The 288,358-nt window shown below is 38.5% G+C and overlaps 5 protein-coding genes and 1 pseudogene across 17 annotated transcripts; 5 read left to right on the forward strand and 1 right to left on the reverse strand.

Moving 5' to 3' along the window:
• The first annotated feature begins 75,271 nt into the window (after window positions 1-75,271).
• SPINK5 (serine peptidase inhibitor Kazal type 5) lies at window positions 75,272-139,402 on the forward strand. 2 transcript variants are annotated; one of them, XM_066272910.1, is made up of 30 exons: window positions 75,272-75,413; window positions 76,734-76,759; window positions 81,964-82,088; window positions 84,119-84,191; window positions 96,176-96,303; window positions 98,036-98,099; window positions 99,071-99,198; window positions 100,674-100,740; window positions 103,471-103,598; window positions 104,866-104,953; window positions 105,233-105,360; window positions 106,578-106,653; window positions 107,812-107,939; window positions 110,613-110,661; window positions 111,888-112,015; window positions 113,939-114,026; window positions 115,035-115,162; window positions 116,457-116,523; window positions 118,646-118,773; window positions 120,343-120,439; window positions 121,865-121,992; window positions 122,155-122,209; window positions 124,574-124,701; window positions 125,512-125,581; window positions 126,252-126,341; window positions 126,450-126,577; window positions 127,404-127,503; window positions 132,708-132,838; window positions 135,251-135,338; window positions 139,019-139,402. In XM_066272910.1, the coding sequence occupies exons 1-30, from the start codon at window positions 75,359-75,361 to the stop codon at window positions 139,025-139,027; spliced, it is 2,826 nt and encodes a 941-aa protein (XP_066129007.1). In that variant the 5' UTR covers window positions 75,272-75,358; the 3' UTR covers window positions 139,028-139,402. The 2 variants fall into 2 exon arrangements, with proteins under 2 accessions (XP_066129007.1, XP_066129008.1); XM_066272911.1 differs by lacking the exon at window positions 126,252-126,341.
• Window positions 139,403-145,656: 6,254 nt separating this feature from the next.
• LOC136336001 (double-headed protease inhibitor, submandibular gland-like) lies at window positions 145,657-158,524 on the forward strand. 5 transcript variants are annotated; one of them, XM_066277298.1, is made up of 8 exons: window positions 149,924-149,986; window positions 151,392-151,436; window positions 153,898-154,015; window positions 154,590-154,603; window positions 155,108-155,229; window positions 156,241-156,283; window positions 157,813-157,922; window positions 158,358-158,524. In XM_066277298.1, exons 1-8 carry the CDS (start codon window positions 149,939-149,941, stop codon window positions 158,401-158,403), a joined length of 546 nt encoding a protein of 181 aa, XP_066133395.1. In that variant the 5' UTR covers window positions 149,924-149,938; the 3' UTR covers window positions 158,404-158,524. The 5 variants fall into 5 exon arrangements, with proteins under 5 accessions (XP_066133394.1, XP_066133398.1, XP_066133395.1 ...); XM_066277297.1 differs by lacking the exons at window positions 149,924-149,986; window positions 151,392-151,436 and adding an exon at window positions 145,657-145,767; XM_066277301.1 differs by lacking the exons at window positions 149,924-149,986; window positions 151,392-151,436 and adding an exon at window positions 146,953-146,977.
• Window positions 158,525-162,622: 4,098 nt separating this feature from the next.
• On the forward strand, window positions 162,623-210,027 carry LOC136336003 (serine protease inhibitor Kazal-type 6). Of its 6 annotated transcripts, XR_010731353.1 has the most exons (6): window positions 162,623-162,766; window positions 187,295-187,359; window positions 191,059-191,132; window positions 196,226-196,359; window positions 199,768-199,790; window positions 207,846-207,944. XR_010731353.1 is itself a non-coding variant. In XM_066277303.1 (5 exons), the coding sequence occupies exons 1-5, from the start codon at window positions 162,745-162,747 to the stop codon at window positions 209,847-209,849; spliced, it is 282 nt and encodes a 93-aa protein (XP_066133400.1). In that variant the 5' UTR covers window positions 162,623-162,744; the 3' UTR covers window positions 209,850-210,027. The 6 variants fall into 6 exon arrangements, 5 of the variants coding, with proteins under 5 accessions (XP_066133400.1, XP_066133403.1, XP_066133404.1 ...); XM_066277303.1 differs by lacking the exons at window positions 187,295-187,359; window positions 191,059-191,132; window positions 196,226-196,359 and adding exons at window positions 205,171-205,245; window positions 209,804-210,027 and having other exon boundaries at window positions 207,846-207,961; XM_066277302.1 differs by lacking the exons at window positions 162,623-162,766; window positions 187,295-187,359; window positions 191,059-191,132; window positions 196,226-196,359 and adding exons at window positions 196,669-196,799; window positions 205,171-205,245; window positions 209,804-210,027 and having other exon boundaries at window positions 207,846-207,961.
• Window positions 162,628-171,869, forward strand: LOC136336004 (serine protease inhibitor Kazal-type 14-like). 3 transcript variants are annotated; one of them, XM_066277309.1, is made up of 5 exons: window positions 162,628-162,766; window positions 165,664-165,787; window positions 167,577-167,614; window positions 170,489-170,625; window positions 171,634-171,869. In XM_066277309.1, exons 2-5 carry the CDS (start codon window positions 165,724-165,726, stop codon window positions 171,677-171,679), a joined length of 285 nt encoding a protein of 94 aa, XP_066133406.1. In that variant the 5' UTR covers window positions 162,628-162,766; window positions 165,664-165,723; the 3' UTR covers window positions 171,680-171,869. The 3 variants fall into 3 exon arrangements, with proteins under 3 accessions (XP_066133406.1, XP_066133407.1, XP_066133405.1); XM_066277310.1 differs by lacking the exon at window positions 162,628-162,766 and adding an exon at window positions 164,298-164,325; XM_066277308.1 differs by lacking the exon at window positions 162,628-162,766 and adding an exon at window positions 164,961-165,068.
• LOC136336842 (small nucleolar RNA U3) lies at window positions 186,655-186,752 on the reverse strand (annotated as a pseudogene).
• A 47,065-nt stretch (window positions 210,028-257,092) lies between the features above and the next one.
• MARCOL (MARCO like) lies at window positions 257,093-267,986 on the forward strand. The gene is made up of 5 exons (XM_066276787.1): window positions 257,093-257,141; window positions 258,797-259,650; window positions 264,719-265,006; window positions 266,891-266,918; window positions 267,895-267,986. The coding sequence occupies exons 1-5, from the start codon at window positions 257,093-257,095 to the stop codon at window positions 267,984-267,986; spliced, it is 1,311 nt and encodes a 436-aa protein (XP_066132884.1).
• The last annotated feature ends 20,372 nt before the right edge of the window (window positions 267,987-288,358 follow it).

Genomic DNA, 288,358 nt, shown 5'->3' on the forward strand with positions numbered 1-288,358 from the left:
TCACCCAGGTCACTCTCTGAGAACCACACAGCTATTGTCCCATAGTTCTTGCCCGACCAGGAAAAATGACTGTTTTGTCTTCACATTCTTCCTCACAACCGTGGGAAAGACTATGAGGGTTTCTCATGGGTACAGAGTGGTTCCATCCTGTCTGATTCTCACCTGGAACCTGGCCTTTCTCAGGTGGCTGCTCTGGGTATGGAAAATCCTTCCCTAAACAAGCTGGAGTATGTTTCTCTGTCTCTTTCATCCGTGTGCCCTGGTTTCATCTCCTTCAACCACAGAGAACAAGTGTGCCCATTGCCTCCCATGGGAACCTGCGGAAGGTTGCAGACTGATGGAGTGTTTGCCCTGTAGTTGTTGATTTCCATGTGCTTCTCCACTGTTCCCACGGCTACGCTGCTCCTGTCCAGCATAGTTTCCAGTTCCCTCCCTTCCTAGTCATCAGCACCATGTTTTAACACAATGAGTCTCCGCTCTTTATGAAGGCCAGATTATGTGGAATGTGGCCCCCCCTTTTTTTTCTTTTTTTTAAATTGAATTCATTTGGGTGACGTTGGCTCACAAAACCACACAGGGTTCAAGTGTACAACTCAACAAAACATGATCTGCACACTGCATCATGTGCCCATCACCCCAAGTGAAGTCTCTTTCTGTCCCCCCCTCCCCCCCATGGCCCACCGTGCCCCCACCCCATTCCCCTGGCCATCGCCACACTGTTGTTTGTGTCCATGTGTCATGTATACGTGTTCCTTGGCCAACCTCTCACCTTCTTTTATCCAGTCCCCCAGTCGTCCTGCCCTCTGACAGCCGTCAGTCTGTTCCATGTGCCCATGCCTCCGCTTCTGTTTTATCAATTGATTTTGCTCATTAGATTCCACATATAAATGAGATCTTATGGTATTTGTCCTTCTCCAACTAGCTTATTTCACTTGATAATGTCCAGGTCCTTCTATGCTGTTGCAAAAGTTAAACTTTCCTTTCTTTTCTATGGCCAAGTAGTATTAAGTTGTCAGATGTGTAAATGTACCATAGCTTTTTTATCCGTTCATCTACTGATGGACACTTGGGTTGTTTCCAGATCTTAGCTATTGTAAATAGTGCTGCAGTGAACTCGGGGTGCATATATTCTTTTGAGTTAGTGTTTCAGGTTTCTTAGGATATATTCTCAGAAGTGAGATCACTGGATCAAAAGGCAGTTCCATTTTTAAATTTTTGAGGAAACTCCATACTGCTCTCCACAGTGGCTGGACAAGTCTGCATTCCCACCAGCAGGCAGGAGGGTTCCCCATTCTCCACACCCTCGCCAGCACTTCCTCATGAAGGGAGCTGCTCTCAGTGACAGCTCAGTTACAAAGGATCTAGTACGTGTACTTAGGTGAAGCCATTAGTGATAGACCATGGTGTATTTGGTGCTTTTCAGAGCCCTGGCCCCAATGTAAGCACTATCCCAGCTTCTAACACCAGAGGTTTCTCTTTTCTGTCTTTGAATTTGAATTCCGTAAATTCACAAGTGTTTGGCTTCTTTTGCTCTGCTTTTACTCTCCATTGTTTTGATTTTTCATGCACCATTGCATATAGCAGTTACTTTGTTCATTCTCATGGCTATCTAGTATTGCGTTACATCTACATTCTATTTTATGACTATATAAAATTCTGCAATTTATTTATCTCTTCCTTTACTGATGGATATTTGGACTATTTCCAATTTTTGATGTACAAACAATGCTGCAAAAATCAACTTGGAATTTTATATCATTTTGTGCATATACAAGTGTAACTACAGAATAAATTTATAGAAATACAATTGCTGGGTCAGCAGGTATAGGTGTTTGTAATTTTCAAGGATATTGACAAATTATCCTCCATGCAGGATAGTCCCTTTACATCCCACCGACAGAGTACAGTTATTTGAGAGTTTCTTTTCTTAGCATGTTAAAGCTTGGAGCTTGGAGACTTAACAACTTTATTGTATAGCCCAGGGGTCGGGAACCTATGGCTCGCGAGCCAGATGTGGCTCTTTTGATGGCTGCATCTGGCTCACAGACAAATCTTTAATAAAAAAATAATAACTTAAAAATATAAAACAGGCCTGACCTGTGGTGGCGCAGTGGATAAAGCGTCGACCTGGAAATGCTGAGGTCGCCGGTTCGAAACCCTGGGCTTGCCTGGTCAAGGCACATATGGGAGTTGATGCTTCCAGCTCCTCCCCCACTTCTCTCTCTCTGTCTCTCCTCCCTCTCTCTCTGTCTCTCCCTCTCCTCTCTAAAATGAATAAATAAAAAAATTAAAACATTCTCATGTATTACACAACCCATTCATTTCCTACCACTCATGTTCATGGTTGCGGGTGGCTGGAGCCAATCACAGCTGTCCTCCAGGACAACACCAGATTTTTATTAGATAATGCATAACGTACACGGGTCGTTGTATGGCTCTCATGGAATTACTTTTTTAAAATATGCGGCGTTCATGGCTCTCTCAGCCAAAAAGTTTCCCGATCCCTGGTATAGCCCATTCAGCTTATGTGGAGAGAAATGAAAGCTCTTTTTTTTTTTTTTTTTTTTTTTTTTTTTTAGAAATGGAAGCTCTTAATGGTGAAAAGACTTTCACAAAGTCACAGAGCAAGTTAATTATCATCCCCCAAAGCTGCTCTCGTGTATCAGAGAGAACCAGCAAAGCCTCAGACATCCTGTTCTGCTCACCACTGTTGGCATGCTGCTTTCTCTCCACTACTCTTTCCCAACTTCCTTCAAAACACAGAAGTCCCCGCCACACACATCAGGGCCACCAACTTAAGAGATCTCCTGCAGCTCGGCTGCTCTGGTTTTGCATCTATTGACTGAGGACTCTAATATCTGATTTTAGAGGCACGTCTTTGCTGAGTGCCAGCCTTGTGTATAGTAGCCTCCTGGGTGTCTGTGCCTGAATATCCCACAGGGGTTTCAGTTTCACCCAGATCAACACCGAACCCATCCGCTTCCAGTGTCTCCATCTCTGCCATGAGGACAATCAGAGCACTTAGTTTTTGGGTTGCTACAAAGATTAAATGAATGAATACACATAAAACTCTTACATAGTAACTGATGGATTGACTAGGTACGTTGTTATTGTTGGTGGTTATAGGAAAACAAAAGAACAAAGTGTAATCTGCTGGATGGTGATGTGGAAGTACAATGAAGCAGGAGAGGGTGGAGAAGAGCTTGGAGGGAGAGGAGGGGGCCACAGGGCAGTTTAGAAAAATGATTCTGGGTTCCTCAAAGTGTTCCTCTGTGGGAAATAAATATCTGAGGAAACTCGTGGTAAATCAAAAAAGTCTACCAAATACAAACCATTATGGTTATTCAAGCATCCTGAGTGCTTCCAAGTTAATCAAAATGCCCTGCATAGGGGCCTCTGCCCTGCGGCTGAAATCTATGGATTAAGAGACTTGAAATAGCTGATTTTTAATTTCCATTGCAGCTCTAAAGATGCCATCATCCTGCGAATACTACATAATTAAAAAAAAATTAACAGAGTAAAACTCCATGGCTTGATTTCAAGTCAGATAATCCTACTTTCTGGTAAAACTTAACCACAACCTAGACCCGGAATGCTCCTGTAAGAGACATAGCATTTGCTCTGGGTGATTATATCCCACCCTGTCATCCTTCACGATGCAGATCTCTTCTCCTTGCTGCTCTTAGATTTCCTCGTGAATCCAAATATTTTATAGGAAAAACCTTCCTGTGCTGGGTGTCAATGGACTGATGATCTTGAATTTGGCAAGAGTCACTATGAGGATGTGTGCCGAACAAAACCTAAGAAGCCAGCATCATGAGGAATTTGGGTTTTCTTCTAAGAGTCATGAGAGACCTTAGGAAAGGTTAAGAAGGGCAGTGTCATGAGAATGATTTGTTTTCAGCATCCCACTGGCTGATCTTTTGGAGATCAGATTGTAGGGGGCGCAAGAATGGATACAGAGAATAGTAGGGAGGAGGGAGGTGACTGCAGTAGTGTTGGTGGGCTGTGATGTGGTTTGGCTTATGGGACATATTATCACACTCTCTAGCCTATTCACCAGCCTTGGCAGTTCCACAGTGTTGACTTGCTTACGTGTTCTAGATGTGGCTTCTCTTTGCCGGATTGGGATCAGAGCTCTTTTAATGGGGTTATGGGCCATAGTCTGTAGGAATTAACATTAATTTGCAAGAAATCATAGCACAGAGTTATTGCCAAATGCCCTACTTGTCTGATTATATAGCATCAATAAAGGTGCAGGCAAAGAAAACCCATGGATGCAGGTGTCAGATGGCAAAGACCTTTGGTTCTTCCATCTATTCCACTTAAAACACCAAGTAACAAAAGTGCTGTGGTGTAGAAGCCAAAAACCATCCCAGAGGAAGTGCTGGCTTATTGGGATCCTGGCCTGGGGCTACTGGCAAGAGGAAGAGGCTTGCCTTTGTAAAGCAGCTGCCTTCGGTCACAGGAGACCCTGCATTAGCTGACTCAGCAGGAGTGGGCCTGCAGCCATTCAGCCCATTTTTGTTTGGACCCTACCCAGGCATTTCACAGGGAAGCAAAATACTTAGTGGAAAAATTAAGGACGACACCCAGGTAAAAGCATTCTTGTGTAATTTCCATCTGGGGAGGTTCGACTGCACAGACAACCAATATCATCAACTATGCATGGAAGAGATTAGTTTGAGTGAAGAATAAATCCAGGAAGCAGGTGAAGGGAGGCTGTGGGAAGCGATGCAGGTAACCTGGGCTTTGGAGTTTCAGCTAAGGTTCAGTTTCCCTCTTTCCTCTGCTAGCTTCTAACATCAGCTTCTTATCTAATTATCAGAGGCTGTACCCCCCTCTGCAAGATGGGATAATTGCACATCGCATGCTCAGTGTGAGAGCATCAAGTGAGAACTAGATAAAAGTGTTGGAAATAAAAAATATGTAAATATAAGAAGCCACACTTTGCTTAAGTAATTAGGCCTCCACTGAATTGCATCAAAGTATTCAATACTATTTACAGAATTCATATGGCTTGCTTTGTCACAGCACTGCTCAGTGAAACCTGAAAGACACTGTGAGAAAGTGCCTGTAGGTGTGGAATTGCGTAATGTACAAATGTGATTTTACATGTATGCATGTGTGTGCGTGTTTGTACTATACTGGTGTTAAGTTTATTCTCAACTATTAATCCAGTTTTGATGAGATGGGATCAGAGGTAATATGGGACAAAGGTTAGAACAGGAGTGTTGGGGTTGGAAGGAGCAGTGTTCCGACTCCCTTTTTTAGGTTTGGTGACAAAATTACTTAATTTGTATGAGCTTGTTTCATCATTTGCAAAGTGGTGATAGTAATATCTAGTTTATAGGGTGGCTGTGAGAATTAAATAGAGTTAGGAGTATGAAACATTTACAGGTACTGATAAAAATAGGAGATTCCAATAAATGCACTTCATTGTTGTGGTTGTTATTGTTAATAATAAAACCCGCTCTGTGTGTTTGTGTGGATGGATGGAAGAACCTTACCTGAATGACTGTCCCTGGAATGGGACAAGCAAGCAGAGATGATTACTCATATGAGGCAGAAACATCATTTCTGGAGACTGCACCTTCCTAGTTTGTGGAGTCAGTCTCCATAAGCTGAGTCAGGATTTGATGCTCTATACCTTTCTCTCTAACTTCTAGAAATGAAGGAAGCTTGTGGGGCCTGGGAATTATGAATGAGAAAAACAAAGAGTAAAACATTTTTCTATAGCTTCTTCTAAAATCATGCAGGGAATTCAAGATCAGCAGCTATGGTACTGACCACATTTAACGGGGCAGAAGAAATGGCACATGGTCATAGTTGGGACAGCTGGTGGTACTGTCCTTTGGATTAAGGAGTTGCAAGACTCAATAAAATGTAGTAGTTAACAGAAGTGACTTTAATGTCAGGCAAGGCGGAGTTCAAATTCCTATTCTATCACTAACTAGGTGTAGTTGGGCAAGATCCTAAATTCTCTGTAACATACAAAATGGAAATAAAAATAGCACCTTTCTCATCGAGATGAGGTAATAAATGAAAAGTGATTCACAAAGTGATAGTATTTTTGTTACTTTCTATAGCTAAGAATTAGGAACTTCTCTTTAAAAAAACATGTTTAATTTTATTCCCTAAAATTATCTTATATTTCTATTTGACATAGACTGATGGAGATGTTTATTTTTTTAAAAAAAATACTACTTCATGTTTTCATACTAAGATTGTAAAATAAAAAGGATTTTGGTCCAAGTGGGGACAAAACTGTGAATGGGAAAGGATTAGGCTGTGGATATCAAAGAGAAAAAACCCACAGGGAAGGAAGAATTTGGAACCACCAAGTCAAAGCTGCTAGAACAGTTGCACCTGTTCTTCTGGTGATGACGGTATTGGCACACCTTGCATCTGAAATCTTGGAAATGTCTATATGTCTGATTTAAATAGATAAATTGTTGCCTGATTGATTGTTTTTCTCTGTTTTTCATTTGATTGTATTCGATAATGGAAGAAACAGAGAGGATTATGATTTCTGTCCCCATGTAATTACAACACCAGGAAGGCAACACGTGAGAAGAAACCTGAAGAAGAAGAGTTTCACGTAGAAAGGTGGCCTAGGTACAGAATTTGAATGACAGAGCTATTTAAGAGTTTGTGAAAATAGAATTTCAGATGGAGACAATGATGTAGGGAGAAACGCAAAGGTGAACTAAAGTGTAGTATGTTTTCACAGACTAGTGAGTAGTTTGGTGTGGAGGAGTCAGTTCTCAAGAATAATTCTAGAATTAATCCCTTGTCAAGGCATTGACACATTGACACATTTAAGAGTATTGTAAGTGGAGTCTAGACTTCCTTGTTTCAATATCAGCTTTATTTCTTAACTAGCTTGAGTGGCCTTAGTGCCTCAGTTTATGCATCTGTAAAATGGAATCATAATAATATTAATAACTCCTAGAGAAGTTGGGTAGGGTAAGATTAGGTAATTAATATTATATTATTAGTACAGAGCTTGGATCATTATAATCCCTAACAAAGTGTAAGTAGTTGTTATTAGGAGATCACTCGGAATAATTTTTAAGAAGACAAAAAGATTTTAAGTTTGCATTAAGATTTGTTTTAAAACACACACCAGTTTCTTGAAGCTTAGACTACAGAAGCTTTGCTTAGAAGATAGAACAGTTAAGAGATCTTTTTAGAATACAAATCCTGGCCCTGGCTGGTTGGCTCGGTGGTAGAGCGTCGGCCTGGCGTGCAGAAGTCCCGGGTTCGATTCCCGGCCAGGGTACACAGGAGAAGCGCCCATCTGCTTCTCTACCCCTCCCCCTCTCCTTCCTCTCTGTCTCTCTCTTCCCTTCCCACAGCCGAGGCTCCATTGGAGCAAAGATGGCCCGGGCGCTGGGGATGGCTCCTTGGTCTCTGCCCCAGACGCTGGAGTGGTTCTGGTCGCAACAGAGCGATGCCCCGGAGGGGCAGAGCAGCGCCCCCTGGTGGGCAGAGTGTCGCCCCCTGGTGGGCGTGCCAGGTGGATCCAGGTCGGACTCATGCAGGAGTCTGTCTGACTGTCTCTCCCCGTTTCCAGCTTCAGAAAAATACAAAAAAAAAAAAAAAAAAAAAAAAAGAAAGAATACAAATCCTTATAAAGGTTTAACTTGAATCTCTGTTTTTCTTTGCATAAAACAAATGTAATATTGCTACTTCTATATCAGTTGTTCTTGGAACCAATAGCTCAATATATGAGGTTAACAAGAAAGACAGGGGTACAATCATGCTAATTTAAGCTCAGCCAGTGGTCTGCTCTCTTAGTTCCAACTTGAGTCAAAATAGTGATTTTTCCAAGCCTGATCAAATTGTCTTTCTTTTGAAATTTCTGGTAAATTTAATAACCATTTTTCTGTTACATGGATTAAATTATCATACTTTCTCCTAAGCAAGGCATTCAAAATAAAAGTAGTTATTTTAATATTATAATGGCTTATGAAGATACTAGATGATCTTCTTGCACTTGTGCTGTAGTTCATAGCTCCCCAGGTAGTAGAGCATTCTGTTTAAGAACTTGATTTTCATCCTGGCCCTGACCCTCAGGGCTACATTGTAGCTTGATTCGAGAGGCCTCCATACGTAGAGACTATGATATCAATGGTGCCAACTAGAGCTTTACACTGTGGTGGCTGTTCTTCCTGGCAGATTATTTAATAAACTTGTGTCTTGATTCCTTATTTTTATTTTTGGAAATCCTTTAATATTATAGGGTTTTTGTAAAGTTTATTTAGGTTACATAGATAATAATATTTAACACAATCTTTGGTATATAGTATACATAAATGGGTGCGATAATTATTGTGGTCATTATCACTCTCTCCCTTAAACGCATGGCAATTATCTGAACTTAGTAGTCATTACAGGCACTTTGCAAATGAGGGAACTGGCACCAAAAAACTAATTTTTTGGCCTTTGCCGGTTGACTCAGTGGTAGAGCATTGACCGGTATGTGGATGTCCTAGGTTCGATTCCCATTTGGGGCATATGGGAGAAACAACCGTCTGCTTCTTCACCCCTCCCTTTTCCCTTCTCCTTTTCTCTCTCTCCTCTCTTCCCACAGCCATGGCTCGATTGCTTCAAGCACATCAGCCCCAGGTGCTGAGGATGGCTCCATGGAACCTCTATCTCAGGCGCTAAAAACAGCTCGGTTGTGAGCATGGCCCCAGATGGGCAAAAGATCAGCCCAAGATGGGGGTTGCTGGGGGGATCCTGGTCACGGTGCATGCGGGGGTCTGTCTCTCTATCTCCCCTCCTCTCACTTGGAAAAAAAGAAGGAAAAAAACTAAATTAATTAAATAATTTTTTAAAAAGCAGAAACAAAGTGTGCTTCTGCACTAAGAGATTTTGCCATAAAATTAAATCATATTATAATATCATTTCAATAGAATTAATTTATTCACTGAACATTTTTAAAATTGTGATTTAAAAAGATTTAATTAAATGGTGTTCTTTGCCATTGGGTGAACCTATGTGAAAACTATGGTTTAAACTCAATATCGAAATAGCTGTTTTAGCACTTTGGCCATGGAAATTGAGGTGGGGATTTGCTACCATCTTCACATTCCTGAACCCTGAGAACCCTCAGGCCGGTTGACTCCCAAGACACGTCACTTTGAATATTGCTTTCCCCTCATGACACCAAATGGAACCATTCAAGCACTGACTATTACAGTTTTTGTCTCTTACAGAATAATGTGAAAGTACACATGGGGAAACTATTTCCTTAGTCATTAGATTTGTTAATGCAAGTCATTAGTACTTGATGGGTTAAATGATTCATTTATTGCTGAGTGGTATTCTGAAAGGTTCTTATAATTACAGTGAGAAAAATCTGTAATATTTAGGAACAGAGTGACTCAACAGTGAGAGATGTAAAGAGTCAAGAAAAATTGTAAAAATGTTGGGCAGGTCAACTTGACAATAGCATGATTTCTTCATATAATTTCGATTTTGTGTTTTCCACTAAACAAGGGGGCTGCTTCTTAATGGCATGTTATTTCATCAAGTTGAATATTCTTTTAAATAATTATCATAATGGAAAGGGTTTATTAAGCACCAGATACACAGCATGCACTTGTCTTGAAGTTAGGGACACATTGTGAGAAAATAGACATGATTCCTGCCCTGACAATCAAGCAGGGGAGACAGATACTTAAATGAATGATTTTAGATAAAGAATGCAGAGGGATCTTGTCACAGGGAGAATTTAGCTTGACTTCTGGGTCATGGGGGACCTTGCCTGAGGAAGGCTAGTTGATATCTAGAAAAATAAGCAAAACTTAGCTACACCATAATGCCAGTCTGGTTCTGTTCATTCGTTCATTTGTTCATTCATTCACCCATTCTTATGACAAATGTGTACTGTTTGCCACAGTGAGACATGCCCTATTCTAGTCTCTAAGAACTCAGGAATGAACAAGAACTCCCTTACTAAAACAAGAGAATAAATGAACAAGTAAGAAAATATAGAAGATAATTTCCGATCCTGGTAAAGAATAAAAAGGAGGAGGAAAAGAAAAAAGGTCTATCAGGAAGTTGTGTTAGGGGAAGATTTGGGAAGATAACTTTGAGGAGACACCATTTTAGATGATCCCTCCCTGTTCATGCAAAGACCCTGTCATTATTTTACCTTTCTTTCCTTATCCACAAAGCTTCTTTAAATTCTCACCAGAAAGGAGAACCTTTATTCAGGAATGTTTTGAGTAGCAAAAGCAAAACAGTCTGGGAAAAATCACCTTCTCAGCTGATGCCAGAAGAAAGGAACAATGATGACTGTCCCTTGAGAACAGCTGTATCCAACAAAATAATCATTTCCAAGGGTCACTGGCAATAGAGACTGTGGAATGGTATCACGATAGAGTTGGAGGCAGATGGACTACAAGTTTTCTTTCCTAACTACATAAAAAGCAGTAATGGGAAAAGTCCCAGAAATACTCGGACTTATGGAGGATGGATGATTTTAATATTCTCACAATTCGGTCATGAAAAGGAAGTGTGACCTTAGTTTATTGTCACATCCTGGTGAAGACTGGGATATGTGAATTATACTCACCGACATTTTTTTTCCAACATACATTTACAGACTACTTATGGTACAATAATAGCTAGCACTTATTGAACGTGAACTATGTGTCACCCTTCTTTCCAAGTGCTTACATATGTTAACTAATGGAATACTCATAGCATCTCTATGAGGGAGCTATTATTTTTTTGTACTTTACATCTGAGGCAGAGAGGAGTTAGAGAATCTGTCAAACTTCACAGAGTTGGTAAGTAAATGTTCCAAGAGTCAAGTGCAGGTAGTCTAGACCCAGGGCATTTAATTCATTCTATAAACCTGTTCCTTATATGTGACATCTGTGATTTTCTCCCTCGCCAGCCACTAGGTAAGCATCAGTGTGACATTCTTTAGCTGATGAGGTATGAATTATGTTGGGGGGGGGGAGGCAAGAAAAAAAGAGAAGGGGAGACAGGAAATAAAAGACAATGAGAGTGAGCAAGCAAGTAGAGACATTGCAGCCCCAGAATTACCCCCCCCCCCGCACACACACACACACACACACACACATAACAATTCTGAAGAAGAAAAGAAAAACAAAGTTTTTCAAGTGATTCTGGGTGCAGTCCTATTTCTCTTAAGTCTCAAAGCAAACAAGGTATTTTTAGCCCTGTTTTACAGATGAGAAAATTAAACTTGGAGAAGTTCAGCAATTTGGGTCTGCCTTATACCTACCTATGTTTAAGTGCCTCATGGTACGACTCTCTAAGGTTGTTTGTAAACAAATGAGAAGCAAAAATAAAGCCATGACCTGAACTGTCTTATAGCATCTATGATGCTGAGATGGGCTTTTGCACACAAAGGAAAAATAAAAGGAGCTGTTTATTATAGACTGCACAAAGTGTATTTGACCTTGTAAAATCTGCCTGGTCCACTACCAAAATACACTTCGTGGAAGGAATGAGGACTCTGAGACCTTATGTGATGCTAGGAGCCTTCCACATGTCCCACTGAGGATGTTGGAGTGCCCTTCTTCATTCCATTGGTGTCAAGTACATATATAGAGAGTGGAATTGTTGAAAATTCTTAATAGCACAAAAATGGGACATGCACCTAAGTTTTGAGGAAAATATAAACCATGTAAAAGGTTTAATGCACAGAGGCCTTTGCCTTAATTTAGGAAGGTCTCTACATATGATAATTCTATTGTAAGACCATTTTTATTGGTACATTTTTGTTTTGTCTTGTTTAATCTGAAGAAAGAAATCCTGTCTTTGACTATATATTTTTTATTGGTTGTTATGACTTTAACTTCTCTAAAATATTCCACTAATTTGGAATGATTATTAGTTCTGACTCTTCTCATTTGCAGTTAATGTTTTATTTTATTTTTCTCTACTACTGATTGCTTTATTTGATCACCATAGTTTTTTTTTACCTTTAATATTTTGTGTTATGTCTATTATTACTTTCTTATCACTGAATAATGAATTACCACCAACTTAGGTGCATTATAATAACACAAATTTATTATCTCACTATTTCTGTAAGTCAGGAGTCTAGACATAGGTTAGTATAGCATTATAAAAGATTAATTTGCCCTGGCCAGATAGTTTGATTGGTTAGAGCATCATCTTGAAGCACAGAAGTTGCTGGTTTGAACCCTGGTCAGGGTACATACAGGAACAGATGTTCCTGTCTCTCTTCTGCTCTCTTCCTTCCTCTCTCTAAAATCAATAAAAAAAAATTTTAAGTGAAAGAGAAAGAGAGAGGGACAGATAGGGATAGATAGGCAGGAAAGGGAGAGAGATGAGAAGCATCAGTTCTTTGTTGCAGCACCTTAGTTGTTCATTGATTGCTTTCTCATATGTGCCTTGGCTGGGGGCTACAGCAGAGCGAGTGACCCCTTGCTCAAGACAGTGACCTAGGGCTTCAATCCAGTGACCTTTGGGCTCAAGCCAGCGACCATGGGGTCCTGCCTATGATCCCACGCTCAAGCCAGTGACCCTGCGCTCAAGCCGGTGAACCCGTGCTCAAGCCGGCAACCTCAAGTTTCGAACCCGAGTCTTCTGCATCCCAGTCCCAAGTTCTATCCACTGCGCCACCACCTGGTCAGACAATAAAATAAATATTTTTTAAAAAGATTAACTTTTCTTAAATTATTTATGCTTTCTAGGCCAATAATCCCAGTCATAAAAATTCACACTAAAAAAATGAAGTTAAGGAAAAAAATCTTTCTGTTAAAAAATGGTTATTTTAACACTGCATCATAGTAAGAATTTTTTTGTGTGTGTGTATTTTTCTGAAGCTGGAAACGGGGAGAGACAGTCAGACAGACTCTCGCATGCGCCCAACCGGGATCCACCCGGCATGCCCACCAGGGGCGATGCTCTGCCCACCAGGGGGTGATGCTCTACCCCTCTGGGGCATTGCTCTGCCGCCACCAGAGCCACTCTAGCGCCTGGGGCAGAGGCCAAGGAGCCATCCCCAGCGCCCGGGCCATCTTTGCTCCAATGGAGCCTTGGCTGTGGGAGGGGAAGAGAGAGACAGAGAGGAAGGAGGGAGGGGGGTGGAGAAGCAAATGGGCGCTTCTCCTATGTGCCCTGGCCGGGAATCGAACCCCGGTCCCCCGCACTCCAGGCCAACGCTCTACCGCTGAGCCAACCGGGCAGGGCCATAGTAAGTATTTGAAGTAATCTTAAATTACTTAATTTATCCTTGAAGACACTTAGGGTGATAGATATCGTATGGATAGATATCGTATGATAAATATGAAAGCCATAAGAGTATGAATGATGTGTTCAGCATTGTAAAATACAGTACCCAAAATTATAGGTGCATTGTAATTACAGCTATGGAAAATATGCAAGTGGTTGCTATACTAGAATAATTTATGGAAAATAGAAGCATTTCATGAAGTAGGTTGGTATATCATGTATACATTTTTAAACAGTTTCTCTAAGGCAGCGATTTTCAACCAGTACACTGCAATACTTTTTAAAACATTCAACACCTATTTAGTCAGGGGCACTGGCCTCTTTTCCCTTAGACTGCCAAATAAAAAAATGACAACAGCCAACACAACAATAGCCATCCAGTGTGAATGAATCAAAATTATATCCCCTGTCCCCCCTTTATTTCGTCAGATGGGCAAAAAATATATTTCTTGGTATGCTGCAGAATTTTAGTAATTAGTTTTTATGCGCCATGAGATGAAAAACGATTAGAATCACTGCTCTATGGCTGTGGAAAGGTTTATACAATGCATGAAACTAAACTAGGTCAGATTCCCAAGCATCTGGGAAAGGGTAGGTGTGGACCTCCTGATTCTGATTTTCTTTCATCCCAAATCTGCTGAGCTTTTTATTAAGTGAAGGGTGAAATCTTCCATTGCTATTGAGGAGAACTGAGTGAATTATATTGGGAGTAGACAGACCCGGCCCTTCCCTCAAGATGATGACTAATTAATTGACCAACCCTCCTCACTGGGTGTGACCTAGGGTTGACCCTGAATGACTGGGGATGGATAACCTACAGAATGCTCACTTTTCCTTGCTTTTCTGTGAGGTTTCAAACGGTACTGGGTCATTGTGAGCAAGAGGGTATTACTAGATCCTTTTAATAAAAATGATTCATATGGAAGGGACCAGAGATGATAGTGTAGTTATAAAAGTCGGTTCTAGGATCCATTGAGGAAAATCCCTTCCAGTGCATGTGTCAAAGAGATCACCGTCTTGCCTCTGCTTGTCAAACATGTCTGTGCCAGCTCTGAATGTACCTGTGCCATTTTGAAGGGAGGGAGGGAGGGAGGAAAGGAGGAAAAAGAAATTGGGGTCCTATCTTAGCCCCACTGGATTGGAATATCTGGATTTTGTGCCTAGGCATTTGAATTTTTAATAAAGCTGGGTAGAGAGTAGCAAATAAAAACTAATGGCTCAGATTGCTTTTAAAGGCTGCATGCACCCGTAAAAATCTCTGTTTTCATGGCACAAGCAAACAATATGGCAAATTAGGAAACTAAGAATACTGAAGGGTGGCATTACTTGTCTTCTGGGATCAGAGAATAGAAACCCAGTTTCTGATATTTCTCGTCCAGGCGTAATGAGACCAGTCTGTGCTTCCTTGTACTATGTTCAAACCTAAGATTTTGATGGCTTGCATCTGTAGCTATTGCTTCATAGAGTTTAATGAGGTTCATCTTATGCAGAGAAACTTCAGGACTTCTCAGATGGCTCTCACAAGGAGTGGCTTTGTGGATCACAGCAATTCATTTCATCACTCCTCTGCCAAAAAAGGGTCTGGCGGGATGTGTCTGTCCTGCCAGACTTCCAACTCTTAACGGTGCCAGCTGGTTTTGTCCAATCCATGGAAGTGACCTTAGACAGTGTTTGCCATAGTGGCAGCTGGTTTTAACTGCAAATAATCTTAGTTTTGCCTAGTGTTATAGGTAGAGCTAGGAAAAGAGGCCCCACTTGTGGAAAAGTGCACCTCCTAGACGCTGGTCCTCGAGGCGGCTACCTGGATGCCCCTCCCAGAAACCCCACACTCTTTACCCAGGGATGTGAGAGATTGCTGCTCCCTAGGCCAGCTGGAAGGCATTTGCCAGATCCATTCATGCACGTACTTATCTGTATTCGTCAAGTGTCAGCTATGTGTCATGCACTGCACTATGGGTACTGAAGATGAAATAGTGGGTTATAACAATCAGCCAGGAGTGAACAATCTGGTTAAATTTTTTGTCCTTCCTCTGACTGACTGGGAGTTGACTAGCTCCTTCTATTGATCATAATAACATAACAGGAGCTAACATTTACTGTCAGTTACGAACTAAATACTTTTAATGGCATATTCCTAATGAGGTAAGTTTATAATTATACCTATTTTTCAGATGAGAAACTGGAGATTCATAGATAAAGTAACTGGACCAAGATACACAGCCTCCAGTCATCATGAAGGTAGGCAGGAGGGAGCAGAGATTTAGTATTTATTCTGCACATTCTGTGAGCTAAGGTCTTGCTCTTGAACTTGGCCAGTTGCTCTTAGTATTTCATTGCTACAGTTCAGACTCCAACCCCACTGAGGATCCTTCCAAGGAACAAAGATTATATTCAGGCTTTGAGTAAGAGAAGAGGAACAGGGTTTAGAGTAGGTAGCTTTGGAATTGCAGGGGACCAAATAGGCTTAGGAGGGGTAGGAAGATTCTCAGAGTTGGGAGATGGCTGCGGGGTTTTCTTTGGTGGACCAGAGGGTGAGGCTTGTTCTGCTAAACTCTTACACTTGAAGGAGTCAACAGCCTACTCTAACTTCCTGGGTTTAGAGGGTCAGTTGGACCTAACCCCAGTGGGTCAAGGTGATTGGGCAAACCTGAAGAGCAGGGTCTTAGCCAAGTAGCTTAGATTTAGTTAAGTTTTGTTCCTGTAATCCTGAAAGAGCCTCATGGATGTGAATCATTTTCATGAGATGTAGGTGAAATGCAACAGAATTGAGGTCACTCCACATTGTAAGCTCCGAACTATTTTGCAAAGACAAGAATATCTTATAGCGTAACCATTATTCTCATTTTAAAAGAAGATTCTCTCTCTGTTCTTGACTTATTAACTTTCTAGCTACTCCTTCAAAGATTTACCATATCATATTTATAGATTGTGTTATTTCTTTTCACCAAGCCAAAGATGCCATTGCCTCTTTGAAGCTGCATTCAAATATTTATTTTTTAAAAGTACTTTTTAAAAACAATGTTGGAATTATTATACTATAAATAACTTTTTATGATTTTTTTCCTTAAAATTCTAAGTAATATTTCCAAATGTTTTCTTATGTCAGTCAAAAATGTATAATCCATATTATTTTGGAGTGTGAATAATGTTCTATCATAAAGCTAGACTATAGTTATTCTATAGTTTCTCTCTTACCATTTTCAAGTTTTTACTCTTATTTTACTATTCACTTTATAACAGTGAAAAAACGATCAGAAACAATCAGGATGCTAAGCCTGCCTTGAGTTTATTTGTCCATAAATCTTTCCAATAAGTTATTCTACTAGGCCAGATATTGATACTTTCAATTTTCTTGCATAGAATCTAATTTTCAGATGTTTGTATTGCTTTAATTAGTGATTGGAAAAGTGACTTACACTTTGTATGCTTCGGTATTTTCGACTCTAATACCATAGCACTTATTTCATAGAGTTGAGCTGATATATGGAAAGTACTTAGAACAGCAGATGTCAGGTACTTAGAATGGCACATTCTCTACAACCGCCATTTTTATTATGTTCCTACCAACGATGTACATTGATGCCATTTTTTTTGTGGCAAGTTTGACAGCTTTTTAAATTATTTATTAAAAAAATATTCATTTAATGGATAAAAGTAGCCCCCTTTTTATTTGCTGTTTTGATTACGAGTGAAGTTTGACATTTTATTTTGTATTTGGTTAGCCCCTTATAGTTCTTATTCATGGAGTTTATTCATTCTTTCACTGGATTCTCATTGTTTTTCTTACCAATTTTATGAGCTCTTTTTGTGGTGACCCTTTGTTGTCATTTGTGTGACAGATATTTTCCTGGTTGGTTAGATACCATTTGTTTTCCCCTAGTTATTTTTTTAATATTTGTTTTAGTGACTTAGAGAGAGAGGAAGAAAGAGAGAGAGAGAGAGAGAGAGACAGAAACATACATTCATTTCTGTATGTGTCCTGACTGAGGATCAAACCGGCAACCTCTGTGCTTCCAGTTGATGCTCTAACCAACTGAGCCATCCAGCCAGGGCTGTTCTAGTTCTTTTTTATTGTGGCTCAGCAAAGACTGAGAAGGCTTCAGGGGGAAAGGTCCCACCTGAGCTGCTTACTGAGCAGAGGTGAGTTGTCAGGAGCCGATCAACAGCTGCTGGTTGACACAGTTACAGCAATAGAAGAGGTGCAACGATACTTCCCTCTTTAACTTCTTGAAATAATTTGGTTTTTCATCACCCCCTTTTCTGGGTGTGTGCTATCATTTATGGCACAGAGATAATAGAACCGTGCTTTCCCTGCAGTTTCGCAGTAGTTTCTCTGGATATGAGACAGAGGGTGTGAGTTCCACAGAAAAGCTTATAAACCCCCTTGCCTAGGGCCCATAGACATAGGAGGCTGGCCATGATATCCCCTGAAAGGGGCTAAGCCTGTGGGAAAACTCCCTCCTATAAATCATATTAGGGAAAAATAGATTGTGACTTATGAATAGGTAGGAAACAGTAGCTAAACACAAAAGCACCTTTCAACCTTCACCTAATCCATTACTTTACCTCCCTAGCCTTTTCATATAATAGAAGAATAGAAAAACTTTCCCTTCTTCTTACATACCTGACCTTCAGGTAGTAGAATATTCTGAGAAAAATTAAGTTAGAACTTAACTAGTATATAAAAATAGTAGACAAACAGAATTTTACTAGGCCATTAGGTAGGGTAGAGTTATTAATCAATACTGACCTTTTAGGTGGGATTTATTCTGGGGAGGCAAGGCTGGTACAATATTTGCAAATCAATCAATGTGATTCATCACATAAACAAAAGGAAGGAGAAAAACCACATGATAATTTCAATAGATGCAGAAAAAGCATTTGATAAAATCCAGCACCCATTCTTGATCAAAACTCTCAACAAAGTGGGAATACAGGGAACATACCTCAACATAATAAAGGCCATCTATGACAAACCCACAGCCAACATCACACTCAATGGGCAAAAATTAAAAGCAATCCCCTTAAGATCAGGAACAAGGCAGAGGTGCCCCTTTCACCACTCTATTCAACATAGTCCTGGAAGTCCTAGCCACAGCAATCAGACAAGAAGAAGAAATAAAAGGCATCCAAATTGGAAAAGAAGAAGTAAAACTATCATTATTTGCAGATGACATGATATTGTATATAGAAAACCCTAAAGTCTCAGTCAAAAAACTACTGCACCTGATGAATGAATTCAGCAAGGTGGTAAGATATAAAATTAATATACAGAAATTAGAGGCATTTTTATACACCAACAATGAACTGTCAGATAGAGAAATTAAGGAAACAATCCCCTTCACTATTGCAACCAAAAAAATAAAGTACCTAGGAGTAAATTTAACCAAGGAGATTAAAGACTTGTACTTGGAAAATTATAAAACATTGATAAAAGAAATCAAGGAAGATACAAACAAGTGGAAGCATATACCATGCTCATGGTTAGAAAGAATAAACATCATTAAAATGTCTATATTACCCAAAGCAATTTATAAATTCAATTCAATATCAATTAAAATACCAATGACATACTTTAAAGATATAGATCACATATTCCAAAAATTTATATGAAACTAAAAAAAGAACACGAATAGCCTCAGCAATCTTGAAAAGGAAGAATAAAGCAGGAGGTATCACACTTCCTGATATCAAGTTATACTGCAAGGCCATTGTACTCAAAACAGCTTGGTACTGGCATAAGAACAGGCATATAGATCAATGGAACAGAACAGAAAACCCGGAAATAAACCCACAGCTTTATGGACAACTGATATTTGACAAAGGAGGTAAGAGCATACAATGAAGACAGCCTCTTTAATTAATGGTGTTGGGAAAATTGGACATCTACCTGCAAAAAAAAAAAAAAAAATGAAACTAGACCATCATCAGCTTACACCATTCACAAAAATAAACTCAAAATGGATAAAAGAATTAAATGTAAGCCATGAAACCATAAGCATCTTAGAAGAAAACATAGGCAGTAAGCTCTCCAACATCTCTCGCAGCAATATATTTGCTGATTTATCTCCACGGGCAAGTGAAATAAAAGACAGGATAAACAAATGGGACTATATCAAACTAAGAAGCTTTTGTACAGCTAAAGACAATAAGAACAGAATAAAAAGACAAACTACACAATGGGAGAACATATTCGACAATACGTCTGATAAGGGGTTAATAACCAAAATTTATAAAGAACTTGTAAAACTCAATACCAGGAAGACAAACAATCCAATAAAAAAATGGACAAAAGAAATGAATAGACAATTCTCCAAAGAGGACATACAGAGGCCAATGGGCATATGAAAAAATGCTCAACATCACTAATCATTAGAGAAATGCAAATTAAAACCACAATGAGATACTACCTCACAACAGTCAGAATGGCGCTCATCAACAAAACAACACAGAATAAGTGCTGGCGAGGATGTGGAGAAAAAGGAACCTTCTTGCACTGCTGGTGGGAATGCAGACTGGTGCAGCCACTGTGGAAAACAGTATTGAGATTCCTCAAAAAATTAAAAGTCGAACTGCCTTTTGACCCAGCTATCTCACTGTTAGGAATATACCCCAAGAACACCATAGCACTGTTCCAAAAGGAGAAATGCACCCCCATGTTTATGGAAGCATTGTTCACAATAGCGAAGATCTGGAAACAACCCAAGTGTCCATCAGTGGACGAGTGGATTAAAAAGCTTTGGTACATATATACTATGGAATACTATTCAGCCATAAGAAATGATGACATCGGATCATTTACAATAACATGGATGGAACTTGATAACATTATATTGAATGAAATAAGTAAATCAGAAAAAACTAAGAACTATATGATTCCATACATAGATGGGACATAAAAACGAGACTCAGAGACATGGACAAGAGTGTGATGGTAATGGGGGGAGGGGAGGAGAGGGTAGGAGGGGAGGGGAGGGTCACAAAGAAAACCAGATAGAAGGTGACAGAAGACAATTTGACTTTGGGTGAGGGGTATGCAACATAATCAAATGTCAAAATAATCTAGAGATGTTTTCTTTGAACATATATACCCTGATTTATCATTGTCACCCCATTAAAATTAATAAAAAAAATACTGATCTTTTAGAAGCTTGCACCAATATTATTGTATAACTGTACTTAGAATGGCTTACCACCTGATTTATAGCTTATAGAAATATACTAACCTGTTCCTAGAGTATTTACCCATATTGAAACAAAAACAATTATTAATCAATGTATTCTGCATACCATGTGATTGTAACTTAGTGGATAAAAATAAAGTTATACTAACCATTGGCAGAGATGCCTGGCAGTAAATGCTAAAGAATTCAGCTCTCTCACTCGTTTTGTGCCAACGCCATTCATTCCTGTGGGACCCCTGGATTCCCCCTAGGGCAGGATCCTGGCAGTGAGTTGACTTTGCAAACAACAGGGCAGTGATTATATTTGGGGAGAACCAATTCTTCACCAGTGATCACAGACCACAGTTTTATTGCAGATGTTGTCCTGTGCACAAGCTAGTTTATATCTCTGAACTCTAATATATACACATCTATAAAATGGGCTCTTAAAAATGATTACACATCAGGATCAAATGCGCTAACACATATTAAGTTCCCACATAAACTAAACAAACCCTATATAACTGTGAGCTTGTTACTACGTTTTTATTTTTGATATATCTTTATGTAAGAAGTAAGCCACCTTTGCATTTAGAGCTTGCTGTACTCGCTCTCAACAGGCTTCCTAGCCTTCCTGGTCTGGTTGGCTTGATATGCAAACATCAGCTCTACTGACACCTGACGTCTGCTGGAATCCAAGAAAGACCAGGCTATTTTTTTTTCTCACCGTAGAGTTCTACATATTTACTCCGTCTGAGGGGGGCCTTGATCAATATTTCTCTAATAAAGAACAAGTGGGATGGTTGGATATGCATAAAAGCATCTCAGAGGGCAAAACAACGTAAGGAACATTTGAGGAATGACTATGTCGTGCTAGAGTGTTGATGAGATATGCAGGTCTGGATTAGAAAGCAATATACGGGGGAGAGCCATGGGAGACGGGACTGGGAAGAAAGCCTTCGCTACCAAGTGCAAGGGTTTTAGTGTATGAGGCATGCAGTGGGAGCCACTGAAGAATTATGAGCAGGTGTGTCATATAAGAGACATGTATAAAGAGGATGCCTGTGGTATGTGGAGTAGATTGGAAGAGAAAGGCTGCAGGCAGGGAGACTATTAGGAATCCATTGCAAAATTCCTTTTGAAAGCTATTCAGTGCTTGCTTCAGTGTGCTACCCCTGGAATTGAGAAAAGGGAGCAAATGTGAGTGGCAGTTCCAGGAAAAAATTGCCATTATTTGTTGGCATATGGTGTGGCATGGGGAAGAGTCTCACTACGGGCATTAGTTCTTAAAGGAGCCTGTCAGATCATTCCAGGTAACATCCTTAAGTGCACAGCACTGGCCGTATAAGCGGCAGGTGGGAATTAGGAAAAGAGCTTTTCTGAATGGTACTTACTGTCTTTTTTTTTTTTTTTTACTCATCGACTAAGGGAATCTGCCTTCACCAGCAACAGTGGAGGTGAATTAGCTGGGGAGTTTTGAACTCTATATTGTACAGGTCAGGTTTGGAAAAGTGGTGAAATAATCAGATGAAAATGGCAGGCAGTTTATCACGTGGTAAAAGGGGAGTCTGGGACAGAGGTCAGAGCTGAGGCACATATTCTAGGCTCAGTGGCACAGATATGGTGACTTCACATGAGCTGAAATTTTCTGGTATGGATTCAATCCTTGCCTCTTCATTTTCCCGATTTTGCAAAACAAAAACAAACAAACACAAAAAATGATATTCATAGAGATTTACTGAGAGCTTACCATATGATAAATACTTAAGCAGCATCTTATTTAATATTGTCACAAACTCTATCAAGAAGATACTATTACCCTTTTACTCCATTTTACAAATAAGAAAGCAGGGTCAGAGAGATCAGATCAGTTTCCCAATGTCTGACAAGTCCCTAGCAATCCTTTGAAGCAGCTTTCTCGGTGGCAACACCGTGAACGTTTTGGGGCGGGGAGCTCTTTGTTGGAGAAGGGTGGGGGAAGCAGTCCTGTGCCTTGTAGGGTGTTTAGCAGCTTCCCTGGCCTCTACCCATTAGGTGCCAATAGGATTAACCAGCTGTGACAACCAAATAGGTAGCCAGACACTGCCAAATGTCCCTTGGTTGAGTCACATCACCTCCTCTATTAAAAATCTCCAGAAATTTCAACCATAGTTGATATATACTTCTTCTATAGTTTTAAATTATTGTTTATTGATTTTAGATAGAGAGAGAAAAAGGGGGGGGAGAATGGGAAGCATCAATTTGAAGTAGTAGTCACTTCTCTTATGTGCCTTGACCTGGCAAGCCTGGAGTTTCAAACCAGCAACCTCAGCATTCCAGGTCGAAGTTCTATCCACTGCACCACCACAGGTCAGGCTTTCCTTCTGTATCTTTGTGCCACTTATTGCCAAATTTTAAAATGCTTTTAATTGTGTTTTGCGTATATCTTGTCTTCCCAAGAAGCTTATGAAATTTTTGAAGATAAAACCCCTTACATTAATACAGTATTGAAAGCAAGCGTCTTCTACCCTTGGTTCCTCTTCTTCATCCCCTCTGTCATTTCCCCTGCTACTTTAGACCCTCTTAATTCTTACCTACATTGTGGAAATAACTTAGCTGTGATCTCCCTGCCTATAGTCTTCTCTCTTCAAACTACATCATTTGTGCCTGGCCTGTGGTGGCACAGTGGGTAAAGCGTCAACCTGGGATGCTGAGGTCGCTGGTTCGAAACCCCGGGCTTGTCTAGTCAAGGCACATCGAGAAACAACTAGGAGATGATGCTTCCCGCTTCTCCCCTACTACCTTTCTCTTTCTCTTCTCTGTCCAGAAAAACAAAACAAAATAAAACAAACGAAACAACCCTATTATTTGTTTACTAACTGAATACTGTTCCTGAAACACAGACATGATAATGCATGACTTTTTTTTTCTACAAACTTACCCAGAAGCACATCCTTAGCCAAATATTTAAAGGTAGTCCACATTCTGCTCTTAGTATTTCTTTCAAAAGTGATTTTTCATCACATGTTTATGTGTGAGCTGGACTGAAATCAAGACAAGATAGATATTCACTCTCTGGGACCTATGGCTTCCTGTCACCATGCTGTCCTTCTTCTTTTTCCTCCCATAGTCCTTCAGTTCCTCTCCATCCTTCAAAGGTAAACTCAAACACCAAAGGCGGACATCCTCTCTTTCTTCCTCAAGTGGGAAGGGATTCTATCCTTTAGATCCCCACAGACCTCTGTCCATACCAGGCTTAGCAATATCTTTTTTTTTTTTAATCAGAATTAGGTATGTGCATGTGTGTTTTCTCCTTGTGCTGCCTGGGTTTCAAAGTCAAACAGACCAGCATTTGAACCCTGATGTTCACTTACTAGCCATGTTACGTTGGGCAAGTCACTTTAACTCATTAACCCTCAGTTTTATTTCTTCACCTATAACAATGGGGATAAAGTAATCGTTATCCCCTTTCATTCTTTGAGATTCAATAAAAATGCAGAAACAGTGCTTAATGCAGAGCATGGCACATAGGAGAAAGAGTAGTTGCTCAGTATATAGTACCTACAAGTTTGAAGCATATTTATTATCATTATTGTCAACTTGTTCTGGAATGAGCAGACTGGGCCAATTTGTTTTATACTCTGCTTGGCGGCGAGGGGTGTGGGATTTACTTGTGAAGACTGACAAGGGAAGTGTCAGGTATTTAAAGTTACTTATTACTGTCCCAGCGCCAAAAGATGTGCCAATGATCTAACCCATTGGACGAAAACAGCTTTTGGAAGGATTTTGCAATAGAAATTTGGGGATTTAGTGGATAATGAGGTCAGCCCTATGGACTACTCCTAGGCAGTGGAAGCTTCCCATGGCACAGAGAGTGCTCTGAGTTAAAGCAGATGGCACAACATCAGAGAGCAGTGGGTGGGTAAAGGGCACAGAGTTGACATGCAAAAGACTGAATGGGCATGCATGGTTCAGGGAACATGAACTGAAACTCTCGTCTTTCAGTTCAAAGTAGACACTTCCACTTGGCTGCTGGACTCGGCGTCTGTACAAAGCTCAGTTTGTCAGACTGGATGATGGAAATTTGTGGTCAGAGTCATTACTAGGAGCACAGTGGATGGATCTGTCACCGACTAATATCAGAACCAAGGCTAATACCCCAAGTGGAACAGGGTAGAGCAGGAAGAGCTGGGGTTGGAGACATGATACGCCTGTGAGGAGCACAGAAGACAATTTAGGAAGGCCTCAGAGGTAGGAAAAAAAGAGGGCTATGAGATGTGTAGGTGGCTCTGGCCACATGTACTGTGTAGAACTCTAGTCAAGTTTGTGGGTGGCTTCGGAAAACAGGGCTAACCCACAGGAATTGACATTTGGGGGAACATCCTGGAGGACAGGTAATTACAATATTTATTTAGCAATTACTATACACCAGCCACTGTGCCAAGAGCTGTGTATACATTGTGTCATTTAACCAACACAATAACACTGTGAGTAAGTGCTATTGTTATCCCATTTTAAAGATGTGTTGAGCAAGGGATAGTAGCAGAGGTGAGATTTAAATCCAGATTATTTTTATTTTGGTTGCAACACCTCTGCCCTTCACCTCTAGAATTATTGGATTTCGAGCCCACCCCCTCTAGAATTATTGATGTTCAGAAGTAGAAGAGACCAAATGGCCATGTGGTCCAATTTTCTGACTCTAGAAAAGTTAACTAAAATTCAAAAGCAGGAATCAGCTCCCTAAATTGCAGAAGGAACCAACCCATGGCAGAATTGGAGTGAAGGGCTCAAACTTGTTTTATATTATGCTCTTCTAGGGAGGTGGCCAAAGTTGGAGAAACAGAAGGGCTCCTCTGACTACTTAGCTTATATTTCTTTTGACCAGGACCATGGCACCTGTGTGACCAGGACATACAGATTTAAAGGGCTGAATATGCAGAAAGCCCACTTGCTTACCCCTTTGTATGGCCAACACAACAAAAGAAGTGACGCAGAGGATAGATGAGGCACTTAGCCCTGTGGTCCTTTCATTCGTTTTTCTCACCTGAGTAGATTGCCTCATGAATGATCAATCAGAACTTATTTTACTGCAAACTTGAAATATGCTATCATTTCCCAATTGGAGAGAAATTTCAGTACTCTTTGCAAGTTGATACCCATTGGATATAAGAAAAAGGTATTAATTTAAAATCTAAAATACTCTTTTTTCTTTAAAAATTTTTTTTTATTTATTTACAGAGACAGAGAGAGAGAGAGAGGGATAGATAGGGACAGACAGACAGGAACGAAGAGAGATGAGAAGCATCAATCATTAGTTTTTTGTTGCAACACCTTAGTTGTTCATTGACTTCTTTCTCATATGTGCCTTGACAGTGGGCCTTCAGCAGACCTAGTGACCCCTTGCTCGAGCCAGTGACCTTGGGTCCCAGCTGGTGAGCTTTGCTCAAACCAGATGAGCCCGCGCTCAAGCTGGTGACCTTGGGCTCTCGAACCTGGGTCCTCTGCATCCCAGTCCGACGCTCTATCCACTGCGCCATCGCCTGGTCAGGCTAAAATACTCTTGTATCAGAAATCATCCATCTGAGAAATAAAAATGATACCAAATATAAAATTATCATAAAGCATGATAAACTAGATCACAACATAGGTGTTTTCCCCCTCAATTTTATATTTAAGAACTGCGCAATGAGTATCTTCTTGAGAATGTGATGATTATTAAAATCATTTTCACAGAATAATTGTTGCAATTGCAACGAAAGAATTGTGACTGCATCACATCATCGAGAACAATACCTCACCAGATGCCTGTGTTGTTTTAGTGGGTTGGACGGGGAGTAAAGAAAGCTCAGCAAAAGTCTGACAATTAATTTCTGTTGCTAACAATGTCAGTTTCCTGGTTTACTGTGTGGTTCCCAAGTGTCTCCATGGATGGGATAATATTTCTTAATATGTATGCAATAGTTTCAATAGTGTATACCAGTTACAGGATTTAGACTTCTACTTTCTGAATTATTATATGAGTGGGCAGAGCAAAGTATGTCTTGTAATATTTTTGCTCTGGTTAGTCTTTTTCTTTGTCTGTTTTAAAATATCTCCTGTCCAAACTCACACTGAAAATTTTGATTAGAAAGCTCATAAGATGGTGCTATAATTTTTATTATAATCTGTTTAATTACCTATCTTGAACTCAAAGCAACTGCAAGCCTCATGAGGACAGGACCAGGTCTTTGTCTCCTGTAAGAATAAATTTACTCTTTAAGATCCATTTCTAACTTAACCTACATTACGAACTCCTCATCAGATTCTGATTTAATCGCTGCCTCCCCTTGTCTCCATTGCACTTTGTTCTGTTAGAGTAGTGCCTCAACGGTATTTGGTAGTTAAATGTGTCATGCTTTTAGCCATATATTTTATTCATTTTGAACAAAAACTTATTTATTCATAATCCCAGGATAGCACCTGTAAAATTTGGTGTTTGGAACTTACTGGTTAGACCTATCCCAGAAAACTCCCGTTAGTATGTCCAAGATTAATAATGATTTTTATTTTGGAAACATGCCCTCCATTTTTTTTTTTAATCTCTCTTTGATGACCCTGGTGTGGTTGATAGGTCTCCATCTACTCATTCTCACACGCTGGAACTCTGGGACTTAACTCTTTCTTTTACCATCCACTCTACAGCCAACTAGTCGCTAAATCCTATGATAATTATGTACTCAATAACCATTCCTTTCATTGCTAAATTAAGAGCAGTCTGCTCTATTTCTTCTCAACTGGGTCTCCAGCTTCCCTCTTCCTCTTTAACATATATTTGGTTAAGTTTTCAAAGTAATGTTGAAGGAAAATAAATAAAATCGGGTATGTTTTTTTCTGCTTAAACTTTTTAAATACTTCAAGTCCCATTACCTATAGAATGCACCCAGTACTTCCTAGCATGGCAAGTAAAGATCTTTATGATTATCAAATATTTATTTTGGGATTGATTAATGCCATGTACCCCATTTTTTTATCCTATGGACATTCATTAGATGTTTATCTTGCACCTATTCTTCGCTAGCCCCCAGACAAGACACCGTGTAATATATAGATGTATATTGAATATCACATATATTAGGCATACAAGATACAAAGCACATAGTGAAGGCTTTGAGAAGCTAATACTAGCAGAGAAGACTCCTCTCTAAACTCACACATATGACTAGGTGTCTTTTGACTAATAATGCATCAAAGAAAACACAGAATTTCATGGGCGTGAGAAGAGAGATGTCTCTACTTCAGAGATTCACAGAAGGCATTCAAGTAGCTGAACAGAATTTTGTTATTGTTGTTTCTGTGTGTGTGTGTGTTTTTGTTTTTTTTTTTACAGAGACAGAGAGAGAGTCAGAGAGAGGGATAGACAGGGACAGACAGACAGGAACAGAGAGATGAGAAGCATCAATCATTAGTTTTTCGTTGCGCATTGCAACACCTTAGTTGTTCATTGATTGCTTTCTCATATGTGTCTTGACCGTGGGCCTTCAGCAGACCAAGTAACCCCTTGCTCGAGCCAGTGACCTTGGGACCAAGCTGGTGAGCTTTTTGCTCAAACCAGATGAGCGTGCGCTCAAGCTGATGACCTCAGGGTCTCGAACCTGGGTCCTTGGCATCCCAGTTCAACGCTCTATCCACTGCACCACCGCCTGGTCAGGCGGTTAAGCAGAAATCTGTCGAGTGGACAGAGGGAAGGGTGTTAATCCAATCACAGGGGATAGTACAGACAAGGGGACCCATAAGGATTTATCATAGTTAGGGAAAGAAAAAGTCTAGTGTTGTCATAATGAGGGTCACTTACTGGAGAGGAGACTGGTAAGGTCTGCAGGGCTAGATCTGAAGGAACATTTAGGCAACACTAGTGATTATAAACTTTCTCCTACTTAAAGACCTCTGTGGTTCCCTATTACTCATGCAGAGAGTAGGGAAACAATATTTGCATGCCAGGTAGATAACCCCGGTGCCCCTGTGTGGGTTGAGAGGGAGGGAAGAGACTGGCAGCACAGAAATCAGTACAGAGACAATTCAGTTTGGCTTGGTGTTTGAGAAGAATGAGAACGTGAACTAAGGCGGTATGGATTGTCATGAGAGGCAGATGATGGATTCCCAAGAGAGTCTAATGCTTGAGTCAGCACGACTTCTTTGCATTTCAGTATAGTCACAGTGAACAGAAGAAAAGAATGAGCTATGACAGATAAACGAAGCTGGTGAACAGCATGGAAAGGAGCCGTGGTTCTTCACCAGGATAAACTACCCCTGAAGGTCCTGGACGCTCAGTTCAATAAGTGAGAACTTTAGTTTTTGAACAATGATACAAAACACAATGAAAAACAAAGCAAACAGCCCCAAAAACCAGAAGGTCATCTTCTCTTTGTAGTACTCAATTCTAATGACAGATCAATGAGGGTTACTGGGAACTGTTTTAAGATCTTCATAAAGATGAAGGTGAAACTTCGAAGAGCATGCAGATAATTGCAAAGTGAAGTGAAGAATAAATAATACGAATTAAGTGATGTAATACAGCTTACTAGTGGAACTCCTACCCAGCAAGACTTTCCAGAAATCTGTATAATCTCGCTCTTACAGGTCTTACACGGCTCCTCTTTTCACGCCCTACCCTCAGCCATAGTTAGGTGTGTTTCTGTCTTCAACTTGTCAACCTCTCCTTACCTGTGCATGGATTCTTCTGTTCCCTCGGCTTGGAGAAATGGTTTCGGAACATTATCCCCTCTGGGACACCAGAAGTGAAAAAGACAGGTCCTCTGCCAGAGAAGAAAATGAACTTCACCCCTGGGGAGTGAGAATATAGTTAGAACTGGTCCACTGTAAGCATAAACTCTTTGTGAAAATTTTAATTAAAAAAATTAGGCATGTTACTATAATGTATGAATTATAAATACGTCCATATATATAAATTATTTATATACACACACACACAGTAGAGTCCCCTGTCATCTTCCTATAGGGTATATGTTCCACGACCCGCAGTGGATGCCTGAAACTGTGGATAGCACTGAACTCTATATCACTGTTTTTTTTATACATGCATACCTGTGACAAAGTTTAATTTGTAAATTAGGCACAAGAGATTATTAATAGTAACTAATGATAAAAAAGAACAACTATAACAATATACTGTAACACAATTTATTTGAATGGCTTTGGAGCCATTATTAAAGTAAAATAAAGATTCCTTAAATACAAGTGCTGTGATACTTGGGCAGTCTGTCCGATAAACAAGATGGCTACTAAGTGACTACCCCCCAGTATCTGTGAGGTATTCCTGTGTAGATTAGTTTGCATTTGCTTGAGTTTTACATAGGATCATGTAAACTTTTGTGTAGTTTTCTTTCTCTCTGCATGATTATTTTGAGATTCACCCAGATTGTTGTGTGTATGAATAGTTTACTTGTTTTTATTACTGAGTTAAGTATTCTGTTGTGTGCATATAACACTTGTCTATATTCATTCACTTGTTGATGGGGCATTTGAGTTGACTTCAGTATTTGGCTATTCTAATAAGACAGCTTTGACCATTCCAAATCAAGTCATTATATAACAATACAGACATACCTCAGAGGTCTATGGGTTCAGTTCCACACCATGGCAATAAAGTGATTCACACAGATGTTTTTGGTTTCCCAGTGCATATAAAATTGTTTACACTAATAGTGTGTTATGAGTGTAATAACATTATTTTTAAAAACAATATACATACCATAATTTAAAAAAATACTTCATTTCTAAACAATGCTAACCATTGGCCCTGGCCGGTGACTCAGTGGATAGAGTATCAGCCCAGCCTGTGGATGTCCTGAGTTTGATTCCTAGTTAGAACACAGACGAGAAGCAACAGTCTGCTTCTCTCCACCTCCTCCCCCTTCACCCTCTCTTCCCTTCCCACAACCAGTGGCTCAGTTGGTATGAGCCTGACCCAGGGTGCTGGAGCACATCAGCTTCAGGTGCTAAAATAGCTCGGTACTCGAGCATTGGCCCCAGATGGGGTTGTTGGGTGGATCCTGTCAGGGCACATGCAGTAATCTGTCTATCTCCCCTCTTCTCACTTAAAAAAAAAAAAAAAAAAAAAAGAAATGCTAACCATTGTCTGAGCCTTCAGTAAGTCATGATCTTTTTGCTGGTGGAGGGTCTTACCTTCAATTTGTAAAAATATACAACATCTGTAAAGTGAAATAAAACTAGGTATGCTTTTATACTTTCATTTTTCTTGGGTTAATACCTAGGAGCAGGCTGGCTGGGTTGAATAGAGGTATATGCTTCACTGTTTAAAGAAACTGCCCAATTATTTTCCGAAGTGGTTGTTCCATTCTGCAGTGCCACCGACTCTGTTTGGTGGTCCCTCACATCTTTGCCAACATCGGTCTGGTCAATCTTTCCCATTATCGCCTTTTTACATGGTGCATAATTGTATCTACTTGTGGTTGTACTTTTAATTTCCCTAATTACTAGTGGTGTCAAGCATCTTTTCATGTGCTTACGTGTTACTGGTTTGTTTTTGGTCAAATCTCTCTTCAAATCTTTTGCCCACTTTTTATTTTGGCTTGAAATGTTGTTCCTATTATTGAGTTTTGAGACATCTTTACAAAGAGGCTTGAGAAAACTCTGGGGTGATGAGTGTTTATTATGTCAATTGTGGTAACGGTTTTACATATGTAGACATATGTCCAAAGTTATAAGTTTATATGTTTTTAAATATTTAGGGTATTATAGTTATATCTTATGAAAGAACACATGAAATATTTATAATTATATATATATATATATATACACACCTGTGTGTGTGTGTGTGTGTATGTAATAAATAGGGAAATTTAGTTCATTGAAATGACAATTTTAAATAAATTTAAAATGGTTATTCAAGTATTTGACTTACCCTTTTCCCTTCAGGCTAAGATCTTGTTATATTAGCTTCAGTATTTCAATATGTAATACAGGTAAGTTTGTCAGTTTTACTAAATTTAAAAAATACATCAGTACGGAAAAATTACTTATTTATTAAATCAACCAATTAGAACACCTGAAAAGGAAATTAAGTTCATAAATGTAGTTTTAAAGACGTGATGGTTTTTAATTGACTTAAGTGTTAAAAAGATACCACAGATGTTCAGAGGCTATTTTAAATTGATTTTTTAAAAAGCAATATTCTGCTACAGGTATTTTTTTTTTTTTAAGTTTGGTTAATTTAAAATGTTTTATATAGTGAATGAGATTTGCAAACTAGCACTTAAAAGGGACACTGTAAGATTTTACTGCCTGAGGCATTTTTTAAAAATTTAAGTGAGAAAAGGGGAGATAGACAAATTCTCACATGCCCCTGACCAGGATCCATCTGGCACCCCCTGTCTGGGGCCAATGCTGTGCCCATCATCGGCCATGCTTGCAACCAAGCCATTTTTAGTGCCTGAGGTGGAGGCTCCATGGAGTCATTCTCAACTCCCGGGGCCAACACGCTCAAACCAATTCAGCCATAGCTGTGTGAGGGAAAGAGAGAGAGTGGAAAGGGGTCAGAGCAGATGGTCTCTTCTCCTGTGTGCCCTGCCTGGAATTGAACCCAGGACTTCCACATGCCAGGTCAACACTCTAGCACTGAGCCAACCAGCTAGGTGGCATTTTTGATCTAGAGGGAAAATCTGTGACTTTTTGGCTTCTGTGAGAGAACCACACAGCACTCCAGATAAAGGTTTGGTGACAAAGCAAATGACCTCAGGTCTTGTGGTATTGACCGGAAAACCACAGAGCTATTTGGACCAGAGGCAGACTGTCCACCCCCTCACTTCCCACTGTCCATCTCCTCCAGTTATCTCTTACAGGGATGGTCAACAATTGCACCATCACTATAACATCTATAGCCTCATGGATGTTAGATGTATGTTGAGTGTGTTTATCTACAGTCTGGGGCATTAAAGATGAAGAAGCCAGCTCATCAGCCCTGTAGCATATGACAGTGCCTTTTGTCAGTGATGGGGGTGGCAGCTATTGAGGGGGAGGAGTTTAAAGTTTCAACAAAAGACATCTTTAATCAATAATGTAACCCTTTTATAGATTATAGTTGTTTTGTTATTGTTGTTTTTTACCAGGTAATTCACAATTTCTTCCAAATGTATATTGTGGTACTCTTTCCAAGTAGCTCTTTGGACTTTGCTACTCATGGTTACATGGGCAACTTTGCTCTCCCTCTTCTCAGGCTCATGAGGTCCCCTTTTTCTGTGAGCACACTGAGGTCTCCTCTCATCTTTTGGCAAGAAGGCAATCTCCGAGGAGTACTTCGATTATAATTGTGTGCGAAATTACATCTATAACTGCTATTTTAAGGAGCTGAGATAAAGTGGTTAGGTCTCATCTCTGGCTGGGGAGCATTGATTTTCTTCCTCCCAGCAAAGCAGTTTTTAAAAAATAACTTAATGAAAGATCCAGTTCTCAGGCCGTGGCCACATAGCTCAATTGGTTAGAGCATCATCCCAAAGTACAGAGGTTGCCCGTTCAATCCTTGGTCAGGGCACAGACAGAAACATATGTTCCTGTTTCCTGCTCTCTCTCTTCCTCTTTCTAAAATCAATAAAATAAACACTAAGAAAAAAAATTTAAAAATACAATTCTTTTTTTCCACTTTTTATTATTATTATTAATTTTACTGGGGTGACATCAATAAATCAGGGTACATATGTTAAAAAAAAACATGTCCAGATTATCTTGTCAATCAATTATGTTGCATACCCATCACCCAAAGTCAGATTGTCCTCTGTCACCTTCTATCTAGTTTTCATTGTGCCCCTCCCCCCCCAACCACCACACTCTTATCAATGTCTCTTAGTCTCGTTTTTATGTCCCACCTACGTATGGAATAATGCAGTTCTTGTTTTTTTCTAATTTCCTTATTTCACTTTGTATAATGTTATCAAGATCCCACCATTTTGCTGTAAATGATCCGATGTCATCATTTCCTATGGCTGAGTAGTATTCCATAGTGTATATGTGCCACATCTTCTTTATCCAGTCATCTGTTGACGGGCTTTTTGGTTGTTTCCATGTCTTGGCCACCGTGAACAATGCTGCAATGAACATGGGACTGCATATATCTCTACGTATCAATGTCTCTGAGTTTTGGGGATATATACCCAGTAGCAATTTTAATTAAAAGTTCTAAAGCTGTGATCTTATTTGCCACCACAGAAACTCTAAACAGTTGAGCAATATAAAGTAAATCATGGAGTGGGTGGGGGGGAGTCCATGGCCAAGACATTGCCTGAACATCAGTTTTTTCATCTGTGCAAAGAGGGGGTTAGGACAGATTTAGCCCCAGCATTCTCTGACCCTGATGCAAGACACATAGCGGCATGGGGTGGGGCTGCCTAGCAGGGTTGTGTGCATTTAGGAATTCTCAAGTTGGTAGAAAGCAAAACGGGGTAAAGATTTTCGATTTAAGTGGAACCAGAAGGTTAAGATAAAGATTTTTATTCTGAACACCCTTCTGAATCTGAAGTCTGTGCATGACAGGAAACAAATTAACCTCCCTTCTATGGAAGATGTTTTGTTTTTGTTTTTGTTTTCAAGTACCAAAACTAAGACCTGGGAAGGGCAGATTTCACCAGGAAATTTACCTTTTTGATCAAGACTCTCAAGGGCATGGGAAAGATCACAGTGAGCTCAGTCAGTCTCCCTAAGAAATCGAGGCATGAAGTTTAGCCCTAGTCACAAGATTCAGCAAACCTTAGTGCAAAGGGTTTTTAGTCAAGACTTCTGACTCTGCAGACTGCGACTACTCAACTCTGCCATCTTGGCACCAAAGCAACCATAGCATAGGCAATACTTAAAAAAATGAATGTGGCCGTGTTTCAATAAAACTTTATTTATAAAACCAGACAGGCTAGATTTGATCCATGGACCAGAGTTTCATGATCTCAGAGTCTGAATTGTCATAAAAACTCAATTTGATGATGGTCTGGTCTTAACCCTGCCCTAAGCCAAGTTTGTAACTTCAGGAAATCTTCTCTGGAACTCATATTTAATTTTAATTAAACATTTCAAATAATTTTATGGACCGCATCTATTTAATACTCATAACAGCCCAATATGCAGATGTACATTGGGTTTAGAATACAGTGGGTTTCAGAGGACAACTTAAACCCAGGTTTGTCAGTTCATATTCTTAGTTGTAATTTCAACCTCCTCCTTGTAAAGAGGTGGATTTGCACTTAATGTTCCCAGTAGCTTTTCTAGCTGACAGCAAGTTTGTGATGGAAATAGAGTTCTCTGTAGGATGTTTCTAAATGTTTCCTTAAGCGATCTGCTGAATTTTTGTCTTGTTTATTAGCTCTAAGCTTGTTTTTGTACTTGGTCAGCCTCTGGAATGACAGACTTTAAGGAAATAGATGCCTCCCTGCTAAAAACAAGGTTAACCAAGCTTCCCCACCCTGTGCAGGACTCCTTGACCGTGACTGGCTGCCTTTTCCTAGTGGTGACACTTGCACTTTAACTCAGAGTTGTTGTGTTCCACTTTTTAAGAAATTCTATTACCTTTTTGTATTTCTAAGCTAATGAGAAATTAGGCGTAGACATGCATTACGGAAGCCACTCTAAGGATTGGCTCTAGGAGGCCAGGCATAATTTTGGCATCTATCTAAGACTCACAGGTCTTCAGTGACTATTACTAGAGCAGTAAAAATGTAAATACTCTAATTAGCCTGTGCTCAAAACAGTTTCCCGTCAAGTAATTTTAGAAATCAGCTTAAGTGTAAGGTTAGATAGGAAAATCCAAGGCTTTAGAACTTGAATAATGAATACATTCTGCATAGTAAACTCTCAAAAAAGTGACAAGATATTTTGGGGGGCCATTTCTGTTAGCTTTTCATTTAAAGAGGACTACATTTGATGTAGTTATTAATTTAGAAGATAGGCAAGATTTCTGAAGCCAGCTGGAAAATACCTTGCAAGGTTACATTACTATGGATGTGATACATTTTTTTTTTCAATCTGTTGCCTTTAAATATTTTAATATTTAGTTGAAAAGTCTATTAGAAAAAAATATGCTGAATAGAATTTTTTTTCCTGTCCTTTTGACAATTGAAGGTTAGAAGGAGATGGATGCCAGGAAGGAAATGGTACAGAAGGTGAAATGGGAAAGATACGTGGAAGTAGGACCAGGGAAAGAAGAAGAAAATAGTAGTCAAGATAAAAGTAAGTTTTCTAGAATCCAGGTGAAAAAAAGAAGAGGTGAGCTCTGGCCTGATAGCTCAGTTGATTAGAACAAAGGTTACCGACTTGATTCCTAGTCAGAACACGTACTGGTATAAATCTATGTTTCTGTCTCTTTCTCTAAAATCAATCAATAAAATTAATAATAATAATGTTTCTTTTTTTTTAAAAAAAGGTGAAAATGAGACAGAATAAATGAAAAGAAAATTAGGAGAGAGAGATCATGGAAGCTATTAAAAGGGAGGAGGAAATGTAAGAGAAGAAAAGTTGAGAAATAGATTAACAGAGGAGAAAGGGAGATGGAGGAACCTTGATATTCATCCATGTTTCCCCAAACCTTGTGCTGGAATAGAGAAGAAATGAGGAGCTGCTGTGGAGGGCACAGGGTAGGATAAACAGAGAACCAGAAGCTAGGCTTGAGATACAGATGGGGGAATAGTCACAGAATTAGCAAGAAAGAAGACACTCGAAGGAAGGAAGGAAGGAAAGGGGAGGAGGTGGAATGTGAGAACACATTACAGATGGCCCTCCCTAAACTCCTCTTTTAAGTTTCCCCTCCCACACAGCTTCCTCACTTCCCCTTCCTTCTCCTCCTCACTCCTCTCAGTTTCAAACCTGAGGCCAAAGGGAGCAAGTTGGTGAAACACTTGAAAGTAGGGCAGAGAGGCTTCTGGGAGGAAGGCAGTAGTCATTGTGTTCATGACCTCCTTTGAGTTGTCAAGTGAGTTTCAATTTAAATACCAGCTTTGATTGATGACAATGGCCTTAGCATGGAGGAGTCTCCTGGGCTCAGTAGAAAAGGGCACAGGGATCAGAAGGGGCAGCTTCTCATGCCCTTGGTAATGGGCAGTGGTGACATCTGGACAAGTATTTGTCATCCTTGGGTTAGAACAATAAATGAACTGACAACACTCTTAAGTTTTATTATTTTATTCTTTTTTTTTCTGGGTTGCTAATGATTTTCCTAATTTCTGGTGTCTCATCCCTGCATATAGATAAGTTATAAGTCCTGTTTTTCAAAGATTTTTGTCCCCTGAGACCTTCTTAACTCTAGCCATTCATTCCACTCATTTGCAAAATACTGAGTCTTCACTAGATATTGTACACATGGGCTTAAAATAAAGAATTGAGATGAGTTCCTGCACCTAAGTCACTTGTAGTCAAGTGACATAGTCTAGCAGCCCAGTGGTCGGCAAACTCATTAGTCAACAGAGCCAAACATCAACAGTACAATGATTGAAATTTCTTTTGAGAGCCAAAATTTTTAAACTTAAACTATATAGGTAGGTACATTCCTTATCAAGGTGGTGCCCGCATGTGATCTTTTATGGAAGAGCCACACTCAAGGGGTCAAAGAGCTGCATGTGGCTCGCGAGCCACAGTTTGCAGACCAGGGGGCTAGCCAGTACTAGGGCAATGACAGTGCTATCTCAGGAATGTAAAACATGGTGTCCTATGGGAGGCCCTAAGTGGGACATCTCACCCAGACTTTTAGGGATGAGAGTTGGAGTGCAATGACTGTCAGGAAAAATGGAATACGAAAACTGAAACTTGAAACTCCATAGGAGTAGGGCCAGGAATAGAGAAGGCAAATAGTGTTCTAGGCAAAGGGAAAGCATGACTTAGTGGTTCAGCATGGCGGAAAAGAAGAGAGAAGGTGTGGTTAAATGTGTGGGATGGAGCAGTGGTGTGTTGATATGATAAATCTGTTCTCAAAAAAAGAAAAAAAGCCTATATTTGTAACTTTGCCAATTTCTGTGATGTAAATATTCTCATCATGGCCCAGTTCAAGCTACCAACAGTTTGTCAATAGACTTGCAAAATTCTTGTGTATTTAATAATTGACTCTAACAGGTGGATAGGAGCCACTCTAGCACACCCAAAGCAAGGAGTAGCCAGATCAAGATAGACCTCCAAGTCCGAACTTTGTTTCAAAGGTTCTGAAAGATACTGAATCTGAAAGTGGCATGGTTTCATCCTTCCTCCAGGAAACATGTACCACCAGCTCTGCAGGAAAATGCATTGAGGGAGAGCAAAGCAAGGCCAGCGGCACACTCTTAACCTGCCTTTGGAAGCTCAATCTGTAACTATGAAATTATATGGAAACATTTTGTTAAATATAAAATTACTATTTCAGCCTTCCTTTATCCTCCCCTGCCCATTCCTTTCTCTTCCTTGTCTACCTGCCATTCCCATGATTCTCAGCTCTGTGTGCTTAGAGAATACATAATATTGGAAGCAAGACTGTCCTAGATCTGCACATCTGACTTCTCTGGTCCTTTGTTATGTCACAGGTTAGTAACTGCCTCCTAATTCTAAAGGGACAAAAACTTTTGCTGAAAAAATAAGACAAATGAAAAAAAAAAGACAAATGAATATTCCATTTATTTAGTTAGTTATATCTTTTGTGCAGACAGGATAAATTGATTAAAATGATTTAAAGTTGGTGCTTTTTTTTTTCAGCAAGAGAAGTGATATGTGAATAACAGTGAGGCATTCCTTGTGATTTAGTAAATCAAGTGGCCTGTAAGTGGAGGATGAAACAATGAAATTACGCTACATTTATTTACTGGGCGATTTAAATCTTGGAAATTCTGCCACTTATGTTAATATTTTTCTTGGCTGGTAACTTGGACACTTTTGCAAGGTCTATATCAGAATTAGTTTATGAATTTTGGAAATTTGAATTAACACAGTGGTTTGTTTCTGCATCCATCAAGGAAATGGTTGTTTATGGTTTTAAAAACCCACCTGGAATCTGGGACAGAAGGATTATCTCTAGAGATGTGAAATGTCCCACAGCTGTGCCAGCAGCCTGCAGAGCTATGCTCTGGCTAGACCCGTGATGGCGAACCTTTTTTAAAAGGTGCCCACTTTTGCAGTGCTGGTCAACCTGGTCCCTCCCGCCCACTAGTGGTAGAGCCCACCATGAAAGTTGGAATGCCCACTAGTGGGCGGGAGGGACCAGGTTGACCAGCACTGCAAAAGTGGGCGGTTTTTATAAAAAGGTTCACCATCACAGGCGCTAGGCTCTAGGGCAGGCTTCTTACACCTGTGGTTTTGGTCTCACAATGCTTGTAAATGCATAGGATTATCAGAAAACCAATTCTATTGAAATGCAGTTATCAAAATATTACAAATGTGTGATCGATAAGGTATCTGCTTCTTTAATATGCTAATTACTAACACAATTTCTAAGTACCAGTTGTCCCTTGCCATATCTGGTTCACTTTTTGCGGACTCACTGTATCACGGATCTTTAATTTTGTATCATGGATTTTTTGCTATATCGCGGGATTTTGTGGTATATAGGCATTTTTATATATTTATTATTTTAATTATATTTGCAGTAAAATAAGCAAACTAAGTGTGGGAAAGATTAATAACAGTGTGGGAAAGGTTTATAAGAGTGTAGGGAGGAATTATAAAGCCTTAAAATATACATAAATAATAAAATAAATATAAAGTCTCTACTTCACTGATTTTTGCCTATTGTAGAGGGTTCTGGAACCTAATCCCCATGATAAATGAAGGGACCACTGTAGTGAAGAAGAAAACTATTTCAAGTAATACAGTGTGAAAATTCATCTGTGACTTCTACTAGTGACACAATTAAAATACTGCTTATACTGGTTGTACTATTATCATGATTAAAATTTTAGTTGGGGATTATTGAAAGTATTTAAAAATATTTTTAAAAATTATTGAAGGCCAGTAACCATAAGGTTAAAACAATAAAGTTTAAAAATTCCTTTAGAGGAAATTTAAGCCTCAGATTCTGAGTTGTGGGTATTATTAGAATAGATAACATTTTAAAGTGTTTTTTTTTAATATTCCCTAATTTTAGGATCTTGACCCTAGAAGATAAAATATATCAACATTCCTTAGCCAAGGTGATGTTGGCACTGCTGCTGTTGATAAAATGACAGTACTTGTTAACCACTCAATAGACACCAGGCACTATGGTAAGAGCTTGCCAATGACCATTTTATTAACTCTTACAAGCCAGGGCTAGGAACTATTAAGATATCCATTTTGCATATTGTAAAAGTGAATCACTGCGAATAGATAAGCTATCTCAAATCTTACACATTTAGAATCTGGGTTGGGAACCCAAGTGAGTTTGACTCCAAAGTCTGTGGTTTGAACCATTTTATCTGTATTTGCCATACTTTAATCCTTCTCATAGCATTTTCGTGAATTTTCATCATACCACCTGTACTGTTGTTCACTTAATGCTTTCCTTTAAGTTGATTGATTTCAAAAGAAAAATTCATATCACCATCGTATCTGGAAAGCTTGTATCACTTGTCACAAAGAGAAGGTGATCATGAGAACATACCTGGAGTAACAAACGAAACAGCCCACTCTTCATTTCTAAAAATAGAGATTACCAAGCAACAGATGGTGCTAAGGCTATATTAACACCATCCTGAGACTTTCTCTTTGAAGTGAGGAAAAAGATTTTAAAAACCGACATGGGAATTATTTTTTCATTGTGTGATTCAACATTACCTAAACCAACTAAATCTGCTTGTAGGCTGCTGGGGGTTCTCAGACTTTGAGCAACGCTGCCCTGCCCTGTGCTGGGGCCATAGGTTAAGTTCTGTCCTAGGAAGCACACAGCAGCTATAGCAACACCAGCGCCGTGCTGAGGAAGCAGAGATGAGAAGCCATAAGCATCCATCATGTGTAATGGGGTAACTCGGGAGTACTCCTCTGGGTCCTGCTGCTGTCACTCATGGGCTGGTTTTATCACCTATAACAATCAAAGGGGGTTAAACTAAGTATTTTTAATGTCCCTCCGACCTCTATCACTTTAAATAATTTGGGGGAACTTAATTGAACCTACTACTTTTTGGTAGTCATCTGAAAGAAATTAGGAGACATTTATTTACATCTGATTTTGCTCCTTAAAGAATTTAAGGCTGATAGAAAATGATAATAAGAAAATGTTTTCAAGGGCATTGAAACAGAGAAATAAGAGGTGATATTATGTTATGCCTTGGTGATGTTTCTTTGCTATGAGCTTGAAATTCTCCAAGCATTTGGTTGAACTATAGATTCTGGGGAAGTTTGTTTCCTGAATAATATTAGGATCAGTCTTGTGAAGGACAGGCCAGCTCACCTGAAGCTAACAGTAATGATGCCCCAGGAGAGAAAGTGAGACCTTAAAAATCATAGAGCAAACTGGAACCTGGAAGGAGGAAAAAGCTCTAGACTTCTCAGGTATCAGCATAACCTATACTCATGGTGTGATTTGGGGATTGTTACATAAAACTTAGGTCTTATTGGTGGTGGATTTTCCCATCTATCTGATAAAGGCTTCTGGATGGCAGAACCTTCAGAAAGCCTTTGTTCATGTGTGCTTCTTAGCAAAAGTTTTGCCCTGGCCTGTCGGTTCAGTGGATAGAGCATTGGCCCAGCGTATGGACGTCCTGGGTTCAATTCCTGGTCAGGACACACAGAAGCAACCATCTGCTTTTCTCTCTCTCCCTCTCTACCTTCTTTCTCTCTTCCCCTCCCACAGCCAGTGGCTCAATTGGTTCGAGTGTCGGCCGGGATGCTGAGCATAGCTTGGTTGGTCCAAGTGTCGGCCCCAGATAAGGGTTGCTGGGTAGATCCCAGTCGAGACACATATGGGAGTCTGTCTCTCTATCTCCCCTCCTCTCACTTAAAAAGAAAAGTCTCATGTTTTTCCCATAATGGTGTCTTAAATGTCATAAGGCAGAGTAGCTTAGCAATGTGTTAATAGGCAGTAGGCAAACACAGTGAAATTCACAGTTCTTGGCTCCATCTCAAACATACTGATTTAGTGGGTCTGGGTGGAGCTTAAAGAGTTTGCCTTTTTAACAGGCATCTCAGGTGATTTTGGTGTCGATAGAGCATGGACCACATTTTGAAAAAGAATGATTGGATCAAGAAAAGTACAGGCTTTAGAGACAAAAGAACCTGGGCTCAGTTCTTTCATCTGTCGTGAGTTAGAGACCTGGGGCAGATTGCTTAATCTCCTGAGTTTCAGTTTCCTCATCTGCAAAATTGTAATAATAATAATAACAATAATAACAATAATAATAATAGTAATACAATACCTACATTAGGGGCTTTAGAGGATTAAGTAAGATTCTACTTATAAAGTGTCTAAGGACTTAATACAAAGAGCCATATTTTCTTATTATTGCAATTTTACTATCTAAGCTTTGGCTTTCATCTTTAAATGATAAGAGTATTTTTTTAAAATTTTTAAAATTGATTTTAGCAAGAGAGGGAGGGGGAGAAAAAGAGAGAGACAGAAATATAGATCTGTTCCTGTATGTGCCCTGACCGGGTATTGAACTGGCAACCTCTGTACTTTGAGCTAATGCTCTAACCAACAGAGCTATCCAGCAAGGGCTGATCAGAATATTCTTTACAGAGAGTTCTCTACCCTGTCTTCTGTAAATATAACTTGTAGTTAATAAGCTGTCAGCCCCACTGGTCTAGTTAGGGCTGCAGTTGGGAAAGTAGCCATGCTGTCTATGTCCTCATGTAAATGGATGTTATATTCCATTTTCAGTTGGAATATAACATCCATAATACTTAGAGTATTAAAGTCACTTACTTCTACATAACAGGGTCAACCATAAAGATTCTCCACTCTCCTCCTGCTAAGGTGAAAGCATGCATGTGGTTATTATATTTATTTATTATTTCTCATTATATATGTATATAGCCATTCCTTAGCCTTGACCTTGTGTGGTAGACCTTCCTCCCATTCTATTTGTATAGGATAGGAAGGAAAGTGTTGCATTGTAGTAATTTGCGTATGTTTCTACCCCCTACCACACACACACTGATGGATTTCTGTTGGCATACTCATGTCTAGAACACTACCTTGCAGGTAGCACTTGCTAAGTGACTGTGTGTTAAACAGAATAATAAACTTGGTGAATCAGTTACTGAAAATAATATGCCATTATTGTAATTCTTGCGCCCTTAACAAATGGTCATATTTTGTCATTCGAGTTAAAAACCATGGAAATGTATTTATGGTATTGTCACTTTAAAATGGCAGATATTGGCTTCAATTTCAAATACAATTATAAAGAAGATTCTATCATCTAATCTTAGGGCACTTCCACTGGAGAATTGTATCATTTGGGTCCCCTTCCCACACTGCAGCTCTGCCCATCCATTGGCCTCTTGTGAGTGTATTGTTTCCCTACTCAGGATCTGACTTTCCTCTTAACAGAAGGCTGATTTTGTTCGCTGTCCGGTAGCCCAGTGCCTCCAAAGAAGCTAACTGGCCACAGGGCCTGATGGATGGGAGGCAAATTCAGTTCTCCTTGCCAGTGATTCGTTCAATGACCTGAATTGTATGTCAGCCAGTGGGTGACCCTCATGGGCTTCTGGAACAAGTTTATCCCTCCTTGGAGGACGGCTGCAGAGGAGATTGTCCTTTCCTCCTCTGGCCCAATGCCAGGAAATGCTATAGGCCCTCTGCCCTTTGCCTGGGGACGGTGCACACTGTACCGGTGAGTCACACAGTCCTGAAGCTGGCTCCACCTCTGGGCTTCCTATTGTGGAAATAGTGACTCCCTTCTCAAGTAAGTTTTTGCCATCAAGACAGGCCACTTTGCAAACTGTAAACATAGTGGTTCCCAGTGAAGGGACCCAAGTTAGAAGGACCTGAGCTTTGCCAGCTGCTAAGGCATCCACAGGCACAGTGGGTATTGTTGCTAGGCTGTGTAAGTGAAGAAATAACTTCAGACTTGTGCAATCCTAACAATGATTTGATGATTTTAAAATATGCTTCTCTGAGAATACCAAAGAGTAACAAAACAGCTGGTATTCAATCCTGGGAAATAAAATTTATGTTTCAGAACAAGTTCTTAACTAGCAACTTGGACTTCTCCAATACCTATTTAGGTAACCTCGGGCAAAATCCTTACCAAACTTTAGATACCTGTCTGTAAAATAAGAAAAGTACATAATTGACTTGTCTCCCTAGTGGTGGTGTTGTGAGGATGAAAAGAAATGCAGGAAATAAAAGGGCTTTGTCAATAAAAAAAAGTGCATTCCATGTAGAAGGGGTGATTTGTTGCTAAGCTAATAATTTATTTATTTGGTGTGCTCCCTAACTCCTACCCATCTCCACACCGGTCTTTACCACAGCTTTTCAGGCAGTAATTTGAGGAACTCTCCCCTTTTCAAAGTTTGCTAGTTTCCCCATTTACTTTCTTTCTTTTTTTATTCAGTGAGAGGAGGAGAGGCAGAGACAGACTCCTGCATGTGTCCCAACTGGGATCCACCCAGCAAGCCCACTAGGGGGCGATGCTATGCCCATCTGGGGCATTGCTTTGTTGCTCAGCAATCAAGCTCTTCTTAGCACTTGAGTTAGAGGCTGTGGAGCCACCCACAGTACCCAGAGCCAGCTTGCTCCAGTAGAGCCATGGCTGAAGGAGGGGGAGAGAGAAAGAGAGAGAGAGAGAAAGAGAAGCGAGGGGTAGGGGTAGAGAAACAAATGACCACTTCTCCTGTGTGCCCTGACTGGGAATTGAACTTGCCCGGGACATCCACATGCTGATCCGAGGCTCTGCCACTGAGCCTACTGGCCAGGGTCCCATTTACTTTCAATACTAATACTTTAGTATGAAACTGTCACTTCATCAAATCTTGAACTCTTAGCTTATGGTACACATTGTACATAGAGAATTAAAGCTGATTTTTCCTGCCTCACCTATATGTAACAGACTCCATAAAATGACCACATCCTCAGTTCAAAGACTTTTAATTCACCAGCTTTAAATCTAGGACAGGTATTTTGAATCCTATAAGGGAAAGATGTGCACATATTTTCCTACAGAAAATCCTGACAAGTCTGGGAAAAATACATAACAAACCAAAAAGGAAACCTATTCTTTAAAGGTAACTTGAAACCTAAGTCACAAAACAGAAAACTGAAGAATAGAATGCTAAGCCTTAACACCCATGGGCCTGGGAGGTGCGGTGGCAGGAATGTCGGGCGTGTGAACCTTGGCAGATGCATGAGGAGGAAGGGGAAGGAGATGAGTTCATAGGAAGTAAAATTAGGGCAGGTGCGGTACACCCTAGAGGAGTGTTGCTATAAGAGGGCACAGCTGGATCAAATTGGGCACAGAGAGCTAAAGCAGAAATATATATGAATATATACAGAGACTAATATTAATAATACTAATAGAATATAAACTATTGCTCAATACACTATCTTATCTTTTCCTTCTAAGCCCAGGGTTTAGATAGGGATTATTAGTCTTTTCAGGTGAATGAAGAAACTGGAGTTCAGAAGGATTAATTGACTTATCTAAGGCTGGCAGGGTTTGAGTTGGAATTTCCACTGATACTTCTGGACTCAGAACCCAGGGTTCATTCCACTCCTTACCCAGGTTCACAGAGTCTCAAACATTTCCGGGGGTCTTAAAGTGATTTAATCTAACCCACCTTTAATTTAAGGACTAATCCTACATCTGAGTAAGTAGTGGATTAGTTCATTATTTTATAGTCTAAAGAAAACGATAAGAGGCCCTGGCCGGTTGGCTCAGTGGTAGAACATCGGCCTAGAGTGCAGGGGACTCGGGTTCGATTCCCAGCCAGGGCACATAGAAGCACCCATTTGCTTCTCTACCCTCACCCCCTCCTTCCTCTCTGTCTCTCTCTTCCCCTCCCGCAGCCAAGACTCCATTGGAGCAAGGATGGCCCGGGCGCTGGGAATGACTCCTTGGCCTCTGCCCCAGGCGCTAGAGTGGCTCTGGTCACGGCAGAGCATTGCCCCCTGGTGGGCAGAGCGTCGCCCCCTGGTGGGCGTGCCTTCCTAATTTTACTTCCGGTCAGGCGCATGCGGGAGTCTGTCTGACTGTCTCTCCCCGTTTCCAGCTTCAGAAAAACACACACACAAAAAAATAAAAAATAAAAAGAAAACGATAAGAAAATAGAAATATAGTTATTACTGTAGCCAAAGAGCTCTATCAATTTTTTCCTATCACTTCTTATTCCCCCAAAATGTTCACAATACTAAAAAGCGCAACCATCACCCTAGTTTCTTTCTTTCATTTCTTCTAGCTCATATGTGATCAGGGTTCATGCCATGCTAATAAAATAAAATATAAAATAATACCGGAAAAAAAATTTATACACATAACTCCCGAGAGGAAGGGACAGTGTTCTGGGTGCTGATGTCCCAGCTTTAACAGTGACTCACTGTGTGACCTTAGGCAAGAAAGAATAAGGTATATTCTTTCTGTGCATCAACTGCATCATCTGTGACATGAGCGAATTACAAGTGACCCTGAAAGTCCTTCCTACTCAAAGGTTCTGAGGAGCTGAATGGAAGTGATTGTGTGTCCAAGCAAGGGCAAAGAATGAGTGGCTTCTGGAGCTTTCTTGTCCCCTTACTATTTTTTTCAATAATAAGTGGCAGAATTAGATAGAAGTCTTCATATTTATTGAGTCCTTTTCAATGGTGATGATTGTTCCTGCTTCTCCGGGAAATGTCAGAGGTTGACATGGCTTAGCCAAAACTAGTTTTGGAAACCTGGGCTACCCTTGGAGGAGGGTTTATTTTACCAAAGGAACTTTCAGGCCCATTAACAAAATCTTTTCCAATTCCTGTCCAGATCCATGCATGGATTCTTCCTGAATTCACTGTTACTTCATTCCTTGCTTCTCTCTTTCCATTAATTACATACTTTCATTCGAGTCTCCTGGGTCAAGGGCTCTGGATCACTGAATGTGATCACTTCATACACTGAATGCATTATTGTTCTAGTGTATGGGTTATGTTAGGAGGAGTTAGGGTGCAGAGGTAATATCATTTTGGCCTCAAGCAATCTGACAAGACTGGATTTCTATGCACTTCAGCATTGTGATGGATTAGACTCTGAATATTGTTTTTCATATCCCTTACCTAACTTAAGTGGATTTTATGGGAACATAATGTACCATGCTTTGGTGTTTAAGTCAGGAAACCCGGGTCTTGTCATGATTTTGCAACTTGCTAGCAATATTAAACCCAGACTAGTCAAGGTATATATTATCTGTAGCTCAGCCACCCTCATCTAGACATTGGGACTTAGGATCTATGTAGGTAGTCAATTTCACAGAACTTTTGGGAGGATCAAATAGATATGTCATAGCCTGACCAGGCAGTGGTGCAGTGGATAGAGTGTTAGCCTGGGCACAGAGGACCCAGTTTCGAAACCCCAAGGTCGCTGACTTGAGCGTGGGCTCATCCAGTTTGAGTGTGGGGTCACTGGCTTAAACATGGAATCATAGACATGATCCCATGATCACTGTCTTGAGACCAAAGGTCACTGGCTTGAGCAAGGAGTCACTGGCTCAGCTGTAGCCCCCCTGGTCAAGGCACATATGAGAAATCAATCAATGAACAACTAAGGTGCTGCAACAAAGAATTGATGCTTCTCATCTCTCTCCCTTCCTGTCTGTCCCTCTCTCTGATTCTCTCTTTTGAAAAAAATTAGATATGTCATATCATTCAAATAGCTATGTCATGTAATTCCCAGAAGAGCCTGGTTACCTTCAGTGGCATTTAATGAAGAGAGAGGCTGGAACCTGGAACCCTATCCATGCACTTGTATAGGGCAGTGGTAGGCAGAGACTCAGCAGCAGATGGTGCAGTTAGGAATTTTAGGCCAGCCAACACAGCTCGTTATTGACTAGCAGGGAATAAAGGCAGGTGGTGGTTAAGGTAGACTGTCTAACTGACTAGATCAGAGCATGGCTTTTCGAGTTTAACAGACCTGATTTCAAATCTGCCCCTTATTAGCTGTGTGACTTGAAATAAGTATTTAGTCTCCCTGAGCCTCAGTTCACTTACCTGTGAAATGAAAGTAATATTTTTTCTACAGCACTATTATGTGATAATACACATAAATCCCTTAATCCACTGGACATAAGAAACTGGACATAGGATTGCTGTTATCACTAAGCTGTTAGTATTTGGGAAGTTTAGTATTAAATTTGGGAGAGTGGCCTGACCAGGCGGTGGCGCAGTGGATAGAGCATCGGACTGGGATGCCGAGGACCCAGGTTTGAGATCCCGAGGTTGCCAGCTTGAGCGCAGGCTCATCTGGTTTGAGCAAAAGCTCACCAGCTTGGACCTCAGGTTTCTGGCTTGAGCAAGGGGTTACTCAGTCTACTGAAGGCCCATGGTCAAGGCACATATGAGAGAGCAATCAATGAACAACTAAGGTGTTGCAATGCGCAACGAAAAACTAATGATTGATGCTTATCTCTTTGTTCTTGTCTGTCTATCCCTCTCTCTGACTCTCTCTCTGTCTCTGTAAAAAAAAAAAATGGGAGAGTGGTATCTCATGGAGGAGGCTTAGCATTATGACAGGAGGTTGAAAGAACATTACTTGGGCATCCAGTCAAGTGATGGCATAAGAGAACCCTATCAGCAAGTTATTGGACTCCACCTAATGTTCTGGGATTGTGAGGAGATAGGAGGAAAGCAATGCAAATCACCAAGCTTAAGGGGCTGGGACCTGATTCTGATAAATAAGACCATAGACCAAGGAGAAGTCAAGCTAGCTGTGTTGACCTCATTTGGGATCGTGGAACACTAGGCTGGGATAGATCTAAATGAGAAACCCGGAGACATTGACAGCTGGTAGAAGAACATAGCAACCAAAAAGTAGCTGGGATCTAATAAAACATCTTTGAAGACCTTTTAAAAAACCACAAAGTGCTAAAATTATGTAGGATAGTATTCATATGAGCAGAAGGAATGCAGACAAGTTTCTTCCCAGGGGAAAGAGGACAGTTGGCAATGTTTGGAGTGGACCTGTGATATCATGTACACACCTGCAAGGAAGCATCTGTTGGGAAAAGGATTTATATATGTAGATAACATTCGTGGAGTAAACTCCTGAGGCATCAAAGATTGGATTGTCATAGGATGCTCTTCTCAAAGGTAGCTTGAGACTTTTGACTCTGCTTCCTTAAAGAAAACACTGATTTTTGACTCTGCAATGAATTAAACCACAGATAGGCACTGACAAGCACATGTCCCATTTTTCAAGCATCATAAAGAGAATTTTACATTTCAAGTACATTTCCTTTATTTGACAGATGAGGAAGTTCTGACACAGTGAAAAGGAATTTTGACCTTGCCTCTTAACTGGGTGACCTCATGGAAGTCACTTCACCTTCTGGGGCTATTTTTTGCTCGTAGAAAAAAGGAGAAGATAATTATGACAATATATTCAGTATTTTGTTTTGATCAAATGAGATATTATATGTCAAAGCACTTATAAATGGTGAGATATAATTGTAGGTAAACGGTTAAACAGTAAAATTCTGAGAAAAAAAAATTACACTAGAGAATCAGTTTCTTTCCACAATGTAGGAATATGTTGACTAGTCTCAGCTGTTTGCCTATCTAAAGTCAATTAAGAGTATAAATTGTTACTTTTTCCTTTCCATTCCCTTAGGATTGTGCTTTCCAAATTTCATATTAGTACCTATTACCTGGGGAACTTGTTAGAATACAGTTTTTATAACGCTTCCCTAAGAGATCCTAAGTTAGTAGGTCTAGCTCGTCAGGGCCCAAGATTCCAGTGCTGGTGGACCATGGGCATCAGTTATAGAAATAGGAACTGAAATTTGACCCTGGTAAATTACTTTGCTATTAAGTGCCTGACTGCACATGTCATAGCTCAAGAACCCAAAGCTGGGAGTCTGGACACCTGAAATTTATTCCTGGTTTAGATACCAACCCAGTTCTTAGTCCACGTAAGAGTTCAATAAATGTTTACCTTAAGGAATGAATGAAATAACCTGTCCTGTGACCTTGGATAAATACCCCTCCCCCTCTCTAGGCTTCCGTCTCCTCATCAGTAAAATGAAGCGGTTCAACTTGATAATCTCTACTATCTGTTCCAGCTTTGAATGCCTTTGACCCTTCCAACCCTGAGGCTTGCTGTGGAAACAACTAATAACTCCTAGAAAGTTGTTTAAACATCTTGAGAAGCTGAACTCGTTCTTCCCAGCAAGCAAAGGTGTTCAGTCATATAATTTAATTGCAAAGTTAGCATCCTGTTGACCTGAGTGAATGCAGTTTGTCAGTAGGACTGATTTCATTTCAAAGAATGCCTTCAACTGAGGATAGAATATGGTGGTTAATTTCTTACCATAGGGTACTTAATTTTTAGAAATTTAGAGATAATACCTTTAAAAATCCCCATATTTTTCTCTTGTTATTAGTTATGAGCATGTTTTGGCCCAAGCTTTGTGTTTTGGTAACTAACCCATATTTAATGACTTATTAATTCCAAAGACCAGGGAGAAATGTAAAGGAGCCTAATTAGTTTGTTCAAGCTACTTCCTTAACTTGGGTTCTCATATATATCTTTTGCCACAGTTTTCTCTCCATCAGTCTGTCCTTTGTTCTGCTCCCATGGTTCTTTTCCCAGAACTACTGTATTTTGTGTGCGTGCGTGTGTGCGTGCATAGTGCAAATCTTTAATGGCTGTCTCAGGCTATTTGAAAGGTCTCATTATTTCTCTAAATTCCCAACCCATCCTCCTTTGCTGTTGTTACTCCTCTTGTTAGCAACCCTGGGATCCTTAAATTTGAATTGTCCATGTTTTAGTTCAAGCTGTTTCCTTTGCTCAGAATGGCATTTTTTTTTACCTGTTTTGACTTCTCAATACCACAAGCACAGTCCAGATGTCACTTCCACTTTGTAGCCTTCCTTGGTTACCCAGCCTGAGTTTAGTTTTCCCCTTTGAACATTCACTCTACCTTTAAAAGTGTAAGATTTTCACCAGGTGAAAAAGAAAGGTCATTTTAGGCAAAAGGAATGACAAAACTAAAAGAACAAAAAAACCCACTTTTTAAAAATAGCTAATGCTTAATAATTCAGTACAAAGGTGGGAGAGAAGCTAAATTTGATTTGGTGAAAGGGTAAATGAATGAATGAGCGGCAGGGAAGTAGAGGCTGTAAACAGACATGTCGTTTTCTAAAAATTTGTAGTGAATTTATTGGAGTGACATTGGTTAATAAAATCATATAGGTTTCTGGGATACAGTTCAATAATACATTATCTGAATATTGTATTGTGTGTTCACCACCCAAAGTCATCTCCCCCCATGACTATTTACCCCCCCTTCTCCCCTACCTCCCCTATCTCCCCACCTCCCTTAGACACTGCCCATCAGGAGCTTGGCAAGTGAGAGGCAGGGGAGAATCGGGCGAGTAAGTTACGAGAGAAAGATAAAAGCTGTTTGTGGGTTAAAGGAAAAACATGCTGTCAGGGTGAGAACACCATAAGGAAATTTGATAAGGCGATGTATGGAAGATGATGGCGTAGCTAGGATATAGAAAATGAGTGGGCGCTTAGATGTGTAGTCATCTTTCTCCTGAGGCATTATGGAAAAAGAGGAGATCAGCAGAAATTGTAGATGTATTTTGTTTTGTTTTGTTAATTTTTATTTTTAATTTATTGTGTTGACATGTCCCACTCACCATAACAACCTCTACACACCACAACATGCCCCTCCCCCATGAAAAGTAGAAAGAAGGAATAGTAAGTGAAATTAATGGCCTTTTTGATAACATTAAGGAGGGTAATATTAGCTTTCATTCAGTAAATATTCATTGGCATCTGGTTATTGTCAGGTACTCTGCGGGGGACATTCTTGGTGAATATCCCACTCAAACAGAACTGAAGTACAGAGAAGTAAAATGACCTCAGGCCATTGAAATAGTAGCGAGAAGAATTGGAATTCAAAATATATGTGCCTGGATGCAGAACCTACCCTCTTAAATATCAGCCCTGGCCCTACATGAAAATACAAGACCTTTATCAGTTAGATTTGGAATTTTGCAAAGAGATGTGGCAGAAGTTTCAAGATCATGTGGTACTGAAGACAAAATAGTACCTGATATTTAAGCATTAAACTTAGGTTAGAATAAAGAAAGCAAAGCTAGAAAGGAATATTTAGCCAGAGGAAGTAGAGAAGGGGCCTTGCGTGTGATTAATGTGAGGGGCAAGTTGAGTGGAGTTTAGAGAGTGGGAGAGATGAAGAATGCAAGTGATCAGAAAGGGGACTTAAAAGTTTTGCATCTTGGGATTAGAGGATTTCCATGTAATGGTGAAGACTAGGGTATGGCTTGGTTGCTAAGGTAGAAAATTCTACAAAGAAAACATAGAAGCATTCAAAGAATACATAAATTGGGGGATAAAACAGTACAAGGCAAACAACACCCCACATGTCTTCATAAAACCCAGAGGTTATAGCTGTTTTATACAGTTGAAATGAACAGATTCAATTATGTAGATTTTTTTATTCACAAAAACAAAATATGTATGTTTAGAATATTCTCCCCTACACATTGATATAAAGGGTAAATTCTGAATTATTCAGAAATCTTGAACATATTGAACATTCTCTATAATATTGGCCTACTGGTACCACTTTATTTAAAATTATTCCCTTTACCTTTATGTGAACTAAATGTGCTGGCCTCAATTTTTTTATTTTTATTTTATTTTATTTTATTTTTTTTTGTGTGTGTGTGTGTGTGACAAGGGTTGGGGGGGGGATACAGATGGGGACAGACAGACAGGAAGGGAAAGAGATGAGAAGCATCAATTCTTCGTTGTGGCACCTTAGTTGTTCATTGATTGCTTTCTCATATGTTCCTTGACCTGGGGGGCTACAACAGAGCCAGTGACCCCTTGCTCAAGCCAGTGACCTTGGGCTCAAGCCAGCGGCCACAGGGTCATGTGTATGATCCTATGCTCATGCCAGAGACCCCGTGCTCAAGCTGGTGAGCCCGCACTAAAGCTGGCAACCTTGGGGTTTTGAACCTGGGTTCTCTGGGTCCCAGTCTGACACTCTATCCACTGTGCCACTGCTTGTTCTGGCTGGCCTCAATTTTTTAACTGATTCTTCTGTTACACTTGGCCAGGTTGGCTGTGTGTCTGTCAGGTAAAGTTGCAGTAGGTACAAGAATCCTCAGATTCCCCAAAACCTTCTCTATTCTTTGGTAATATTTCAGTTGAGCTTTCTTTCTACCAAGTTTGTTAAATTCTTCCCTCCTGCAGATTACACCTCCGGAAATTCCCACCCACGTTTCACCTTAGAAGCTCAGCTGTTTCCTTCCCTCTCAGATACATCTGATAGTTCTAAATAAATCTTCTGTCATCTAGTTTTTCTGCCTTCTTCCTGTTACAAGTAAAATTCCTCAGGTAATAAGAGCAATGACAAATCTCTGCATAGTAGTTTTCAAAATATTTCCATAAGCACACTTTTCCTTTCATTCCAGTATGGAGAAAGCTGGAATTGTTTTCAATTAACTGACTGATGAGAGAAGCCAAGTGACTTGGACAAGATTGTTTCTCCTCGTGTGTGAAGGTGACCAGTATGAGAACCCGGGTCTTCTGAAGTCCAATCTCATCTCCAAGAGCTTCATCCTTTTAAAGAGATATGGAACAGTGGGCTGGAAGAAAAATATTCAGGTATCATCAGTTGCAACTTTCTGTTTATTGCTAATATCCTAGCCTTAATATCCCTGCAGATTGGTTGTGTATTACCTCTTGAAGCAGGCTGGTCCATCTTGGATTATTTGCTTTTCCTTATAATGAGCTACAATTGGCCTCCTTGTCATTTCTACCCATGGGCCCCAGTTCACCCTCTGCACCCTCATACACTAAAGGACTTAGAATAAACTTTTAGTGCTTTTGGGTTCTCTTCTCTGAGTGCAACATCACTTTTTTTCCTATTATTTTACAGGACATATTTTTCATGCTCTTTTTGTGTAAAAAAACCCTCCTCTAAATCTGTCTAATTTTATTGACCATATCTCTAAAGCATGGAAACTACAACGGAACAGTTTAGATGTATTTTGTTCAGTGGATTGCAGCACAATGCAACTATCGCCTCCTTTATTCCAGTGATGTGCTGCTATGAATAGTCCGAGGTCATAAGGACTTTTTGGGGTAGACACTGGTGATTATGTTGAGCTTAGAGTCAATTAGAAGTTTGGATGATTGAGTTTCTTCTGATAATCCTCTAGCACTTATACCTCTAAACCCATAGATCTGATAAAGCCCATCAAGAATTTTGTAGTAGAAATTACTGAACTAAAAAGGGTGATTTTTAGAGATTCTTTGAAGTTTAAGAGTTGGAACATTATGTTTCATTCCCGTAAACTATAATAATTATAAATGGTTACTACTTATTTAATTTAATTTTCTTAATTTGATTATAAGTCCAACATGTTAACAATGTTTTATATTTCTCCACTTTCTATTTTTCTTAGTGTTTATGTTTTAAATTAAAACAAAATTCTTATGCTCTGAAAGAAAAATTAAACTTTTGATTCAGTCATCCACCATGACAGTTATCCTAATATCCCTTATATCAAGTAATTCTCCCACCTACTCCAGATTTAGAATCTATTTACCATCATTAATGTTGAGTTTTAAAAGTTTTTATTGTTCTGTTAAAATACACAAAATGTACATATAACAGAATTTTAATTAGGTTCTTAAAACCAAACCTACCTGTTTAACCAGTATTTCTCTCTTCCAGTAACTGCCTTTATCAAGGGTGACCACTCTCTTGATTCATAATATCATAGAGTAGTTTTGCCTTTTGATGAATTTTAAATAAATGAAATGATATTGTATTTCACTTTTATGTTTGCATCTTTTAGTCATTGTCAGAATTATAACATCTAAATTGGTGCTTTTATTTGTAGCTTGCTTCATTTCATTGCTATAGCATTATACTGTGTGAATAAACCAGATCCATTCTACAGATAGTGGACATTTGGGTAATTTCTATATTTTAGATATAAGGAACAATGCTCCTGTGGACATTCTAATTCTTGTACATGTACTTTAGTGACTTATATATGTATTTCTGTTGGTACTGAAGAGTGGAATTATTGGGTCAAAGGGTATGTATCTATTCTGACACTACCAAATAATTTTTAAAACTGTTTAGACCAATTTACATTCACAGTGTTTAAGGATTCTGGTTGCTCCACATGGCCATCACCACTGTATTTTTTATCTTATTTATTTGAGACACTCTGGTAGGTGTGACATTATATCTCATTGTGATTTTAGCATTTTTCTTATGACTCATTATACTAACACCTTTCCATGTTGATCATCTCAATATCTTCTTTGATGACAGATATGTTCATGAATATTTTTTAAACTGTATTGCCTATATTTTTTCTTATTGATTTGTAAGTGAAAATATGAGTTCTTTGTTGGATAAATGCATTGCAAATATCTTACCACTCTGTCAGTTGCCATTGCAAGTCTTAAGGGTGTTTTAATGATCAGAAGTATTGAATTTTAATATACATCCATTTATCTTTTTTTTAAATTATGGTTATCAATTTTTAAAAAATTAAACTTTAATGTCAAGAGGGAAATTTCTTCTTAGCTGTACCTTTTTTGTTAGTCTTTTTTTTCAGAATTTTTAGAAATTCCCTATAGTCTTGTCTTCCATTTTAATAATTTTTCATTCAGTTTTGTCCACTAGTTTGATAATTCCATATGTTCTTTTCTTTATTTCTAAAATTTCTATATGCTTAATTTTAAAGCCTCTATTTTTTGGTTAAATTTCTTATTCTTTAATCTGTTCTGTCCATGTTTTCTTTCATATTTGAATTTCTTAATCACAGTTAACTGAAGTGTCTGCTAATTACAATATCTGGATCTTTTTTATATCTGCTTCTTTTGCATTTGACTCTTGATCATTAATTATATTTTTTCTTGCCACTTTGCTTGTCTAATATTTTTATAGCATTTTGCATGTAGAGTATGATCTACTCATAAAGGCTCCATCCAGATGATGGTATTTTCTACCAGAGCTGTTCAACCCCTATATTTTACTTTAAATTTTTATTTTATTTTATTATTTTATTTTAGAGAGAGAGAGAGAGAGAGAGAGAGAGAGAAACATTAAGCTGCTCCTGTATGTGCCCTGACCAGGGAATTGAACCAGTTTTAAAATATATAAATGATTTTTATTTTTATTTTTTCTAAGTTTACAAAGGTTAAATGATTTATCATAGTTTATTCAATCATCCTTTCACACACACATACCCTTAAAAATAAACTGAATGCCAACCATGTGCCAGACATTGTAATTTATACAAATAACAATAAAATTGATTTCTGAATACAAATGAACTGGCTTCAAACTCAATACTCTTTCTACCATGCTTTTTCTACATTACTATTTATAATTAGTACTGTAGAAACTGATTTATACAATGCCAGTTGTTTCTAAGACAGCTTAGCATGAAATGTAAAACCCAGACCCAGCTTTCGGTTCATTTTAGGGTTTGGGGACAGATTTCCTGTTCCACAGAGCAGTTTTCTACACCTGCAATCCTAAATGAAGTTCTGAATGTACCACAGTCTAGTCTCTCAGTGCTATTCAATAAAACGTGTGATTCAGACAGGCATTGTTGTATAGAGGTATTATGTAGTCTTTTTTTCTTTTTAATAGGCTTAGTTCACTTCATTATTTTATTTGTATAAAAACATTACATGGTGGCCATATAGTCTTTTGTGTCAGACTTCTTTTTTTTTCTTCCGTCACCTTTTATTTGGTTTTCTTTATGCCCCTCCCCTCCCCCACCCCCTCCCTCTGCCCCTGGTAACTACTGCACTCTTATCTATGTCCATGAATCTCAAATTTGTGTCCCACCTATGTATGGAATCATACAGTTCTTAGTTTTTTTTGACTTGCTTATTTCACTCAGTATAATGTTATCAAGGTCCATCCATGTTGTCATAAATGACCTCTTTTACTCCACATAACGTCTCTGAGATTTATCCGAGTTGCTACAATTTGTTTTAATGTCAGTAGGACTTGAATTTCTCAATCTATACAATGAGAGGGTTTGGACTAGATGAACTCTAAAGGACTTCTGAGTTGTGACAATGAGTGAGACACTCTTTCCACTGATCGGCAAGAATTAAAATGCAGGAATTCTGACCTCAGTCAGTTGCCATGATACCATAACAATATTGGGAAGGATGCGTAATGCAGTAAGAGCATTGATGTTGCATGTCTGGGCCAGACATATTTTTACGCACCTGTGCTTTGTACAGACCAAATCTGTGTTCTGTCTCAGGATACCCTAGCTGACTTCTGAGCCCTCTCCTAGGCAGCATTCTTCTTGTGTGAATTACTAAGTTAAATTGCCCATATCCTAATTTAAAAAGCCATTGATAGACAGGCTTAGAATAGGACTCTAGTGAAAGCACCTTTCTAATTTTGTTTAGGAATCCATATGTGTGGTGTTTGAGTAGTTCAAGGTGTTAGGAAAACTCATAGTCAAATCCTAGTGCTTCACATCTACCTATGTGACCTTGGGCAAGTCACTCTTAAACTCTCTCAGGTTTGACCTGGAAATAGAGATAATGATAGCTATCCCACAGGGTTGTTAGAAAGAACCAAATGAGATAATGCATGCCAAGTGCTCAGAGTGCCTGGAATATGGGTTCAAGGATAGCTGTTAGTTACTGCTGTTGCCTCTTCTCAGAAATGTGTCATCCAGTGGTCCTGTGACTACAATCTCTCACTCAATTTTTCCTTTTCATGCCAACCCTGTTTCTTCACATTTACTGGAACAAAGGTGAGTATAAGCAATGAGCAGTGAAGAGCCAGCCACTGAATGTTTAATCAGTTCCATGAAAAGGGAAGCTTTCAACAGTGAATGGGACAGTTATTTGAAAACAGCAAGAAGTGGTCTAGGGGATGGGAAACAGGTTCTAAACAACTTCTTTAGTCATAAAACATATCATGTTACTGCAGTAACTGAATTTCTGGAGTAAACAAAATAATGGTTTAGAGTATGTGTTCTTTATGCAAATCCTATTGTGCCCCTTACGCTCAAATTCCTCAAACTCTTCCAAAGGAATTTCTTCATATGTGAAAGCAATATGATATACATGTTAAGAAAGGGGTTAGGGTCAGATGAGTTGGGTCTGAGCCTCAATGTTCCTCTTAACAATATCTGTAAAATATCAAACAAGTTAATTAATTTTTCTGCTCCTTAGCTTTCTGGTCTATAAAATGGGTTGTTAGTTGTTATGGAGATTGGTTAACATAAGAACACTTAAGATAGTGCCTGGCACAGAATAATCAGTCAACAAATGTTAGCTTTTACTCACTGCCAACTACTGAGTGCCTACTGTGTGCCAGGTGCTGAGTTATAAGCACTATAGCATTATCAGCAACCTTTATATTACTGTCACCTGTTCACAGATGGAGCTAGGTTCTGTGAAATCTATCGAGTCCCATAGGTATGAAGTGGCAGAGCCAGAAACTAAGTTGGTCTGTTTCGGTTTTCAAATTCTTACTTTTTCTATAATGGGTGAATAAGTAGACATATTTATAAGCCAGATGTCATCAAGGTCAAAGGACTCACACAGATTTACATATGTTCCAATAGGTAAGCCATAACCATATTATGTGGACTTTGCAAAGCAGAGATGAGTAAGACTATCTTGATTCTGTTGCTTGGAGGAGTCATTGGAAGATTTTTGTGGATGGAAGTCACAAGGTAAGATTAATTTCAATTTTTTTCAAAGTTAAGGCTTTATTTTTTAGAATAGTTTTAAGTTTACAGAAAAAAGAGATTTCTCATCTATCCCCTGCCAACATCCATATGAACAACCTTTCCCATTATTAACAACCTCCAGCAAAGTGGTGCCTTTATTACAATTGAATAACCTATATAAGCACGCAAATTCCATAGTTTATGCCACAGTTCACTTTTGTGCTGTACCTCCTATGAGTCTGGACAAGTGTTTAATGACATGTATCCATCATTATGGTATTATGGGAAGTATATTCACTGCCCTAAAAATCCTCTGTGCTCTAATTATTCATTCCTGACCCCATCTCCCAACTTCTGATCTTTTGACTGTCTTCACTGTTTTGTCTTTTCAGAATGGCATGTAATCAAAATCCCACAGTATCTAGCCTTTTCAGATTGGCTTTTTTTATTTGATAGTGTACATTTAAGCTGCCTCCATATCTATTTATGACTTGATAGCTCATTTCTTTTTACACTGAAAAGCTGTGGTCTTTGCACTTGTAATGAAGAGAAAGCGATTGAGTCTGGGGGGAGGGCACACTGGTCCTTCGATCTCTATTTGAAAACAAAGCACTTTTATTTATATGTATATTATGGTTATAATCAAATTCTTATTTGAACAGATTTTATTTTTTAAGTATTGGGTTAGATATAGCAAAGGCAGGAACTTTGCAAGCCCTAGAGAAAGAGCAGAAGGTAACTAGGAAAGTTCTAGAGGAGCAAGAAGAAAAGAAGTAAGAAAAGCAGGCTTTGGAGTACAAATTAAGGTGGACCAGGTTATAACAGTGAGGAGAGTCAAAAATACAAACACACCGTTAGAATCTAACCAGCTGTGAATCCCTAGGTAGCTTGGTGAAGTTCCAGCAAAGGTAAGAAGCCACTTAAAGACCCTTGTAAAAAAAAGGGTCTGGAAGTTAGATCTCAGAGTTCAGCCTTGGAGATGTTAAGGACAAAATTGTGATTGGAAAACATGGAGGAAGTTGATGGAAGGCCATAGTAAAATGTCTAGTGTTCTACATTTGCTTTTGAAAGTGGTCCTTTCTCTGGCCAAAACAGGTTATTGATAGATTCAGGATGTTTTCATGCATTCTGCACCCAGGGTAGTATTTGATCTGTATGTATGTATATATGTATGTATGTATGTATATATGTAGGTGTGTATTTACTTATTTTAGTATGCGTGAGAGAGTGGCAAGGTGGACAGACACAGGGAGGGAGGGAGACGAGAAGTATCAACTCATAGTTGTAGCACCTTAGTTGTTCAGTGATTGCCTTCTCATATGTGCCTTGACCGGGGGGGGGGGGGCTCCAGCAGAGCTAGTGACCCTTTGCTCAAGCCAGCAACCTTGGGCTTTAAGCCAGTGAGCTTTGGGCTCAAGCCAGCGACCATGGGGTCATTTCTATGATCCTGCACTCAAGCCAGCTATTCCACGCTCAAGCCAGATAAGCTGGCACTCAAATTGGTGACCTCAGAGTTTCAAACCTGGGTCCTCAGCATCCTAGACTGATGCTCTATCCACTGTACCACCACCTGGTCAGACAGGAGAATACTTGATCTTTAAAATCTGATATGTGAAACTGTCCAATCTAGTAAATCACTCAAAACTAAATAGCACTTGGATTTTCTATCAGTACCTCGATTCCTTCTGTGGGTCATAACAAAGTTCATTGTTTCAGAATCAACTGTCAAATCATTGAATAATGAAGCTTGAATTGAATCCTCATTAATAAACATAGAGAAGGGTTTCTGAACATCTTCATTGGCATTTTGGACTGGATAACTTTTCCTTGGGGAAGCAAAATGCTGTCCTCTGGATTGAAGGATATTTAATAGCATCCCAAACCACCATCCACTAAATGTCATAGAACATATCTAATTGTGACAACCAAAAATGTCTCATTGCTAAATGTCCCCTGGGGTGAGGGTGGGTTGTAAAATTGCCTCCAGTAAGACAGAGTAGAGCTAATAAACATATAAACTAAAGGTCAAATGCATTACATAAAATGTCTGTGAGTCTCAATTTGTTCCCCGAAGTACAGGATGATTAAAGAAGAATCATTTCCCAAATTGGCCACAAGTGGGTGATTGAAAAGCTATTTAAGACTATACTTTCAGGGATCGTTTCTAAAGTTTGAAAAGCAATGATTTGGGAAAAGCACGTGGGCTGGGAGTCAGGACCTGGAGTGAGTTCTTTTGGCCTCAAGTCTATGGCTTCCCTTTCAGGTCTTACTGTTAAAATGAAGATATTTGAATATATTAGAATATAACAAGGCTCATTTCAGTTCAAAGATTATGATAAGTTTGTGACTTTTCCTAAGTATACACCTAGCTCTTTGGATATTGAACACTCAAAGACTGACACTGAAGAGGGTTGAGTGTGTTTTCTTTTTCTTTTCTCTGTGTGTGTGTGTGTGTGTGTGTGTGTGTGTGTGTGTGTGTTCTTATTGGGCCTTATCTGACAGCTTTTCCCTTGTTTGGGGGGTTTTCATCTCTTTTCCGGAGAAGGTTCATCCCTATATCTCCCCTCAATGCTTACATCCATGAAAAATGGAAGGAAAACTGTGCTCTGGGAAAGACATCTATCTTGCTCTGAGACATTAATCATTTCCTCCCTCTGGAGAGGAGGCCTGGGGCTAAGCAGTAATACAGACACTTTGCTGAGCACAGAGATCAAGGTGGGGAATCAAGGGTGAACATCCCTAGAAACGCAGAGCCCAGTTCTCATCACTCGCCTCTCTTCCCAGAAGTCCAAGGACTCTCTGCATTTCCGCCGCAAGTAGGCCGCCATTTTTTTTTATTGTGTCACGGCTCTAACACGAGATTACGCTAACTCCCAGAGTTGTTTTCAGAGCACACCAGTTAATTAGGTGACAAGACAGCAGGGTGGAGTGATACTTTATTGGGTTGGCTGTCTCCACACCCACGTGGATTTGGCCTGGAGCCAGTGCTTGCCACCACCCTCAGAGCAGTGGCATCTCACAATGCAGCTACGCCCAGATGACAATAAATTGTATTTTTTAGGACTAACTTTAATGAAAAAAAAATTACACACCTTAATTATCCTAGGGACAAAAGAAGAAAAAATGTCAGCGCTGCTCTTCCTTGCTCCCCACCCCCAGACCCCCGCCCTCCTTTTTAAAAAAAAATTTTGAGATGTAATGAGCCACCTTGTAAGTAAATACACCTAATAAAAAGGTAGTTTGAGGTACACCATACCAGTCTGGACCAAGATCAGTTGACTAGTTTTGCTTATTAGCGCCTCATAACTTGCAGAGTGCTTTCACTTATATTGCTTAATTATATCTTCACAACAAAACTGATATGTAGATTACATTTTTGTATTTTATAAATGAGAAAATAGGCTCAGAGATGTAAACAGACATAGTTAACAGCACTCGGATAAGGTAGAGGACCCAGTTTTCTTACTCTGACAATATATATATATATAAATTTCTATATATAAAAAATATACATAAAGTACTTGGTAAGTAATTATTATTATATGCTTTAACTTGCTGTAACTCTGCTTTATGAATTTTATACAGTAAAGTTACTTTCCTACTTTATAAATCACCATTACTGTGGAACCGGTGGGCGATTAGAAAATTTTACTACTAACAGATATACAGAAGTGGGTGGTAGGTATAAAAAGGTTGACTACCCCTGGTCTAGACAAATGTACAATAGCATGCATCCACCATTGTAGAATCATCCAGAGTAGTTTATTTATTTATATATATATATATTTTTTTTTTTTACTGTTTTTTATACCTGTTCCCTAAGTGACTTAAAGTAGAATGTTCTAGTCAAAAGAGTCAATAATTGATTCATTATATATTGAATGCTGCTATGTTCCAGGTATCACTACGTTTGAAGACCTATTTAATAGACTTTGTTTTTTATAGTAGGTTTAATTAACTGAGAAACCGTCAGGAAGGTAGACATTTCCTGTATCACACTGTGTGGCCTCCCCCACTGTCAACATCCCTCACCCCAGTGGTACCTTCATGGAAACAGATGAACCTACACTAATACATCATCATCACCCAGAGCTCATAGTTTATATCAGGGTTCCCTCTGGGTGTTGTACATTCCATGAGTCTAGACCAGTGGTAGTCAACCTGGTCCCTCCCGTCCACTAGTGGGCGTTCCAGCTTTCATGGTGGGTGGTAGCGGAGCAACCAAAGTATAAATAAAAAGATAGATTTACCTATAGTAAGTTGTTTTATAAAGATTTATTCTGCCAAACTTAGTGAAAATCCGACATAAAGTACTTGGTAAGTCATTATTATTATATGCTTTAACTTGCTGTAACTCTGCTTTATGAATTTTATACAGTAAAGTTACTTCCCTACTTTATAAATCACCATTACTGTGGAACTGGTGGGCGGTTAGAAAGTTTTACTACTAACAGAGATACAGAAGTGGGCGGTAGGTATAAAAAGGTTGATTACCCCTGGTCTAGACAAATGTACAATGGCATGCATCCACCATTGTAGAATCATCCAGAGTAGTTTCTCTTTTTATTATTATTATTTAATGGTGACATAGATTAATCAAGGTACATAGGTTCAGAGAAAATATCTCCAGGTTATTTTGACATTTGATTATGTTGCATACTCATCACCCAAAGTCAAATTGTCTTCTGTCACCTTCTATCTGGTTTTCCTTGTGCCCCTCCTCACCCCCCCCCCCATAGCCACCACACAGAGTAGTTTCACTGCCCTAAAAATCCTCTTTATGAAGGCAGCATTTTTATGACATTGGTTGATATACTTGATTAGTACATTTTAATTGGTCTACCTGTTGTTGTGTTTTGGTTTGGTTTTTTTTTTTTTTTTTTTTTTTGGTCTCCTTTGTGTATTGTCCAAAGTGCCTTACCTCATGAGTAATTTAGAAATTTAATCTGTATTCACAGTCTCGCTTCAGCTAAAAGTGAGGACTGGAATTAGCACCCAGACTCCTTAATTCCATCTCAAATACCACTACATTCATGAACTTGCTAATGATTAATTGCATAAGGGGGACTGGTAACGATAACAGAAGGCATTCTCCCGAACTCCCATTTCCGGTTGGGTGGTCAGATATTTCCTCTCATTTAAAGAGGGGAAATGTTTGAGAATTTAGGAGCTTAGCATCAGCTCTTTGATTTTCTGACTTATTTGAAAAGGCGTCACTTTTTCATGGCTCAAATGACCTGCCACTCCATCCAGACCTGTGTGGCCATTGTTCATTGAGTGTGACCCAATTCCTTGCAAAGGCCTCAGTACCTAGACTACAGTAAGCTACCTGAAGGAAGGGGCGAGAGGGAGGAAATGACTACTCTACCCTAGAGGCTATTAGTTTGTGTCCCTAAAATTAGACACTAGTTGTTGGCACTTCCTGCAAAATATTAAATACTTTCAAAGGTCCAGAAGTGGATTTCCCTATTGTCAGCTTTAATTCAATGTAGTCAACTGGCTAATAACAGCTAACCCTGTATACTTTTAATGTACCAGGTATCATCTAAAGCCTTTACACGAGTTATTCCATGTAATTCTCCTGATAATTGCTGTTACAATTTTCAGTTTAGGCCCTGGCCAGTTGGTTCAGTGGTAAAGTGTTGGCCCAGCATGTGTAAGTCCTGGGTTTGATTCCTAGTTAGGGCACACAGAAGAAGTGACTATCTATTTCTCCAACCCTCCCTCTCTCCCTTCTCTCTCTCTCTCTTTTTCTCCCATAGCCATGGCTCGATTGGTTCTAACAAGTTGGCCCCAGGCACTGAGAATGGCTCTATGGCCTTGCCTCAGGCACTAAAGTAGCGCTTAGTTGCTGAACAGAGCATCGGCCCCAGACAGAGGTTGCCGAGTGGATCCTAGTCGGGTCACATGTGGGAGTCTGTCTCTTTGTTTCCCTACCTATCACTAAAAAAACCAAAAAAAAGAAAAAAGAAAAAGACAATTCTTAGTTCAGTTGTGAAGAAAGTGAGAGAGAGTTTAGCTAAATTGACCCTCTTTACATGGCAGATAAACCAGGTTTTGAACCCAGAGAACATTTCTTCAAAACCCAACAGTTCACTTCTAAGTTCTATCATCTTGACTCCCAATAAGGCTTCACTATGTACGACTTAAATTGCTACCAATGATAATTGTTGCTTTAGCTTTTTTGCAAATCATTTCAACATGCTCAATACTCCTGTCAAGTAGATGACGACACTCTCAGCATGATTTGCCTAAGAGGAAAATGCTGGCAACTCACACATCCCCCCAAAATCATTCCATTGGTGCAGGTTGGAGAACTGGGCTTCTTTGCCCGGACCCTTTATACATCCACCTGCAGTCGGTGGTCTGGGAGAATCCTGAAACACTTAACTTTGGCACTATGAAGTGGAAGTTTTGGAAGGATGAAAATGACCCTTATCCCATCGACATAAATTAGGACATTTGCAGTTAGATTATATAGCTCAGAGGATGGGGGTACTGGAAGTGTTGATAACTGATTTTAACATTTACATAATTAGGAAAAGTAACTCTCCTAGACCTTGTATCTTCCTCTGTAAACTAGAGGGGAGTTGGATAGCTCTCAGTGTCCTATCTAGCTCTGAAAACATCAAACTAATTTGTGAAAATGGCATTTTTGTTTTTAAAAATAATACCTACTTAGTGCAAAAAAACTTACTGGATGAGAAAATAGAGAAGTATAAAATATCATAAGTAATTCCACTAGACAGGGATAACAAATGTCATGATTTTTTTCAGTCAGTCTGTGTCTGTCTCCCTTAATGAATAAACATATAAATGTTTTTAGGCCCTAGCTAGTTGGCTGAGTGATGGAGTATCAGCCTGGTGTATGGATGTCCCAGGTTCGATTCTCAGTCAGGGCACACAGGAGAAGCAACCATCTGCTTCTTCACCTCTCCCACTCTCCTTTCTCTCTCTCTCTCTCCCTCTCTTTCTCTCTCTCTCTCTCTTTTCCACTCCTGCAGCTATGGCTTGGTTAGAGCAAGTTGGCCCCAGGCTCTAAGGATGGCTCCATGGTGTTGCCTCAGGAGCTAAAATAGCTTGGTTGCTGAGCAGCAGAGTAACAACCCCAGATGGGCAGAGCATCGCCCAGTAGGGGGCTTGTCAGTTGGATCCTGGTTGGGGCGTATGTGGGAATCTGTCTCTGCCTCACCACTTCTCACTTAAGAAAAATAAATTAAAGAAATGTTTTTAAAAAATAATGTTATTGAATATGAATTTATTTATAAATTCAGGTTTATTAAAGCAAATGTATGAAGGCAAAATTTAAAACCTTGGTTGTGTAGTTACATGAATTTTGACAAGCATAATCACTTAGGAAACTACCAGTACAATCAAGATATAGAATAGGGCCATCACCCCAAAATACAGGGTGGGGTGAAAGCAGCTTTATAGTTGTGAGCATGCGAAACACAGAGTTTATTCTCATGTTATTAGTTATTAATTATAGTATTATTTTCCAGACAAACAACTGTAAACCTACTTTCACTGTATTTCCATCTGCACCTTCATAATCAATCTTCTTTCTGATTCCCAGTCTGGCAACCTTAATCTAATTTATGTTCCTATAATTTAAAAACGTCATATACATGGAATCCTAAAGTGTATAATATTTCATGTCTGACTCCTTTCACTTAGAATGATACTCTTGATGTTCCTTCATGATGTAGAAAGTACAGTAGTTAATTTCTTTTTATTCTTGAGTAATAATCTGTTGTATGAATGTACAATAGTTTGTTTACCCATTCACCAATTGATACATATTTGTATTGTTTCTGGATTTTAGTGATTATGAATCAAGTTGCAATCAATATTCTTTTATAGGTTTTGTATGGACAAGTTTTAATTTTTCTTGTGTAAATACCTAGGAGTGAGATAGATGGGTCTTATGTTATGTGTGTTTCACTTTAAACGAAGAATGCAGGATTTATAGTCTATGTGGTTTTTTTGTTTGTTTGTTTGTTTTTTGTATTTTTCTGAAGCTGGAAACGGGGAGGCAGTCAGACAGACTCCCGCATGCGCCCCACTGGGATCCACCCGGCACGCCCACCAGGGGGCGATGCTCTGCCCATCTGGGGTGTCGCTCTGTCGCGACCAGAGCCACTCTAGTGCCTGGGGCAGAGACCAAGGAGCCATCCCCAGCGCCCAGGCCAACTTTGCTCCAATGGAGCCTCGGCTGCGGGAGGGGAAGAGAGAGACAGAGAGGAAGGAGAGGGGAGGGGGGTGGAGAAGCAGATGGGCGCCTCTCCTGTGTGCCCTGACCAGGAATCGAACCCAGGACTTCTGCACGCCAGGCCAACGCTCTACCACTGAGCCAACCGGCCAGGGCCGTAGTCTATGTTTTTTAAAAACTGTTTGAGGGAAATGATTACAAATTCAGAAGAATTTGCAAAGATAGTACAGGAGGTCTTGTGTCCTTTTACCCAGTTTCCCCAAATAGTTATTTCTTACATAATTATCATATATCAAAACTAGGAACTTGACTTTGACAAAAGTCAATCTTATTTTACTGTATGTGTAGATTGGAGTAATTAACCCCACAGTCAGGACATAGAATTTTCCATCAACACAGAGATCTCTCTCCTGCTACTCCTGTACAGTAACCTCCTCTGCTCAACAGCCATCCTTAACCTCTAGCAAGTACTAAATTTTTTTCCACATCTATAATTTTATTTTTAAAATGTTATATGAATTAAAATATAGGAATTTTTGAGACGGGCTTTTTCACTCAGCACAATGTCTTTTAAGTCCATCCAAGTTGTTGAGTGTAGATAGAATTCATTTCTTTTTATTGCTGAATGGGAGTCCATGGTGCAGTGTATGAACATCTGTTTCACCAGTCACCTATCAACGGACATTTTGGTTGTTTTCAGTTTGGGGCTATTACCAATAAAACTACTATGAATAACTTGTGTTCAGGTTATTGTATGGGTGTAAGTTTTTCATTTTTCTGGTATAAGTGCCCAGGAGTGCAATAACTATAGTATAATAAGCATATATTTTGTTTGTTAAACAACTGCCGACCTATTTACCAGAGTGGCTGCACCATTTTACATTCCCACCGACAACAGACGAGAGGTCTGGTTTCTCTAAGGACTCTCGAGCATTTGATTTGGTTACTATTGTTCATTTTAGCCATTCTGACACTTCAGTCTTCTAAAACTATCTCCTCCTCTTTCCTTTTTCTATCCATGCAGTCAAATGATAGTACACAATCTTTTATAGAGACCCCCACAATATTTTGCACTGGGACTTTGCTTATGCTGTTCTGAAAAATCAATCCTTTTGCCAACCCCACATGTTCAAATATCCTAAAACCAATTCAAAGTCCACATCTTCCAAAAAAAGTCATTGCCTATCTTCCAGATACAAATGACAGATCTTCCTGGACACTCCACCTGTATTTCTTTGATGACACTTTATGTTGTATGTTCTATTGAATCATGTCTTCTCTGATAGAAATATTATATTCCCTGAACATTGCTAGATTCTTCAGGGAAGAAAAGTATTTTTTCTTTATTTTTTCTCTCCTTACTTTCAGTACTTAGGGGCTTCAAGATTTCAATTACTAAAATTCAACGTGACTCCTACAAGTCGATAATGGGTTTAAAATTTTCTCTGCCATTAATAATATCACGAGGTAGGAGCAACTCAAACAAAAACCTACTAAATTTAAAATAATTTCTGTGTTCAAGTTTAAATTCCACTCCTGCCCCCAAAATAGTGTTAGATAACTAACTAGTAATATAGTGGAAACTAAAAATGTCAGATAAAAAATTATCAGAGGCAAACATTGGTTCTCATAATTATTTAAGGATTAATTTATTCTCATTAGCTGCATTTTCCAGATAGATGAGGCTATATACCTTTTTAATCCTGGCTTTTTTTGGAGGGTGAGAGGAGGGGAGATAGTGAGGCAGACTCCCACATGTGCCCCAACCTGGATCCACCCAGCCACCTCATCTGGGGCTGATGCTTGAGTACCAAGCTATTTTTAACATCTGTGGCTGATGCTCTCCAATGGAGTTATCATCAGCGTCTGGGGCCATGCTTGAACCAATCAAGCCATTGGCTGTGGGAGGGGAAGAGGGAGAGAAAGGGAAGAGAGAGGGAGAGAAGCAGATGGTTGCTTTTCCTGTGTGCCCTGACTGGGAACTGAACCTGGGACATACATACACAATGCTGACCAAGGCCTTTTTTTTTTAGAGTTGAGCCTAAGTTCATCTAGAAGACAAATATCTGTATTATGTGCTAGCTTTACTTGATAGATATCTTTTTAAAACACTTTCACAGATTAACTTGAACAATGGTTTTTCTGATTATTTTCTACCTCTTCCACCAGACTAGTTTCTTAGAGGTCAGAGATCATATCTGTTTTCTTTACAAGTTTAACACTAGGCTCTCACACAGTCCCAGGCAGATGGAGGCATTTAGTAAACATTTGTTGTATGTATGTGGGAAGGACTCTGGAATCTATCGAATATACCATCACCCCTAACTTTGAATTTCCATTTTTTACCTTTAAATCTCATTTTGGTAATTTGGTTTCATACCTGAAAATTCTTATATTTCATATTTATTATTAATTCTCTTACTCCTTTTATCTGCTTTAGGAATCAAGATTGTGGTATGACATGATGATTAGTGCTATTGAACTTGTTACTTGATTTAATAAAACTGTTTCCAGACCAAGTCTCAGCTTGACTGCTTGGAAACTACATGGCCTGGAGTAATCCCCTCATCTTGTAAGGAGGCCGGCCAGTTCTGGTTGGGCCTACCCTAATGGCCTCATTTTAACTCAGTCATCCTTTTCTCTCTCTCTTTCTTTCTTTCTTTCTTTCTTTCTTTCTTTCTTTCTTTCTTTCTTTCTTTCTTTCTTTCTCTCTCTCTCTTTCTCTCTTTCGCTCTTTCTTTCTTTCTGTTTAAGTGAGAGGAGGGGAGATAGGGAGACAGACTCCTGCATGCGCCCTGACCAGGATCCACCCGGCAACCCCTGTCTGAGGCCGATGCTCAGACAAACCAGGCTATCCTCAGTACCCAGGGCCAATGCTTGAACCAGTTGAGCCACTGGCTTTGATACGGGAAGAGAGAGAAAGGGAAGAGGGAGGACAAGAGAAGCAGATGGTCGCTTTTCATGTGTGCCCTGACTGGGGATCAAAGCCAGGACGTCTGCATGCTGGCTGACACTCTAGTCGCTGAACCAACAAGCCAGGGCTTCAGTCACCTTTTTAAAGGCCCTATCTTTAAATATAGTCACATTCTGAGGTACTGTGGGTTAAGGGAGGTATTGTGGGTTAAGGCTTAAAATATGAATTTTAGAGGGATACAATTCAGTCCTAACAGTGAGTGTCTGAGATTAGTTAATACAGATATAGGCAATGTTGCCACTACAGTGTGTAGTATTTAAGAGTTTAGGCTTTAGAGTTTGACTGTCTTTATTTGAGTTGATTGTTACTATTTGCATAGATCCCTGCTTACAGGCCGTATAACCTTGGGAAAATGATAGAATCCCACCAAACCTCAATTTCTTTACCTGTAAAAAGAAAAGGATGAGATGCTACTCTTTAGGTTTATTGTTGTACCTGTCCCTTACTAAGTGCACCTTAAAGGCAAGTGAATTTCATATTTCTATTCCTATAACTTTATAAAGATCAATAGAGATCACTTTTCTGCTAATTTGGCTTAGAAGTCGAGCAATTTTAATTTTGCTTATTATATCAATATATACACATAAATATTTTACATGTAAATATATATATATAGTATTCTTTTGCTAAGAATTAACTTTTTGTGATTTTTAAAAAAGACAGTAGTTCCATAAACCTGTTTTCTCTAGTCAAGATAAATCCTAGGAACCTTTGTCATGTACTAAATTATCAGTTGATAGACATTGTGGGGCCATGGAACAGGGTTAAGTAGCATGAACAGTTGGGAGAAGCTGCATACTGTATTTAACAACCAACTCTAATCAAATATGTAAAACTTAATCTAGTTAAAAATTAGGTATTGCAACTTTTATGTTTTCTTTATCCTAATCTAATAAAAGCATCAATTATATCTATAAATAGCAGGGTCTGTATACTCAGTGATCAAACAGTGCCCATCCCATCCTGTTCTTAGATAAAATAAGATGCTTATCTCTGTTGTTTCTTCGTCTTTCTAGACAAACAGAAAGGAATTTTCAGAGGCAGTGGAGTTAGCCAGGAACAAGGTTAACTGTTCACGTACCATTTCAAGATAATAAAATGTGGAAAGGCTTGTTTTCCTATTACTCTCTTTCATAAAGAAGAATACTGTAGAAACATGTTAAATTAATAAGGGAAAAGATTAGGCTTATAGGAAAGAAAATGTAAAATTAAGAAAATAAAAAAGAAATTGCTTCATCTGAGATCTGTTAGAACACATACTTTTTGGCTTTGGTCACGACATACTTTTCTTTCCCCTCCCAAGTTATTATGAGAGAAAGAGACAGAGAGAGAGTTTGTATGAATGTGTGTGACAGCAGAGAAATTTAGGAAAGAACTGTATTAGCGATAGAATACTGTACGTAGTTTAAAACGCTAATGTCTGTATTCTCTCTAAACTTCAGGAGGGCGATGAGATAACCACACAGGGTATAAAAGGTGAGACAGTGCAAGGCTGAGATTACCCTCCAGCCTATTTCCTGCTCTGGGCTTTGTTAATGGTACCATTTTAGGCAGGTAAGGAAAGGATAATAACACCTACTCTGCTACCTCACAACATTGCGTAACCAAATCACGAGAGCGAATGAATGGCAGCTTGTTGGGAAAGATGTGGAAGGTGATTTGATTGTAAGGAACTATAGTTATTTATTAAAATATTGTGATCAGCAAAAATATTCCTGCATAGAAATAGAGTGGATGGGACCAATAATCTGATAACTTTGAACCTTTGGAAATAAGCTTTGTCTTTAGCAAGACCACTGGTCTACAACTTGTTTATATTATATTTTTGTATAATATAATCTCTTTCTTCAGTAGCAATATCCTTGATGTGAATACAGAGTCTAGGCCACTTGATACATGTGTTGAATTGTGGTTTGTACTTTTTATAACTTAGCTCTTTGTTTTTAATGGGAGGAAAGACATTTTACATATTTGATGAATAGTTGAAAGAGCTGAAAAGAAAATATGGAATTTAGAATTTAAGAAAAGTACTTGGATAACCTAATGCAAAAGTATTGTAATAACACAAACCCCCATTCTCTAAACCCTCTGTCCAATCCATTTGAATGTAAGTGTTGTGGTTTTCTGATGACCAGAGTATGTGATGAGTCACTTCTGGATTTACAACATTCCTGAAACTAAACGGAGGAAAAGCCCCAATGTCATGAGCCAGCTGACATGTGCTCCCAACATGGGGGCTGGCAAGGAATCTGCTTGTGCCACCTTCTCCTCTTGGAAGAGGTTATCAGTTCCAAGCCTCTTATTCATCATTTCAGAGGGTTCTGGGTGTTAGTGAGAGACTCTTTCCCAGTAAGAAGGAAACCAACCCCTTCAGCCTTTCCTCATAGCAGAGATTCCTTAGAGATGCAGTCATATTTTGTTCATTGGTTCCACCCTAGTACCACTTCCACTCCTGGGAATAGCATCCATTTGGGCTAGAGTTGGGCTTCATCAGAGCATGTTACATAGTCACCAATTCTCCTGTAGGGCATTGAACTTTCTTACCCCAAATAATAACGAGTGTATGGTTGGGACACATTTCATATAGTCAGAGCAGATGAAAGATAATAAATTATTTTGGTACGTCAATATTTAGAGGAGACTTTTATAGATGGAGATCAAGACTCAGTGACGCTTGAAATCTAGCAATGATTTTTGCAAGTTTTAAGTGGCTAATGCTTGGATTTGTTTTCGGTATTGCGCTTTAGAACTCAACAAAATGGAAAAAAGAACTTGTATCTTGACTTTTTAGTTTTACTTTAGAATGTGTTGAGGATGTTATCCTATGATGAGGAAAGGTAATCTGTAGACTTTTCCTGAAATCTCAGAACTTAAGCTGGTACAACCCTATCATTATAATGACATAAAAGTGCAAGACCAGCCATCTTTACCTGTAAAGCTAATCATATATACTTGGAATTGTTCTAAGTATTACACACACAGACACACACACTCATTACCTCTAAGTCTTACAATGGTTGTATAATATAGTCTTTTTTTTTTTTTCATGAGAAAGAGAAAGACAGACAGGAAAAGAGAGAAATGACAAGCATCAGTTCATAGTTGCGACACCTTAGTTGTTCTTTGATTGCTTTCTCATATTGCCTTGACCGGGGGGCTATAGCAAAACCAGTAACCCCTTGCTCAAGTCAGCAACCTCTGGGCTCAAGCTGGTGACCCTTGCTCAAACCAGATGAGCCTGCACTCAAGCTGGAGACCTATGAGCCTGTGCTCAAGCCGGATGAGTCTGAGCTCAAGCCAGCAACCTCGGGGTTTTGAACCTGGGTCCTCAGTATCCCAGGTCAATGCTCTATCTACTGCGCCACCACCTGGTCAGGCTAGTGTTGTCTTAATTCCCTATTTTACATTTTAGGAAACTGAGGCTGAGAAAAAAAAAGTGACTAGCCCTATGCAATATAGATAGTAATTGTTGAGTCAAAATTTGGATCCTGATGTATTATACACTAAAGTCAGGTTCATTTCAATTATATGTGCTGTTGCAAAGACAGGAATAGAAACAGATTTCCTGACTCCCTGTTTCATTCTCTTTCCATTAAGTCAGTGATTTTCAATCTTTTTCATCTGATGGCATACATAACTAATTACTAAAATTCTGCAGCGCACCATAAAATGTGCCAACCTGACAAAAAGAAAATAGGTATGATTTTGATTCATTCACACCAGAAGGCTTTGGTTGTGTTGGCTGTTGTCATTTTTTCTTTTTTTGACAATCTAAGGAAAAACATGTCAAAGCCCCTTACTAAATATAATATTTAGGTGTTGTGTGTTTTAATAATTCTTGCAGCACACTGGTTGAAAATCACTGTGTTAAGCCATGAAGGATGTCAGTTTTCTATCCTGTAACAATAATGCAACATGAACTTGCTCTCCAGATCACTATTTGACTAAGGCCATTGGAAAGAAACAAAGCTAATAGCTCTGATCTTGAAACAAACAAATGATTATATTTTTATAGGAAATAAATTATTTTATGAGAAAAAGAAAAGAAAATACTTTGGCTTTGATGTTATTCAGAACATTGACCTGAGCCCCAAATTGACTAGCTTTATATCAGCTTTTCTGGAACAATCTTTAAAAGATTTAAAAATGCCATTAAGTGCAGAACTTTCCTTTGATGGGTGTGGAGACCCTGGAGTACTGCAATTAAGCCTTCGGTTCTGGCTTCAGTTGTTTCTGTGTACTTCTTCGGGTGCTCCCTTCAACTGGTAAAGGAAAACCAGTGGGGAAGGCCCTGGCTCAGTAGCTCTGTTGCTTAGAGCAGTGGTCCCCAACCTTTTTTGGGCCATGGACTGGTTTAATGTCAGAAAATATTTTCAAGGACCGGCCTTTAGGATGGGACGGATAAATGTATCACTAGACCGAGACAAGTGTCAAGAGTAAGTCTTAGACGGATGTAACAGAGGGAATCTGGTCATTTTTAAAAATAAAACATCGTTCAGACTTAAATATAAATGACATGGAAATAATGTACAATAAGTTATTTATTCTTTCTCTGTGGACCGGTACCAAATGGCCCATGGACCGGTACCAGTCCGCGGCCCCGGGGGTTGGGGACCACTGGCTTAGAGCATCCTGATATATCAAAGTTGCAGGTTCGATTCCCAGTCAGGGCACATAGAAGAATCAACTAATGAATGCCTAAATAAGTGGAACAACAAATCAATGTTTTCTTGCTCTCTCTCTCCTTCTTCTCTCTCTAAAATCAGTAAAATAAAAATATTAAAAAAATAATCTGATAGACAAAAAGCATTACAAAATGGAGGAAGGAACTCAAGAGAAGATACTTCCTCTAGAAAAATCCATTTATATTTTTAAATATTTCATTCTTTTTTTTCTCCTTGGGAGACTAAGTAACAAGCACCACAGGAGTAAACTTAATTTAGGGGAAAACTAATTGAACCAAATTTTTCACACAGTAACTTGAGGAGCAATGGGCTGTGTGGAAGGTTAAACATTGAGTCTCTAATGTTTATGATCATGATGTGTGGTTAAGATAAAGCTTTAAAATATAAAATGTCCTTCAGACTGAGAATATTCCAAGCTAGTTATGTGCAAGATCTCATTTCACAAAGTCCCTGTCTTTTCTAATCTGTAATGGGGAAGCAGCAGGAGGAGTGGAGATAGTGTTAAACTTGTAGTTTTCTTTCAAGTTCCGCCTGTGCCTCTTCCATCTAAACCGTGTGTCTTCGGGAAAGCCACTGCTCCTTCTCAGAGTCTCTGTTTCCCCATGTACTCAGTGTTAGCAGTGTTCGAGTTTTGCTTGGTTATCTATTAGGATCGTTCAACAATACCTTCGCTATTCGCCTGTGACACTGAATTGAGATACTTCAGAACATCTGTAAATGGATGCAACAAGAATCCTTCTTCCTCTTACTGTAAAGTGGCTTTCTCCAGACATGGTGAAATCTTTAAATGTTTACCTGGCTGGTAGGACAATTAATCTGTCTTCTTTCTCTCTTCCCTCCTACCTATAAAGGGAGCCCAGTAAGAAACATGTTTGTCTACAAGGTAATGTGTCCTGTATGGCTGAAGAATTCAGTTCTGCTATAGGACTATGGAGTGTTCGACTTTGAGTAATGACCTTGGGACTCAGTTTATTGCCCTTTGAAGAGTTATCATGAAAACACATGAGAACTATTTTGGAAACAGACATTATCTGTTCAAATCTTCCACCTTGACAGGATCCTAAAAGATGGAAGTTAAATTGATGTGGTATAGTAAGTCTAGCACGACCTTGAACAACTGGTTTTATAATGTTGGCTTTGTTTGTGGGTGTGTGTCATCAGCAGGTATATATAAAGTAAGCTGCATCTCCTCGGGTTCAGTCCTAGAGCACCAGCTGGTGAGCAATGCACGGAGCAGACTTGTAACCAACTTACATCATCTTCATCATGAAGATAGCCACAGTGCCAATACTTCTGACCCTGGCTCTCTGCCTGCGACAAGGTAAGCAATTTGCATGTAACCTAAGCCTCTTGCTACATACCACAAAGTCCTGGGCGCGGAGACTTGTCGCACTCCCCCTGCCCAATATATATATATATTCAAGATATACCAATATATATATGGTATTCAAGATTAGATATATGTATGTAATCCTGAAATATATTATCCCACACACAGTTTTACAAAGTTATATATGTGGCTTTATAACTATGTTATCTTTGGAAATGGCAAGTAGTTTGAAATCATCTGAATTTTATTCATGAGAAACTATTCCATCAATTCCCACATTAGTTCTCAAAAGCTACTGGATTCTTCTTCATCTGACCCCTTTCGAAGCATATCAGTTCATACTGATAGGAATGAGGTATATAACAGATATTTAAAACTCAGATATGTGTATTTTATATATATATATATTTAATACCACATTTATAAACAACATATTAAAAATTAAATTCAATATTCTATTCCTATTTTAAAGCAATAGTACCTTCTACTGCTTTATTTTATTTTTGTGTTAACTCCCAAATGGGCTAAAGATACTTCTTATAAAAGGTAAGGGACTTTTGTCGGAGAGAGGAGGTCGGTTTTTGTATTTGCTTTTTGAATTTGAAGAGAACTCGGGTTGTCTAAAGAGTTATCCTGCTCTGAAGCATTTACATTTTTTGTTTTTATTGTCTTACTTTTTTATTACATTTTAAAACAGAAAACGCTTGATGGGGTTTCTGGAGTACATTATACACTAATGATGCCCACTCTTCTAGAATAAATGTGTGGAAACAAAAGGGTGTTTCTTAATGAGGGAGTGTGATACAGTCCATGATTTTAATTCAACTGAAATGTTATCATATCTCTCTTTTTTATAGCTGAAATAAGGAGGCAGTGTTACCAGAATTCAGGAAATTTAATTTTATGTATCTATAAGATGTTAACTTTATACTATGTTATACAAAGGTATAACGTGTAATTGATATTTCTTATGTTATAATTTTATAAGAGGTCTAACATATTTTGCTAAGAAAGGATTTTAAAGATTAGTTATTTTGAATGGGTCAGAAAGCATATGAATATTATTTTTCAAAGTAATTGGACCTTTCTGGATAATTGGATCTGTGGGAGTATTTATACTAGTCCCCTGGTGGTACAGTGCTCTCATTTATGTGCTGGAATAAATTTTAATGTGTTCAAAAAGAATTTGTGGTTTTATAACATAGTTCCGGTAAAGCAAGCAGAGCACACTGCACTGAGTGAATTCTTTGCTCTATTTATGAAATATTTTCTATTCCCTTAACTTTGGTTTTTGTACTTCTTTTTCCCCAGATGCTGCCAGTGCGGATGAAAATCAGGTTAGTCCTGCTCTTTCTGTCCATTGACTCCATTCCAAGAGCTCTAAAGAGAAATGGTTTATGGCCAACACCTTAATGTTAATAATACAGACATGTTACCCTGATAGGTACTAATAGCTTTCACTAAAAACACAGAAACAGGTCTTTGTGAATCAAGCAGTGAATCTCAGATACACGCATAGATCAGTATATTAATAATAGTGGATGTGAGCAAGAAACAATCTACAATGCTAGAGGAATGCTTCAAAATTACGTAAACAAAAAAACAGTAAATTAGTACTGTTCTGTGTAACGGCTGAAAAAATCATGGCACACACAGGAAGCAGAAAGAAGTTTCCTTGTGACTTGTACGTTAAAAGGGGGGTTGGCTGTATCTTGTGTATGGTCACTGTACACATTTCATTCAGTAAATATCGATCGAGCCTCTGCTGTGCCTCAGACCTTGTTTCAGATGCTAGGTTTCTTCAGAAGTCAAGGAAAGAGATAAGAACGCTACTCTCATGGAGCTTGCTTCTTAGTGAAGGAAAACAGACAAGTTAATCAGTAAATTAGTAAAACCATATAGTATATTAAGCAATTATTAGTATTAGGGGAAAAATAGAGGAGAGTGGAAGATAGGAATTTCTGGGAATGGAGGAGGGTGTCAGTTCTTCTTGGGATGGTCAGGTAAGTTCCCACTGAAGCTCACGTTAGAACAAAGATCTGGAGATGACGACGGAATGAGTGGTGAAGATATTTGCAGTTCATAGCAGACCAGGTAGAACCATCTGTGCGGACAGAGGTCCTGATTCAGGAGGGCACTTTACTATCACTTTCTTAGAGGCCTTTTGTTTGAGAGATAAAAGCATCATTTTTTATAGAAGTTAATTATTTTATCTATCTGGAAAAAAAAGTTCAAAAGGCCAGTTACACACACACACACACACACACACACACTGTACTATTAAAACAGTGCTACATCTAGGGAATATTTGCGATGTCTCTCAAATGCCATAAACATTAAAATGAGAAAACAGTAAAACAACCCTTTTTCTACAATAAAAGTATTAGAACATGGTAAATACCCTTTTGCCGTATTTTGTTATAACAGTTTCTTTAAAAAGAAACTCCTTACAGGAACATTCTAGAGAATTTTATCATCGTCTCTATTATGTCCTCTAAGGTCGCTGATTGGGAAGTGCAGAAACCCCAGGGCTAACCTGGAGCAGAACGGTAGAAGTAGGAAAGAGGCTGGAGTCGGGGGATCGTGGGACGGGCTCACTGGGAGGTTGTATGCTGGTAAAAAAGAAAGAGGTATGTAAGTCTCATTTTTCATGAAGCCATAATTTTTTTTCAGAGTTTATGACAATGGGTAATGATTTCCGATGGATATATCAAATTTTGCCCTGATAACATTTTATGCCCTTAAACTCTATTTTGCTAAAACATGTTGTAAAAACCTAAATTTAGTCACTTCTCATGTTGGCATAAGCAAGAACACTGAGAAGTGATTATTTCTCTGGAAATATTTCTGATTACAGTCCCTGGATATTTTGTCAGAAATGAAAACTGTCTATTTAGTGTGTCCTAAGATACTGGAAATTTTATTTTCCTAGCTCAGTCAGTAGCTTGTTGAGAGTTATAAACACGAAGCCGGAACAGCATGGAAAGGTGCTGTGGTAATCTGCGAGGATCTTTACCGTGCGCCTTCATCATCACAGGGGGTTATTATAAAGCCAAAAGCAACCTATTAGTGCTCTAACACAGAGGAGCCATGCCGGCTCCCTGGGACATTTTATTATGACGTCGGGGCAGGGGTGGTGGGAGACAATAACAGCTGGTGAAGGAAACAGAAAGAGCTTGGCCCTAGAGGGCTTCATTTTTCCTGTGATGTGGAGAAAACACAAACAACAGCTACAGTATCAAAGCAAAATGAACCAAAGCCTGGAAGTTAGACTGCGAGTAAACAGTCGCTGGAAAGTTTCTCCCCACTTCTGGGTGTCTTTTTGGTCTAGATCTGCTCCTGTTTCTACTTCTTCTTCTTCTTTTTTTTTTTTTTTTTTTTTATTGATTTTTAGAGAAGGGAGAGAGAGTGTGGGAATCATCAACTCATAGTAGTTGCTTCCTGTATGTGCCTTGACCAGGCAAACCCAGGGTTTTGAACCGGCAACCTCGGCTTTCCAGGTCAACACTTTATCCAATGCGCCAGCACAGGTCAGGCCATCCTGCTGCTTTTAATTTCTACAGCCTTTTCCTGTTTCATAACTCAGACGAATAGCATTGAATCTCATCTTAACTAACTAACGTTATGAAACCGATTTCTTAACCCACTCTCTGGGCATTGGTTGTCTATTTGTAAAAAAATAAATAAAAAGTAAAAATGAGTTTTTCTAGAAATTAGGGGCTCATCTTAGTGTGACAGTGGAGCGGTCCAATTCAGTAATTATCCTGATTGATAGTGTTTTCATTCAGTTGATCACTGAAAACTATTTAAAGCATCATTCTCGAGTTACCATGAGTCATTGTTTTCAACACTTTAAGATCTACCTCATAAGGTGCATATTTCTATTACACAGATACCAGACTCTTCTCTGATTCTGTGACAAATCTTCTGTTTAGATTTTTATAGAATTATTTAGATCTGGCAAGCTAAACAGTAACGTGTAATGCTGTCATAAGATACTATAAAATTAGAGACCAGACAAATTGCAAGAGGCCCAGTTGTCAGTCTGTTTTCAGATATTATTACTGTTTTACTCGGATAAGATTGCTGGGTGGTGATAATGCACTAAGAGATGGTTGGTTTAGTAGGCTGCCCTTAGCAAAATTTCCCAGTGCTTGTCTCTTACATTATTTAGTTACTTTTTAAAAAATTGTTTTGATTGATTTCAGAGAGAAAGGAAGGGAGGGATGCATTTATGTGTCCTGACTGGGGATCAAACCTGCAACCTTGGTCTATCTGGACAACACTCTAACAAACTGACCTACTCATCCAGCACTATTTTAGTAACTTTTTTTTTTAACTATTAATCAGTCTGCAAGTGCTACCAACTACCTCTGTATTTAAGAGGTTAGGTTAGATACATCATTACCCATTTAGATGGTTAGCAATATTTAGACAAGGATCCTTCATACTGTTTACTGCTATATCTATGGCAGCTAGCGAAGTAATTTTATAAGTGTTTGTTGACTAAATAGTTATTATAAAGATATAAAAACTCTATGATTACTATAAAGAATAGAATTCTATCATCAGTACTTTGGAAGAGGTTGTATTTGTCAGAGTTAAAGAAATACTTGATTTAATCTTTTCCTCATACAAGCATCTCGAAGCAAGATTTTATTTTATGGTCTGACCTGTGCTGGCGCAGTGGATAAAGCATTAACCTGGAATGCTGAGGTTGCTGGTTCAAAACCCTGGGCTTGCCTGGTCAAGGCACATATGGGAATTGATGCGTCCTGCTCCTCCTCCTTCTTCTCTCTGTCTCTCTCTCCTCTCTAAAATGAATAAAATCTTAAAAAAAAAAGATTTTATTTATTTTTTTGGCAAAATCAAAACAAAACAAATTTCAAATTACTTGCTCTAACTGATAAGGAATATAGATAATTTTAAATCATACAATAGATGGAAATAAGGACAGTCGACAGATCTTTAATGAGAGTTCTTTCTTTTCATGCATTTCTTAATTCATTATATTTTATTGAAGGAACTTCTATATGTCACTCAGTATTTTTAGGAGCTTAAAATTCATGGTGAATTTGCATTACCTGGTAAAATATTCAAAATTATTTCCACTCTCCTCCCTAAATTTGGAACAATGCTGTCATTGACATTTAACGAAAAGAAAGCCAACACCAACCATAGCTCTCCATGTCTTGAAGGATGCTACCCATAATAGTAGAATAATAGTTCTAGAGGTTATATCAAAAAAATAAAAACAAAAAAAATAATGAAAGAAAACAAGAGAAAGGTGTAAGTAAATTTGGGGGAAATTACAGAGCTTGTTCACAGATTGACAAGGTTTGATTCTGGTGGTGATGTTAGTGGTGTTAGTGGTGGTGTGGTGATGGTGGTTGGGGTAGTGGTGGGGGGACTTTTTAAGAAAAGAATACAAATTTGAAAATACAAAATGACTAAGCCTGAAGGGCCTGGAAACTTAAGCTTCATTAGCTTTTAAGTCAGTCAGTTTCTTTTCATAAGACATCAGTGGATGTGAGGTTTATTTCAGAGGAGAAACTAGTCCAGAAATGTGTTTTCTAGACATGTCATATTTCCCCATGTATAAGACGCTCTCACGTTTAAGATGCACTTTAATTTGGGGTCCCGAGATTTGAAAAAAATATATTACATAAAGTTATTGAAGTCAAGTTTTATTCATCATAAAATTCATACGACTCCTCATCTGCATGAAAAAGTGGGAAATGCAAGTAAAAAAATCTATGACCACTGTATAAGACACACCAAGTTTTTAGACCCCAAAGTTTTCCAAAAAAAGGCGCATCTTATACATAGGGAAATATGGTATATAGCCGAGAAATACTTTCCTTCAACTTTAGCTTTTTTTTCAACTTTTCAGTTTAATAGCTGTTCACACTTCTAGGGGTTGCTATCTTACAGTAAGTCCTTTGGGGGATGGCAGAGCCACAGACAGTTTCCTGGGATAACATACTTTATCTCAGTCCTCCAGTGACCTTTCCAAAGTCCCTTCTTTTATAGCGCATAATGACCTGCTGTGTGCTGGGTGTTTTATAGGTGGCATTAGCATATTCCAATAATAATGACAACAGCAACAAAAACAAAATAATAATAATAAAGGAGAAGGAAGAAGAGAGGAGAATCTTCTTAACTAAGTATCTAGGAGCAAGCATCAAGCATTCTTTGAGGTTTTTTTTTTTTTTTTTGCATACTAGTAATATTTAATCCTCATAAAAACCTGTGCAACTCGTATGTTTATACCCTTTAATTTTACAGGTAGGGTTAAGTGATCCTTTGAGAAGTGAGTTTGCTAAGGCTGTTGGGCTTGTAAACGAGAACTCTGAAATATAAACTCAAGTCTTTTGACCCCGAGTCCCTTGTTCTTCCCACTTCACTGAGTGGATGTCTTCCACAGAAAGGGGGTAGTGGCTGTTAAATAATAGTGTTCAAGGAAGTTCTTCTTGGAAAGTGAAGGCTCACTTTGATGAGATTTCAGTAAACACAACTTTTTTTTTCATCTCTCCTTTAGGAACCGTGCAGTGAATATCGGGACTTGATGAGAAATGGGAAATTGTTCTGTTCCCAGGATGAAAGCCTTCAAAACTTTGATGGAATAATGTTCCTCAACAAATGTGCCAAATGCAAAATGATGTTGTGAGTCACGTTTCTCTTCCTTCCAAGTGTTTGAATTACTGGATGATCTCTGGGCTAGTAAATGTATTTTTTTTTTTAATTTTTCATCAAATACATCTTTCTATGTCTAAATGATTAAATAAAAATCACCCTGGCATCTCTCATCAGATCAAGTTGGCTAAGTTTCACCCATCTGGAAAGAGTTAATAATCACTCAAATGGTATTCAAAATACCCAGAGGGCATTAAAACTTAATAATCCTTTGAGGATGTAGTTATAATTTAACTTTCTTGGCTCTGAAAAATTAATTTAAGAAAGGAAGTCAGATTTCTTGGGCCTGTGAAGACCTGACTCTGTTGTACCTTAGGGACTAAGGAAAGCACTTTGGAAATGATGCCACACTTTTCTTGTGACAGCCAGCCGGTAAAAGAATTGAAGCAGGATACAGGATACACCCTGACTCTGTGAGCTGCCAGTGTCTTCAGACATTTGGGATTATGCTAGGATGAGACGGACTGAGAAGTTAATTGTAGCTTGCAGTTACCTGCAATTCAAGAGTTAGTATCCCGGAAGTTAACCAACATCTATGCAACGCTTCTTAACTTTATTTCCTTCTTTCCAATGACACGTCAAAAGTGGAAGGTGGCTTGCGTTATCAATGGCAAAACCTCAAATCAACGTGTCCTCATTTGGTTTTAAACAGGGAGGCTATTCTCAATTTCCGACCCACATCAAAACTTCGGCACTGGTACCAGGCCGATGCTAAGCTTACCCATTTAAGATAACTGTGTGATAATTAGCTTTTTAAAATGCCAGGCTGGTAAATTAAATCCAGGGTATTTAATTTGATGTAGTCAGTAATAATGCCCTAATAAGGGTCTGATCACATGTGCTGCCTCTAGTATAGAGGCTGTGGGAAGATGAGTGAGGGAAGACAGGGCAAGATTTCAGGTGGGGTGAGGGCCAGGGGAGGGTGCAGAATATTTCTTATTCTCTTGAAAGCTGAATGGAAACCAGGAGGCATTTTATTTACTATAAAGTTTCCTTCTTGTTTCGTGGGATGTCTTGCTAGTAGCCTGAAACTATGAAATAATAAATTTACTGAAAACTAATTTTTTTTATTTAAGGAAGAGTGAGAGAGAAAGCGGAGAGATAGACAGACAGGAAGGGAGAGAGATGAAAAGCATCAATTCATAGTTGTGGTGCCTTAGTTGCTCATTGATAGCTCTCTCATATGTGCCTTGACTGGGGGCTACTGCCAAGCCAGTGACCCCTTGCTCAAGCCAGCAGCCTTGGGTTGGGCTTAAGCCAGTGACCTTGGGCTTCAAGCCAGCACCATTTGGGCTCAAGCCAGCGACCATGGGGTCATGTCTATCTTCCCACACTTAAGCTGATGACCTCGGGGTTCGAACCTGGGTCCTCAGTGTCCCAGGCTGACGCTCTATCCATTGCACTATCACCTAGCCAGGCACTGAAAACTAATTTAAAAACAAATATAAAATGCCTTAAGACTCTCAAGGCAGTTGATCACTTTGAAGTTGCTCACTCAATTATTTTTATTACCTGCATAAATTATGTTGAAATAAACTTTTCTTTCTCTCTCTCTCTCTCTCTCTCTCTCTCTCTTTAACCTGGAAAGAAAGAGACTGTATGAGGCATAAAAACTATCCTCAAGTTGGTAAATATGCTCTATGTGTTGGAACCAGAATCAAAACAGTAGATAGATTTTGGTTCAATGTGAGCATGGTCTTTGAAAGGGAGCATTCCAACCATGGGACTGGTGGCTTTCAAGCTGGTGATCACCTGCATGTTGGAAGTATTTAAGGGCAATTAAAGGTAGAGATTTTTGTCTCCAATACAACCATGTTTGAGGTATTTTCAGTGCTGAGGAGAGATGAGAGGAACCTGTGCTCATTTCTGGGTATATGTCCACTTCTGACCTGCCAGACCAGGCAGATGAGAACAGTCAAAATTAAGTTTACCATGTGTGCTGTGACCCCTAAAAGTTGCACAAGCGTGTCTAAGCTATGCTCCTCCTTTCTCTCTTCCAGGGAAAAAGAAGCAAAAACCCACAGAAGAGCCAGGCATTTAGCAAGAGTCACCAGGGCCTCTGCCCCAGCAAAGGTGAGAGACTATTTGGAGTCAATTTGCCATATTTGCTTTTGAGATTATGTTTGACTCTATGTAGAACTATTCATTTCCTAATTACTAGGTCATACCTGTTATGGGAGGAAACATGGCTTAGTCCACAGGTGGGCTAACTATCCGGTACAGCTAGTCCATAGGCCCAACCCATGACCCGACTCTCTGAAAACATTCTGGGCACTGACAGGCGCTGAGAGGTGAAGTCAGAGTGATGTCTGCCTTCCACGGTCCTTTCTCATTCCTCCTGTATTATCATCTCCAACAAGAGCTGTCATGGGACTGTACAAATAAGTTCAAATCTCAGAGCCCTTGTATGCTGTCTATGTTACATGGATCCCTTATGTATCTTACAGTCCCATTTTTTTTTCATTTGTGAAATGGAATGTGGACCAAATGAGAAACCACATGTAACAAGCCAGCTACAGTGTTTAACATGTGTTAGCAGGCATTTGACTCATTTTATTTCCTTTCTTTTCTTTTACTTTCTTTTGCCAATCTTTTCCAATCCCTTGAGAGTTCTCCTAATTTAACTAGAATTGCTTGTTTTTTGGTCTGTTTTGAGATTGGGATGTAGGCCACTATTTGAGGAAAGTGTTCTGTTGTAAAAAAAAAAAAAAAATCTTTTTTTAATTAAAAAATGATATAAAATAAAATAAGCTACCCAAATGCAACCTACCATACAACCATTTAAGTCTATAAGTATTTTTTATTTATACAAAATATTTTATTTTTTATAAAAGAATAAAAATTCTAGGTCCAGATTGGAGACAATTTCTAGTCTACACTGTCTCACTATAAGTTAGTGACACAGCTGGGCTCATTGCCAAGGTCTCCTGACAACTGTTCATATCACTCTAGGTCTCCTTTGTAGTTTCTTCTCCATCATTTTCCCTTCTTCCTTTCCTGTCTCTAGCAAATAATCAAACTGACTAGTCCTGGCAGGAACACCCAGATTATTTTATTTTATTTTTTTGTATTTTTCTGAAGCTGGAAACGGGAGAGACAGTCAGACAGACTCCCGCATGCGCCCGACAGGGATCCACCCGGCATGCCCACCAGGGGCGACGCTCTGCCCACCAGGGGGCGATGCTCTGCCCCTCTGGGGCGTCGCTCTGCCATGACCAGAGCCACTCTAGCGCCTGGGGCAGAGGCCAAGGAGCCATCCCCAGCACCCGAGCCATCTTTGCTCCAATGGAGCCTTGGCTGCGGGAGGGGAAGAGAGAGACAGAGAGGAAGGAGGGGGGGGTGGAGAAGCAAATGGGCGCTTCTCCTATGTGCCCTGGCCGGAAATCGAACCCGGGTCCCCCGCACGCCAGGCCGACGCTCTACCGCTGAGCCAACCGGCCAGGGCCAACACCCAGATTATTTTACCATCCCTGGTCTAACCAGGTTCCCATCTTCCTCGTCAGAGTTGCTTAAGAATGTCTGACAACCTCAGCCTCCATAGAAAATCCACAGAAAATCGAGTCAATCAAATTCTTTGCTGGGGCTCAACCAGACTCGCTGTAAAAACCATAACACAGTCACTACTCCAATAGTCAATCTGAAAATCCTTTATCTAAGCAAAATGGGCCTGTTTTTGTGCTCTGCAAAATCTGGTGGAGGGGGGGAGTGAAAAAAATTTAAAATCTAGTAACTTTTAATCTACCTTTGTCACATTTAGAGTGGCTCATTCTGTAAGATGATTCTCTCCCTTCTCTTCCTCTTTTTCCATTATGAAAGTCTGACATCAGTGATGTTTAAAAATACAAAATACAGGCAATGACAAGAAAATGACACACACACATCCCAATCTGTTTAAAAAATATTACTAGACATATGTTTTCATATGTAGACACACACCAAATTTTAATCAAATAGGATTTTTGAGAAATAAAATGATAGAATTCTAAGAATGTTTTACACCTGAGTTAGAATTTTTACCTCTAGGTAAAGCTGTTACAGTTACATGGTTTGCTTCCTAAGAAACTACTTATAAATTAAGGCAATTCATGTTTGGCCATGTGCCTTTCATATAATTTCTGTTTAGATTTTACTTGTCAGGTGTTTGAATGGATTCGTGCAATTACACTGTTTGGGTTTTATTTTTTTCTCCACTATGAAAGAGAAAAGTCTAACCATTTTTTTCTGCTTAGATTCTTCCCATCAAAAACAAACTCTGACACTCATTCTCAGGATAAAGGTGCTCTACCTGTTCAAGAATTTTCCTCCCACAGACATTTTCTCTCTCTTGCCTCATTGATTTCTTCGTCACTGGCATGTCCTTTTTTCACCTCCCAACTCCACTATCCAATCCATACATAAGTACTGTTGGCCCTCTTTAAAGTATTTTATCCAAAATTTTACTCCTTTTCACCATTTTCATTTCTATCATCCCAATCAAATTCTTCATAATTTCCGACCTCTAATGTATCTGGTCATGAAGAGACTTGTTTTTGAATTGATTGATTGATTGATTCAGTGTTCCTCATTAACTTAGGTGACAAACTTTGTAGGGTATTAACTTTTTATGTGCGTATGTGTGTTTCTGAGTTCTCTATTCTGCTCAGATTAATTTATTGTTTTAATAACTAGTAAGGCAAGTTTTCTTCTTTAGTTCATCTTTTACAAACTTGATTTACTGATGCAAAGGTTGTTTTATCATATAGTTATTGGCCATAAAAAAATTACTGAGTTTACGAAAATGCCCATCTTTACTTTAGGAACCCAGTGTGATTAGAGCTACAGAGAATTTATAAGTTAATTTGAGTAAAATACACTTTTTATATTAATTTGCACAACTCGGGAAAACAGAATATCTTCTCATTAATTTCTGTAATTTTTGTCTACTTTATGAAATATATTTAGTATTTTCTGCAGTAATTTTTATAATTTTTTTTCTAATACCTAGAAAATTTGTAAAGGTATTTCTATTTTGATTGGCATTCTGTTGTTTATAGTATTTCTATCTGGTTATTGTCAGCATAAACAAATTCTTTTTATTTCTATAGATTGATCTTACATTGAACAGCTTTATAATGCCTTCTATTAATTCTGATAACTTATTTCTGAATTCTTCTGTTTTCTTCTTGGTAGTTGATCACATTATTTGCATACAATAGGAAATAATTGGAGTTTCATAACTTCCCTTTTAATCTTATCACTCCTTTATTTCTTTTTCTTTCCTATATTATTGGCTAGGATCTAGAGTTCAGTAGTTAAATAGTAGTGATGATAATGAACATCAAACTGCCCTGTCTCCCCTATATTAAGAGAATACATTTAATCTTTCTCCATTAAATATAATGCTTCTTGTAGGTGTTTTTATATAAACTATAACAAGTTTAGGAAGTTCTTTTCTGTTCTTAATCTTCTAACTATGTTTTGATCATTATCAAATGGCATCTCAACAACTATTTAAATAATTTTCTGATTTTTTTCTTTCAGTTTACTAATATAATAAATTTCTTGATAGAATTTTAATTTTAAACTATTATTATTTTCTTGGAGTAAATCATACTTAACCATAATGTATTTTGAATATATTATTGAATTTGTATAGTTAATATTTAATTTAGAAATTTTGAAACTATTTTTATAAGTAATATGAGTTTATACTTTTCTCTTTTTAATTACTTTAATATGGATTAGGAATTAAAGATGTTTGCTTTTACCACTTCTATTCAACACACTACTTTTATTCAACTTTGAACTGGTAGGACTGGCAAAATTTCTTAATTAATTAGAGCAGCAATTTTCAACCAGTGCACTACAAGAAGCACATTGTTGTACTGTTGTGTCACAAGACTTTTTAAAACATTCCGTACCTGACTGTTTCGTTAGGGCCACTGGCCTCTTTTCCCTTAAATTGCCAAATAAAATATGACAATAGCCAACACAATAATACCCATCTAGTGTGAATGGATCAAAATTATGCCTATTTTTATTGCAGATCATCAAAAAAATATATTTTTTGTATGGTGTGAATGTTAGTAATTACTTTATGTGTGCCATGAGATGAAAAAGGTTGAAAATCACTAATTAGAGACTTCCTGATTGGAAAGGAAGCAACTGTCTTTAATTATAAGGACATGATACGGTTTGTAGAAAACCCTAAGGATTCACAAAGAGAAAAATTACTAAAACTAATAAACAAGTGTAGCAAGGTTCAGTATACAAGATCAAAATTCAAGTGTATGTTTATATACTAGCAATAACAACCCAAAATTTTAATTATTACTTTTTTTTTTGTATTTTTATGAAGTTAGAAATGGGGAGGCAGTCAGACAGACTCCCGCATGCGCCCGACTGGGATCCACTCGGCCTGCCCACCAGGGGGCGATGCTCTGCCCATCTGGGGCATTGCTCTGTTGCAACCAGAGCCATTCTAGCGCCTGAGGCAGAGGCCATAGAGCCATCCTCAGCAGGGTCAACTTTGCTCCAGTGGAACCTTAGCTGCAGGAGGGGAAGAGAGAGACAGAGAGAAAGGAGAGGGGGAGGAGTGGAGAAGCAGATGGGCGCCTCTGCTGTGTGCCCTGGCTGGGAATCGAACCCGGGACTCCTGCACGCCAGGCCGACGCTCCACCACTGAGCCAACCAGCAGGGCCTAATTATTACTTTTAATCATAATAACAAAGAACAATAAAATATGTAGAAATAAATTTACAAATACAAACTACAAAACATTGCTGAGAGAAATGAAAGGTCTCATTAAATGGTGAGGTAAGCCATGTTTATAGATTGGAAATGTAATAATATCAAAGTGGCAAATCTCCCAAAATTAACCTACAAATGCCACGTATTTCCTGTTAAAATTCTGATAGAAGTTGATCCTAGTATCTATATAGAAATATTGGGACATTTATTAGTAACTGTCTTCCAAACTTACTCTAAAGTAACAGTGATCAAAACAGTGTGTTATTGGTATAAGACTAGATATAAAGGTCAATGGAATTGAATTGAGGTACCTTACATTATGGTCAATTAACATTCGACCGACATGTCAAGATAAACAAGTATTTAGAAAATTCAGTAGCCATACCAGAAAAGTAAATTTAGATTCTTACTTTATATCATACACAAAAATTAACTCATAATGAAGTATCTTAAACGTAAGTTATTACTATAAAATTTCTAGAGTGAAGCCTTACAGAAAAATATCATGAATTTGAAAGAGAAAGTTTTTAGATTTGAAACCAAAAGCATGATTCATGAATACAAAATTAATAATTTGGACTCTACCAAAAATAGGAACTTTTGTGTTTCAAATGAGATCATTAAGACAATTACAAAGCAAGTCATAGGCTGGGAGAAAGTGCTCACAAATCATATATTGGATAAAAAACTTTGATCTCAATATTTAAGGACTTCTTACAACTCAATTACAAGACAACTCAACTAAAAAATAAACATTACACTAAAGATATATTAATGGTTAATAAGCACATAGAAAGATGTTCAACATTGTTATTAGTTAGGATAATGCACATTCACACCACAATGAGACACAGTTACACAATCACTAGAGTGGCTATAATCATAAAGATAGAAAATATAAAATATAGTTAAGGTTGTAGAAAAACTGGTATACTTACAGATTGCAGGGAGGAATATACAAGGTGCAGCCGCATTGCAAAACAGTTTAGCAATTTTGAAAAAGTTAAACATAAATTTATGTTTAATATGATATGTTATTTTCATGATGTTATGCTATTAATATGTGTTGTGTTTAATATGATATATTATTACTTTAAATACGACCTTGCAAATTAAGTCCTGGAAATCTACCCCACTGAAGTGAAAATATATGGACAAAGTCAGGCATGTGACTATTCATAACAGCATTGTTTTTAATAATCCAAAATTAAAAATAATCCAAATGTCTAAATGTCCACTGGTGAATGGTACACAATAGGAGCTACATTTTTACAATGAAATATTATTCAGCAATTAAACTTATTGTAACATTGATGCTGTTAATATATGGATGAACTTCAAAAATATGCCAAATTTAAGAAGCTAGACTCAATTACATTTTTATGATTCCATTTATATGATATATTCAGAAAAGGTAAATTGATCGAGTCAGGAAGTTTGGTGATTGCCCTAGGCTGGAGCTGGGAGCTTGAATTAACTCTCAATGGGCACGGGGCAAGTGATGGAATTATTGTAAAATTGGTTTCCGTGATGGCTGTACAACTCCATAAATTTGCTAAAAATGATCAAATAGCACTTTTTTTTTTTCATTTTTCTGAAGCTGGAAACAGGGAGAGACAGTCAGACAGATTCCCGCATGCGCCCGACCGGGATCCACCCGGCACGCCCACCATGGGGCGATGCTCTGCCCCTCCGGGGCGTCGCCATGTTGCGACCAGAGCCACTCTAGCGCCTGGGGCAGAGGCCACAGAGCCATCCCCAGCGCCCGGGCCATCTTTGCTCCAATGGAGCCCTGGCTGCGGGAGGGGAAGAGAGAGACAGAGAGGAAAGCGCAGCGGAGGGGTGGAGAAGCAAATGGGCACTTCTCCTGTGTGCCCTGGCCGGGAATCGAACCCGGGTCCTCCGCACGCTAGGCCGACGCTCTACCGCTGAGCCAACCGGCCAGGGCTCAAATAGCACTTTTAAAATGAGTGAATAATATGTTTTCATTGTATTTATATCCCAATGTTTGTAGTTATTTCCAAATGACATTGCATGTGTTTTATTTTCAGCCTTTCTGTTCTGTAATTCACACTAGAAATCTATCATATCAGCTTCTTGTTAATCTCCTTCATTGTTTTTGTTACCTATGTCATTCATTTCTACATTTTTTTGTTTGTTTTTGTTTTCTCTTTACATTTGATTGGTTGCTTATTTTACAGTGGATTGAGCGATACCAAATTTTAACATTTGACATTTCATGACAAGGGTTTTAAATATATTAATGACCCTTTCTCTCAAGATCTGTACTTGAAATGCTTCCATTTGTCATGCTTTGCCAAACATTTCTTAATTTTTCTCCCTTTCAAAGTTATTTAGTCATAAATAATTTTATTTTCAAATTAAGTGATACTTTTTTTCATTTTAAATAAACTCTTAATTTTATTGAATTTTAGGCAGAAAACATAGACAAGATAATATTGATCCTTTGGAGTTTTTTGTGTTTTTTTTGTACTTTTCTGAAGTTGGAAATGGGGAGGCAGTCAGACAGACTCCCGCATGCGCCCGACCAGGATCACCCGGCACGCCCACTAGGGGGCGATGCTCTGCCCATCTGGGGCATTGCTCTGTGGTGACCAGAGCCATTCTAGTGTCTGAGGCAGAGGCCATGGAGCCATCCTCATTCCCCAGGCCAACTTTGCTCCAATGGAGCTTTGGCTGCGGGAGGGGAAGAGAAAGACAGAGAGTAAGGAGAGGGGAGGAGTGGAGAAGCAGATGGGCACTTCTCCTGTGTGCCCTGGCCTGGAATTGAACGTGGGACTCCTGTTTGCCAGGCCAGTGCTCTACCACTGAGCCAACCGGCCAGGGCCGATCCTTTGGAGTTTTTGAAGGCTTTCTTGTGTCCTAGTAAATATTCTACTTTAATAAATGTTTCCTATGTTCTGGAAAAAATATTTATTTTGTTTCTTGGATGTAGTTTTCTATGAAAAGCTAATGGTTTAAGCATTTTATTTTTTTCCTCTTGATATATTAGATTCTGAAAACTATGTGCCAAACTCTCACTCCAGTTACTGATCTGTCTATCCCATTCTGTTGGTTGTTGACATATTTGTTGTTGTTGTTGTTTTTTTAATTTTTATTTATTTATTTATTTATTCATTTTAGAGAGGAGAGGGAGAGACAGAGAGAGAGAGAGGAGAGACAGAGAGAGAGAAGGGGGGGGAGGAGCTGGAAGCATCAACTCCCATATGTGCCTTGACCAGGCAAGCCCAGGGTTTTGAACTGGCAACCTCTGCATTTCCAGGTCGACGCTTTATCCACTGCGCCACCACAGGTCAGGCGGTTGTTGACATATTGAGAGCCTGTATTATTAGGTGAATTTATGCTCATGATTATTATACCTTCTTTTCCCTTCTTCTTTTTACTTTATATAATGTTCCTTTTTTAACTTAGGATACATTTTAGATTCAATTCTGTATTTTAAATATTAATCTGGCTGCTTCCGCTCATTTATTTTTACCTTGTATATCTTTTTTTATCCTATTGTTTTAATATCTGAGTGCCTTTTCTTTTTAATTTTTCTCTTGTAATCTTATTTTTAAAATTCAATCACAAATTGTTTTTTAATTTGTGGGGTTAGTCCACTTACATTTTTTGTTATTTGTTATACTAGGAGTTGGTTTTCCCAATTTTCATATATTTAGTTACTAGACTTTTTTTTGTGGCAGAGACAGAGAGAATAAGAGAGAGGGACAGATAAGGACAGATAGACAGGAAGGGAGAGAGATGAGAAACATCAATTCTTCGTTGCGGTTCCTTAGTTGTTCATTGATTGATTTCTCATATGTGCCTTGACCGGGGGCTACAGCAGACCGAGTGACCCATTGCTCGAGCCAGTGACCTTGGGCTCAAGCAGGCAAGCCTTGCTCAAACCCGATGAGCCCATGCTCAAGCCAGTAACCTCAGGGTCTTGAACCTGGGTCCTCCACATCCCAGTCCAACACTCTATCCACAGCACCACTGCCTGGTCAGGCGTTACTAGACTTTTTAAAAAAATTATTTTTAAAAGTAGTTTCTTCCTAAAAAAAAAAAAGAAAGTAAGCAGGGAGGGAGGGAGGGAAGGAAGGAAGGAGGGAAGGAGGGAAGGAAGGAAGGAAGAAAGAAAAGTATTTTCTCCCCTCAGATCTTTAATGGCTGGCTCCTTCTCATTCATCTCATTTCACCCCAAATATTACCATGGCAGAAAGATCTTTTTTGACACTGTATTTAATATAGTCATTCTTCTGGATACTATCAGATTGTTCATATCATGTAGCACTTACTATACTTTTAAATTATTTGTATTAAAAGTATTTTCTTTCTTCCAGCTTTTTGTTCGTGATTTAAATGTAACATATCTTTTGTTGTTCTTATGACTACCCTCAGTCAAATATCTGTATTTATAATTTATCACCATTGCTAATGTCTGTTATTGCTAATATATCTATCTTTTCTAAATATTTTAGCTCTCTCAGCTCATTTTGTTAAAATTGCATAAACCTATACAGCTTTGTTATTGACCAGATTTCAGATTTGAGTTGCTGTTGCTGTTTCTCTTCTCTCACTTGATTTTTCATTAATTCTAGAGATGTTCCCTGTTTCTTCAAATATTCATCCTATGTATGTTTGCCTCCCTTTGGGGCTTTCTAATTTTGTTCTTTACTTTTTTTAGATTTAAAAAAAATTTCAGTCTTTCTTTGTTTTCTATGAGAGCTTCCTAATCTGATCTTGTGGTTCACAAATTCATTATGTGTTTGTGCCTGTCTTGTTTCATTCTTTATATTGGTTTATTTATTACCATTTAAATATCAAAAGCTTCCACTTTATTCTTCCTTTATAACTTTTTTTTTTTTGCTTTATGTTGCAGGTATCTTCCTTACCTTTCTAAAGCATAATTACACCCTCAATAAATTATCTTTCTACCCAGTCCAGTAATTCTGCTTTGATTGGTACTAAATATTGTTCATATGACCATATTTTTTATGTGGTTTTACTCCGCAGATATACAGATATTTTCACTGTAATATTCGATGTGGCTTTAGTTTTCTTTTTCCTGCTAAAGTGAGTTAGATAATATTCAAGGTCACGTTTTAGTTGCTTCCTCTTCCGGTCGGTGTTCCGTAAGGACAGGAAGAGGGGCAGTCCCACAGCTGAAGGTCCTCACACCCCAGTTTGCCATCACTCTGGCAGGTCAGGACTCCGTCCTCAAGCTCTCAGGAACTGCCAGCGTTAGGAAGAAGTGTCCTCTGTAGGTTGTGATCCACCGGCCCTTGGGGTTTGGAGGAGGAGGAGGAGGAGATGTAAATGCTTGCACCTGTTCCCATCGCCTCCCAGCTGGGCTTTTGTTTAGCTCTGTCATCACTCTAACACCTGTGACCTGGTATGCTGCTGTTGACTTTTCTGCTGAAGGTGGAGAGCCGTGATTGTGGAGGCTAATAACTTCCATTCATATTGCTGTTGCTCCTATAGTTTCAACAGAAATGAGAGAAAACCAGCAGCTTTCCTGCTGTTTTTTTTATACTCCATCTGTACTTCTCGTCTTTCTGCCCACTGAACAGAAAAATCTAGTACCTATCACAAATCCTTGGCAATGGAGTTCTCTATGCCTAGAATTTTCTCCCCTCAGATCTTTAATGGCTGGCTCCTTCTCATTCATCTCATTTCACCCCAAATATTACCATGGCAGAAAGATCTTTTCTGACACTGTATTTAATATAGTCACTCTTCTGGATACTATCAGATTGTTCATATCATGTAGCACTTACTATACTTTTAAATTATTTGTATTCATTGCCCATCTATTTCCATTAGAATATATATTTCTTAGAGCATGTATTTCTTGTCTTTCTTTCTTATTTTATTGATTGATTGTTTTGCTGAGGCAGTGGGAGTGGAATGCCAAGAGCCTGGTGAATGCGCAGTGGATTTTAAGGAGTAAATGAAAACTGAATGAATGAAAATAACACACATGGCCATTACTTAGCCTGTTTTCACTCTTTTTCTTTTATGTCTTCCTAAACGTATGACCTGAATAATGTGGTTTATTCTATAACTTTTCTCTTCTATTTTATTTTTTTCCCCTATTAGTTGGCTTCTAGGAATGTTTCTCAATGTAATCAAATTCATTATTTATTTGTCTTTATCCTACTTTTATTTTTTAAATTGAACAAAATACTATATCACAGGTCTCTATTTTAAATGTTTCATATCTATAATTGAAATATTTTATTATGACAAGAAAAACATCAAAAATTTTATTTTGCGATGGAATATCATAAAGAAAAAATATCTGGTTTTATTGTCGATTTTAGTTAGAAAGTAAAATCAAGTTAACGCTGCGTCTTTTTTAGTTACTTTGTGTCACAATAGTGAATTGCCAAATGATGTTTCATCAGTATTCATTCGATCTTCAACTTAGATCATCAGTGTGGATAGGCTGTGAATTCCCATTTTTCAGCTGAGGAAAGTGAAATTCAGAGAGATGAAGGAACTGGGTAGCCAATCTGAGATTTAAATGCTAGTCTTCAGTTATTACCTAGTGCTGTTGTGTGTCTCACCACTCAGGTTTGTCCCTAACTATGTCAGATTACTAGAATTGTGATCTGGGGATTTCTCCCATTATCCCTGAAAGGTGTTTAGTTTTATTGGCTTGATTATCAGTAGAGAAAATAACAGTGTCAAAAACAACAACAATAAATGATTATGATACACTAGGCACAGTTTTAAATGCTGTGCATGTATTAATATATTTAAATCTCTTTACAATCCTGAGAGGTTGCTAACATTATATGCCTTTTGCAAATGAGGCTACTAAAGCACAGAAGGGTTAGGTAACTTTACCAGATCACACAGCTCGTAAGTGGCAGAGTTAGACCTCTGAACCTAACAATCTTGCTCTCACTACCCTAATCTGCAATAGTAGAAACTTTAACGCAGCTTATAGTTTACAGAGAGCTGTCAAATCTTATCTCCAACCACATTCTATAAAGAAGGCAGGCAGGGTTTGGTAGGTAAGCAGTACAATACTGTTTCAGAGAGGTGATTTGGTCTATGTCACATAGACAGCAAGTGGCTAAAATTATACTGAAATTCTTACTTCAGAAACCTTTTCGTCTGAAATCTAATTATACCTCTGTTCATGAACCATGTTTTATTATCCATGCTTTTATTAGCTCATGACAGTCTCCTTGATATGTGTTTGTTTTCTAGTGAGTTATATTGTTGTGGACTTCAAACATTAACCGAATCATATGCCTCAGGACTATTTGATCTCGTACTGTTTTGATGTTCTTTGATCACGTCTCTTGCAGTTGAATTGCGATGATTTCCGCAAAGGAGAAAGAGATGGGGATTTTTTCTGTCCTTTCGACAGTGCAGCTGTCTGTGGCACAGATGGGAAAACATACAGCAGCAGGTGTACCCTCTGTGCTGAGAACTTGTGAGTATTCCCTGCAGCAGGCTTTCTCCCCAATGCGTGTTCTCTGTATAATTACATGGCACACTGTTTCTTATGGTCTTTAATAATTCATTTTGTGAGAGTCAGTCACTCATGAATTATTAGAACCACTTCTTTTACTACACTTAAACGAAGAAATATTTATAAAGCTTTATAATTTGCAAAGAACTTTTGAGTGCTATTTATAGATGTTATCACTGTCTCTGTGAAACAGAGAGATATATTTCTATATACTTACATACACAATCAAATATCTATACATACATACAGTAGTATACTACACACATTTATCTATTTTCTGTCTATCTTTTTCTGAGCATGTTCATTTGCACAGAGAATTATTTAATCACCAATATATTTATGAAGTGTTCGGTGATTTATAGTATTAGAGTAGGTAATTGGGACTTTTCATGTTGACTTCTTCCCATTTATTTGGCCTTCGCCACATCACTGAAGCATCTTGCTGTCCTATATTTTGTCCTCATTTGGTTCTTTCTCCACCCTCAACACCAGGTTTAGTTATTGATTGTCTTCAAACCACAAGATAGCATACCTGCTTTGCAGGTTCTGGCTGGTGACCTCGATCTTGAATTGTCTGCTCTTCAGTGTTTGCAAATATAACAACCAATGTTTGAGAAGGCTAGCAAGGGAAATGCTAAATATTCGGTCTTGAAGGTTCTGAAAGCTTTATCCCTCCTGGTAACAGGTCTCTTAACTACAATACAACTGAACTAAATTACTCTGACCTCTCCCATGACTAAAAATACACTCTCAAATACCTTCAACGCTTTCCAAGGGTCAACACAAAGAAATAGGGAACAAAAACAGACATGAAAAGAATATGTATTTTGTACCACTGCACATTTATTTCCCTCTCTGTCTCATGTTGGGGATCCTGTGAGAGATTCTTTAAATCGGTGGTTCAGGTGAAAGTTTTCTCTCCTAATTTATGGTGTACTTCTTTTATTGGACAGCGTGAGTCAGACTGCTCGATGCATTTCTTTCTTAGATCTGTCCACTAGAAGTCTCAAGGATCACATTAGAATTTAAGTTGTTTTCCTTAGCTGATAATGTTTTGATATAATTCTTATCTGAACCTTTTAACAACTTAGTTTTGTCTTGTTTGTATTCTATTTTTATTGTTATACAAATGCTTTAGTTGTAAGCTGCCTTATCTTTCTAGCAAATAGGAAGTGTATCCTTAAGGTTCTGTGTTTTCAGAAATGCTTTAAAGTTCTGTTAGACAAAATAAGATTAATTCTTAGGATTTTTATGTACATCCCATAAAAAAACAAAACAAATTATTAGCATAACCCAGATGAAGAACGATATAACAGGATGCTAGATAGTATAAACTTATAAACTTGAATTTGTTTATTGAAACCAACACCATCAGCAACAACAAAGTACCTGCATCTAATATATACATAGTTACAGCTTTGCTTTTTCCCACACTTCTGCTATGGATCCCCTCTGGACATAGGGAAAGTGTTCTGGAAACGACACAGGTGTGAATCTTATTGTCCTGCCAATGTGATTTTATTCCTTTGATTTCAAGTTATAAATATAGACTCTCCTTAGAGTAAGTAAAGAAGGTAATGTGTTACCTGTTGTCAAGAGCTCTGAGTCATAAAGCAATGATGATAAATTAACACTTGAATGATGAGAAGTTCTGTGATACTAAACTGCTGTGTCTACTAACTTTGAATTCCAGTAAAGCCAAGTCACAAGTTGGCATAAAAAACGAAGGGGAATGTGAACGCAGTAACGTAGAGCAGGTAAGGACAAATGTCAACGTGATGGGAAGCACTATGGTGCTGGCTGTGAAGACAAAGAAGATGCTTTTTTCTTCCTTCTCCGGTGGGGTGGTTGGAAGTCATTGTTACTGTACTTGAACCAGGATTCTGCTTGTTTGATTGAAAGCAATTGATAGTTTCTGAAACTAGACCAGGTTACTTTGGTAGTTAGATCTTTCAGCTCTATTTCAGCTTCCCATGAAAATAGAAGGAAGGAAGGAAAGGAGGGAGGGAGGGAGGGAGGAAGGAAGGAAGGAAGGAAGGAAGGAAGGAAGGAAGGAAGGAAGGAAGGAAGGAAGACGGAGGGAGGGAGGGAAAGAAAACGAGTTAAAAGGAAATTATATGTGTAATAGATAGAAAGGTTACTGCACTTCAGTCACTTAATCTAAGTTGAAACCCCAGCATTATCACTTGCTGTCAGAAGACCTTGAGCAAATTACATACTTAACTATTCCGTTCCAATGTTCCCATATCTAGAAATGAGATTTGAATTAAATAGCTTCTTTTACCCTAAAATTCTGTGAGCCTACGATGTTAGGGGAAGAAAGTGAATGTCACATTTGAGTTTTTCACACTGAATGATTTTCCTAAGTCAAGGTTTGGTGCCCTTTTTATATGCACTTGAGGTTACCTCCCACTAAGACATTTAGCATATATTTTAAATCTCCCTTAGTCTGTGTCCTCCTGAAGATAGTGAGAAAGTTGAGGGCAAGGATCGTGTTCTACCTTAGTTCTAGCACACAGTAGGCTATCCATATTTACTAATAAAGAAATAAACAAGTAAATGAGCTCCATACTGATCCACGTGAATTATGCTTCTGCACATCTGAGACTACTCCAGGTGGCCGGTATGCATTGACTAGAGAGGCACCGAGTTCTATAAAACTTCTGAGAACAGGGTTGTAAGTATGACAGTCAAGGTGGCAAATGTCCAGTTTCTTTCCTTGTTCTAGGACCTTTGTAGCGCCTTTCGGCCTTATGTGAGGGATGGAAGACTTGGATGCACAAGGGAAAACGATCCGGTTCTTGGTCCCGATGGAAGGACGCATGGCAATAAGTGTGCGATGTGTGCTGAGCTGTTGTGAGTATCACCGTCCTGGGCGGGGCGGGCCGGGTAGTCAGGCCCGATAGGGATGCACTTGGCTGCTGTCTCAAGAACCACTCCACAGAGAGAGCAAGTTCTTCTTCTGAGGCATGCAAGCCTTTGTCTTCACACAGTGAAGACAGAGTGGCTTTTCTCTGTAATTCATTTCAACTACGAAGTTTCTTAAAAGGAGAGGATGAGATGGTTCGGTTAGTTATTAAATTCAAGGCTTAATTTGTTTAATTATAATGACTTGAAAATGCACAATGTTTTTTATAAGGCATAATGTTTTAAAATTTAAAAACCACTTTCATATGGAATAACTCAGACCAGTCATTGGATAAGCAGTGCTTTATTTTGGCATTTATAGAGACTCTTACTAAAATGACAGCCTAATTTAAAATAATAATAATGATAATGATAATGATAATAATAATGTTATGTGGCTGAATTCATTTTAAGTATAAAAGGTGGAATTTATGAAAGGGAAGAACTGTTGGGTTAATGTTTTTCTGGGTGCCTGTCATGGCCCCAAGCATGGAGACCCAGCTCTGAATACCATCCAATGAGTCTTTAATATTCCAGGTGTTAAACAAGGTATAAACTCTCTAATCGTATGCCAGCAAGCCTTAAAGTGCTCTATATTCATCACTGGGATCTTTATAATCAGGACAGAGAACGATTTACAGATTAATAAACTTCACACCTGCCTTTGAAAATTACAGTGCTCCGTTGTAGAATTCAAGGGCATGTCCTATCAGGTTTACAAAACAGTGATGATAATTGGTTTCTAGACAGGAAATTAGCCTGATTTCCACTTTTGAAAAAAATCTGGAGACATGTGCTTTTACAGTTCAAAACCTGCACTCATTCTGTGACTTTGTTTCTTTTCATGCGCTAGCTGAAACAGAGAATTTGACCCTTTTCACTCCTGGTTTGTTTTTCTGTATGATGAAGATTATAATGTAGGATGAGACTGCACTTAGATAAAAATGCCATGAAAGAACTTAGAAACTCAGCTTCGGGTAGGTTTTATCCACAATGATGCTTTTACATGAAGGCAAACAAATACTTTACACGGTCTAAAGAAGCATACATACATAGGGTGTGGATGACAATATTTCACATACTCCGTTTGGTTTCACCTTGTCACGGCATTGTTTTAGAGCTCTTGGTTCTGCCTGTTGGAGAGACTTTTCCTGACTATCTTCTATTTGTCAATCAAGGTTTCACACCCATCCCCGTTGTCCAGAACAAAGCTTCTAATTGACTGTCAGTGAGTCAGTTTCACACCCTTCCTTATCTTTAGCAATTTTCTGGCTCAGGCATTCAAGACAGCGAAAAGCTTGTCCCGTGTGAGCGGATCAGGTTAACTAGTTAGGGTGGAGGATATGAAAGTTCTTAGCGCAGAACTAGACACTGAAAATACCATCGAGCCATAAACTGACCAACTGTTTTCTTTCTTTGAACAGCTTAAAAGAAAAGGAAGAAAATGGCAAGCGACCAGATGAAACCAGAACTTGGCGAAGTGCTGAAAAGGTAAATTACTCACCACCAACACAATTTGGTTCTTGTGGCTATAAATATTAACAAACATAGGCTTGATGTTCCAGGTAATTTACCGATATTGTTGTCCATCATTATCACGTTGAATTATTTCCCGTAATTTCACAATTCCCCTAGTTCATGATTCCTACTCTATTTTTATTAAATTTATTTTTAAAACAGTGTCCCCCCCTAAAGCTCAAAATAGGAAATTTTCATCTTAAAAAAAAAAAGAATTCAAGCCAGAAAGTTTATGCAAATTAAATTCTGCTTCATTTCCATCAGACTTCTCTTAGGCTTCATGTAAATTAATCTCGCTTTGAATAAATTATAAAAAAAATGCAACATAATATAAATTAGACAGGAATAATTTTGAAAATGATTCTAGAGTCTTTTGAACAATATTACCACTGGTATATTTTGTATATAATCCCATTGACAGAAATTGGAATTATTCACTTTTCCATTATGTTTTCTACATTCAGTGAAGCTTTTGCTTCTGTTAAACAAAAAATCTCAAACAAATATTGAGATTGTGGTTTTAAAAATAAACTTAAAATTAATTTTTTTGCTCAACACCTCCATCCCCCCAACTAATGCCACCCCACCCAACAGCTGTCGGCCTGAATTCTGACTATGAGTCTGCCTCTAAGTTTTTAGAATTTTTTACATGATTTAACTTGTCATTTAGATGAAAATATTATTCATTTTGTTAATAGAATAGGCATTGTAAGTAATACAGCCCAGATTTCTTAATTCACCACGGTTATTAAGCCTACTTTTAATGAAAGTGACACAGTCACTTTGCGAAATGACTAGCTTTTTGTTGAGAAGTCAGAATACCTGAGTTTTCACCTTAGTACTGTCATGATCTGCGTGTGTGAAACCAAGCAAGCCATCTCTTCTCTCTGGGCCTCAATTTTCTTGTCAGTAAAATGAGAAGGTTGGATAAGTGATCTCATTCTGCTATCCTGTTGGGTAGGGATCTATGTCTTGCACCTTTTTGTGCTAATACAAGTGTACTATTTTTGTAAATTGTAGGGCATATGTTTTCCTAAGGGAGAGACAGGTCCAGTATATGGTAGTCAAAGGCCTGACCTTTCACTTTATAATGCTGTTCAATGAAGCAAATTTCCCACCCTACATAGGGTATTCAGTATTTCGGTTAAGAAACATGAAACATTCAGAGTTGTCAACAATTTGTTCAATACTCACTGAACTTTGAAAAGCAGTTCTTTTGTGACCGTTGTTAAATTTCAGCATAGGCCCTGGCCAGGTAGCTCAGTTGGTTCGAGTGTCGTCCCGATATGCCAAGGTTGCAGGTCAGGGCATGTGCAAGAATCAACAGATGAATATATTTATATAAATAAGTGAACCAAATGGAACAATAAATCAATGTCTCTCTCGTGTGCTCGTTCTCTAAAAAAAAAAAAATCAATAAATAAAAATTCTTAAAAATAAACAAAAAATAAAACCTTGGGTCATCTTGTGGTAGTCAGCATTGTATTACTCATAAATGTAGAGAGTTCTTTTCCCTTGTCTTTCATCACATCTCAGCTACTTTTCCCTCATCTTCTCCATGGCTGGGGTCATTGGACATGATTATGTTAAGTAGGACTGCTTTATAGCGATGGCTCAATATCTGCTCCATAATTAAATTGTCTGTGGGTTGCTCACAGAAGTATTTCTTCAGGTGAATCACAACTAATAAACTGAAATTATCATTGTTCCTCTATGGGAATCGCTTAGCATTGATTTTATTACCATGTTATGATTACCAGGTGACTGTCTTCTATGTCTGTATTCCTAGATTGTCACAACCAGGAAGGTGGGAGCACACCCATTGCTCCACCAAAAGCAAATATTTTCTTAGAAGGTAATTAGGATTCTCTTTTTAAAGGATCCTAATCAAACATATGTTATTAAAAAAGAAAATATCAGAGAGCTCAGATCTAGAAAGGTCCCAAAGGGCATCTTTTCCAGAAACCTCACTGTGTAGGGGATGGGATTTGAGTCTCAAAGGTGATGGAACTTTGCTATGGTCATTCCATGAGTTTGAAGTCCAGTCTAACTGCCCAGGTCTTCTGATTCCAAACCACACTCTTTATGCCCAGGTTTACATGGCTGAAATGGGAAGATGAAGGTCTCACAATTGAAGAAAAGCTGAAGGGGGGCATTTTTTTGTAGATTATATTACAGTAATATATGTCATCACAAAATGTATTTGTTGACATAGAGATTTCCAAGCTTACAGTAATTTAAGGTATGTGTGTGTATGTAAATTTAACCTCCAGCAAATAATAAAGTTTTCAAAACACAAATAAAAACCTGAAAGTACTGAACCAAAAAGCATTAAGAAATCTGAGTATAAAACTTCCAGATTTGGGGAGGGGGGGTAATCACCACCGTTTTAAGGTTTTCTAAATAAACATTTATCTTGATGTTCTGCTTTTCTAACGTGGGGAGTGAATGAGAATTAGATTCACTTTCTCTGAGGTGTCCACCTATAATATTAGACATAAACATTTCTAAAGGAGACATTTCACATCTATAAAGGAGAAATTTCACAATGTAATTACTATTTCTTATTAATTCTCATTCATATGTTATACGTGTTTCCCAATACCTTTGAGACCTGATGCTCTTTGACTCTGAACCCTTGGTGCACGTTTTCTGTATTAAAATGTGGAAGAGTATTCCATGTAATGACTTGTCTCTTTCAAGGATTTTTGCAAGGAATATGAAAGCCAAATGAGGAATGGAAGACTTTATTGTACACGGGAGAGTGACCCAGTCCGTGGCCCCGATGGCAGGATGCATGGCAACAAGTGTGCCCTGTGTGCGGAAATTTTGTGAGTATAGCTGTGGCTTTTCTGGATGACCCAGGAGGTGAAATGGAGATTGAGTGGAATGATGAGTAAGAACAGTGTTGGGCTGAAGATTTGTTGTTCAGAATTTTCATAGCAGCTTTATGTTCTCTACAAGCCATAATACCGCTAAGTAGATCCTAATAATGGGTGTCTGTTTCTGAGTACAAATGGATTGTGTTTTCCAGTCGGATTACAAAATACTTAATATTTAATACTTAACATTAAGACTTAACTGGATTACAAAATACTTAACGGTTTCTCTCATGAAGGTTGTAAGCCTTTCCATGAGGTAGTCATAATACAAAATAAGGGTAAAAGCAGGTACCAAAACTTTGATTGTTTCCTTCAGTAATTATCCCATTGTGAAAGAGTCCTATTTTTTTTTTCAGATCCTGAACTCTCTGAGTTCTTTTTCTATGCCCTCCTAAGCCAGCTTGTCTCAGTCTTGGCCAGCTAATGTCTTCTCTTCTGTGGATTGCATTTCAACATAATCCTCCTTTGGATAAGACCTCCTAAAATCTCTAATTGAAATCCAATCCTTATAACTCTTAATTATTTTATTTCATAACAATCACTGCAATTGGTAATGGGATAATTATTTCTATGACTACTTGTTGACTGTCAGTCTTCACTGCTGGGCTCTATGTTCCAAAAGGCAGGGCCTGTGTTTCTTTTGTGTACTACTGTGCTGTATGCCCAGGGCCCAGGCTAATGCTTGCCAGAAAAATAGTTACTAAGTGAATGTTGAATGAATGTATGAATGAAGATTGCTGCAGTCAGGAAGCATAAGGCTAAATAGCAAAAGTAAGCCATGTTTTTACATATATACAGTGCAAGATCAAATGAAAATGTCCCATCGGAGGCGAATATTCAGATATTAAAATACGGTGACTGATGTAGAACTCATTTTCACTTTGAGGTCTGAGATATCTTCTTAAAGGAAGGAGAATGTAAGCTGGGGAGATTGAAAAGAAAAAAAGATGACAAAAATATAGATCATTACAATGGAAGGAAATGATATATATATATATATATATATATATATATATATATATATATATATATATGTAGGCAAAATGAAAGACAGGGGTTCTTTGGGGAAATAGTGGAGATTTCAATTTGATAAGGGACTTTAAGGTGATTGAAAAGCTTTTGTACAAGAACTCAGGAATACTTAGCTGTTTTTCCGCTTGCACCTAACACAAAGATTTGAAGCATCATAGTAATTTGTTTATGCTTCTTCCTCCAGTAAACAGCGTTTTTCAGAAGCAAAAAATAAGGCAGATGAAAATCTGAGGAAGGCTGAAGAAAAAGTTAAAGTAAAAAGAGAAATTGAGGTGAGGATGAGTCTGATCAATCTAGTTATGACTTTTGGGGTGTGTGGGTGTGCGCATTTAACTAACTTATACTATAGTTATTTTTTCATAAGATTTACATGAATAACATGATAGCTATGGCATAACAATTTTTAAGCTCTATGTGGAGGAAATTAATCAAGTCCTAAACGTTTTATTTTTATTCTTAGTTCCTCTTTTTCAATTTTTTTTTTGTAAAGAGAATCTAAAAATTTATAAGCAGAGAACTATATCGAAACTTTTTTTGTTTTCATTATTCAGAAACTCTGCAGTGAATATAAGGGTCATTCCAAGAATGGGATACTTTTCTGTACCAGAGAAAATGACCCAGTTCGGGGTCCTGATGGGAAAATGCATGGCAACTTGTGTTCCATGTGTCAAGCCTTCTAGTGAGTATAGACTTGGATTGTCAAGGGGAAAAGGGGCCTTACAGCTAAACTGACAGAACCGGCTGGTTTCACAGATGAGGAAACTATAGCTGGAAACAAGGGAAGGAGCTGAATAAGTTACACAGAAAATGTTAGTAATAGAGCTGGGAGCAAGTACGGGAAGCTGTTGATTCCAAGATGTCTGTTTTGCCCTGTCACTCATTCTCCTAGCGCCGGAACACCCTGACAACCATGAGCTTGTACAAATATCACATTCTTCCTACTGCTGAAATGTCAGGTGGGAACCTGCTGTACAAGTTTATAGGCATCTTCCAGAGGGCCGAGGGCCCAAAGTTAGCACGTAATGTAGAAATTGATTACTAGCATTAAAGTTGCTCAAGACAAAACCATGAACCCTTATAAAACTGTCAATGTTACTTTATAGAACATTTCTCAGTAAGTTAGAATTGACAGTTTGCTTTCAGAAATTGGAACTGCTCTCAGTTTATATGATTGAGCTTAGTCTAAGTAATTGATTTAAATTTAGAATCAATGACCTTCTGATTGATAACTGTGTATGGTTGAAGTACTACTACGCATACCATGCAATTCTATTGTTCAAAACAAGTTTAGGATCATTTGATTTATCATTGGATGGTCTGATTCTACCCACCCTACATTTTTTCTTTAGATAACACAACCATGAGTAAGCAACACATTTAAGTTGAATTAATAAGGTTAGGATGTGCATGATGGGGTAGATAGATCATAGACCTGAGGGAAGAGACCTTGACTAATTGTAGTCATATCCTAAAAGTATAGCAGAAGTCCTCTCTGACTTACTTCCTGTCAGTAAAACAAGGGGACCGGTTGATAGGCATTGTTAAGGTTACTTCCAGCCTCCAGGTGTCATGTCACCAGGGTCCCAGTTTTGATCATCTCATTCATGGACATTATTGCTGATTCTTTTCTGACCACAGGCAAGAAAGGTAGTTTATAGAAAGCGAGTTTTCCAGATCCACAATTACTATCTTTCTTTCAGTATTAAGCAGGAACTAAGAAGCAGTTATGGTATCTTACCATCCTGGAGGCTCTTTGGTTGTTTCTCATTGGTCTGGAGTGATTCAAGAACACACTGGCTTCTTTCAAAGGAGGGAGGACAGATTAGCAATGCAGGAATGCGGAGAAACCATTACTTGTATTTGGTCCTATGGCTTTTCTCGTTTTCTCTCATTCAGCCAAGCACAAATGGAAGAAAAGAAAAAGGCAGAAGCAAGAAATAAGAGAGAACCTGAAAAAGCACCTTCATTTGCAGTGAGTTGACTCCGTCCAATAAGTCCTACTTGGCATGTTTATTTGAGCAACTTTCAGAGAACCTAAAGGTTGGAATATTGTCCTGTAAAAATAGCCAGAAGATCTCAACATTCCAGTCTGGGGATGACATTGACAGGAATGCTCTGGGAGCTAGATCAGTGCTTGCTGCTTCCGAGACTAACCCTGTATAATAAGCATAACTTATCCGATGCCTGCAACACCGAGTTCTAGTTTCATCCCTCACAGGCTGTGCTGGCTTTTGCTTACTGCTTTTCAGAGATTCTACATGTATATTTTCTATAGAAGAATTTTTGTTATTTCACATCTAAGAGGGGATAAAAATACCTCGGTCCCACACAGCAAAAAAACCAAAAGCATGATTTTTTACCTCTGAAATGTCACAATATTTGTTTTGTTTCCATAGCCTATGTAAGTTATTATGACCTATTGTTTAGATCAGTGGTCCCCAACCCCCGGGCCACAGACCGATAACGGTCCGTGGGTCATTTGGTACCAGTCCGCAAAGAAAGAATAAATAACTTACATTATTTCCGTTTTATTTATATTTAAGTCTGAACGATGTTTTATTTTTAAAAAATGACCAGATTTCCTTCGTTACATCCGTCTAAGACTCACTCTTGACGCTTGTCTCGGTCATGTGATACATTTATCCGCCCCACCCTAAAGGCCGGTCCGTGAAAATATTTTCTGACATTAAACCTGTCCGTGGCCCAAAAAAGGTTGGGGACCACTGGTTTAGATGACAGAAGTCCCCTGATTTTTCATCTAGGTTATATTCTATCTCTTTATCTCCCTAACACAACCATAGTAAAGTTTCAAAATATTAATCAGGTCTCAATACCACTCTGCTTAAAATCCACAAATAGTTTGTTATATATCTGATCAAGTACACAACTCAATCTCCTTGTCTCTCCTCTTATTTGTATTGGATTGTGACATCCTACTGTGTCTTATTTGTCCCCAACACTTAGCAACCGATGAGTGTTGTTTGTGGAATTGACATTGACATTTGAGAGAAACAGCTAAAACCCTGGGCTCAAAGAAACCTAACATTAGTTTCTGCTGATGCAGATGTTCCATCTGCTGCTTTGGATAGGAGTGAAATGGGTGTTTCAACTGATTTCTCTGTTTTGACAGGAGCTGTGCCGTGAGTATCGCAAGTTTGTGAGAAACAGCAGACTGCCCTGCACCAGAGAGAATGACCCCATCCAGGGCCCGGACGGAAAAATGCATGGCAACACCTGTTCCATGTGCGAGGTCTACTTGTGAGTAGAGCTCAGGGCTTCTGAAGGAGTGTGGAGATGGAGCAAAGAGATGTTTTCAAGCAACTGTGAATAATGCATTTTCCTCTTCAGTGCAGCATTCACTTCTAAGTGTCACATTTAAATAGCCTAACCCTATCACTTCTCGGCCTTTTGGCTAAGATCAAGTGTAAATAACCTAACCCCCCCCCCCCACACACAAAACCAAAGTAGCAAGCAGAGAGCTTTCAGATGATAATTATTGTGATGTAAAGAGGTACAGGATCATTTCTTTTAGAATATTTCAGAAAGAACATAGAACCTTTTCTTTTTCAGAAAAGAAAATGCTCTGTGATAACCTTACTCATTGCGTTTAGTTTTCTGAAGGATTATCAGCTGATATAGGAAGTGGATGAGATTACCTGTGAAATATCCATTGTGGTCCATGGCAAATTGGAGGTGATGTTATTTTAGCTCACTACCTTTCTACTCACTTAGTGTGACCTCAAGGAAGAGAATTAAAATGGATGAGGGCTATAGGGAGACAGGCTTGAGTGCGAAATAAAGACGGACTTGGCAGAAGATGAACAGTTAGAGAAAGAAAGGCTGTGTCAGGAACGGTAGTTTTCATGAGTTGGATGCCCATTACAGGGGTCTAAAGTATAACTAGAATCAATGCCATGATATGTCCCCTGAAACAAGCCTATGATTTATTTAAGTCTTATGATCTTTGTACAAAGGGTTACTCTGACTTATTTTTTATATGCAAGGATGTCTGGATTTAGGATTTAGTCACACAGTCTTCCCTGGTAGAAAGCAATATAACCCAACAGATTGACCCCCATAGTATTCAGGCCAGGGAAGCACGAAACATTTATTGGGTGGAAGTCAACACTGTGATCATGGAATCATCATAATCAACATTTACTGAATGCATAAAATCATCAGGTACTTGCTAAGAGCTCTGCTACCTAATCTTATTTAACCTTCACAGCAAAGATACAGAATAGGTTCTGTATTATTACAGGTTTTAGGTGGAAAAATAAAGGCCAGAGAGGTTGAGAATAATAGAAATATCAACACAGGAAAAGCAAAGAAAATTATAATATTTCCCCTGTGTGGGGTAGACAGGAAGTAATCATTTAGCAAAGCCATTATCAACTTCTACAAGGTCTGTTTGCCTGTATTTAGGCTTGTTTCGGTCTGTTTTGTTTTTGTTTTTTTTTTTTTTTACATCTCTATTCATCTTCTGGTGACAAGGAAGTAATTCTGCCACCTAGTGGCAAGCTCTGCTACTACCAGATACGTAATTTTCCAGTATGGAAAGAAAATGCTTCTGGAATTTTTTAGTTCATTTAGACTCATGATAAAGTTTAGATTAGTTTTCCTCTTAAAGAAGTATGAGAAACCTCAAAATTTTGGAGCTACTTTAATAATTTTATCCCATCACTAAAAAATGCCGTATCAAAAAGAAAGTTTTAACACCTCATATTTTATGGATATGTTAGCAAAGGGTATTGACTTTCTTAAGAATCATTCTTCCTTCTATAGCCTTTTCTTGGATACTTTCAAGCCATATGCAAACATGCTTTTGAACTTTTAAAACATTTTAACTTGATTAAATGAGCAAGTCTTACATTCCTCGGAACATATTAAAACATTTTCAAAAATTATTTTTTTTTCTGTCTATACAACAGGAGTGAATTATTTGTGTCATAGATTCAGTTCTGCTATAGCTTCGTTCACTGAACTCAGTTTGCAACGCTGTTAGTTATCCAAAATGGTTAAGAACTATCACTCTAACTTCATTTCCAACATGCCTGTTTGGGGTGAAGTCCCTATTAATAATGATCACAATGATGATGAGTGCCAATCACTTATATCAATAGTCCCCAACCCCCAGGCCATGGACCAGTACCGGTCCGTGGGCCATTTGATATCAGTCCACAGAGAAAGAATAAATAACTTACATTATTTACGTTTTATTTATATTTAAGTCTGAATGATGTTTTATTTTTTAAAAATGACCAGATTCCCTCTGTTACATTCGTCTAAGACTCACTCTTGATGCTTGTCTCGGTCACGTGATACATTTATCCGTCCCACCTTAAAAGCCGGTCCGTGAAAATATCTTCTGACATTAAACCGGTCTGTGGCCCAAAAAAGGTTGGAGACCACTGACTTATATCACATTTGTTAGTCATGTTATTATGGAGCAGATACTTATTCTAACTGCCTTGCATGTATCAACTCATTTCATGCTTACAATAGACTTATGGGAAAAGTATTCTTATCATCTCTCCTGCCCCTCCTCTACCTTCCCATTTAAAGGTGAAGAAACCACAGAGAGGTTCCAGAGGTTTTCTCTTAACTACCATGCTATATTGCCAGACTTGCCACAGATACAAAAGAATCAGCAAATAAGAAAGTTTTTGCAGTATATTTTCTGGGAAGCTAAATAGATTTACTCACTAAGGGACTTTCTCTTGCACCCCATTCTCTTGGGGAGAGATGAATTATTCTAATTCATTAGCCAATAAAATTACAATCTACTACTGTGTTTGGATCTTTAGGGTTGCTTGAGAATAATCAAAGCAATCAATGAACGATCAGCTTGCAAATGTGAAGGATCTGTTCTACTGCATTAAGATCCATTTCTTCTCTTTGTCTCCCCCACCCTGCCCCGGTTACTTCTAGTCAACAAGAAGAAAAAGCCAGAGCAAAGGCTAAAAGAGAAGCTGCAAAGGTAATCTTCCTGATGAATGCTAATGCTATGCCTTGCCATTTTTTCCCTTTATGATAGCATTCTAGATCTCTCATTAGTGGAAATGTTTTCCTCTTCAATTTCCATGCCTGAAGTGAACAAAGAAAATTTGTAACCTGAGGAAACAATGGTCTTGTTTAGAAGTTTCCAGAGTATAAATTTTATTGCAAAGATAATTAAAATTTTGAGTTTCGTTTCATAAAAATTGGAGTGTTAATTTACTTTGGAAGGGATATTTGACTTTTCTAAGATTTCTGTTGTCAGGCACAGATTATTAATATCTATCTTTTTTTAATTTTTAAATTTTATTTAGAAAATATATAATATAAATCTTCACAATTAAATAATTCCATTTTATGTCATTCAAACCTCTATTCTTTCTAATAGAGAGTATAAGACCTCTCTATCATTTACATTAGTCCAACTTATGATATAAAGTACACAAATACTTATCATATTTGTTTTCTGTCACCTCCCAAGTATGGAGCAAATAATACTGTTCTCATCCCAAATTAATAACTATTATGACAATTTTGATTCTCTAATTATTTTTAATCTACTGTATTTTTCTGCATGCTTTCATAAGTTTATACTCTTACAAGTAACAAAACAAAATTTGTCTGTATGTAGATGTTGGATTACTTTCATATTAAAGTTATACATAGATTTACCTCTATATATTGTATCTCCTAGCAATAGCTACAAAGCACAAACCTAATAATTTATTTGGGAAAGTTGACACAGTTTAAAAGATTACCTTTCCATTAACTCATTTTCTCAGTAATATTTTTTCATCCAAGTTGTGACAAATGAAAAGGTTTCCTTTCTTTCTGATGAAGGCTCAGAAATATTCTGAGTTCCTCTCCTTCTAGACCTGTTGAATTTTCTCATCTTTGATCTTTCATCACTTTTACAGACTGTGTGATATGCAACACAACACATGCACACACACATATATTGTTCTTTATCAACTGTGTCAGCCTTCTTCTACAACGAGATTATCCACACCCTCAGGGGAGCCATGATCCTCGTTGGCACCAGGATAGTTCCAAGTCCATGATAGGACTTGTTGATTAACTGCTACGGGACTCAACATTTATTTTTCCCTCTTACTCTATATTACTTATTCTTTGCTGTTTTCCCATAATAGGCAAAAGTGAAGGAAGGGTAGAAAACAGCTCTGATAAAATATTTTCTTCCTTTGCCAGGAACTCTGCAGTGAGTTTCGGGGCCAAGTGAAGAATGGAATGCTCATCTGCACCAGGGAGACTGACCCTGTCCGTGGCCCCGATGGCAGAATGTATGGAAACAAGTGTTCTATGTGTGCCAGTGTGTTGTGAGTATCCCCCCCACACACCAGATTCCTTTATCACTGATCATCCTTGAGTCTCAGTTTCTCCAGAAATACGTAGAATGTAGAACCTTGGGTTGTAAGCTAGGTAACTTTAAAAGCATGTGGACAAGACATTCGCTCGTGCTGAATGGCATAGTGACAATGTTATTCTCTACCTGGTCTTCCTCCTATCTTCTAATTAAGTCATGGGAAAAGGTCTTCCTTTAGCGCCAAAATGTCTTCAACACTTGATACTCGTCATTCATAACAAAGAGAGAGCGGAATCTTGAGAATCTGGGTGGGATGATCTCTTTAGTCTCTCACGCCCCTGACATTTTATGATTCTATGAGTGTATTTAGATGCTGGTAGAGGGAAAACCATTTGGGCAGAGGTCTGTGGAGCCAGTATGTAAACATTGTGAAAGTAACCCGAATAAGAAACGGACTAGAGAGAATTATATTTATTCTTTCAGGGACATTGCTATACACAGATGAAATAAATACTTGGAGGAGTTGTTTATTGTAGAGGCAGGCCCATGTCAAAGATGTTTATTAAAATGTGTCCTTGGTAAGCCAGGTCCAGGGCCTCACAGGCCATTGTTTTGCCCAATGGGACCAGAACTCCATGGTATGGGACGATACAGAAGCCAATGACATGTCACCATGTCTGGTCCTTCTCTTCCTTAAACTCCTAATTCCCTACCAAGCCTCATGCTAAAGTACATGTTGAGAAAAATACTTAAATAATACTCACTGAAAGAGATGCAAAGTTATTGTTTTTCCTCAACTTTCACACACCCAGTCCAGTCTTAAGTACGAGATCGGAGCTCCCTAAAGGAGAGATCAACAGGGTAGACCAGGACCCAGTGGGCTGAGATTCAGGAAATCGAGGTTTTTCTCTCACCTGCTGGATTTTCTCGTGCGGTGCTGATGACTAGGTTAGACGTAATCAGTGCTGAGGAGTTTTCCAGCCTTGGTATGCTCCATGTTGGTAGGAAATGGCACAAATGTCAGAATTGTAGGCTCTAAATATTAGTTATAGAATCTTCTTGTCACACTCTAAACCTTGAATTTTAACTTGACTTAATGCCATTAAAATAGTACTTACAGTTTTTATTTGAGAGTGAAACATGTTGATTTTTTTTTTTTTTGACAGAGAGAGAGACAGAGAGGGACAGATGGGGACAGACAGACAAAAAGGGAGAGAAATGAGAAGCATCAATTCTTTATTGTGGCACTTTAGTTGTACATTGATTGCTTTCTCATATGTACCTTGACCAGGGGGCTACAACAGACCTAGTGACCCCTTGCTCAAGCCAGTGGCCTTGGGCTCAAGCCAACAACCTTAGGCTTCAAGCTAACGACCATGGGGTCATGTCTATGATCCCATATTCAAGCCAGCCACCCTGCACTCATGATGATGAGCTCGCACTCCATCTGGCAACCTCGAGTTTTAAACCTGGGTCCTCCATGTCCCAGTTCGACACTCTATCTACTGTGTCACTGCCCGGTCAGACACATGGTTGATTATGATGATGGGCCTATTATCTGACTTGGTTTCATCCCTTGCTTTCATCATTGATGTGGTAGTTATTTAAATAGGGAAAGTTTCACAATTAAAAATATAAAGGCCATTGAGACTTATTTCTTGTTATTGGTTGAAGTCACAGATGGATAGATAAAAGACCACCTGAGGTTCACATTCTGATAAAAATAGTATGCTAGTTTTATTTTTTAAAGGGTATTGGGAACTATTGAATTTATCTGCATTGATGGGCCAAGTAATAGCACCTCTTGGACTAGATAGACCTATACTGACGATTGAATGTGACCTTTGGTCTGGGAAATCTTCATTCGTCCTGAAGGCCCATTACCAAAGAGAATGAGAAATTATATTTAGCTCGTATCTTCTTTTTTTAATTTCAGCCGACTTGAAGAAGAAGAGAAGAAAAATAATGGCAAGGAGGGGAAGGAGAAAGGCGAAGCTGAGAAGGTTAAAAGAGAAACAGTACAGGTAGTTATTCTAGGTCCTCAGAGCCTCCTGCCTATTCCATTCCTTTCTCTAGCTACTAGAGACCATGTATGTTCCTTGACTCTCGGACCCCTTTTGTCATCTGCAAAGCCAACGACATCGCATCTCTGACCGTTCCTCTGTCATCATGTCTCCCTCTCTCTATCTCGTCTGTCTCACTCTCCTAGCATTAAGGACTGACCTTTGTGCCTGACCAGGCGGTGGCGCAGTAGATAGAGTGTCAGACTGAGATGCAGAGGACCCAGGTTCAAGACCCCAAGGTCGCCCCTTGAGCATGGGCTCATCTGGTTTGAGCAAAGCTCACCAGCTTGGACCCAAGGTCACTAGCTCCAGCAAGGGGTTACTTGGTCTGCTGTAGCCCCAAGGTCAAGGCACATATGAGAAAGCAATCAATGAACAACTAAGGTGTTGCAACGAAAAACTAATGATTGATGCTTCTCATCTCTCTTCGTCCCTGTTTGTTTTGTCCCTATCTATCCCTCTCTGACTCTCTCCCTGTCTCTGTAAAAAAAAAGACCTTTGTGATTACATTGGGCACACTAGAATTATCCAGGATAATCTTCCCACCTTTAATCACATCTGCAAAGTCCCTTTTTCCCTGTAAGGTGGTAGAGTCACAGGTCCTGGCCATTAGGGCTTGTACAAATTTGGGGGTCTGGAGCTCTTATCCTGCCTACCACAAATCTTACAAAAGGAACAAGAAATTATTCTTCAATTATTCTTCTTTATATCTCTCATAGTACCAAGCAGAAAATAATAATTGCATTGAACTGAAGGTTTTCTAGTGAGATATGTAACAACAATCTCATATTCCAAATAATGTGTAACCTGGGTCTCTGAGAAGCAGCTTGGCTAGTATGAACCTCGGCATCACCTGTTCTATGCATCCATTATGTTTGGGGGCATTAAATCATGGTTTCCAAAGGGGTAGTGTAAGGGAAGTATTCTAATATGTAGTTTCCTGATTCTTACATCCTCCCTCATTTGCAGGAGCTGTGCAGTGAATACCGTAACTATGTGAGGAACGGCCGACTTTTCTGTACCAGGGAGAATGACCCCATCGAGGGCCTGGATGGGAAAATCCATGGCAACACCTGCTCTATGTGCGAGGCTTTCTTGTGAGTAGAGCTTCAGCCACGGCTCCTGCTGTTTGGAGGAGATACCTTCTTCTGGGGCAGGCAACAGAGATACTATTGAAGGTTTTGTCTAGGAGGTAGAAAGTGAAGGCTATCTTCACATTGAGTTTAGGGATTTTCTACTATAAAGCCATATAGTCCCTGGCCAGTGGGCTCAGTGGTAGAGCATCAGCCTGGTGTGTAGATGTCCTAGGTTTGATTCCCAGTCAGGGCACACAGGAGAAACGACCATCTGCTTCTCTACTCCTCCCTCTCCCCCTTCTCTTTCTCTTTCTTTTCCCCTCCTGCTGCCATAGCTCAATTGGTTCGAGCATATCAACCTCAGGTGCTAAGGATGGCTCCATGGAGCCTCTGTATCAGGTGCTAAAAATAGCTGGATTGCTAGCATGGCCCCAGATGAGCAGAACATTGGCCCCAGATGTGGGTTGCTAGGTGGATCCTGGTCTGGGCTCATGTATGAGTCTGTTTCTCTATCTCTCCTCCTTGCACTTGGAAATGAAAAAAATAAAGAGAGAGAGAGAGAGGAGGAAAGAAAGAGAAAGAGAGAGAAAGAAAGGAAGAAAAGAAGGAAAGAAGGAAGGGAGGGAAGGGAAGGGAAGGGAGGGAAGGGAAGGGAAGGGAAGGGAAGGGAAGGGAAGGGAAGGGAAGGGAAGGGAAGGGAAGGGAAGGGAAGGGAAAGGAAAGGAAAGGAAAGGAAAGGAAAGGAAAGGAAAGGAAAGGAAAGGAAAGGAAAGGAAAGGAAAGGAAAGGAAAGGGAGAGAGAGAGAAAGGAAAGGCCATATAGTTAATGCATTTTCTTGGACTGTTTTCAGTGTTCTGAAAAGTACTTGACTTACCATGAATGGAGGACCATGTGCTAAGGGACCTTTGCCCAGAGTTAATAGCATATAAGAACTGGGATTTCTGTTCTCTGCCTACATATCATCACGAATAAGCTAACAATGTAATCACTGGGCCAAACTGAAAATTTGCTGACATCTAGTCATTATCTTTAAGTATCCTAGCTGCAGTCCAGGGAGAAGGATAATATCTTTCTTTTCTAAAAGAAATGTAGTGAAGATTTATTTCCTGGCTCACTGTGGCTTGTGTGCCTTATTCTTCAAGCAACTCTAAAAGCAAGATGAATAACACGGAGGGTGTGCATCTACCTTTCTACTTCCAGGCTGAGTTGGTCAAGCTATGGAAGGAATGAGCTCTCTCTATCTGGAGCAAGTTCCCCTTTAGGGTCATGTGTCCTGGGTGCCAGGAACGATTCTTTCCCCGCTCTCTCTTACAGCCAGCAAGAAGCAAAAGAAAAAGAAGAAGCTGAATCCAGAGCAAAAGTCAAGAGAGAAACTGGAACGGTAATTGTCCTGGGGTGTTGGTCCTACAATGAATGGATGCAGTTTTGCCTATTGTCTTTAAAAATAATTCATGAAATTTCTGGAGGCCTTTGTGAGAGAACTCAAGGTTCATGTAGTCCAGGGGTTGACAAACATTTCTTAAAAAGCTGGTAGATATTTTAAATTGTGGCTATTCAGTCTCTGTCACAGATCCTCTAGTTTGCTGTTGTAGCTCTAAGCAACTGCAGATCCCATGCAAATAAATGGGCATGGATGCGTTTCAATAAAACTTTATTTATATATATATATTTAAAAGGTAGTGGGGCAGACTTTGCTCTCAGGAAATAGTTCTCCTGGCAAACCCCTGGTTTACTTCATGTCCATGTTTTTAAATGAAGATTTAAAACAGAGAGAAGGAAGCTCTTGCTGAACAAGGTAGTGGGAATATTGATTTCAGACTCCGTATCTTTATATTTCCAAGTTCTCGCAATGGAAATGTGGAAGCAATGGACTTTAAACCTAGACTCGCCACCACCAGTCTAGCGTTGTTTCTAACATGCTGTGTAGTTTTAGATGGCCATGCTGGGTCGAACGACATGTGTTTCTTGCTTCACCTTTAGATATTTCTGGTGCCAGCATTCTGGGAGAATAATAAAAGAAGCAACTTTCCCAAATAATATTTTCTTGATTTAAAAAAGACTGAGTCCAGGTCAGTTTTTCCAAGTGTGTGGTTATTTCCTCGACCCCATCAAAAAGTCTTAATATTAAAAGTAATTTCCAAAGCAAAGCATCATGCTTGGAATTCTGTATGGTTGGTTTGATTACCATTTTTATTTCCCTCAATTGGGAGTCTGAGTGTAAAAATAGTATGAGGAGCTCATAGGATTCACTTTTCAACCTCTGCAAGAGAAGATTCAGAATAAGACTATTGCTCTCATGTCGTATTTCTTTTGGTAGCTCTGACCAGTGGGAATCCAGCAGTGAGCCTAAAGCACAGCTAGCAGGAAGACTCACTTTTATCCTCATTGAGTTTGAACTTGAACTAAAAGATATATACAAACGAACAAAACAAACAAACAAAACCCCACAAATTCAGCCCTAATTGCTACCAGTAAATAACTCTATGATCTTAAGTCATTTGCTTATTTCTATCAATTCGTCCCATAGCTCTGGGGCTTACATTTACTGTTAACAATATGATATAGCTGTCACCATATTAGTGCTTGTCCAGACATTCCTGGAACATTATGTCAAACTCTTTAAGAAAGGGGAAGAATTCCGCGTGAGAAATGGTACAGATGGTGGAAACAGAATGACTGAAGCACGGGGGGGGGGGGATGTTTGGCTCTTGGAAAGGAACAAGGGAATTAACGGGATAAGGACAGGAAAGCTTGCTCCAAGTCTCTGAAGGACTCTTGTGGAAGAGGAAACATTCTCAGATTTTCCGAGGGAAGTGACACACTTTGACTTTGCCTCCTAGTCTGCGGGAACATACTCATCCTAATAGCAACAACATCTTAGAAAAATCAAACCCTAAGAGTAGGAATCCTGTAGGATTTATTATTTTCTAAGATCCCCCCAAAGTAGCACTATAGCTAGTTTGTGAGAACTATCTAATGGAAATTTTGGAGTAAACTATATGGAGGGTAATGGGATCCTTATTACTGCAGATGTTCCTATGCAAATTAGATAACTTCTTGGCAGGAACGATGCAAAATCGTTTGAGATATGGCATGAATGGTTGAACGAGATAAACTTTGAAGTTTTATCTAAACCTGATTTTTTTAAAATCTATGACATATTCAGTATTGTGGGGTTTTTTTTTATTATAATATAAGAGATGGACAATAAAACCCCGTGTGAGAAATGTGACTAGTCTTCAGAGAACCCACTTTACTAAAATATTCTTGCTTGTTTCTGATTGCAGGTTCAGTCTGAATTCAGGGGGAAACCCTCAGTGAAAAGAAAGATAACCCGTCTTTTAGGTCCTGTGTGCCTAGTAGGAATTGAATGACACAGCTGCCAGGGGGAAAAACAACCCTTAGGTCATTTTCTCTTTTTTCCCAGGAAGGCACATAGTAGGAACTCAATAAAGTAATTTCCAAGAAAATACCCAACCTCTTGCTTTCTCTCCTCTTTTTAGGATACGTGCAATGAATTTCGGAGCCTTTTGCAAAATGGAAATCTTTTCTGCACACGAGAAAATGATCCTGTGCGTGGCCCAGATGGCAAGACCCATGGCAACAAGTGTGCCATGTGTAAAGCGGTCTTGTGAGTGCACAAAGACCCCCCTCCGCTGCGGGTCCTCAGAGCTGGGAGGCTAAGAGCTGGGAAGATAATAAATATGGAGCTTGTCCTTTCCTTACATAGGAAAGCAACAAGTGACTATTTGTAAAGCCTTTGTAGGTGAATCTTTCTTGAAAGGTTAAGATTTGCAATTCTAGAGAAACAGACAATATCTTAGACCTTTACAGTCTCCATTAGTTCTGGGGCAGAGCCTATTAAGAGATCGCAACATCTTTCTTGATAGAGTGGTAAGTCCTTTGCTGTGAGTTGGATCCCTTCTCTGGATTATATTGTAATTCCCATTGGGCAGAAAACTCATCAATGTTAATAGCAATCTAATTCCTCTACTTTCATTTTGAACAATACCACATTTTCAGGAAAGAAAAAGTAGCTCTTGAGACAACGTTTGGAAGTACAACAGAAATATTATATTTATTATTCAACAGCCATTTACTGAACAATACAATGTATAATGTGTATCGTTGTTATACAAAGATGAATGAGTTTTCCTAGAAAGCATATATTTATAGTTCACTAGAGATTAGACATGGGCATTAGTTAATACAGTACAATGGGGGATTGCTAACTGAAAAATGGTGTAGACAATGTGTTATGCTCCTTCCGGAAAGGGAAAGTTAATAGTTTATGAAGGAAGACAACTGGACCTTATTACTTGCATAATATGTGGACAGTATTGGAAAGAATGAGAGGCAAAGAGAACAGCATAGATAAAGATCTAAAATTAAGAAAACCATTGTATGTACAGTAAAGTGCAAGTTATTTAATTTTGTTGGAACTGAGCCACGTCACCAGCTTGGAATGCCAGAGCAAGGAACTTGAAGTCCATCCTATATAGATTGGAAAACTGCTAAATATCTTTAAGTAGGAGAAGAAGTGGCGTAAATAATGGTTTCTTTAGGAAGGTTCATATGTCGGCAGTAAAAAGGAGAATAAGAGAAGGAAGGGGCTAAAACAAAGAATGCTACAGGTGGTGGCAGGGGTTTGCAATGAGCCAGTGTAAATAACTAGAGCAAGGGAAATAGGGCAGAAGGTGAGTGGGTCAGGACGGGAGACAGTGTGAAGGTGGAACCAGTGTTATGTGGCAACAGCTATCTGAGCTGAAAGGGAGAAGCAGTTAGAGGTGACTCCAGTGTTTGTCATAAAAGGTAGAGAACCCAGGAGAAAGAACACATTTGGTAGAGAAGATACTGATTTTTGGACCTCTTAAATATGAGACATTTGAGAGAAACACCTGGAGATTCACAGTGAGCCTTTATGAAATGCTCATTAATGGCTCACCTGTTCTTGCTTGTGATTTGTAAATATTGGTTTCCTTCTACCGCAATGAGGGCTTTTCCAGGCAAAAGGACTCCATGTACTTTATCTTTTTTTCCTTTTTTTAATCTTCAAAGAGGACTTGCAACATAGTAGATGTTCAATAAGTGCTGGTGAATTCTATACTGATCTAACTTGGTCAAATGATGAGAAATTTGCAGACATGAACTCCGCTCTCTGTAATCTATTATCCCCTCCCTCCCACTTTCTAATTTCCAGCCAGAAAGAAGATGAAGAAAGAAAGAGGAAAGAAAAGGAGGATCAGAGAATTGCTACAGATCCTGTTTCCAGTGGCGGCGGAGGAGGGAGAGCTCCGGTGAGAGAGCCTCTCATTTCCTAACCAGAGTGGGCTCCGCTCCGTGGCGGCAGGAGCACAACGTAGCCTGTGGTGCAAGGGGTAGTGCTGGGTTGGGAGGTGTCCTTGGAAGAACCAGGGGTGTCCTCTCAAAACTGGAGGGTAATACCCCAGCAATTTTTAATCTCTCTAGGGCTCATTTTTTAAAATTATTTTTAAAATGATTTTATAGATGGGTAAAAGGAAGCTCAGCAGCTGTAACAAATTCCTACTAATAGCTTAAAACACCACAAATTGATTACCATGTATGGAGTTCAGAAGACCTAAATGGGTCTCATTGTGTTATAAACAAGGTGTGAGTGGGGCAGCGTTCCTTTGTGGAAGAGCAAGGGGAGGATGTTTCTTGGTCCTTTCCAACTCTAGAGACTGCCTGCCTTCCTTGGCTTGTGGCCATCTGAAATCAGCAATGGCCAGTTGAACGTTTTCCATGCCATGTAACTCTGACACTGGTTCCCCGTTTCCTCTTATAGAACCTTTGTAAGTACATTGAGTCCACCCAGGTAATGCGAAAATAATCTCTCCATTTTACAATCACTAAGCTGATTAGCAACCTTAATTCCATCTTTGGTCTTAATTCCTTCTTGCTGTGTAAGCCAACAATTGACAGGTGCCAGGAATTAGACTGTGGAAGTCTTCATGGGCCATGATACTGCCTCCTACAGCAAAGTTCAGTAGCTGCCTGACTCTTGAGTCAAGATCTTCAAATTTTCTTCTTATTTTTTTTCAAATACAAGCAAAAGTTTATTTAGAGAGTCACAGAGGTAGAAGAAGTGAGCCGTGGAAGAAGTGAGCCAGCTGGGCTATGTGGGCTCAGGGAGCAAATGATAGAAACACAAGAAGAGCCCTTGGAGCTTAGGAGAAAGAGAAAGGCAAGGAAAATGTGCCTGGAAGAAGGGGGTGGGCAAAGACACAGAAAGACACAGGCGTGCCTCCAAAATCTTCTCTTTCTTTCTTTCTTTCTTTCTTTCTTTCTTTCTTTCTTTCTTTCTTTCTTTCTTTTTTTTTTTTTTTTTTCAGTGACAGAGAGAGGGATAGATAGGACAGACAGGAACAGAGAGAGATGAGAAGCATCAATCATTAGTTTTTCGTTGCGACACCTTAGTTGTTCATTGATTGCTTTCTCATATGTGCCTTGACGGTGGGCCTTCAGCAGACCAAGTAACCCCTTGCTGGAGCCAGCGACCTTGGGTCCAAGCTGGTGAGCTTTGCTCAAACCAGATGAGCCTGCGCTCAAGCTAGCGACCTCGGGATCTCGAACCTGGGTCGTCCGCATCCCAGTCCGATGCTTACCCACTGCGCCACCACCTGGTCAGGCAAAATCTTCAGACTTTCAAGCCCAATCAAATATTGTGTGAAAACATTTCCAATGTTGTCTTTCCTTTCCAGGACACATGTGATGAGTTTAGAAGCCAAATGAAAAATGGACAACTTATCTGCACCCGAGAAAGTGACCCTGTTCGTGGTCCAGATGGCAAGACTCATGGCAATAAGTGTGCCATGTGTAAGGAAAAGCTGTGAGTATTTTCCAAAAATGGGTCTTTCATTGTGAGTCTTAAGGCATAATGATCACATCCATCAGTGTGAGAAAATGACATGTTTTTGAAGACAGATTAGTTATTAGTGAGTTGTCCGCTTTGGTTGAAATGTTTTTTTTTTCATTTATTTTTTTCTTATAGGGAAAGAGAAGCAGCTGAAAATAAAAACACTGGAGACAGGAGCAATGAAAACCAGGTAATATACATTAACACTTAAATTTGGATGGTTGTTTCGTATGGTTAATTTATCAGACAAATATTTATGAAATGCCTACACTGTTGCAGTGATGGATATAATGTAAATGAGAAAGACATGGCCAGATCTTGCAAAGAAATAGCATGCTAATTAATGCCTAAGAGCAACCTGATGCATGTACCACACATTTATAGGACCGGTGACAATTGTCAAATTTTTGTTATCAAAAGAATTTCTTTACTGAAGTTTTGAAACAAAAACAGAAACATAAAACCAAACAAATAGATACTGAAATTACAAACAAGAAAGCAAGTGTTAAAGGCGAGGAGCTCACAATGATGAATTCTTGACTTGGCATTGCAGCGCCATCTTGTGTTCAGTTTTGGGCCTTAACACATGATGTTTACACCAACACAGAATCTGATCCAGTGCAGCCTCTTTTAATCCATCTGTAAACTCCTGTTGGAAAAGTAAAATAGTGAAATTTCCCCAGGAAGGCTTTCCCTTTAATGAGGCAACTTTTCAGTAGGCCTATACTGACTAAACAAAATGAAACATTAATAGTAATTATCATTTAAATAATAAGCTGAGACCCATAAACATAAACAATAATATAGTGGTTACCAGAGGGGTGGGGTGGGGAGGACAAATGAGGCCAAATCTATGATGACAGAAGATGGTTTGACTTGGTGGTGGGCACAATGCAATATACAGATCATGTGTCATAGAAACCTATATGATCCTGCTAACTAATGTCACCCCAATCAATTTAATATAAAATATAAAATAAAAAGAAAATAATTAAAAATAATAAAACATATGTTGGGGATATCATATGCATTTTGGTAACTGAATATATGCATTTTGGTAACTGAACAATTTTATGAAAAGGTATTATCATCCAATTTTAATTATAGCTGTATATTAGCCATTTATTCTATTTGTAACCTTGGTCAATTTTTTTCATTATTTATTACCTACTTCAAGAGTGGCAAACAGAAAATGCTCTTGATGTATGTGTTTGTAGAAAATGTCCAGATAGTGTATGTATGTGTCACTAAGAGGGAGCTGTGGTCTTATCTACACGTGCAAAGTCAAATAAATTTTAATTTGCATTATTCTACTTAAACTTCCCCTAAATCCATGCAGTGGGCGGTATTGTTCCAATTCTACAGTTTAGAAAAATGTGGAGAGATTAACTACAGACAGATAGTGAATAGAAGATCCAGAAGTTGCACCCATAAAGCAAAGCTTGAAATACAAGAAGGTAGATGCTATTGTAAACATCTATGTATTGGTATGTTGGGCACCTGGAAAAGGAAGCCGTTCTAGTAACTTCCAAAAATGATAGCTATGAGACATTTTCTAGTAACTTCCAAAAATGATAGCTATGAGACATTTAATGTGTTAACCTGTTATTGAATTCTAGAGACTTTTTTAAATGCTCAAGAAAGTAGGTCTAGAGTTGTTTATGGGCATCACGATTTAAAGAAAGAAGGATAACTATAATTTAGATTACTAGCAGTATTTTTAAGGTCATCTTCCCACTTCTCTACTTTGGCTCTTTGGGCTTAATGGAAGGTGAAGACAAACTTCTGTAGATGTCCAAAGCTTTCAACAGAGGCCAGATCCTGTGGACTCAGTTCAATGGGCTTCGTTTTAAGGTTCTTATTTTTCAATACACAAAAAGGACAGTTCCATCTTCTCATGAATAGCTAAGAGTTTTATTCTCTGCTAGGTAAAAGCAATGCCTGGTTGTGAGTTTCTGATCACAAATCCGACATTGATTTAATCTCTCCAAAACTTATATTTTTTCATCTGTAAAATGGGGATAATGCATGTTTATCTTATAGGTTTTTATGTCAACTATAGGGAAATCTATTAGAGCACACAACAAAAAAAAGTGCCTGGCTTATCATGCAGATTTGATTTTAAAAGTTTTCAAATTGCCATCGAGGAGCAAAGCTAAACGTTTACATATTATTATGTTTTGCCCAAAGAGCGTCTGTTAGTAGTTCATTCTAGGGCTTTTTTGTGTGTGTGGAATAATGAGTACAGTTGTCAAGAGACAGGTTGGGGGCTCGGTCTAATAGAAAACTGTATAAAAATGGGATGGGCTGCCTTAGGAGGGGGTTAATTTCCACTTGAGCAGGACAGTTATTTTGAGAGGGATCCTCTGGAGAGGATTCTAATGTCCTGGGCGGATACTGAATAAAGTGCCTTCCATCTCACATTCCATCTCGTTTTCTCTAGATTGTTTTATTTCCCCAAGTGTCCTGAGTTTAGATCTTACCATCCAATCCCATTTTCAGCTCTAAAGATCCGATGATCGTATTCACATCTTTCTTTGCTTTCTGTGGGCAGGATCAGTGTCACGAATTCCGGAGCTTGGTGAGAGATGGGAAGCTGATCTGCACCCGAGAAAATAACCCCGTGCGAGGTCCAGATGGCAAGATGCATGTCAACAAGTGTGCAATGTGTCAGACCATCTTGTACGTGAGGATGCTCATTGATGGTTTGATAGGGTGTACCTGTTGACCAAAAAACCCCCACCAAAAAACAGATCCTCTTAACTTAAAATTTCAGGCACTTGACATCATACATTGCAAAGATAATAATAGCTCCTCACTTGAGAAGAAGACAATACATTTCTAAAGCACTTTAACAAGAAATTTTTATTTTGATGTCGATCAGTTTAATCATACAGGGAGCATGTAGGGAGGCGGGGGAATAGCTATTGGGTTGTTCCCAAATTATTGACTTTCAAAGAAAAAGATTATCAGCTAATGAATGTGGGACAGGCCAGTTCACCTTCCAGAGCTTCAGCTCGTCCTGTCTGTAAAGGGAACAATGATCTCACAATTCAGTTTTGATAGGGATGTGAGGAGATAGTATTTAAAAATGTGTATCAACTTTAAAGCACTAAAACTAAATAATGAACAATTGATAGTGGAGAATTTAGTTAGAAATTTAATAAGAAAAATTGAAAGGGGGACATTAAGCAACTCTATATGAACCCCATAAATATTTATAGATTCTACTAGAAGGGGATAGTCATGGCCTTGGAGGGTCCTATCATTCTGACGATATTGTCACAGAATTTAAGAGAATTGATAGCATTGGCACAAATTATGAATATTCAAACTAGTGGAACTCATTAGTGAAAGAAGTGTTTTAGATTATTTTTTAAATGTGAAAAAACAATGTTTGACTTGTTAATGTTTAGAACTGGAGAAATACCGGTTAAAAAATTTTCAATAATAACTCTGGGAAAATAACACTATCCTTTTTTTATTCTGCAGTGACCGTGAAGCTAGTGAAAGAAAAAAGAACGAAGAAAAATCCAATGACAAGCCTTCAAGTGGCGCAAAGGTTATTTCTTAAAAGATATGCAGAAAACTGTTTCACTTTTCATCCTCAGATCTTAAATTCAACTTCAGTTTTGGGATAATGAAGATGCTAATCTTTTGCCACAAAGAAAATTGATTTTGCCCCGATTGTCACTTTGGATATAATAAGATTTCTTTTCCTGGCTTTGAGGTTTAATGTTTTTCTCCATCTTGAAGAGAGTGCTATAGCATGTCAATTATTGCTTTAGTCTCTCCTCTTGGGAGAAATGTGGGTTGAAAATTACCACCTCACTTGCATGCTTCTCTTTGACCCTCAATGTGAAATGTGGCTGTTGACATTGATTTTAACAGTCCAGGTAATATAAGCTAATCTCAAAGCCTCCCCTTTAGCTCCTCTCTTTGATGTCTTTTTTTCTGTTTTCTCCAGATCGGTTTCTCGCATCAACAAATCAATAGTGTGCATGCATGAGGTTGCCTTTTCTGTTTGCTTTTCAAGACTGCCAAGAAGACATCATCATTCAGTCCTTTAACAGTGATAATCCATCTCGTTTGTAGAGTTAGGTTGCCATGAGAATGTCCTTTGGTCGAGGGTGCACCTCGTGTGGAAAATGGGGAATAGGAAGGATGGAAAGAAAGGGCGAGGGAGACACGAAGGTTTATCAAGTGTTGTTTTATGTTTCCTGCATTTCCAGGACCAGTGCAGAGAGATTCAGAAACAAACGGAGAATGGAAAGTTGGGGCAGTCTGGGCATTCCTTGGCCTCCATTGCCAGGATCAGTGCAGTGAGTCTGAGCCCAGAGCCAAGAGAGGACCTCCTGAAACCACATTCAAGAAAACTGCCGAACCAGGAGGAACACGGCGTCTTCACTTCTCCTTTTCTCATTCTCTAGGACGAGTGCGGTAACTTTCGGGCATACATGAGGAACGATGAGCTCTTATGCACTCGAGAGAATGACCCCGTGCGTGGGGCTGATGGAAAGTTGTACAAAAACAAGTGCTACATGTGCAGAAGTGTCTTGTGAGTGAGAAGATCCTGTTACCTCCCCTTCAGTTTGTTGGGAAACTGCATTTTTAGGAACTGCTGTTTAATAAATGTGTGCTCATGAACTATGGGGTCCTTAAAATAAGTGTTGGGATTCAAGGCCCTTAACTTGACAACGCCTGATATAGGAGAAAGACTGCTTGGATTTAGAAACAAGGAATCCAGGTGTCAGAGCTAACCATGATATTTATTAGCTGTCACTTAAAAACTTTTTTTTTGAACTCTCAGGATCATAGTTACAAGAAATTATTTCAGATGTTTGTTCCACAACTAGATCAGACTTAACAGAGCAGTCTTTTTTATTAAAAAAAAAAAAATACAGGTTTTTACATCCCAAAATATATGAAGTTAATCTCCATGGCTAAGGAATTTATTTTTGGGACAGGGTTTCTAGATTATTCTGATGAACAACCATATTTAGGAACAAATGAACATGATAGATAATGATGGTGGCAATAATCCCGATCATCATCTTCGTCATCATTCATTTAGGTCTTCATAGAACATTCTTTGAGGAATTACCAATACTACCCTTTTCTATGTTCTACAAAATCTAAGCTCAAGGATTTTAGCAATTTGTCCAAGGTTACGCATCTACAAAGTGGTGAGAGCTCTAAACCGGAGCCCAGCTGTGTACTTTTCTTAACATATCACCCTGGTCACTCTCTATATTCTAGGTCTTAAACATAGAATGTTCTATGGTTCTATCATATCTTGTTAAATTGCTTAACTTCCTAATGGAAGTTATAGGAGCTAGTCTTTGTGAATATAACTGTAAACTACTTTTTATGTTCTTCCTTAGTCAAAAAGAAGCTTTGGAAAGAGCAAAACTTCAAGAAAAACCATCCCATCCTAGGTCTTCCACTGAGGAAGATAGCCCACTTTTCTCCACTTCTTCTCTGGTAAGAATGACTCTTCCAGAAAAGCTACTTATTAAATTAATTTGCTTATTGTGTGTGTGTGGAGGGCGGGGTCTGTTGCCACTGGCGCTCTATAAATCTCATTGCCAGAGAAAGGCCGGGGAAAGTTTGACTCAGTACAGCCTCAAGTCCTTTGAGGATGAAACATCGTTCCTGTTTGGTGAGAGTTCTGGGATTACTCACCAGCACATTGTTCTGTGCTCTGTGAGATTATTAGTCCCACTCCAAACCAATTCAGTACATTTTTGACATTTTAAAAAGAAGATGGGTAACAGATGCGACTTATCTCACATGTGGTCAGACCAGTAGTCAGGAGACTCCATTCTGTAAGTTCACCAGACCAGAAAGGCTCTGGATCCAGCCTCCCTATACTCCCACTGCCCAAACTAAATCCTTTCTCCAGGAGTCTAGAGCACTGTGCTGAGCTTGGCCACACTTGTGAAATTCCCACCAATCAGTAATCCACAGTAGTTAAAACTTTCTATTTAAAATAGAGCCTGGTGGCTATTGCAGTGTACACCTTAGTGTCAGTTAGCCTAATTGGGTCACTTGTTCAGAGCTTTGCCAAGGTCAGGAGCAGAAGGGAGAAAAATATGAGCATGAAGTAGATGCACAAAGGGAATCTCAATTTGGGTCCTAAAAGGGAGATTTTAGTACCTAGTGAGAAAAGGAAAAGAAAGATATGAAACATAAATTTTACCTAAATATTTGTCCAATTCAGGTAGCATGATAGATGAGTGGTACTAGCAAAATATATACTAATTGCCTATTTCAACTAACTTAAGGGATCCTACAGTAGGGATCCCTGAGCATAGGGAAGAGCTGTTCACAAAATCTATTCTTTTCCCGTCAGCTTTATTGAGCTATGACGTACCACACTGTGTAACAGAGGCGGATTAAGGTTGGTTGAGGCCCCGGGCACAGAAGACAATATTGGGCCCCTTACATTAGAAAAAAAGTGTAAAGTTGGGGTTTTGCAGGGCCCTTCAGAAGTTGGGGCCCAGAGCATGCGCCCGGTGTGACCGCCATTAAATCCGCCTCTGCTGTGTAAGTTTAAGATGTACAAAGTGTTAATTTGATACACTTACATTTTGCAAAATGATAACTACTATAACATTAGCTAACAAAGTCACCATTTATTTATCTTTTTATGACTTAAAACATTTAAGATCTACTCACTTAGCAACTTTCAAGTGTATAATACAGTATCATCAGCTATAATCACCCTGCTGTATAGTAGATTACCAGACCATATTTTTCTTGTAACTGGAGGTTTGTACCCTTTGACCAATGTCTCCCCATTTCCTCCAATCCCAGCCTCTGGTAACCACCAATCTGCTCTCTGTTTCTGTGAGTTTGGCTTTTTCAGATTCCTCATGTAAGTGATAACATGCAGTATTTATTTCTCTTCGTCCTGCTTATTTCACTGAGCACATGCCCTCCAGGTTCATCCAAGTCGTCTTAATGCAGGATTTCTTTCTTTCTCATAAATGAATAATATTTCACTTTTCACCCCCCCCCCATACACATACATCTTCTTTATCTAGTCATTCATTGACAGGCACATAGGTATATTTCGTATCTTGGCTATTGTGAACAATAAAATCTTTTCTTAAAAAAAAAAAAAAGACATTTTGTAAGTGGTCACACCTGAGATATTAGCACCTAGGTCAAGAAATTAGATATTGCCAAAGACCAGAAGCCCCTTCATGCTTCCTCCTAATGTCCAATCAAGTTTTTGGGGTTTTGTTGTTGTTGTTTTGTTTTGTTTGTTTTTTTACAGAGACAGAGAGTCAGAGAGAGGGATAGATAGGGACAGACAGACAGGAATGGAGAGAGATGAGAAGCATCAATCATCAGTTTTTTGTTTGACACCTTAATTGTTCATTGATTGCTTTCTCATATGTGCCTTGACTGGGGGGCTACAGCAGCCCGAGTAACCCCTTGCTCAAGCCAGCGACCTTGGACTCAAGCTGGTGAGCTTTGCTCAAACCAGATGAGCCCGCGCTCAAGTTGGTGACCTTGGGGTCTTGAACCTGGGTCCTCCGCATCCCAGTCCGACAATCTATTCACTGCGCCACCGCCTGGTCAGGCCCAATCTAGTTTTGAGTTGAACTTTCTCTTGAAGAAGGGAACCACATTTATTACCCATTTTGTTATCTATTTAACCATCCATTTATTCATTATGCAAATATTTTTTGAGCAACTACTGTTTCCCAGGCATTATTTATGTGTAGGAGAACAATAGCCATAAGTAGAATAGACCCTCTAGACTCATGGAGGTTATTTAGGAAGAACATGGATAATAGATAATGTGAGTGAATATGTAATTGCCAAGGGGGAAATAAAATAGAAAAATGATATAGTAAATTCTGGGATACAATTTTAAGTATGTTATATAGGAAAGAGCTCTCTGGGAAGGAGACATTTGCACCAGGGATGAAAGGAATTGATTTCATGGGTGTAAATGAGGGAAGAGCATTTCAAGACAAGGAACAGCAAAGTCCTAAAGAGAGTGGAGTCTAGGACAGTTGAAATAGTGTGACCTCAGAGATAGCTGTAGGGCAGGAACTCATTAAAGTTACAGGAAGTCATGCTATATTGGATTATAAAGCATTTTTGACATGGTGGCTATTATTCTGAATGAAAATTTTGAAATGAGGAGTGATGTGATCTGATTGATGTTTTAAAAGAGTAACTCTGTTCACTGTACTGAAATTACACTTCAGGGACGCAAGAGTGAAAGTTAGACAGCTAGTTGGCCATAGCAGTCATCCACAGACGAGGTAATGTTAGTGAATGAGGTAGTAAGTGGCGGAGGCCAGGATAGGTGGCTGGATCCTGTGTCCATTTTGAAGATGGAGTCAGAATTTGTTCAGAGTTGATGGACTATTTAAGGAAAAGAGAAGCATCCTGTCCTTGTTGCTTCTTTGATATGCTTTTTCTTACTAATTTTGAACCTTGTAGTAGCAGGTACCTGAAAAATGCTTAACATATATGTAGTTTAGTCCTGCTTTTGTCAGTACAGAACGGACTTGCCTAAATTCTCCCCCAGTCTGTCAATATGGAATTCACCGCAGTCTAAAAAGTATCCCATTTAGATGTTTGAATTATTTTTTAAAAACAAACCTAGAAAACAAAAACCTCTAATGCCTCTGAAGTGAATATCAATAGATTCAATACTATGAAATTTCTGTTTCTCCTCTGTGTCTGTGTTCAAGGAATTTATTAATTTCATCTGTTGTCAAATTCATTGGCATGTAATTATTCATAATAAACATTTCCATACTATTCTTTTAATATCTATATGTGACACCCCTTTTTAATATTTAATATTGGTAATGTGTATTTCTTTTGCCAATTTTGCAAATGGTTTATTAATTTATTAATCTTTTTTAAACAGTTAACATTTTAGTTTGATCTGTTTTCTATTTCATAAATTCCTCTTCGTGATTATTTAGCTTTTTCTATTTTGTTTAGGCTTAATTTGCTAGCTCTTGAGATGGGCTTTTAGATAATTGATTTTAAAACTTTATTCTTTTCTAATTTTGTACTTAGTTATAACTTTCTCACAAATCACTGCCGTTAAGGCAGTTAATGCTGTGATTTGATAGCTTCTACTTTCATTACCATTCAGTTCAAAGCATTTTTATATTCTGATTACTTTGAGTCATGAGTTATTTAGTAGTCTTGCTTAATTTCTGAGCACCTAGGAACCTTATCACTATTATCTTTATTACCAGTATTATCCCACTGTAATCATAAAACTTACATTTTATGACTTTAATTCTGAAATTTATTGACACTTACTTAACAGCTCATAATAAGTTCTATTTGGTTATAACTTCATGTGTACTTGAAAAGAATGTATAGTCTGCAGTTGTTGGATATCGAGGTCTATAAATATCACTTAAATCAAACTGAGTAATTTTGTTTTTCAAATATTTTATATCTTGTTTTTTGTGTCTGTGCTGTTAATTACTGAAATATGTTAATATTTCCATTTATGTTTGAAAAGTTGCCTCTTCCTACTTTCAGTCAGTCAATTTTTGCATCATATATTTTGAAACTATTTTAACTACATGCATGTTTGGGATTGTTAACAAATCTGTTTGATCATGAGAAATTCTCTTCTTTATTTCTTCTAATACATTTTGTCCTAACTAAATTCAACTTTATGTGATATTAACATAGATCTCTATCTAGCTCTTGTATGATGATTGTTTGAATGTATATATATATTTTCCATCCTTTTATTTCAACCTGGTTCTACATGAAAAAAAAATTTTTCTTATAAACATTATGTAGTCAAGTCTTTTTGTTTTTCCAGTTTGACAATTTTTATTCTTTAAGTGGAGTAGTCTTATTATTTAATGTAATTACTGACATAATTTTAATTAAGTCTTCTATAATTCTATTTTTTATGTTTCTCTTTTTTTCCTTTGATCCTATTTTTCTTTAATTAATAAAGTTATTATTGAAATTACACTTTAAAAAGACTACAAAGAACAAATATGTTCCATCTTCTACATGAAAAAAATTTGTTTTTAATCTTGGGAAACATACTGACAAGTAACATGTACTGAGCCCTTATGTGTTATGCATGCATTTAAGTGCATTATCAGATTTGATCCCCTAAAACACTAGTATGAGACAAGAGCTATTATTTTTCATGATTTTTAGATGAGAAACTAAAGAGGCTCAGAGAAGTCAGGTGCATCATTCCTTTAGATCAATGACATAGCTGGGATTCAATAGTCCATGAAGTCAGCTAGTATTTACTTCTGAGTCCTTCCTTTCTAGATTGCATAGAACCAGTACATTCATTTAAGAAAAAAATATATTACTTTTTGCATGATGACCATCCTAGTCTTCTTCCTGTGGGCATGTGTCGTTTATCTGTGCCCAATATCATGTAGAGTTTCTGTTTCCTATTGCTTTGTTTTCACTTGTTTCTTGGTTTAGCTACTTATCTTCCAAGGTATAAAGAAGCCCAATCTGGGAGATTTGGTAGTAAATCTCCCTACTAATGGTGTGAAATAAATTGAGTGAGTTTGTTTGAGCCATGTGACAGTTTCTTTACTAATTATTGACTCTGATATGATGGAAGAAATCAAGGGGATTTTCCCCAGCTCATTCCTCTTGAGTGTCATTGAGCAAATCTGATTGATGTTTTGCTTGTTCAGGACCCTAAGATATGCGAACACTACCGAGTATTGCCCCGGATGGGTTACCTCTGCCCCAAAAATTTACAGCCTGTCTGCGGTGATGACGGCCAGACCTACAACAACCCATGCATGCTCTGTCATGAAAACCTGTAAGTATGCAAGCTGCCCCATTCTATCTTCCAGTGTGGAGGCTCTTGACTACAATGTTTACCCACAGTAGTGAGCTGCTCACAATTCGAGGCTGTTGCAGCAGCCAGTTGACTAATCATAGCAGTTCTAAATTCAAATTTTGTGACCTTCATCATTATATAAAATAGAGGAAAGTTGATGTCATCCCTTTAATAGAATTGCTTATAGACTTCACTGAGCAGAAGGGAAAGGAAAAAATGGTGGGATTACAACAATTAGAGAAAATCTCTGTAAACTCACATACACTTGTAGGAGTCTGAACATCATCCATTCTTTGTCTAACAAAAAAGCTGAGAATCATTGCCATGCAGTCAGCCCAGCCTATAATCACTAATGGACCTAATGACTACCTGAGGGTCACAGCTATCCCTAAGTCTCCTTCTTGGAGCAGGAAGTGGTGTCATGCAAAAGAAAGCACACTGGAGCAAATGGCAGACCTAGTGTCTGCTCTCACATGTGTTACCCTCTGCATCTGTGGGCCTGTTTTCTCATTATTCTGAGATTCGTGTCTTTATTGGCTAAGTGAAGCCCTTTCCCTGAACCAACTGACTTCCCAAGATTCTTGAGAACTGTTCCCGTAAATTAAATACAAAGGATTCATTGTTGAGTCTTTTGGCATTCGTGGTAGCTTTGTGGTTGCTTTTCTGCTCAAATGTTCTCTTACCCTCACCTTCATTCACCTTCTTTGCCTTTTCCCACCCTTCCTTTTACTAGCTTTAAATGAGAGCATGGGGAGAAAGCTTAACTTTCCCACTTCACCCGACCCCAGACTTACATGGCAATCCCAGACTTACATGTATATTCTATCCCTCTTAGCAAGGCCCACAATGCAAGGATGGGTCTGGTAGCCTCCTTTTTAATCCTGGAAAAATATTTGAATTTGCATTTATGTCCTTTTGCATCAAACAACTCCTTTAAAAAAGCCACTCTGCAGTTTATATACTTAGAATAAAATCTAAATATGAGAACTTTATGTGTTCTCACATCTGTAGGCAGGGCTTCAACGTTAACCCCTCACGGAAGCCTCACTCCCTGCTGTGCAGTGCTGTTCGCTTCATTGTACGAGGGTGAATTGAGGCTCAGAGAGTGCAGGTAATCTGTTTGAAGTCACAAAGCTAAGAAGTAGATTGGGCAGGATTTTAACCTTGTTCCTTTGGGGATAATACAGTTTTCTTTTCTCTCCACTATACCACTGTTTTATGCAAAGCAGTAGCTTCTTTTAAAAATTGAGGGAGTCAAAGATTCCTTTGATAATATGAAGAAAGTTAGCTCTTTCCAGAAAAGAAAAAGATGTGACATTGACAATTTGTATGCATAAAATCTATGCGGACATTAATATCTTGAAGTCCATCCATTGATCTTACAGTTTTAAGAATCAAGGAATCCCTGTTTAAGGAATTAGTACAACCATTCAGGAATTTGTTACTGTATAATACCTTATCTTTAGCCCAGAAATCTTTCAACTCCTCTTTATTGTAAATGTCATCCAATGTTCTTCATGCATCCTGTTAACTATATAAACCCAGGACAAGCGAATGTCTACTACAAGGGAACTTTAGAGTGAGCAATCCCAATGATGAAAATATTAATAAAAGCATGCCTCAGGATGGGTTGTTTAGCTAAATATAAAGAAACTGGGAGTATATATTATGCAGAGAAAATTCAGGCTATCCCAGAAAAAAGGAAATGGCATTGGTCTCTGTTGCCATAGAGAAAGCCATAGGGAAGCAATTTCAACTTGAGCAATGCCTCAGGACAAAATGAACTGCCTTGTTAGACAGTGACAGTGACCTTCCCATCACCAGAGGCAAACAAGTAGATGTTTGATAGATTCTATTTCTTAAGTAAGAGGCATTAAAATTTATGCCCTTTAAGAGTTTCCAATTATAAAATTCAAACTGTATGATTGTCTTGTTATATTTTATAAAATATATTTATACATATATGAAATCTATATTCTCTCTCTATTTTATGTTTGTATAAGAATATATTTATATGAAATATATTTTATAATCCCCAAGTCACATTATAGGTACTCATTAAAGTCCAGTTTCTCTCTGGGACCCCATTTTCCCATCTGTAAAATAATGGCTTTTGGACTAGAGGATCTCCAACTTTATTTCCAACACTCAACAATTCTATGAATACATAGATAAATGAAGTGTGATATAATAGATCCAGGGCTGGAAACCAATCTGGAGCTAAAGGAGAAGAGAGGGATTAAACATGGATGATGCCAACCAGAAAAAAGGGTGGAATGCAGATCCCAAGCCCTACTTCTAATTTCAGTTCTGGTTTGGTGCGCAAATATCACCCACATCAACCCTTGTGTTTCCACCCCCATCTTTGACAATGACTCTGTTCTGTTTTAGAATACGCCAAGCTAATACACGCATTCTCAGAGATGGGCCGTGTGAAGAGAGCACTTCAGAAATGATACCTTTCAGCATCCCAACCTCTGTAAGTACATAGTGGTGTTAGACCAGCTGGTAAAGGTAACGAAATGATTGCTGAAATATATGGGAAGAATAATACAGTAGTTAGCATTTTTAAAAGTTTACTAGGATCCTTCATGGAATTATCATAGCAATGTCCCTCAAATAACAATTTCAGGGTAGGCTTTTTTTTCTGTGGTTTGGAGACAGAGGCCAAGAGAGGTCAGATAGCAACAGAACTGAATCCACATATCATCCCCTTTTACATCCTTGCCTTTTACATGATATTAGATTCTCTCCCAAAATCAAGAGTGGACATTTTCATTTCACTTCCTACTAGGATGCTTTGACACACACAGCTGAGTTTGACACTCTCCCGGGTGAGTGTGTTTGAACAATGCCTTCCTTTAGCAAGCTGATATGTAGCTTGGGGGGAAACTGGGAGTATTCAGGTAAGAGAACAATTTTTTGTTCCCTGATAAATATGAGTTCAAATTTCAGTTTTTGATGTTCTTCGTGTATGAGACTTTTGACAAATCACATAAATATCTAAACCAAAGATATTGCTGCATTATTGAAAGTATTCAAGAAATACTGACCTTTTGCCTGACCAGGTGGTGGTGCAGTAGATAGAGTGTCGGATTGGGATGCAGACAACTCAGGTTTGAGACCCCAAGGTCGCCAGCTTGAGTGCAGGCTCATCTGGTTTGAGCAAGGCTCCCCAGCTTGGACCCAAGGTCTCTGGCTCGAGCAAGGGGTTACTCAGTCTGCTGTAGCCCCCTGGGCAAGGCACATATGAGGAAGCAATCAATGAACAACTAAAGTGCCACAACGAGAAACTGATGATTGATGCTTCTCATCTCTCTCCATTCCTGTCTGTCTGTCCTTATCTATCCCTCTCTCTGACTCTCTCTCTGTCTCTGTAAAGAAAAAATAAATAAATTTTAAAAAATACTGTCTTTTAAGCATTTGGCACAATGTCTGAAAATGAATGGCATTTATTAATATTGCCCACTATTATTATTATGCCTGAGAGATCAAAGTATGAACTTAGAGAAACGAACCCTGGCACAATACTCACTTTTACTAATTTTAATAAATTCTATTTTAATAAGTGTATATTTGATATTCACAAATATATTTATGTTTAATTAAAGCAGACAATATTTAATGAATAAAATAAATAGTTATTATTATCCATCTTATTATTTTACTCCCTTCCACGACCACAGAAAGCTTTGGCAGTAATGGAATTGGAAACTCTTCTGTCTGATTTGAGGATCTTAGGTAACACAAGATGAGACCATATTCAAAAGAACAGCTCAATGAGCCTTGCTTATGGGAAACTGGAGGAACAGGAGCTATAAGCCAGCTGTTCTGGTTTCCCACTAGCAGCTGGAAGGCAGGTAGAGTAGGCAGAGCATGAAATGAAATCAGGAAAAGTTCATTTCTTTCTCATCTGGGCTTGACAAAACCATCTCTCAACTCTGGGTCTTTACACATCCATAAAGAGAGGGTTTAAATTTCTACTCTAGTCCTCATATTGTGTTCCCTATTTTATTACATATAAACTCTTAGTGGTTTTCACCTCATTGTGTTAACTGAACATACAAATACAGCTGGCTACATATATCATAGACTAGAAAGGTACATAAAATCTTTATACAAGTCCCATAGACCACACCTTAGAGCACACCTTGCTGCATTCTTGTTGAGTGACCTTGAAAACTGCTTTAGAAGGAAGTTGCCATAGGACAGTACTGATAAGACAGATTTACTCAAATAATGAAGAATCTTGCCAGGCTAAGCTAACAAAAGGATTGTAAGGGAGTTTCTTCCTTTCATTTCTGGGTGTTTTCTTTCCATTAGAGTTATAGTATAAGCATTATTGAGGATAGGAATTATTTATGATGTGAGCTGATGGGATGAATCATTGAACAGAGGGTGCCCTGGGCATGGGTTCAGCCCCTCCGTATGATTCAGTCCTCTGATTTCAGATACACCAAGGTGGTCTGGGTAGGTCGTGGCTTAGCATTGCTCTGATAACTTATGAATTCATATTCTGGAGGTTGAAACCTATTGCCTGATCATGGTTCATGGATAGAAGATTATTTAAGAGTGTTGGGACTCCCAAGATTGGAGTAAAAAGCCAGGAAGTCACAATTTTCCTGGAAAAATAGATTGAGGATCTGGAACCTATGCTTTTACTTGCTATCTAAGAAGTACTCTCTATTATACAGTAACTGCTAAGATGAATGTAACTCTTTAGAATTTAATGTGCTTTATCCTTTTGCATCCTCACAATAGTCCTGTAATTAGTGCAGGGATTGTTATCTTTCCTATTTTTCAGAAAATCATCCTGCGACCTATCAAAGTTATATAGTATTATATCGTGGATCCAACATAGGTCTTCTGACTTTATTTCTTGTTCTGCCACCATCCTCTCTGTGTCAGGAGACTTTGAAAACCCTGGACTCTGGAGAAGGCATTATTTTTTTTTTTCATTTTTTTCATTTTTCTGAAGCTGGAAACGGGGAGAGACAGTCAGACAGACTCCCGCATGCGCCCGACCGGGATCCACCCGGCACGCCCACCAGGGGCGACGCTCTGCCCACCAGGGGGTGATGCTCTGCCCATCCTGGGTGTCACCATATTGCGACCAGAGCCATTCTAGCGCCTGAGGCAGAGGCCACAGAGCCATCCCCAGCGCCCGGGCCATCTTTGCTCCAATGGAGCCTTGGCTGCGGGAGGGGAAGAGAGAGACAGAGAGGAAAGCGCGGCGGAGGGGTGGAGAAGCAAATGGGCGCTTCTCCTGTGTGCCCTGGCCGGGAATCGAACCCGGGTCCTCCGCACGCTAGGCCGATGCTCTACCGCTGAGCCAACCGGCCAGGGCGAGAAGGCATTATTTTAAGTCAGTGAAGATTAGCTACTTTGGATGGAAATTCCTATATTAAGGAAAATACCAATACTATTTTGTGAGATGAACAGATAACAATTCTCAATTCAATGACAAAGATTTTTAAGGATTTAATAAGACCATAGCTTGTCACTCTCAAACCAAAGGAAATCTCACATTTCTAATTTCCACATGTAAGTGGATATAGAGGTTTGAGTTTGGAGCGATCCTGCTATTAGGGCTTCAGGTGGTATAGTGTAGTTACATGGAAGAAAACTTCCTGAGGCCCTGGTCCCCTTTTTAAAAATATTTCAATATTGATTTAATGTGGTCAATGTTGATTTAAAGAGCATATGGATATTGAATGAGTCAGGCAAGGAAGGGAGACGATTCTATTCTCATGACCTAAGACAAGCTATAAGAGTAAAGCATTAGTGTTCGAACAGTTAGATTCAAGTCCTGACCAAATGTGAGACCTGAACAAATCACTGGATTTCTCAAAGTTTAGTTTTCTCCTCTGTGAAATGATGTTAATAACTCCTTTGGATGAGGTCCACTCCTTTGGATGATGTGATCGAGAGCAGAGTTCATTTCTGTGTCTCCCTCAACAGGTAGGATGCACCAGGTGTTCAATAAAGGCTCATTGAATCAATTGAATAAAATGTGGAAGTGATTTTGAATTGTGAGTTCTTGGCAGAATGCAGGAATCTATGGATTACTTTGACTATGGCACGGCTATACATGTATAGCTCACATTTCTACAACGTCTCTGAATTTCTACCATCTAACCTACCCATCTTCTCTTCCAGGACAAATGATGCAAGGATTGGTGAAAGCCATGAGGGGAAATGTGTGCCCCAAGTCTGAATTGCCTACCTTCACCATCTGTGTATACAGAGAATTCTTCAGAGCTCGTCTTGTTAACTATAGGAAGCAATAGAGAGCTGTTGGGGGAATGGACTCACTGACTTTCAGTCTTCTCCATCTCTTTCCTCCTAGATTCTGTGGTTAGAGAGCACAGAGACATCTCCACCCGGTCTGTGCTCTGCAGATCCTGACCACAATGCTGTCTGTCCAATTACTTGTTCAATAAAAGTAAACCCAGCACAACACCCTTTCTGGGATTTCTTTGCCACTAATAGGAAGTTGTTTTTTACAGAAGTTAAATAAACTCTACCCTTTTGTCTTGCTAAGCCCACTGGTGGACAGCTCGCTTTTTTTTTCTGATGCAACTTGCTGTCGTAGTTGGGAACAGAGGTTGGGAGAGATGGGCTCCCAATCAGCCAACAGTCCTATAAAGCCAACCAGCTGTGAATGGACTTCACCTTCACCATCTGTCATCTGATCAGCTCCCCTCTGTAGCATCTTTAATTCCATTAATAGTATAACTATCTCTCAGTTACATAGGCTCCATCTACTGACACAAACCAGTAATTCTTTACATCGAATCATGTTGCTTGTTGACAATATCTATATCAGGTCTTGGTTCCATAATTTGGAGAAGACTAAGGAAATGAGAGTTTCACACACAGAGTGTGTGAGTCTCTAGAGCAGCACTATTGAATAGAAATATAATATAAGTCACAACTATACTTGCACATTTTCTCACAGCTATAAAACAAATGGGTAAAAATAAATATAAGGTCTACTGGAAAGTTCTGTCCGTTTTGGAATAAAACAAAATACAAATTTTTCTTACCATCAATAAACTTTATTAAATAATATAATTGCCATTATTATTAATGATTTCTTGCCAGCATGAGGGTAATTTGTATATCCCATTTTTGAAAAATGTTTTATCTTTTTATGCAAAAAATTGAACCAGTGCTTGTTTGATATCTTCTTCATTTTTGAATTCTTTGCCCTTCAAAAAATTTTGTAAGGACAAAAACAAGTGATAGTCTGAGGGTGCTAAGTCCAGGGAATATGGTGGATACGACAGACATGCTTCTGTAGCATTTCTTCCTTGTTGAAATTCGTAAAAATTACAGTGGCGTAAATGAACTTTATCAGTAGCCATGGGTACACTATCGCTTCACACATAAGACTAACATGAATCAACTTTGTTTTAGTTAATTTGCTACGTCAGTATGTATACATTAAGTGATAAAAATAGAGAGGCACACATGAGCCAAATAAACATGTACTTATGTGTCGAAACTTGTTGTGATAGAAACAGACAGAACTTTCCGGTAGACCTTATATATTTTATTTAACCCAATACATCAAAACTATTATCAAAATATAATCAATATAAACTTTTTTTTAACAAAATCATTTTTAGGAATTGGGTTTATTGAGGTGGCATTGCTTAATAAAATTATATAGGTTTCAGGTAATACAATTCTATAATACATCCCCTGTGCATTGCACTGTGTGTTCACTGCTCCAAGTCTAGTTTTACTAAATCTTTGATATTGGTATATGTTTTATATTTCCAGCACATCTGCCAAATTTCAAGTGCTCAATAGCTACATTTCAAGTGGCTAGAGACTATTAAACTAAACAGTGAGCTAATGCACATGAGAAATCTATCAGGATATACAAACTTTAAACAATGGTGAGATAGAACAACCAGTAATTCTGTCATGCTCAGAATCTTGCTACTGGTACCTAGGCGTGTTGTTCACTTTTAAATTCAAGGCTGGTGCTGAACACACTCTAGAGGGAGAAAGCCTATGGAGAATCCAACCTGGGTCAGATTGTTTTCAGCTACAGAGGAATTATGCCCGAATGGCAGGCCTACTTGGATTTGGGAAGTTTATTTCCCTCTGCTCTTTGTAATCTAGATAAATTTGCCACTAGGCTAAGTATAGTAGGATCTGATGATCTTTGTCCTTTATAACTGTGAAAATAAATCAGTGTCAATTTTTTTCTTATGTTATTCAGAAAAAAGAAAGAAGGCATGTAAATCATTTTTTGAATGTGAAAATTTTAGGAAAAGAAGTGAGAAAACAATGTTGCTATTTTCTTTAGCAATTCCAGGATGCATTTAGAGACTCTATAATATGTGAGACTGTATCTCCTTCCTGGTTATTGGTAGGAAATCCAGAAACTGTATTTTGATAACCAATACATACTCTTTTTGAAATGTAGTTGTTTGTTATGTCATTTTGAACATGTTATTGAGATGTAAACAACAAATTCTCTATAGTTTTATTATTATTATTATTATTATTATTATTATTATGAATATTAGGTAATATGCATGAAGTCTTTGTAATCCCACTTTTAAAACTTAACCAATCCTTGCTAATCATTCTGAACACTAGGGAAGAGTGTGGCTAAATGATAGGGTGGCTGATAGGTGGTCTGGTGTGTGATGAGATCAGGGGATGGAGAAAGGCCCAGGGACCTAGTCAAGGTCAGGGAGAGGGGGGAAGAGGTCAAGAATGAGGACCATGGAAAAGAGAATAGAGAATGGGCTAAGGATCAGAGATAAGAGTGTGAATGTGTTGAACATATTACTTGAGTTTTTCTTTTTTAATCTGAAAATTGACTTTTTTAGAGACACAAGCTAGGTGAATATAAAATGTCAGTATCAAAATGGCCATAAGAAAATAACTGCATTATATATCAGGTACATATCTGAATTGCTTCTTGATTAATACCCTGGTGGATGAAAGGCAGGTAAAAACCAGACTCATCTCATTGAGGTTTTAGGACCTGGTACTAAAATTCTAAACCAGGGAGTGACTAATGATCCTGAGATGGAACTAAAGAAAGCAAAGCTATTTCTGTCACTACCACAGAGTATGCATTTCCGTATAACTAATATTTCAGAATTCATTTTTAAATATGGGTTTTGCAGATTTACCACTGTCAAACTTTTATTTCCTTATGTAAAGAACTCTCCTGAAGTCTTCCTTTCTCTAGCAAGTCTTCAGAAGGCACTTATCCAGACCATGGGTGAACTAACTTTTTCTTTTCCTGTGAAAGGCCAATTAGCAAATATTTTAGGCTTAGTGGGACATTTAGTCTCTGGCACAACCATTCAATGCTGCTATTGTCTGAAGAAATGAATTTATTCCTTGGCCAGTTAGCTCAGTCGGTTTAGAACATCATTCCAAAACATCAAGCTCGGAGGTTCAGTCTACAGTCAGGGCACAAACATGAAGTGACCAGTGAATGCACAACTAAGTGGAACAAAAAATGAATGCTTCTCTCTCTCTCTCTCTCCATTCTTCTGTCTCTCTAAAATCAATCAATAAATGAAAACTATTAAAGAAAGAAATGAATATTCACTGTGTAAATCAATATACATGGGCATGTTCTCATAAAACTATATTTACAAAAATAACTGGTGGGCCCAGTTTGACCTGTGGGCTGCAAACCAGGAAGGTGTAGGAATCTATCTCTTTTCCTGCTTTTTTTTTGTATCCTAATTAGTTGTCTTCTTTTTGTTCCCTTCTATGTTGTTAAATACCAACCACACTTCTCATTCTGTGATAATGACAATCAGAAACACTAAATGTTGACATTTCTAAATCCTTAATGTGTGCTTGAAACTGAGCAAAGCACACAAGACTCACACTTGTCCCCCAATTCAATACGTTTTCTGACTTTCTTGGTTAACTCTGACCAAGGCCAGTCTCACAAAATGCACACAGATTTTTAGTAAAGGCAATGAATATGTTCTCAGAAACCACTCCCTGTGTGGCCTTTGTCCATGACGGGTGATAACATTTCCCTCCTAGAAAAAAAGCCTAACAAGACATCTTGTTTTTTTTCCATGACATCACCTTGGCACACTGCTAGGATCCCTTTTCCTTTCCAGTATGAAAATTAAAGTTCCATCTCAATAATACGTGACTGTAAATTATTTTTCAAGCATGAAGAGGGAACAGAGAAAAGGCTTTGTCCATTGAAGATCAGTTTCAGGAAAATGAATCCAAATATTTGTCACACTTAATGGGATGAGCATAGAGGTCGTAATGGAACGGACTGTAGAGGTCCTTTTAGGCTACTCTGACGTGCTGCCTTTCTCCGGGCCAAGCCGTTACAGTACTCATAAATCTCTTTCAAGCCTAGAGATATATTGCATTTTATCTTATTTTTCTTCTTTTATACATTTTAGACACTTTTTCTCTTCAGTGGACTTTTTCAGTGGCCTAACAGACTTGATTGTCTCCATCCTTTATAGCTCTTTTTTGTTGCTGTTGTTGTTTAATCTCCAAACAACCTCTTCAATATACAGATCTTCTAATTCTGCAGTGTAGATCAGGGGTCCCCAAACTACAGCCTGCAGGCTGCATGCGGCCCCCTGAGGCCATTTATCCGGCCCCTGCTGCACATCCGGAAGGGACACCTCTTTCACTGGTGGTCAGTGAGAGGAGCATAGTTCCCATTGACATACTGGTCAGTTTGTTGATTTAAATTTACTTGTTCTTTATTGTAAATATTGTATTTGTTCCCATTTTGTTTTTTTACTTTAAAATAAGATATGTGCAGTGTGCATAGGGATTTGTTCACAGTTTTTTTACAGTCCAGCCCTCCAACGGTCTGAGGGACAGTGAAATGGCCCCTGTGTAAAATGTTTGGGGACCCCTGGTGTAGACTTTTGGGAAATTCCTACTAAGCTGCCACAATGCACGAAAGCAAAGCAAAATGAGACAAACCTGAATTTTAGGCATTGTCTTCTGCCCTCTCTTTTATCCTCCACAGAGTTTATCACCAAATCTGAACCACTTTTGCTTCAAGCCGTCTCCCCCTTTCATGATGGACCACAGCAGCCCTATGAATGGTCTTCCTGCTTCAGTTGTGGCCCGTTATATCCTGAATCTGAAATCCAAATTTGACAGTATTATGGTTAAAACTTTTAATTGGCACCTCTCACCCACAGGATAGACTCCGTATGACCAGTAGCCACAGCTACCATCAGAGCCACCTGGCCTGTGCAGGTTCGCATTGAATTCAGACAGAGATGATAATGACACAACAGAACCAAGAACTGGTGGGCTATTACCTTTAATCCTAGCTCGCACCTGGCGAGCAAGTAAATACACACAGTGGGAAAACAGTTCCCTTTCCATTCAGGGCTCTCAAAGCCACTGACTCATCCGAGTATTTCTAGAATCAAGGGCCTCACCAGCCTTATTCACCTCTGTTCCTCTTCTCCTTCCCTTTGCACTAACTTTGCATGACTGCCTTCTCCCTCAGCACTCCGCCATCTTGGCTGCCTCTCCTCTGCAATGCTGATGGCGGGATCTGAGCCAGCAAGCCTCCAGTCTGCCTCATTTTATAGTGTAGAAATTAAAGCTTTTAAGTAAATTTACAAATAAGGAAGTCTGATACAAAGTCACTTATCTGAGGCATAAATGGGATTCCTCATAAAAGTGCACCACCCCACATCATGCAACAGTCAAGGGTGTGGGTAAAGCTTAGTGTTAAGAAGATCTTAGTATTGATATTAGAAGGATGTTGAAAAGATCTTTGGATTAAAAGGGTGAGAAAGGTTTAGTCTTAAAACTAAGCCTTAGGCTATGAGGACCTTATCAGTTTACAGCCTGTCTCCCACACCCAATGCAAATTATAAGCAAGCAAACATATATATCAGTGGTAGTCAACCTGGTCCCTACCACCCACTAGTGGGCGTTCCAGCTTTCATGGTGGGGGGTAGCGGAGCAACCAAAGTATAAATAAAAAGATAGATTTAACTATAGTAAATTGTTTTATAAAGATTTATTCTGCCAAACTTAGCGAAAATATGACATAAAGTTCTTGGTAAGTAATTATTATATGCTTTAACTTGCTTTAACTCTGCTTTATAAATTTTTTAAAGTAAAGTGTTGGAATCCATGGGAGTCTGAAAGACCAGAGTAACAGGCTTTATTGAAAGGAAGAAAGGAACCCTGCCGGGCACTTCTCCCGGGGGAGAAGAGCGCCGGTTACAGACTAGGGGCGAGTTATATAGTGTTTGGGAGAGCCTTAGGGGATACTGAGGCAAAAGTCCTGGTATGTCCGGAATGCTCCTCCTTAGGGGGCTTCAAGCATGTGGGTGTTGAATCAAAAGTCCTGGTATGTCCAGAGCCCCTCCTTGGGGTGAGTTGTCAGCTTTGTGGAATTCCTTTGTCTCAGGGGCGATAGTCCAGTAAGGGTGAGGTCTGACAGATAAGCAGAACATCAAGAGGGCAGTTTGGAATTTACATATCTATCATTTCTCAACTCTGTGGTTACATATAAAAGAAAGGCAGTTATTAATTTTATAATATATGGTGAGGGGTGATGAGAAGAAAGAGGAGAAAAAATTGGAAAATTATTGCTTCTTCTGAAGAGAACTCAAGAAGGGAATCTTGCCAAGCCAAGTCCCTCATCCAGTTAAGGAGGTTGTCAATTTCCATGCTGTAAGATCTGAACCAGGCGATGTCTCTGAAAACCTGAGTGAGGAAGTAAAAAATTTTGCGAGGTAATAATTGTTAGTTGCTTGCTGCGAGTGCCAAGTGGACAGAGTGACATGGTGATACATGGTCTCCTGGTTGAGCCTCATGAGATGTGCTGGTCTGGTTCCCCTCGAGTGGGAGGACATATGGAAATTTTAGGAGACAGGGAACCTGTTGGTGTAAGTTTTTTAGAAGGATTGAATATGTGTGGTTAAAAAGGAAGAGGCTTTGGAGAACATTCAGGAGGGAACTTCTCGGGCTGAGGGGCGTCTTCTTCCTGATGTCATTCCTACCTATTTGATATTTCCCTCGTGAAGTTCTCCTTGGGGTATTGGGGAATAGGAGTGTAGGAGCATTTGATTGTAGGTGAACCTAGAGATTTCTCTCATCCGGGCCTGTAGGAATTTGATAAAGAAAGAGGCAAGTATTTGGAGATTATCAATGCAGATAATCAAGACAACAAGGAGAGTTGTATAGCGGGGGTGGGGGGTGGGGGTGGTGGTGAAAGTTCTTTCATGGTAAAGTTAGAGATATTTTTTCCTGGAAGACCTGGAGAGAGCAGTTAGCTTGAGTTAAAAGAAATGTTTCATGTCCATTTGTAGGCTCTTCTTCAGCCAAGAAGACCCAGCGGTCTTGTCCTCTTACTATGTGAAGGGTAAAAGACTAAAAAGCATTAAGAGGTGAATGCTATTCATTCTCCTAGTTCTTCAGGGATACGGGAGAGCTTTAGGGTTAGGGGACCTGTAGGGGTTGAAAGATAGGATTTAGGAGGTTTGCTGTTATAGGGTTTCAGATTTTTCTGTTTCGCGAGGGCAGGTTTCAGGGTTGGTGTGTAGGGTTAGGTAGATTTTTCCAATTTTCTGATTGGCGAAGGTCTGCATGCAGTTCTGTAAGAAACTAGTAAACAAACGTAAGAGGCAGGATCTAAAAGTTAGAAAAATAAATAGGAGAGTGAGTGGGCCAATGAAAGGTAATAGTCAAGATGCCCAGTTTGTGTGAAACCACTGAGTACATGTATACAAATTCGCTAGGCTTCCTAAAGCAACAAGAAGAGAAATTACCTGTATAGCTCGTTTGGTCCTTAGATTGATGGATAGTGTATTAGGAACTGGAAGAGGCTCATGGGGTGGGATTAGGTTGATATTTAGGGTGAGATAGATTAGGGTACAAGTTTTTGTCTAATTAGTATGGAGACACAGATAGGTGTTGGTCCCACACGAGTAGAAAGTTCCTGATTGGGTGAGGTAGGTTGAAAGGTGCAGTGGGAGTGAGTTGTCAGGATTATGGTGTGTGGACCTGTCCATGTGAAAGTCAGTCCTTGGATGATATAATGCTGGAAGTGCCTCTTGGACAGTCTTTGAACAGTTTGCTGAGTAACCTGTGAATCCTGTAAGTACTTAGGGAAAGGGTGGTTACATTTCTACACTTTGCAGTTAGAGTTTAAGTCCTAGTGACTACTGCTTCTAGCTGGAATTAGCAGGAGAAGGAGAGACTTGGGAGTCCGTGGAGAAGGAAAGATTAGGAGCAGAGGTTTTAGGTGAGGTTTCTTTGGCCAAAAACGGCCTGCGTGTAGAACAGAAGGCACAGAAATTAAGGACAGGAGAGAAGGGAGAAGAAAAGCCTGCATGTAAGGAATTTCTGATGCCCTCCCCGTCCGGTGGCAGAAATTGTCAAGATCTCTTAAGATATTGTAATCAGATGTCCCGTTTTCAGGCCAATGGGAGTCATTGTCTAGTCTGTACTGAGGCCATGCCGTGTTATAGAAGAAGATTAATTTCTTCGGTTTGAGGTCTGAGACCGAGTTTGGTGAGGTTTTTTATGAGACATCCTAGAGGGGTCTGGTCAGAAGGCTTAGACTCTGAAGAGCCCATAGTGGAGACAGGTGAGCAAGAGGGGGCGTCCCGCCTTTTGTCACTGTCCCAAGAGGAGAGAATCTCCGTGTGGGGGAGTCATCCCTGATAGAGGTCATCACCACCTGTCAGGAAGCTCCAAGGACGAGAAGTCCGAAAGAGTGGAGAGGTTTGGCTAGGCGCCTAGTCTTCCGTGCAGTCCACTGAGACTGAAAGTCAAACCCCTCAAAACGTGAGGCGTGTCATAGAAAACCGTCTGACCAGAAAGGGGTGTTTTTAGAGAGAAATTTAGAGGCCAACCGGGGAAAGAGAAGGGAGAAACTCTTTACCTTTCTGGTCCAGCAGGGGTTCAAGACAGGGTTAGACTGCCAGCCAATCGACCTACAATTACACGTCCAAACAGAATCAGGGAGTAAGCCCATGACGAGCTGCCGCTGCCCATTGCTTCCTGGTTGTAAGTTTGGACGGCAAAGAGGGATCGTCCAGGCAGTTAGTACCCTGTCCCGGGTTTCGGCACCAAAATGTTGGAATCCATGGGAGTCCGAAAGACCAGAGTAACAGGCTTTATTGAAAGGAAGAAAGGAACCCTGCCAGACACTTCTCCCAGGGGAGAAGAGTGCCGGTTACAGACTAGGGTCAAGTTATATAGTGTTTGGGAGAGCCTGAGGGGATACTGAGGCAAAAGTCCTGGTATGTCCAGAATGCTCCTCCTTAGGGGACTTCGAGCATGTGAGTGTTGAATCCAAAGTCCTGGTATGTCCAGAGCCCCCTCCTTAAGGGCGGGTTGTCAGCTTTGTGGAATTCCTCTTTCTCAGGGGCAATAGTCCAGTAAGGGTGAGGTCTGACAGATAAGCGGAACATCAAGAGGACAGTTTGGAATTTACATATCTATCATAAAGTTACTTCCCTACTTTATAAATCACCATTACTGTGGAACCGGTGGGCAGTTAGAGAATTTTACTACTAACAGAGATACAAAAGTCAGCGGTAGGTATAAAAAGCTTGACTACCCCTGGTATATATTATATTTACAAACTTATTTGACTAACAGACTTCAAAATCCTCTTGACATGCAAGCCTTCTGCTCACCTCTTTAGCTTCAACTCTTTTTTTTGCCTACCTTCCCCCTGCCCCCAAAAGCTGTTCTTATGCACTCAGAAGAGGTATAGGCAACTGAGTGAGTTTCAGTTTTAAATACCCACTGAACGATTTCTGGTGGAGCTGCTTAACCCCCACATAGCACTGACCTGGAGGCACAAAATAAGATTCTAAAGAATGACATTTTGATAGGCTTTTTAATGTCAATATGTCAAACAAGAAATAATAGCTTAGCATCAACCATGAAAGCACTACTTAAAAGCTATTAACTAGTCCTCCTTGTCTTTTTCCTTCCCTCCATCACAAAACTAGCAGAAACAGGTGTATAATATGCCTTAGAGGATGTTTGAGTTAAACTGAACAAAACCATACATGTTAGGCAAGGAATTACACTTCGTGGCTGAATACTCTATTAAGTGAGCGAAACAGCTAGAATAAAGTGTTCAGGGAAAATGAAAAGGATGGGTGTTGGGCAGATAAAATATATTATTCTCACTTTGTTAAAGATGGCGCTGCCCATGTGAAGGCCGTTGCCCAGGTGATATTAATGTGTGTTGGGGGCAGGCTGTGGGCAGGCAGAATCCTTGTAGCCTAGGGCTTGGTTTTGGGATTAAGCCTTTCCCACCCATTTTGATGTGGGGTGGTACAATCCCATCATGCCCCAGATAAGTGACTTTGTATTAGAGACTTCCCTGTTTTGTATATTGGATTAAGGGTTATGAATCTACACTATAAAATGGGGGCAGAATGGGAGCTTGCTCTCTTGGTTCCTGGTATTAGCATTAGAGAGCAGAGCAGAGAAAGGCCACGTGGAGGAGGCCAGGAGAAGCAGCCAAGATGGCGGAGTGTTGAGTGAGAAGCCAGTTTGTGCAGAGTTTGTGCAGGGAGAAGGAAGGAGATGGGGAACAGAGGTGAATAAGTCTGGTGAGCTAGAAACCTTTGATTCTAGGAACCTTGGATAAGTCAGTAGCTTTGTGAGCACTGAATGTGAGTGGGTTTTGGAGCCCAGTGTGTGTTTTTTACTTGCCCGCTGGGTGCAAGCTAGAATTAAAGAAGATGGCCCATCAGTTTTTGTCTCCATTGTTTCTTTACCGACTGTCCGAATCCAATGCGAACCTGCATGGGCCAGGCGGCTGCTTTGATAGTGGCCCTGGCTACTGGCGACATTTGGCGTAGTCTGTGGCAGGATTCAATACAGTTCGGTATGGCGCAACCACCACCTTTGAGCGGTGGAGTAGAGGACTGCCTGCTGTTATGGTTCCCCATGGCTGTCCTTTTGGGGACCATAGGCTGGCTGACTTTTATAGCCATGCGTGAGGAAACTGAGAGCTCTGTGGAAAAGGCTGCCTGGGACCTGCCAACCGAGCAGTGGAAGGAGCTGGAGCAAACGTGGGAGAAACAGATGCTGACCCTGGAGCTGGAGGAAGCGCTGGAGGAGGAGCCCGACCAGGTTTGCGAGATTCGCCTGGAAATGGAGCAGCTACTGGAGGAGAAATCCAGCCAGGCTGCTGTGATGGTAGCCCTGCCTACTGGCTTTACAATGGGGTTCTAACACTGACCAAAGCTGCTGCTTGATCACATCTTGAAAAGGCAGAAGATTACTGAGTATATGGCTAAAAAAGTGGCTCACAAACTCTAGATTCAGGGGTTCTCAATCTCAAAAGCCATTCTGTCCCAGGGGTGGCAGAGAATCAGGGAGCCACCTTGATGAAAGGAACCGTTTATGGCTGGCTTAGACCATCGGGGTGTAGGCAGTAACTGAGATTATCTAGATCAAAGAGCCTGCTCTCATTTTCTGAGCACCGCTTAAGTAACTTAGATCCTCATAAACTCCAATAATGAATGGGACCAAATCTCCCCAAATCCAGGCAGACTGGAGGGCTCAGAATCAAATGTAATTTTATTTAGAGAGAAAAAAGGACTAGATAATTTTGTACATCTACATTTATTGACTGAAACTCACACCTACTATGAGTGGGACCACGCTGGGGATTACTAGGAGAGCCACGGCAGGACGTACCCACACAAAGGTCTGGCAGCCAGTTGATTTGTTTTGAAACCAAAAACCTTGAGGCTGTTAAGCAACTGGTAATAGAAATGGGTATCAACCCTTTGAAGTGACTTTTAATTTGAGCAATGTATTGTCATGCTACTGAGTTCAATATAATTCTATATATTATTTATGATCCTTAGACAGTTACTAAGTAGGTGGCAAGAGGAAGATAAAAGATGCAATCTTGCTAGAGTATATAGATGGGATTCATTTCTCTCATGACTATGAGAATTTCCAAAAAGGGAGGAACATGGGGGGCGGGGGTAGATTCCTAGACCATTTTTCTTAAACTGGGACTTTAAAAAAAGAAGAAATAAAGTTTAAAAGATTTATATATATATATATTATATATATATATATAATATATATATATATTGGAGAGAAAGGCACACACAAATTAAAACCTGGTTGGTGAGAGATTAGACATAAATGTAAAAATCAGAGAGGAGAAGAAGGCTCCTAACTTTTCCTGGGTTGAGTTACTACTGACAAACCTTAACAGAGTGAAACTGAAGAGAAGCTATTAAAAAGTGATTTGGCATTAAGCTCTTTGGGGATAGGTTGACCTTGAAGATGCCATGGGATGCCCAGAAGGTGACGTCCAGTAAGTAGTGCAGTACTGAATCTAGGACCCAGGTGGCAGATCCTCCCTCACCTTCGTTGGGAATGGAAATAGAGGCAAAAATTCCTTGTTGGCACAGGACTGTATGGTGGCATGAGAAAGTATGACAAAGCAGAATCTTGTACTAGTTTCAGGAGATTTCACTCAAAGCGGCCTCACTTCCTTTTTTTTGTGGGGAAGGTTCTAGATCAGAAGTTCTCAAATGGATTTACATGGAGCCTTGAGGTGTGTAGTGGAAATACAGGTACTCTTCAGTTCTGTCTTGCTTCTATTTAAGTCACTGCCTTTAAAAATATTTGTTTCATTTATTATTGGCCTTATAAAAGTACATTTGGGAGGGAAAGCCATGTTCCATTTCTTAATTACTACTAACAACAACAATGAAAAGTTTGAAAACCACAGACCCAGATGCTTGTTCAAGGACCCACCAGCCCAACGTCCTCTGAGCCATTGTTCTCATTCTATCTACTTAGAACAGGGGTCGGGAACCTATGGCTCATGAGCCAGATGTGGCTCTTTTGATGGTTGCATCTGGCTCACAGACAAATTTTTAATAAAAAAATAATAACATGAAAAATATAAAACATTCTCATGTATTACAATCCATTCATTTTCTACCACTCATGTTCATGGTTGCAGGTGGCTGGAGCCAATCACAGCTGTTCTCCGGGACAACACCAAATTTTTATGGGATAACACGTAACATACTTGGGTTGTTGTATGGCTCTCGCGGAATTACATTTTAAAATATGTGGCGTTCATGGCTCTCTCAGCCAAAAAGGTTTCCGACCCCTGACTTAGAACATGGTCAATATAGTGTGATGCTTCACTATAACTTGTGAAGAAGATCATTTATTCCATTCAGTAAAGCTTCTGGAGAGTATTTCACCAGACTATGCATATTTATAACATTGATGAAGCATGGAAGTAAGGGTGAGGTATAAGTGTTCAAATTTCACAATGGCATCAGCTTAAATTTTACAACTCTACCTGAGGGAAAGATGTGGTATTGGAAAATGGAAAGTATGAATGAGAGAGACATTTCTTAAAAAGATGAGAAATCAAAGCAGTCACTGTGAGATCGTAAGATCTGAGATTAGAAGATCTGGTTCTGGTCAAGATTCTTTCACTCAGTAGGAATTTGCTTAACTAATCCAGTCTTGAACTTTATCCTTTGAGAATTAACTTTTTTTTTTTTTTTTTTAAGTGAGAGAGACAGAGACAGAGGGACAGACAGACAGGAAGGGAGAGAGATGAGAAGCATCAATTTTTGATTGAAGCACCTTAGTTGTTCATTGACTGCTTTCTCATATGTGCCTTGATGGGGGGCTCCAGCAGAGCTAGTGACTTCTTGCTCAAGCCAGCTACCTTGGATTTAAGCCAGTGACCTTGGACTTCAAGCCATTGATCTTTGGGCTCAAGCCAGTGACCATGGGGTCATGTCTATAATCCCACACTCAAGCCAGTGACCCCGCACTCAAGCTGGTGAGCCCGTGCTCAAGCTGGCAACCTCAGATTTTGAACCAGCATCCTCTGCATCTCAGGCCGATGCTCTATTCACTGCACCGCCGCCTGGTCAGGCAGAGAATTAACTGTATCTTAACTCTATCTTCTGGAAAGCTGAAGTGAGGACCACATGAGATAAGAGGGATTAAAGTGCTAAGTAATTGGAAATCATTGAGCCTGTATTACTGAAAAAATATTGATTATGTAAATAGCCATATGTATGCAGGGGATTGTGTTAAACAGAATATTATGTTTGTAATCTTAAGAAGCAAGAGATAATATGAAATCAGACTTTTTATTATAAATACCCCTTTTAGTTATTAAAGTAACATATCTTGATAAAGGAAAAAACATATTTTAGGAGGGTAGTAAAGACCTAGGACTTTGTAACTAGCTCTCTTGACTGTGGATTATGTGAATAAATAGAATAAATTTAATCTTTCTGAGTTTGTTGTTCCATCTGCTAAGTAGCAATAATCCTGGTCTACGTAATTCACCAGTTTATTTTAATCATTTAACAAACCTTCACAGAACATTGCAAAGTATCTTCCTACTCTAGAAAAGCAAGGTGTTACAGTGCTAATCTAACTATTCATGTTGCCTGCTACTGTACATTTGAAAGAAATGTCCTCACTGCTTTTACTTTAACCTTTCCTGCATTTAATCTAATCTTTTAAAATGTCTTGATAGAATTGCTATTCATTATTATATTAGTTATGTTAGTTGCAGATGTTCAAGATATAGATTTGACATTTTTATATCTCACACTATGATCACTCTACTAATTCCAGTAGTCACCTGTCACCGGGGAAATTTATATGCTTTACACATGTCATTCTCATTTTTATTTCACCTTACTACACCTATGATTTATTTGTTCTCAAAGATAGCCATGCCACTCTATTTGCAGAGAAATCAAAGGATTATTACGCAAAACATCTTTTGGTAGATGAGTTTCAGGGCGTAACTGTTCCAACTGTCTATAAGTCAAGACAATAAGGAAGATTTCCTTAACAAATCGAAAAAAAAAAAAAGAAAAGCCTTAGATTGGGTAAGCTGCCAATCGTCATTGGAAAGGTCCATTTTTAATGAGGTTGGGACCCTGCCCTGTGTGTGTATAAATGCACCATATATAGGGCGTATTGGGCAGACTGGTTTCTCTCTCTCTCTCTCTCTCCAGACTCTTTGCTCACAGCTGCGTATCTCAAACACCCTGTCGCTCATCATCACGATGAAGGCCATCTCTGCTTTTGCCATTCTTGCTCTAGCAGCCACTGCTTGGGCTGTCTCTCCACCAGGTGAGTTAAGATTTTTTTTTTTAATGCTCATGCCTTTATGTTAACTGCACTATATTCAGCCCCTAGTAACTATAGAAAGCTAAAGTCAGAAGACAATGGAGAAGGTATCTCTGGGTTGGTCGGATGAACAGATTGGGGTGGGACAGACCTTCAGAAAGAGGAAGAGAGAGGGAGAAGAATAACAAGATTGTAGGCTTTTTGCTCAGTTCCTGCTCAGGATCCCTTAGGATCCTGACTTGCTCTTTATGCAACGGGGAGACCAGAACCCAACCCTACCCTGGCCAAGCCTGCAGGAACTTGGATACCTGTGACAGCTCTTCCCCTAACAGCCAGAAATGTCCCTGTGTTTCCCGCCACCCCCAGAGATCACATACATCTCTGTCTTCACCCTGAGTTGGCCCTGAGTAAAGAAGTGACCTCTCTTTGTTCTGGTTTGGGCATGGGGAAGTTGGGAAATGGTTTTAGTTACTGTGAACAATGAATGCAGCTTTGCATTTCTAACCGTGCAATTTGCTCTCTCTCCCAATTCTTTCTCTGCAATTGTGTCTCGCTCTTCTTTCTTCTGGTGCTGAAGCCCCAGGGATGGCGGTGAGTGCAACCTTCTCGGTGGGATTTTGCATAAATGAAAGCAGAGCTAATGTGTAAATGGAGCTGGGGAAGTAGTTAAACCAGCCCACAGCAGACTGAACTAATTCCTCCGGGTGATACTGTTGCTGCTAGTCTTCTGTGGGTGCTTCTTTCTCTAAAGGTTGCAGGAGCCTCCTTGCAGAAGGGGAGCAGCAGATAAAGTAAATTATACCTTTGGGTAGCATTTTAAACTTTTCTGATTATTCTTACATTTATTATTCCTTTGGACTTGCATTATAACCCTAAAAAGAGAGAATTAATATTTCTTAAACACCCCATTCTCATTTTACTTAAGGAATGTTTTAGGTAGGTCTGATTAATTTTTGTATCACAGCACCTGGTCCAGAGGAGATCTGGAGGTGTTTGATGAAAATCTGAAGAGGCTAGTAGAATAGGATTCCCTCCACACTTCTAGAATGACTACAGAATTAGAATGAAGGGCATTATTTTTTCTTCCAATTACAGGTGGACTGCTCCAAGTACCTGAGTAAAAGCTCCAGGATTGCATGCCCAAGGCACTTTAAACCGATATGTGGCTCTGATCAGAAAACATACAGCAATGAATGCGTGTTCTGCATGCAGAACCAGTGAGTATGGTATTCAAGGTGAAGTCCCACCCACCCCACCCCACCCCTACCCACCAGCTTTTTCTAAAGGTCACAAAGTCCTCATTGGCCAAAATCTGCTTGGTTTTTAGAACATGGTTTGACAGATCCTACCTTTTGTCCATACTATTTAGGCATTGCTTTGTTAAAACGAAATAATGTGTTATATCTCTAAGGATCTATCTATATATTGCTATCCAGTCAAATTCTCTTTCATATTATACAGTATCCCTTGGGCATTAGCTGCGACATATAGACATTTTTATTCTAACATTACATTTAAGGAAACTGGGTCTCAGACAGGACATTTATCTCAGTCAAAGGTACAGAAGTCTTCTGTGTTACATCATTCTTACTGTTTAATAGGAACTCAGAAAAGAGCTATCTATATTTAGGCTGTTAGCCATGGACACTATTACTTTGATCTGTCTTTCATACCCCAGAGGAAATTAGAAATTTATATCGCTGCTCAAGTTTGCCTGGAAAAGTCTGGAGAAGAGAGTGAGAGTTCAAATGGATTGTTGAAACCAGTTGGAATCCCCTCCACCACCAGCCCCACAAATTATTTATGAACTATTTTTTAAATGCCCAATCTCTTTGTATTTTGTTTTATTTTTATTAGCATGAAGAAAAAGTCTATAGAATTAATGATATGGTGGCTTGGACATGTTTGACATGGTCAAAACACGTTTGAACCTTTTTTTTTTTTTTTTTTTTTTTTTTTGCATTACCTATGCCACCATTTTGACTGGAAACCACTGCCCAATCTCCTCTTAGTACGGATCTTATTTTCTTATGTTTTTGTTTGCAAAATGATCATCTATCAAAGATATTAATGGTCAATATTAGTCATCCAGAGTAGAATATTAACCAGAGCTCCTCAATCTCAAGCCAGGTCAGACAACACAAAATAACCTATGATTGTACAGTATTCTGTAGATTATGAAATAGCAAGTAACTGCATTGCTTATTCAATAAAATTTTCTCTTCCAGGGAAAAAGGACTTAACCTCAGAAAACTGCATGATGATCGTTGTGTAAGTATTAGCAGAAATTTTATTTATTTTTAATATATGCTACACTCCTCATTTTCATAGAGAAAAACTATTTTAAAATATGTATTTAAAAATTATTTATGACTACAGATATTCATAGATAAGTCATCTAGCCAGCCTAAACAGATGACCTGAAATATGATTAATTTACTTACTCATGGCCCTTAATTGGGGCAGATTGGTATATGTGTGACTGTTTTCTAACACTCCAGCCAATTAGCAGATTATGAAGAGTATTTCTAGGGAATTAGGGACTCCAGGTCACTCTCATAACAATAAGGAGGTAATTTTTTACAAACACAAAAAAATTCAAAAACAAATAGAGAGACAGTTCAGGAGTAAAAAGCTATGTGAGTGGGATGTCAATAATTATAATCATGTTTGAAACAAGGTAACTGTAAACATGTAAAAGACAGTTCATTTTAAGGAGGGGCACCAAACCCAATTTGATGGGTGAGAGAGAGAGAGAGAAATGTCATCATGAAACTGTTACAAAAGTAGTTAAACTGACTTTTAAACAGGAGTAGGAGTTGGTTTGATAGATAAAATTGATAAGGTCATGTGAGATAAGAAAAACACCATAGCAAAGGCCCAGGGAATGTTCAGGAGCAGGAAACACTCAGAATTCAGTCCTTAAATTGCCTAACATGAGAAACAGAGTAGATGAGACTAGAGAGATAAACACAGGCCTATTGATAGGGAGTCAGTTAAATATTTGAAGAGAGGCCCTGGCCAGTGGCTCAGTGGATAGAGTGTTGGCCTTGCTTATGGACATCCTGGGTTCCATTCCCTGTCAGGACACACAGAACAAGTGACCACCTGCTTCTTACCTCCTTCCTCTCCCCCTTCTCACCCTCTTCCCCTCCCACAACCAGTAGTTCAATTGCTTTGAGCGTGGCCCAAGGTGCTGAGGATAGCTTGGCTGGACTGTGATAGTCTCAGGCACTAAAAATAGTTTGATACTCAAACATTGGCCCCAGATAGGGTTGCTGGGTGAATCCCAGTCAGGTGCATGCAGGAGTCTGCCTCACTATCTCCCCTCCTCTCGCCTAAAAGAAATTCTTTTTGGAAGAGCAAGATCTAATTTGGTTTATAAAATAATCACTCCAGAATCAATGTAGAGGGTGATTGGTAAAACATGAAGACTGGACAATAAAATGGCAGGTAATTGCAAACATGCAGAAAAGACCTATTTAGGGCCTGAATCAAGTGAATGATAGTATGGTGAGGAGAGGACTAATGTGGACATTACGTACAAGCTCGAATCCACGGGATGTATTTCTCATTCCAATGTAGGGAATGAGTGAGAGGGAAGTACTAAACTTGAGCCATTTCTTGCGGTGATGATAGTCCCACTATTGGTGGGCCAGATTAGGTAAACTTCAGAGAATACCTTTTTGCATATGGGATTTTAAATGGTCCCTTGAGGTCTTTCAACCATGTGTTTTCTATGATTTAATGATCTGTAATTATATTTTCTTTTCTTTCTTTTTCTTTTTTGACATGGACAGATTGAGTGCAGCAGCAATTTTTCTGAAATGTGCACTATGGAATATATGCCTCACTGTGGATCTGATGGAGTGGTGTATGGCAACAAGTGTTTGTTCTGCAATGGCGTTGTGTAAGTGCTGAATTCAATATATTATGTGCAGAAATAGCTTTTCTCACTGAGCCAGACACTGAGTAGGCTGGATGCTGCTCCCATGAAGCGTAGGAGTGAGACAGTTCACTGATAATCATAATATTTTGCAAAAAAAGTAAAAAGAAAAAAAGAGAGCAAGAAAGTTGATAGTAGGAAGAAATGGAAGCTAGGAAAACGAGAGACTTATTACAGTATTTTTAAGTGACAGATAAAGAATTTACAGACATTTTTTGGCTCACGACCCTGGCTTTTACTAGCACATTGAATGTTTTTTGTTCATCTTGTTAAAGCTTAGTGGTTAAGTGCTCACCTTTCACACTCATTTGACTGGTTTGATCTAAAAATAGAAAACTTTTTATTGAAGGTCTCCCAAGCCTTTCTTTTTTTAAAAAAACAAATTGATTTCTCTTGTAGGAAGAGCCGCGGTGCACTCTTTTTGGCCAACTATGGAGAGTGCTGAGTCTGCCGGGTGCTCAGGCACTTCCCTCAGCAGACGCCACATACAGAAGCAGTTTGTCTGGGATGGTTGTGGGGACAAGCATATGGATTTGATTCTTCAATAAAAGGATCTCAGCAGAAAACTGTCTCTTCTCTGCGTATGTGATTCTTGTCTTCAGGAGAGTGTCTGTGGTCATTTTCCTGAATGATAAGTCCCATAGAAAGATTTCCTCTGTTCCCGCTGAAGTTGGGAACTGGTGAGATTATATGCACACTGGTGAACAAAGAGTGTGCTCATAGCATCCCATTTTAAAACAACTCAAATTTTTCAAGTCAAGATGTCAAAGGGTAGTCTTCTTGAATATTTTAAAAGTAAAACTGACAGACTATTCTAAGTAGGGATATTTGGTTCCTTTCTTATTCTGATAGGCCTGAAAGGGTTCCTTCCAAATATTTGGCAGAAAATAAACTTATTTCCTCCTTGCAAGAGGTACACAGCTTGCAGAGAGCAAACTTCTGTTTCCTTACTTGTAGGTTTGGTCTAGAGGCTTGGAAACTCTTTTGACTGTGACCCACAGTAAAAAAACAAATGTATTTAACCTCACCATGTAGGAAAACACACACACACACATGCACACACATGCACACACACACTATATAAATTGCAATGTGATATTTTATTTTAAAATAGTGGTGGTAACAAAATAAATTTCACAACCCACTAGAAGTCACCACATGCAGTTTGGAAACTTGTAGTGTACTGTCCTGAGAATGAATGCATAACTGGGGCAAGTGTGTTTGTGTGCTCATGCTGATGTATCAGGTACAAGTGTGAAAAGAAAGTGGGGATCTTCATCTCACACTGACCAGAACATTGCGAAGCAGACCTAATCCACCGGCCCCACCCTAACCGGCCCTCACCAGGATTTAGATTGCCGGAGCCTCTCCTCCCAGACGCCCTATAAGATGCTGTGGGCAGGATTGGTTGTCACAAAGTGAAATGGAGAGAAACAAATCCATCTTTGAAAAAAGACATGAAGCTAAGGGAAGAGGAGTCAGGTGAGATGGTGGGTAAGCTCACCGTCGGGCCTCCCATGAAGAACTCCCTTCTGATCTCTGAGGAATCCTACCTCTGTTACAGTTCTTTACTTTCTCTCCTTCTCAGTAATTCTCTTTAAAGATGCCCCTCCCTCTGCCTCTTAGTGAAGACATTTATGTACCTCTATACAGTCAGAGGGTGGGGTGGGGTAGGGGAGAATGAAGGGTTAGGGCAATAAAAGGGCAGAGTGGGGCCCTGGCCGGTTGGCTCAGCGGTAGAGCGTCGGCCTGGCGTGCGGGGGACCCGGGTTCGATTCCCAGCCAGGGCACATAGGAGAAGCGCCCATTTGCTTCTCCACTCCCCCCTTCCTCTCTGTCTCTCTCTTCCCCTCCCGCAGCCAAGGCTCCATTGGAACAAAGATGGCCCGGGCGCTGGGGATGACTCCTTGGCCTCTGCCCCAAGCGCTAGAGTGGCTCTGGTCGCGGCACAGCGACGCCCTGGAGGGGCAGAGCATCGCCCCCTGGTGGGCAGAGCGTCGCCCCTGGTGGGCGTACTGGGTGGATCCCGGTGGGGCGCATGTGGGAGTCTGTCTGACTGTCTCTCCCCGTTTTCAGCTTCAGAAAAAAAAAATAAGAAAAAATAAGGGCAGAGTGGCCTGTCCCAAGTCCCCTCTTGGTTAATTCCAGGGGGCAGGGAGGAGCAACTGGGTCCAATGTCAAAAGATCCTCAGTAGAGTAGAGAGCACAGGAGTAAACCCACACCTCTGTGGTCAACTGATATCAGACAAAGGGGGCAAAACCATACAATGAGATAAAGACAGTCTTTTTAATAAATGGCAATGGCAAAATTGAACAGATATATGCAAAAATAAATAATAAACTACAACTTACACCATCCGCAAGAATGAACTCAAAATGTTAGACTTAAATGTAAGTCGCAAAACCATAAAAACCCTAGAAGAAAACATAGGCAGTCCAATTTCAAACATTTCTTTCTTTCTTTTTTTTTTTTTTGTATCTTTCTGAAGCTGGAAACGGGGAGGCAGTCAGACAGACTCCCGCATGCACCCGACCGGGATCCACTCGGCATGCCCACCAGGGGGCAATGCTCTGCCCATCCGGGGCGTCGCTCTGTTGCGACCAGAGCCACTCTAGCGCCTGAGGCAAAGGCCATGGAGCCATCCCCAGTGCCTAGGCCATCTTTGCTCCAATGGAGCCTTGGCTGCGGAAGGGGAAGAGAGAGACAGAGAGGAAGGAGAGGGGGAGGGGTGGAGAAGCAGATGGGCGCTTCTCCTGTGTGCCCTGGCCGGGAATCGAACCCAGGACTTCTGCACGCCAGGCAGACGCTTTACCACTGAGCCAACTGGCCAAGGCCTCAAACATTTCTTGTAGCAACATTTTTGCCAATATATCTTCTCTGGCAAGGCAAACAGAGGAAAATAAGATTACAACTGAGACTACATCAAACTAAAAAGGTTTTGCATAGTAAAAAGAAAAACCATCAAGATGAAAAGGAAACCCACTGAATAAAAGAACATATTTTTCAATGATACATCAGATAAGGGGTTAATTTCCAAAATACATAAAGAACTTATACAACACCAGGAAGACAAACAACCCAATTAAATAACTGGCAAAAGACCTGAACAAACACTTCTCTAAAGAGGACATACAGGTGGCCAGTAGACTTATAAAAAAATTACCAACATTACTAATCATCAGAGAGATGCAAATTAAAACCACAGTGAGATACCACCTTACATCTGTCAGTAAATCAACAAACAACAAGTGCTGGAAAGGATGTGGAGAAAAGGGAGCCCTTGTGCACTGCTGGTGGGAATGCAGACTGGTGCAGTCACCATGGAAAGCAGTACGGAGTAACCTCAAAAAATTAAAAATGGAACTGCCTTTTGACCCAGTGATTCCATTTTTGGGACTATATCTTAAGAATCCCAAAACTAATTCAAAAGAATATATGCACCCCTGTGTTTCTAGTACCTTTATTTATAATAACCACGATCTGGAAGCAGCCCAAGTGCCCACCAGTAGATGCATGGATAAAAGCTGTGGTACATTTACACAATAGAATAGTACTTGGCTATAATAAAGAAGGAAATCTTATCTTTTACCACAGCACAGATAGACCCAAAGAGCATTGTGCTCAGTGAAGTGAGCCTGTCAGAGAAAGACAAGTACCATACGATCTCATTTACATGTGGAAGCTAATGAACACAATAAATGCTGAACAAATAGAAACAGAAGCATGGAAAACGAAACAGACTGACAGCTGTCGGAAGGGCAGGGTTAAGGGGCTGGAAGAAAGTTGGTGAAGGAATTAAGCATAAAAACATATATAGAATACATGGACACAAGCGACAGTGTGGTGATAGCCGGAGGGAAAGGGGATGGGGGAGGGGGACGTGTGCAAGGGGGACAAGCGGGACTCGCTTTGGGAAATCAACGGGCACACGAGGTGATGTGCAGACGATGTTTTGTTGAGTTGTACATGTGAATCCTATATGGTTTTGTGAACCAATGTCCCCCCCAATAAATCCAATAAAAATTTAAAAAATAAATAAAATATTAAAACTTAAGAGAAATATTTTCCAGTTTGTAGTCATGAAAAAACAAAAACAATAAAAGAAATATGTGGCCCTGGCCGGTTGGCTCAGCGGTAGAGCGTCGGCCTGGCGTGTGGGGGACCCGGGTTCGATTCCCGGCCAGGGCACATGGGAGAGGCGCCCATTTGCTTCTCCACCCCCCCCCCCCTTCCTCTCTGTCTCTCTCTTCCCCTCCCGCAGCTAAGGCTCCATTGGAGCAAAGATGGCCCGGGCGCTGGGGATGGCTCCTTGGCCTCTGCCCCAGGCGCTGGAGTGGCTCTGGTCGCGGCAGAGCGACCCCCCAGAGGGGCAGAGCGACCCCCCGGAGGGGCAGAGCATCGCCCCCTGGTGGGCAGAGCGTTGCCCTCTGGTGGGCGTGCCGGGTGGATCCCAGTCGGGCGCATGCGGGAGTCTGTCTGACTGTCTCTCCCCGTTTCCAGCTTCGGAAAAATACAAAAAAAAAAAAAAAAAAGAAAGAAAAAAAAAGAAATATGTGAATGTCACAAGATTCAGAAAACTTAAATATTGGAAATTCCTTCCTCAGGTCTGCCTTCTGCGGGTAATTATTTGCTTAACGATTCTCTTCCATTAGGGTGAGGAAGGTGTGAGTCCCTTCACTGCTGTGTCCCCAGTGTCCCACACAAGCCCTGGCAAATCAGGATCCCAGATAGCAGAGGCCCACGGGGACCCACTTCACCAGGGATACTCTGCTAATCACATCTGCGATGAAGCAAAGTGGAAAACAAAGTAAGTCATTTTTCTCAGGTGGGAAGTAATGTCATATTTGTTATTCTCTTTGAATATTCATGGAGTGCCCTGAATCTGGGGCTCTGAGCCCGCATGTCAGTCGCTGTGACAAAGAAAGAGCCAAAATAAATAGTATCTATCGGTGAGTCATCTGTGTCAGGGAGTTTTCCAAGCTGTTTAAACATTAGCTCAGCTAAACCTCCAAAGAGCCCTCTAAGGAAGGTTTGTTTATCCTACTGTGCAAATGGGAAAATTCTATCCAGAGAAAAGAAGTTATTTTCCAAATTGACAAGATAGTATAACTATGTCTTCTGTTTTTATTCTGTCCAGAATCCCTTCCAAACAAGGGGTGCCTCGACCTCTCTGAATGGGGTGGGGGAAACGATTCACTTAGGAAGGTGACAGGGTATGTTCAGAATGCTCCGTGTTAGATTCTAAGTGCAGAGCCCACGAGGTGGATGAAAAACACCTGTTTCATCTTCTAGGTGACCTGTTCTGGAAGGGTTTAGTAGGCTTGATTTTAGCATTTATGCAAATGAAATAATGAGAGATAAATTAACTGAAGTAAATAAATGTTTGTTCACTCCAGCATTGTTAATAATAGTGAAAGTTGGAATCAACCTAACTGAGCAGGAATGGAAGATTATTAATATAATATCCATATATGTGGTGAAACATGACATGAGGCATCTGAATTCATGTTCCATATCAATATTTTTAAAGCTCAAGAAAATGTCACAGCACGTGTCTAAGTAAAAAAAGCAGAAAACAACACATACTACCAAATTTGAATATGATGATATGAACCTATATATGTTCACAAGTGTGTATATCTATATATCTATATATCTATATCTATATATATATCTGGAATGATGATATAGTTCAGCATATATTTAGCAGTTATCTCTGGGTTTGGAGATTTCACGTCTTCATATATCTTATTTATCTGTTTTCATATTTCCTTGGTATAAAAACAATTGCTCTTTACAGAAAGGAGGATAGAGGCAGGAAGTTCAGAGAACAGGAGAAAACAGCTCTGATAACAGCTCTTCCCAGCAGCCCTGCTGCAAAGGCTGATACAGGGGCAAAGCTGGACCCACTGCCTACCCCATCCATCCCCTCATCCAACACTGCAGCCTTCTCTCTTCCCCAGCTGTTTCCAAATCTTGTGTTCTGGCTGAAGGTACTAATTATCATTGTGGAACACGTTATGCTTTTTCTGCCATGCTCTTTCCTCCTGGGATGTGTCTCCTCGTGCCATTGCCTCTTTGGAATGCCGGCCAAAGGCTACTCTGTCCACCCCCCCATGTCCTGCCCAATGCCTCCCGCTGAGGTTTAACTTTGAGGGGATCTGAATGTTGGACCCCCAAGGGTCTGCCTAGCCCGGCACACCATGGCTCAGTGCCTCCCTCCCACGCAGCTACTCTGTCACCTCCTGAGGCCCTAACACGTGCTCCTTAAATGAGAGTCACCAGTCACAAAAGCATGTCACAACTCTCTTCTTCCTTTTCTCTTTTTTCTGAGGTGGGTCAACTGGGACGTATGTGGTAGAAGGGGTGAGCATCTGGCATCGTGCGTGCATAGAGTTGTATCTTTCACTGTGGCTGCTCCCATCCAGAAGGCATCTGGGGAGGATGTCAGGAAGAGATAGGGGTGTGCTTACCAAAAACAGGGTGTCCTAGATTGCCTCAGGATCAGCCAGAGCCGACAGCGCTGGACGTTGTACCAGGGACAGCCAACCATCCTGAGGAGTGCAGTCCTGAGGAGACAGTTCATGTCCCCCATAGCACAGCCGCAACGAGGTTATGCAGATTCCCTATGGACACTGGCTACAGAGCAGAGACAAAAAGTCCGCAGGACGTAGGGAGGACCAGGTCGCTTTGGCGGCATTAGGAAGACAGGAGACAGCAATGCTTCTGATCAAGCTCTAGAACTTGAGTGCACCATCTCCAGGGGTGGAAAGGCTGCCAATGGGAAGGCAAGCCCTCTGTAAGATTTGCTCACTGACTTCTCTTTTTCTGAGTCTAGACAGAAATATCTTTGGGTGCCTCATGCGACAGCATGAAATGGTTTTTCTCCCATGTCCCCTCTGAGAATGCTCTAAGAGAGTCAAGCATGCCCAGTAAGATTTTCAGCATAACTAAGTATGCCTGGAATCTTAGAAATCTTTGTCTCAATCCAAAGACATAATCTCTGCTCTCTAAACTGGTACAGCCTTGTTTCCTCTGTTGGGAAGCTCTTGGCCTCATCATGGCCTCTATAGCTCCCTACAGAAAGAAAAAAATGGGCACATCTTCAGGTAAGGAGATGCCTTTTTATTTTTTGACAAAGACAGAGTGTCAGAGAAATGTATAGATAGGGACAGACAGGAAGGGAGAGAGATGAGAAGCATTAATTTTTCATTGTGGCACCTTAGTTGTTCATTGATTGCTTTTTCATATGTGCCTTGACGGTGGGGCTATAGCAGACTGAGTAACCCCTTGCTCAAGCCAGTGGCCTTGGGTCCAAGCTGGTGAGCTTTGCTCAAACCAGATGAGTCCACGCTCAAGCTGGCAACCTCGGGGTCTTGAACCTGAGTCCTCTGCATCCCAGTCCGACACTCTATCCACTGCGCCACCACCTGGTCAGGCAGGAGATGCCTTTTGAAGACTCCTAAAATGCCTTCAAACTAAAATAATACAATCTGTCTTGAGTAGTCACAGATCTGTCACTGAGGTCTATGCTTCTATTTGTAAGCAAGGTTTAACTTTTCCTGAGTGTTTGCTCTTGGGGAAGGTTGGGACTGGACGGTCCAAGTGTGGTGTGCAGAATTTACAATGGGTAGAGTAGGGAAGGATATTTATGTCATGGTGGTCTTCATACTCTAATTATCTTTGCTTTCATGATTGTACTAGAGGGCAGCGTCCTGAGATAGTATCCCAGAGCATCATTTTAGGAACACTCCAGGAGGAGAAATGGCCACGTTTTCCCCAATACTCTCATTTTTGTTCTTCAACGTGATTCACTGGGTGTTTTGTGGTGAGTAATCTGGCTGGTTTAGGAAGGCATGTAGGTGGATGTGTGGGCTCTAACACAGTGATCTGAAATAGAATGCTCTGATATTCTTATTTACACTTCTCACAAAAATTAGGAGATATTTTATAGCTTCATACTCATTTTGAAATATACCCTAATTTTTGAGAGCAGTGTATTTATTGAAGTGCTTCATTTTACTATATCTATTTATCTGCATCTATATATAGAGAAAGACAATGGAGTATAGTTCTCCTCTCCCCCAAAAAAGGGGTCTGGGCCATTGGGCTGGGGCCTTGGTTTTTCTATATATTAATGCAGATTATGAGACCTAAAACAAGGAGAACAGGGGGTTTGGGGTAATTCAGAGAGGCGACATGTGAAAGTGATTGGCAATATGCCTATATCACAGAGCATCTCAGAAAGTCGGAACTTTTGAAAATGCTTTGCAGTCCTGGCTGGTTGACTCAGCAGTAGAGTGTCGGCCAGTGTCTGGAAGTCCCAGGCTCAATTCCTGGTCAGGGCACACAGAAGAAGCAACCTTCTGCTTCTCCACCCCTCTTCCTCCCTCTTCTCTTTCTCTCTTTCTCTCGCATTCTCTCTCCTCCCCTCCTGCAGCCATGGCTCGAACAGTTTTAGCAATTTGGCCCTGGGAGCTGAGCATGGCTCAGTGGCCTCACTTAGGCACTGAAATAGCTCAGTGGCCGAGCAATGGAGCAGTGGCCCCAGATGGGGAGAGCATCACCTAGTAGGGGACTTGCTGGGTGGATCCCAGATGGGGCGTATATGGGAGTCTGTCTCTGCCTCCCTGTCTCCCACCTCTCACTTAATAAAAAAGAAAAAGAAAGAAAGAAAGAAAATGCTTTGCCATGTACTTGAGTGGGTCATTATCTTTTGTGTTCTCTTTCAGAGAAGAGTCATGGTGAGAGTTATAAAGTCACTGAGCCTTCTTTGGACTCTTCACTGTGACTTTTCACATCTCTGCCACGAATCCCTAGGCATTTCGGAAGCAAGGCTCTTTCCCCTCTCTGTAAAATAGGAGGTGAGGTAGGCTAAAATGTTTCTTAAAGTTCTAGCATGTCTTAATTTCTTTCACATATGGGCAGCCAGTTCTGACTACACTCAAGCCCAGGCTAATTACTGTTCTTAAAATGTAATTTGCTATACTGGGTTGGCAATGTTTATGAGAACAGTGATGCATCTACACAGTCCTCTGCTGATTATCTATCAGGAGAAGAAGGCTTGTTAGACATTTTGAAAAAAAAATAAGTGGATACATGGAAAAAAAATGAAGCAAGTTTTAAATGGTTGCAGGCTTCCTTGGTAATAATTTAGAATGCATTTATTCCAAATGAAGGATTTAAAAAAAAAAAAACTCAGTGAGAGGAGGGGAGGCAGAGAGACAGACTTCTGCATACACCCTGACCAGCATCCACCTGGCAAGCCCACCAGGAGGTGATACTCTGCCCATCTGAGGAGTTGCTCCATTGCTCAGTAACCAAGCTCTTAGCACCAGAAGCAGAGGCCATGGAGCCATCCTCAGCATCGGGGCCAACTCTCTCCAATGGAACCATGGCTGTAGGAGAGGAAGAGAGAGAGAAGGTGAAGGGGAAGAAGTGGAGAAGCAGATGGTCACTTTTCCTGTGTTTCCTGACTGGGAATTGAACCTGGCTGACACTCTACCACTAGGCCAACTAGCCAGGGTCCAGATGAAGAATTCTTAATCAACCAAAATTAATCTATACTTTATCAGATCTTAGATTCTGTAACTATTTTCAGTATGTCTTGGTTTCAGGCCCTCCACGATGGTGGCCACCACATGGGAGTTTTAAGGTAATGTTCCACTAGGTTTGCCAGGAACCAGGTTCTTATCTGAGCTTTCTTTGGAATTGCTGTTGTAGAAGGCTTACTGCAGCGAGGTCACTGCAGCATTCTTCGAGGACCAATCATATGAATGTGACAGATTCACTCAGCTGTAGGAGCCTAGGGTAGAGTGATCCAAACTGAGAACCATGCTGGGATTTGGTCCTATGTCCACCAGAGAACCCTCCATGGCACCTGGGAAGTGTTTATGAGCACCGATGATCGCCAGGGGCAGGGCAGGGTCTTAAGAGCTCCCAGATTTGGGTATAACACAGGGTTTCCTCTCAAAGACCTCACAATTTGGGGTTGGGAATGCTCCCAAATGCTCTGAGATGTGCAGAGAATGCCCATGCGAGTTGCAAATAGGGAACATTTGAGACATGGATTGAAGAATATATGAAATAATAGGAAATCCTTAAACTGAGTCTCAAATTGGGTCTGCAGCTTAAATGAGACAAAATCAAGGGGACACTCCTTTCATTTTAACCTACCCCTCTAAGGATTAAATACATTATGAAGCTGATAAGTGATATGTGAGGAGAAAGGATGATGAGAGGTGACTATTTTTTCCCCTTTGCTGTAGATTTACATCACTGAGGTGCTTTATTTGAGGAGTTTTTACTCTTTTAAGGTCTTGCCTCATTTGTAAATTTTAAGTTGTACTTCTTTGAAAAGCCAATTATGAGTTGACAGGTGAGAAAGGCCTTTTGAGGAGGGCTTGGTATTCAAGGGACCCATAGATGAGAGTGGAGAACATGGCAGAGGCTGTAGCTCCAGCAAAAACCTGGAGAACATATCCAGGATGTACCCTCCAGTCTCAGAGAGTTCAGCCTGAGCATTTTCCTCTCCCAAGCCCACCAACCCATAAATAAAATCAACTCATTCTTGTTATCTTTAAGGAATATTTACTCATCTTCTGTGCTATGCCTTAGGATTCAATACTGAGGAAAACAGACCTATTCCCTTCTCTTATGAAGCTGACAAATAGCCAGAGGGAAAAAAAAGGAAAGGGACAACTGTTATTTATAGTAAATTTTATAAATAAAACCTGTAGGATGGTGTGCGAAAAAATATCTATGAGGAGTAGAGATACAAGCTCAACAACAATGTGATACATGATGACCCCTGTGGCATGAGCATATTGAAGGCTGAGACCTGAAGGGTGAAAAGGAGCCACACAGGTGGAGAGTAGTGGGGAACACTTTACCTGCTTGAGTCACTGATTGAACACCTGGACGACTGGAGGGGTCACAGAGAGGGAAGGGCGTGCCGCAGACGCTATACTTACGGCAGTACATGAATCCCTCCCCGATGAACACTTCTCACCCAAGATAGAGAAAAAAAAAAGAAGCTATATTTATAGACAGTGAGATTGGGCATTCTTGCTTTTTTAAAAATTTGCTTACTCTCTACTGATTCTGATTAAACTATTTTACATCTTGTTCAGGTTGCAAATATTTATGCAATGACTAAGTGGCAATCTATGGGCTGGGCACACAATATTAGTCTAATCAGACATAGATCTCACCCCTATGGGCTTAGAATCCTTTGGCGGTGTAGAATTAGTCAAATAATTACACAAATGCTTTGTGACACACTGATTAGAGGTATAAAGAAGAATGAATTGTTGGGATTGTATTTTGAGAAATATCTCTGAGACAGTAAGTTATAACCTAAGTTTTAAAGGTAGGATGAGTTTAGGTGCAGGAGGAAAGAAATAAGTTTGACAAGGTGGTCAAGACAAACTAGAAGACCCCAAGATGAGGGAACATGGAGCATGTTGGGGGAAGAAATGAAAAAGCAAAGAGCAAGGTGGGGTAAGGTAAGGTTGGAAAAGTTGAGAAGGTCCAGATCATGTGGGGTCCTCTGTCCGGGACCACGAACAATTTTTTAAATGTGAAATGAAGTGTAGTTAAAGATTTGTAATCAATGGAATAAAATGTTTCAATTTATGTTTAAATTATGGAAACTAGAAGACATGGGGAATAGCAAAAGGGGAGGGATTAGTTGGGTGACAGGTACAGGAGGCAAATAATGGAGACCTGGCCATGGGGTGGTGTTGGAGAGATAAGGGAAAAAGGAGGAAGAGTTTCTAAGCTCTAATACATTCCTCTTTATCTAAACACTAAGCCCGAACTCTCTTCCACCTTATCAGAGGGACGTTATCTATCGTTTGGCTCTCTTAGAGCCCCTGAGACCACCATCCACAAGCCATCATCCCAGTCACTGCTTCAAGCCATCACTGACAGGAGCCTTGCCAGTAGACATGGGCTCTCACCCCTGAGGACATATGTCTCTTCCCTTTGTCTTCTGTTTTCCCTACAAGGCCAGAGAGTTATTCTAAATGATCCCACATTTCACAACCTTAAACTTAAGAGCTGGCTCAGGGATTTCAAGAGTGGATAAAATATAGTTAATATTTTAAATCAAGGCATACAGATTTCAGTGAAGCATCTTTTCCAATCATGGGGCTTTTGTTTCCTTAGCTGAGTTGGCATAGAAAACCTCCAAGAGTATTCCCAGATCTAATAGTCTCAATCTCAAAGGAGATTGAGAGAGAAACTAAATTTCCCAGATACAGTCCACCTATCCACTCTTCCGTTCTGACTCTAGCATAGCAGGGCTCAGTTCTCTAGTGCTGACAATGACAGCATCACGTTGCTATCAGATGGGCTATATGCAGGTTCTGGTCCCATTGCTTTGTGGAGGGAAGAGGTATGAGAGCTTTGGGGAGACTGAGATATGATCCTGGCTACGTTTAGATTTTCCTACTAAAGTCCAGAGGGAAGCTACCTGTCTGTGAGCATGACTCTAATTGTATCATCCTTTCCAACTACATTTCAGGTGAAATGTCCATATAGAAAAGTAGACTTGGGCTGGTTCAAAGGAACAGTGAACCCCTGTGTTGGTATATATCAACCGATCTGTGGCACCAATCTGGTGACCTATGAAAACCCCTGCATCTTGTGCATTGAGAGCTTGTGAGTACTATTTGGGGACAACAACAACAAAAAAGAACAATGAAAAAGCTTAGCCTGTAGCCATTACTATCTACTTCCTCCACCAAATACATCCACCTTGATGCTGGGAACTGGCTCTAGTTTGCACAGATAATGATCAGTCCTCTCTGAGAAGAGCATGTGGCCATATAACATCCACTGGAGTACAAAGCAGACTCATGTGTTCAGTGGTGCCCGTCAACTCCTTTCTCCTCACTGAGCCCTCTCCTTCCCTGATGCCCATCAATGGATTTGCACGTGAAGCTTCAAATATCCCTTCGAGCCCTGAAATTCTTTGCTTTTAAGACAAATGGTGGTTTTGCCTAATCTCAGATATCTTTATACTTTGTGTCTGAATGTGTTTGAAACTCTGAGCTAGGATGAGGGACAGCCAAGCTTGGGCCCTTTACCTAAGAGTGAGTGTTTAGTTTTTGTTTTTATTTTTTTAATTTCTGTGACATGACTCTCAGTGATTAAATACTGAGATCTCACAAAACCTTGTCTTCAGGCCTGATCTCTATAGAAGCCAGGACAGTTCACAGAGAGAAAAATGATTCCTATGGCATCAGACTGGAGCCCTTCACCCAATAATTATTTTTTAATTTATTCACGGAGCAGTGACAAGAGTGTTTAAACCCCAGGTTGTCCCCACTAATAGGTAATTCAGCCAAAGTGTGAGAATATTGAGAGGTTAGATGAGGCTTGACATGTCTCATATATCACAAGCTCAGGACTGATTCAATAACCTATTTTCAAAGAGTTTGTAGCATAAGTCATGATATCTTCAGTGACATCTTAGGATCATGTAAGGATAACTGGGCAGGAAATCCAATAACCTGGCTTTTGTATTCAGTCCCTTCCCCCTTTTGCTCTGGCTCTAAGTTTCCTCAAATACAAAATAAGGGTGATAGGTAAGATAATTTTTAAAGCATTTTTGTAGCTCTAACATTCTATCATTTACTGAAATATTTATTCTTACTCTTCCTTTAGGAAATCTAGAGGGAGTATTAGGTATCTGCATGATGGAAAATGCTAGCTAAGCAGACTGCGATGTGAAAGAAGATGCCTTCTTTTTCTCCATCCTGATAGTCGTCCTCTTGCAACTCAACTGTCCGTTTCCTCTCCCTGTGTGTGTTCTAGGTGACAGAGAGCTGCCCCTTACTGAGTTTGTATTAGATAGCTAAAGCTCCCTTCTTTAAACCTCTTCCCTCATTGCCTTCCCCAGTCTCCCTAATAAATAAACTTTTCTGAAAGTCTTGACTTTACTTGGGTTTTATATTTGTGTCTCAAGTCTCAGAAGTAGAACAAATTAAACATTGGAGCCAAGGGTCCAAGACAAACATCAGGATTAATCAGATCTCTGATACTGTGAACAGTGGAGTGATCTATGTAAAGGTTCCAGGTGCCTTCCAAGAAACTTAACAGAAATTTCTTCCATATTCCTTTGGCATTAAAAAAAAAAAAAAGAATCATAGAGTGCTGTGCACATTCTGGCCATACATTATGCCTGCTTTCTGCAATCTCCTTAGATAATATGGTGGACACATTTCTGGTAAAAATTAAACAGTCACCTTCCATCTATCATCTTTAAAATATGAAAAGCAAATAGTTCTGGAAAAAATGAAATATTCTCTCTCTTGACAATGTGCCGTTGCTTCAAGTCTTGGGCCAAGCTGGAACACCAGCAACTCCAGGGAAGACTATTGTCTGGCATGATTGCTTGGACTTCCTGCTCACCAATTCTTTCTTGTGCAATAGTTCATTTGCCATTAATGTCACCCAGTATATTTTCTTTTTCTTTGTAAACATTTCTATTTCATCTCTACAAGTTTGATTTATATCTTCCATAGTTCTAAGCTTTTTAAGAAAGAGTTATTATAACTGTAATATAGTTACAATAATGATTTTTTATGATTTTACCTGCTAATTCTAAGATCCATCAGTTCTGGGTTGATTTGGGTTGTTTTATTTTTCTTCTCATTATGGATTATATCTTAAGATACCAGACTGTATGAATCTTATCTTGTTTGGTTCTGAAGGTGTTTGCATTTCTAGAAGTTTTTGAGCTTTGTTCTGAGACATACCAATTCCATGGAAATGATCTGATCCTCCAGATTATTGCTTTTAAGAGTTGTTTAGGCCAGACCAGCGCAGTGTTCACTAAGTAGGCTAATTGTTCCTCATTACTGAGGCAAGACCCTGTGCGTACCTTACTCAATGCTCCATGAATTACAATATTTTCTAGCCCAATTGATGGGAACAGGCACTGATGCCTGCCAGCCCTAGATGAGATCGGGGCTCTGAGATGTTCAGCCCTCCCCTGTGGTTCTTTCTTGGCTTTGGTAGCTTCCTCATGGATAAGCACTCATCAGAAACTGTTGAGCTTTCTGTCCAGCTTTCTAGGGCCTCATCTGGCAGACGACAGCAGCTTTGATCTCTCTCCCCTGAGCTCTGTCTCTTCCATTCAGGGAAACCACATGCTCCATCTGAGTCCCCTGTTTCTATTCCTAAGATCTCTCACAATGCAGAGACCAAGGCCAATTACAGATCTCACCATATTTATTTCCCATATCTCAGGAATCACCATCTCTTTTGCTTGATGTCTAGTGTCATGGTTTCATATATTTTTTATCTGATTTTTGTTGTTGTGTTTGCAGGTAGGAGGTATATCTAGTTTCTCTTACTCCATATTATCTGAAAGTAAAGGTTAGCTTTATATTTATTACATCATTGAATAGGTTGGCCCTCTGTATCCCCAGGTGTCCCCAGGTGAATCACTACTCATGATTCAACCAATCACGGATCAAAAATATTTGAAAAAAATGTTACATTGTTGCTGATGTGTGTAGTATGTCCTTACTACCATGGTTCCCTCTGTACTGAGCATGTGCAGACTTTTTTATTGTCGTGATTCCCTAAACAATACAGTATAACAACTATTTTCATAGCATTTACATTGTGCTAGGTGTTATAAGTAATCTAGAGATGATTTAAAGTATACGGGGTGATGTGAGTAGGTTATATGCAAATACTTGCCACTTCATACAAGAGACTTGAGCACCTGCAGATTTTGTTATCAGCAGGGGGGTCCTGGAACCAATCTCCTGTAGATACCAAGAGACGGCAGTAGTCATGTTTTCCTCTAATGCCTCCTGGAGTCTAGGCTGGATTACAATGCCATTCTTCTCATTTTCTAAGGATTCCAGATGATCAGACTGTGCTTTGTAATAGTACAAAATTTTTTCCAGTGGGTAATATAGTACTTACTTGAATTTGTTATACACGAAAGTAAAAAAGACTTTCTTACTAACATTTTTTTCCTGCCATTTGATAGTAGACATTTCTTAAGAGAGAAGTGAGATCGGCATATTTATCCAGACACAGGACTTCTCTCCTCTCCGTGCAACCCCTAGAAGCTGATCATTTCTACACATCTCCTACCACGATCAACATAAAAGGAACTGCCCTCTTAGTGTTCCTAGCTCAGGTAGACACTTCTTGTTTTTGTTATTGATATCTTCTGTTTCTCAATCTTTCTTTCTCTATTTGACAATCCCACTCACATCCATAATTGCTCTGTTGCCTATATACTTATAACTCACATATCCCCATCATGAGGCTGTGCCCATCTGTAGCATCAGACACTAGACACTTTGGTTTATTTAAGATTTTATTTATTTATTTGAGAAAGAAGAGAGAAAGAGAGAGAGAGAATGGGGAGGAGCAGGAAGCATTGACTCCCATATGTGCCTTGACCAGATAAGCCCAGGGTTTTGAACTGGCAACCTCAGTGTTCCAGGTTGACACTTTATCCACTGCGCCATTACAGGTCAGGCTAGACACCTTGGATTTAGTAGCTCATAGAATCTTTAAAATCAATCTATCAAACATAAGTCCTGTATTTTTTTTCTAAATGTGCTCCTCCATGTTTTGAAAGTCAATGTCACTATTCTCTCTGGGTCCTTTCTCACTCAAAATCAATTTCAATAATTGTTCCCTATATATATTTAAATTCCTCATTTTATCTTAAATATCAAATATCAGTTAAACCCATGAGCATCTATTTAATTCATCTTCACCATGTTTTAATAGGTTATTTTTATATTCTTAACTGTTACTTCAGCCTCTATTTATTCTTCCAACCATAATCTTGCCTTCATCATAGTATCATTAAAATACGATCTGTTTAAAAGATCACTATCCCTGTGAGCTATAATACGAACATCTTAGTATGACTTACAAGACTATTTCATCTGCCACAGGCATTCCCAAAAGCCCAACTTCAACCATGGTGAACTTTTACAGCACTTGTAATAATCCCTATTTGCCCACAAGGTGGCAGTAAAGCATGGCTGTTTAAACCAATAACCAGACCTAGGCTTTATTCCTCATAGACCAGAAATGTAATTCGAGGAAGTTGCTAATGCTTCATGAACTGTGGATTTCTCATCACTTAAAATTACAGTGATAGTAGCAAATACATGATTTCACGAAGTGAAGCTCCAAAAAATTTCAAATAGGGATGTCCAGGTGAGTAACAAATGGGACAAAACCTTCAGTAAAAGTAAGAGGACCCTCCTTCATTCCCTACTTATGAGTCTTCATTTCTGAACCCCCAAAAGGAAGATTTTGAGATCGAGAGACATTTCAGCACTTTCTGATGTCTATTTCTTCAACTTCACATTGGATGAGAGAGTAGAGAAATGATTCCACCCAGTTAATGGGCTAAACATTACTGTTATAATTCTATGGAATTCTTTTCCTTTCTTTTTACCCAAAGAAAGTTAATTAATTCAAAATATACACTGGGTAAACTGTTTATCATCTATTTTCCCAAACAAAAATTCTGTGTAGGCAGCCGAAAAGGTTCACAGGAATAACATGCAAGTGATCAGACAAACCTACACCGTGGTTAATTATTTTAAATTTAATTTGTATTTTAATATTCTTTTACTCTGAAAAGGTAATATATACTCTGTAAGAAGCATTACAAAATACATAAAATTAAATTTTAATTAAAAAATAAATGATACAAAACATTATAACCAAGACATATCATTTAATTTAGATGAAAATTTTTCCTGAACTGTCTCTTTCTATTTCTCTTAATAACTAAGTACATAGATTATGAATGTGATAGAAATGATATCATAAAAACAGGGTCATACTGTATGTGCTCTTTTGAAATGAGAGCTTACAGAATACAAAGTCAATATACAAATTATATCATTCTAAATGTGTGCAATAAATAAATTGAAATAATATTTATTTAAAAGATCTTCCCTAGAATATAAAAAATAACAAATATATAAAGAAAAGCAACTCTAACAAAAGGTATGTATACTTTCTACCCTGAATGTTATAAGATATTAATCAAGATTTTTAAAAAATATTACAAAACATGGAATATGTACCCATGCATCAATTTAAAATTTTAATATTTAAAGAGGTATATTTATTCTATGTTGTTTTATAAGTTCAATATAGTCTTACTCAAATAATAGTTTTTTTAAATGATAATATATGACTTTCAAATTTGTATGAAACTCTAATAGGAATCAAGACCAGATATGATAATCTTGAGGAAGAACAAAGCTGGAGGAGTTATACTACCAGGTAATGAGATTTATTCTCAAATAATAATAATAAAGAAAATAGAGGGGCAAAGATACACAAAAAGACAGGTGGAATGAAATCCACAGTCCAGAAACAGACCCACACATATATGGCTACTTGATTTATGGCAAAAAGACACTGTAACAAAATTATGAAAGGATGTTCTCTTTAAATTTTGCTAGTTCTATTGCGTATGCTCACCAGAGTAAGTGAATCTTAACTCAATTTCAATTTCAATTCATATTCAAAAAATCCAATTCCAAAAATCTTTTGGAAGGAAATATATCTTCATAAACTTAGAGTATGCAAATATTGCTTAAAATGGCAAAAAAATTATTAAGCATAAATAAAAATACAGTAAACTGTCCAATATTAAAATTAACATTCAGTTCATCAGAATACATCATAAGTAGAATAAAAGGTAAAAGCCGCCACCTAAGAGAAAATGTTTCTAATACAGATATACATCAAGTGACTCATATCGGAAATATATCAATACAAAGAACTCTTATGGACAAATAAAAACCCCACAAACATCTTTAGTGAATAATGTGCAAAATGTAGAATGAATGTATCAAAATAGCTACTAAACATGTACAGTATCTTCATTTTCCTTGGCAGTTCAGTTGTTTCTAAATTATCTAGTATTTAAATCTTAGGTTATGACTAATCTTGTTCTTATACCAGGGTGAAGTACTTGAAGCAGTGTGATTTGTTTCCTTGAATTAGATTCACTCAGACAGTGCCTGTCCTGTTGCCTCTGTATGATGCGTTGTTCTCTTACATTTCCTTTGGCTGTGTTATAATTATAGACGGGCCTACCTTTCCATTTTCCCATTTTCATTTCAACTTTAAAGTGCACAGCTCTCTTCATACCTCTCTTTGATCTAAAATGGAGTGAGTGAAGTTTTCTTAAATATCTGTATACTAGCCTACATACCTTTGTCTACCCATGTGAACTCTAAATTAAGGGCTTGTGTCATTTTTCTAGGCCTTTTGCTGTGGTATGAATCTTTAGGATTAAATGGGGAGAGCTCAGCTAGAAAGAATATAGATCTTGCTGAGAGAATTAGGCTCTTTCTGCTTTCTCACCGTTTAAAGAATCAGTGTGAATGGCACTATATCTTATGTACAGTAGTCCTCCCTTTGTCTGCGGGAGGTACATTCCAAGACTCCTCCCCCCCCCCCCCCAGTGGATGCCTGACATCACAGGTTGTAACAGACTCTATATATATACTATGTTTTTTCCTATACACAATACCTTTTTTTACTTAAATGATGCAGTTTATGGGTTGTTTGTTTGTTTGTTTTGGTATATCCAAATAGCCAGCATCACTACTCTTGAGCTTTGGGGGCATTATTAAGTAAAGTAAGGGGTATCTGAACACAACACAAGTACTGCGATACCATGGTAGCTCATCTGCTAATCGAGATGGCTACTAAGTGACTAATGGTACTGGGAGTGTATACAGTGTGGACATACAGGACAAAAGAATGATTCACACCCCAAGCAGGACAATGCAATATTTATTCACACTTCTCAAAAATTTTGTGCAAGAAAGAAAGAAAGAGAGAGAAGAAGAGAGGGAGGGAGACATCAAGATCCTATCAAGGGACAGAGAGAGACAGTGTGATCCTTGTGGCTTCAAGTTGAAAAATTAGGATCACTGAGAAGCATCAGTGAGAAGGTCTCCCCTAAAATTAAGGCAGCATTGCCTAATTGTCTAGTCTAACAATGGAATGTGCTTCCCTGATGAGGGGAAAGTCTGTACTAACAACACTCAAGCAAAGTTTCAATGACTGCTCTTCTGGAGGTTGCCGGGAGAGCTTAGCCACGTGCAAGCTTTACATGACATCTCAAATCTGTTTCAGCCCTTAGAAATTATGTTTCTCTTCTGTAAGTGGACAGCCGAGTCACTCGAAACAAAACTTAGGACAACAGAGCACAGAGCAGAGATTAATGGGTGACCTGGAGGGGTTCCGTTTGATTCCTAGTTCTTCTCATCCTAAACTGCTCTCTGTAAGCAAGTTCCCAGGAGTCGTTGCGTGGGAGAAGGATTCCCCAGGGCTGGCTGCCACATTGGGGATGATGTCGTACCTTGGGTAATAACCAGGGGAAGCAGCAGTGTATGACTCACCGCCCAGTTCCCAGAAGAATGAAAGTATAGGGTGGGAGCTGGATGTGGGAGATGAAATAGCAGGCTACCCCATTTCCGCTGGCAGCGGAGGGGAAGGAAGGAGGAGCCAGCGGGGGCCAGCTTCCCAAGGGCTCCCTCTTCTTCATGAAGATTTTCCTGATTACCAAACTAAATCTGCTTCAGATACTTTTCATAATGCTAACTCCCTGTCTTTGGGAGAACTAAGCACCAACCACAAGGACGATTTTGTTCATTCCTGGTCTCATGACTAGCTGGTTCGGAAGCTTCAGCAGAGCAAGGGACACTGCATAGCATTGCGCATGGCTACATTCCCTACACCTACGCTAATGCCCGGCATAGTGTAGGTGTTTGTTCAACAAATAAAAAAAAGGAATAAATGAAAGAATTAGCTATCTCAGAGCTGTCACACCATTGGAGTCATAAAGGCCAACATAAAGCTTGGATCTAGACATTTTTCATAATATTTTATAAACTAATACATGGCAGAGTCTTCTCCCATTGCCTGTGTGTTTCATCTCCCCTGATCATGATGACAACTGCATATCAAAGAAAGTAGAAAGACAGAACTTCCTCGGATTATCATAATCTCTTCTGGTCCTTTATTAGTTCAAATGCGTAACAAATACAATTTTGATTTTGTGGTTTAAAGATTTTGCTTCTCCTCCGACTTACTTATAAGTAAAGCTAGCTGGCGGTTACCAGCAGAGCTCAGGAAATGACATAATTGGAAATAGTTATTATCAAAGAATGACTGTAAAATTGGGGAAGCAAGTATTTGGCATTGAATGAAAAGGTATAGGATACTTATATATTAAAAATTTTCTGAATTTTGTGATCTATTTGGCATCCCTATTATTATTGAGCCTTTAAAATCAGAGCTCTGCAAACTTAATGATGCATGATTCTTCATTACTTAGACATAGTACTAAGGAAAAATATGCACTTTAATGACTGGATAATATAGAGATATAAGAACAGTGTAGCAATATGAACAATATAACTCTGAGATGAACACCTATCTATAATGATACTATTAATCAAATAAAAAGTTATGGAAGAGATGTAGATTCAGTGGCGATCAAGAGAAATTTAGTTTTAGATGTAATAGATTTTAGAAGCCACTGAAACTATCAAACAGAGAGTGTGTATATGTAAATATGATCAAACTATTCTTCTAACTTCTCTACTGTCGAACTTCTCTTTTGGCTAAAAGTAATAACAGAAACAACGAGGGAAACAGACTTTTTCTTGATCTAAAAAGTCCTCTTCTGAGTATTTATCCAAAGAATATGAAAACACTAATTAAAATATATATATATACCCATATATTCATTGCATCATTATTTATAATAGCCAAGATATGAAAATGACCTAAGTGTCCATCAATGAATGAACAGATGAAAAAGACCATACATATATAATAGAATACTACTTGGCCATAAAAAAGGTGAACTATTTCCGTTTGCAATAACATGGAAGGATCTGGAGAGTATTATGCTAAGTAAATAATATCAAATGAAAAATCACAAAAACCATATGATCTTACTCATATGTGGAATATGAAACAAAAAAGAAATCAAGAAACAGAACAAAACAAAATCAAGCTCACAAACACGGGACAACAGATTGGTGGTTATGGGTGAGGAGGAGGGTTAGGGGGAAGAGTGGAATGGGGGGACGGGGGTCAATATCTGTTAATGGATGGAAACTAGACTTATGGTGGCAAACATGCTGTAGTGTAAACAGATATCAAATTATAATGGAGACCTGAAACTTATGTAATGTTATTAACCACCGTGATCTAAAAAAATGTAATAATGGAATATTAATGGACTCTATATTTTAGGAGTGAGGGTTTTGCGTGGTTTCCTCAGTTTGCTGACCATTTTCTGGCAGTGAGGAGGGGACACAGGAGGGAAACTGCTCTTACGGAAAGATGAATATAATGTCAAAGGGCTACCTATGTCTGCGTGTGTAATAATAACCTAGCTGCAGGGGTTGCAGATTTACTCAGCCTCCTGCTACATAGTACTCCGAGGGAAATTAGGACTCCCTAGCATCCTGACTGAGCTTTAGGAGAGGAAATGTCCCAGGTTGCAAGGTTACATCCTGAGTCAAGCAGGAGAAATGAGTTTCTGCTCCAGCTGCTTTTCTTTTTCTTCTTTCTTCTAACTTACTTGCTATACAATTTTGAGAATTCATTAACCTTGCTGTGCCTCGGTTTATTCATGTGCAAAATGAGGTAGTACCTGATAGGAACCTCACAGAACTGTGAAATCCACAATGAGATAGCACAGTGACTGTACTTCTTAAACAGCATACGTAAAGACAAACGAGTGTTTGAGAACACCTTATTTTAGAGACCAAAAAGAGACAAAAATCTCAGCTGGTCTTTATTGGACAATAGGCACACTTCAGACTGTTCAAAAGAAGGCCTACTCTGCCTTTGGACCCTGTGTGGTTCCTGTCAGACAACACCATTTAGAGGCTCTATCGTTTCACTGTGAGTTTCTGAGATATAGCCTTAAGATCCTTGGAAGGTCGTTGGCTACTACAAAAGGCTTAGGGGACCATCTGAAAACTATCTGAAGTTTAAAAAGGTTTGACACTGTGTACTTGGATATCTCTTGACTTGAGATGTTTTACTGGCATTAACCAGGCTTTGATTTTTGCCCTGAGTTTCTTTTCTGGGACAGAGTGGGATGAGAGACAATTCTCTGGTTGCAAATCCAGAAGGTCCTCGGTCCTTTCTCTTTCCTCCAGATTCTGCTGGAGAAAGTAATTCTTTCTTTAGTTCAGCTCTGTTTTTCTGTACCTCAGGATGCAATCAGTTGATATTTTCAACATGTCACCTGGAAACCTCCTTAGCAAGATCTACCAGTTCATGAGATGATCTTTTTCATATATATATATATATATATATATATATATATATATATATATATATATTTTTTTTTTTTTTTTTTTTTTTTACAGAGACAGAGAGAGAGTCAGAGAGAGGGACAAATAGGGACAGACAGACAGGAATGAAGAGAGATGAGAAGTATCAATCATCAGTTTTTTGTTGCGACACCTTAGTTGTTCATTGATTGCTTTCTCATATGTACCTTGACCGTGGGGCTACAGCAGACTGAGTAACCCCTTGCTTGAGCCAGCGACCTTGGGTCCAAGCTGGTGAGCTTTGCTCAAACCAGATGAGCCCACGCTCAAGCTGGCGACCTCGGGGTCTTGAACCTGGGTCCTCCGCATCTCAATCCGACACTCTATTCACTGCGCCACCGCCTGGTCAGGCTTTTCCTATATTTTGTTACTCCAGACCTCAGTTTTGCTTCGGTTTTCATCTCTAAATAAGAGATGTTTCCTTTCATCCACCTTCCTGTAATATCGTTCTCATTTTTATTTAAACCCTTTTCAACATCCTCCTTGGGGCTCATCGGGCATCTGCTGATCATTTCTTCAAGGCCCTTCTAGCTCCTGCTGACCACCTAGTCCCAAAGCCAATGCCACATGTTTAGATTCTTGTTGTTGCCAAACATATCTTTCAGACACCAAATTTGGCTCTGCTAATTAATGCTACATGATATGTCAACTTAAATTAGTGGTATAAGATAAGAACTGTTACATTTATGGATTCCATGGGGACCAGGAGCAGGCAATAGAGGAATGTACAGTTTGTCTCCGGCCCTGGGTGTGGGGCTTCAGTATTGGAGGCTTATAAGTAGGAATTAAGGAAAATACAGAAATATGGGGCTTCAAAGGATACTGAAGAGTTTTTTGGGTTACAATACCCCCACGTGGTCAGAATAAAACTGAAAAAGCCCTTTAATAACAAAAATCACGTGCATTTTCTCCATTTAAAAATGTCATTCAGATCTGTGGCTAAGATCATATTAAAGATGTTCCTTTTCCACCTAAGCTTTTTTCAGAGGGCCACAAAGTATCCACCATTAAATGGAGGGATGGAGGTAGGAGATCCTTTAATGCAGGGATCCCCAAACTTTTTACACAGGGGGCCAGTTCACTGTCCCTCAGACCGTTGGAGGGCTGGACTATAAAAAAACCCATGAACTAATCCCTATGCACACTGCACATATCTTATTTTATAGTAAAAAAACAAAACAGGAACAAATATAATATTTAAAATAAAGAACAAGTAAATTTAAATTTTTTTAAGTTACTTCCTTACTTTATTTATTTAGTATTTTTCTGAAGTTGGAAATGGGGAGGCAGTCAGACAGACTCCCGCATGCGCCCAACTGGGATCCACCCGGCACGCCCACCAGGGGGCAATGCTCTGCCCATCTGGGGCATTGCTCTGTTGCAATCAGAGCCATTCTAGTGCCTGAGGCAGAGGCTATAGAGCCATGGGCCAACTCTGCTCCAATAGAGCCTTGGCTGCGGGAGGGGAAGAGAAAGACAGAGAGGAAGGAGAGGGGGAGGGGTGGAGAAGCAGATGGGCACTTCTCCTGTGTGCCCTGGCTGGGAATCAAACCCAGGACTCCTGCATGCCAGGCCGACACTCTACCACTGAGCCAACTGGCCAGGGCTAAGAACAAGTAAATTTAAATCAACAAACTGACCAGTATTTCAATAGGAACTATACTCTTCTCACTGACCACCAATGAAAGAGGTGCCCCTTCCGGAAGTGTGGTGGGGGCCAGATAAATGGCCTCAGGGGACCGCATGCGGCCTGCGGGCTGTAGTTTGGGGACCCCTGCTTTAATGTATTATGCTAAGGGAGATAAGCCAGTCAGAGAAAGACAAATCCCATGGGATTTTACTTACATGTGGAATCTAAAGAGCAAAATAAACAAACAAAATTAAAATAGACTTGTAGATACAGACAGACTGATAGATGTGGGGAGGGGGCTTGGGAGACTGGGTGGAAAAGGTGAAGGGATTGAGAAGTACGACTGGTGGAGAATAGTCACAGGATGAACAGGACAGGAAACATTGGTGGGGGGTCACTTTGTAAAGTGGATTGGCTAACCGCTCTGCTGCACATCTGAAACTAATACAAAATACTATTGAATGTAAACTGTAATTGAAAAAATAAAATAAAATTTAAAAAACTACCTAAAAAAGAAAGAAAATATATAAGGTAGGGCTCAGAATTGAGGTTAGAAAAGACTTTGAATATAATTAACTATACATAGAAATAAGTAAAAGGAAATAGTTCAAGGACCTTCTAAATTTTGAGGATTTATATTGTCAGAGAAACAAGAAGCAGATAAAAGAACCTCTTACCTTAAGAAAGGTTTAAATCCCTGAACTTGACCATTGTGGGGCAGCTGTGTTAGGCATGCCTGCTGGTGTACCAGCTGCAAGCACTTTGCTTGATTAGTGTATGAGCACGTGGCAGAGGCACGTGTGCATGGCCTATATAAGGCTATGTATGCTTGTGCTCAAGAGAGAGACGGGGCTTTGTGGGTGGCGGGTTGCCTGCCCACCACTGTGAGGGGCCATTTTGCTGTTTGTTTGCCTGAGAGGCGGTTTCCCCTGCCTCTGTGCTTGGCCACCGTTGTGAGACTTTATTAAATGGAATAGCCCAATCCTTTCGGCTCCGCAGCTTTTCTACCGTCTGCCCGAATCCAATGTGGACCTGCCTGGCCTTGACGGTGCCACCGGCATTACAATCAGAAAGAAATAGACTTTGAAGGTAGCGCAGCCCCAGAGATAAACATGCTTCCCAACTGCATCTGAAACTGGCCAATCGACGAAAGAAGGGCATGTAAGAGTCTATCAGGTGGAGACAGGAACTACAAAGATATATGGGAAGGGGCACTGTTTCAGATGATCAAATTCACAGTCTTACCAAAGAACGCGCCTTGCTGCCGGGGCAGGGGTCTCCACCAGCCCAGGTCAGCAGAGGTTAACAGCGCCGTGTGCCAGCGATGCTCTCATGTGTCTCGACACTCTCTGTTTCTGAATGGGCGCTTGAATTGCGGTCAATCTGTTCATGCTCCTCCATTAGACACAGAGTATGGAGGAGGTGACAGGGGCTGCTAGCCTGCCTTACAAAGAATAGATCTCCACTAAGTGGAACTTTCAGAGATCTTACACTTTTAGCTGGTGCTATAACTAGCTAAGATAGTCTCTTAGGAGGAGTTGAGGAACTACGTCCTAAGTGTGGAGAAAAGGGTGTGGATGGCTGACTGGTATCACAGGGGCTAACGGTCTCCAACATTCATACCCCACTGCGATAACATAGACACACTGCTGGAAAGTGGAAGCCCAACAAGTGGGACACGTGTGATCACGTGACTAACCCTCAGTCAGCCACAGTGACTGTGCTGTGTTTTACCTTTAAGCCAAGTTGATCAAGAATCGTGTGCGAACCCTTCACAAGTTTTCCTCTTCTCACCACCTTGACGCAAATGGCAACTCTGAGCCATGTGGTGAAGCCAGAAGTGAAGAAAAGGTTAGGTCTCCTCGTCACTGCTTGGAGAAAATCTGCCCGTAAATCGGGGACAGTCCACTGGACTTAATACAACTGAGGCACAGACTTCCTCCTGTGTAAATTATTATACACTGGTGTAATTTGTTACATCAGTTGGCCTTATCCTACATAAAACAATTTGTATTAAAAAGTACGATGTAAAATTTACCTTCTTTGGGATGAAGAGATAAGTGCATTATTGGGTTGTACTACCTGATAAATACAGACAACGAGACCAAGTCATACCTATTAACTTCTGTATGGAACATAATTAAATAAAAAGAATCAAGCTTCTATAAAGTGTACAAACATTGATCCTTCCACCCAACATAGTTATTTAGCTTCCACTGTTTTTCCTAGGGATTATGAAGGTAGATACTGGCCTATGTCAACTAAATCTCTACTCTCAAAGACTATATTGTATTTTAAGTAATAATAAAAAACTTCTGTAAGGTAGATGTATATTCATAACAACACCACATGCTCTATGCCATGGAAGGTAAAATGTTATGTTTTATTTATAAGTCAAAAGAGGGAGATTGAATGATTCTTGAGTGGTCGTGGAAGACATTTTAGAACTGGCTTTATTTTGTATGGCCAGGAAATTGAGTCAGATTCTGATGGGCAGAGATAGCAACAACGTGCTTGAGACAGAGAATATATTATATTAATGGGCCAAAGGACAGAAAGAGAAAAATGCAGACTGCTCAGGATGCTAGTGGTTCGAGTCTCGGATGTTGGGAAAAGAAAGCAGGGGATGAAATGGAGACAGACGGTATGCCTGGTCACAGAAGAACCTTGACTCCCAGGCTGAAGCTCTTGCATTGTATTGACTAAGCTTTGTTAGACAATCCAGAGGCACTCCCAGTTATTTTTTTTCCCCCTGGGGTAACTTGTCTGAATCAGAGAAGATAGGCCTGGGAGAGAATTTGGATAGCAGAAATAATAATGTTGTTTGAACTTCAAAATAAAAATTCTCGCAGCAGCTTCCCCTCACAGTTTATAGCAAACATAACAATGACTCGTTTGGACTAAACCACCCAACCTGGGCAAGACTGTGATTTTAAAAGACTTTAGCCAACTTTTCCCTTGTATTGTAGAGCGTGTTGGCAGACACTTAAAGAGGCTTCCTCTGATGGTTATAATTAAACTTCAAAGGGAAATGGGCAAAGCCAGACATTTAGTTGGACTAAAACTATTTTCTTCTTTCCATTGTTACCAAAGTGCAATTCACCCTAGCTTCTTTCCCATCGCGTGTGTCAGAGAGTGAATAAATGGTTGAATTTAGAATGGAAGGGAAAGTCATTATGCCAGTAAGAATCTTTATTGCGGTCTGACTCATTTCACCTTGGGCCACTGTACATGCTGTGAACAGCATGGTGTTCCAGGACCTAGCTGATCCTGGCCTATTTTTGGTTTCCTTTTCAACCATCCTTAACTGGTATCCCATTCTCCAGCCCACTGAGCTATTTGGTGTTTGTATAGTCAATAGTCTTCATGCATTCATGTCTATTCTAATAGATTTCAGCTTTTATCTCTACATGTGTGTCCCACTCCCCTTCCAACCATGCTCATTTAGCCACAGAACTTTTATTTATCCTTAAAAACTCATGCTTGTGCAAATGTATCTTTTTTTTTAAATGGGACCCTGATGACACCACCCCAGCAAAATCAGTTAAATTTTTCTTTATGCACGCACAGAACTCAAAACATAAATTTTCTAGAATGGTATTGTGTTATATGTATGGATAATTATATTTTATATATCTGACTTGCTCAAATGGCAGCTCTGTGAGTTCAGAGATAACACGATGTTAAGAGTATTTGATTCAAGATATGTGCAAATCACTATGATAGTAACAAACTATAGAAATGATCCCTGAAAGTATAGTCTTAAATCACTATGAGAACACTGGGCAAGTGAAGCCAAACTTACTGAAACCATTAAAGAACCTCAGCATTCAAAGAGTGGCAAAAATAAAATAGAAGGCACTGTAGATAAAATAACCAAAAGATTAATAGCTAAACAAAATGTAAATCAATATAAAAACAGTTGGCATTTTTTTTTTCATTCAAAAATATTTTATGACCCTAGGCTCAGCCGAGGAAGATCACTAGGGGAATTCAAAAGAAAAATGAGGTAAACCTGGTCTTGCCTTTAAGATTGTTATAATCTCTTGTTGTGGATAAAGCTGCCCAACAAAACTCAATCAGTAAATAAACAGAGCTATTCAGCCCCGAGCTCTTGGAGTAGACTGAGAAGAGTTTTGAGACGACAGAGAATAGGAATAGACATGAGTTGTGTTATCTTCAACACTTTTCATGCCAAATTTGATGTAATCATTAAAGGTGGGATATAGTTTTTTAAATGCCATCCTTGTAACATACTTTATTTACCTGTAAGTTTACATAAATTAATTTTTAATTGAATTTATAGGGGCGACACTGATTGATATAATTATACAAGTTTCTGGAGCCCGATTCTACAACACATCTCTGAAGGTAGGATACTACGTCAGGGGTCAAAAAGATTTTTGCATATTGGGGTGATTACTAGCAAAAATGACCAAGATGAAGCACTCTCTATGTGAGTGAAGAAAATGAACCCCAAAGAGAAAATAAGAGAGATGTGACTTCATATTTAAAACATGCTTTTGGCCCTGGCCGGTTGGCTCAGTGGTAGAGCGTCGGCCTGGTGTGCAGAGGTCCCGGGTTCGATTCCCGGCCAGGGCACACAGGAGAAGCGCCCATCTGCCTCTCCACCCCTCCCCCTCTCCTTCCTCTCTGTCTCTCTCTTCCCCTCCCGCAGCCGAGGCTCCATTGGAGCAATGATGGCCCCGGGCGCTGGGGATGGCTCCTTGGCCTCTGCCCCAAGCGCTAGAGTGGCTCTGGTTGCAGCAGAGCGACGCCCCGGAGGGGCAGAGCATCGCCCCCTGGTGGGCAGAGCATCGCCCCCTGGTGGGCATGCTGGGTGGATCCCAGTCGGGTGCATGCGGGAGTCTGTCTGACTGTCTCTCCCCGTTTCCAGCTTTGGAAAAATACAAAAAAAAAAACCCCAAAAAACATGCTTTCTCTGTCTTCATTTCAGTCAGTTACAAAAGTACTGACTGGGATGGTATTTCATTCCTCATGGTCATGTTCAGTCTTCTGTCCGCAGCTTTTTGCTCAGTTGTTCAACCAGCTCCAGTCATCTTCTCACCATTTGGATTCTTTCACAATCACAGCAGGAGAGACTTTTTTCTTTTTTTCTTCCTTTTCCAAGGGAGAGGAGGGGAGATAGACTCCAGCATGTACCCTGACCGGGATCCACCTGGTGACCCCCGCTGGGGCTGATGCTCTGCCTATCTGGGGCCATACTTGCAACCAAGCTATTTTTAGTGCCTGAGGTGGAGGCTCCAGAGAACCATCCTCAGCACCTGGGCTCATGTGCTCAGACCAATGGAGCCATGGTTGTGGAAGGGGAAGAGAGAAAAAGGAAGAAGCAGGAGCAGAAGACATAGAGAAGCAGATGGTCATTTCTCCTATGTGCTCTGACCAGAAATCAAACCCGGGACATCCACATGCTGGGACTTTACCACTGAGTCAACCAGCCAGGGCAGGGGAGACTTTATTTCATGACTTGCTGGTTTTTAAACCATTATATCTCCTACTACCTCAGACCTACCAGTCTATTGACCTTATCAAAGAAGAAAACAAAGTTACGCTGACCTTACTTTATTTTTGACCCTTATGAATAATGGCATGTTTTCACAGTGTTTCTAAACCTACACTATGATAACCTTTTCTTGGATCCTATTCAAATTAATGCTAACCTGTGCCACTGAAATTTAAAAATAAGAGTTTTGAAGAGGCTTAATATAAAAATGGGTACATAAAATTTACTTTTAAAAATCAATTAAGCAATACAAAAATATTAAAAAGGGAGAAAATCAAAATGAAAAAATCTCTAAATGAAACAAATTTTCATAATATGATATTAAAATTTATAGCATCAGTGAACTTTCAAAAGTTCTATATAGCAAACTATATTCTTCATTTGATTTTCATTGCGGCTAAAGTAACTGAAAGAAATGTTGATAGTATTGATTATAATAAAATGGGATGTGAGGGAATGTTGATGGGGGGGTAAAGACAATAAATGGAACATGTTATATGAATTGAATAGAGAGAGAATTGCCACCCAACAATCTGCAAATTGCAAAATCCATCTCCCAACTATATGATTGGCTTTCTATGAGCTCTTGCATGAAAGTCAGTGAGGATTAGGGCCTATTCCCTCTATCTAAAATTAGAAAGCAGGTAAGGATAGATTTACAAGTGAGGTTGCTTATACTCCTGATGGAATGCATTTATGGGAAAGCAAAGAAATGAAAGGAATGGTAGAAAACTAGAGATGAGCAAACGTCTACATGCTTAAAACAAGGAAGACAATAGATTTTGGAAAATGTTAGCTGCAATAGTAACTAATAATCTCTGGTAAAAAATATACCAAAGTATGTATTTTAAAAATCATATTTGTTGCTTTTTTTTTTAATAAATGTGGAGCAATTGCTAAATACAAGACAGAAATTTGGAAGATAATAGATTAATAAGATACTGATTCTGTTCACAAGGAATGTCTAGACAAATATCAGATGGGCATTTTTTTTTTTACAAAATAGAACAGTTTCACAAGAAAAGTAAAGATACGTATCATGAGAACTAAGATGATTAACTATTATTACTGTCAAGGGGCCAGATTCTCAAACTCAAATGCCTTCTTGGGCCAGCAACAGAAGCAAATGAGTGAACCACACAATTCAAGGAGGCAGTTACCACTAACCTTCAACTGACCTTTGCCCTAGCAATGAAAGGTCCAAATAGTTTTAAAAACTCTCCCGCTTTATTTATTTATTTTTGTTAAGTATTCAAAATTGAAAAGTTGTGGACTATTAAAATTTGTTTAAAACAATTTGTGAGCCAATGTAATATAGCAACAAGCCAGAGTAGATTTTTGTGTTACCAGCATAAAATGTCTGCCTCACAGGGTTAAGAAATGCTCTGTGAAGAGTATTGTAATTTGGATTCCTCAATGCATGATATGTAAAACTTAGATATGTAGCGATTAAAGAAAAGAAGATCCCAGGCTAAGGCAATAAAGTGAGTTATGCAAAGAAAATATAAGTGTAATGGAGATAAACGAGAAACTATGAAGAGTCTATTTTGCAAAATATGGAATCTATGATGAGGAACAGAAAATATAATAGTATGAACATTTAGGAAAGAGGATCATGATGACCGGTAGTTTACGTAGATTATTTAAAAGGAAGTCGTGACAAATATGCCTGGGTACCATGGCAGAAACAATATGAACATTGATGTCAGTAGAATAACCTCGGACAGAAGTCAGTGAAATCCCTTCAAGCCTGTTTTGTTCGATACTTTGCAATGATATTGATGATGATCAAGAAGACTTTGACTAGAGTTACAGTTGACACAAAGTTGGGAGAGGTCACTAATCTGATGACGGGCTGAAGCCTAAACAATTTTGAGAGACTGTATGCAATGTTTCAACAGAACGCTAATGGTGCTGCTCAGCCAAGACAGTCAAAGAAATACATATCATATGCATGAAAATCACCCAGAAAACTATCTTATTGAGAATATTAAGACTCATTAAGGTTAATTAATACCCCTCAAATCATAGTCAGTGACATACACAGTCTGGGTCCACCATGAATCAGTCTAGAGTCGTCTGCTCCATCACAAAACCATGAAATAGAACAGTACTCTGCATTTCTTAGAACTTCAGATTGTATTTCATATGAAGTGGAAGACTGAAGTAAATGTCTTTTTAAGGTCACAATTCATTTAAAAGTCTATGTTTTTCTACTGATAAAACATTAATGACATTTGGACCTAATATATTGAGTCGAATGGATCAAAATTTACAGAAGCTAAGGTTTGTGTACCAAAAAGTGAGATGAACTTATTTTAATTGTTCTTTTCTTCTTTTTACAGTAATAGAATACTTGTCAATTAAAGATATTTAAATCTCAATCATATAATGAAATGTCCTGATTGCCTATTAATTGATAAAAATGTTTGAAAGTACTGTGGCTACCACAGAATTTCTTCCATTGAGTACTCACATTTGCTAAGTGGGTGTGTCTCTGGTTCTGCCTTCTCATTGGTTCTCTTCATTGCTTCTTTCCCCCAAAGATGGCATCTGTGTCCAGAGGGCAGCTTCATGGTGTTTTCAGAACTGTATTTCATCTACACTGGCCTGTGGCAAGGTATTTCTTACCAGTTGGTTCAGGAATGGTGATTTCCATCAATTCCTCCCATTCAATGCTGCAGTATAGCATGGTGCCTACAGTGCATGTACTCCTAGTCTGTGTCTCCATTCCCTCCACCCCAAACCCTTCTAATGAATGTCATTTGCTTTTTCTTGATCTTCGTTACAGTGTAAGAGACCCGTTGAAGACTGCTACTAGGTGCAAACACTTGGGTACCTCTTTTGTTATTGTCATGCAGCCTCATGCATGCCAAGTCAGATGGCTCATCCAAAAGCCAGGGTTTTTGAACTAAGCCAGGACACTGAAGTCTGAACTCTGGGATCCCCTTCTCATTTTCTTCCCATGCACCTCTCTTCTGGCATAGGAAAGGTTTTACTCCATCATGCATGTTCCAATGAAGTTTCAAGAAAAGCAATTTTCTCTCTGATCAAAAATTGATTGTTACAAATGGAAAATTCTTTTTTTTTTTTTTTTTTTCTGAAGCTGGAAACGGGGAGAGACAGTCAGACAGACTCCCGCATGCTCCCAACCGGGATCCACCTGGCACGCCCACCAGGGGCGATGCTCTGCCCACCAGGGGGCGATGCTCTGCCCCTCCGGGGCGTTGCTCTGCCATGACCAGAGCCACTCTAGCGCCTGGGGCAGAGGCCAAGGAGCCATCCCCAGCGCCCGGGCCATCTTTGCTCCAATGGAGCCTTGGCTGCGGGAGGGGAAGAGAGAGACAGAGAGGAAGGGGGGGTGGAGAAGCAAATGGGCGCCTCTCCCATGTGCCCTGGCCGGGAATCGAACCCGTGTCCCCCACATGCCAGGCCACCGCTCTACCACTGAGCCAACCGGCCAGGGCCCAAATGGAAAATTCTTGATTTTGCCCTGGCCAGTTGCTCAGTGGCTAGAGCATTGGCCCAGCATGCAGAAGTCCCAGGTTTGATCCCTGGTCAGGGCACACATAAGAAGCAACCATTTGCTTCTCTTCCTCTCCCTCTCCCCTTTTCTTTCTCTTCCCCTCCCACAGCCAGAGTCTCAGTTGGTTCAAGCATCATCCCCAGGCTCTGAAGATAGCTTGGTTGATTTGAGCATTGGCCCTCAGACAGGGGTTGCCAGGTAGATCCTGGTTGGCACGCATGCAGGAGTCTATCTCTCTTACCCTTCTCCTCTGACTTAAAAAAAAAAATCTTGATTTTAGTATGGCTAGTAATGTTTTTTGGGTTTTTTTTGTATTTTTCTAAAGTTGGAAACAGGGAGTCAGTCAGACAGACTCCTGCATGTGCCCGACCGGGATCCACCCGGCATGCCCACCAGGGGGCAATGCTCTGCCCATCTGGGGTGTTACTCTGTTGAGACCAGAGCCATTCTAGCACCTGAGGTAGAGGCCATGGAGCCATCCTCAGCGCCCGGGCCAACTTTTGCTCCAATGGAGCCTTGAGTGTGGGAGGGGAAGAGAGAGACAGAGAGAAAGGAGAAGGGGAGGGGTGGAAAAGCAGATGGGCGCTTCTTCTGTGTGCCCTGGCCAGGAATCGAACCAGGGACTCCTGCACGCCAGGCCAATGCTCTACCACTGAGCCAACCGGCCAGGGCTTTGTTTTTGTTTTGAAAGCTGCTTCATAACTTAATGCTGAGCAGTGACTTCCTTGATTAAGGTAGTGGCTGCTCTTTTTTGAAAATACACCTCTATCTCATGATCTGTGCTAAACAGTGTCAGGGTTCAAGGGCTTGGAGACAAGGCCGTCAATGTTTCAGAAGTGATATTTCAGAATAACACATTTGACTATGTATGAACAATATTGGGGGATAATTTATATGAATAAATAAAATATGAACATATTGAACATATTTATAACTTATGAACAGAAATGTGTATATCCCTCGGCCCAGATCTAAGTTTTCTAAAAGCAATAAAGCTGTACCTAAATAGGTGGAGAGATAATGTAGAGTCAGCAGCAAAAAACGATAGAATCAAAATGACCCTTAGAAGTCCTTCAAATGTGCAAAAAAAAAAAAAAAAAAAACCCCAAAATCTCTTAAATCCAAAAATTATAGAATCAGAATTGTCCATAAAAAACATGTGATTTTGCATATACTACCCCAAATGGTAATATTTACAAGTAAATATACCATGGTTAGATGACAAACTGTATTTGGAAAATATAATCTTACAGTATTTTTGCCTTTAATTACATCAAAGAACATGAGCATAGGTAAGTTTTGGAAATCAACTACATACATGTATTATGAATCGGCATTCCACTGTCTGTAAAATGGTTTTTTATTGCTTTCATCCCATACCTCTTTTTCTTTTCATTTTTCTGTGGTTTCTTTTCTTTTCATGATTCCAGCCATTGAAAAATCACCCTTAAACATTATGGTTGGTAAATATTTTTCTATTTTTCTTTCAGAGTGCTGCTGAAAACAGATTTGAAACTGTTCTCATCTGCTTACTCCACAGCCAACAGACTAGAATTATATGTACAGTGCCTCTTTAATGTTTGTGAATTATTGCCTGAAACTTCTCTGTGGCCTTTTATTATCTCAGCTTCTTATTTAAGGAGCTAATTATGTGATTCCCAGGGAAGGTTTCTTACTTTTTCCTTTATGTTTTATAAAAAGAAAAATAAACTGTCTTTCACATGGGCTCAGAAACCTAATAAAAACTATTGCTCAAGGTACCAGACTTCTTAAAATATAGTTCCTTTATTCTCTCCCTGATATCTGCTCAGACTCAACACTTATTTTGTCTTCCATGCTCCCAAGCTTTGTGATGGAGAGGAGGATAAATGTTGAGGATTCAGAATTGAAACCTTTCAGGGAAAAAAAAAATAGGTTAGAATCATTCGACTTAAAAATTATTCTATCAAAAACACCTATTGAAGAAAAGCTCTTGAAGGATGGGGGGTAGAGTAAGAAAAGTGTGAAAAATGAAGAGAGAGAGTCACATTTAGGAAAACAGCGATTTTGAGAGTTTAGAGCAAAAGCTAAGAAGCAACGACTATAAAAGACACTTTTGCGAGAAGTTGGAACAGATTTTAGGAAGGCCGCCATGAACTTTGTGATGGAATGCCACTGACTCTCACTGTTACATTTTTGTTTGTTGAATTGTCCCTGTGGGATGGGGGGTGGTGGTGGCTAAGCTTAGACTGGTCCCATGTATATTCTGATCACAAAAGGGGAAATAAAGGAAGAAAACGAAAGAAAAGAGGACACGTTGGGAGTAGGATACAGAAGATGGAAGAAGGCAGCAGAATCTAAAACCAAGTCTATGAATTGATGTGAAGTTTCCAAGCATGAGTCTCTATATTATCTCAAATTAAATTTCTAAAAATATGTAATTTCCAGAAAGAAAACAAATATCTTGAAAAAAAGGAATGGTATCTGAACTATGTATATATTTTCTCAAAGTGACTAATTTAAAAGGAAACTAGTATGCAGTTTCCTCAAAAAATTAAAAATAGAATTGCCTTTCAATCCAATGATCTCACTTTTGGGAATATATCTTAAGAATCCTGAAATACTAACTCAAAAGAATATATGCACACCTGTGTTCATTGCAGTGTTATTTATAAGAGCCAAGATCTGGAAATACCCCAAGTACTCATGAGTGAACGAGTCGATAAAGAAGCTGTGGAGGCCCTGGCCGGTTGGCTCAGTGGTAGAGCGTCGGCCTGGCGTGTGGGGGACCCGGGTTCGATTCCCGGCCAGGGCACATAGGAGAAGCGCCCATTTGATTCTCCACCCCCCCCTCCTTCCTCTCTGTCTCTCTCTTCCCCTCCCGCAGCCAAGGCTCCATTGGAGCAAAGATGGCCCGGGCGCTGGGGATGGCTCCTTGGCCTCTGCCCCAGGCGCTAGAGTGGCTCTGGTCGTGGCAGAGCGACGCCCCGGAGGGGCAGAGCATCGCCCCCTGGTGGGCGTGCTGGTTGGATCCCGGTCGGGCGCATGCGGGAGTCTGTCTGACTGTCTCTCCCCATTTCCAGCTTCAGAAAAAGAAGCTGTGGAACATTTCTATGATGGAATACAATTCAGCCCTAAAAAAGGAAACCTTACTTCTTGCAACAGCATGGATGGACCTGGAGATTATGATACTATGTGAAATAAGCCAGACAAAGAAAGACAAGTACCAAATGATCTCACTTATATGTGGGATCTCAGGAACAAAATAAGCTGATGAACAAAATGGAAACAGAGGCATGGACACATGGAACAGGCTGTCAGATGGGAGGGGGTGAGGGGACTGGATGAAAGAAGGTGAAGGGATTAGCCAAAAAAACTTACATACGTAACACATAGACACAGACAAGCGTGTGGTGTTAGGCAGAGGGAAAGGAGGGTGGGAGTTGGGTGGAGGTGGGCGAAGGGGGGAGATGGGGACAGAGAGAAAGTTGCTTGGGGCAGAGGGCACACAATGTGGTGGGCAGACGGTGTTCTATTGAGTTGTACACTTGAAGCCTGTGTGGTTTTGTGAACCAGTGTCATCCCAATAAATTCAATGAATAAAAAAAGAAAACCAGTTATTTAGATGTATAATTTCTGAGTTATTCATACCACATTGCATGAATTGCTTGTATTTAAATTGGGCAGATTTTGCATAGTCTTCCCATACTTTAAATTGTTATATTTTCCTCATGATATTTTAAGTGGCTGATTATGATTTGAGACAGACTTTGTCACTATTTTTATAACTACTGTTTACTTATTTTGTTCCCCCAAAGAAAGCTGTGGTATCCCCCTCTTTGTTCTGTCTTTCAATTCAATTGGCCATGATAACTAATGGAATTCATCTAATTTGTACAAAAGCACATTTTCAAAGAGTGAAAACATTAAAAGTTTGATCATGACTACTTTCTTTTGTTTTTACTTGGCAGAAAGGAGGGAACTATTCAATATTCCTCCATTCAGTCACTTTTAAAAATTAATAACTTACTTTTTACAAGTTAAATAAATATATCCAGAGCCTCCCTTGTTCATTTTGACTTAAAAATGGAAAATCACTGCTATTTGATGACAATAATGGTTTAAAAAATCACCAGACTGACTTCTGCCCCCAAACTGCTTTTTCTGATGCTGTTCTGATGACAGTGTAAAATACCCTTTTTTTAAAGGTACATCTTGGATGATGTGAACTCTGAAAACCCAAGTTACACCCAGGATTCCATTCCTTTGTGGTTACTCACCTGGACCACAGACATGTAGGACCTGTCTGAAGGAGACACAGGCACCAAGCAGGGCCCCACCAGTGAGTCATCCCTTTAATGTAGCGAAACTATGGAGGGACGATGTATTGGTTGTCAGAGAAATCTAGTTTACCAGTAGAAAATGACATCCTCTATTAAGAAGGTCTAAGGTGCGACTCACATAATTGTCCTAATTTTAAGATTGATGGGGATCATGAAGCATTTCTTTCCGTTGGTGACAGGTCATAATAAATGCCTTAAGTGTATAGGACTGCATATGGTTTTAGAATGTGACTTTATAATGAAGGTGGAGACCCAAACTCCATCTATCGTGTCTATATATATGTGTGTGTCTGTGTGCGTGTTTTAGCGCTCTGGGAAGTGTCTTGACCGAGAACCTGAGCAGGACAGAGCAGCCTAGATCTGAGGGAGCTAACTGGCACCATGAAAATATCAGGTGTCTTTCTGCTCCTCTCTCTGGCTCTTTTCTGCTTTTTCTCAGGTGAGTTTTATTTTCCTTTGAAACTGAAATCCAATATTTATGCTTAACTGAAAATGACGAGTGCATTGGCCCACCATATCTCAAAATTTTAACAATTTTGATATAAAAGACCAGTTCTGAGAAGTTATCATAATGATGATAAAGACTGTGATGATGAAAATGGGAATAGCAATAATGATAAAAAAATAAGTTTTGTTTATTGAGCATGTACTATAATTCTAGGCATAGACTAGGGATGGTAGGTATTATCTCCAATACACATAGCAAGATACTCCTACCTATATTCTGCATATAAAAAAAAAACTGTATCACAAGAAGTAAGAAAATTGCCAAAGGATTTGCAGCTCATAAGTGGAATTTGGAATTTGGTCTGGTTTTCTAGACATCACGGTTTATGTTTGTTCCACAAAACTAATCTGCGGTATAGCTAGTTACCTTAAATATTAGCTTGCATTTCTAAGATGAAAGAAAGCTTCCCCATACTTACGATTCTTATACAGTAATGAGAACTCAATTAAAATTTAAATAAGGGGAAGAAAGGAAACTCAAATAGAGAATCCTGCAGAAAGAAAGTCATCCAATCTTAGGATATTGTAACATATATGCAACTGAGGGACTCACAATTCTTCAAGAGGGAGACTATCTTTGGCCAGCTTCATGAGCAATAGCCATATATTCTACCAATTCAGATTGTTCAAAGGACAACTGTCCTTTGAGCTGATGTTTTTCAGCACAGAGTCATGTAAATGAGCAGGGCCACTGTAGCTCTTTCTCTCCTTCCCTATTTTTTTTTTTTTTTACTCTGTTCTGTTGTAGTAGACAACGCATGCGCTAGAGTCTCTAGATCCAAGACCTTGGCCCAGCTCTTCTGCTATGACTGTGTCAACTGGAGATATAACCCAGCTCTCTGAGATATTCTCATTTATAGAGTTCTACAACTGAGACTGTGTACAGGACCTGCCAGGTCTGATCTATCACTTTCTGTGACAGAAGTCATCGAATTTGGGGGCTAGCAGAGATTTTAAAGGTCTGAATAAGTAAACAATTTTTCAATGAGATGAATAGGTAAAGAAGTCATTGTTTACTGGAAACTGGTCATATTTACACAAACAAATATGTTTAGAAATATGAAAAAATTAGATAAAGGGTTACTGTGATATTAGGGAACAGGTTTTGACTACTAAGGCTATATAACATGAAACAGTGTTCCTGTCAACTGCTGAGATAGCATAAAAATAGATGTGACAATATTAAAATTTGTTTGCTTTTGATGATCTCAGAAATTAATTGTTAACCTCTTATTGTTTCTCTTTAACAAGGTAAACTGATTTTTTAATTGGATTTGGTGGACTAATACACTTAATTTACTAAAACATGGTCCTTCATAGATAAATTGATATTTGGGAAGGCTAATGCCTAAGAACCTTAATGTTGAATTTCAGTCCTGGCTGAAAAGTTGTTTCTGTTTTATCTTGTGTGACCTTTCTGAGTCTTTTCCTCATCTGCAAAATCGGGATATAAAAGGAGTATCACTATGTGAGGGATTAAATAAGAAAATGCATGTAAAGTGCTTTACCTCGTAGATGGGATATAGTAAGAGTTTAACAAATGTCTATTACTATTGACATTATTAAAGTAATCATAAGATGACTATATTGAACTCAGGCATTGTTGATGTTAATCCTGCTTCTAGCTTGATATTTCCTAGATATGTGACATCAAGCAAAACCTCTCTTCTTCTGTTAAAGATTTGAACAGTGAAAAAATGACTGAGAATTGTCATAATGAGTTTTCCTGGGACATAAAAAATCACTTTCAGTGGTTATGAAAATATAGACTTACAGCCCCTCTTGGGTCTTATATAATGGAATTTTCAAGTGATTGTCCTAAAAAATCTGTATGTTTAATACCATTGCTGCAATAATGTTGGTAATCACTGTAGCAGATGGTCATTAACTTTACTTTAAATTGAAAAGCCTTGAATGCACTTTAAGATCTTTCCCAGTGTCCTCCCTCAAGTGCCGACACTTATTCATACCCTTTCTGTTACGAGGTGGCTTTCGGCTAAATGTGCAAGGTGTCACTGGCATGAGGAGTTCCACAGAAATGACCAGCATTCAGTTCATGCCAGAAATGAACTTAAGACATTTATTAATTCAGTATTTTACACCATTGTAACCACAACCTAAAACCACAGACATAACTATAAAGATGGAGGGAGAGAGAGAATCAAGCTGTTATTATAGATTTTTATTTTCCTCTTTCAGGAATTTAGAGGGATGTAACAAGAGAAATGAGTCACAAAACTGAGAGTGACTTTGTCCTTGCCAGTCTATAGTTGGGCCAGATCTTTAAAACTGAGTATAAGAGAGCAGAAAAGCAATTCTGAGCTCAAAGAACAAATAAAGTTAATCTCTTTCTACACTGTCTGTAACAAAGACAGTGCACTGAACCACAAAATGTCAACATTAGAGATTTTCCAACCCAACTTCTGCACAGTCAGACCAGAGATGAGAAGGTCATTCCCACAGGACATCAGTGATTAGGCCAGAGCTGTACCATGAATCTCCCAATCCTGAAATAATTTTCTCTCACGCTCCCCCAACCTCTAAGAATTATGACTTCATTCTGGTCTATCCCCTTTCATCACTTCCCAAGTTCCTACTGCACCCTAAGAAATGAACAGGTTTATAAAATAAGACAACCATGCTGTGACTTGTTGAGATGACCAAGAACCAAGAAAAAGTATTATTTTACATTTAAGGATTTCTTTCTTTTTTAAATCTTATTTTTATTAATTTTAATGCAATAATATTGATAAATCAGGGTATATAGATATGTATTGAGAAAATATCTCCAGATTATTTTGACATTTGATTATGTTGCATACCCCTCTTAATATTGCAAATCTCACATTTGGCACATTCAGAATTACAGTGTTCAGATTTTGTATTTTTTTTTCCCCCAGGTGTCTTCAGTCAAGGAGAACAGGTCAGTTCCTATTTTTATCTATTCTTCAGAACTGGATGGTGCTTGGCTGGTATTCCCTGGACAAAGACATTTGTGTGTAAAAGAGCAAAATCAACGAATAAGCAGACCACATGCAGAAATCAGTAGAAGGAATTAATCTTTTTTATTTTTAATGTTTATTGTATTGATTTGAGAGAGAGAGAACGAGAGGAAGGAACATTGATCTGTTCCTGTATGTGCCCTGATCAGGGATTGAACAGGCAACCTCTGTGCTTCGGGACGATGCTCCAACCAACCTAGCAACCAGTCCAGGGTGGGAATTCATATTTTAACTACAATTTCTCTATGACTAAAAGGAGCTTAAACACCCATTCTCAAGCTTTGTTAATGTAAAGTAACTATAAATGACAATGGGATGAACTTATGACAACACTCGTACTCTATCGCCATTTTTGCTGTGGGATCTTGGGCAAGTTACTCAGATTTTCTAAGCTGCACTTTCCACAACTGTAACAAAAAGGGATAACCTTATTCACCTCATAGTCTCATAGACAGGTTGAAATTACATAAACTATGTGGAAGCATTTGTTAAACTATATAAGGGCTAGTTATTGACTAATAATGGACAGCTTCTGCAAGATTTAGGGCAGAGGTTATTATTATTATTATTATTATTATTTTGTAGAAATAAGGCCACTGAGAGTGGACCAAAAAATTGATTACTGCTCTGTATTGAGTATATAGACCAATTCACTCAAATTGAAATACAATTTGGATAAAAAATTAGAATGGACACAAATTATCTTCATTGTCTGGCTGATTATTTCCCCCCAAATTAAACCACCAACTTTTTTCCAGATTGCTGGTTCTAACTATCAAAAGACAGCACACACAGGTGCCATTTGCTCAGCTAATCCTGTTTCAATGTCCATACAGAACATTTCAACTTGATCTTGGCAATGGTTCTAATTAGCCTGTGTTCCCAAGAACCTTTGACATCAAAAGTTTCTAAACTGATTGGAGTTGGCAAAAGAGTTGAAAACCTTTCCTAACTCTAGGATACCCATTACATTGCGTAAGACCTTCTTTTTCCTTCCAATTTTAGAATGTCAGAAATTGAAGAGTATATTACAATGAATGATACCCTACAATTACTGAAACTTGCAATGCGTATGTGCTTAAGGCACATGTGTTTGTACTGGTATATAAAATTGTACATCTTAAAATTGATTTCTTCTTATGTTTAAATACACATGGTAGCACAATCTATGTTAAATATCAAAACAAACAAACAAGGAAAGGACCGGAGGTGTAGCCAACCTATTTTGTGTCCCATGAGGTAGTAAAATAGAAGACCATTGCACACAGATTGAAAAGATATGGAATTTAATCCCAGTTTTCTCATCAACACACAAGTCTCTTCCCTTTGTCAGGCTTTGATTTCTGAGATTTTTAATGGTTCCCAGATTTTCAATTTTTTCTAAAATTCATTTAAAATCTACTATTTATTATTCCTATCCCTTTGAATGGGCCTAAGTCTCATAGTGGGCTTGCTTTAGGGTCATGGAGGATGCTTCCTAAATATATAAATTCCAGCACCACGCCAGACTCCCTAAATCATAATCACCCAGGTGGGAGATATGAATTTGCATTCTAAGGAATTATGCAGCTCTGAGGAGCACTGACTTTGCTCAGATATTTTAGAGACATTGTGCATGAGTTCTAATTCGAATACTTCCTGGCTGTGTGATCTGAGGGATGTCTTCTCCCTTGTCCCTGCCTTTGTTTCCACATCTCTACAATAAAAATTTAGATTCAATGATCTCTAAAGCCCCACTGACCCTTTGGTACCTGAGTTAGAATGAACCAAGCCTGCCTTGCCAAGACCATTGTCCTTTCCCCTCTCAAGTAGACAGGGAAGTGAGGGTGCCACCTTGAGGTGGCATCAAAGTGACCATTTCTCTTCTGTGTGGCTGGAAGGATGGCAGGGGTCCCCACAACAGACAGAGAATGTTGAAACTAACCTTAGGAGCAGGCCATCTCAAGTCTGATCCTGCTAAGACAAAAGGAAGAAAGATTACCTCCAGTGCTTAAGTCATTCTACTCATGCCAAGAAGTTCCTCCATGCAGAAGCATCTGATGATAGATTCTAGTTAACAGTCTAAATGATAGGCTTGCAAAAGACTACTTTTAGAATCATTCACTATATTGTCTTTATTTTTCTTATTTTCATACTAGGCTATGTATTACTAGGCCATAGCCCTAACGAGTTGTTTAAATGACTACTTCAGATTGGAATTAGCGTAAACCTCTCAAAACCGATGATGGGCAACCATTTTCTGTTACAATCATTTTTGAGATATCCCAGTTTACTTCTGTTGTATTTTAAGATGAAAATATAGTGTATTTTACTGTAGTTAGTAAAACAATGCTCCATGACTAGAGTGCATCTGGGGCTGTCTATTTTTCCTGATTAGTTTGAATTCACTTATTATTAATACACTGGCAAAATTGCTACTTGTGATTTAGAGACATTAACCAGCATCTACAAGTTAACACCAGGTAGGAAAACCGAGGCCTCAGAAAGAGGAGCTAAGCTGATTCTAGTTTACCAACTGCGGTTACAGCTGTGACTCCATATTAAATGAGCTCCCACACCCCACACTACCTCTCACCAGCAGCAGGAAACCATGTGCAATGCACATCAAAGTGCTTAGAGCAGTACAATTTTCTAAACATTTATACCACAGTCTTTCTACTATGCTTTCTTCTCAAACAAAGGAGAAATATAATGAAAACAGTAGTTTAATGAAAGATAACTTGTCTCCACATATATATTTTGAGGAAATGGAAGCAAGGGGAATAATATTTATTACACTGACTTGGCCAATAAATGTTGAGGGTGGGCAAAGTAGTCAATTTGCAATTGTTGACAAGCCCTTGAGACAAAGAAATACACAAAAGGTAACATTTGTAAGGGGAAAGAAATGGCAATGTTTTATTCTGAGGGTAGGCTAAGGAATCTGAAGAGTGGTACTATTGTGTAAAAAAGAAAAAAAAGAACATAAAACTAGTTTGGAGGAAAAAATAAGAAAAAGAGCTATATTTTGTATTAAATAAGAATTAAATTGTTACCCAAAGTTTCCCTGTACTTTTCTAACAATAAGAATTAGAGTTTGAAATTTTGTTTAAAAATCAAGGAAAAAAATGTCAAAGACTCAACAGCATCGCCTGGAAATATAAATGTTCTTAGAAAGAGAAGAATCAAATATTTACAATTTTCTTGGACGTGACCATGGTGAATATTCAGGAAGAAAATAAAAAAGATGATAAAAGGGATAGAGAAGAAATAGTTGGAGGTCGAGAGTATTGACATATTACAGAAGTCAGGAAAGAGCTTGAAAAATAAATAATGTAAAAAAGTCAAGATTGTTTTATAAATAGCCAGTGGGTGCATCTTCAGTCATTTATTAGAGCCGTTTTGGGGGTGCGGAAAGGTATGAAAACGGGGGAAGTAGAAGCCAGTGGGAGGCGTGTTGAGAAAACTGGTATGATTAAAAAGGAGCTGATTGTAACCATCTAGGTGGTAGTAAAGGAAAGAACAGATGAAGTCCTACACCCTACAGGTGTGTGTGTTTACAAATTTTCATTGGTTTTACTTGTTGAACTAAAATGCTAGACTAAAACATCCAAGATCCTGACTTTCTGAGTTTTATGTTCACATAAGCTCATTTCCCAATGAAGTTAAATGATTTGGTAGTTAACATTAAATAACTAATCTGTGTACTAAAATGTCCCTGGATTCCAGAATTATTTTTGAAGGTACAGTTTTTTGAAGAACCACAAGGGGTCAGGCTGATACTATATACACTGGCACCCAAGTATCTAGAAGGAGTTAAGTAGAGGCTCTTGTAAAAAGACAATACCAATCTAAAAAACACCAAAACGAAACAGTAACAACAAAAAGCCCTCATTAAATAGGGCAAAAAATAATGGGCTCCAAAAATTCTAGAATTTAAACAATTTACATTGCTAGTGTTTGTAATAGCACTCCTCCACATAAGACTTGAAACTTTTTTGTGTGTGTATTTTTCCGAAGTTAGAAGAGGGGAGGCAGTCAGACAGACTCCCGCATGTGCCTGACTAGGATCCACCCAGCAAGCCCACCAGGGGGCAATGCTCTGCCCATCTGGGGCGTTGCTCCATTGTGGCTGGAGCCATTCTAGTGCCTGAGGCGGAGGCCATGGAGACGGCCTCAGCACCTGGGCCAACTTTGCTCCAATAGAGCCTTGCCTGCAGGAGGGGAAGAGAGAGATAGAAAGGAAGGAGGGGGAAGGGTGGAGAAGCAGATGGCGCTTCATCTATGTGCCCTGACTGGGAATCAAACCTGGGACTTCTACACACTGGGCCAACGCTCTACCACTGAGCCAACAGGCAAGGGCCAAGACTTGAAGCTTGATAGTGTTTTCAAAAAACTTATGCCAACAACCCTAGAACACAGGCACTGCCAGCTCCAAGTTACATATTCACAAAATTTAAACTCAGAGTAATCAAGTGTTTGCATAAGGAAATGTAGCTAGAATGTGGAAGAAGCAAAATTCGAACCCAAGTCATCCTAATTCCATTTACAGGGCAATCCCCTAAAATTACAGAGCATTAGGATTCAGGGAATTTCAGCTCTCTTGGGGCTGACAGAAGAAATTTTAAGGAGAAAAAGTAATCCTATCACCCTTGGTCTTACACCTAGTTGAAGAAAGGACTTAGCTTTATTTAAGCCACTTTACTGAAAGAAGTCACTGCTGAATCTTATATTATCAAAGCTGGAGGGGTCCATGGAGATGGTCCAATCTAATGGGACTGAACATTCATACAAAACTCCTTCTGAAATGTAGTAAGAGCTAGTTAGAGGAGGCCTAGAATAAGCTTATTTTCTGCATTCCTAGTCTAAGACTATTTCAGATATTCCATACCGACTTCCTACAATTCTTACATGACCACATTTGATCCTCATAACAATCCTGGCAATGAAGCATGGCAACTGTTATTTAAAAAACATTTCGGTTAAGAGAACTGAGGTGTGGATAGTGAGTGCTTTGTCTGAGATGAGAGGGACAGCCAGTGGTGAGTGGCAGAACAGGTTCTGAAACGTGCTCCTCCTGCTGCTTCAGGGGTCCTGGAAGGACACGACAAGTTGGAAGTATGAAATGTATCTACCTACTAAGGAAGTTTGTTCACAGACCATTTGATTGATGTGGTTTTATTTCTGGAAATCCTAAACCCTTCCTAGTATCATTCCCAGGGGGCAGTAGAAGGGGAGTGGGTATGGGATGAGGGGTGGTGTCTAGGAGCTCTCAAAGTGAATGCCCTCCCCAAGTGCCACTTCCATATCTGCTTTCTAAAGGACAAAAGAGCCTGGATCACAAGATCAGAGGGTCACGGGCCAGGGAAAGGTGGCTTAAGAAGGCTTCTTTTTAAAGTAAGAAACTTGTTTCTTTTCCTCACTTATCTGACTATAGAGTCACACATATCTCTGACTGAGATGCCCATGGTGACATCTATCACACATTGTTATAATTATCTGTGTTCTTTTCTGCTTTCTTAATGCAAATAAGATGGTGAACTTATGAAGATAGTGTTGATAACTGATTTCTCTTTGCACCGCTAGCACCCAGAACCATTAGTTTCCCATTGATTGTTGGTCAAATAAGTGGAAATATCAGTGATCGGTCTATGGTTTACAGTCTGTTCTTGACTCAGGCACACAATAGCAAATGTGTACATTCATGACTTCAATACAAAGCACATTAGCTTTGGAGAAAAAAGTGTCCTAACATAAATAATGCCCTAAAGATTGTCCAGCCATGTTTCTATTTGGGGCACTAAAGGAAGGGTTACTCTCCCAGAAGTAATATGAAAGGACACAGTTATCTTTAAGAGCTGTAGGAAAAAGTGGGACTGTATGTGGCACTATAAAATGCCTAGCTATATTCCATCCAACCAAGCCCTAAAAAGATCTCTCATAAGCACCATACTACCCAACCTCAATAGTGCAAGATGTGGAATTTCAACAAAAATATATGTTTAATAGTCTAATGTGCCTTACATCTGACATATGTGGTAATATTTTATAACTTAATTACATGACTTCTTTGCTGAGATTTCACCTATGCCAAAATTTAAAGAGCTTTGTCAGTATACTATGTTTGTTAACATCATAAAGATGTGATTCCTCTTATTTATGCCCACACATTTCCCTAATAAGGTATTTTAGTAAAGCCTACATGTCTTGATTTTAAGTGTGGTCAAGGGTACATAGTGACAGTTGGTCTTTATTTCTTTCAATGAGGACATGTTGGAAATCAACCATAGTAGATTATTGGAAATTCTGGACCAGCAATGAGGAAGAATATATTCCAGCACTGGTTTTTTGTTGTTGTTGTTGCGACTTTTTAGTTGTTCATTGATTGCTTTCTCACATGTGCCTTGACCGCGGGCCTTCAGCAGACCGAGCAACCCCTTGCTGGAGCCAGCGACCTTGGGTCTAAGCTGGGGAGCTCTTTGCTCAAGCCAGATGAGCCCGCGCTCAAGCTGGCGACCTCGGGGTCTCAAACCTGGGTCCTTCCGCATCCCAGTCCGATGCTCTATCCACTGCGCCACCACCTGGTCAGGCACCCAGCACTGGTTTTAATGCTTCCTGATTGTGTGGCATTGAGAAGCTACTTAATCATCCTGAGGATCAATATTCACATCTGTAAACTGGTTAATATAATATTCCTCCATGTGCTTCTCAGAGTTATTGTGAGACTCAACTGAGTTCCATCTATATGGTTGGAATATTATGAAGCAATTGATAAAAGTAAGACAGTGTTATTTTAAGGAACTAAGATAGGGGTAAAGTATGGTCCTGTATTCATGTCACTTCATTCCACACAATTGACATTTGGAAAAATTTGGTTCTACCTATTGTGTGTTGCCTGTACCCTGGAATCAAATGGCTCAAATGTCATTTGCACACCAAATATTGATTCAGTTAACATTGAATTGAGAAGAATTTTAAAACTCCAGGCTACTTCTGAGAGACCATTATAACTGAGGGTATATTTTAGTGGCATAGGTGCTACTACCATTTCTTCAACAGAGCCCATGACAATAATTATTAATCATCACAGTACATGTTCTCACCAAAAGCTGGATGCAACCTCAGAATCCTAACTAGAGCCACTGAGGCACAAAAGTTCAAATACTACAAATGGACTCTGAGACAGAGTAAGTTAATATAAAGATTTTAAAACGTTGTTTTCAAGAGAACAAATGGATGTAGCAGCCCTGGGGGAAACTAACAAGCCATCATATAACATTTTGGAAGCTCCTTGGTATGATCATCCGTATCTTTATGGCAGTACGGAAAAAGTGCTATTAGAGTTGCATTAATACAGTAGAAACAATGTCACTTAAAGACCAAAAACCTTGGATTAATTTAGTGTTGGTGCAAAAAGTCATACCCATAGCATTTGCCTTACTCCTTACATTTATAAGGAGTAAAGAATTGCCTTACATCATTCACTTACTTCTGAATACAATAAATATGAAATTGCATATCCTGTGTCCAAAAGAAAAAGTTTGTTATGTTTAATACATTCTAAATAAGCAGACAAAGAAAGTCACTATCTATTTCAGGAAGCTTTACATCATATAATTTATATAGAATTTTATAGAAATATGTTTATATGCATAATTTCATATAAATATATAAACAAATAAATATATTTATATATTAATAAATGTTTATATGTTTATATAACATATATTTATATAAGTTAATATAAATAACTATATTTATATGTGTATATATAATTTAAGTTTGCTATAATTTATTTATTATGTATAATAAATAAATGTTTATATATTTATATGACTTAGATAAGTAAATATTTATATATTTATATATAACTTTATATAAATATATATATTAATGCATACATATATTATTTTAAGTTTGCTGTCCAAAGCTTCTGTTCTACAGACAGTCCCTTAGACAGAATGTAATGTCCATTGTCACTGTGCTTACTTTGGTAGATTGACTGTGGTGAGTTCCAGGATCCCAAGGTCTACTGTACTCGGGAATCTAATCCCCACTGTGGCTCTGATGGCCAGACATACGGCAATAAATGTGCCTTCTGTAAGGCGATGGTGTAAGTATCATACCAACCTGTTCCTTACAAATGCAAACTTCCAGAGTAAGACAATGACACTTTCTTTGAGATAGTCTAGAAAGTCCTATCCATACCCAGCTGTAGAGACTAAAGAAATAAGCTTCAGGCAAATAAATTGAAAACAAATGGGCCAAAAACAAATGAAAAATTACTTTGTGATTATTAAGTGTGATTCAGCTTAGGGAAATTTTTTTTGATATTTATATCTTGAAGAATTTTTATACTTTTTAATTTTTTTCCATTGATTTCTAAATAAAGATTTAAATAATTTCTATCCATTTATGTTTTGTTATTATTATTTTAATTAATTTTAGAGAAGATAAAAAATCTTTTAGCAACAGTTATTTTGAAAATTCATCAAAATCAGAAACATTAAAAACTTGTGAGACAATTTATTAGCAATAAACATATTATTTTATCCACATCATTTTCAAACATTTTATTTTATACCAAATTCTATGTTGGTAAGGCACCAATTTCCATTCATTCCTTTCTTTTAGTCTGATGAAAGAGGCTTTTTACAAAGAATAGAGGAGAGGATCATCCTTTATTACAAACTATTCAAACTTTACAGATAGTACAATAGGGAGATTCTATCAAGGGCCAATAGTTATTGAGTTTATGTGTTTATGAGAAATAGAACAGGTGCTGTAGATTTTCGCCAACAGACTCAGAGCTTCCTTGTGGGACATAGTTCATAATTTAAAATTTATGCAATCATCAATCAAGCAGTTTCTTAGTCTGATTACTCCTAAATCAAGGGAATTAGGCCTCTTTTAAAAACCTCACTTCTTCATCACTGTCATCCTTTTCTTGTATTAAGCAGTGATAGTCAACCTGGTCCCTACTGCCCACTAGTAGGCGTTCCAGTTTTCATGGTGGGCGGTAGCAGAGCAACCAAAGTATAAATAAAAAGATAAATTTAACTATAGTAAGTTGTTCTATAAAGATTTATTCTGTCAAACAGTGTAAATCTGACATAAAGTACTTGGTAAGTAATTATTATTATATGCTTTAACTTGCTGTAACTCTGCTTTATAAATTTTATAAAGTAAAGTTTCTTCCCTACTTTATATATCACCATTACTGTGGAACCAGTGGGTGGTTAGAAAATTTTACTACTAACAGATACAAAAGTGGGCAGTAGGTATAAAAAGGTTGACTACTCCTGTGTTAGAGTTTCTTCTATAAATGTCTTAATTTCCTTCCACTTTGCTGTAAAATTCCTAAGCACAGGAATTATATAACTTTCTATCAAAAATAAGAGGGCAAAGTACATATAATTAAATGAATAAATATTGAATTAGTACATAATAAATATATTTCTATATTTGTATATAACATCTGACTAAATAATACCAAACTTTCCCCGGGATAAGAGTAACTTGAGATTTGATATGATGGACACTCATTACCAAGAAGGCCTGAATGTTTGGTCTGCTATAAAATGCCAAATACCTGACTATTTGGTTTAACCTCTTCTATCTTCTCTCAGGACAGAACTATGACATTACAGTCTCTTTGCCATTATTTGTCTTGTCACTTTGCCTTTTCCAGTTGTATATATATTTCCTCCCCGAGAAGAAATAATTGATATCAAAAGGTCAAAGCCTTATTAAGTTTGTTTGTTTAAGATTCATGCTTTCTGTAAGTAGGACAGATGTCACCTCTGAGTGAATTTAGTTTCTGTTAAATCGTCAACAGGCAGACCTGTACAAGCAAATGATTACATAGACGATGACATAGTTGGACCCTTGTCCAACCTCTGTGATGAATACTAATGCTGTTGCACTGAACATATTTTGTCTTTCTCTTTTATAGGAAAAGTGGTGGGACGATCAACCTAAAGCACCCTGGAACATGCTGAACCGGAGCCAGAGTTTTGTGCCGACTTGCCGGCTCTCTCATCCTTCTTTCCTTGCTTCTGATTTCACTTTTCTCTAGGCGACCTCTTAAATTGATAAAAACACACCTTCTCTTCCACCTGGGTCTTGGGGAATCCAATATATATCTATTTCCCTTGATTTGCTTCACAATAAAATAAATTCTGCAGAAGCCTGGCCTGTGTTTTTACTTTGAGATCGAGAAAAGGTACAGATATAATATGAACTAATTGATCAGACATAAACCTGGATATAAAGACCTACTTTTTTTTTTCTTTCTTTTTTATTCTTTTCCAAGTGAGAGAACGGGAAATAGAAAGAGACTCCCGCATGTGCCCTGATTGGGATCCACCCGACCACCTCTGTCTGGGGCTGATGCTCTGCCTATCTAAGCCCTGCTCATAACCAACCTATTATTAGAGCCTGAGGGGAAGACTCCATGAAGTTATCCTCAGGGCCCAGAGCCTATGTGCTCAAACCAGAACCACTCGAGCCATGGCTGTGGGAGGAGAAGAAAGAGAAAGAGAGAGAAGGAGGAAGAGAGGGTTGGAGAAGCAGATGGTCTCTTCTCCTGTGTGCCCTGACTGGGAATTGAACCTGGGACATCCACACACCAGGCCAATGCTCCACCACTGAGCCAACCTGCCAAGGCAGACTTTCTTTTCTGATCTGAATTAACCATGAAGTCACTGTGGGATCTTGGGAAAATCCCTTCTTATTTCTTGTTCTTGGAATTTCCATGTAGATAATGATTTATTTTTACAGTATTTATTATTTAAAGATGCAGTGAGGTAATACTGGCTCATCCCCAATTTCAGGGAAAGTATTTTATATAAAAATAAAACATTTATACTTCTGGACCATAGTTTTTCATTTCTATGACATGGTGGATTTGGACTATATCCTATGTGAACACTTAACATTATTTGTTTTCCCAGCAATATCTTAGAATCTAGCAGATAGAAAGAAGTGAATAAAAATTCCAGTAAATGGTGAATATCCAAACAATAGTGAACAGAGGTAAAATCTGTAAAAGTGTGTATATTTACAGAAAGCAGTCAATTGATCTTAAACTTGGAATGAGAGAATTGAATGAAATACGAGTAATCTTAAGGCCAAGAGTGCCGTGGACCAGCGCGGCTAGTAATTGTCCAGGTCCTGAGTGAGAATGGTGTGATGTAGAAATAAACTCAGAGAGAAAAAGGAAGGAATCAGGAGGTCTCTTTGCACAGCAGACGGCTTGCAAGAGCAAAGCAAAGCCCCTAGCCTGCAGAGCCGTAGGGAGTCTTTTCTAAAAGTCTCTTTGTTTTAGAGAAAGTAAGTTTTGCCAAAAATCATTCATGTTAAGATCCTTTCTTTTCTATATTTCAACTCAATCTTAAGTTAAATATATAAATACCTCATTCTGATTAATCCAGATGGAAGTCTGGAGGAGAAGTCTCCCTTTGAATACTTTTATGGTATAGAGTATATATTTACAAATAATATCTTTCTGGGTAAACTCACACAAAAGACATCTCTAGATGCATTAACTAGGTAATAACTATCAACAAACATCGACTATGACATTAACTCTGTGGCAGGCCCTGTTCTAAGTGCTTGAGATACAGTCATGGGTGGGGATGAAAAAAACAGAAAAATCCATTAAGATATAAACTCTATTAAGATATAGAGTTTACACACCAACAGGGAGACATAAACAAAAACAATAAACAAATACATGACATAGTGTGCTTGGGGAAGGTGATGGCCAATAGCAGTGCTAAGTCAGGTAGTTAGAAGAGTTCTTATTGGGAAGACATGGAGATAAAGGAGTTGGCTGAGCCAATATCCTGGGGAAGAGCAAATATTAAAGCTAGAACACAATCCTTTAGTTTGAAGCATGCCTCTTCATTCAAGGTTCTACACAGAAGCAATGTGACTGAAGAGGATTGAGTGAGCGGGTAAATAAGAGGTGATAGGGTTAGAGCAGAGTAAATCTAAACCATGAGACTATGTAGTCATTGGTCAAAAGTTTTTGCTTTTATTCTGATAAATAAAATGTGTTAACTATAAATATTAAGATCATATTTCTGCTTTGAAAAAAATCCCAATTTGATCTTGTGCATTTATTATTCATGTATATCATTAAAGAGGACCTAATCAAACTTGGGAAGGCATCTGATCTTTAGATAAAAATCCAGGGAATGGATTAGGTTACACTAAGGCAGTGGTCAGCAAACTGCGGCTCGCGAGTTTGGCCCCTTGAGTGTGGTTCTTCCACAAAAATACCACATGTGACACTACCTCAATAAGGAATGCACCTACCTATACAGTTTAAGTTTTAAAAATTTGGCTCTCAAAAGAAATTTCAATCGTTGTACTGTTGATATTTGGCTCTGTTAACTAATGAGTTTGCCGACCACTGCACTAAGGAAAATATATTTATATATGTTCTAATTCTTTAAGTGTGAGAAGTGTGCTCTTTCAGACTTAAAAACTACAGTGTTCCTTCATCTGTCGTGGGGTTAGGTTCCAGAATGCCCTGCGATAGGCAAAAATCCACGAAGTAGCAACCTTATATTTATTTTATTATTTATATATATTTTAAGGCTTTATAAACCCTCCCCACACTCTTACAAATCTTTCCCACACTTTTATTAAACTTTTCCACACTTATTTTGTTTATCTTACTGCAAAATAATTAAAATAATAAATATATAAAAATACCTATATATTCCCATGATATAGCAAGAATTTGTGATACAAAATTAGATATATACAATTTTAAAATCACAATACAGTGAGACCTTGAAAAGTAACCACAGTATGGTGAGGGACGACTGTATACTGAATTTTCTGCTTATTAAGGAAATTTAAATCCTTCTCTCCTTTTTGTTTATACCCCCTGAAGTGATTTAGCTACTTCCAAAGTAAATATGTGGAGGACTGTGTGTCGTTTGAGAAGTGCATTATTGCATATCTTTAAAAGTATTGCCCCTCCATGTGGCCTATTCCTCCTCTTTTCAGTGGGAACCATCTCCTCCAGCCAGACCACATGAAATATGCATTTCCACCACTTTACCCAATGAGGCAAGTCACATATATATAAGTTTTGCTTCAGAGATGTATACATTTATCAAACATCAGTGAAAATACACTTAAGATTTATGCATATCAGTCTGCAAAATTTACATCAAAAGAAAAGAATGTAAACATATAGTGTAGTTTTATATTGATATGCATAGTACAGCTTTTAGAGAGAGGGATGCTGATGTTTGCAATTTACTTTAAATAGCAACAAAATGGATTAATGGGTAGATGGATATATTAAAAAATAAATATAGAGAGCAGCAAGATGGCAATGGAATAGACAGACGTACCGACTTCCACCTCCCAGAACCAAAGTGGATTACAACTTAATTTTAAGAACCATCATCTGGAAAAACCAACTTTGTACTAAACTAAGAGGACTTCTCAACCAAGGAACACTGAAAAAGCCACACTGAGACTGGTAGAAAAAGTGGAAATGTGGAGAGGGCTGCCTAGCTCCCCAGAGCAAATGGCAGCCTGGAGAGGCTTGCATGGGGGGAAGTGAGTTTAGCAGAGAGGGGAGTGTCCTGAGTCCCAGGAACAAAGCCCCAGCCTGCAGCCCCAGAGCCTAGAAGAGGCATATAGACAGTATTTAGCTGTGAAACAAGTCAGGATACTGTTTGTGAGAAAGAGATAGATTTCTCAGATCCAGGATTCTTCTTAAAGAGACTGCACAGAAAACTTCTTTCACAACCACTCACCCAGGACCCCGGGGGATGGGAAGAGAGGAGAGGACCGGAGTAGCAGGAAGAGGGTGTAATCTAGGTGGAACAGGGAGAAACACTTTGAGGGACAGCCATCCTAACCACTGGGTTGAGTCAATCCCCAAATCAAAGTGAATATTTCCTCTGGAACCAGCAATACCAGCAAAGAGAGCCAGGACATCAGCCAAACAAGCTTTCCCACAGCACTCAGAGCAGAGTTGTTTAGAAGGAGGGAACCATCAGAAATACAGTATTGAGTGCTAGGGTCTGAGCTGCATTGCCCCCACTCACACTGCTGAGGGTTTGCCCGAGGGCAGGCAGCAGTGGGACGCAGAAACGTGGTCCCATTGGCTGGGGCGGAAGCCCGGCCAGCCACAACTGAGGCTCGGTGTAAGCTTAGTCCCACCTGGCGGGGGCAGAAAGGGTGCATAAAAGCAGTCCGACCCTGCTGTGGACCGGGTGAGCAAGAGCAGTCCCACCTGCAATCTTGCCTGCAGGGGAACTAAGAAAGCCAGGTGAAAGCCAGAGAACCGGCAGAGAGCTGTGGCTGAGCAGGGGCATTCAGCCCCTCAGGAAAGCCAGGGCATGCAGGCTGGTGCACAAGCACAGCCCCACCATCGGGGGCAGGGTGAAAGCTGGGAACAGGCGGAGACCTGTGGCTGAGAGTGAAAACACAGCCCCCCCCCCCAGAGCTGGGTCTGGCGAATGTCGGGAGCACAGATTCACCTGCAGGGGTGGGGCAAAAGTCGAGAATGGACAGAGACCCATGGCTAAGCATAAGTGTGCAGCCCTGCCTGCAGTGTCAAGGCTTGTGGCCCCAGCATGGAGCACAGCTCCACCTGAGGAGGAGGGGTGAAGGCCGAGACCTGTCAGGACTTGTAGCCTGGGTACGTGAACACAGCCCTGCCTGTGGAGGAGAGAGGTGGAAACCGCAGTGACTGTGGCAGCTGACTGGCACCAGCAATGCCCATACCCCAATGCCTGAGGCAGCAGCAGAGGTGGTGGTGGGCCTGCAAACAGACCACACTTAGGGAACACAGAGGCCACCCCCATTGGACTCCTGTGACCACATCCTTCTTTAAACAGACAGAATGAGAAGGCAGAGAAATGCAACCCAAATAAATCAAGAGAAATACCAAGAAAAGGACTTGAATGAGTCAGACATAAACAAATTACAGGATGCAGAATTTAAAATAATGATTGTTAAGATGCTCAAAGATTTTAGAACAGCAATAGATGGACATAATGAGCACCTAAACAAAGAGATAGCAAATAAAAAAAAGACACTGAAATAATAAAAAAGAATCCATCAGAAATGACAAATACAATATCAGAAATGAAGAACACAATGGAAGGAATTAAAAACAGGATGGATGAAGCTGAGGATCAAATCAGTGAGTTAGAGGACAAGATAAATGAAGGCATGGAAGCAGAGCAGCAAAAAAGAAAAGAGACTCAAAAAGTCTGAGAAAACTCTAAGAGAGCTCTGTAACAACATGAAGAGAAATAACATCCGCATCATAGGGGTTCCTGAAGAAAAAGACAAAAAACAAGGATAGAAACCTTGTTCAATCAAATCATAGCTGAAAACTTTCCTAAATTGATGCATGAAAAAGTCACACAAGTTCAAGAAGCACAGAGAATTCCATTAAAGAGAAACCCAAAAAAATCCACACCAAGACACATCATAGTTAAAATACCAAAGCTAAGAGATAAAGAGAGAATATTAAAAGTTGCTAGAGAGAAAAAAAAGTATCACCTACAAAGGAGCCCCCATAAGGATGACATTCGACCTCTCAACAGAAACACTTGAGGCCAGAAGGGAATGGCAAGAAATATTCAAAATAATGCAGAACAAAAGCCTACAACCAAAACTACTTTATCCAGCAAGGCTATCATTTAAAATTGAAGGAGAAATAAAAAGCTTCCCCGACAAAAAAAAACCTCAAGGAATTCATTACAACCTAACCAATACTGCAAAAAATGTTAAGGGGCCTGTTGTAAACAGAACAAAGGGGGAAGAATATAGTAAAAGAGAAAGATAGCTTTAAAGAATAAAATGGCAATAAACAACTACTTATTAATAATAACCTTAAATGTAAATGGATTAAATGATCCAATCAAAAGACATAGGATAGCTGTGTGTATAAGAAAACAGGACCCATACATATGCTGTCTACAAGAGACACATCTCAAAACAAAATATACACATAGACTAAAGGTAAAAGAATGAAAAAAATTCATGCAAATGGAAATGAAAATGAAAGCTGGGGTAGCAATACTTATATCAGACAAAATGGACTTTAATACAAAGGTTATAGTAAAAGGTAAAGAAGGCCACTACATAATGATAAAGAGAGCAATACAACAGGAATATATAACCATTATAAATATCTACACACCTAATATAGGAGCACCTAAATATATAAAGCAGACTTTGATGGATATAAAGGGCAATATCAACAGCAATACTATAATAGTAGGGGATTTTAATACTCCAATAACATCACTAGATAGATCCTCAAGAAAGAAAATTAACAAAGAAACAGCAGACTTAGAGAACACACTAGATTAACTGGATTTAATAGATATCTTCAGAACCTTTCACCCTAAAGCAACAGAATATACATTCTTTTCAAGTGCTCATGGTACATTCTCTAGGATAGACCACATGATAGGGCACAAAAGAGGTCTCAACAAATTTAAGTAGATTGAAATCATATCAAGCATTTTCTCTGATCACAGTGGCATGAAACTAGAAATCAACCACAACAGAAAAACTGAAAAATACTCAAACACATGGAAACTAAATAGCATAATATTAAATAAAGAATGGGTTAAAAATGAGATCAAAGAAGAAATAAAAAAATTCCTAGAAACTAATGATAACGAGCATACAACAACTCAAAATTTATGAGACACAGCAAAAGCTGTGAGGGAAGATCATAGCACTACAGGCATACCTTAAGAAGCTAGAAAAATCTCAAATAGACAACTTGACCCTGAATCTAAAAGAACTAGAAAAAGAACAGCAAGTAAAGCCCAAAGGAAGTAGAAGGAAGAAAATAATAAAGATCAGAGCAGAAATAAATGACATAGAGGCTAAAGAAACAATACAGAGGATCAATGAAATCAAGAACTGGTTCTTTGAAAGGGTAAACAAGATTGATGAACCTTTAACCAGACTCACCAAGAAAAAAAGAGAGGACTCAAATAAATAAAATTAGAAATGAGAGGGGAGAAATAACAACTGACACAACAGAAATACAAAATATTGTAAGAAAATACTATGAAGGACTGTATGCCAAAAAATTAAACAACCTAGGTGAAATGAACAAATTCCTTGAAACATAATCTTTCAAAAATCAATCTGGAAGAATCAGAAAACCTAAACAGACTGATTACAACAAATGATAGAAACAGTTATCAAAAAACTCCCAATAAACGAAAGCCCTTGGCCAGATGGCTTTACTAGTGAATTCTACCAAAGATTCAAAGAAGAACTAACTCCTATCCTTCTCAAAATATTTCAAAAATTCAAGAGGAAGGAAGACTTCCAAGCTCCTTTTATACGGTGAGCATAATTCTGATTCCAAAACCAGGCAAAGACAACACAAAAAAAGAAAATTATAGGCCAATTTCCCTAATGAATTTAGATGCTAAAATCCTCAACAAAATATTAGCAAACTGGATCCAGCAATACATTAAAAAAAATCATACATCATGATCCAATGGGATTTATTCTGGGGATGCAAGTATGGTACAATATTTGTAAATCAATCAATGTAATTCATCACATAAACAAAAGAAAGAAGAAAAACCACATGATAATTTCAATAGATGCAGAGAAGCATTTGATAAAATCCAGCACCCATTTATGATCAAAACTCTGAACAATGTGGGAATACAGGGAACATACCTCAACATGATAAAGGCCATCTATGAAAAACCAACAGGCAACATCATACTCAATGGGCAAAAATTAAAAGCAATCCCCCTAAGATCAGGAACAAGACAGGGTTGCTCCCTTTCATCACTCTTATTCAAAATAGTACTTGAAGTCCTAGCTACAGCAATCAGACAAGAAGAAGAAATAAAAGGCATCCAAATTGGAAAAGAAGAAGTAAAACTATCATTATTTGCAGATGATATGATACTGTATCTAAAGTCTCAGTCAAAAAACTACTGGACCTGATAAATTTACTTGGCAAGGTGGCAGGTTATAAAATTAATATACAGAAATCAGAGGCATTTTTATACACCAACAATGAACTGTCAGAAAGAGAAATTAAGGAAACAATCCCCTTCACTATTGCAACCAAAAAAATAAAGTACCTAGGAGTAAATTTAACCAAGGATATTAAAGACTTGAACTCAGAAAATTACAAAACATTGATAAAAGAAATTAAGGAAGATACAAACAAGTGGAAACCTATACTGTGCTCATGGTTAGGAAGAATAATCATCATCAAAATGTCTATACTACCCAAAGCAATTTACAAATTCAATGCAATACCAATGACATACTTCAAAGATATAGTACACATATTCCAAAAATTTATATGTAACCAAAAAAGAACATGAACAGCCTCAGCAATCTTGAAAAAGAAGAATAAAGTGGGAGATATCACACTTCCTGATATTAAGTTATACTACAAGGCCATTTTACTCAAAACACCTTGGTACTGGCGTAAGAATAGGCAAACAGATCAATGGAACAGAACAGAGAAACAGAAATAAACCAATACCTTTAAGGACAATTGATTTTTGACAAAGGAGGTAAGAGCATACAATGGAGTAAAGACAGTCTCTTTAACAAATGGTGTTGGAAAAATTGGACAGCTACCTTCAAAAAAATGAAACTAGACCACCAACTTACACTATTCACAAAAATAAACTCAAAATAGATAAAAGACTTAAATGTAAGCAGTGAAACCATAAGCATCTTAGAAGAAAAGATAGGCAATAAGCTCTCCAACATCTCTAGCAGCAATATACTTGCTGATTTATCTCCACGGGCAAGTGAAATAAAAGACAGGATAAACAGGCCCTGGCCGGTTGGCTCAGCGGTGGAGCGTCGGCCTAGCGTGCGGAGGACCCGGGTTCGATTCCCAGCCAGGGCACACAGGAGAAGCGCCCATTTGCTTCTCCACCCCTCCGCCGCGCTTTCCTCTCTGTCTCTCTCTTCCCCTCCCGCAGCCAAGGCTCCATTGGAGCAAAGATGGCCCGGGCGCTAGGGATGGCTCTGTGGCCTCTGCCTCAGGCGCTAGAGTGGCTCTGGTCGCAACATGGCAACGCCCAGGATGGGCAGAGCATCGCCCCCTGGTGGGCAGAGCGTCGCCCCTGGTGGGCGTGCCGGGGGGATCCCGGTCGGGCGCATGCGGGAGTCTGTCTGACTGTCTCTCCCTGTTTCCAGCTTCAGAAAAATGGAAAAAAAAAAAAAAAGATGAAAAAAAAAAAAAAAGACAGGATAAACAAATGAGACTATATGAAACTAAAAAGCTTTTGTACAACTAAAGACAATATGAACAGTATAAAAAGACAAACAACATAATGGGAGAACATATTTGACAATACATCTGGTAAGGGGTTAATAACCAAAATTTATAAAGAACTTATAAAACTCAACATCAGGAAGATAAACAATCCAATCAAAAAATGGGCAAAAGGAATGAATAGACAATTCTCCAAAAAGGACATACAGACGGCCAATAGACAGATGAAAAAATGTTCAACGTCATTAATCATTAGAGAAATGCAAATTAAAACCACAATGAGATACCACCTCACACCAGTCAGAATGGCACTCATTAACAAATTAACACACAATAGGTGCTGACGAGGATGTGGAGAAATGGAAACCCTCCTGCACTGCTGGTGGGAATGCAGACTGCTGCAGCCAGTGTGGAAAACAGTATGGGAGATACCACAAAAAATGTAAAATCAAACTGCCTTTTGACCCAGCCATCCCACTTTTAGGAATATATTTCAAGAACACCATATCACTGATTCAAAGACAGAAATGCACACCCATGTTTATGGCAGCATTGTTCACAATAGCCAAGATCTGGAAACAGCCCAAGTTTCAGTCAGTGGACGAGTGCATTAAAAAACAGTGGTACATATATACAATGGAATACTATGGGGCCATGAAAAAGAAGAAAATATTACCTTTTGCAACAACATGGATGGATTTGGAAACTATTATGTTAAGTGAATTAAGCCAGGCAGAGAACGAAAAATATCATATGACCTCACTCATTTGAGGAATTCAAGGAACACTGTGAACTGAGGAACAGAATTAAACCTGAAGGGAAGGGGGAAGGGAGCTATAGGGAGGGGGACAAGGAATATGTTGAGGGGAATATAGGGGAGGAGGATGCAATTGGGGCAACACTAGAATCTATGTAAACACAATAAATTAAATAAAAACTAAAAAAAATAAACATAGTATAATATTAATGGTATAAGCTATGTGGTAGGTTTATAGAAGTTCACCATAAAATCATTTTAGCATTGCTGGATGTTTAAAGTTTTTCTTTTCTTTTTTTAATTAATACATGTTTAGACTTTATTACAGTCTGTGAAAGAACCAAATTTAGGCATTCTTTATCCTATATTTTTGGAAATATTTTCCAAAGCCCTCCCTCACATAATTTTTTATAACATCTAATTCTTTTATAGCAAGTGAGAATAATTAGAAAGTGTGATGCCACTTTCCAAGATTTTCAATAGAGATAAAGCTTTCAGGATGAAACCATACTTGCTAAAATGATCACATTCCTTTTGTGGTGGTGTTCTCTCTCCCATTTCAGAGCCTTTGCTAAGTCATATGCAGATGGCGACAGAAATCGTGGTGCTGACGGTCTGCTCCCTCTGCATGCTCATCACTGCGGTCCTCCTATGAAAAACTTTAAACACTGCACTAGGAAGACCGCAGTGTTTAAAGCTTTTCATTAAAAAAATTTTTTTTAAAGATACATGATTAAAAAAGACACAGAAACTCTGCCAAGAGGAGCAAATAGGCATAATTTGGTTTTCTTCCTCATTATTTTAAAATCCAGGACAGAAAACACTGCTTCAAGTACAGTTCAGTTTGTACTGTTCTTTTTTTTTTTTTTTTTTTTTTTTTTGCACTTTACTAAATATATATTTTTTAGTAAAAGACAAAAGATTTATACAATCTGAAGAGAAACCAGAGCATATATTTTTTGCTATTGCATTTCACATGAGAGCCTATTTCAGGTAATGTACATTTCATAATTTTTTTTTTTATTTTATAATTTTATTTTTTTAATGGGGTGACATCAATAAATCAGGATACATATATTCAAAGATAACAAGTCCAGGTTATCTTGTCGTTCAATTATGTTGCATACCCACCACCCAAAGTCAGATTGTCCTCTGTCACCTTCTATCTTGTTTTCTTTGTGCCCCTCCCACCCCCTATCCCTCTCCCATTCCCCCCTCCCCCCTGTAACCACCACACTCTTATCAATGTCTCTTAGTTTCACTATTATGTCCCACCTACTTATGGAATAATACAGTTCCTGTTTTTTTCTGATTTACTTATTTCGCTTCGTATCATGTTATCAAGATCCCACCATTTTGCTGTAAATGTTCCGATGTCATCATTTCTTATGGCTGAGTAGTATTCCATAGTGTATATGTGCCACATCTTCTTTATCCAGTCATCTATTGATGGGCTTTTTGGTTGTTTCCATGTCCTGGCCACTGTGAACAATGCTGCAATAAACATGGGGCTGCATGTGTCTTTACGTATCAATGTTTCTGAGTTTTGGGGATATATACCCAGTAGAGGGATTGCTGGGTCATAAGGTAGTTCTATTTTCAGTTTTTTGAGGAACCACCATACTTTCTTCCATAATGGTTGTACTACTTTACATTCCCACCAACAGTGTATGAGGGTTCCTTTTTCTCCACAGCCTCTCCAACATTTGCTATTACCTGACTTGCTAATAACAGCTAATCGAACAGGTGTGAGGTGGTATCTCATTGCCGTTTTGATTTGCATTTCTCTAATAGCTAAAGAAGATGAGCATCTTTTCATATATCTGTTGGCCATTTGTATTTCTTCCTGGGAGAAGTGTCTATTCATATCCTCTTCCCATTTTTTTATTGGATTGTTTGTTTGTTTGTTGTTGAGTTTTATGAGTTCTTTGTATATTTTGGATATTAGGCCCTTATCTGAGCTGTTGTTTGAAAATATCATTTCCCATTTAGTTGGCTTTCTGTTTATTTTGTTATCAGTTTCCCTTGCTGAGCAAAAACTTCTTAGTCTGATGTAGTCCCATTCATTAATTTTTGCCTTCACTTCTCTTGCCATTGGAGTCAAATTCATAAAATGCTCTTTAAAACCCAGGTCCATGAGTTGAGTACCTATGTCTTCTTCTATGTACTTAATTGTTTCAGGTCTTATGTTTAGATCTTTGATCCATTTTGAGTTAATTTTTGTACAGGGGGAGAGACTGTAGTCCAGTTTCATTCTTTTGCATGTGGCTTTCCAGTTTTCCCAGCACCATTTATTGAAGAGGCTTTCTTTTCTCCATTGTGTGTTGTTGGCCCCTTTATCAAAAATTATTTGACTATATATATGTGGTTTTATTTCTGGACTTTCTATTCTGTTCCATTGGTCTGAGTGTCTATTTTTCTGCCAATACCATGCTGTTTTGATTGTCGTGGCCCTATAATAGAGTTTGAAGTCAGGTATTGTTATGCCCCCAGCTTCATTCTTTTTCTTTAGGATTGCTTTGGCTATTCGGGGTTTTTTATAGTTCCATATAAATCTGATGATTTTTTGCTCTATTTCTTTAAAAAATGTCATTGGAATTTTGATGGGAATTGCATTAAATTTGTATATTGCTTTGGGTAATATAGCCATCTTGATTATATTTATTCTTCCTAGCCAAGAACAAGGTATATTCTTCCATCTCATTATATCTTTTTCGATTTCCCTTAACAATGGTTTATAGTTTTCATTATATAAGTCCTTTACATTCTTTGTTATGTTTATTCCTAAGTATTTTATTTTTTTTGTTGCAATCGTGAAGGGGATTATTCTTTTGAGTTCCTTCTCAGTTGTTTCATTGTTGGCATATAGAAAGGCTATTGACTTCTGTATGTTAATTTTGTATCCTGCGACCTTACTGTATTGGCTTATTATTTCTAGTAGTCTTTTTGTGGATTCTTTGGGGTTTTCGATGTATAGGATCATATCATCTGCAAAAAGTGATACCTTTACTTCTTCTTTTCCGATATGGATGCCTTTTATTTCTTTGTCTTGTCTGATTGCTCTGGCTAGAACCTCTAGTACCACATTAAATAAGAGTGGAGAGAGTGGACAACCCTGTCTTGTTCCTGATTTAAGGGGGAAAGCCTTCAGTTTAGTGCCATTTAATATGATGTTAGCTGATGGTTTATCATATATGGCCTTTATCATGTTGAGATATTTTCCTTCTATACCCATTTTGTTGAGAGTCTTAAACATAAAATTGTGTTGTATTTTATCGAAAGCCTTTTCTGCGTCTATTGATAAGATCATGTGGTTTTTGTTCTTTGTTTTGTTGATATGGTGTATTACGTTAACCGTTTTACGTATGTTGAACCATCCTTGAGATTCTGGGATGAATCCCACTTGATCATGATGTATTATTTTTTTAATATGTTGTTGTATTCGATTTGCTAGTATTTTGTTTAGTATTTTAGCATCTGTATTCATTAGAGATATTGGTCTGTAGTTTTCTTTTTTTGTGCCATCCTTGCCTGGTTTTGGTATGAGGGTTATGTTGGCCTCATAAAATGTGTTTGGAAGTATTGCTTCTTCTTCAATTTTTTGGAAGACTTTGAGTAGAATAGGAACCAAGTCTTCTTTGAATGTTTGATAAAATTCGCTGGTATAGCCGTCAGGGCCTGGACTTTTATTTTTGGGGAGGTTTTTAATGGTTTTTTCTATTTCTTCTCTACTGATAGGTCTGTTTAGGCTTTCTGCTTCTTCTTGACTCAGTGTAGGAAGGTTGTATTGTTCTAGGAATTTATCCATTTCTTCTAGGTTGTTGAATTTAGTGGCATAAAGTTTTTCATAGTATTCTACAATAATTCTTTGTATATCTACGGTGTCCGTGGTGATTTCTCCTCTTTCATTTTGTATTTTGTTTATATGAGTTCTTTCTCTTTTTTCCTTGGTAAGTTTTGCCAAGGGTTTGTCAATTTTGTTGATCTTTTCAAAGAACCAGCTCCTTGTTCTATTAATTTTTTCTATAGTTTTTCTGTTCTCTAATTCATTTATTTCTGCTCTGATTTTTATTATCTCCTTTCTTCGGCTGGTTTTGGGTTGTCTTTGTTCTTCTTTTTCTAGTTCCTTAAGGTGGGAAGTTAAGTGGTTCACTTGGGCTCTCTCTTGTTTGTTCATATATGCCTGAAGCGATATGAACTTCCCTCTTATCACTGCTTTTGCTGCATCCCATAGATTCTGATATGTCGTATTGTCATTTTCATTAGTCTGTATATATCTTTTGATCTCTGCACTTATTTCTTCTTTGACCCATTCATTTTTTAAAAGTATGTTGTTTAGTTTCCACATTTTTGTGGGATTTTTTTCCTCTTTTTTGCAGTTGAATTCTAGTTTCAAGGCTTTATGATCAGAAAATATGCTTGGTACAACTTCAATTTTTCTGAATTTGCTGATATTGTTTTTGTGGCCCAACATATGGTCAATTCTTGAGAATGATCCATGTACACTGGAGAAAAATGTATACTCAGTCACTTTGGGATGAAATGTCCTGTAGATGTCTATCATATCCAGGTGCTCTAGTGTTTTGTTTAAGGCCACTATGTCTTTGTTGATTCTCTGTTTGGATGACCGATCTAGAGCCGTCAGCGGTGTATTGAGGTCTCCAAGTATGATTGTATTTTTGTCAGTTTTTGTTTTAAGATCAATAAGTAGCTGTCTTATATATTTTGGTGCTCCTTGGTTTGGTGCATATATATTAAGAATTGTTATGTCTTCTTGATTCAGTGTCCCCTTAGCCATTATGAAATGGCCATTTTTGTCTCTAAGTACTTTTCCTGTCTTGTAGTCAGCATTATCCGATATGAGTATTGCTACACCTGCTTTTTTTTGGATGTTATTTGCTTGGAGTATTGTTTTCCAGCCTTTCACTTTGAATTTGTTTTTATCCTTGTTACTTAGATGAGTTTCCTGTAGGCAGCATACAGTTGGATTTTCTTTTTTAATCCATTCTGCTACTCTGTGCCTTTTTATTGGTGAGTTTAATCCATTTACATTTAGTGTAATTATTGATACTTGTGAGTTCCCTATTGCCATTTTATATCTTGCTTTCTGTTAGTTTTGTGTCTTGTTTGATCCTTCTCTTTTGTTTTTCTATCTTTTGTTTTTATTTGGTTGTATTCCATACATCTTTCCTCTGTTGCTATCTTTTTTATCTCATGTGCTTCTGTGATGGTTTTTTTAATGGTGGTTACGTTTGAGTAATGAAAAGGGTCCCTGCCCTGTTCATTGTAGCGAACTATTTTGTGAGTACTTTTGCACTCCATCGTCCTTTGCTACTGTTAATCTCCGTCTTCTCCCCCTCTTTCTTTTTGTTGTTGTCACAGTTTAAATTTGGTTTTATTGTGTTCTTCTTGGAGCTTTTACTTGTGGCTCTGTTTTTTTTTGTTCTTTGTATCTGATTGGAGAACCCCCTTTAGTAATTCCTGGAGTGGGGGTTTTCTGATGATAAATTCCCTCATCTTTTCTGTATCTGTGAATGTTTTTATTTCTCCTTCATATTTGAAGGATAGCTTTGATGGGTATAGTATTCGTGGCTGAAAGTTCCTCTCTTTCAGGACTTTAAATATTGGGGTCCACTCTCTTCTAGCTTGTAGAGTTTCTGCTGAGAAATCTGATGATAATCTAATGGGCCTTCCTTTATATGTTGTATTCTTCTTTTCCCTGGCTGCCTTGAGAATTTTTTCTTTGCTGTTGGTTTGTGTCAATTTCATTATGATATGCCTTGGAGTAGGTTTGTTGGGGTTAAGAAAACTTGGAGTTCTGTTTGCTTCTTGAACTTGAGGCTTTAGTTCTTTCCACAGGCTTGGGAAGTTCTCATCAATTATTTGTTTAAGTATGTTCTCCATTCCATTTTCTCTCTCTTCTCCCTCTGATATACCTATTATTCTTATGTTATTCTTTTTGATGGAGTCAGATAATTCTTGTAGGGCTATCTCATTTTTTTAAATTTTTGAGTCTCTTTCTTCTTCTCTCTGTTGTGCCTCAAGTTGCTTGTCTTCTATTTCACTAATCCTCTCTTCTATCTGACCTGTTCTATTAGCTAAGCTTGTTACTTCGTTTTTCAGCTCGTGAATTGAGTTTTTCATCTCTGTTTGATTTGTTTTTATAGTTTCAATTTCCTTGGACATATATTCTTTGTGTTCATGGCGTTGTTTTCTGAGCTCCCTATATTGCCTTTCTGTGTTTTCTTGTATATCTCGGAGGATTTTTAGGATTTCTATCTTGAATTCTCTGTCATTTAGCTCCAAGGTTTCCAATATATTAAATTTTGTCTCCATAGATTTTTCCTCATCTAGCTGTGTTACCTCTCTTTCTTTTGTATCCATGATATTTGATTTTCTCTTCCTTAATGGCATCTGAGGGTGGTTTTGTTGATAGTATTAATGAGATTTAATAAAGAATAAAAAGTTAAAAAAATAAAAAAATAACAAATCGAAAAGAGTTTTTTTTTAAAAAAAATTAATAATGAAATAAAGAAAAATAAAATAAAATAAAAATTTTTTAAAAAAGGAAATTATTTCCCCCCTCTTTTTTTTCTCTCCTCTCCTCTCCCCTCTTTCTTGAGAAAATCTTGTGGTGGACTGTGAGTTATAACAAACAATGCCTGTGATGGAGGGCCTGAATTGGGGAAAAGTAATAAAGGGGCAAAAAAGAGAGAAAGAAAAAAAAAAAAAGGAAAAAAAAAGAAAAAAGAAAAAAAAAAGAGCGTATGGACCCACAAAAAGCAAATAAGGAAAAAATTTGGGTCAAGAATAAAATGATTTGCTTTTAGGTGTTGGTTTTCTAAGAGTTATGATGAGAGGAATAAGAGGAAAATGGAAAAATGGGGGGATAAATTAAAAACTTACTATTGTATTTAGTGGAACAAGAACTAGATAATATGGAGAGCCAGGGATGGGAGCACTGCTAGTGAGTTAAAAAGGTGAAGTAAAAACCCCCCAAAATGCCACAAACATAGGTTTGAGTCCCAGATAAGATAATTTGTTTGTTATTGAGGTTTGAATGAGAGGAGATGTAAAGGAGAAAGGAAGAAACTAATATAGAGGGAGAAAAGAAAGAGAGAGAGAGAAAAAAAGAGGGAACCACTAAAAGAAGAAAAAAGAAAGGAGAGAGAGAGAGAGAGTTAAGGGTTTTGGAGTGCAACCCTCATAGAGAGAAAGGAAGAGAAGAGAAATGATAATGGGAGATGTAACACTTATGGGTAGTGTAGTTCAAGGAGAGGAGAGAGTAAGACCGGTAGAGAGTTAATCAGCCAAATTGGAGGAGGAAAAAAAAGTCTCAAGAATGAAGATAAGAGAAACAAACGAACAAATATAATAAAATGGGATAGGTTATAAAGTCTGCAGATTATTCTTGATTTTGAGAGGTTATCTTCTTGCTTTTTCTTTTCTCTCCCTTTTCCTGGTCGGTGACTCTGTACCCCGGGTTCTGCCCCTTTGGCACGCTCAGGTAGAGGTTTGCAGTTGATAAGTCTCTATGGCAATGTCATGTATTGTGCTTTAGTCTCGTTGGGAGTCGAGGCTCATTAGCATTTATAGGCTCCGACAGTGAGAGAGTCCGTGTTCCTGGAGCCTTTCTCCTAGTCTTTCCTTCCTCAATTAGTAGCCTGATAGTCCAGGTATGGGGTTGCTGCTGCCTCTGCCTGGATAGTAAGAGGCTCAAATTGCTGGCAACTCCCCACTCTATTTCCACTCAGCACAGGGCTCTGGGTAAGGCTCAGTCAGTCAGAGCTGCTAGCATAATCAGGCGGGCTTTCCGCCCACTCGAAGACCTCTGGCTCTGCCACTCTATCCGGTAACACAAGCGGGCGCCCACTTCCGGGGCGCTTGGAGGAAACTCTCACTCACTGTCTGCAACCAGGATATCCGGTCAGCAGTCTCACGCTCTGAGTGAAACCCCCAACCGCAGGGAAAAGTTGCAGCGTTGGAATTGAGTCTCGCTCCGTCCCCGTGTGCGGCTTTTGCAAGGCGCTGGGGCGGCCCGAGATTCCGCTTTGGCCCACACAAAGGCCCCTGACTCTGCCCCTCTGTGCGATAACACGGGCGTGCACTGCCGAGGCACTCGGAGGAATCGCTCACTCCTTATCTGCGCGCGCAAACCAGGATATGAGGCCAGCCGCGGTTCCCTCTGAGTGAAACAGCCTCCAGCACGGAAAATCTCCACCGTTGGGATTAGTTCTCACTCCCTCCCGTGCGTGGCTTTCCCAGGGCGCTGGGGCTGCCCAGAGACTCTGCCCTCAGCCCACAGAAAGGCCTCTGACCCTGCCTCTCCGTGGGGCAACACGGGCACCCACTTCCGCGGCTTAGGAAGAAATCTCTCGCCCACTAACTGCGCGCACGCCGACCAGGAGACCGGGTAAAATGGCCGCTCCGCTTGTCTTTCTTTGTTTGGGTTTGGCGCGAGTGTTAGCTTGTATTGCCCGGGTTGCCACAGGATCAGATTTTCCTCGGCTTGGATCTCCGAGCCACAGCCTGGTTTGGCCGTTTTTGCTGCGGCGGCCTGGATCTATTCACCCCCTTTGCCCGCCTCAGTTTCTATATTCACAGTTACCAGAGAAAGCCGCCCTGTTTAGGTTAGTGAGGAAGGCGGAGCATTTCTTACTCCCTATTTCCTTCGGGGTTTGGTTATATATTTAGCCAATTTTTCACTCAATCATACCTTTGGTTGTATTGCGAAGAATCTGGAAGCTCCAAGTATAGGTTTTTCTGTTTCTGGTTGAAGATCTTGTTGAGTTTTGGGGGAGATTTATCGGTATCGCTTCCTACTCCGCCATTACTCTGACGTCATCCTCCTGTACTGTTCTTTTCAAAGCAAAATAATAAAATAAAATAAGAAAAGAAAGAAGGAAAAAGTATTTTATCTGAATACCCATATTAATCATAATGTCTTCAGATAACACTGAGAATGTTGTCAAAATGAGGTCATAAACAAACATAACCATTAACTATCTTCATGCATTTTTTTCTCCATGCAAACTGTTGCCCAGTCACATATCTGTCAGCTCTTCTGCTTTTATTGTTTTTTTGAGGCTAAATTCTTTGCAAAAATGTTGTGGTGTGTCCATGATTAGAGTTGATCAAAGGGGGATATTTTGGGGGCTTCGTGGGGCCAGTGTAAAGGTTTCTAAGCAAAATACACAGACATGACCACACAAACACAGTATGAATTGAAAAGGTAAACAACAGGGAAAAATAGGCCAGAGAAAATATAGTAACTAAGATCAAGACTGAAAAAGCCACACCTAGTAAGGTTAGTCAATCAATTTATTGTGTCATTCCCATGTTTCCCATGATAAGCACACAAATATGATTGCATTTGAATTTAGCAATAGCTGTGAAGTTGTAGCATCATTTTATAACAGAGGAGCCTGTGGTAGAGAGATATAAATGATTTTTCCACCATCTTATAGCCAGTGGGTTGCAGAGTTTCGATTTACTCAAGAGGGTGACATCAATTCCAAATTGTTAAACTTTCTATCACATAATGATATTAATTTGGATACAAGTGTTGAGTTGGATAGATTTGTCTTATATATTTAGATATATCAGAAATAGAAGTAGGCATAATTCAATATCAATATAGGCAAATATCAATATATAAAGAAGGTGATATATATCTATCATAATTCCTCATATGTATGTGACCAATTATATTAACTATGTTGGGGCTAGATAGAGCTTTAACCTGAGAAGGCCTGGTTCAAAGGGGCTACTAACTCTAAACTAGGCTTTTAGTAAAATGGTCTCTGCCTTTCTTTGACTATTTTTTGTCTTCTCCAGTGGTGGTATCTGTGTCTTTACAGAATTTGGGTTCATTTCAGTTCCACAACTTGAGTCAAAAAGAAAGAAGTTGAACAGATTTTTCCTACTTTAAGTTTGAAAAGATTTAGACTTAAACCAATAAGAAAAGGGTATCATTGTATGGCCCATGTTAGCTCACTAAAGTTACACTTCAGATTTGATAAGGTGTGTATACTAAAAGAATGCATATAATAAAAAACAATTTTATAAGTTCTGGTATATTTTGCTTCCATTTTCATTTGTCTCAAGTTTTTTAATTTCCCTTTTGATTTCCTCCTTTGGTCCATTGGTTTTTAGGGTAATGTGTTATTTAATTTTTACACATTTGGGGGCTTTTCAGTTTTCCTTCTGTTATTGGTCTCCAGTTCCATACCTTTGTGATTGGGAAATATTCTTGAAATAATTTTAACTTCCTTAAATTTGTTAAGACTTGTTTGGTGGCCTATCATACAGTCTATCCTGGAGAATGTTCTGTGTGCATTTGAGAAGAACATGTGTTCTTTGCTACTGGATGAAATGTTCTGCTCTGTCCGGTCCATTTATTAGATCCATCTGGCCTAAAATATAGCTCAAATTCAACATTTTCTTAATGAGTTTCTGTCTGGATGATTTATCTATTGTTGAAAGTAGGATATTAAGTCCCCTACTATTATTGTATTGCAGTCTCTTTCTCCCTAGATTTTATTAATATTTGCTTTATATATTCGAATGATCTGTTAGGTACATACACAGGGTGAGGCAATGGGAGGTTAACAGTTGTGAGTATATAAAGCACAGGACTTATTCTTGAATTTTTAAATTAATTACTGTATTATTTCTATATGAACAACTATATACCTACTTTTGCTCCACTCTGTATATTTACTATATGTCCTTTTGATGAATTTAACATTATATAATGACTTTCTTTGCATCTTGTTAACATCTTGATGAAATTGAAAATACAAGTAAATGTAAAGAAATCCTGCGTTTATGAGTCCAGACTACCCAAACTGTTCTACAGATTCAATGCAAAAACTATCAAAATTCCAATGGCATTTTCCAAAGAAATAGAAATGACAATCTTAAAATTTATATGGAATCAAATGACACTTAATAGCTAAGGCAACCTTGAGAAAGAACAAAGCTAGTTATGTCACATTATCTGATTTTAAATTATATTACAACACTATAGTAATTAAAGGAGTATGGTATTGACATAGAAATGGACACATAGACCAATGAAACAGAATAGAGAGCCCCAAAATAAATTCACACATAGATGATCAAGTAATCTTCTAAAAGCACCAAGAATACACAATGAGAAAGGTTGTGTCTCTTCAATAAATGGTGTTGGAAAAACTGAATCTGCACACACAAAAGAAGGAAGTTGAACCCTTACCTTAAACCATACACAAAAATCAATCTGAAAGGAATTAAGGCCTTAAACATAAAACCTGAAGTTGTAAAACTCCTTGAAAAAACCACAGGGTAAAACTTCCTTGACATTGGCTTTCACAATGACTTTGACAGTAGAAGCACAAACAACAAAAGGAAAACTAAACAAGTGGAACTACAGTACACTCAAAAGCTTCTGTATAGCCTAATAAATGTTCAACAAAATTAAAAACCTATGAGAGGGGAGAAAATATTTGTAAACCATGTATATAAAACAGAATTAATATCCAAATATATAAATAACTGATACAACTAAAAAAATCTAATTAAAATGGCACAGTGGATAGAGCATCAGACTGAGATGCGGAGGATCCAGGTTTGAAACACCAAGGTGACTCGCTTGAGCACGGGCTCACCAGCTTGAGCGTGGGATCATAGACATGACCCCATGGTTGCTGGCTTGAGCCCAAAGATTGCTGGCTTGAGCAAGGGGTCAGTCACTCTGCTGTAACCCCCTGGTCAAGGCACATATGAAAAAGCAGTCAATGAACAACTAAGGTGCTGCAACGAAGAATTGATATTTCTCATCTCTTTCTCTTCTTATCTGTCTGTTGCTATCTGTCTCTCTCTCTGACTCTCTCTGTGTCTCTGTCCAAAAAAAAAAAATGGATGGGAGAACTAAACAGACATTTTTCCAAAGAAGACATACAAATGGCTAACAAGTATGTACATAAAAATGTACTCAACATCTCTAATCATCAAGAAAATGGAAATCAAAATCACAGTAATATCACCTCACATCTGTTAGGATGGCTATTATTAAAAATTCAAAAGGTAACAAGTGTTAGTAAAATTGCAGAGAAAAGAGAACCCTTTTACACTGTTTGTGGGATTGTAAATTAGGATTGTCATTATGGAAAACAGTATGGAAACTCTTTTGACATACTGTTAACAGTAGACAAACCGTATGGCCCAGCAATCCCATTTATGGGTATGTGTCCAAAGGAAATAAAATCTGGATCACAAAGAAGTATCTGCACTCCCATGATCATTGCAGCATTTTTTATAATAATCAAGTTATGGTAGCAACCTATGTTCATTGACAGATGAATAAAGAAATTTTGACATATACCATTAAAAAATAAACTGAGGCCCATTAAAATTTACAAGAGTTTATTTGGGCAAGCATCTATTCAAATCACCCACCAGCACTGAAAGGAATGTGGTTGGGAGTAGCACCAGAAGCTAGGAAAAAGTTTTTTTTTTTTTTTTTTTTTTTAATAAAAAAGACATAAGGGAAAAACAACAACAAAAAAGGTGATTTAATTGGCTATAACTTCTTTGTTTATTATTGTTATTATGTGAGAGGTGGGAGGCAGAGACAGACTCCCACATGATCCCTGACCAGGATCCATCTATCAAGCCCATTAGGGGGAGGTGCTCTGACCATCTGAGGCATTGCTCCATTGCAACTGGAGCCATTCTAATGCCTGAGGCAGAGTCCATAAAGCCATCCTCAGCACCCTGGGCCACTTGAGCCATGGTTGCAGGAGGGGAAGAGAGAGAGAGAGAGAAAGAGAGAGAGAGAGAGAGACAGAAAGTCAGAGAAGGGGGAGGGGTGGAGAAGCAGATGGTCACTTCTCCTGTTCTCCTGTGTGCCCTGACTGGGAGTTGAACCTGGCACTTCCACATGCTGGGCTGATGGATTGGCTATAGCTTAAATGGTTGCCTTATCTGGGTAAGCCTAGTTGGCTGTTTATGGTCAGGTTAAGTTTTATTTTCTCAGCTTTGGGCACTTCGACTCTGGCATAGGCTACCAAGGCAATAAGGCCACCTCAGTATAATGGTCTTCGGGTTCAGTTACTTTAAAAATAAATACAGCAGAGAAAAGAGATTCCAAGATGACAGCAGAGTAGGCAGACATACAAACTGCCACGTCACAGGACCAAACTGGATTACAAATTAATGTAAAAACAATCATAGTGAAAAACCAACTTTGGACTAAAAGAACAGGACTTGAAAACCAAGGACCACAGAAGAAACCACACTGAGCCTGGTAGGAAGTATGGGGATGCGGTAGGGGCTCCCCCACTCCCAAGAGCGAGGGGGTAGCTGAGGGTCCAGAGGGTTTCTCACTGCAGGAAGAGAGACCTTGAGAGGCGGAGGTCCTCAGTCCAATGACCAGAGCCCCAGCCTAGAAACACAGAGACTGGAGGAGACAGCCTGATAACATTGAGTAGGGAGAAGGTCGGGATTTCTGTCTGTGGGAAACAGCTGGCAAAGAAGCTGCAGCCTTAAAGGGTCAGCACAGAAAATATTGTTCACAGCCACTTGCCTGGGGCTCCAGTGGCAAGGAGGGCTGAGAGGACTGGTCTTGCATGAGGAGAGTGGAGAGATCGAGGCACAGGGACACAATCAGTGACAGGGAGAAGAATACCTGAGCTTAGTCATTCTCCAGTGCCAAGGCAGCCATAGCTGAAGTGAGGGTAATTCCCTCCACACATCACAAGCCTAGCATGGAGCCACCACTTGACCCACCTCCAAAAAGCTCTCCAGCTCCAATCAGCTGAAAGGTTGTTTAGATAGGAGGAAGTAAGGGGAGGGGCAGTGATCAGGTTTCCAGGGAGACCTGAGCTACACCTCCCCCTTCTGATATGGAGAACATGCCCATCAGGGAGAGTAACTGGGAAGACCACACCTTCTGGTTATCAGAAGTCATACCCACCACATTCCTGAATAAAGTTTCAACTGGAGCCACAAAGCAAAATATGCCCACTACCCTAAGTGAAATTAACCAGGCAGAGAAAGAAAAATATCATATGACCTCACTCATATGAGGAATCCAATGAACAATGTGATCTGAGAAACAGAAGAGAGGCAGAAAAGGAGTTAAAGAGTTCAGAGGGAAAGCAGTCAGAGGGAAAGAAGATGAGAGGAGGGGATCAAAGAAAGGAAAGACATTAGAGAAAGTATATACACATAACACAGAGAGATAGAGGGCAGGAAAGTAAATCATGGAGGGAAGGGGGAAGGGGATTGGGCAGGAGGCAAAGGGAGTAACAAGGTGATCACGGGGTGGGGAGGGAGGGAGAAACATTTGGGGAAACACTTGTAACTATGTAAACAGAACAAATTTAAATAAAAAAGAAATGAAATAAATAAATACAGAATATTATGCAGTCTTAAAAAAAAGAAGGAAGTCTGGCTATTTGTGACAACATAACTGAACCTAGGGGACCTAACGCTAAACGTGATAGCCAGACAGAGAAAGGCACTTCCATGATTCCACTTATATGTGGAATGTAAAAAAAGCTGAACTCTTAGAACTGAGAGAAGAATGTCATTTGTCAGAAACTGAGTAATGTAGGGGGAAAGAAAAGATGAGAGTATGTTGGTTGAGGGGCACAAACTTCAATTATAAGAGTATAATTATAAGAGAAATGTGTTCTGCAGCTTTGTTGTACAGCATGGTGACTATAGTTAATAATCTGATATTTAAAAAGTATGTAAGAAAAAAAGTACGCTGAAAAAGGGAAGCAGTGAAGGGTGAGAGGACCACACGGTTCTGGTCAGAGCAACAGTGGCACTTCACCTGAACTATTTCACTTGTCACATGAATAGTTGGACTTCATAAATACAGTCCAAAAGTTCTCATTGTGCAGAAAACTGCTCACCCAATAAAACCCCACTCGTTTTCTTAGTAATAATTTTGTCAGATGTGCAATGCTTTCAAAACAGTTTTATAGAGCCAAGCAGTCACCATAAAATGCTTTCCTACTTTCTCACTCACTATTTCAAGAGGAATTGAGCCCCTCCTACTGGCGTCATAAATAATTATAAGTTCTTTTCTAGGACTTACGGAAAACCTTTATACTCTTTTATATAAGTGAAACCAGCAGAATCTCATGAACACATTGTGGCATGTGATCACATTCTCACCTCTCTAAAGACACCAAGCTCCTAAATCCTAGAATCTGGGAAGAGCTTTGCTTCTACGTTGTAAGCTCTGATTTGAAGAACACTTGCACCACGCTGCCTAGAGGAGAAGATGATGTTGCAGAAATTCATTGAGTGGGAGGCTCTGTTTGATGAAATAGTAGATGAATAAACAAAAGATGGCAAAAGGGAATACTCATTCTTTTCCATGGTTTTCCTTTTTTGCTCCTTTAGCTCAAATGTCACCTCCTCAATGGGGACCTTGGCAACATCTGTTGTCACTATCAAGCCTATCAGTATTAGAGATCACTCTGTGCCCTTCGTTCATCTGTATTATCAACAGTCTGTCAATCTATTTTCTCCAGGGATGATGAGCCCTTGGAAGGAAATAGATTTGGAGTTTGACAGATATCCTTTGGTTTGGGTTCTTTGAGCAATTTTAGGTGAAATCTTACTTGCTAATCCCCAATAGTGTTACATGGGCAATAATGGTAAGACTTCACAGATGTGATTTTAGGAAAAATGAATAAGTATAGTATGTATAAAATCTCTGTGCATACTGTGAGATGTCATGACATATAAATGTAAGGAAACATGCTTTTAATAATAATAGCTTTGAAGAAAAATATCTTCCAGTTCTAGGGAAATAGCCCTGAAGTGCACTCAGCAGCCTTATTGAGGATGAACTAGAGCTTCAAATTATTTTTAGTTCTGTCTTTAGCTTCTGGCATAATTTACCTTCTCTGAAATTAATAGACTTTTTTTTTTAGAGCACTTTTAAGTTTATAGCATGGTGGGAAACAGAGAGAGGTCCTAAATATACTTGACCCTTCTCCTCATCATTAACATCCCCCAGCAGATGGGTAAATGTTTGTTAAAATTAAAGAATCAACACTGACACATCACTATTAACTAAAGTCCATAGTTTAATACAAACATTACTCTTTGTGTAGTACATTCTCTGGGTTTTGACAAATCTATCCACATGTACTCACTATTACAGTATCACACAGAATAGTTTCACAGCCCTAAAAATCCCATGTGATCTGCTTATTCATTCCTCTTTCCCTTTGAACCTCTGACAATCACTGATCTTTTACTGTCTCTGTAGTTTTTCTCTTTTCAGAATGTCACTTAGTTGTAATCTACAGTATGTAGTCCTTTGTGGCTCCTGGATTCCAATTTCAATGTGAGGGATTTCTTCTATACTATCAAGCAATTCTCTAACACCTGCTGGATTCCCTAAAATTCAACTCAATTCTGATACTACCTATCTGGGGATAGTATCAGATTCCACAAGTTAAGGACTCAGTCATACAAAACTGGCTCCCACCCCCCACTTCAGATGCCAGTCTCAAGTCTAAGTTGTCACCTAGGCTTCTGACTACTGGCGATAGATCAGGGATTTCCCCAACTTCCACCTTGCATTTGATTAACTTGCAAGAGTGGCTGAGAAAAACATTTTATTTACTCGATTACCAGTTTATTATAAAAGGATATGGCCAGACCGAAGAGATGCATAGAAATAGAACAAGGCATTTGAGAAAAGCACAGAGCTTCCTCATCCTCTCTAGGGGTGCCATTCTCCTCAAATCTCCGCATGTTCACCAACCCAGAATCTCTTTGAACTCTATCTCCTTTTGTATTTTTATGGAAGCTTCATTGGGTAGGCATGATTGATAACGTCATTGGCCATTGCACTGTCAACTGATTCAACCTCCAGCCCTTCTTCCTTCCTAGGAGGTCAGGAGGATGGGACTGAAAATAGCAACACTACAATCACATGGTTGGTTCCTTTGGCAACCAACCCCCCACCCTTAGGTGTTTCCCACCAGTCACTTCATTGACATAAAAAAGACACCTTTATCATGATCAACACAGAATTTCCAAGGGTTTTAGAGCTATTAGCCAAGAACCATAAAAAAATCAAATATGTATACATTTGAGAATATATCACAGTATTGCAGTAGCCTTTTCAGATTGACTTTTTAAACTTAAAGAGTGCATTTAAATTTCTTCTTTGTTTCTTTTTTGTGACTGTTCCCCATATTTGTCAACATCTGTTGTCAGTGTTTTGGATTGTAGTCATTCTAATAAGTAAGAGGTAGTGTTTCCTTGTTTTAATTTGCAATTCCTTAAGAGTATATGATGTTGAGCATCTTTTCATATGTTTGTTTACTTTCTGTATATCTTCTTTGGTGAAGTAAAAGTTAAGATCTTGACCCCATTTTAAAATTGAGTCCTTAATTTTCTTACTGTTAAATTTTTAAGAAGGTTTTTTGGAGTGGTATTTGTATGTTTTGGATGACAGTCCTTTGTCATATGTCTTTGCAAAATATTTTCTGCCATTTAGCAGCTCATCTTCTCATTCTCTTGATAGTTTGGGTTTTTTTTGCAGAGCAGAAATTTTAAATTTTAATGAATCCAACTTACCAATTTTTCTTTTATAAATGATGCTTTGATATTGTATCTAAAAAAGTCATTACCAAAACTAAGGTTATCTACATTTTCTATGCTATCTCCTAGCAGTTTTTTTAGTTTTGCTTTTTACATTTAGGTCTATGATTCATTTTAAGTTAATTTTTGTAAAGGATATATATGTCTGTGTCTTGTTTATTTATTTATTTGCAGGTAGATGTCCAATTGTTCTAGTACAGGGGTCAGGAACCTATGGCTTGCGAGCCAGATGTGGCTCTTTTGATGGCTGCATCTGACTCACAGACAAATCTTTAATAAAAATAATAATAACGTTAAAAATATAAAACATTCTCAAAAAATATATAAAACATTCTCATGTATTACAATCCATTCAATTCCTACCACTCCTGTTCATATTTGCGAGTGGCTGGAGCCAATCACAGCTGTCCTCTGGGACAACACCAAATTTTTATTGGATAATGCATAATGTACATGGGTCGTTGTATGGCTCTCACGGAATTACATTTTAAAATATGTGGCATTCATGGCTCTCTCAGCCAAAGGGATTCCCATCCCCTGTTCTAGTACCTTTTATTGGAAAGACCAATTTCTCATTGAATTGCCTTTCTTCCTTTGTCAAAGATCAGTGTAATATATTTATGTGAGTAATTTCTGTTCCACTGATCTATTTGTCTATTCTTTTGGCAACATCATCCTGTCTTAATGCTGTGATTTCATAGTAAGTCTTGATTCAAGTTTTATCAATCTTTCAACTTGGTTCTTCTCTTTCAATATTGTGTTGACTAACAGCTTCTATCATCTTTATGTCCTATGTTTCCTTTGGAATTAAAAAAATAATTTATATATGTAAAAACATAATGAAAATATTTGAAGGACTATTAACTTCTAGTATATAAGAGTGCTGAGCATGTATGTGTATGATCCCACGCTCAAGCCAGCGACCCTGTGCTCAAGCTGGTGACCCCAGGCTCAAGCTGGTGGCCTTGGGGTTTCGAACCTGGATCTTCCGCATCCCAGTCTGATGCTCTATCCACCGCACCACTACCTGGTCAGGCTGTTCCTCTGACTTTCTATGAACTCTGAGGATCAGACCCCCTGTGAAGCCAGATCATAACCACCTCCTCTCTGCCGTTCTTCTACCCTACTCAAAGCTGCTCTCCCTAGTGTTCCCCTGAGTTATACACACACTTGTGTATAATTTTAATCACATTGTTTTCTTTTCCATTAGCCTGTGAGCATCTCTTACTCAACTTTACACTTCCAGAGCCTAATTAAGTTTCTGACTCAGTGGGCTCTTCCCAGCAAGTGTTTGAGAAAAGAATAAAGAATGAAAGCTCTATGAATCTGTCTTTTGTTGTCACTAGATCTTAAACATCTAGTAATACTTAAAATAATTGGAGCTCAATTATTATTTTTGAAGGAAGAAAAATTTTATTGGCTAGCATTTGTAAAAGGAGAATGATGTTTACACAAGACATTATTCTTTGCATGGAGCCATAGCAGTGAAACAGATCCATGAGCTTAGCCTGTGTGTGCATGTGAATTCATGTGAATGATTGTGTTTGTGTATACGTATTTGTTTGGTGGTGGGGACATATACAAGTAAATAATTAAATAACAAAGATAATCTTAGATATCACAAGGCACTATGAAAACAATAAAATACTGATTTGGGGTGGGAGTATTTTGAATTGTCAGGAAAATCTTCACTAAGCAGGTAATATTTGAACTCTATTTTTAGAAAGGAGGAACTAGCCATTTTAGTTTCTCAACCAGGATTTTTTCCAATAGAGGAAATTGTAAGAGTTACAAGTCCTAAGGTGAAGGGTAAATGGTGTATTTGAGAAAGAGAAAAAGGCCAATGCAGATGGCATTTATGCGCAATGACTAAAATCCACCCGTGAGATACTTGTTAAAATAAAAATGTTACTTAGGAACCATCGTGTACATGCTGCCTAAAAATAAAAGTTGAAGAAAACAGCCCCCTCCCTACAATTCACATTTACCTTGAATATATAGAGTTTTAATTCAATGACCATTAGGACTATGTTCTTGTCTGTCAACTTCCTCACCTCAGAAACCCTCACATTAGTGTTTTTAGTTTCCTGGTAGCTGTGACATCAAACATTATTAATGTTGCAAACAAATTGTATGGACAGCCCTACAAGTTACTGCCTGATGAAAGCTTTCTGGCTGCAAGGCTTTGCTGGGGGAAAATCCAAAATATGCTAATTGAAAGAAAATGACTTGATTACAATTATCACCGTATGCTGATGAGAGCAAATTCTTGGTGTGAGACATGTAATTCATTTCATTCTGCCTGCGCATCGTATTTGACCATTGTTCCTGACTGTTTGGAAAAGTCATGAAATAAGCTTCTTTGGTTTCTGATGTCTCTAATCACTGGGGAAATAGATTACACAATTAGGGTGGAGAATCTGGCTGGCTTTCACATGTATAAGTACTTAGATGCATGCATATGGATCCCTTTATAAATACAGCAGGTAGAACATCCACAGTGATGAACCCTATTAACGCATTCCTTGCAGATCTCACAGCCTTCATTGACCATGAAGCCATCAGGCAGCCTTCTTCTTTTGGTTAGCATGGTCTATTTGTTCCTCTTTGCTGGTGAGTACTATGTGTGTATACAAAACGCAATTCTGGGTCAGACTGATCAATGTCAGCTGTCATGATGTGATGTTGTTTAGAGTGATAATGATGATGATGATGATAAGGATTATAATGATGATCTTGATGGTTAATGATGGTGACTGTCCATCACATTTTTAAAAGGAACTTTTACTTACAAATTAGCTACTTTAATTATCACTATAATGCTATACAAGAGATAGTTCTATCAAATTGTAAACACAATATTACATCGCATAGGATGAGATGGCTTGCTTTAAGTCACATGGGCCTCAAATGAGTAATCTAAAACTTCCAGGACAACTCTGTTCCCCTCAGCAGATCACAATTAACAGAATAAGGTTACAAATAAGCTTCATTTTTTTAAGGAAAAAATTTGTATTGGAATTAGAAATTATCATTTAAAGTCGTCTTCAAAAAATTCTTATCTAAAGAGCTTCAGTTTCAGAATTCTGCTGAGAATCTTTCATTTTACTGAGCCTATAAGTCAGGAAAGTAAAGAGATGATAGATAGATGATAGATAGATAGATAGATAGATAGGCAAAGTAGAAAGAATTCAGGACTAAAATTTTAAGATCAGCCTGACCAGGCAGTGGCACAGTGGATAGAGTGTCGGACTAAGATGCTGAGGACCCATGTTTGAGACACCAAGGTCTCTGGCTTGAGCATGGGCTCACCAGCTTGAGTGCGGGGTCACTTGCTTGAGTGTGGGATCAGAGACATAACCCCATGGTCGCTAACTTGAGCCCAAAGGTCACTGGCTTGAGCCCAGAGGTCGCTGGCTTGAAGCCCAAAGTCACTGGCTTGAGCCCAAGGTCACTGGCTTGAGCAAGGGGTCACTCGCTCTGCTGGAGCCCCTAGTCAAGGAACATATGAGAAAGCAATCAATGAACAACTAAGGTGCTTCAATCAAAAATTGATGCTTCTCATCTCTCTCCCTTCCTGTCTATCTATCTATCTTTTAAAAAAATGAAAAAAGAATATTGAAAGTGAACCTTATATATTTTCAGACTTCTTTCAATAAAAGGTTATGCTTAAGTACATTGGCTTTAGAGTCCAAGAGACCGGGGATTTATTTCCTGGCTCTGCCATTTACAAGTATGTTCTTAGACAAGCTACTTAAGAGCCCAGTTTCCTGATCTCTAAAGTAAAAACATTGAACTTAATGTAAATGAATTTTGATACACTGTTTCAAATATAGAAATCTTGGCCCTGGCCGGTTGGCTCAGTGGTAGAGCGTTGGCCTGGCGTGCAGAAGTCCCGGGTTCGATTCCCGGCCAGGGCACACAGAAGCGCCCATCTGCTTCTCCACCCCTCCCCCTCTCCTTCCTCTCTGTCTCTCTCTTCCCCTCCCACAGCGAGGCTCCATTGGAGCAAAGATGGCCCGGGCGCTGGGGAGGGCTCCTTGGCCTCTGCCCCAGGTGCTAGAGTGGCTCTGGTCGTGGCAGAGTGACGCCCCGGAGGGGCAGAGCATCGCCCCCTGGTGGGCAGAGTATCGCCCCCTGGTGGGCGTGCCGGGTGGATCCCTGTCAGGCGCATGCGGGAGTCTGTCTGACTGTCTCTCCCTGTTTCTAGCTTCAGAAAAATACAAACAAACAAAAAAAGAAACCTTGCAAGTAGATAATAGATGTTGTTAGTTTTAGAGGGAATGGAAATAAATCATATGTTTTTTTCCAAATATTCTCATAATTATTTTGTATTATAATATTATATTAGCATGTTGTTCGCCAGTTGTCTTTCTTATTCTTTAATCCAGTGATTTTAGATTTTGGAATTTCAGCTTCTTTATGGGTAAATATAAACTTCTCTGACAAAGAAGAGATCTAGAGTTTGCCTTCCTTTCTTCAGGTATTAGTTTTAAGGTAAATGTTATTAAGAAGTAAACGATGCATTGGATAAAAGTCCCGTGAATTGTAGAAAATGTAGTAAAGAAAGCCTTGTTCTAGCCATTTGTAACTTGTCCTCTAGCTCACTTGTGTAGTATCCTGGATAAGTTTTGTTCCCTTCTCTGGACCTCAGTTCTTCGTCCATAAAGCAAGACATTTGTAATGGGAGGTCTCTAAGGACAACTTTAGCTGTAAAATTCTGGAAATCTGCTGAGGGGTGGTAATTAATCAGTGTCTGTTTTCTCATTGCAGAGGCTGTGAGCCAAAAAGGCTCTCGGGTATGTGCTTCACTATTACAAGAGTTTGTCTTTCACAATGTTTTTGAGTTGGGAAGTACTGTGGTTCTTTCATCAAGATCATCTGAGTTCATTTGGTTGGTCTGGTGAGAAGGTGATAAAATAGAATGACACTCTGACCTAGACAAGGTGTAATCATTAGCAGGATGCATTTTTCTTAACAGTGGAAACAGACTTCAAAATTACCTCCTATTTTCTTTAAATCAGTCATATATCACATTCCAAAATAAGGAGTTTATATGCTGTCAAAACCTTCAAGACAGTATAGTGTTTATAAAAGTATAGTGTGAATATCACTTAAATATCAAGATAATTTTGGGAGTGAAAGTAGTCCTTACATGAGTTATAACAAGACAATAATCATAAACTGAGAGTGCCCCAGGCAACTCAGAACATATGGTTACTCTAGATCTAAGGACCTTGTTCATAATCACTACAAATGCTTCATAAAATGCACATTTCTGCTAGACTTATCAATTGAACTGGGATCTCTAGGGGTGTTGAGGCTTAGAAATCTATATTAAGGAAGCTCCCTGACATAACTTGATAAGTGATGTGGACATAATTGCCAACAATAATGAAAACCGACAGAAATGCAAAAATTTATATTTTCTCCTTAGGCATACATAGTCTTTTTTCCCTCAGGCAGATTATTCTGAGTATGTGTATTGTGTATGTGTGTGCTCAAGTGTGTACATGAGCGCACTAATGTTACAAATACAACTGCCATCTTTATAAAACATTCAGTTTGGACTCCTCCCAAAGAATAAGTCCCCTAACATTTTGGTGCACGTTAAAACTGGAGAATCACAGTTCTAAATTTTACTCAACAGACTTGGGTATACAGAGAGATTCTTTGGCAGACTCATAGATACTGAATCTCCCAGTAGCTTGGGTTGGCAACTAGTAATTATAGGATCTATACTTTTGAGAGAGTAGGTAGTAATAATAGGGTTCACATTATTAAGAATAGCTATATACCTTAAAATACAAAAATAAGTAGGCAGTATAACTTATTTTTTTGAAATATGGGCTTGAGAAAGAGAATATTCAGGTTTATATTCCAGCATTTTTATTCAGTAAATGTTTGGTTTTGGGGTAATTTACTTTACCTTTATATGTTAATGCTAAATAAAAGTTAAGTATTAAATTAGTTTTTTATGATTTAATTTTAATTACTGAGCTATATTTATAATCTTATGTTCTAATTAAATATTAAACGTTTTCACAAAAATTTGTAAATAGATATAAGAAGAAACAACTCAGTACTCTTTAAAAAGTTAATTCATAAAAAAAAAGTTAATTCATTCAACAAACATCTTCCACATTGATGCCTAACACTTTATATTCTTTATATCTCAATCCAAAATTATAGATAATTTTAACCAACTAAGGAGATAATATCCAAATTTTTTAGCCTGATGTCAAGTCCCTTTCCAAATAGTTTCATTCATTTATTCTCTACCCACCTGTGACCCAAGGCTTTGACCACACTAGATGACTTACATATTCTAACATCCCAAGACCTCTCATATGCTTTTGCTGATGCTTCTCTTTTATTCTGAAAGACAATTTCCAGCTACTGTTTCCATGATTCAGTAAAAGGTATGCTTATTCTCTCATTTGGAAATACCCTTATGCTCCCTTTCATGTGCCCTTCATCTATGGAAAGCTCTTAACACCAAATCCCTTCTACTGTATAGTCTCCATGAATGATAATAGTGTTTTCTCATCTGCATATCTATTGAGCTTTATTGATATACTTTACTCATCATCTATTTCATTTTGTTACCCTTCACAGATAGTCTTCAGAATGTGAGCTCTTTAAGGTCAGGGAAAGATTTTTCTCTCTTTTATGAATTCTAGTACTTTAATCATGGCATTAATTTAATAAATACCTCACCTAATGAATGGATGGATAATGGGTAGGTAGATTGGCAGTTGAATAGATGGATTTATAAATGAATGAAAGATTCAGCAATGTTAAAGAATACACAAGAAAACTATCAAATGTGAAATGTAATATTATTTCTACTTTCTAAAAATTAGCCCACTACAAACATTTTGAGATGTGCCTTTTTGATCTGAGCATTGTGCTTAAAACTTAGTTTAAGATATATTCATGGAGAGATCTAAATGGAATTTTTGTACTTTATATTTGAAAGGGTTTTAAAAAAATCTTTTTATTTTGAAGTAATTTGATTTAAAAAGCTGGGTAAAAGTAGTTCAAAGAAATATCATACATCTTTTACTCAGCTTCCCAAAAGGTTAACATTTCACATAACTTTAGTATAAACTTCAAAATTAGAAAATTAACACTGATACAGAACTATTAACTAATCTATCATTTTGTTCAAATTTCACCAGTTGTCTAAGAAATGTCATTTTTCTGGTAGAGTATCTAACCTAAAATCACATATAGTTGTTTTGTCTCCTCAACTCTTGTTAAAGAACAGATACTTTCTTGAAGAAAAACTCAGTAGTAAGATTTTAACTAGACATTTGATTAGACTACTTTAGAAATTCAAGTTAGTGGCACAAAGTAGGCACTCAATATTTGTAGAGTAAAAAGTAAAGAAATATAATTTATTTTTTTATGAATCACACAAAGAGAATTAAAAAGGAAATTAAACAACAAAAAGAGAAAATAAATATTTAAAAATTAAACCATGATAAATAAGAAAATAAACAAGACTTTTATTGTTTTTAAAAATTAATTTCTGGTAAAGTAAGTCACTGCTGTCCCCACCATATGTAAACTTTTTTAAATAAGAAAATTGTTTTTGCAGCAAAAAAAATGTTTGGAAAAAATAGACATATTCAACCTTGTGACATCAAACTAAATTTTTAGATTTTTTCAGAGCTATCTTACCAATTGGCAGGACTAAAAATTCCACTTAAATCCCCATTTTTAATCTGTTTTGATACAACCAAGAAGTTCATGCTCAATGTCTTTTATCTCATGTGGTGACTACAGAAAACATAAAGGTAACAAATCAAATTCTTGATACAAGAAAAAAGTCATGCTGTTAGGGTTAATGACAGTGTACTTAACTCTGATTTTTCTCATGCATGGCGGAGATTCATAATAGTTATATTTTGTTCCATCTCTACTATATGAGGAAAATGATATTCTAGGTGGCAGAGGAAGTTATATTTTCTTGTTGAACTTTTATTTTTAAATCTAGAAATATATTTTTAAAATTATTGCAAAGAAATATAACTTCAACTTTATAAAGTCCATTATTGCTATAATGCTTTTAATGCCAACTAATCTGCAAGCAGATATATTTATATAATGTGAATAGAAATTTCTTGAGAGGAGGGACTTGATATTCAAAAGTAGGTCCTTGGAGCAATGGTTTCCAATCATCATTGTGATAGATAAATAAGAATAAGAAACAATCTGGAAAATCACAATGCAATGACAGATCTAAGTTCTAGTTCTAACTCTGTCACCATGTCCTGTGAGATGTTGGAAGAATGTCTTCCAAAAGGAAGTTTCCACTTACAAAATTAGAAAGTTGGCTTTATTACTTTTCAAAGAAATGTCCTTTGATTAAATAAAAAGTAAAAACTCAACAAATAAGTGTGATACCAGATTAATGCAAACTTTATTTGGTTAAAATCAGAGTGAGAAAGAAAAATAGAAGAGATGGGGACTGAAAGCTTTGTCCTCTATTCTGAGGAACAGACTTTATTTAATTTTATAATTGATAGTAATGCTTGTATTCATCTCATAATGCACCAAATTTAATTGAGAATCTATTATGTTCCAGGCCTACAGGACATAGAAATATGAAAAAAATATATATCCTTGACTTTTGACTTGATAATTGCATCAAAATCTTTAGAAATGAAAATTTAAACACAAAAATTTTATTTCTAGAAATGCATCCTAAGGAAAGAATTGAAGATGTACAAAAAATGAACGTATACAGATATTCTTGACAGTATTGCTTACATTAGCCAAAACATGGCAATAAGCCAAATGTTTCCAAGTGGGGGATTGCTTAATAATTTGTACAACATAAAGTAACTATGAGACAGAAAAATATTGAAAGTATATTTCAAGTTTAAAAAGCATTTTATAAAATGCTATTCCTTGGGTGATGATTGTTTTAAAATATTTAAACATAGAAAATATCAGGGAGGATATATACAACCTTGTTAATAGTGCATATGTTGAAAGATGAATTATGAATGATTCAAATAAATAACTCTTGTACTAAGCTGTATTTCTAAAGGTTCTATTATAAACATACATTATTTATACAACTAGTAGATAGAGAGCTAGATAGTTAATTAACAGGTCAGTGATAGAACTATAATTATACATCTTTTATTATCCCTTCTTTAAGAAATTTGCATCCCAAGAAAAATAAATAAATGAAAGCCAACAGCTTTGCACTATTTACATTTGGTGTCAGATCATAAGTTTGTAGGCATTTGGAAACCAAAGCAATCCATTTTGCCTAAAGGTCATTCGGAAAGAAGAGTATAGTGTTAGGAAAAAGCAAAGTGTTTAAAAATGTTATTAATCAACCAGTTTGGCTAAATTACTGGGTTTCTGCATGGTCAGAGTAGTTTAAGGGCTAAGAAAATAGAATTTAGAGTTAAATTGTCCTTGTTTGAATCCTGGTTTTACAACTTAATAACTATGGGATCTTGCACAAGCCACTTAACTTCTCTTCCCATTCATTCAATAAAGGCTTTTCAACATTTGACTTTTAGCAGACCCTGTCTCAAAATTGGACAAAGAGATAAATGAGATATGGCATATTAACTCAAGATGCTTGAGCTGTGCTGAGGAGTATAGACAAATTTCTCCAAAAGCTCTAGAAAGTGATAAGGAGTTCATTCTCAGGTATACACTAACGATAAAGCAATTTGGCAATCAGTATTGGAAGCCTTAAAAGTCATAACCTTTAAGACAGCAATTCTTCTCATAAAAACATACCTTAAGAAAATAATCAGAAAGTACACAAGCATTTTATGTATAAAATGGTCACCCCAGACAGTTGATGTAAAAAAAAAAGAAAGAAAGAAAAGAAACTTAACAACAATAGGGTTTTTTTTTTTTTTTTTTTTTTTTTTTTTTTTTTCATTTTTCTGAAGCTGGAAACAGGGAGAGACAGTCAGACAGACTCCCGCATGCGCCCGACCGGGATCCACCCGGCACGCCCACCAGGGGCGAAGCTCTGCCCACCAGGGGGCGATGCTCTGCCCATCCTGGGCGTCGCCATGGTGCGACCAGAGCAACTCTAGCGCCTGAGGCAGAGGCCACAGAGCCATCCCCAGCGCCCGGGCCATCTTTGCTCCAATCGAGCCTTGGCTGCGGGAGGGGACGAGAGAGACAGAGTGGAAAGCGCGGCGGAGGGGTGGAGAAGCAAATGGGCGCTTCTCCTGTGTGCCCTGGCCGGAATCGAACCCGGGTCCTCCACACGCTAGGCCGATGCTCTACCGCTGAGCCAACCGGCCAGGGCCAACAATAGGGTTTTAATAAAATAAATTGTTTCACATCTTTATGGTGAAATATTGCAGCATAAAATCACTCTTTTCTGAACATGCATAATGGTATAGAAAAGGTAAGAAATAAAAAATAAGTGAAACATATATACAGTGTGGCTATTTTTAATGTTATCTAGTGGAAATAACAATGCATAGAAAAGAAACGAAAAAAACAAATTCTAATGGAGGATATCTCTGGGTGCTAGGACTACATGTGATTTTTACTTATTTTTATTTTCAGCCTATATTTTAGTTGTGATAAGAGCTTTCCAAAGAATTCCTAAGCATACAATTAGCAGATATATTTTTTATTCCTTGAGAGAGCTAATGATGTCAATGGCACTGATCATGAAATAAAAGCAAGAACTTCATTTAAATCATAGGCTTTTTGCAGCAACTATGAAAAAACAGCTACAGATGGAAAACCTTGTCCCAAGATCCAAAAACCTGTGTGTGGTACTGATGGGCAAACTTACAACAGTCGCTGTGAATTCTGCAAAGCAGCTATGTAAGCACATTGAAGCAGATATTGGGACAGCATCCTTAATTTGGGTCAATGGGGCATGAGTCAGGGAAATTATTTATTAAGCCTCTGTTATGCTAAGTATTTTACATATAATTCTTATTTAAAATAAAGCAATATTATTCCCAAACAAACCTAGAATGTGTTAGGACACTTTTCCAGTTCACCCATTTCCACTGTACTTCATTCTGAGCACCATCTTCTTTCTTTCAGGGAAAGAAATGGAAATCTTGGTTTCAAACATGATGGGAAATGTTGATTCCTCCGATGCTGCGATGTTGGAAGTGCCTTCAGTTTGCCTTTGGCATCAGAAGATTTATTCCTTTATACCCAACCTCCATCGCAATGTATTTCTCACCAGTAATTGTGCATAAAAGAGAGCCATTTCAATAAAGTTATCTTGGCAGAATTTCTCCCTTGATGTTCTTCTCAGGTAAAAATGGAGACACCTTTGAGTTAGACCAGCGGTCCCCAACCCCTGGGCCACAGACCAGTATCGGTCCGTGGGCCATTTGGTACTGGTCCACAGAGAAAAAATAAATAACTTACATTGTTTCTGTTTTATTTATATTTAAGTCTGAACGATGTTTTATTTTTTAAAAATGACCAGATTCCCTCTGTTACATCTGTCTAAGACTCACTCTTGACGCTTGTCTCAGTCACGTGATACATTTATCCATCCCACCCTAAAGGCTGGTCCGTGAAAATATTTTCTGACATTAAACCAGGCTGTGGCCCATGAAAATATTTTCTGACATTAAACCAGTCTGTGGCCCAAAAAAGGTTGGGGACCACTGAGTTAGACCAACTGCTTGGTGAAATGATAAAAAATTTAAGTCAAAGGCAAGCCATAGTATATCACCACAGTTATCGCATCCAGAATTCTTCATTCAGTTCTCTCTTTTGATTCTCACAATTTATGAAGATGATGTCAAGGATAATAAAGCTCCAACCAATAAAACATGCAGCATCTGACACAAATTAGCATTCTTTGGTACATGTTATGTTTCAGAAGTATTTTCCCCAAGGGACACACTGATCCTGGTTTAGAGTCTCAACTTGTATGCAGAGACAAATAAGTTAACAAATGAGACTAAATTTTGGTCACTTCAGTCATCAGGGCAGGTAAATAGGTTGTGGAATAGCTAAAGCCTTTAATCTAGTTGTCCTGGCTTTATCGGTTTACTACAGTGTACTATATAAAATATTATCATTTTCTATGGTGGTAAGTGGGGGAAAAAGCTTAGAAGTATAGATTTATTGACATGTGGATGCTTAGAAATCTAAAAACTAATAAAAAAGCTGAGCATCATCAGAATGTATTAGACAATTTGGAGACAAATATAATATAGCTTTATATGCTCCCAGTTAAAAGCATCCCAGTGGCCCTGACCTGTGGTGGCGCAGTGGATAAAGTGTGGTCTTGGAATGCTGAACTCACCAGTTTGAAACCCCAGGCTTGTCCGGTCAAGGCACACATGTGAAGCAAATGTTTCCCACTCTACTCTTTCCCCCAACTTTCACTCTCTTTTCTCTAAAATCAATAAATAAAAATTTAAAAACATTCCAGTGCATAAGTATTCAATTTATTAATTGCACAAATAATTATTCGATGTTTATGATATACCAAATCCCACTGCAAGCACAGAGCAAACAGGAGCACTGCTTTAGTGGGTGCACAGGAATAAATATTTTCAAATATATTTTCAATTATGAATAGTTTTATAAAAGAAACAAAATTGAGACATATAATAAAGAAAACTGGTACAGTGTGAAGAGAGGGTTTATTTAAAATTGGTCACTTTGAATAGAATAATGAGAGCTGAAAAAGAATTCAAGCAGAAAAAAATTTGGAGGAAGAGGAAGAGTGTTCTAAGCAAGGAGAACCCCAAACATATAAACAATAAAATACAAAATGCGAAACCCTGAAATGGAAGTAAGCTTGACATGATCAAGGGATAGAGGAGCCAGTTCATAAAGAGCCTTGCGAGCCAAACTCAAGCATTTGGCTTTTCTGCTAAGAATTACAGAAAATAATTGAAGTGCATTAAGAGAAGACTTTAGAGAAGGGATGGTATTTAACTGATCCATGACATAGGAAAAGTTTCAGGTAAAAAAAGAGGGAGTAATAGTCTAAGCAGAAAACAATATATGATTCCATACATAGGTGGGACATAAAAATGAGACTCAGAGACATGGACAAGAGTGTGGTGGCTAACGGGGGGGAGGGGGGGAAGGGGGGAGGGGAGGGACACAAAGAAAACCAGATAGAAGGTGACGAAAGACAATTTGACTTTGGTAATGGGTATGCAACATAATCAAATGTCAAAATAACCTGAGATGTTTTCTCTGAACATATGTACTCTGATCTATCAATGTCACCCCATTAAAATTAATAATAAAAATAAATAAATAAAATAAAAAGAAAACAAAACAAAATCTCCCAAAACTCCCCCAAACCAGAAACATTGTGAAAAACGGTTATCTTTCAGAAAATTTTTTCCCAAGTCCCAAATTAAGTATGCAGAAATATGAAAACTAAGATCAGAACACAGACAGGGCTTTTTAAATATTATCTGCTTTAACATAGTGTTTCAAAGCAGAGGGCTGTAACCAATGATAAATACGTTAGCTGTGGCTTAGGGGTGGTTCATTAACTCATAAACTTACTTATTTTCAGTTAGATGCCAATATTTAAAAACTGGAAAAGTTCACATGAAATAAACTGGATTTCTAGAATCTCTTGAAAAAGGAGAAGATCTGCTTACACAGTTCTCCTATTTCTTAATAACCAATCACTGGTGAATTTCTGAGTCATTCACAGTGCCCCAGGGTCAGCGTCACTTCCTCACATTAGCTCCTGGTTCTTGGTGGCATTTAAGGTTTGTATCTTTACTTCAAGACACAAGAGACTTGAGCATCTCATTCAGTACTCTTGCTTTTGGAAAATTCATAATTTAAAGGAGCAGCCCACTCCATCAATAAGAACAATTTCTTTATAATGAGTTAGTATTGGCTTCTAGCATTTCCACCAAGTTTTCTTTCCACTTTGAAACCACATACAAAAACATGGCTTCCAAATCAAACACACACACACACACACACACACACACACACACACAACTTGCACTCTTCCTTTTACATTCTCTTTCTTCAAATATTCCTAGATTTACCTTCTTTCAGTAGATATTCATTAGCAGTCTTTGCAAGCTTTATTTAAAATCGCTTGTTCCAATATTGTCAGCTTATATTAGTGATTAAATTATGAATCTAAACAAAAAATAATAACAGCTAACATTCATTGTGTTTTCTAGTATTTTTATGTGCCAGACATTGTTCTAAGGGCTTTACATATATTAACTCATTAATTTCACAACAGCCCAAGGAGAGAGGCATTATTATTGTATTTATCTTACATAAGGGGAACTTGAAGCATAGAAAATTGTGACCAGTCACCAAGTTAACAAGAGGTGGAGACAGAATTCAAACTCAGGCCGACTGTCTCTGTGTGGGAATGGTGGCAACATTCTTTCATGGACTATTAACAGTTAGTGCCAAAGTGCTCTGAGGTCCCCGTGGAAAGCAAAGGAGATACACCTGAAAATTTGAGTTGTGTGCTTACTACACCTGTGATGCTAATTATAAAATATCTAAGGAGTCCCCAAAACACCTTGAAATGTCATATTGCATCATGGTGGGTAGTACCTGATATAGGTGAAGTGTTTTTTGCATTGTTTAGGTTCAAATACAGACAAGTGGCTTTTTAAAGTATAATAAAGAGATAAAATTTCAAATACAGATTCTGTCAAATATAATTCTGTGACATTAGTCTCTGTTTTCTTATTGGAGAAATGTAGATATATAATAAGTTGTTTTAAGAATTGAATGAGATCATTTCACATAATTCAGTTGGCACAGTGTCTGGTCGTGGATAAGCGTTTAATAAATATTAGTTATTTTTCATATAGAGCATATAAATTGGAAATAAAATATTAGGAAAAGACCAGCGAATCAGGAAATGAGTGTGACAGAGATGATATGAGAACTGACAAGCTTTATGTCCTTGGACAATGTTTTCCTTCTTTCAGACATAAGGATTATGAGGTCCCACATAACTTGAGCTCACAATTTCAAGTTCTCTGAGCCTTCTAAGAAAAGAGTATAGAAAGCAGTCTCAAGTACATATTGGCACCAAATGTCTTTGGTTGCCTGTATTGGATCTGGTCCCGGATTTAAATGGTCACATATACTCATGGTGGCCATTTATACTCAATAACCATTATCCAGCAAACAGATACATGGAAGAGTAAATACTGACTAGGAATCAAGTTCAAGCTTTGACATTACTTTTGGAATTTCAGTGATTTTTTTTCTTGTTGATGGTGTTGATCTTTATAAACAATATTCAAAAAATACACTGTTACCTTTATAATACAATTGTCAGACTGATTATGAGCGAGCATCATGGAGGGTGACTAGACATAAGGTTTGAGAAAAGAGTTTTCAGGGCACCTGGACTTGAATGGCTAAAAATAATAAATCTGATAACCAACATGGGACAAATTTATATAACTTGTTTTCCCTTAAATATGAAGATAAGTTAAAAAAAAAAGACACTGCCATTATTTATGAGGTGGTGATAAGGAGGTTAATTTGGGGGTGAGAAAGAGATTATATTGCAGATTTTTTTCCTTAGGATTTGCAAACTTGCACATTAAAGATTTCCACATAATGAAAGTTTCAGTAATAAGTCAACAGATGCTTATTATAACCAATTTAGTCCATGACTATTATAATTATGCTCTAGTTAATACTGCATTGTTCTCTTGACACCATCTGTATATTCAACTAAATGAAGGTGGCAGAGGTCAAGTTTCTAATCTCAAATGCTAATATGAATGTAATAACAATAGCTAACCTTAATAGACCATTTTAATGTGTTTCAGATATATGCATCATTTCAATAAATAATGATGAAATTAAATATAGTTCAATGCCAGTTTGCATTGAAATTTTGTGTGCTAAATGAATTTACTCCAAAGCAGAAAAAAGTTACCCAACATCCTCTCTCAAGCACCTGCCCTCTACCAGGACTCCATGTTCTGACACTAATGCCACCACGAGGGTGAAAATCAGGTGAAATGATCAAATAAGTTAGTCAACTCAAAAATGACAATGGGCCATAAGTTAGGTAGACGTTATCTTGTGCTTGACCTTTGGCTTCTTTCTTAGTAGGATTGTGAAGTATGTAATGAGACTTGGGAACCAACTGGCAAGTCTCCCTCTGACAGTACTAGCAACGTGACACTGAATTTAAGAGGCATTGTCTTCCATGCAATATGAATTAAATTTAAAAGGCCGGACCAAACATTCAATTTGTCTGCTGAATTCAGTTCAACCTATTTATGTCTCTGTCTGAATAGTCTAATGAATGCTATGTAGCTGATGTCTTCTTTTACTATGCTCATTCTTCTCACACCTCCTGAGGTTCAAAGAACCAGACTTCACATGTGCTTCCCATCTCCCCCAGGAGGCATTGAAAGGAAACAGAGTGGGTAAAGTATTCAGCAGGAGAAAGCAAATAGGGAGTTCAAAGTTCCCTACCCTTTAGCTGCATGACAAATTGCTTGTTTTTTTTTAAATTTTTTTAATTTATTCATTTTAGAGAGAAGAGGGAGAGACAGAGGGAGAGCGAGGAGAGACAGAGAGAGAGAAGTGGGGAGGAGCTAGAAGCATCAACTCCCATATGTGCCTTGACCAGGCAAGTCCAGGGTTTCGAACTGGTGACCTCAGCATTTCCAGGTCGATGCTTTATCCACTGTGCCACCACAGGTCAGGCCACAAATGGCTTGTTGAGATTGAATCAGGTAACTGGATATGGGATGCTATAAAATAGTTCACAATCAGAAACCCAGGTGATTAAATTGCAGGTATGAACTCTTCCTGCCAAACCATGAAACACTTAGCAAAATTTGACTGTTTCAGTGGGGTATTATCATAATTTTAGAAATAAGAAGAAAGGGAATTAGAAAGAAAGACAGAGGGAGAGAGAGATAGAGTAACTTACATAAAATCGGTTAGCTAAAAAAGAGGGGAGAAAAAACACTTCAGGGTTATTTGACTTCATTACTGTTGTTATTTTCCATCCAAACATGATGACTGTGAAAGAATAGCCTTGACCTAGAATCCCATGCCAAGATACATGAAACAGCCTCTCCCTTTTTCTAATATGTGGCTGTGGTAAGCATTTATGGGGCCTACTCCAAGATAGAATTTTTACCTTACTCTCAAATGTAAAGGAAGGTAATAATGGAAGACAATTCTAAAGATGGAAGAATTCCCTTGAAAGGAGAAATCAGTACATCATTTAAGAGGATTAGAGGAATAAAAGCAATGATTTAAAAAGGCCCTTCGGAAGGGTTCAGAGAACCAGCCCGTAAAGAGAAAATGCCTTTCCTTTACTCAATGCAACAATACCTTTAACTACACATGGTGGCCATCTCTGAGACCTCAGGGCAGAGGCTCCAGGAGACTTCATCTTCTCACTGCGATATCCTCACGTACAAGGAACTCAGCCACGTTCGTTATTTATATGTGCTGTTTTGAAGTAAAATAACACTAAAGCTAGGAAAGAAGCCTGGCTGAGAAAAGATGGTGGCGTTAAGTACTTACAAAAATATTGTCTTGAAAAAAATGCAAATGCAGCTATTGTGGTCTATCTGTTGATATTTGGGAATGTACTACATTGAGTGATATAGATGCATTTCTGGATGCAAAATGAACTGGCATCGTATTTACCCATTTTGACCAATGTGTAGTAGAACAAATGTAGCAAAATATTCATTGAAAGAATCCTGGTGGTGTATATTTGAGTTGTCACTGTAAAATTCTTTCAACTTGTGCTTTGAAAACAATTTCTTCAACCTGTATTTTGAAACTTTTTGTAATGAAATTTTGGTAAATATTGTTTGATCTTTAAAAATATATATATAGGCCCTGGCCAGTTGGTTCAGTGGTAGAGCGTTGTCTGGCATGTGGATGTCCTGGGTTCATTCCAGTCAGGGCACACAGGAGAAGCACCTATCTACTTCTGTACCTCTCCTATTTTTCTTCTCTCTCTCTCTCACTCTCTCTCTCTCTCTCTCCTCCCTCTTCTCCTGTAGCCATGGTTTGATTGGAGCGATTTGGCCCTGAGCACTGAGGATGGCTCCATGGCCTTCACCTTAGGCATTAAGAAGAGCTTGGTTGCTGAGCAATGAAGTAACACCCAGATGGGTGGATCCTGGTTGAGCACAGGTAGGAGTCTGTTTCTGCCTCTTCTCCTTTCATTAAATAACTAAATAAATAAAAATAAAAATGTATATATATGCATTCACATTCTATAAGGTAAATTCTGTGAGGTCTATGATATGGGGTATATTATTTGGGATATATATATATATTCACATGAATTCCAGTCAGCACAGAAAATAATTATGTAGGGGAAAAGAGTTTTCTTATAAGTATAAAAATTTTTTAATTTATCTTTTTTGATGCCTTAAAATTGTTGACTTAGTGAAAAGAAATCATTTATCATTTTTAAAATTGCCCTTCCAAATAAGCTAATGTGAAAATCAAACACTATCCAGAACCTCTAAATCTGAGAACCTTAGAATTGGAAGGATTATAAGAATCACCTTGCTCATCATCACCCTTCCCTAAGCTGAAAGTTTCTTTAGAATTCAAACATGTTTACTCTGCACTTCTGTTGGGACGAATTCTGTCATCCAAAAATACGCAGATCAAATTCTATCTTCCTTCTCCATACTAATGCCTTTCAGATGATCAATGCAATGTCAATATCACTCCAAAGTCTGTCTTTATTCAAGTTTATATTTCTTACTGCTATCAACAAACTGTCTGCTATATGGTCTCCAGACCTCACTTTATCAAGGTCATTTTCATTTGGACATGCTTCAATTAATTAAAGTTTTTCTTATATGGGCAGCCAATCTTGAACACAATATTCTAGTGTTTTATAATATTGAGTTTATGACTGACTAAATATTCCAAGGTGGTTTTCACATGAGCTTCTGTTTGGCATAATAGCCCAAGGCAAGATGGCCAAGCGTGTAATGTTACTCTCAAACATGAAATCTATTGTCTCCTGTTTTATTCTCATAAACCTGCATTACCCATCATATTTCCCCACTGGATGTATTCATCACTTACTAATGACCAATACTCAATGCGGTTTTACTTGCTTTTAAAATATAATTTGTGGTAAATAATTGGCACATAATTTATCTGCAAGTAAAGGTCATGGGAATGTCTGTTGTGGACATATAAATTTGCAGGGTCAATAAAAGTACTGATTGAAAGGTAACTTCTCTAACAATTAAAAAAGTGAACAGTGAATTTACTTTCCCAGATGGGTTTCATCATTTTAATTTTTTTCTGCATGGAACATGTCTGATAGAAGCGTATTAAAATTTAGATATTTATAGGAGTTGGGGCGTGAAGCTCATTTTAAAAATGATGATCCACTCAAAAAAGCAACACCTTCCACTTACTCTGTAATTTTTTTTTTAACATGATGACCATGTTTAGCAATTAGGGTGGAGAATTTTTCAAATATATAACATGGTGGTGATCAACGTGCTTCATTCAGAGCGTATCTACTGAAGAGTTGCCCCTAGTTCCATCCATCCTAACTGAGACTGAAAACAACTGGCTGTAACATGAAGGCTTTCATTTTCCTTCCCTTCATGTTCTTGGCCATGTTTGCAGGTAAGAAAAGTTACATTCAATGACTTTTCTTTCCAAAGTAAAGAAATAGAAATGTTCAGTGACTTAATACTACTTGGTCAGGAATTTTAAAAACGGGAGCATCTATCAGACAGAGTAATGGCAGAAGGTAATTTCAGGCAACATACAGACCAGGGGTATAAAAACAGTGATCTGTGAGACAACAGTGGGTAGGTAGGTGTGCCGGAAGAGAAACAGAGGCAAGGGAATGGGAAAAGCAACACATTAGACTGAACAGAAAATTCAGTCTGAAAGGATTATAAGAGTTTGCAGATACTCTAGTTGATGTTCCATAAAGGATATGGTTTGGGGTGACGATCCAGGGCTGTAGGATCAATAGAAAAGGGTTAAAATCCTGGCTTTTCAATTTTCTATTTATGTTCTTTGGGGTAACTTACTTAACTCATTTTAGTGTCAGGTCTCTTATTTGCAGAATGGAAATAATTATACATTCCTACAGGTTGTAATAGGAATCACATGCATACTAGCATTAGCCATCATGACTTTTGTTCTTCACTGCCTATCACTTAATATACTTCTCTCTATTCCTTACCTTAATACAGTTAGGCTGTCTGTTTGCAGAGATGTAAATTTCCAGCCAGCAATGTGAATTTCTTAAGATATTAAATGACACAAATAATACATTTCTCAAGACAATAAATTAAGATATATAAAACCTATTTGAATTTATCTCCAAATTATGACTTCCTGCTTGACCATTCTTTTCTCATACCTAGTGAGAAGAAATAATGAAAGGAAGTGCCAATGACCTGTTCAGCTGCTTATAGCTGGAACACAAGAAATAGTGGTGCTCTCCGCATTGGAAACATTGTGGTTGTTTCAGATGGTTGAGTACATTCTTTTAAGAAATATCAGTCTGAAGTGATATTGAAAATGGATTAGATGTAAGAAAAGTTGAACGAAAATGCAATTTAGGATGCTGTCAAAGTAATAAAGTTAAGAAATTGGCATATAAATCTAAACGATAAGATGAGAGAAGGGAAGAAAAAATATATTATGTGTTTCACAGGGGGACAAGTATACAGGTAACATCTCTTACTAAAATGTGTATGTTTCATGATGGCAGGCACCATATCTCCTGTGTATTTCAGTTCATGGCTAGATATAATTTAGTATGTATTGAGCACGCATTTGTTGCTGGAAGAAAGTACACTGATATCAGATATAGTGGTTCTATGTATTTAAAGGGCAAAGAAGAGTAAGGAATCAGGAATGCCTATTATAATATTCAACAGTGATAAGCATTTAGAGTTTATAAAATCAGAAGAGAAAAATATAGAACAAAAACTGAAGATAATTATTTTACAGAATTTAAACTTCAAAAAATGGTTAAATCACATCGTAATGTCTTAGCTATCTTTTTCACAGTTCGGACTCTGATTTAGAAATGGGGTACACTTTCCTGACTCTATCCTTTTAGGAAACCATGCAATGTGGTCAAGAAGAAAATAGAAGAAATAAAATATTCAAATTATGAGAAGTACTGGGAATATTCTGTCTTGAGGTTTGGTTAAAAAAAATCAATGCATACTATATCTTGAGATGAATGCTGTTAATTTTAAAATCTTGTAGTTAAATAACTTTATTTTATTTTTGTACTTATGGTATCATTCCAGTGTCTTCAACCCAGACTTTGAAAACAAGTGTTAATAAACCAGAAGAGAGTCCAGAACCTGCAGTTACCTTAGAGAGAAAAAACGAAGCTAACCCTGGAGGAGGACAAAAAGAATCTAATGAGCAAGGTGATAGCAACACACAAAAAATCCCAGGGATCTTCATTCTGCGAGGACAACCAGGGTATTCTAACCGGCTGGCGAAACCAGGGAGTTTTAATCAGCAAGGGAAGCCAGGAGTTTTAAATCAGCTTGGCGGTCTGCAAGGGAATTCAGGAGAATCTAACCAAAAAGGTAGCTCAGAAATTTCTAATGAGCAAGGAAAACCAGGATCTTCTAGCCAGCAAGTGAAGCCAGGATCTTCTGGCCAGCAAGGAAAGCCAGGATCTTCTGGTCAGCAAGGGAAGCCAGGATCTTCTGGTCAGCAAGGGAAGCCAGGATCTTCTGGCCAGCAAGGAAAGCCAGGATCTTCTGGCCAGCAAGGGAAGCCAGGATCTTCTGGTCAGCAAGGAGAGCCAGGATCTTCTGGTCAGCAAGGGAAGCCAGGATCTTCTGGTCAGCAAGGGAAGCCAGGATCTTCTGGTCAGCAAGGAAAGCCAGGATCTTCTGGTCAGCAAGGAAAGCCAGGATCCTCTGGTCAGCAAGGAGAGCCAGGATCGTCTGGTCAGCAAGGGAAGCTAGGATCTTCTGGTCAGCAAGGAGAGCCAGGATCTTCTGGTCAGCAAGGAGAGCCAGGATCTATTAGCCTGCAAGGAAAGCCAGTATCATCTAGCCAACAAAGAAAACCAAAGTCTTTTTCCAATCAAGAAGAAAGAAAAAATGCAGACAACTCTTCGCATGGCAATATGGAGAGTCAGGTTTGTGTTCTTTGTTTTCCTCAGTTAATTTATCTCAGCCATTCTATTTTCCAAGTTTTGAAGTGATAACAGAATACACTGTACAAACAACAAACACTTTGCAATGATACTGATTCAACAAAAGGAGAGTGGATTTGGAAGTGGTTATTTCTGTATACATATGATCATTAGTGAGCATCATGGTCTTCCATTCCATCTCTCATTTCCTACTTTTTCCACTCAAGCCTTTCTACCTATACTGAACTAGTTCAAATCCTCATTAATTGAGCCCTATTTCCATCAGATTTAACTTTTATGCTCATTTCCATGCCATCCATAATCTACAAACCATTCAGATGATATTTCTAAATCACAAATCTGATCTGATCTATCACTCTTGTGCAGAAAGCTCTTTAGTGGTGCCACACTACCTAGAAAATAAAATCCAAACCCCTGAGCTTGACATTTAAGAGTTTTCAAGGTTGAACCCCATGTCCATGATTGGACATGATCAAACATGTCATGCCACTCTCGCTCACTTATAGGCATTGTACAGAGTCATTTGATTTTCTATAAGTGGATTTCTACTAGTAATGATAGCCTTTACTATGGCATGTACCTTATTGCTTTGTCATTGACTGTCTATTCAGTTAGCACAAACTCTTTAAAGAAAGTACCATTTCTTTCCAAACCTATATCCCCAAATCCTAGAATAACAGAGGCATAGAATGGGTTTTCTTGAACTATTTGTCAGATAAGTAGATAAATGCCTGATGCTTGGGAGCCTTCATGCAAACAGGTGCATATCCTTGACATCTGGATTGCCTTCTGAGTTCTGCTGTGAGTGCCTTCACTTGCCATTCTCTCTCCCAACTGCCTGCCTCCTAATTCCACTTAACAATGACTCTGGACACATCATGTAATACATCCAAAAGAGTTTTCTAGAGTACTATGTCCATTTCATTATCCTAATGAAATTTCATTTTTTATCTCATACCTGGTCACTCCTCCACTCCCTTTCAAAATAAAGCTGCCTGTTCCTCTTGGCCTTTATGTCTTGGTTGGCATGAAGTAGTAATCTTTCAAGGACATTCCTGCCATCCAGACCTTCATTCCAACACCAGAGGTTTCTGAATGTTTATAGATTGTCACTTATCAGAGTATATGGGAATAAAAGTAATGGATTGATATGAAAAGGATGGTAAACTCTAAAGCAATGGGAAAAAATCAAGGTATTTGCTCATTTTCTTTGGCTCTAAGAAGACTAAGCTTCCTATTGAAACTCACCATTGCACTTAGTGTTTCTGTTCCTATCTGCTTATTTAAATTCATAGGCTTCTGTTGTTCTGTAATTTGATTTTGAGTAAATGTTTCAGGTACTCCTTAATTAACTCTGCATAAGCCTACCTCCTGCCTCATTTTCTTTCATGGAATGAGAAAGAAGTATGGTTTAGTAAATTATGATGATATGTGTTTTGTATTTGCCAGCATGACTTTTCCCTAATTATTGTTTCTCAGGTAGGGGAAGGTTTGTCTACAAAGGATTAAAGTAGAGGCATTCTGACAGGTAATAAAGAGTCAGATAATTTAGGTGTGAATCCTAGCTTAGATATTTAGTCTGTATGAGGTTTTGGGTTTGTTGCTTAAATATACTGTATGTTTATGACTATACAATGAGGTAGATTATATTCTTCTTTCATATTGTTGCATGAATTAAATAAAAATACAAAGGCTCAATGAAATGATTGGTTTAATATAAAGCTAAATCAATAGTTAATGAGCAATAAATATGTGTTGGCTTACAATATCAGAATTAAATTAAGTCCCCATATTTATCCAATGGTCTTTCACATTATTGCAGACTAGCAAGGGCAGCAACCAAGACCCAAATGGAAAGACAAGATGTCACTCTATCTACAACCCAGTCTGTGGTTCTGATGGAAGAACCTATGGTAACCACTGTGTATTTAATGAAGCAAAAAGGTAAGAGGAATTGATATTTCTTTGAATCAGAAAGCACTATTCTAATCAAAGGGAATAAAGAACATTTTTCTCTATGTCTTTATAGTTTCCTCTCATCAGTGCCTTGGGTATTTGTCCTGAGGGCATGTGTTATATTGAGATTTTCAAGTCAAAGTACTAAATTTATTATTGAGTCATTCGTTTATCAAATATTCATTAAACATCCCCTGTGTGCCACGCATTGTTCTAAGTACTGGAGGTAAGATGATGAGCAAAATACAGAGAATTTCCTGCTTCCATGAAGCTCTCATTTTTTTTTCCAATAGAAGACAGTAAACCAATAAAATCTATTTGAGGATAAAGGAGACTTAGAATTCTGCAGATTCCTAAGTGTAAACTACTAAAATGTATTTTAAACTTAAATAACAACATTAAAGGTTGGATTTGGTGAGCCATGCCAACCTTTAAGAATTACACTTTACCTACAAGAAATAAGGTGGTTATAAGACTGATTAACATTAGAATATGCAGCTAAGAAAGAGTTAGATATCTCAGCTTTCAAAATAAATGAATGTTCATCTACAAAGATAGGAATAAGGTAAAATCACACCTCTCTTGTTTTTGATAGTTCCCTAGTTTATTAAGTACTGGGTAAATCATTATTGCAGAAGTAAATAAATGTTAAAGACAAGTGTTCCCTACAGTCATAAAAGTTAAGAGTTAAAAACCCAGAAAGTTAAGTACCCAATCTCTTGTTTTATAGATAAGGCACCTGGCCCAGGAACAAGGAAGGACTAGCACAAAGTTCACAAATTCTCAGAGAAGTCCATATGAACTAGGCGAGCCAGAGCCTGGGTCTGCTTTTTCCCATGTGATTTTTAAATAATCACATTTCCTCTCTATGGTGATGCCACAATTACTTGGCCCTTGACTTCTCTCATTATCTTTTTTTCAGGTTGAGTGATGGAATACTGAATCTGGCTCATGAAGGAAAGTGCTAGGCATTCAAAGCAACCAAATTCCCTGGAACCTCAAAGTTCACTTTCAATTCTCTTTAAACAATGGATTTCCCTGGGAGTGCTACTGAGGTTAATAAGAGTCTAATGGATAGGATGGATCTTGCAGTATTTTCAAGTTTGTTCCATTGTGAATAAAGTCAGTTCCAGAGTTGCTTCTGATTTCTGGAATTGTTTATTTTCTAGACTTCTCCAAACCTTGTGTCTATGACCTACCTGTTCCCAAAGTGCTGACGTGACTAATACTTCAGGACCTATAGTAGTAATTTGTAAACCCTAATGCATATAAAAATCTCAGGATTACACATTAAAAGAAAAAAAGTATTCCCCACTTTAGAAATACTTATGCTGTAGGTCTCTTGTAACAAACTACAGTTTTAAATGACATTCCAGGTGTTTCTGATACAGTTTTAAATCACATTCCAGGTGTTTCTAAGTCACTTGATATGAAAGTGGCTTAAGATTTTTAAGGATGCATTGATTGGCTTCAGAAGATCCTGGAACCATAATGCAAAATAAATTTTCTGTGTCCTTTTTTCTTAAGGGTGTCCAAAGCTTTCGAAGATTTTAAGGAAGTTCAAAGATTCTTAAATGGCTACAAGGACACAGATAGATATCTACAGATATCAAAATGTATAATTTTAATGTATTTATCTGAATGGATCCCTGAAAGGAATCATTTTAGAGTTTTCTTGTTCCTGTCCCCAGGTCAATACAACTGTACCCTGATCTGACGCAAGTACATTGTATTGATCATTGCTTGAGGCATTTTTGAAGCATGGTGTATGACACCAAACAAATTTGGTCTCTTCTGAGATAGGAGATAGACTAGAAGACTTCAGACTACTTTGAAAAATTGGGGAATGTGAACTTAAAAAATTTTGTTTTCAACAATATAAAGTTTCAAAAAAACCCAAAAAGCCTATTTTATTCAGTGACCTGGGAGAGGTTGCATCCAAGTCTTAGTAGGTGTTTTACATGCTTAGGTCAAATTCAGGTAGCTCTGTCCTGTTACTGCCTGAAGTGATGGGTTTCTTTGCTCACAATGTATGGGTCACTAATACTGGGGAGACAACATGGCTCTTCTTTCTCATATTTTCTTCCTTTGTCTTTTAATACTTGTATTGTTAAAGACATAGTCACATTACCTTACCTCTGGTGGAAGTTGAATAACATATTCCTTTTTTTTTTTCTTAATTAAACTTTTAATTCATACATCTAACATTCCCTTTACTGGCTAATAAAAAACAACAACAACCCCCCCCCACACACACACACACACACAAATCTTATAGTCTACTGTAATTGATTGGCAATCTCTCCTGCCCTGAATCTCTGCTGAAATATCAATAATGGCTTTTATATACAGTTCACAAAAATTAGGGGATATTTCAAAATGAATATAAAGTGATTAAAAAAAGCATTTGATATGTCACTTGCTATTCAATCATGTTAATTGAGTTTGCACTTCATTTGCATAATCGAACAACTTTCTTTGACTTGTTTGCTTTTCTGATGTTCTTGTTTAATAAAAAAAATCAGATGCTTTTTTTTTTATCACTTCATATTCATTATGAAATATCCCCTAATTTTTGTGGGCAGTATATAATGTTGTAATGGACATATGTTTTCCTTCTCTTGGATAAATGCCTAGGAGTCAAATGGATGGGTCCTATGGTAATTTTATGTTGAACTTTTAAAGACCCAGCCAAACTCTTTTACAAAGAGGATATACCTGCTAACATTTCCAATGGATGAACTCCTCCAGTTTCAGTTCTATCATAATCCTCACCCATATTTATTAGGACTCTCTTTTTAATTGCAGCCATTCTAGTGGGTGGTTTCATTACTTTTATAAGATGGCAGTCTCATAAATACATAAAATGTGTGTACTTATCCCACTGTCAAAAACTTTTTTGAAAAGATGAATAATGAATAGAACAGAATAAACCAAAACATTAAAAATGGTTGCCTCTGGATGATAAAATTAAGATAATTCTTCTTCCCACCTTTCTGTATTATCTCTTTTAAAGACAACACTACTCCTTTCAAATAAAACAGTATCCCTTTAAAATAAAACAAAGAGGACATGATGGCCGATTGACCATTAGCTGGACCTGGGCCGTTGGAGGCTCCTCACCTCGCCTTTGACCTTGGAACATTCATTCCTCTCTCCGTGGTTCCGCCCAACATTCACAGAGCTGGAGCCACTTTCCAGACGCAGCTCGGAGCAAGCAACATGTGACACCTCCTGGGCTGTGTACGTGTGCGTGTGCGTGTGCGTGCGCATGCGCGTGTGTGCGTCTAAGCCCGGCTCAGGCCTCCATGCAAACTTTTCAGATTCTGGCACTCGGGATGACAGACATCTTCTCGGCCTGTGGGCACCCAAGGCCAAGCTAGTAAGTTCCTTTGCTTTAATCAACCCGCTACAGCTGATACGGAGGGTTTGCCTCTCTCCGGTCTCTCCTGACCCTCAGGGAACCAGGCCAATTTCAGGTTTCAGTCAGGGATCTCTAAGGTTGCAGACCAGCCATTGTCTAGCCAACTAGGAGACCAAAGGACTGGGTCTTGGCAAAGAGGCCTCTGTGGGGAAAGTCCCAAATTGGCCATAGACCTCTGTCTATGTGGGGAGGGACAGTCTGTGTGTTAGATACTGCTGACGCCATGTGAGTACCGCTGCACCCCAAATGCCGGCTGCTTTATGCTTCTGTTTTAAAAAGTGCTGCGTGGTACACTGTAGCAAAGAAGGGAAAAGAAAGGCTTCTGCAGTGGGTTGGCCAACATGCCCAACTAGAGACAGAAACTCAAGTTAGAAAGCTGGAAGAATGTTAGACAAGGAGGTGCCTTTGCCCGCTGCTCTGCTGGATTCAGGGTTCGACAAGGTGGGAAAACAAGATGGTAAACTGCAGGCTCTAGCACGCCATTTTACAAAGTAGGAGGGCACAGATTGCCATGGATTAAAGTACTGCTTTGTGACAAACCTAATTAAGTCACTAAGAGGTGGAATCCCGGGACAGAGGGGATGATGTTATGGTGATTGAGAATAAAACGGGCGAAGAGCCCCCATGCTGTCCAACCCCTAATACACAAGAGGGACATTTTAAATAGTAACGGCATACTTCTGGTAGTAAAGAAAGGTACCCCAAAACTCGCAGGAGAAAACTCACATGCTTTCTCTGTCCCTTGAAGATGCAAATTTTATCATGTCTTTAATATGCCATTCCAGGCATAGTGTGTTTTATTAGGTCCAGTGTACAGGACAAAACCCCTGTGGAGATTGAGGAGGCCCCCTGGGGGGTGAAGTAACTCATCTATCTCAGTGGGACATCTATTGCAAATTCCAGTAGGTAATGCCTTTCCTAGGCATGATAGGCCTGGTGTCCTCAAGTACCATAGCACATTGATCTATGGTGAGAGTCAGGGCGATGGGTGTCTCCTGAGAAGTTTCCACCTTTACGGTATTGGGCGTCTTGGCAGCGGTCTAGAATCTGGCATCTGGAGGTAATAGGCCCTACTGATTGATCATTCAAATGTATTAAAGCCTGGGATGGTCCTTTAGTCCACCTGGGGAAGGTGGTTTTAACTGTTTATAATTTAATCTGCTGTTTTAATATTCCATTCTTTTTATTAACCCTGCTGCTTGAATGTTTCTTTGTCCAGTCTTGCATTTCATGACCTTTGAAATGAAACCTCTGGTCACTAGCTATTTGATGAGTGTATCTGTGCATGGTACTCAGCTTCTCTAATCCAGTAATGGTGGCAGTCCAGTTTGCATAGCAACAGGGGTAAGCTTAGGCCAGAGGCCGGGAGTTTACAAAACAAGGCATACTTAGAATCCTCACTTGGAGTGAGGCAACACCAGTATAAACGATCTGTCAATCTTTCACTAGTTGTGAACTGGCCCCAGATCGTTTGGCAGTTGCCTTGGGCATTTTATTATGTTCCATTAAAGTATACGCTTATTATTTCACCAGTGTCACCCTATTTTGGATAAGGCAGCTTTAAAGTAAAACTTAATATTGGGTAGTGTGAGCACTATAACTTTATTTTACTTGTTTATTATTGTGTTATTCCAGGCATTTGGCTTTCTATATAATCCTTAGAATCAGGTTGTAGATATCTACAAAAATCACTTACCATGGTTTTGATTGGGATCACATGGAATGTACAGATCAGATTGGGAAGAATTGAGATTTTAACAATATTGAATATGCCCATAAATAAACAAGGTATATCCCTCTATTTAATGAGATCCCCTTTGATTTTTTTTTTGTAAATTTCAGAAAACAGATCTTATACATCTATTGTTAGGTAATACCCACATTTTTTGGTACTATTATAAATGGCCTTGTTCTTTTAAATTTTCAAGTTCAATTGCTCATTGCTGGTGTAGAAGAATGCAGTTGACTTTGTGTATTGACCTTGTTTCCTGCAATTGTACACACTACTTCTGGGATTTTTTTGTGTATATTTTGGGGGATTTTCAGCATTGCTAAATCACGTCACCTGCTGTTAATAGTTTTATTTCTTCTTTTCCAATCTTTATTTTAAAAATGTATTTTCCTTCTATTATTGCACTAGCTAGATATTTCAGTAAGATGTTGAATAGCAGTGATGAGAGAGGGCGTCATTGCCTCATTACTGATATTATTGGTATGTCCAGTCTCTCATTAGTGGTCGTTCTTTTTATAGGTGTTCTGTATCAAGTTAAGGAAATTACTTTCTTCTTCTAGTTTACAAAGAGTTGTTATAATGAGTTGTTTATATCTATAAATTGATATAATCATATACTTTTATCCTTTAACTCCTAGCTGATTGATTTTTGAATGTTGAACTAGTCTTTCATATCTATAATATAGCAAAGTTGGTTATACTGTACAATGTTTTATATAGTGTTGGAATCAGTTTGCTAATATATTGTTGAGAATGTTTGCATCTATGGTTATGAGAGATATTGTTCTGTTCCTTTCTTGTAATATGTTTGTCTGGTTTTGGTATTAAGGAAATGCTGGCTTCATAAAAGTGTTCTCTCTGCTTCTATTGTTTGAAAGAGATTATGAGGAAATGGTGTTATTTCTGTTTTAAAATTTGGAAGAATTTATCAGTGAAACCATCTGGGCCTAGTGCTTCCTTTTTGAAAAGTTAGTACTGTATTTCCCCATGTATAAGACTCACCTTTATTTGAAAAATTTGGAGTCTAAAAACTGGGTGCATCTTACATAGTGGTTGTAGATTTTGTACTTGCATTTCCCACTTTTTCATGCTTGTTTTGTGCTCATTGTTGAAGACAGTGATTGGTCATCAGAAAGAGATGAGGACAAGCTAATGGATGAGAGTTTTGACAGTGATGAGGAGTTGTATGAATTTTATGATGAATAAAACTTGAGTTCAATAACTTTATATAATACATTATTTTTTTCTCAAATTTGGGCCCCCATATTAAGGTGCATCTTATACATGGGAGCATCTTATACATGGGGAAAGACAGTAATTACTGAGTCAATTACTTAATAGGTATAGGAGAATTTCAGTTATCTATTTCTCCTTGTGTGATTTTTGATAATTGTCTCTGAAAGAATAGATCCATTTTGTTAAAATAAACAAATTCCTGTGCATAGACTTGTTTGTTTTAGATAATTTCAATTGTCCTATTAATTTCTTAATGATCAGTAGTTAAGATACTTCTTTCTTATTTTTCTTTGTCTTTTTGTTTGTTTGTTTGTTTAGTCTGACCAAGAGCATTTTCAGTTTTATTCATCTTTTTTTAAAGGAACAGCTTTGTTTTCAATGATTTTCTCAATGATTTTCTTATTTTAAATTACATTGATATCTCTCCTACTTTTAATTATTTCTTTTGTTCTGCTTGCTTTAGGCTTCACTTTTATTTTTTTGGTAAGATAGACGCTTAGGTTGTTGATTTGACATCTCTCTTTTATTTTTCTTACATGTTTAATACCATAAAATTTCCTCTAAAACTGGTTTTGCTTCATCCCACAAATTTTGATTCGTTTTATTTTATGTATTTTATCAAGGGTGATTGATTGGAAGTATGTTTTAGGAAATGAGTTACAGTGATCCTGGATATGAGTTATGTCTGGAGGGAGCATGGGAACTCATTGTTAGGTCTTTGGGGCCCTGTAAGGCTCGGAGATGTCAATGTAGGACTTAATACAGTATTATATCTTAATTTCAGGCATTACATCATATATAGAGACATGACATTTGAAGCAAGGGAAAGATAGAAAACTGATAATCCTGAATATTAGGATGTTAGTCTCTAGATCTTCCTTTGTCATACCTGTCATTCATTCGAGTTCTTTTCTCTGAATTTCATTAAACTTGCCTCCACAATACAGCATAGGACTAAACCAAAGATCAGTTGTCAGCAAGTATTTTTTATATTAGAACATGGTAAAAGTATATTATAATGTACTTCTCAAATATATGTATATTTATTTTAATTGTATACATCATTGCTATAGTAGGGTGTTTTGATATGCTATAGTAGGTATTTTGATAAAAAATAGAAGATTGAAAAGATGTAAAAATTAATATTGGAACATTTTCAAGTATCCAAGTATGTCAGCAACCACACAACACGATTAATGTTTAAAAATGTGCAATGTACCTCAGTCTCACACTTGCCATCCAAACACACATTCAGTAGACTAAATATCTATCACTTCTCTTTTCGCCCAGAAACTCTCTAGTACAGTAAATTTCTACTATCTTGATTCCTTAAAGGTCTTATTAGACTAGAAAGGAAGAGAAATAATAACATTCAGGAAGCCAGATAGATCATGAAGGAGTATCTACTGTAGGCCTAGTCAAGTGGAAAACAGTTTCTAGAAGTAAAATCAGTAAGTGTGACGTCCAAAGACAGGTTTGGTAATTAAGCCTTCTGGTATGTATAGAATTGTCAGAGTTCTCAAGATAAATCCTGTTCCAGACTAAGAGAGGGACAGAAAGAAGTGAGCCATACTATGGTATGGGTATAGAGGAAAAAGATAACTGATGTATTTATCTGGATAATTAAAATTCAGTATACTAATTAATGAGGCTCTATAGGGCTTTTCTTATTCTTCTTTTCAATCAGACAATGAGGTTGTATGTACCCACATTCAGATTTCCCAATTTAGGCAAAGGCATCAGCTTATCACCATAGAAACTGATTTTGCGTAGCCTAACTGCCTAATCTCATAAAAAGAGCAATCCTGTTTAGTGAAATTTATTTTTATTACCACAATAGCATATTTTAGTATATTTAAAGTCCTAAATCTTAGTTCCTTCTTACAAAATGGACTTAATTATTCCTAACTCATATTTCTATGAAGACTAACAAATGTGTAGAGCCTTAACATACTTTTTGAAATACAAAGTGAATAAGAATTTCCCTTCCCTGTTTAAAAACTGAATGAGGCCCTGGCCAGTTGGCTCAGTGGTAGAGCGTCAGCCTGGCATGCGGGGGACCCAGGTTTGATTCCCGGCCAGGGCACATAGGAGAAGCGCCCATTTGCTTCTCCACCCCCACCCCCTCCTTCCTCTCTGTCTCTCTCTTCCCCTCCCGCAGCCAAGGCTCCATTGGAGCAAAGATGGCCCGGGTGCTGGGGATGGCTCCTTGGCCTCTGCCCCAGGCGCTAGAGTGGCTCTGGTCGCGGCAGAGCGACGCCCCAGAGGGGCAGAGCATCGTCCCCTGGTGGGCAGAGCATCGCCCCTGGTGGGCGTGCCGGGTGGATCCTGGTCGGGCACATGCGGGAGTCTGTCTGACTGTCTCTCCCCGTTTCCAGCTTCAGAAAAATACAAAAAAACAAACAAACAAAAAAAAACGGAATGATTTCACACATAGGTGGGATATTGTCCCAGTAGAGCCCAAGCTCTACGTTCATCAGGCGTCCCTGATTCGACTTCCTCGTGCAGTGAGACACTCTTGCTTATCAGCAGGGCTGGCAGCCTCTTCGAGACTACTCTTGAGGTGCCTATGAGGATTCTACTTACCTGTGCCGGCACTAAGGGAAAAGACACCACCAGATGAAAGACACAACTGACACACAAGTTAGTTGCAAGAATCACACAGGCAATTAATTACTCACAAATCCTTTTGATATGCCTGGGTACAGCTTAAGGGAGCCCCGTTGGTGTGCTCCTCTCGGCTGTCTTTGGTCAGAACTCAGAGCGGCATGGAGACAGTCCAAGTTCATGCTGGAGTCTGGGCAACTACCGCAGCAGGGGGTCCCCTTAGCTTTAGTACCTTTTCTGGCCTACAACTTCTTCTAACAGGTGTCAATCTATAGGATTATTACCTCAAACCACCTTTTTTGGGAGTTCCTTGAAGGGAACCCTTTTTATGTTAATCTACTGAAATGTTACATCAAGCCGCTTTTAAGGTCTTCCTAGGGAAGCTTCTTGTTTATATTAACTTACAGAGTTATAACATCAAGCCACTTCTTATCTAAATATAACTTCACTCACACATTAACTGGGCCCTGCTGGAAAGTCAGAGTCTGTTTATCATATTTGTACACACTATATTAATTCCTATCCAGATGGTGTAACTTTATTTCACTTCCTTAATTGATTTTAATATTATATCTTAATTACTTTTATATATTTTTCTTGTTTTTCTATATTTCTATATATTTAATTACTACAACAGATATATAACTAAGATTTGTGAACATAGATAAAAGTGTAGTGGTTACCAGGGAAAGGGGGTCTGGGATAGACCCCTGGTTGGCAAACTGCGGCCCGCAAGCCACATGTGGCTCTTTGGCCCTTTGAATGTGGCTCTTCCACAAAATACCACATGCGGACGCTCCCTCGATAAGGAATGTACCTACCTATATAGTTTAAGTTTAAAAAATTTGGCTCTCAAAAGAAATTTCAATCGTTGTACTGTTGGTATTTGGCTCTGTTGACTACTGAGTTTGCCGACCACTAGGATAGGGGAATAAAGAAAGACAAATATATATCCCACATAGGTGGGATATAAAACTGAGACTCATGGGCGCAGATAAAAGTAAAATAGTTACCAGGGGGAGAGGGTAGGGAGAGGGAGGAAAAGAGCAACAAATATACAGTGACAGAAAATGATTTGACTTTGGGTGATGAGCACACAACACAATCAACAGCTTAAATGCTATAGAGGTGTTCACTGAAACCCTATGTACTCTTGTTGATCAATGTCATCCCATTAAATTTAATTTTAAAATAAAAAATATATAAAACAAAGAAAATTTCAAAACATACTTTTCATACCGCACCTTCTTAAAGGCAAATAATATAACATGAGGCAATAAAGTGCTTAAATAGACTGAGATAAGATGGTTCATGGGCTTTGCTTTAATGATTTAACTTAAGATGAATCTTCAATAATCTATAATTTTAGATAATTACTACTTAATATCCCTAACTCACACACACACATATATATATATATATGAAGACTAAAGAAAATGACAAGTCTGTAAAGCCTTACCACAGTTTTAATAATAGAACATACTTTATTCATAAGAAATTTCCTTCCCTAAAGAAAAAACAAAAGCAAAAACACTTTTTAAAAATTTCAAACCAACTCTTCGTAAAGATAAAGCACATAACAGTGACTAAAAAGGAAAAGCTCCATTAGACAGATCAGGTGGCTCATGGGATTGACTTTGAAATTTTGAAATAAGATGGAACTTCAGTGATCTACAAGAGTAGACAGTTACTATAAAACTCACTCATGTCATTTCTTGAACAACTATAATGTTCCTGGAAATGTAAGTAATTTTCTAATATCAATTTCCTCATAAGGTTCTTTGTACTAGGATTGTTTTTCATTTAACTATAAATAAATCTTTTAAGTATTTATTGTATTCCTTCAACCACTTAGGGATCTGAGGGTGATAGAGAATAAGAACCCACAAGATATAATACGTTTATGCATGGTTAATCATTTTTATTCAGGAAATCATTTTTTATAGAAAATTATGTATGCTGTATGTTTTCTAAAGTAGGAAATTTATTAATATTATATTACTTAGAAACTCTGATTTTAGAACGCTAATTCTAAATTATGTTCTAGGCCCTATAATGTACAGAATTCCTGAACATTAATATGCTAAATCATGTATAGGTCATATATTACATGTGCTGAGATTCCTTACCCTATGCAAAAAGCATGGAAATAGCCTGAAATGAAACAGGAAGAGTAAGAGGAGTCCTTCCACACATAAAGGAATCAGTATGAAAAATAATGACTAAATTTAAGTCGGCCATCATGTTCTCTAAAAAGGAAAAAAAGAAAACAGGTAGATTATTACATTAGAAGTCCTATATGAGGTCCACCGTGTTTTCCCCAAGTTAGGATTTTTACTAAAGGACTCAGCATGGTGAAGTCTGTTTTCTGAAGGCCACCACCTGCTGGGTGCCTAGGCTATGTCTACTCTGTGAAGCCACATTGGCTTGCTCAGTTCGCTTCTACAAAAGTATACACTTTGATCTGAAAAGACTGTGTTTGTAAGAACAAGCACCAGCCTTCTCTGCCTCAAAATTAATTAACATTGTTGCTTACTTAATTTCTATAGAAATTGTTTTGTACCCCATTGTCTTAATTCTGACCTTGTTCTCCGTACAGATTCCTATGGCTATATTAATCCCAGCTGGCACTGGGGGACTACACCTTGGGAAGATCCCACTAGGTGTGTCCCAGAGGCTGGCTGGTTATCTAACCAGGTTTTGACTGTTTTCTGACCCTCAATTTTTTATGATGGCATTCCTCCTGCCTCGTACAGGAGGATAGACATCAGTGTCCACTGCTTGCTACACCTACAATTCTCTACTGTTGCTTATGGCAGTCCTCCTGCTGACCTTAATTTCTAGTATTGTTGTCCTCCCTGCCTCTCTCTCTGTTCCTAGCCACCAAGAGCATATTGATTCAATCTCTGAAAGCCGTGATATTTTGAACCATTTCCATAGGAAAGGAAACTTCGTATTTTATTCTATTGCTTGGTTCACACTGGACTCTTTAGTAGATTCTATCTTTAAATAGGTGAAGGGTTTAGTGAAATTATATATACATAACACATAGATACAGATAACACGACAGCAAATCCCAGAGGGAAGGGGGAAGAGAGTTAGTGGGGGAGGGAGGTAAATAGGGACACAGGGGTGGAGGGTGAGGCTGTTACATTCAGTTGAACACTTGAATCCATGTTAACACAGTAAATTAAAATTAACAAAAATTAAAAAAAGACATAATTGACCACTTACTTTGTGATCCAATGCATGAATATTAAGCCTAATTAAGAATTAAGAGAATAATAGAATTTCTGAAATTCAATTCTGTATTTAAGTACTGTTTTTAAGATACATTCCTGCTTTATACTATTTTATTATACCCCCGTCTCTGCTTTTCCAGAGTTGTTTGTGATTATGAATGAATAAAAGGTATGAAAAACAGCTAAAATAAATGTGTCATGCAGATAGAAATTTTTAAGAAGTTTATAATGAATATATTATCTTAGTGTAATTAACATAGAAGTAAAAAATTGTCTTGAGGGGCACTAATTAATTGATGAATACTGTTAACAGCTTAATTAAATTTCATTTGTCACATTTGGGTGTAATCTGTTGATGAATGAGAATAATGATAAAGATAGCCCCAACTCTTTAGAAATGCTGATTCCTTTACATTGATACAGCATTTGTGCCTAAGTTCTTTACATGTGTTCGAGTTAATGCTAGTACTGGTTATCCTAGAATTCTTAAAAAAGGTATTATATTTAAGGTAAACAAATATGCAAATTTTGTTTCTTACCTAACTTCCCTGCAAAAAACACATTCATTGCTATATGTGTTGCCATCTGATCCACAGACAGGTAAATATTCTGTGGTGCAGCCCATCTTTAAGTTTACATATTTGTCACAGTTAGGCTAGAATAATCAGAGACATAGTTAAGAACAATAACAAAAACCATATGCATAGCATTTTTTACACACTGTGTGCATCCTAATGTTCGAAACTTTGTGCTTTCTTCACTTGAATATTTGGATATTCTATTTTGAATTTTAATATGAACATTGTAATTTGAATATTAGAATAGTTATTGGAACACAGAGAGGGCTCTGTAACTATATTGAATGAATAAATGAAAGGAACTAGACCACAGATCCTATGCATATTTTTTCATTTCCTCGTTCATTATCCTCTTCTATGCTCCCATCAACTCTTGCAGGACAGTTGCAGTATCTGTGTATCTGTGTATCCACGTGGTCCAATTATGGTCACTTTTAATACCTTCTAAAAGTTTGTGTTTAATCCATTCATCTTTGTTAAAACACAGCTCATTTTTTCTTAGGACCTGTATTCCAGTTTTTAACAGCCTATGAGACTATGTGTGGCTCTCATTTATTACTTCTGATCATCTTATACCTTGATTTCTCACTTTGTGCTCTAGTCTCAGAATCTTTCCATTTTGGTTAACATCTGTACTTCTCTTTCACTGTTACATATAGTCATTTGCCTGTTATATCCCCAACACATCTACAACACATCATCTCCCATCACGTACTTCCTCAAATAACCCAGCTCTAGGCCAATCTTACTGTCTCCTGCCTCTGCTCTAAAAATGGGACACTGTGTTGCCAGAGAATATAACATATACTATCTGATGACATAACAAATACCAGGTTTGAATTTTTAATCCTCCAAACGAGAGTTTACCAAATGTACTTCCAACTTGCTGAAATTTCAAAGACAATACCTGCAACCAAAGCATAGATGAATAATGATAATAGTAACAATTATAATAAATGACTTTTACTTTGATAATTAGTCATCTAAGAAAGAATAAATAATATTATTCTCTGTGAAAAAAATAATGAAGTATGTATTTTGGGTAATACCTTTCTTATCAAACATCAAACTAGATATCAATAGGCAAGGAAAATCCAGGAATTAAATCTCAATATGCATTCATTTATATCTGCTGTGAATCTGGCTACATTTTACACACTCTCACATGATAGCTTACATAACAACAACTGTATCAAAATCACGTCATTTTTCCAGTCTGTAGATGAGAACATTGAAGTATGTAGTAAGAGCATTGACTTACATGAAGGCATTCAGTATTCAAGGAGTAGACTGTGCAACAAATTCATGGTACTTATTTTAAGTCTAGTAAGTTCTAAAGCACTTCTGCATCTCCATTGAAGACCAAGAGCTTCAAGAAAAATCATCAGTGGGATCAGGTGAGGTTCGTATTTCTAGTTGGCCGAGTTTTTTACAACTACTGAATAATTAAAAGTTTTCCATTGACTAAGAGAAAAATTACTCACCAGAGAAAATGGAAGAGGCTAAAATGAAGAATGAAATAGCCTTGCTCAGCGGAAATAAAGCCATTTTTTCTCTTCTGTGAACTTCCAGTGAGGCTCTGGGAGAAGAAGTGCATTCAGACAGTAGTTTGAAAAGACACCAATCCTAACGTCGGCACTCATTGAACAGTGAAAGAAGGTCGGGGGAGAATTCCACGAAGGATGCTCACTTCAAAGGAGTATCTCTATCTGCCAACCTATCATTCTTACACTCCTAATTAGAAACGTCCCTTTGGCTCAATCTTTATGAACCCTTAAGGAAAAATATAAATATGTACTGTACTGAAAACTGTTCTATTACTGCTTATCAAAAAAGCAGGATTATGTGTATACCTATGTACATACTTAAAAAAAAGAATGGTAGAAAAGACAGATAGAAAGATTACCCCAACCAATCTGCTGTCTGTCACTGTCAATTAGAATGTGTCCTTTTCAGATTTAATTCATTCACAATAGTTATTTTTGAGATTCATTCATACTGTATATATGGGTTCATGATTATTTTTTTAAATCACAGAATACTGTTCCCTTTTTATTAATAGACCGTGGTGTACTATTCACCTGTTGATAGATGTTTGAGTTGTTTCCATTACAAACCAAGCTGCTATAATATTCTTGTACATAGCTGTATATGATATATACATATATATTTTTTCTGCTCGAGTAATTGGGAATTGGGTGGTTGAATCATGTGATAGGTGTATGTTTTATTCTTTAAGAAACAACCAAGTTATTTTACAGAAGTTTTTATTTGTTTTAATGAAGTCCATTGTATCAACTTTTTCTTTCTGAATCATATAATACTTTTGGTGAGGTATCTAGTTAGACATTTTGTCTAACTGAAGGTCACAAGAATTTTTCTTTTATTAAAACTCAGTTTTTAGTTTTACATTTAGGTCTATGGTTCTTTCTGTGTTAATTTTTGTATATGCTATGAAGTACAAATTTAAGTTTATTTTTTGTCTATGAGTATCCAAATGTCCAAGCATCATTTGGTGAAAAAGCTATCCTTCACTCCACTGACTTTACACCTTTGTCAAAATCAGTTAACTGTTCATGTTGTGTGAGTCTCTTTTCTTACTCTACATTAAGTTCTATTGATCGGTTTGTCTCTTAGCCAATAGATACTGTCTTGATTATTGTATCTTTATAATAAATCTTGCAAATTGATGGTCTTAGCCCTCTGATCTGTTCTTTCTTTTCATATTTTGTGTAGATATTTTATATTCTACACAAATAGGACCAAATTTGGGTCCTATTTCTAACTTAATTTAGTTCTTTAATTTCTCCCTTGTAATTATAACTTTTAGTATACAGTAAACTCTTATGTCTTTTGTCAGTTTTATAATTTTATTTTTCTGTATTATAATAAATAGCATTTTCAAATTTGAATTTTTTTGTTTTTGGAAACTAGATTATATACAAATATTTTATATTATTATACTATTTTGTGGTTTTCAACATAGCTACACTCACCTATATTCACTATTTTTTTGTACACTCTGTCAAATTTTCTATGTATAATCATGTTATCTGAGAATAAGGACAGAATTGCTATTAGTTTAAAGTAAAGAAATTTTAATTTCTCTTTCTTGCTGATTGTTTAAGGCCCTCTCAGCTGACCTAACAAGAAAATATATGTATATGTACTATACATTTCCAACAGAATCTTTGTCCACTTTTCTAAAGTTTACTACTTGCAAAGCAACAGCTCCAGTGATCTACAATCCTAATTAAGGTCAACTGGTCCCTTTCTCTTGTCCCATCTCAAAGATCAGTGAGATATAACATGTGAACAGAAGTCTCCTAATATGTGAGAGAAAGTACAGGAATAAAGTTCTCTTTACACACACAAGAAAGGGCTACTTACTCTTCCAATTCTTTGGTCCACCTACAAGAATGTTTGTTGTATTTAAAGATAACATTTATTTTTGAATCTTATTATTTTTCTCAGGAAAATGGAAACTTATTTCTATAAGGAATACGATACAATAGGGCTACCTCTTTAGGTTGCCCACATGACCTACCTCACTCAGAGAAGGTGGTGAAGACAGAGGGTCACAGCTACAGAGATTGATTATCTTTTTTGACTTTTCTTCTCCTTCCCATTGATCCAGATGAGGAGTTCTTTAATATATCTGTGAGTGAGGAGCTTGCTTGAGGGCAAGACAGATGGCCCAAGACAAATAAGACACAGAAGTATTCTGTGTTCTGCCTACAGGCTTTAAAGTAGCTCATGTGAGGTTGGAGAAAATTTTAAGACAATTTGATGTATCAACCCAGAAATATGGGGGGAGGGTAGATAATAAAAGTGGTTATAGATTCTAAAGCAGAGAAGAAATGAGCAAGTTTTTCAAGAAAGTGACCTAGGAAAAGGCAAGATAATCAAAGCAAGAAGAAAGAGTTTAGGGAACAATAATTAGACACAGCATGATGAGTCCTGGGCATTGGTATGTTTAAAATGGGGCTTAAAGCCCTGGCCGGTTGGCTCAGCGGTAGAGCGTCGGCCTGGCGTGCGGGAGACCCGGGTTCGATTTCTGGCCAGGGCACACAGGAGAAGCGCCCATTTGCTTCTCTACCCCCCCCCCCCACCTCTCTGTCTCTCTCTTCCCCTCCCGCAGCCAAGGCTCCATTGGAGCAAAGATGGCCCGAGCGCTGGGGATGGCTCCTTGGCCTCTGCCCCAGGCGACAGAGCGACGCCCCCCCCATGGGCAGAGCATCGCCCCCTGGTGGGCAGAGCGTCGCCCCTGGTGGGCGTGCCAGGTGGATCCCGGTGGGGTGCATGCGGGAGTCTGTCTGACTGCCTCCCGGTTTCCAACTTCAGAAAAATACAAAATAAATAAATAAATAAATAAATAAATAAAATAAGGAAGTAACTTAAAAAATTTAAATTTACTTGTTCTTTATTTTAAATATTATATTTGTTCCTATTTTGTTTTTTTACTTTAAAATAAGATGTGTAAAGTGTGCATAGGGATTTGTTCATGGTTTTTTTTATAGTCCAGCCCTCCAATGGTCTGAGGGCCAGTGAACTGGCCCACTGTGTAAAAAGTTTGGGGATCCCTGGTATAAAGTATTAAAAACTTTGGTTTTTTCATGCCCAACCAGTTGAGTTAACGTCCACTTCTCTAGCTGCATTTGGGTTGATGGTTGTCTGAAGTACTGTATTTGATTCAGGGTGTTTGGTCTTTGTAAATGTGTCTATAGTGACTGGAGGCAAAGAGGACTCTTGGTGGAGATTCAGAAGAAGGAATAGGGAAGATGCATTTGAGTTGGATGCTAGGTGCTGGGAAACACAGAGGTCTTTCCTTGCTCTTTGTCACAAAATACTTAAGCCATTCTGTTCTCTCCCTGGACCTCTGGGTTCCATATCCAATTCTTATTGCATAATCTCAAGATGCACAATTGAAATTTTATATATGGATGGAAAATATTATTTGGGGCAAGCTTCCCAGTTTATTTACTGTCATTTACAATTTTGTACAGTGAGCTGGCTTTTGCAATGATCAGCAAAACACAAAACTATTTTGAACTGTGTCTTTTATATTTCGGTGTAATAGCCCTAACATATAGGAGTTGGAGGGCCATAACATCAAGAGGAGTCTTTGTAAAAGAACAAGGTGTTTCAGAAAATCGAATTTCCATGTGTCCAATTCCTGGTTCAGAAAACACTGTGGAATGGATGGCATCTTTATCTGTTTAGGCTCCTATAACAAAAATACCATAAACTATGTGGTTTATAAACAACAGACTTTTTTTCTTACAGTTCTGGATGCTGGGAAGTTCAAGATCATGGTATCAGCAGATTCAATGTTTGTTGAGAGCCTACTTGATAGAATGGTCATCTTTTCATTGTAACCTTCTTTACATGGTAGAAGGGGCAAGCTAGCTCTCTGAGGTCTCTTCCATAAGAGGACTAATCACAACCATGAGGGCTTGGCCCTAAAACCATATTCACTTCCCAAAGTCCTCACCTCTATATATCAGTACCTGGGGAGGTTAGGATTAACACATATAAATTTGGGGGGGGGGACAGAAATATTGAATCTATAGGAGATGGTAATAATTACTGTGTGTGCTGACATCCAGCTTGTTTGAGCGAGTATGCAGAATTGGCTTCAGTTCTTCCCTGGAGCGTAATAAAACCAATGAGTATTCTGCATGTTATTCTGTGGAATGGAGGAGAAACTTGGGAATCTGATGCCACTATTAGAAGATATTAAATAGGTAAAATTAGCTCATATTAACAATAATATACATTGATATATTTTTTATTTATAGAAGTTAAATTTTATATTATTATAGTAAATATATCATCATTACAAAATGAAAAAGATATAAAAATGCAAAAAAAAATAACTGTCACCCAGAAACAAATGATTTTAATATTTTGACTATTGTTTCTATAAAGGTTTGACCTTAAAAAAAATTAGGATCACAGGGTATATATACCAGTTTCATATACTGATTTAAATGAGTTTATGATTATAAAAGTAATAAATGCCACTATGGTTATAATCAAAAAGGAAAAATATAAAATGTGTTTATGAAGATACGGAGAAAGTGTAACCTCATATATTGCTGGTGGAAATGTAAGAAGCTTCTTTGGTTAACAGGTTTCTTAAAAACTTCAACATATAACCACCATATGATCCATTATTTCACTCCTGCTATTCACCCAAGAGAAGAAGAAACAAAACATATGTTCATTCAAATACTTGTACACTAATATTCATAATAGCACTGTTTATAATGGGCAAAACGTGGAATCAACTCAAGTGCCCATAACACAATGTGACTGATCAGTGAAAAATGGAGTATCATTCATCACTTAAAACTAATAAACTACCAATGGATGATTTATAAAATAAATGAACTTCCAAATCATTAGGCCCAGTGAAAGAAGCAAGTATAAGTGACAATGTATCACTTCATCCTATTTTTATGAAATGGAAAAGGAAAAAAAGTAGGGAGAGAATATAGATTAGCACTTACTTGGGAATGGAATTGGGAAGAGGGATTAATTGCAGTCAGCTCAGAATCTTTTGGATTGTCATGATGTTTGCTTATCTCTGTATATTTACAAAAATCATTGTATTATACCTAAAAAATTTTACAGTTTAGTAATTATCTCAACAAATCTGTTTTAAAAGAAATAGAGTATCAAGTTACCTCAGTAAATTTATTTTAAGAGTAATAAAGCCTGACCTGTGGTGGCTCAATGGGTAAAGTGTCAACCTGGAACACTGAGGTTGATGGTTCGAAACCCCGGGTTTGCCCTGTCAAGGTACATGTGGGAGTTGATGCTTCCTGTGCCTCCCACTGCCTTTCTTTTTTTCCTCCTCCACATCTCTCTAAAATAAATATGAGTTTTTAAAAAATAAAAGTAATATAATAGCAAGCTATCATGATAAATCTGTTTTAAAGTAATAGAATAACAAGCTATCTTAATAAATGTTTTAAAAGTAAAAAAGGATATTGCCTTTTATTATTATTATTATTATTTTTTTAATAAATTTTTATTAATGGTAATGGGATGACATTAATAAATCAGGGTACATATATTCAAAGAAAACATGTCTAGGTTATTTTGTCATCAAATTATGTTGCAAACCCCTCGCCCAAAGTCAGATTGTCCTCCGTCACCCTCTATCTAGTTCTCTGTGCCCCTCCCCCTCCCCCTAACTCTCTCCCTCCCTCCCTCCCTCCCTCCCATGTCCTCCCTCCCCCCCCACCCTTGGTAACCACCACACTCTGGTCCATGTCTCTTAGTCTCATTTTTATGTTCCACCAATGTATGGAATCATGTAGTTCTTGTTTTTTTCTGATTTGCTTATTTCACTCCTTATAATGTTATCAAGATCCCACCATTTTGCTGTAAATGATCTGATGTCATCATTTCTTATGGCTGAGTAGTATTCCATAGTGTATATGTGCCACATCTTCTTTATCCAGTCTTCTATTGAAGGGCTTTTTGGTTGTTTCCATGTCTTGGCCACTGTGAACAGTGCTGCAATGAACATGGGGCTACATGTGTCTTCACGTATCAATGTTTCTGAGGTTTTGGGGTATATACCCAGTAGAGGGATTGCTGGGTCATAAGGTAGTTCTATTTGCAGTTTTTTGAGGAACCACCATACTTTCCTCCATAATGGTTGTACTACTTTACAGTCCCACCAACAGTGAATGAGGGTTCCTTTTTCTCCACAGCCTCTCCAACATTTGCTATTACCCGTCTTGTTGATAATAGCTAATCTAACAGGAGTGAAGTGGTATCTCATTGTAGTTTTGATTTGCATTTCTCTAATAACTAATGAAGCTGAGCATCTTTTCATATATCTGTTGGCCATTTGTATCTCTTCCTGGGAGAAGTATCTGTTCATGTCCTCTTCCCAATTTTTTATTGGATTGTTTGTTTGTTTGTTGTTGAGTTTTATGAGTTCTTTGTAAATTTTGGATATTAGGCCCTTATCTGAGCTGTCGTTTGAAAATATCAGTTCCCATATAGTTGGCTGTCTGTTTATTTTGATATCAGTTTCTCTTGCTGAGCAAAAACTTTTAATTCTAATGTAGTCCCATTCATTTATCTTTGCCTTCACTTCTCTTGCCATTGGAGTCAAGTTCATAAAATGTTCTTTAAAACCCAGGTCCATGATTTTAGTACCTATGTCTTCTTCTATGTACTTTATTGTTTCAGGTCTTATATTTAGGTCTTTGATCCATTTTGAATTAATTTTAGTACACGGGGACAGGCTGTAGTCGAGTTTCATTCTTTTGCATGTGGCTTTCCAGTTTTCCCAACACCATTTGTTGAAGAGGCTTTCTTTTCTCCATTGTGTGTTGTTGGCCCCTTTATCAAAGATTATTTGACCATATATATGTGGTTTTATTTCTGGGCTTTCTATTCTGTTCCATTGGTCTGAGTGTCTATTTTTTTGCCAATACCATGCTGTTTTGATTATCGTGGCCCTATAATATAGTTTAAAGTCAGGTATTGTAATGCCCCCAGCTTCATTCTTTTTCCTTAGGATTGTTTTGGCTATTCGGGGTTTTTTATAGTTCCATATAAATCTGATGATTTTTTGTTCCATTTCTTTAAAAAATCTCATAGGGATTTTGATGGGAATTGCATTAAATTTGTATATTGCTTTGGGTAATATGGCCATTTTGATTATATTTATTCTTCCTATCCAAGAACAAGGAATATTTTTCCATCTCATTGTATCTTTTTCGATTTCCCTTAACAATGCTTTGTAATTTTCATTATATAGGTCCTTTACGTTCTTTGTTATGTTTATTCCTAGGTATTTTATTTTTTTTGTTGCAATCGTGAAGGGGATTATTTTTTTGAGTTCGTTTTCTAATATTTCATTGTTGGCATATAGAAAGGCTATGGACTTTTGTATGTTAATTTTGTATCCTGCGACCTTACTGTATTGGTTTATTGTTTCTAATAATCTTTTTGTGGAGTCCTTCGGGTTTTCGATGTATAGGATCATATCATCAGCAAAAAGTGATAGCTTTACTTCTTCTTTTCCGATATGGATGCCTTTTATTTCTTTGTCTTGTCTGATTGCTCTGGCCAGAACTTCTAGCACCACGTTGAATAAGAGTGGAGAGAGTGGACAACCCTGTCTTGTTCCTGATTTAAGGTAGAAAGTCCTCAGTTTTATGCCGTTTAATAGGATGTTGGCTGATGGTTTATCATATATGGCCTTTATCATGTTGAGATATTTTCCTTCTATACCCATTTTGTTGAGAGTCTTAAACATAAAATTGTGTTGCAATAGATGCAAAAGCCTTTTCTGCATCTATTGATAAGATCATGTGGTTTTTGTTCTTTGTTTTGTTGATATGGTGTATTACGTTAACCGTTTTGCGTATGTTGAACCATCCTTGAGATTCTGGGATGAATCCCACTTGATCATGATGTATTATTTTTTTAATATGTTGTTGTATTCGGTTTGCCAGTATTTTGTTTAGTATTTTAGCATCTGTATTCATTAGAGATATTGGTCTGTAGTTTTCTTTCTTTGTGCCATCCTTGCCAGGTTTTGGTATGAGGGTTATGTTGGCCTCATAAAATGTGTTTGGAAGTATTGCTTCTTCTTCAATTTTTTGGAAGACTTTGAGTAGAATAGGAACCAAGTCTTCTTTGAATGTTTGATAGAATTCACTAGTATAACCGTCTGGGCCTGGACTTTTATTTTTGGGGAGGTTTTTAATAGTTTTTTCTATTTCCTCCCTGCTGATTGGTCTGTTTAGGCTTTCTGCTTCTTCATGACTCAGTCTAGGAAGGTTGTATTGTTCTAGGAATTTATCCATTTCTTCTAGATTGTTGTATTTGGTGGCATATAATTTTTCATAGTATTCTACAATAATTCTTTGTATTTCTATGATGTCTGTGGTGATCTCTCCTCTTTCATTTTGGATTTTATTTATTTGAGTCCTGTGTCTTTTTTCCTTGGTGAGTCTTGCCAAGGGTTTGTCAATTTTGTTGATCTTTTCAAAGAACCAGCTCCTTGTTTTATTGATTTTTTCTATAGTTTTTCTGTTCTCTATTTCATTTATTTCTGCTCTGATTTTTATTATCTCCTTTCTTCGGCTGGTTTTGGGTTGTCTTTGTTCTTCTTTTTCTAGTTCCTTAAGGTGTGAAGTTAAGTGGTTTACTTCGGCTCTCTTTTGTTTGTTCATATAGGCCTGAAGTGATATGAACTTTCCTCTTATTACTGCTTTTGCTGCATCCCAGAGACTCTGATATGTCGTATTTTCATTTTCATTTGTCTGTATATATCTTTTGATCTCTGCGCTTATTTCTTCTTTGACCCATTCATTTTTTAGAAGTATGTTGTTTAGTTTCCACATTTTTGTGGGTTTTTCCCCCTCTTTTTTGCAGTTGAATTCTAGTTTCAAGGCTTTATGATCAGAAAATATGCTTGGTACAATTTCAATTTTTCTAAATTTGCTGATATTGTCTTTGTGGCCCAACATATGGTCAATTCTTGAGAATGTTCCATGTACACTAGAGAAAAATGTATACTCTGTTGCTTTGGGATGAAGTGTCCTGTAGATGTCTATCATATCCAGGTGTTCTAGTATTTCATTTAAGGCCACTATATCTTTATTGATTCTCTGTTTGGATGACCGATCTAGAGCCGTCAGCGGTGTATTGAGGTCTCCAAGTATGATTGTATTTTTGTTAGTTTTTGTTTTAAGGTCAATAAGTAGCTGTCTTATATATTTTGGTGCTCCTTGGTTTGGTGCATATATATTAAGGATTGTTATGTCTTCTTGATTCAACTTCCCCTTAATCATTATGAAATGACCATTTTTGTCTCTGAGTACTTTTTCTGTCTTGTAGTCAGCATTATTAGATATGAGTATTGCTACGCCTGCTTTTTTTTGGGTGTTGTTTGCTTGGAGTATTGTTTTCCAGCCTTTCACTTTGAATTTGTTTTTATCCTTGTTGCTTAGATGTGTTTCTTGTAGGCAGCATATAGTTGGATTTTCTTTTTTAATCCATTCTGCTACTCTGTGTCTTTTTATTGGTAAGTTTAATCCATTTACATTTAGTGTAATTATTGACACTTGTGGGTTCCCTACTGCCATTTTATAAATTGCTTTCTGTTAGTTTTGTATCTAGTTTGATTCTTCTCTTTTGTTTTTCTATCATTTGTTTTTGTTTGTTTGTGTTCCATACTTCTTTCCTCGGTTGCTACCTTTTTTAAGTCAAGTGTTTTTGTGGTGGTTTTTTTAAGGGTGGTTACCATTAAGTAATGAAAAGGGTACCTACCATATTCATTGTAGTACCCTATCTTATAAGTATTTCTGCAATTCATCATCCTTTGCTACTGTTAATCTCCATCCTCTCCCCCCTTTTTTTCCTTTGTTGTCACAGTTTAAGTTTGGTTTTATTGTGTTCTTGGTGGAGCTGTTACTTGTGGTGTTGTTTTCTTTTGTTCTTTGAATCTGGTTGGAAAACCCCCCTTAGTATTTCCTGGAGTGGGGGCTTTCTGTTGATAAATTCTCTCATCTTTTCTGTATTTGTGAATGTTTTTATATCTCCTTCATACTTGAAGGATAGCTTTGATGGGTATAGTATTTTTGGCTGAAAGTTCCTCTCTTTCAGGGCTTTAAATATTGGGGTCCACTCTCTTCTAGCTTGTAGAGTTTCTGCTGAGAAATCTGATGATAATCTAATAGGCCTTCCTTTATATGTTGTACTCTTCTTTTCCCTGGCTGCCTTGAGAATTTTTTCTTTGTCATTGGTTTGTGTCATCTTTATTATGATGTGCCTTGGAGTGGGTTTGTTGGGGTTAAGAAAACTTGGTGTTCTGTTTGCTTCTTGAATTTGAGGCTTTAGTTCCTTCCACAGGCTTGGGAAGTTCTCGTCTATTATTTGTTTGAGTATATTCTCCATTCCATTTTCTTTCTCTTCTCCCTCTGATATACCTATTATTCTTATGTTATTCTTTCTGATGGAGTCAGACAATTCCTGTAGGGCTTTCTCATTTTTTATTATTTTTGAGTCTCTTTCTTCTTCTCTCTGTTGTGCCTCAAGTTGTTTGTCTTCTATTTCACTAATCCTATCTTCAATCTGGGCTGTTCTGTTAGCTAAGCTTGTTACCTCATTTTTCAGCTCGTGAATTGAGTTTTTCATTTCTGTTTGATTTGTTTTTATAGTTTCAATTTCCTTGGTAATATATTCTTTGTGTTCATTGAGTTGTTTTCTGATCTCCCTATATTGCCTTTCTGTGTTTTCTTGTATATCTCTGAGTATTTTTAAGATTTCTATTTTAAATTCTCTGTCATTTAGCTCCAAGGCTTCCAATATGTTAAGTCTTTTCTCCATAGATTTTTCCACATCTATTTGTGTTACCTCTCTTTCTTTTGTATCCATAATATTCGATTTCCTCTTTCTTATCGGCATCTGAGGGTGGTCTTATTGATAGCACTAATTAGAATTAATAAAGAGTAAAAAAAAAAAAAAAAGGGTAAAACACTCCACAAAAAAAAACAGTAATAATTTATTATTTCCCCCTTTTTTTCTCTCTTCTCTTTCCCTCCTCTCCCCTCCTCAGGGAAATATCGTGCCTATAATGGAGGGCCTGATTTGGGGTGAAGAGTTCAAGGGGCAAAAAAAGGGAGTAGGGACCTACTAAATGCAAAAAAAAAAAAAAAAAGGAAGAAAATCTTAGACAAGCATAAGATGATTTGCTTGTAAGTGATGGTCAACTAAGAGATATAATGAGAGGGATAAGAGGGAATCAGAAAAAAGGACCAAAAAAGAATAATAAAGAAGAAAAAATAAAAATAATAAGTAAAAATCTGTTGTATTAAGTGGAGCGAAGACTAAATACAATGGAGACCTTGGGTTGGGAGGACCCAAAATGCCACAAAAATAAACAAACAAGAGAAAAAAAAATAAAAACAAAAGCAAAAAAGAGAAATAAAGCCAAAAAAAAGCCTTGAGTCCCAAATTAACTAATTTGTTCGTGATTGAGGATTATATGGGAGGAAAGTACAATGAGAAAAGAAAAAACGAATAGAAAGGAAAAAATAAGAAAAAGAGAAAAACGAAGGAAGAAATAAAATAGGAGGAGAAAAAAACAAAATAAAGCAAGACAAAAAAACAAACAAAAAAAAAACAAAAGAGGAGAGAGTGAGAGTTAAGTGTTTTGGAGTATAACCTTAAAGGAGGGTGAGGATGAAGAAGAAAAATAAAATGCAACACTCATGGGTAGTGTAGTTCAAGAAAGGGGAAGCATAAATGGGCAGAGAATAGAAGGACCGAGGTGGAGGAAATAAAGGCAAAAAGATAGAAGAAACAAACAACAACAACAACAACAAAAAAAAAAATTAGTGGATCAAGTTGTAAAGTCTGTGGGTTTTTCTTGATTTTGAGAGGTTAACTTCTTCCTTTTTCTTTTGTCTCCCTCTTCCTAGTCGGTGACTCTGTACCCCAGGCTCTGCCCCTGTGTCACTCTTAGGTAGGGATTTGCAGTTGATGGGATTCTATGGCAATGTCATATAATTGGCTTTAGTCTTGCTGGAAGTAAAGGCTTGTTGGCGTTTGCAGGGTCCAACGATGAGAGAGTTTGCTTTCCTGGATTCTCTCTCCTAGTCCCCCCTTTCTGAATTAGCAGCCTGGTGATCCAGCTATAAGGCTGCAACTGCTTCTGCCTGGGGAGTAAGAGGCTCAAAGAGCTGGGAAATCCCCACTCTATCCCCACTCAGTGCAAGGCAGGGCCTCCAGTGTAATCAGGCGGGGGTGGGAGTCAATTGTTGTCAAGGTGACTGATCAGCGCCTATCATTTAGTTGGACCTCTCAACCCAGGCTTTCCACACTTTGTAGCCTGTTTTTGCAGGGAAGAAGAGGCACTAGTCTCTGCTTA

This window comes from Saccopteryx bilineata, chromosome 4 (assembly GCF_036850765.1).
Source record: "Saccopteryx bilineata isolate mSacBil1 chromosome 4, mSacBil1_pri_phased_curated, whole genome shotgun sequence".
NCBI classification, from domain to species: domain Eukaryota; kingdom Metazoa; phylum Chordata; class Mammalia; order Chiroptera; family Emballonuridae; genus Saccopteryx; species Saccopteryx bilineata.

Coding starts and splice junctions, on each gene's coding strand:
- LOC136336004 (XM_066277309.1), top strand. CDS start 165,724: ATGGCCACGTTTTCCCCAATACTCTCATTTTTGTTCTTCAACGTGATT. Junction 165,788..167,576: donor GATTCACTGGGTGTTTTGTG/GTGAGTAATCTG, acceptor TCTTGGTTTCAG/GCCCTCCACGATGGTGGCCA. Junction 167,615..170,488: donor CACCACATGGGAGTTTTAAG/GTAATGTTCCAC, acceptor ACTACATTTCAG/GTGAAATGTCCATATAGAAA.
- LOC136336003 (XM_066277302.1), top strand. CDS start 196,742: ATGAAAATATCAGGTGTCTTTCTGCTCCTCTCTCTGGCTCTTTTCTGC. Junction 196,800..199,767: donor TCTTTTCTGCTTTTTCTCAG/GTGAGTTTTATT, acceptor TTTTTCCCCCAG/GTGTCTTCAGTCAAGGAGAA. Junction 199,791..205,170: donor TCTTCAGTCAAGGAGAACAG/GTCAGTTCCTAT, acceptor TGCTTTCTAAAG/GACAAAAGAGCCTGGATCAC.
- SPINK5 (XM_066272910.1), top strand. CDS start 75,359: ATGAAGATAGCCACAGTGCCAATACTTCTGACCCTGGCTCTCTGCCTG. Junction 84,192..96,175: donor GGGCCTCTGCCCCAGCAAAG/GTGAGAGACTAT, acceptor CGTCTCTTGCAG/TTGAATTGCGATGATTTCCG. Junction 115,163..116,456: donor TCTATGTGCGAGGCTTTCTT/GTGAGTAGAGCT, acceptor TCTCTCTTACAG/CCAGCAAGAAGCAAAAGAAA.
- LOC136336001 (XM_066277297.1), top strand. CDS start 145,663: ATGGTGATACATGGTCTCCTGGTTGAGCCTCATGAGATGTGCTGGTCT. Junction 156,284..157,812: donor AACTGCATGATGATCGTTGT/GTAAGTATTAGC, acceptor TGACATGGACAG/ATTGAGTGCAGCAGCAATTT. Junction 157,923..158,357: donor TTGTTCTGCAATGGCGTTGT/GTAAGTGCTGAA, acceptor TTTCTCTTGTAG/GAAGAGCCGCGGTGCACTCT.
- MARCOL (XM_066276787.1), top strand. CDS start 257,093: ATGAAGGCTTTCATTTTCCTTCCCTTCATGTTCTTGGCCATGTTTGCA. Junction 257,142..258,796: donor GTTCTTGGCCATGTTTGCAG/GTAAGAAAAGTT, acceptor GTATCATTCCAG/TGTCTTCAACCCAGACTTTG. Junction 266,919..267,894: donor TCTTATACATCTATTGTTAG/GTAATACCCACA, acceptor TCATTGTTGAAG/ACAGTGATTGGTCATCAGAA.